Source organism: Euleptes europaea, chromosome 4 (genome assembly GCF_029931775.1).
Source record: "Euleptes europaea isolate rEulEur1 chromosome 4, rEulEur1.hap1, whole genome shotgun sequence".
Taxonomy (NCBI): Eukaryota; Metazoa; Chordata; class Lepidosauria; order Squamata; family Sphaerodactylidae; genus Euleptes; species Euleptes europaea.
The window spans coordinates 32908455-33196812 of record NC_079315.1 but is presented as its reverse complement, the minus strand read 5'-3'; the positions used below and the strand labels follow the sequence as shown (position 1 = coordinate 33196812).

General features: G+C 43.7%; 3 protein-coding genes across 5 annotated transcripts; 1 reads left to right on the top strand and 2 right to left on the bottom strand.

Annotated features, from left to right (window-relative positions):
• The first annotated feature begins 1396 nt into the window (after positions 1 to 1396).
• On the top strand, positions 1397 to 79427 carry TEK (TEK receptor tyrosine kinase). Of its 2 annotated transcripts, none has more exons than XM_056848634.1 (23): positions 1397 to 1683; positions 15964 to 16275; positions 20177 to 20287; positions 21311 to 21466; positions 24468 to 24599; positions 25804 to 25944; positions 35406 to 35537; positions 38093 to 38247; positions 40490 to 40634; positions 58415 to 58576; positions 59722 to 59853; positions 60368 to 60661; positions 62663 to 62962; positions 65372 to 65529; positions 69273 to 69483; positions 71101 to 71211; positions 72399 to 72589; positions 73907 to 74020; positions 75888 to 75958; positions 76765 to 76805; positions 77999 to 78095; positions 78540 to 78639; positions 79168 to 79427. In XM_056848634.1, exons 1-23 carry the CDS (start codon positions 1611 to 1613, stop codon positions 79240 to 79242), a joined length of 3414 nt encoding a protein of 1137 aa, XP_056704612.1. In that variant the 5' UTR covers positions 1397 to 1610; the 3' UTR covers positions 79243 to 79427. The 2 variants fall into 2 exon arrangements, with proteins under 2 accessions (XP_056704612.1, XP_056704611.1); XM_056848633.1 differs by having other exon boundaries at positions 59719 to 59853.
• Positions 79428 to 116724: 37297 nt separating this feature from the next.
• On the bottom strand, positions 116725 to 238916 carry MOB3B (MOB kinase activator 3B). Of its 2 annotated transcripts, none has more exons than XM_056848519.1 (4): positions 238812 to 238916; positions 178449 to 179005; positions 130053 to 130255; positions 116725 to 116815 (listed from the first exon to the last, which is right to left on the bottom strand). In XM_056848519.1, the coding sequence occupies exons 2-4, from the start codon at positions 178864 to 178866 to the stop codon at positions 116786 to 116788; spliced, it is 651 nt and encodes a 216-aa protein (XP_056704497.1). In that variant the 5' UTR covers positions 178867 to 179005; positions 238812 to 238916; the 3' UTR covers positions 116725 to 116785. The 2 variants fall into 2 exon arrangements, with proteins under 2 accessions (XP_056704497.1, XP_056704498.1); XM_056848520.1 differs by having other exon boundaries at positions 178453 to 179005.
• A 15863-nt stretch (positions 238917 to 254779) lies between these two features.
• On the bottom strand, positions 254780 to 269886 carry C9orf72 (C9orf72-SMCR8 complex subunit). Its single transcript, XM_056848518.1, has 10 exons — positions 269405 to 269886; positions 263747 to 263806; positions 262259 to 262354; positions 261271 to 261335; positions 260405 to 260477; positions 259018 to 259134; positions 256450 to 256685; positions 256041 to 256098; positions 255228 to 255337; positions 254780 to 255127 (listed from the first exon to the last, which is right to left on the bottom strand). Exons 1-10 carry the CDS (start codon positions 269846 to 269848, stop codon positions 254941 to 254943), a joined length of 1446 nt encoding a protein of 481 aa, XP_056704496.1. The 5' UTR covers positions 269849 to 269886; the 3' UTR covers positions 254780 to 254940.
• Positions 269887 to 288358: the final 18472 nt, after the last annotated feature.

Below are 288358 nucleotides of genomic sequence, written 5' to 3'. Positions count from 1 at the left end.
ATTATCACATTATGCTTGGATTTTATAAATTTGCACAGGACTTTTGTAAATCCCTTTCTAACCAGTGCTGATGTTTAAATCAACATCAAGGTAGCGGGATAAGAGAAGCAGTTGGAGTCCTGTTTTTCTGCGTTCCTTCAAATGTTTTTCTATTTGCCATTCTTTTGGTGAATCTCTGATATTTCTCAAACCTACTCTTGCTGAAATTAGATTTGTAAAATTCCAGTTTTCTCTCTATGTGAAATTCCATTGTGATATTCCTGTAGTCAGCCTTTCCAGGACTGACTTACAGGGGGAGCTGAACTAGAGGGCTCTATATATCTATCTTGTATCTGCCCTGCTTTTCCAGAACCACATTGACTTTCTGGGGGGTGGGGTTAAATGTGCTGTTGGAGATGAGAAAGCTACATGATATCAGGTATCTTTGACATTCTTCAATGGTCCTTACATAACTGAAGCCCAGAACTATCAACAGGTGACCTTCAGGCAATGTCAAACTCCTGAAGTAATTTCATGTGGTCTGTAGAAGTTCCTACCAAAGTTTAATCAGAGTGTGTTTAAAAAAAAAAAAAACTTTCACAATTTCATATGTAAGAAAAAAGAAAATGGGACTTTGGGCTCCCGCTTAAGGTCTCCCCTGCAGACTCTGACTAGCCATTATTGGAAACAGGAAGGTGGAGCGGGTAGACAATGTTGGTTTGATCCAGCGGGGCTGCACTTGTGTACACATTTTACTGAATAGTTTTCTTATGTGAACTGTAGAAAAGTGAAGTGATCTGCCCTCCTAAGGGGATCATTCAGCATGTTGGTTCCTCAGCTTCCCCCCCCCTCCAAACTACAATGGTCTCTAATCATCCAAGCACTTATGCTCTGCATCGGTCAAGTGCCTACTTCTAGGTGACATCTACTTTATTATCAAATCTGCGTGACCATCCATGAGAGAGTCTGATAGTTCCTGCCTTTGGATCAGGTTCTGGAGTGTAAAGGAGCTCCCAAGAAGTTGGTCATCCTTCATGTATGTAAGCAATTATTCTTATAAACAGATAAATCAAGTAACTAAGGGAAGAAACACTTCATCTTATGCAGCCTTATAGCTTGAATGGTGTCTCTGGTAGTAATTAGCTGATGGGGAATTCAAAAAGGAGATGGAACAGCAAATTTTCACATACCATGCATAGGCGGAGGGGGCTTGTTATTCTCATAATTCTTCCTATTGGAGGATGTCCCTATTGTTCCTGACAGTGCCGGCCATGACCTGTTGTGGGGTTTTCAAAGAGCTGTCCTTCTCCCCCTCCCCACAGAAGCAGATAAGTGTTTTGATGTATTAGATGGATGGAACTTGTACAGCCTCAGAAATCCTGCTGATACATAATGCCTTTAAGATCCTGCCTTTCCCATCCTAATCTACAGAGGAAACAGGAAAAAGGAACTTAAAACTCCCTGTGCTCAGACAGCCACAGAGACTGTTCTAGCCCACTCCAGTGTTACAGCTAACTTGTCGTTCCCTGGTGATGGTATTACATTGCCATACAATACAAACAAAGTGCCTCAACGAAGGGTAACCCCACTGAAAGGACCTCTGTTACTCCACAGGCTGCTGTACAAACTGGATGGATATACTTGGCAAACCGTGGACTTTTTTACCGTTTTTAACTCTCTGTGGATTCAGCCTCATGCTATCAGGTAGGATTCCTTTAGTTATTCTGGAGCATCATGGTGTATAAATTAACTTGTGTAGTACTGCGAAGGATCAGATTCCCAAATCCTGACCCTGTGTTAATTCTGTAATTATTTAGCCATTTTAAAAGAGAAAAGTCTTTCTGGCTTAATATTATTGCATTTATTTTTTATTTTTGCTCAAACAACCTTTACATCACTTTTTAAAGAATTTGATTAGATGCATGCAGATAACTTTGCAGATACTATTTTGGGTCAAGGGTACTTGTGGGTCATTGTAGATACTTATATTGCTTGTTTCTGTAATGCTGACAAGTAGTCTGTTGGTTACAGAATGTATACAGAGATGTGGTATATATTTGATATTGGTATGTTGTTTTATGTAATGTTGTGACTCTTCCAGTTAGCAGCATCTTGGCATTAACAGTTTGTGCAATGTGCATTTTATATGAATGATTGCATCACAGATGGCTTTAAATAAACAGTCAAGCAGAGTGATAAGGGTGCAATCCTAAATGCATATATTAGAAAGTAAGTCCTATTGGACTCAGTGGGATTTACTTAAGAGAATACTTGCCTAGGATGGCGCTGAGCATTATCATTCTTTGTTTATCTCAATAGAGCTAATGAAGTACAACATTTATGATGATCAGTGATAATAAATTAGCATAATCTTTTAGTGGTCAAAGCCATTTATTCTTTTTTTAAATACAAGTGCAAAATATAAAGTAAGAATGTTTATCTTCCCATGTCTTTTGCTTCAGTTGGTATTTATATTCTTATCACAAGTATGGCTTATCCTCCTTCTCTTCCTTTCCCTTATTTTTGAAACATGAAGATAAACGCTGAAGGGTTGGGTGGAGGATAAAACAGGCAGACCAAACTTGAGATAATATGCTATATATGGGCCTGAGTGACATGAAATCCTTCCATAGTCATTGATTGACTGAATGGCCTTGCTCAGTCCGTTATCATTCAACCTCAGTTGTCAATCTGTAGAATGGGAATAAGCCTGACAAGATGCTTGTGAGGGTAAATTAGATAACAGATAGGAAGACATTTGTGCATAATATCACCTAATTCTATCTATACTGAGGTATTGACATGACCATTCTCATGTTCATATTTCTCTGGCATAACTGTTGGTGGTACCCTTTTATGTGCAGATTCAAAATGTCTTATGATAGTTATAAAAATGCTATGCTTTATAGCAGCCTAGATGTCAGCCCCACCCAGACACCTTTCTGCCCTGTGTAGAAGCTTGGTGTCTGTTTAGGATTCTGTACTGGAATCTGTATCCAATCTGTATTGGATTGGATAATATCGCTACATTAACTCCTTTGAGCTACAAAAGCTAAAGGAAATACTATGAGAACAAAGATTCTAAGAAATATTAGGTTTTTCAGGTGATCTATTGATATCTAAGACAAATTATCTTTCAACTATTATAAATGTTAATATTATGTGTAAATATGTATGCAATGGATACAGTGCAACCTCCACCCCCCAAAAAATTATTCACACTTAAACCCATTGGAATCAGATGGTTTAAGCAAGGGAAACTTTTTAATATGCTTACATTATAACTTGCTTGGCAATCTTTATATTGTGAGTGATGACAAAATATGTTGCATCTGGAGGGGGGAGCCAGCATCTGCAAAGGCCTTGAATTTATATAAATTAAAAGATTTCCTTGTTGATGCTATTGTTTATAGGTTAGAAATAAAAATCACAGCCAGCTTTGTGCTGCTTATATATTAAAATAATAATTTGTGGCCATTATGGGTGACTTCTACTGTCAACTAATCATTTATCTTTGAAGGTATAAACTTTCCATGGAAAATTTTTACAAGCACTTATCCCACTGAGTTTGTCCTTGCATACTCAAAAGAGCATTTATCCATTCAAATGATATAGTATGGGGGGGGGGGGAGTAAAAGGAGAACGTGGGCAGGCCCTGCCTGCATATTGAACCCAAGTCCTGAAATGCTGCCAACTCACAAGGTTTGACTGCTTTAGGTGTGTATCGTAGTCACACCCATCTCAGTAGATCTGTCAGCTTTCCCGCTTTTGTTCAAGTGTGATATCATGTTTCCTGGGGCGAGTAGTGGAAGACAATACGAACCCGCCTTCCTCTAGATACAACAGGCGGAGTCCAGGAAAGCAGTATTGACATTCCCCGAGTAGGGGAGGCATTAAAGTCGATGCCCTTGGCAGACTTTTAAGCTCACTTAACCTTGTCCTAAGTGGTGGGGGAAAGGAAAGAGGGGGATCTGTTGTGGGTGTAGCTGCTGAGAGGGCAAAAAATCCTACTCCACCCTCGTTCCAAGGTGGGGACCGCACCTCTGGAATTTACACAAAATACTTTTACTGCTTTTCCTTGTGTGACCCTCAGCAGCCTCAACCACAAACAACAGTTTACCCACCGCCCAGTATGCCACTGAAAGCAATGTGGGCAGGTGCATATATTCTTCTCCTTTCCTATTTAGATTTAAACACAAAGTTAAGCAAATAATTAGGACAATTCAAAAATCAGAGAACAATTTCAACTCAGAGACATACATGTTACCTTTAACTATGCATTGTGACATGACCAAGGTATCATTACTATTATTAATACATGCAGGCAAGGGAGTTTCTACAAGTAATCGCAGGTAAGGAAACAATTGGGAAATTGCAGCCTACCTCCCAAAATCTCCCCACCTGGGGTGCTCCAACCTTTGAAGTAGCTGACCAGATTAATTTCTCCTCCCTCCCCCTTTTTTCCTGAAGTGACACTCAGCAAGTCTCCAAATTCAGTCCCTTCTGGAACATTTTCAGTCTTCATCAGGCCAGTTTTTAAAGGATTTTTTTAAAAAACCTTTCTATTAATTTACAAAGTTATATTAATTCTGCATACCTGAGGTGTCTTCCAAGTAGGTAGTGAGCCCAAAAACTATGGGTGATCCTGTTGTGCAGTTTTCATTAGCCATATCAGGGTCACTGATGGGGACCCACAAGAAATTGCAAGGGAAGGAAATCCCATTTCCCTCCTCCTGCCTGTCTTCCCTGCTTCCTCACCACTGCAGATTTCAAGTAGCACTGGGGATGCTAAGGCCTTGCAAGAACTTAGGCAACATTTTGGACTGCCATAGCCATCACAAAGGATGCTGAGGAGCTCACCTTATCCTGGCCCAATGACAGAGGGAGGGAAGGTCTCCTCTGAATCTTGATGGAGGTGCTTAGCCAAAATTGTGCCTCCAATCCAAGCAGTTTGCTTTTTTTTTTTTTTTACCACCACACATTTGCACACACTTTCTGGTAAGTGTTTAGGGATGTTGAGGGGGCCCCACCCTATTTTTGAAAATAAAGTAGGATGTTTTTGTCTAAAACAATTGTTAGTTATGGCTGACCCAGTTGCATGGATTTTGCTAGTTGCACAAATCAAAATAATGATGATTTATGATGATTCAGTATTAATGTACATGCCACTTACAATCTAATGCTTGACAGTGGAACAGAACAGGAAAAGGAGGTCTGGGAATGGCAAAGATAACAAGTCTTTATACTTGCAGCCTGATCTTACGCATGTTTAATCAGGGAAGGTGTCACTGAGATCACAGGGATTTAATTCCTAGTAAATGTGGGAAACTGCTGCTGTCAGTCAGTGTATACAGCATCAAGCTTGACTGGCTAATTGTTTCAGTTGGTTTAAGGAAGCTTCCTATATTCTTTTGTCTGGCCTTCAAGACTTCTTGAAATAGGACAGGATTCACTCTGTTGAGGTCCTGTGGAGCTGAGTGTGAAAGTCCCATTCTTTTTTGTGAGTTCTCCTCAACTGATATGAAACCATTATTTTGGGAATGAAATCTAAATCTAGCTGAGAACAATGCTGTCTTTCTTTAAGAACAACAAGACTGGTGGATAAGATTGGAATGCTGATGGTTCTCTTACTCTCCTTGCCAAGGCAATGATAATAGAGAATGAAACCTTGTTGGCTAGCTACTGTAGTAGGCATGTTGCCATGAGGGGTTCAGACCCCCTAGGCAACCATGAAACTCACTAGGTAGCTAAAGACAATTCACTAGTTGGGTCTAATCAGCTTTTCTACTGGTGAAAAAAGACAGGGGACCTTTGACTACCAAAAAATGCTGGGAATCATGGGGCATGGATAAACCAAAGGCATGTGCAGTGAGGGTCAGAGTAAGTAGGAGAACTGGGTGAGACTGGGTGAAAAAGCCGGCTGGGTCCAACCCCATTCTCTCTCATCTCAGCCTAACCCACAGAATTGTTGGGAGGATGCAAAAGGTTAACCCCATGAACCCTCTGCTCCTTGGATGAAGAGTGGAATAAAATATGAGCTAATGATAAGCTCAAAAAGTTTGCCTAGGACAACAACTGTAGGCTTCATTCTGGGATCAGGGCATGGTGTGCAAGGTATAGGTTGCTCAGAGGCTCCAGAAAACTTTGAGCATGTGAGAAGATTAATATTCTTTCTTTCGGGTCATAGTTTGAGTCACATTCATAGGGGAGTATTTTTGAAGACTGGGGATGACAGCTCTAGCTTTGAAGGAGATTTTGATATTCATTGAGAGGTTCTCCATATAACACCTGAAAGGTTTGCTTTTCAGCTGACTGCTCTTGTGCCAGGTCTTTATGTTGAGGCCTTCTCTAAGGCACTAATTGTGTCATGTATTTATTTAGCATACCACCCCCATCTTCTACTCAAATAGTACTTGAACTGGCTTACAGGTAGAAGAATTTTTAATACAAAATAAAATACGCTATGTCTGCTGGACCACTTTAAATATGTATTTTACTTTTGGAAGTCAACCCAAGTTGACCTCTGGAGTAGCGTTTGTTGTTTCAGATTGATTGTATAAACATTTCCACTCATGCCCAGATTGACAGTTGCCTTGTCCTAATTCACTCCATTTTGCAAATATTTTGGAGGCTTTCCATTGCTATCTAAAAAGGATTGTGAAGGGTTCACATAACATTGGAATCAACCCTTCAAATGACTGAAAGATAGAATTTCCTTCTGCTGCTTACAGTTCCCATAGTACAGAGCACATAAAAATCTAGAAAAGACTAAGTACTAAGAAAAAAAATATATAGGACAAAAGAAATGCAGGGAGGAGATATAGTGTTTGGGGAGCATTCGAGGCTGTAGCAGGAAAGAGGAGGTGAGAAATCAGCTGATAGAAATCTTTCTGGCCATGAAACACTCTGAAGGATCCAAGCCATGGAGCAAAAGGAAACAAACGCGCACAAACTTGCTCCACTTAGATAGAAAATGAGGGCTTTTCATATCAAAAGAACATTCAAGCATATAAAACCCCCCAACTTCCAAAACAACTTGTAATTATGAATCTATTCACATGCAATTGGTAGAAAAATGTGTAGTTAGAGGAAACTCAGATATAAGGACAGGTTCTGTAAAATGCCTCAACAACTTATTATACAACAGCATGATTGTGTCCCATACTTATTGTCTTTTTTAAAAAAATGTTACTTCTTTGGGTTATATTGGGAGCCATGCATTGACTGCTGCTTGTTCATTTATAGCACACAGTATTGCAGCATTCTGCAATCAAGAAACTTCCCACCTGGCAATTGGTGGAACATGTGGGACTGATTCTCTGGTATGGTATTAGCCCCCTTTTTTCATGAAGTCAGGAAGTCCAGAACCGATGTATAAATTTGTTTCTTGTGTTGTTATTAGTTTGATCCATTAATACCAATTGTGGCAGGGAATTTCCACCTCCAGGAAAGGGGACAGAACTGGCTTCCACCTCTCACGAAGGGTGGGAGCTCACAGAACTGCCACCATCTGCAGTCACATGACTTCCAAATCCCCTCAAGGCACTAGCCAGGAAAATTGCTGATTGGTAGCTGGGAATCATCACCTCAGCTCTAGGATCTCTAATTGTCTGAGTGACACCAAGGAGGTACTAGTCCTAATACAGCCATCTTTGTTACTTTGGATATAAAGCTGAACTGTTTTTCACTCTGTTTTCCAGTGCGAAGGCTTTCACTGTAGAGATGCTACTCTGAATCCATAGACAATAATAGCTGGTGATGGTTACCAGTTGTATACTGGAACTTCAGGTTTTGTATGATGCTGGTCTTTCCTTCTTACTGTCTCTGGCACAAAGTCCCTTCCAATCAAGAGTCGAGATCAGTGGTATTAACACCGTGGCTCACAGAGAGCCACATTTGCAATTACCATCAGCCAAAGGAGCCACATCTACCTCCCTCCCTAGCATGAGGCCTGCACCTCAGGAACGCTTTCAGCATGCCGATTCTTCCAACAGTGGCTGTTTCAAGGTGGGAACCCCCTCCAGCCACAAGCCTGACCAAGCAAGGGCCTTACCCATTTTGATTTAAAACATGGGGCAGGTGGCACATTGGGGGAAAGCACTTAGAAGAGCCACACGTGGCATGTGAAAGAGCCACATGTGTTTCCCAAACCACTGAGTAGGTATCACTGGTTGAAATTGATTCAGTCTTGGATCAGAGCCCTTGTGGTTTTTCATCTTTTTAAAAAAGCAAATCAGAGCCCTTTGTTGTCCTATAGTCTGCTAGCCCTTGACTTTGTGGGGCATATATAGACAATGCAAACATCATACTTAAACTTATTTTTAAAATATAGCTGAAAAGGTTCTCTCTGTACTGTTCTGAGGTTACTAGAGAACAAAGGCCTCCATGTGGCATGTGTAGCACTGGACACTTTGAAAGTACTTTCTGGCACATGGTGAGTGCCGAAGACGGAGGAGAAGAGGGCTTGTGGTCAATGACCATTTTTAAAATCAAAATGGGGGTTCTTGTTTTAGGGCTTCCTCTTTCAGAGGACCTAACAGAGCTGGAAACAGAAAGGAAGGAGATGCATTTTGAGAGTGGACTGTTAGAAGACTGGCAGACTGACGGATTTCCTTTATGAATTTCTAGCTACTTCCAATGTTGTTATCAAACTGGGGTGGGGGGGGTCTTGTTTCTTGAAACCCACATTGCGCACACAGCAAGATGCCTTCCTGAAGAGGTCAAATGGCAAGGAAAAAGGCAGGGATCAAAGTTCTGCCTCAAGGAAACACAGACAATCTTCGCTGATTTGGAAATGGTTGGTTTCCTGTCTCTGTGTGTTTGTGCTGGTTTTAGATGGTCTCATTTTGTGTTCCTCTTGCTGGCAAAACTGAAATGTTGGTTTGGCCAAACTAGATAAAGTTCAGCTATCTGTATAAAACCAATGAATTTGTCCCATGAATTAATACAGCATTGAGTAAGATGTCTTAGCTTGCTAGCTAGCTAGCTCAGTGAATGAAGCTCACTGAAGACTTGCATTTGCCAGCCAGTAAGACGGAATATCTTTTTGGAAGCATCCTAAAGTTTTGGGAACTTTTAAGAGATATTAGTATGCATTAGTCTGAATTGTTAAAGTTGTTCTGCTCTGAGCTTTTGAAATAAGTGGGGCCTCAAACAGAATAAATGATCACAATGCATTCCCATGTTGTCCATTTTCACACTAATAGAGGGTTATGGCTAGGGATCAGAGAAACTGGGAAAGGTAGGGTGGGAGGGGATGTGTTGATTGCTTTAGAGAGAAGTGTTAATTGCTTTACAAAAGAAAGCTCCTGAACAAGGAGGAGTTGGGAAGGAGCTGATTTGCATCAGCAGGCGGAGGGGAGACCCAGATGTCATCACACTGTCTTCTGTGTGATGCAGTTGGGGGTAGAAAGGATGGCCATATAAGGGAAGGCGTATGCCCCACCCCTTTCTCTTTTTGACCACCAATAAGGAAGACACCCAACCTCCCTCCCTTCATTGCAGAGTGGGTGCTAGCTGGTTGCCCATGTGAGGCCAAGTAGGAATCCCCCCCCCCCTTGGTGGATTGGCAGTAAACTGGGTGGGGTTTTTTTTTGCCTAATCTACTCTGAAAAGGGCAACAGGACATCCACTGGTTTTGGTATTCCACAATGGTAGTAGCAGTGTGAGTCAAGTTGCTTGAATGGTGTTCAATGCTTTTTCTAAAAAAAGCCATTTACACTGTGTAAGTTTCCTTTACACAAAATGTGTTCCTCTGTGTATGTAAGGACTGCAAAGATTAAAAGTTGCTGTACACTTATAGATGATCCCAACATTAACCACCAGGATCTGCAAAATTACAGACATCACATGGTACAACATTTTACATAAAAAGTGGTATAGGATTAGGCCCTGTGTTTGAGAATCAGAATAGTCCAATTGTCATTGTTTGGTCCTGGGGCCGCCACAATCAGAGCCAAATTACACATTTGAGTTTTTAATGAGGTGAATCCAGTTCCCAGGATCCAACTCAGGCTCCCTGCAGTCACACGGCAACCGTGGGGAAGGGCTTTATCTAGAGCTGCCATGTCCATGAGTCTTTAGCAGTAAGTAACTTAACAAATAGAAATTAGACTGGCAACTCCCCTCCCCCATACCTCTGTCAAGGAATGCTTCACCTCTTCAACTGAGTTAGGCTGCTGTGAAAGGTCATATCCTTAATTTCAGCCCCATTTAATAACTGGACCAACTGTAGGGAGGCCAACCTGCAGGTACTAGCTGGAGATCTCCTGCTATTACAACTGATCTCCAGCTGATACAGATCAGTTCACCTGGAGAAAATGGCAGCTTTGGCAATTGGACTCTATGGCATTTAAGTCCCTCTCCTCCCCAAACCCTGCCCTCCTCAGGCTCCGCCCCAAAAACCTCCCACCAGTGGTGAAGAGGGATCTGGCAACGCTAACCAACAGTGACAAACTTCTATCCCACAAAAAGGATTATGATCTATCCACCCATACAGGCCTATAAAGGCATTTTGTGAATTTTAAAAAATGAGAGACAATGAAGACTCATGGGAGAGGGCAATCCCATATTTTCCCCACTAGCAATTCTCCCCATGCTACACTTATACATGTTCTCCTACTCTTGCCTCTGCTTTCTCCTCCTAGTTGCTCTAGCTCCCCTTTCCCCGCTGCATTTTTTTGCTTCTTTCCTTGCATTCCAATTGTCTTTTCTGCTTCATTCCCCCCTCATCTGCTGATCTTCCTCCCATCATCTTCTGGCTTACTTTCTCCGCTTGGAGCCCCCATGCTCTTTACCTACCCTCCCCACAACATCCGTGGGCTGTCCCTCTCTCCTCCATGGCTTCTCCCCTCCCTTTCACAGCTCGTGCACTGTCTCCACATAATATCTCTCCTCTTCCCTCTCCTATCTCCTGTTTAAATCCCCCATTACTTCCTAGTGGCCCTGACCTGGATGGCCCAGGCTAGCCTGATCTCATCAGATCTCAGAAGCTAAGCAGGGTCAGCCGTGGTTAGTATTTGGATGGGAGACCACCAAGGAAGTCCAGGGTTGCTGTGCAGAGGAAGGCACTGGCAAACCACCTCTGATAGTCTCTTGCCATGAAAACCCCCAAAAAGGGGTCGCCATAAGTCAGCTGCGACTTGAAGGCACTTTACACACATACATTACTTCCTAGTGGGGACCACACAGAACTAGACCAAAATTTTGGTTTCTATAGCAACCTAAAATGTCATCCAAACATTTCCCTGCAAGGTAAGTGTCTAGGCTGATGTCACTTGGAAGGTTTTGAGGGTTCCCCCATCTTTATGTTTTGGATTTTTCTGCAAACCTAGGGGTTCCTCCAGGTCTGCAGAAAGCTCTGTCTTGGCCCTTGATGGCTTTCCTTTGCAGATTTTTTGGTCTTCACAGTGGGGCTCCCCATGTTAATTAGATATGATATCTAGTTATGTAGAATGTTATTACTTAGAAGCCTGGAGGCTTATGACTGAGCAAGTGACTATTTACAAGTTTGATATAAGGTTTTACATAAAAGATAAATAGCAGCAACAAACTGGTAGCAAACGCACAAATCTGGTCATGAATGTATAATGCAACATTGCTTTTCAGAAGTGGTGTTGCTAGTATCTTAGAACAGGTCTTGCTTTCAGTGACAATTTGTATTAAACACATTTATCATAATGGCTAGAACAATTATTTTCAGAAGGCTTTCTTTCTCCATTAGGCATCCAAATGTAAAGCTATGTGCCTTGCCCCCTAGTGGAGTTTGTGAGGGAAAGTGGGTTGGGGTTTTGTGCGCGTGTGTGTTTTTTGTCCCTGAGAGGGAATCTAAGAGGTAAATGATGAGAGAAAAAGATAAATTTTCTGAGGAAAAGATGAGATGTTTCCCTGAAAATGGATAAAAGTATGTTCTGTGGCGAGAACAACATAAAGTAGGGCTGTAACCTCTGGAGATCTACAAGACCCTAAAGATCAGCAGCATTACCACAGGGAGCCCCTGAACTGCAAGAAAGACTGAGGGTGGGATTTGCAGTTGCAGAAGAGAGAAATAATCTGATATCTTCGGTTCCCATCTTTAATTGTGTTGCCTAATATTTGAGGGTTTTTTAATGCAAAGGTTTCCTACCTTGATTTCAAATCCCTCTTTGTTGAAAGTATTTTTTGCCAACTGGTAATTTTCCCCCCCACCCATAAGAACACAAGAAAGGCCCTGCTGGATCAGACCCAGGCCCATCAAGTCCAGCAGCCTGTTCACCCAGTGGCCAACCAGGTGCCTCTAGGAAGCCACAAACAAGACGAGTGCAACAGCACACACACACACACACACAGTTAGAAGCTGTGGAAGGCAATGGGCTGAAGGCACTGCTGTTTTCTCCTCTTTAACGCCCCCCTTCCAATTAACCAACCCAGGTTCCATCATTTCTGCCTTCAGCTGGGAAGGTTAGGATTTGGGGTAGAGCCTGGGGTGGGTGGAATTTGTGGGGCGGGGGGCTCCGCATGGATATGATAGCAGAGGCCACCCTGGGAAAGCTGCCATTTCCTCTAGTGGAACAGATCTTCGTAATCTGGAGAGATTCCTGGAGAACTCCAGGTCCCACCTGGAGGCTGGCAACCTTAGTGAGGGTTGGTTGGAGAAACTGGGGTTACACAAAGTTATTACAGGGTAGGACTGGGGCAGACAAATTGGGAGTGGTGAGTGCTTCAGCTTCGTTTTTCATCAGCAGAAAACTGCTGGTAGGGAAAAGGTGTCTCCTCCCTTGGATAGGAGCCCAAAGTGCATATGTTAAATTCACTGGTCTTGTTCAGAGTCTTCCTCTAGGTCCACACCCTCTGCTTCTATAACCCAGGCAGCTTTCTGCAACCTTCAGGAGACACATTATAGCCCATAGTGGGTAGGGTACAAGTTGTGCAGCTAAGGTTGCCAACCTCCAGGTGAGCCCTGGAGATGTCCCAGACTTATAAATGCTTTCCAGACTAAAGTGATCAGTTCCCCTGGTGAAAATGGCTGCTTTGGAGGGTGGACCAAATGGCGCTACACTCTGTTGAGGTCCCTCCTCTCCAAATCTCCAGGAATTTCACAACCTGGAGCTGACCACCCTATGTGCAGCTGAATCTAAATATGGATGTGAGAATAAACCAAATGCTTGTTCTGGGATTCATACCATCATAACACCATTCAAACAGCAGCATATACTTTCCAACATGTCCTAAATAGCAATGGGACATGCTTATAAACCCAGTGTTTTCATAACAAGGGTCACTGCTGAAGACCCATTCCCACTCTGCCATTATTACACATTGCTGAATTAATTTTATTTGCTTCAGTTATAGCCTCCCTTTCTTGCTGAGATTAAGGGCAGATTCAAAATGTTTTTTAAAAACTGATCAAACAGCATAAGATATCCAATAAACAATACAAGAGGAGTGAGATTACAACAGGAGCCCCGTGGCGCAGAGTGGTAAACTGCAGTATTGCAGTCCAAAGCTCTGCTCATGACCTGAGTTCAATCCCGACAGAAGTTGGTTTCAGATAGCCAGCTCAAGGTTGACTCAGCCTTCCACCCTTCTGAGGTCGGTAAAACGAGTACCCAGCTTGCTGGGGGTAAAGGGAAGATGACTGGGGAAGGCAATGGTAAACCACCCCATAAAACAAAGTCTACCTAGAAAATGTCAGGATGTGACATCACCCCATGGGTCAAGAATGACCCGGTGCTTGCACAGGGGACCTTTACCTTTTTAAGATTACAACAAAGGTAGAACACAGCGCAGCATAAACATGGCAATAGACTACAGTTCTATTCCCTTGTGAAAGCGACCTCCTGAACTGTTTCATTATATTTTCCTTTATAAAAATGCACTCATGAAGGGTTTACTTCACCATCAGTTTTTGGTTACTAGTCAGTAGCCCGCTCTCCTTTATTTTAAAAGCCAAGAAGATTTTTTTTTCTTTTAGTGCAATATTTTCTAGAAAAAACCCCTCAAAATACCTAGTTCTATAAAGGTCAAAGCAGTATATGGGTTCCCAAAAGCCTTCCATCTTGACACAGCCTAGGGTTGCCATCCTCCAGGTACTCACCATAAAAAGGAGAACCTAGGTTGTTAGAATGATAGTGTTCTAAGAAAAACAACCTATTATAATCTTAAGCAAGTTTCAAAATCAAAGTTGCAAATTCTGCGGTTACTACCCTCTTGGATGAACCTGGGGGGGGGGGGCGGTTTTAGTTCCCAACCTCCAGGTTGCCATCCTCCAGGTACTAGCTGGAGATCTCCTGCTATTACAACTGATCTCCAGTCAATAGACATCAGTTCCCCTGGAGAAAACAGACACTTTGACAATTGGACTCTGTGGCATTGAAGTCCCTCCCCTCCCCAAACCCCACCCTCCTCGGGCCCCACCCCAAAATCTCCAGGTATTTTCTAACCCGGAGCTGGCAACCTTACCCAGGTGCCCTTAAACAGTACTTACATTTTATAGCAGCATCATAGGATTAAAATTCAGCTATAGACAACAATGTATATAATGTACATATATATGTACATATATTAATGTACATATATATGTATTTTATGCATGTGTCCTGGAGAAAAGATGCATCTGCTCCAAGCAGAGATTTAACTTCTGGAGACTCTGGAGAGGGAGATAATCCCTAGTATGTCACACTTTTGACAGCATCTCCAAAAGGTAAAAATAGGTACAGTGATTTAACAGAGAGAGGGACCAGGAAAAGAGGACTGATCCTGGTAAACAAAGACATGTATAGTGCAACTGCTTTGGACTGTTTCTGGTAGTGTGTTCTCTTCAAACAAACCATGGGGGTAAGGAGTAGTTTTTAGACTTTTCACAGTGGGACCCACTTCTAAACATATTGCACTTTCTTGCTGTAGTTTTTAGGACCCACTTGTAAAGTAACTTCACATAGAAATTTCATAGCAATTATCATTGAAGAAGTATATAATTTTTGTGTGTGTTATTTCATTCATAGCATTACTGCAAATTGTGTTGTAGTGGTTAGCAGGTTGGACTACAGTCTGGGAGAACCAGGTTCGAATCTCCACTCTTCCATGGAGGCTTTCTGGATGACCTCGGGCCAGTTACATTCTCAGCCTAACCTACCTCACAGGGTTGTTATTGTGAGGATGAGATGGAGAACAATTAAAGTCACTTTGGGGGAGAAAGGTGAGGTATAAATGAAGAAAATAAGTAAACTGGGCAATGCCATTTCACACATTAAGTTGAGGGAAACACAGATTTGCCACAGCTTCTCCTGTTTCTCCTCAACCACCTTGGTCTTGCAAACCACCGGAGAGTTGGGTAACCCATTCCTAAAGGGGGTGAGTAGGTAGGCTGCAGAAAATAGAAATAAAAATGCATTTAAAAAGAAACCCTGTGAAACTCTCCCATTGAGTTTCATAGGGCTGTGCTAGCTGTTTTGCAGGAGTAACTGGACGCCTTGCAAAATGGTACATTCCCGGGGTGAAAGGGGTTTGGAAGCTGCCTAAAGGCAGCTCCACCCCTCGGAACACCCCCCAGATGCTGACACAAGCTCTCTCGCTGGAGAAACACTGCCATAGAGGCAGCGTTGGCATGCAAGGCTTGCGCTGCTGCGCCCCTCCCCGGCACTGGTGTGAGTCACCCTGCGCAGGCATCTGCACACTTTCCTTGGTTGTTGATTTTCACTGCAAATAGCCATCCAGAGAGCTTTAAATGTTTTTTTTCCCCTTAGACGTCAAAACTAGTGGTAAGTATGGCTAGGGGAAATACTGTCCTAGGGTACGAGTGTGGCATTTGTAGGATGAGAACTGTCAGTGATGGGATGAATACATTCTTCCCCCCAATTCATGTTATCTCAGTAAATGCAGATTTGGCAACAAGTATAATACATAGTTTTGCCGTAACCTTAATCCTAAATTCAGTGGACCTCACAGAAACAAAAAGATAAATTGACTCTTCAACTATTGCAATAACACGTCCTCCTTTATTTGCAGGTAATGTGGAAGCAGCCCTGGACTTGATGTTTATCAATTCTCTTCCTACTGTGGCTGATTCAGAGACATCACTAGTCTGTATTGCACCAAGCTGGTGGTCCCCAGATTCTCTCACCATTGGGCGAGACTATGAAGCATTGATGAACCAGCATCAAGACCCACTGATAGTGACTGAAGATGAGACACGAGGAACAGCAAAAAAGGTGGTATGGCAAAGGGCACAATCCGATAAAAGCATTGGCGCTTATTATTGTGAAGGAAAATTCAAAGATCAAGTTACAAGGATACACACAATGAAGATGCCACAAGAAGGTACTATATGTAATTTGAAGCATTCTTATTCCACGACCCAGTACAAAATACCTTTTTGTCATCTTTTAAGCCAGTAATTCCCCAACATGGTGCCCATGGGTACCATGATGCCCAATGAGGGGTTCCTGGTGCCCATTTGCTTCTTCCCTAAATTATCTCTTCCCTGAACAAAGGGCCAGTCCTGGCTTTCCTCCACTTCACTGGAGCAGGAGAACCCAGAAGCAGCCATCTTCATAGCAGAAGGAAGCTTGGTTTGCAACTTTGCAGTATTTTGTGACTGGTTGCAGTACCCCATGGCATGGCACCCATTTTGTGATTGGCCCTGACCCTCCATGGCAGCCATTCTGTGGGGCTCCCATTCCCTGCTGTCAAAATTCTTAAAGTGCCCACAGACTGAACAAGATTGGGGGCCTCTTAGGCCCTAGGCAAAGCCTGTTTGGTTGAGGTTTTGGTGGTTGAATTGTTTCTTTTCTCTTGGTTCTGTTTTTTACAAACCAATTGCCTTCTTGATTATCATCTTGCTGTTTTAAACTACCGTATATACTCGCGTATAAGCCGAGTTTTTCAGCCCTCCAAAAAGGGCTGAAAAAGCCGAACTCGGCTTATACGCGGGTCAATACGGTAGGGTAGGGGAGGGGGGAGGAGGGAGGGGGGAACTTACTGCCGCCGCCGCCGGGCCCACGCCGCTTCCTGCTGCCAAGAGTGGCCTGGGGCGGCCTCCTGCAGCTGCAGGGAGGTTGCCCCGGCCCTCGCCCGGCCGCGCCGCCGCTTCTCATGGCCGAGGGCGGCCTGGGGCGGCTGCCCCGGCCCTCGCCCGGCCGCGCCGCCGCTTCTGGCGGCCGAGAGCGGCCTGGGGCGGCTGCAGGGAGGCTGCCCCGGCCCTTACCCGGCCGCGCCGCCGCTTCTCGCGGGCGAGAGCGGCCTGGGGCGGCCTTCTGCAGCTGCAGGGAGGCTGCCCCGGCCCTCGCCCGGTTGTGCCGCCGCCGCCGCCAGGCCCGCGCCGCTTGCTGCCGGGAGCCCAGGTAAGCCTGCGGGGGGGGGGAGGGGTTATAAGCCGACCCTCGGCTTATACGCTGGTGCCTAATTTTTCCCCATTTTTGGGGAGAAATTAGGCACCTCGGCTTATACGCGGGTCGGCTTATACACGGGTATATACGGTAAGCTTAATGATCACTGCTGCTATGATTTATAATTTGTTTGTTTATTGTTTACATTACATCATATTTGTACAACTTTCTTAGATGCCCATTAGACAGAAAGATGGCATATGTTTTGTTTTTTTAAGATTAAGAGAGCTCCCCAGATAAATAATACCTCCTAGATTGGTGATTTAAAAATATATTAAGTACTGGCAAGTATTAACTTGGGATAGGATCAAATTAAATCAAAGATGTTTTGTAAGTTGTGCATTGGTGCATTTTGGAAGTCACACTACCATAAAAACCTAAACCCTGAAGTATAAACAGGGCTCCATGTATACTGTTTAGCAACGCCACATAATGCGGTACTGGTCATATATTTCCACTTCCTAAATACCTTGGTATTCAATGTTCAAAAGAAGCAACTTTCTAGCCCTCATGGTCACAAAGATATGCTGGAAAGTGTGTCTTGGAAAGCACGCGGACAATGTGAGAGCCCAAGAGGCAGCAGATTTCCAACAACTACAGAAGGAGACTTGGGGAGCAATCCTAAACAAAGTTATACCTTATGGATTTACTCGATTTAGAAGAGTATAACTCCATTTAGGGTTGCACTATCAGTGCAGTGGGCAGTAATGACTCCCAAGCTATGCGTACATAGGAGGCTTTCCAAAACCACTATCAAATGCAACTACTCTTAGCATCTGATAATGCTATTACTCAGCCCCTCGGTAAGGAGGAGCTCTGAGAGTAGCCTCCAAATAGGGTTGCCAATCTTCAGGTACTCAAAAGAAAAATAGGTACCAATCGACAACAAATTTTAGAATGCAAACACAACTTTAGTGTAAGTGAAAATAGGTGCAAAAGTGAGACAACACAACAAACATCACGTTACAACTCTAGAATGCGTTGCTCCCAAAGGAGTCTACAATGATTGCTCACAAAGGAGTCTTCAGTGAAGTAGTCTATATCTTATTACAAAAGTCCCAAAGACTTCATACATAGAATTTAAATCAGAAGACGATGGAAAAGAACAGGTCTGGTCGAAACGCAGTCCGGATTAACTTTAACGTTTTCACCGCCGCAGCGGCGGCTTCATCAGCAACTCTGTTCAAATATCGGGAGACAAGGCTCCTAAATAAAGCTCCTGTGCGCCCTGGTGTTTAAAAACAGACCCTCTCCTTGCTGCTCTGCTTCAGGTACTGGCTGGAGATCTCCTGCTATTACAACTGATCTCCAGCCAATAGAGATCAGTTCACCTGGAGAAAATGGCTGCTTTGTAGGGTTGCCTGGTACCTCTTTGCCACCGGTGGGAGGTTTTTGGGGTGGAGCCTGAGGAAGGTGGGGTTTGGGGAGGGGAGGGACATCAATGCCATACAGTCCAATTGCCAAAGTGGCCATTTTCTCCAGGTGAAGTGATCTCTATCGACTGGAGATCAGTTGTAATAGCAGGAGATTTCCAGCTAGTACCTGGAGGTTGGCAACCCCACCCCTCCCCAAACTCCGCCCTCCTCAGGCTCCACCCCAAAAATCTCCAGGTATTTCCCAACCCGGAGCTGGCAACCCTACCTCCAAAGCAGCAGCAGTGGTCAAGGAAAAAAAGGTGCGTGGAACAGAGGATGCATGGAAGTGGTGGATTCTGAACCAAGACTTTTAAATAAGCGGTGTGAACAGATCCTGCTGAAAACATAGTTATTGTTCTTCTCTAAATAGTGAACCTGCGGTATTTGTAAAAGAACTGATAGCTCAAATATAGGCCCAATGCTAAAAATATATTGGAACTGAGCCTGCTGAAGAACATGGATTCCTTTCCATTATAACAATACTGTGAACCGCAGACTGTGTGGGTAAACTAAACAACGTGTTCAAAAAAAAAAAAAGAGCCAGGCTCTGGAAGGGTGACTCAGGGAAGCTAAAATTAAACGTAAGATGTATTATTGTGAAGTCTGTTTGTTAGCAAAAGTTCAAACAGAGCAGGAAGTACAGGGTGAAATGTGATTATGTAAACGTAAATCTAAACAAGAAAAATGCAGATGCCATTTACTACTGTATTTACCTGAAAGAAATACAACACTGAATATAAGACAATCCCCGTACAAAAGTGATACACGAAAGGTTTTTTATTACTGTGCATAATTGTAACATGATAGATGCAAATTTAAGATGGCCCCTTTTTATTGCTAGCATATGTGGGAAGAAACCTACAGTGCAATCCTAAATGAAGTTATTATACCCTTCTAATCCCAGGGCATGACTCTGTTTAGGATTGCAGTGTTTGTCTTCTTTGGTAGTTAAGCCAAGCTAGTTAACTTCTGTAACAGGTGGCCAGTCCCAGATTCTGCAATGGTTTTGTAACGAATGAGAAATCCCTTGTTCAAGCCAAGTGGGAAAGTAGCATGAAATTCCAGTACAGCTGGAATTTCTCTTTGAAGTACTTTTTTTGAAGTGTTGTGACTTTCAAGGCAGAAACAGAAGGTTTTTTTCATACCCCTACTTAAAATGTTTGTATGGTGACTCATTGCATCCGAAGAAGTGGGCTTTAGTCCATGAAATCTTCTGCTGGAATAAAATGTTAGTCTTTAAGGTGCCACAAGATTCCTGTGTATTTCTGAATAAATTGAGTTAATGTATGTAGTTAAATTTTAACAGCACATATCTGCAACCTTCCCCCTCAGTGTCAGTCTAACTTCTGTTTAGGAAGATTCATAAAGAAAACATTTATTGCAGCTGATCCACATTCTTTTTATTTATTTTTGCTTTAGCTTCCTTCCTTCCAGTGGCCTTAACTATTACAGCAAACAAGGAAGACTGGATCACCATTCCCTTCCACAGAAAGGTGGTTAAAGAGGAAGATGCAGTGATCTACAAAAATGGTACCCAGGCATTGTTTCTCCATTCTGATTGACTCCTGAGTACATATGATGAAATTACATAGAGTTCAGGCTGTGATGTGAGAAGACTCACATGCAGCTGCTTATTAAAGGGTTGAACCAGGGTTATCAAAAATAGCTCTGGTTCTGCCATCACACATCTGTGTGGACAGCCTCAAGGAATGCCTGCTTCACAGCTTTATACTGCATGCTGGAGATTAGAGGAACCTTCCCAGAAGCCTACTGAAGTTGGATTGTTGCCAGAGGTGGCCCGTATCTCTCTCATCATTTGAGTACTGCCAGCTGAACATTAGAAGTGAAAAAGTTCTGAGTCTGAGAGACTGGGGTTGAGCCTAGAGTTGCCAGTCTCCAGGTGGTGGCTGGAGATCTCCTGGAATTGCAACTGATCTCCAGGTAACACAGATAATTTCCCCTGGAGAAAATGGCCGCTTTGGAAGGTGGACTGTATAACACTATATCCTACTGAAGTCCCTCCCCATCCCAAACCCCAAACTCTCCAGGGTCTTCCCCCCAAACCTCCAGGTATTTCCAAACCCAGAGCTAGCAACCCTTTCCTACCACCCCACACAGCACATTTTTGAAGCTTTTCTCCAGCCTAAGGAACCTTCCTCCAACTTGAGTGACTCTTTCATAGAGGAAGAGCTTAGTTTGAAAGAAGGCTCCTTAGTCTGGAGGAAAGATCTTTGAAGGATGGTTGGATCCACTCCACTGTCAGGAACTGTGAAAGTTTTGTTTTATCTGTCATAACTGTTTCACTCATGAGGGTCATTGTTGTTGACATCATTAAATAATAAAAATACAGATGTGAACTCTCCCGGAACTGTTTTCTTATTTACGTGGGGGTAGCCATGTTAGTCTATTGTGGCAAAATAAAACAGAAGTGTTGTTAGTATTTTAAGGTGAGGCTGAACTTTATTCTTGTTTATGTCCCTTTCTCCAGGAAGTGCACCTGTATGTTTGCTCTCATCTTCAGTCTTATTTTTTTATGGGCTCTTTTCTCTACAGGTACTTTCATATATTCTATCCTCAGGCAGGAAGTTCCAGAACTGCTGAAAGTGCCCATTGGTAGGGGAGTTCAGCTGCAAGATGCGGGGGTTTATTCCGCCAGATACATAGGAGGAAACCACTTTAACTCAGCCTATACTAGGCTGATAGTACGGAGTAAGTTTTGACCTGTTTCTCAACTTTAAACTACATATAAGAATCCTTGGGCCCAAGTACACATCAGAGTTGGATCCTGAGATGTATAATTGGGGAAGAAAATGTACATAGAGTAGCATCACTTGCATAAACAGTAGAGCAACAGCTGCAGCGATACATAGCCAATACTTTTTTAAAAAACAAAACAACAGCATACATCTGGAATAATGGGATGTACCACAAGTGGTTCATGTGATTTCATTCTGTTTGGTTTTGAAATTGTATCAGAAGAAATAGCTTGTGCTATGTCTTGTGCATATGGAAAAGATAGTGGGGATTTAATCACTTTCACATAGTGCAAGCAGACAGCGAGGAGTAATTTTAGTGTTTCCTCTTGTGCATGGACTGTTGCACATGAAGACATCTTTATGGGATCTAACCCGTTACATTTTGGGATATTTCTTATGAAGTAAATGTCATCTGTTCCCATATTAGGCTAAAGGCAGAATTACAAACCCGCTCTGCAAGAGATTCTCTCACTTCTAGCTATCATTTGCAGATATCTAAAGTTATACTCAGCCCTGCGTCACTTGTGATCCACCAACCTAATTGCAGCCCAGCTGGCTCCATGTGGCAACCTACCACAGGCTCTCTAAACCTCCTGCTTTAGCTGCTCATTTATCAGTCATTAGACAAGCTACAACATATCACAGGCTGTGCACATTTAGTATATGCAACATTTACTCCTTTACAGTAGTCAAAGGATAAAATGCAACATATGCTGAAACATATGTTCACAGCTCTTCAAAATTTATTTCTTCAGAAGTGGAAATTAATAATTAATTTTGAAGACCTATACATGAGAGATATCAAGGTGGGGTTGTGCACATCAATAAACCCGAACTGAAAATAAACCAGAAATTAGCCATTTTAGTAATTTTCGGGATTTGAGTTTACCAGATACCAAAACCTGGGGATAAAGCCAAAGCCAAATAGGTGATTTCCGAAAAAGCCGAATAGGTTTTTAGCTTTTCGGGTTCTGCTATTCGCCTTTGCTCAGAGGCACAGCTCTGTGTTTTCTCCCTTTTTTCTTTCTTTTTTTGACTGGTTAGGGCCCCATAGTTGGGGCCCTTTTGAAGTATGGGTCATGTAATCAGAACCAACTTGGTCTGACCAACCAGGCAGTGTGCTGATTTGCGCTTTATAAGATGGGGCTCACCCAGTCCGGAGAACGTTATTTCTCTTGCATTTAAGCCTTTTCCCTCTGTTTGGAAGCTCATTCGTATGGACATCATGCAAAGGAACCCAGAAATGAAGGCAGCCCCAGACTTTGAGGCACCAGCCTGTAATCTTTTTACCTGTCCTCGGCAATGCTGAACTTTTGAACCTGAAAACTGATGGACAGCTTGGCTCACAAATACCTGGAGGATAGGGGCGACTGCTTTGCGAGCCCATGAAATTGGACCCCTGTCCCAAAGTTCACCAAACTTTGGTGAGCTTATAAGGAAAGTCCCTTGCAGCCACACTGCAAATCTGGCGACTCTACCTCCAAAAATGCCCCACAGGAGCTTTGGAAAAAATCCCCATAGACTATCATGGGCCTGAATTTTTCAGTAACCCTGAAAATAATCCAAATACTGTGATTTACCAGTATTTGGCTTATTTCAGATTTACCGGGGAAAAACAGGCCCAATAAACCTGAACCCAAAGGTTTTTTGCACAACCCTATATCAAGGGCTTTTTTGCATGTTTTCCCCCATAGGTTCTGGCCCCATACGGCTTCGGTTTATCCCCTAATTTCTGCACACATTCAGTTTTCACTTTGGTTTTTTTTGTCCCTCCCCCCAGTTTTCCCCAGGTTCTTTTGAGACTACCGTTACCCCAATCTTTTTCTGGAAGCTAATTTTGAGTAAGCTATTTTATTTGTGCATAATGTTTCTGTCAGTTTTCTGTGTTCACCCACTCCCACCCACCTCCAGCCCGCTTTTCAATTATTGGACTGTCATCATCAAACCACTCCCTCTCTTTCCCCCTGCCCTAAATATGATTGGTTGGGTTTGATTGTTTTTAAGGCCCTGAAATATCGTTATATCAATATAGTGTTGTAATAATAGTTTAAGCAGGTTCTCTGAATTCCCAGCTTTCTTTTTTCTAAAAGTAAGCCTCTAGTCTCTTCCTTGCGGAGATATGCGTTTCCACTTATATCTCTGTGAGGGAAAAGGCTAGAGACTATCTTTCAAAAAAATGAAAACCAGGAATTCAGAGAACCTTGGTGATGACACTGAAGACAACACTATTGACGACAGCTCCCTCTCTTGAAAATCCTCATTACTGAAGGCATGTGCAAAAGAAAATAAACTGACTCCACAACTGTGAAAATGCATAAGGAGGCCAGACATATGGAAGAGCTGTGCCCAAACCAATTCCAGTGTTTGTGGATCAACTGCCAATAAAATCAGGAGTAAGTCAAGCATGTTGGAAAAGCCCCAAGTCAATCATGACTCACCAGCCATGTGTTATGGTCTGCCAGATACTTGACATCTCCCCCACTCCATTTTTGTGGCCTTATAGAACAAACCGGGAAGTTTACTGATCCCTTAGCAGGCTACTATGTGTGACTGGTGGGCTGCATTACAGCCAAATGTGGCCTTTTCCAGTGGCCTGTCTTTGGTGACATCTGCCCTACCTATGGTTACCTTCATTTTAGAGATACCAGTGTGGGTACATATACTACCTCTCTACTGAGCAAAGATTATTTATTTATTTATTGACATATTTATATCCCACCTTTTTTTTGGCTCAAGTTTGAAGCCTTCCTCCAAGCCTTCTATTGGAAGAATATCTATTTAAGTTGGGGGAAGGCTCTGGAGGCTGGAGGGAGGCTCCTTGGAGGAAGGTTGGCTCCACCCCAGTGAGAGGCAACCATGCAAAACCTTAAAAGCTTTAACACAAGACAGAAAACAGCCCTCTTTGATTCAGAATCTATTATTTTGCTCATGAAATTTTATGTTTTTGCATGTAGGGTGTGAATCTCAGAAATGGGGACCGGATTGTAGCTCTCACTGTCCTGACTGCAAGAATGGTGGCATCTGTCATGAAGATACTGGGGAATGCATTTGCCCACCAGGCTTTATGGGGAAAACATGTGAAAAGGGTAAGAGGAAGTATTGTCATGTATTTAATACAAATGTGCCAAACCGCATCCACCTCAGCCAACCCAATGCCTGATAAACAGCAGGTACCTCAACAGAGTGTTGGAGCACCTGCTCTAGGTTAGCAAAAGAAGCTGGCAGAAGGTGGAAATAATAGAGATCTATATAATTATAGACTGGGAAGAGAAAGAAGTTTCCGCCTAGAACCTGAGTCACACATTGCTCAGTCCTGTTCATGCACTTTTTAAAGTAAGTGCCACTATGTACAGTGGGATTTACTCCCAATTAAGTGTGCATGGGATTGCAACTGCAGTAAATGTGGCTGGTAGCAGGTTTTCGAATGACAGAAGGAAGTGGAAGTGCTTCTTCATTAAACAATTAATTAATTAATTTAAAGAACTCACAACAACATTTATTGATTTAGCTATTTGTCCTCTGCTTTTTTTCCCCCAACAGGGGCCTAAAGTGGTTTACAATATTATTCTCGCCTCCTCCATTTTATTCTCACAACAACCCTGTGAAGTAGGTTAGGCATAGAGGGAGAGAGAAAGAGAGAGAGATGTGGACCTGCCTTTTATTGGGATCAATGAACATTTTGTTAAGTTTAAACCTGTGAATCGGGTTGCCAACCTACAGGTTGTGGCTGGAGATCTGCTAATACAACTGATCTCCAGCTTAGAGATCCGCTCACCTGAAGAAAATGGCTGCTTTGGCAATTGGACCCTATGGCATTGAAGTCCCTAACCTCTCCAAACCCCTCCCTTCTTAGGCTCCTCCCCCAAAATCTCCAGGCATTTCCCAAGCTGGAATTGGCAACCCTACCTTTGAATCATTTATTTTTAAAGTGTTTAATATGTTTGCAATACAAATAATCTCACTTTTTACCTCTGATGCCATTGTTTGGGTCATTTGGGTGAACTTTTTGGGCAGTGAATGACGGTATGCCAATTTATGCTGGCCTGCATGGCATTCAAAAGCAGAGCTTGGCTGTTATTATAATTATCTATGTGCCAAAGGCAACCCCATTCAAATTATTTAGTTAATTCCATTAGAGCACTCTGTTTGGAAAAGCTTAGAATTTGGTTTGATGATCCACAATATATTTACACATCCAGTATTTTTTGGGTAACCAGAATTGTTATTGTGAATATTCATTGCAACAGTGGATGCTTCATGTGTCTGATACTTTCCTCTTATTCTTTATAGCTTGTGGAGAAAACACATTTGGCAGGACTTGTAAAGAGAACTGTAAGGAAGACTCCGGTTGCAAATCATTTGTGTTTTGCCTGCCTGACCCATATGGTTGTTCTTGTGCCTCAGGCTGGAAGGGACTCCAGTGTGATGAAGGTAAAAGCATAAAAATAAATTGCATGTAAAGGAGAGGGACTAATGACTATGAACTAGAATGCTAGCCCCTGTGAGGGGGCTGTTTTCCTCAGCACCGTTTTATTGACTTTAAATTCTTCCCTCTCACTAGCGTTGCAGTTTACCCAATTGGGGAACCAAACCCTCAACATACTGGTATCCTGTATGTTTTCCCCAGTACAAAAAGCAGCTCCAAGGAATTGGAGATAATGACACCGACAAAGGGTTAATCCCCACCCCCAGGCACCTTGGCTCTGGTCTGAATGGGGGAGGGGGCTTTGTCTGCTATCTACCAATTAAAGAACACTCCACAGATCCAGTCATGAATTCCAAAGGATCTTACTTAGTTTGGCCCCTCATTGTCAAGGACCCTTCTACAGCCAGGCAGTCACTCAGTCATAGTGGAGTTAGTATATACCTAGGATGGGAAAGGCTCAAGATGAGTATCACTTAGACATGCGCTATTTGACCTGTTTCTATGCAATTGGGAAGCAGCTTTGTTCCCCATGTCTCCCACAGCACCAGCGTTTCCGTTATGTTTCACAAACCTGCTTTGCTACACAGCTTTGGGAAATATCTTGGCCATGGGTGTGTGTGGGGATTCTAGATTTTCCAGGTCCTGCCCACACAGCAGCCATTTTCTCTGCCTAGTCTCCATAGCAGCCATTCCCCCACCTTTCATGCCACCAAAGGACCTTTTTGAGGCTTTCTTTTTAAATCAACAATTGACCTATCGGTATAATGGTATATCAATACGTCCATGACTGGTTAAAAAAAAAAAAAAACCTTGGGAAAAGCTCCCCTTTGTAGTGGGGCAGGAAGAATTCCTCCCGTGGGAATTGGGACAGGGAAAACGAGGAGAAAGCTGCCACCTGGAAGCCCTGTTGCCACTGTGCTGCATTGGCAGCTGCAGATACACCAGGGCTTCCATAGGAAAGTGTTGCCATGCCAAAAAGGCCATGATAGCATTCCAAGGTAAGCTCAGATTTGTTTCTCTCTCTCTCCATTGGAAGTAAATTGTCAAAGGCTAAGCAGTGGGCAGAACTTTCTAGACTGGACCAGATGAAAAAGAGCCTGTACAGAATCGATACTGGAACATTCTAGACCATTGGGAAAGGTGAAGGCAACATCGAAGAGTAAAATTATTACTCAAGTCACATGCAGGCAACCTTTGGGTAACCTTCATGTTTTTCTGATCAAATGTTGTTTAGGATTAAACTCCACAAAGCACCTTGGGAAGTAGGAGAAAAGCAGGTCTTGAAGGTATATCAGAAGGTGGAAGCTAGGGTGAGAAAGGACCAGGGTAATTTTGAAAAGAGAGATGCTGGAGTAGTGGTAAAGCATAAGTGCAGTGTGGACTGTGGTATCATCTTCCAGGCAGATCTCTGTTGTACAGAGGTGTTGGAGAGGTTCCAGATAGGGCTGTCAAAAAAAAATATTCGCTTCGGGTGGCTTTAATTTGGGTCGGGAATACCAATTCCCGAATCACCCCGATTCGGATTTGGGGCTATTCGGCTGAAATTTGGCATTCCCGAATCGATTCGGGCATTTAAATGGCATTTAAAGCCATTTAAAGCAATTCGTGGCTTTCCGCGGCTCTGGGGCGGCATTTTTTGAGGTAGAGGTCCCAAACAATCAGGGTAGCTTGAGGGGACCCTCCTTGCAAGAACCCCCGAGTTTGGTGTGGATTGGGTCAGGGGGTCTGGAGTTATGGGGTCTGAAGGGGGTGCCCTGAAAGTTTGGGACCTCTACCTACAAAAATGCCCCCCCCCCCAGGAGCTGTTAAAAAACTCCCAAATACAAAAAAAAAACTCAGTGCAAAAAACTTTCTTTGGGAAGAAAGAAGGGAGGTTAATTAGAGGTGTGAAAAGTAGTGGAAGTCTTGCCTCCCATAGAAAACCAATGGGAGGTTTTTTCCCACGGCTCTGGAGGGCATTTTTTGAGGTAGAGGTCCCAAAGTTTCAGGGTGGCTTGAGGGGACCCTCCTTGCAAGAATCCCCTAGTTTGGTGAGAATTGGGTCAGGGGGTCTGGAGTTATGGGGCCTGGAAGGGGGCAACCCCCTTCTCCATTAAAACCAATGCAAAAAGTTTGGGACCACTACCTCAAAAAATGCCCCCCAGGAGCCGTGGGGGGAAAAAGCAATGTTTCCATCTTTCCTACCCCATTTCCTTCTACCCTACCTAACAATTAGTGCAAAGTTAAACACCACCAGACACCATCACAAACAAGGCAGTTACCTAGAAGCAGAACTGCCAACAAGGACAACCACACTGATAACTCTAGACTGTTCACAAAAACCCTAAACACAACCAACCACGACAAATTCAAAAGTGCCCTCCCCTGCAAAACCTAACCCTAACCTAAGACAAGCCAACCACAGCAGAAGCCCTCCCCCCCAAAAAAAAACTGAAGCCTGATTTCACACCAGGGAGCCACTGCCATGAGGTAGATGAGCTGGATCCCCCTGCAGGCAGGAACCACACAGGTGAGGCGACGCAACACTTTAGGAACCCAAGTCAACTTCAACCAAACTACACTGGCTCCCCCCCCCCCCGCAGGCAGGAACCACACAGGTGAGGCAAGCCAAGACTTCAATAGGAAGCAAGCAAAGTTCACCAAAGTTCCTCAATCTGTTAACTCAGTGTCAAGGTCTCCCCCACAGCCAGCAAAGTAGTTTGCAGGAAGCTGGCCACCTACCCCCTACCCCCAAACAGACAGAGAAACCCAATAGTAACCAGGCATGCCACAAGGTATACAAACCCACATTTTTCCCATGGAATGAAGGCCTCAGACAGTGAGAGGGTGGGGGGCACACAGGCAAGCCCACCCCAACCCAAAGAAAATATACAGAGCAGAAGCTGCTCCCCCCCCCACAAGAAAAGCCCCAAATTAAGTAAAATGATAGGGTCAAACTTTGGATGTCTTCTCTTCCACATCCAGGGAGGGACCACCAGGAAGCAGGCAGGTACAGTCAGGGAATTATAATCCAGTTAGATAGATCCAATTCCAGCAGGCAGGTCAGCTCAGGCAGATCTCTTCTCTTCCACGTCCAGGGAGGGATCACCAGGAAACAGGCAGGTACAGTCAGGGAATTATAATCCAGTTAGATAGATCCAATTCCAGCAGGCAGGTCAGCTCAGGATCCCAAGAGGAGCACACACAGCAGCCAGCACCAGCAAAATGGAAGGAACAGAGGGGCAGGGGGACTAGAAAGCAAGCTTTCTGGAAGGCGGGGGAATGTTAAAGCATTGGAAAGATTGGAAAGAAGGCGGTTAAGGGGATAGAGGTCTATAAAATTATGCATGGTGCAGGGAGAGTGGACAGGGAGAAGCTTTTCTCCCTCTCTCATAATACTAAGACGTGGGGTCATTTGCTGAAGCTGGAGGCTGAGAGATTCAAAACTGATAAAAGGAAGTATTCACACAATGCACAGTTAAGCTGTGGAACTCCCTGCCCCAGGATGTGGTGATGGCTGCCAACTTGGAAGGATTTAAGATGGGAGTGGACATGTTCATGGAGGAGAGGGGTATTCATGGCTACTATTTAAAATGGATACTGGTCGTGATGCATACCTATTCTCTCCAGGATCAATAAGCATGGCTATTATATTAGGTGCAATTTGGAACACAGGCAGGACAATGCTGCTGCAGTCATCTTGTTTGTGGGTTTCCTAGAGGCACCCAGTTGGCCACTGTATGAACAGACTGCTGGACTTGATGGGCTTCGGTCTGATCCAGCATGGCCTTTCTTATGTTCTTAAGTAGGAGAGGCTTAGGGCTATCCATGGCTACTAGTCAAAATGAATACTAGTCATGATGCATATCTATTCTCTCCAGGGTCAGAGGTGCATGCCTGTTATATTAGGTGCTGTGGAACACAGGCAGGATGCTGCTGCTGCAGTCGTCAGGTTTGGGATTGAGATAGTGAAAACACACGGGAGGTTTTGCCTTGGATTTGCCACTCTCTAGATGCACATTCCCCCCAGCCAAATTCTCAAAATTCAATAAGCTTCCATGCAGAGTTTTGAGAATCTGGCTGGGAGAAATGTGCATCTAGAGAGTGGCAAATTCAAGGCAAAACCTCCCATTGTTTCTCCTTGCCTATTTATGCATGGGAGGTTTTGCTTTGGATTTGGCGCTCTCTAGATGCACATTTCCCCCAGCCAAATTCTCAAAACTCAACAATAAGCCCCCATGCAGAGTTTTGAGAATCTGGCTGGGGGAAATGTGAATCTAGAGAGAGGCAAATCCAAGGTAAAACCTCCCATGCATAAATGACCAAGAGGTCCACCCGGCAGTGTCACCGCTCGATGTCGTTAAGGGGTCTAGACTCCTAGAATGTACCACTTACCGTATATACTTGCGTATAAGCCGAGTTTTTCAGCCCCAAAAAAGGGCTGAAAAAGCCGAACTCGGCTTATACGCGGGTCAATACGGTACGGGAGGGGAGGGGGGAAGAGGGAGGAGGGAGGAGGGAGGAGGGAACTTACTGCCGCCGCCGCCGGTCCCACGCCGCTTCCTGCTGCCAAGAGCGGCCTGGGGCGGCCTCCTGCAGCTGCAGGGAGGTTGCCCCAGCCCTCGCCCGGCCGCGCCGCCGCTGCTCGTGGCCGAAGGTGGCCTGGGGCGGCCTGGGGCGCCTGCCCCGGCCCTCGCCCGGCCTCGCCGCCGCTGCTAGCGGCCGAGGGCGGCCTGGGGCGGCCTGGGGCGGCTGCCCCGGCCCTCGCCCGGCCTCGCCGCCGCTGCTAGCGGCCGAGGGCGGCCTGGGGTGGCTGCCCCGGCCCTCGCCCGGCCTCGCCGCCGCTGGTAGCGGCCGAGGGCGGCTTGGGGCGGCCTGGGGCGGCTGCCCCGGCCCTCGCCCGGCCTCGCCGCCGCTGGTAGCGGCCGAGGGCGGCCTGGGGCGGCCTGGGGCGGCTGCCCCGGCCCTCGCCCGGCCTCGCCGCCGCTGCTAGCGGCCGAGGGCGGCCTGGGGCGGCCTGGGGCGGCTGCCCCGGCCCTCGCCCGGCCTCGCCGCCGCTGGTAGCGGCCGAGGGCGGCCTGGGGCGGCTGCCCCGGCCCTCGCCCAGCCTTGCCGCCGCTGCTAGCGGCCGAGGGCGCCCTGGGGCGGCTGCCCCGGCCCTCGCCCGGCCTCGCCGCCGCTGCTAGCGGCCGAGGGCGGCCTGGGGCGGCCTGGGGCGGCTCCCCCGGCCCTCGCCGCCCTCGCCACCGCTGCTCGCGGCCGAGGGTGGCCTGGGGCGGCTGCCCTGGCCCTCGCCCGCCCTCGCCGCCACCGCTCGTGGCCGAGGGCGGCCTGGGGCGGCTGCCCCGGCCCTCGCCCGACCTCGCCGCCGCTGCTAGCGGCCGAGGGCGGCCTGGGGCGGCTGCCCCGGCCCTTGCCTGGCCTCGCCACCGCTGCTAGCGGCCGAGGGCGGCCTGGGGCGGCTGCCCCGGCCTTCGCCGCCACTGCTCGCGGCCGAGGGCGGCCTGGGGCGGCCTGGGGCGGCTGCCCCAGCCCTCGCCCGTTCTCGCCGCCGCTGCTCGCGGCCGAGGGCGGCCTGGGGCGGCTGCCCCGGCCCTCGCCCGGCCTCACCGCCGCTGCTAGCGGCCGAGGGCGGCCTGGGGCGGCTGCCCTGGCCCTCGCCCGCCCTCTCCGCCGCTGCTCGCGGCCGAGGGCGGCCTGTGGCGGCCTTCTGCAGCTGCAGGGAGGCTGCCCCGGCCCTCGCCCGGTTGTGACGCCACCGCCGCCAGGCCCGCACCGCTTGCTGCCGGGAGCCCAGGTAAGCCTGCGGGGGGGGGAGGGGTTATAAGCCGACCCTCGGCTTATACGCGGGTGCCTAATTTTTCCCCATTTTTGGGGAGAAATTAGGCACCTCGGCTTATACGCGGGTCGGCTTATACACGGGTATATACGGTACTAAGAAGTGGAGCTATCTATTCAGCGAGACCTCACAGACAGGAGTCAATGATAATTCCTACTACTACTGTAGGCTTTCTATTGAAGAGTGCCTGAAAATTTATGAACAAGGGACTTCCTTTAAATAACATTTATTTCACATAAAATATATATGCATGTGAATATTTACACACTCTCAAAACATGTCATAAAATACAAACATTATGATTGTCTTACATGTTCAGTTATGTTAATACAGGCAAGCAGTTTCATACAATCTTTATAAGCAATTTCTCTATGTAAGGTTTTCCAACCTTGAACCTGTAATGCATTTCTCTTTATAAGATTTAAACTTGTATCTCTAGATTCATTTAGAATACTACAGTTACAGAATCTTGTAAAAACATGGTTAGTAATTCTTACAGAATAAAAATATGATTAATACAATGGGAGAGAAGATATGATTAATAAAAACATCTTAAAATTATATCAGACATCATAGCAATATTTCAGGACCAAAGACATGCTTTTACCTTGCCATGTTATCTGTAAATCATCTTAACTTTATAGGTACTGAATTTATATTCAGGATATTCATATATCTCAATATGTGTTAGCTTACCCAATGCTGTGTGCAGAGGATAGGATATTATAAGCTTTATATTTAATCTATTTTATGTTTATGGACTTCTGATCATTGTTAAGATCAGGAATGCTACATACATATGCTGAAAGTATGTGTGTGTGTGTATATGTATATATATATGTATGTATATATATATATATATATGTGTGTGTGTATATATATATATACACACACACACACACACACATACACGTTATATATAATTCATTATGTGTAAGCTTAAGCTGTATTAGTGTTCTTATGGAAGACTCAGTTATTCTCTGGCTTTGCCAATCTCAGAGAATATGTTTACTTGATTAAGAGTCTCCATGAATAAGCCTGATAGGTTTTGTATATGTTTTATGTAAGCATTGCATTATATGTGCCTTAAGCTTCATTACAGAGACCAGAGATTCTCCTTTCCCCCCAGGAACATCTCTGGCCTCTTACCCTGAGTGTAGAAGCTTCCCCTGTTATGTTGGGGAAACCTCTGACTCTTCACCTGAGAGAGTTCTCTGGTTTCTTAGAGAAATCTCTAAGAGCATCTAAGAATCCTGTTTCTGGTTCTGAGAACTGAAGAGACCAGTTCTGTAACTTGGGTTTCACAATTTCCATGTTTCTCAAGGAAAGCCAAGTCAGACTATTCAGATCATTCAGTGAGAACCCATCAATTCCTGCTAGAATTAATGAGATGTCAGTGTTTCCAAATATGGAACTGATCCAATACTCTTAGACCCCACAGTAAGGTTAGTAGGAATTCTAAGAGCCTCCATTATATGGAATAGTCTGCAAGCATTCATTCCAGACATTCAGCCTTAGCAGATCATCTGGATATGAATCCCTCTCAAAGAGAGTCATTCCCATTCTCACAAAGAGCTTGTGAAATGGTATTTCATATCACGCAAGATATGAAATAATAGAATAAAATAATAGAAATGAGTTATGGCCAGACAGACTTGCTGCCCTCTCTGTAACTCATTTCTTGTGTCTCATGCAAGAGACAAGGAAAGCTTAGTTTTACATCTTTGCAGATGTTTGGGAGAGTGAGGTCAGTTAACATAAGCCAACTTCCATCAACCCTCTGCCTTCTGGCTGTTTGATGCTACCTTTTATTCTCTCAGAACAGTGGTCAGCTGAGCTGAGAGGCAAGAAGCTTCTTGCCCTGTGTCTCTGGCTATATCCCTGCAACTGGTCACTCTTAGCGGTGGTCTGTCTGTCATTGTCACTTGGTCTGTGAATAAAACATTACAATGTTCTTGGCATTAAGTCACAGTTCACAAGTGCAAGGTCACCATCTGTTATGCTGCTTGGAGACTAGGTTTAAATCAGTGTATGGCAGCATTATTTCTTCTTTACTTAGCTGCTATCTGAGAGGCTAAATTTCCAGGCTGAAAATGACCTTGTTGTTAGTGTCGAGAAAAGCACCTCGGATTAGTGTCAGGAAAAGCACCTCGGATGCTGACATCATTTTAGACTCAACCATCAAGCATTACTTATCTTAACCTTGTAGCCGTACAAGTTTATTTATCTTAAAACAGCTTTAGCCAGCATGAACTTTACCCCACTTTATTTGTTTCAGAGAAGCCTCATTCTATATGCTGTTACTCTTATAGATTCATAGGAAAACCATATGTTCAGACTAACCATTGCTCAAGCCTGTGACAGCCGTATCCCCGGGTCTCCGGGGAGGCGGCCAGGTGGGTCTTTAAAAAGATCCGCGCTCCCAAGCCTGGAAGCGTGGATCTTTTTAAAGAGCCGCCCGCCCGTGTCCCCGGGAGACCCAGGGCGGGTGGGTCTTTAAAAAGATCCCCACTCCCAATCCTGGAAGCGCGGATCTTTTTAAAGAGCCACCCGCCCATGTCCCTGGGTCTCCCATGGAGGTGTCTGGGTGGCTCTTTAAAAAGATCCCCGCTCCCAAGCCCGGAAGCGTGGATCTTTTTAAAGAGCCGCCCGCCTGTGTTCCCGGGAGACCCACGGACATGGGCAGGTGGGTCTTTAAAAAGACCCGTGCTTCCAGGCTTGGGAGTGGGGATCTTTTTAAAGAGCCACCCAGCCACCCCCGGGAGAAGGGGGGGACCCTGGGAGAGTGGGGGGGGTGGGGAAGGGAAGGCGATCCTGGCCCCTGCCAGAACCAGGAGCCTCCGGGAGAGTGGGGGAGAGGGAAGGTAAGGCGATCCTGGCCCCCGCCTGTGCCAGGAGCCCCTGGGAGGGTGGGGGGGGTGGCGGGGGCGGGGGCGGAGGGAGGCAGCCGGGTGAATCTTCAAAAAGACCTGCGCTACCTGGCTTAGCAGCGCGGATCTTTTTAAAAGTCCACCCGGCTGCCTCCCCCTGACTGCTCGAGGAGCTCTTTCTTTCTTTTTTTGAGAAGGCAGGAACCTGCCAAATCTGCCGAATCAGGCAGAATCGCCAAATTAGCCTGATTCAGATTCTGTGGTTTCCCGCCTTTTTTTGTTTCGGCTGCTCCCGAACCAAAAAACAGCCGAATCAGGCAAAATTCGGCTGTTTTTTGGTTTGGGAACACCCGAATTCACAGCCCTAGATCCAGAAGCTATACAGAAGGCTTAGCCAATCCAAAGCTACTGTGGTAGTGAGAGCAAGGTAAGGATGCTAATGAAATACTTTCAGGCTGCTAGGGCAATCTAAACCCACAACTCTCTGGTAAACCTTACTGACCACTCTTACCCTGTCTTTAAAGTCATTGCTGAGCTCTCTTGCAGATATGCTATGTGGATGGACTGAATTACAGAAAAATGGGAATGCTAGTACTCACCTGTATTGCAAGGATAAAAACATTAAAAAGTGGTACTATCAGAAACTATAAATGAGAGAGGATCTGGGGAGAGGCAAGCAATGGATAGCAGTAGCAAGTTCAAATGAAGTGATGGTTGATTAACAACATTCAAACTAAGAGTTTTGTTGGTTCACACATCGTTGATTCTTCTCTTGCAGTTTGTGAGTCTGATTTTTATGGGCCAGATTGCAAAGTGGCGTGTAACAACTGCAATAACCGAGGAAGGTGTGACAGATTTAAGGGCTGCGACTGCAACCCCGGCTGGCATGGCCTACAATGTGAAAAAGAAGGTAAAGCAAAGGTAACAGTGTTGTGCAACAATAAATATTTGTGTTCCATATAACATTTGTGCCAAAGATTCATGGCTCCTCTTGGCTTGGCCCAGGACTTGTTTCAAACCCTTTGCCCTATATACAAAGTTTGCTTATATCTTGAAGTAAATTCATGATCAACAAAAGAGAGGCCTTTTATGCAGGGACGTTTCCCTGTGGTCACCTCCGCTGACTGCTTCAGGGCTTCCTTTGAATTATGCATACCTTTTCCACCTATCAGAGGTCGCCTCGCTCTCCTTGTGCGTTTTCCCCTCATTTTCCAGATTCTGACTAAAACAGCATCGGGAAAACATGGGCAAAACTCACAGGGAGAGCGAGGTGACCTCCGACAGTCAGAAAAGGCATGCATAATCCAAAGGAAGCCCCGAATAGGGTTGTCAGGTCCCTCTTTGCCTTCAACGGGAGGTTTTTGAGGCGGAGCCTGAGGAGGGCAGGGTTTGGGGAGGGGAGGGACTTCAATGCCATAGAGCCCAATTGCCAAAGTGGCCATTTTCTCCAGGTGAACTGATCTCTATCGTCTGGCAATCAGTTGAAATAGCAGGAGATCTCCAGCTACTACCTGGAGGGTGGAAACCCTCGCCCCGAAGCAGTCGGCGGGGGTGACTGTGGGGAAATGTCCCTGAATAAAATGCCAGAGTCAGAAATCTGATTCAAGGTTAACTATCAGGAGACACATGAACTATTTTCACAATGTGTTTTTTAAAACTTCTATGCAGCACAGGAGGTGCCAGTTTCAGCAGAGGGACTGCAGAAGGAGGAGCTGCTTAATTCAAAATTGCCTCCCCAAGCTTCTTTGCTCCCCACCCCCCAGGACTATCACCATCTTACTATCATGTAAAGAAGCCAAAGAAGCAGACAGGAGTATTATTGTCAAGACATCCACTCTCAATAGCCACAGAAGAACAAGCAGAAGGGAGGCATCCCCACTATGACATGGAAAGATGCTGGGTGGCCTTGGGCAAGTCACACACTCTCATCCTCCACCCTGGCAAGTATTTGGATGGGAGACCTCCAAGGACTACCAGGTTTGTGATGCGGAGGCAGGCAATGGCAAACCACCTCTGAACGTCTCTTGCCTTGAAAACCCCACCAGGGCTCGCCGTAAGTCAGCTGTGACTTGATGGCAAATAATAATAATAATAAATCTGCCTGTCCAATGTTATGTTTCCCATTGGCCCACCACCATGCCTGGTGAAGATAGGACTGGTACATGTCCTGGGCAGTGGCCAAGTTCAATATGCCTCTAGCCACCAGAAATCTGGACAGTCTACTCCGTGCCTCGTCAGCCCTAAAGAAAAGCCCCTTCCCCACCCTTTCCTTACAGTATAAACCTTACGTTGGCCTTTCAGCCTAATTTGGTAATTACGTTCTGACCAGCAGGTAAAAAGGGACATGTGGAGCGCTCCCAGGCCCTTCAACACTGCACCCCCAGAATTAAATGCCCTCTTGGGCATGTCTCATAGTTGCCTGCCCCTGCCTGGGGGTGAGGCGAATTCCCTTCCTCCAGTAAGGAGAGAGGATGGAAGTTACTTTTTTAAACAAAAAGGAATTTTACTAGGCCTATCAACCATCTTAAAAGGTCTCTTTGCCTGTTCTTGAGCGATTATTTTCTTCAACATCCTGTCTCTATAGGTTATCAGGCATCTGTCTGAAGAGAAGTCAGACGTTTATCTATCCCAGGTGTCAAATGAAAACCTTGTATCCCAGCCAAAGATCACTTGTGTATCATTTAATTTATTACTTTGAAATCAATCTATTTACTCCTGAAATGAGTAAATATGGAAGAATCACAATAATAGAAAAAATACTTGCATTTTTTCTATCTAATATTTGCATTTGCAAAGAATATCTCATTTTAACCTATTTTAAGATTAAAAGATAAAATATAATTTCTGAGATTCTCACCAAAGTGCTGAGAGATTCAGGGGTATTTTGGGTGTTGCTACCTTAAAGAGGCTCAATTATGTGAAACGCACATGACTCTATCAAAACTAATTAATTCATCTGAAATATATGATGTAAGCATGCCTGAGCTTAAAATTAATTTTCCATAGCAGTGCTGCAAACCAGTGACCTGGTCATTCTTCACATTGCAAGATTTTTTTCTCAGCAAAATCTCAATGATTCACAATTCTCGTAGCTGAAATGGTAAAAATAAATTCTCAGGCCTGCTTTGTTCAACTATTGACTATCCATGTCTGCAGCATCCTATTAGAGTTACACACCCAAATTAAAATAGCCCCAGACAATGAACAAGCATGCCCTTAACTCTCAGCATAATCAATTAAAAGATGCCCTTGATGATTAATCAAACAAAGCCTTAGTTACATCGTCAACTAACTTCAGTCGGCTACTGTACTGATTCAAATGATCAGATTTTTCAGTTCTACCTTCTAGGCTTTATCCTTGTAAACACGTGGCAGGTTATCCAAAAGGGTCAAGAATGGTAACCTTTTTTATCTCTGAATAAAAAGTGTAAGAAGTACGTTATAATTCCTTCGTGCCTTATGTAGGTTCAGCAGATGAATCACCCCAGATAGAAAACTTACGAGATGCACTGGAACTCAATTCTGGCTCAGAGTTTCACCCTAGTTGCATAGCTACTGGCAAGCCGCTTCCTATGCAAGAAGAATTTAAACTGCTAAAACAAGATGGGGCGGTCCTTAAGGTAAGCTGGTGGTCAATCCACTCTGTTGATTTCAGTGGATATAGAAGGGTGTAACTCTGTTTTGGACTGCACTGTAAACTTCTCTTTAATTGCCTCTTTCTGTCTCTTCTCTCCCATTTCCTTCCTAAAAGCGCAATCCTGAAAGGGGGGTAGAACCATGGTGGCTGGGAGTAGCAGAGCCATGCCGCCTCCTCAGAGGCTTCCTTGCCACCACGGAGGGGGAAAAAGCATTTAAAAAATAAAATAATGAAAAAGAGAGAAATGCCCCATAGCACAAAGCAAGACTGTGCCACCCAAAAAAGTGGTGTAGCCCCACCACTACTCAAGGGGGCATTCTTGGGGCAAAAGGGCTGTGGAAGCTGCCTAAAGGCATCCCCACCCCTGGGAATGCCCCGGGACCCCCCCACACACACGCCTGCATAGGCTATCAGGGAAGCCCTGGCATGTTTGCCCCTATGCCGGCGTAGAGTCCACCTTATTCCGTGATAAGGTGGCACCTACACTAGCATGGGGTCATGCTGGCTTCCAAGGAGCTTTGGGGCCCTCTTATGGAATGAGTTGTAAGTCTTGAAATTTCAGCTTTCAAAGATATTTTTGCTTATATTTGGCTTTGTAAAACAGCATGTAAACTGACTGAAACCTTCACCTGGAGATTGTACCCTTTATAGAGCAGGAAGTTAAAGGAACTTTTATTACTACAGGATACACTTTAGCTTCAGAATGGCTTCCAGAAGCATAAAAACTGAATCCCTGTTCTGCTGAAGTTAAAGCCAAATTCTATAACCAGGCTTGTAATACAACACCATTGTAATATTTTGAAAATGTTAAGAAATGCAATTATGAATTAAACAAGGGGTAGAATCCAAATAAGTGCCTTAGGTGTTTCCAAAGATTTACACGTGCCAATTATGACATTTTTTTAATTTTGAAAAGGAAATCCTCATAACAAACACTTTTTAAAAGTTTTTTAAACAGCTTGTTATGCTAAGTAAGAAGCAGCTGTTTAAAAAAACATGAGTCCAAAGCCTCATTAGGCACACAGAATTTGTGGCTTTGGGGATTTTAGCCATCGAACAGTAGCATATATATTAATGCCATATCGTGAAGCAGTCAAGAAAAAAAATATATAGCAAAGGTTTCCTCTAAATGCCAACTCATTCATTACTTTAATCCAACCTGGAATTACATTAGAATCAATTCATGGTCACGTGTGTTGAAAAAATATTAGCTAAGAAAGCACTCAGAAGGCACTTTGAGCAAATATCAGATTGCAGCTTCAGTCCAGAGAGAAGCAGAAACCCCACTGAACTCTGGAGTTGGCATAGCTGCCAGCACAACAGTGAAACAGGGTCAAGCCTGGTGGAAGGAATTCACAGTGTTATGTTTTATATTACTGTAGCATTGTGATGGTTTTAACTCCTCCGCTTGTGTTACTAGCTGGAGCCTGGAGATCTCTTTGAATTACAATTGATCTCCAGACTACTGAGATCCCTGGAGGAAATGGCAGCTTCAGAGGGCCGGCTGTCCACCATCCCATCCTTTTCCCAAACTCTGCCCTCCCCAGGCATTACCCCCAGATCCCCAGGAATTTCCCAAGCCACAGCTGTCAACCCTCTGTTCGAGTGGCATAGTATTTATTGTTAGGGATATTAGTTTTATTGCTTATTTTACTGTGTTGTTTTTCTGGAATGTTATTATGTTGGATTTTTAATTGCTGTGCCTTGCTTGTAAACTGCCCTGGGCAAGTCTCTGGAAAGGCAACATACAGATGTACTAAATAAACAGTTCATTAAATGTAATAATGCAAATACCCTGGCTTATTTTAACTAGGGTTAGTTTGTGAAATGAGGATTTGGTTCGCTGATGATCATTCAAATCTTGGTTTGCTTTTCAAATGGTGGTTTCTTTCTTTGCCCTCTCTGTTTCCTTTGCATCCCGTGTAGAGATCCAACCAGTATCCCAGCTTTCATTGTGGTAAGGGTGACTCCAGGGAACAAGCCAGGATCAATCCATGATCCTGGCTTCCATATCTCACACAAAGCTATAATTCTGAGTAGCCATATTTAGGTTGCAGATCTTAGTTTGGCATACCCTCACTGACCACAGTTAGTGGATTGGCCCACGTTTGGATGATCATGCTAACCATCCTTTAATAAAAATGAGTCAGTAAATAGTGAAATTCTTCAGAGGACTTTGTGCATCCCTGACATAATGTGTTTTTTTGTGTTGCTTGCTGTTTCAGCCTGTCTCAGTGATGAATAGAAGCAATCAGTCAGAAGCTACGTTTTATATCAAAAAAGTCCAGCCTCCTGATTCTGGAACATGGGTCTGCATTGTTGAGACAGTAGCAGGCATGACAGAAAAACCTTTTCAAGTTACAGTTAAAGGTAACTGAGAATCATCTGCCTTCAGACATAGGTGCACCTAAATCATGTTGAAAATAATGCAATTCTGGGCCCTACCACTGCATTTAAAATCCTGTTTTTAAGGTTTTAGAAATACGTAGATTTATCAGGATTAAACTAGTGGAAAATGAAAACTGGGACTCAAAAGACACCAGTATCCACGTTATGATTTTATTTAACCTATTCTACAGAAAAGCAGAATACCTGCAAGTAACTGAGATGATAATTAGATGAAATACTTTCTCTGGGCAAAGGCAGTTGATTCTGGACTTAAAACAGAGCCTGAAAAATCTGCCTTCTGCCCTTTCATCTTTTTAAATTTTATAATATCCAGCCTGATTAAGAATGATTTTATGAGCTCAAAAACTTGTACAGTGTTTTGTATGAATTGGGTTTGTCCTAATAAAAGGAGTGAAATGGATTCCATTCTTGTTGTTAGGCTTTGTGGGGGCCAATATGGTTGAACAACTTTTAAAAATGGAATACCTGACCTAGTCCTGTGCTGAAAAAAATAGACACAAAACAGAAAATTCCTTTTCATAATAAAAACAAACAGACCTGAAGTCAGACTTGCCGATTTATGTTAGTAGGTGACTTCAGACACCAGTGAGAATGCCCAGGAGTACTGACTATGGCTGTGCACCATTTCCCCCCAGTATTTTTAGGGTTCAAGTTTATTAAACCTGAAAAATTTCAAAAATCTGGAAAAGACGAAAAATACGTGGGGTCCCCTGCTGGCTCCAAGATTGGGGGCGGCAGGGGCCACCGATCTAAGTGCTCGGCTCCAGCCCAGCATCCCCTTAGATCAGGGGTGGGGAACATCAGGCCCGGGGGCCGTTTAAGGCCCGCGAAATCATTTGGTCTGGCCCTTCATGGGTCCTGGCAGATCTCTAGCTCAGAAGGATCTAAGAGTGGTGATCCGCCCCCTCCCGTGGACAGAAATAGCCTATATTCAAGGCGGAAGTGGGCTTGTTTTCCCGAGAAAAGGAACCCTTTTCCCCCCGGCAGAAGAGTCATCAGCTATGGAGCTGCTAGGACCGCCCAAGAAACTGTGTTAACCCTTTGTGTTAACCCTTTCCCCACACCGGGAGTGAGGTCGTCATCTGGGGCAGCTGCCTGCTTGGGGCTTGGTCAGCTAATTTTTAAGTTGATAATTTGGTATGGCCTGCGAATGATGTTATAAATATCCAAATGGCCCTTGGCGGAAAAAAGGTTCTCCACCCCTGCCTTAGATCCACATCCCCTGTGGCCTCTGAGATCTCCTGTGGCCTCCATGGTCTTGGTATGGGGTGGAAGAGGCAATCTGAGTGAGTTCCCTGCTGCCTGCAGTCTCTGAAGTCTGTGGACTTCAAAGACTGCCGGCAGCAGGCATCTGCCTCAGATTGCCTCCCCACCCCCTGCAAAGTCCACAGACTTCACAGGGGGCAGGAGGGGCACTCAGACAGATCCCCACTGTCTGTGGTCTCTGAAGTCTGTGGACTTCAGAGACTGCAAGCAGCAGGGATGTGACTCAGCCAGCAGATAAGTAAGGGGCCTTCAGAAGCACACTGCTTGCCACCTCAGACCTCCCTACAGAGATCCAAGGCAATGAACAGCATGCATCTGACTCAGGTAAGTAAGGGGAGAAATTAGGATGGGGGAGGGAGGGGAAATTGGTGGTGGGGCCAAATGCTGGGGGGGGGGGAATCAGGAGCCACTTTTCCAGCTCCCTTTATTGCTGCCATTTTTAAAAAACCGGTAACCCCCATCCCACCCCAAAAATACCGAAAGAGATTTTCAGGTTTTTTCCTGTTCAGCTTGGGCTGAATGCACACCCCTAGTACTGCTCTCTAAGAACAGCCACAGTAGTTGTGGTAACTAAAAAACACCAAGGGAGAGATCATCTTGATGTGTCCTAAGGTTGTAAACTGCCAGAGAGAGATGTTTGCTTTTTGAACCTGAATGATGGGGGGGGGGGGCAGGCAGTTTTTGGAAACAAGTTCAACCGAGCTCAGGAGTACCCAAGTCTATTCTGAGAAGCCCACTCTTTGCGTTTCCTAAGGTCAGGGGCAGTCTTAGCCAATGGGCAGCAGGGCAGTTTCCCAGGGACCCTCGCTGGGAGTGGCCTTGATCACCCACAGCCTTTGAAAGTGGATCTCAGGCCAGCCCTCCCCAATGGCAGCTTCTACCCTTTGCATCTTCCTCTTTCTTTCCTCTTCCTTGCCAGATTTTCAAATTCTCACCTCCTCCCTCTTTGTGACAATAATGAAGGGGAAAAAGTTGTCTGGCGACTAGTAACTTTATAGTAGCAGCTGGAAGAAGGGGAAAGAAGGCTGGAGACTAAATGGAAGCTGTTCAGCATGCCATGGAAAAATGAGAGATGTGTGCAGAACAACTGTTGAACAGCATATACCCTCCCATGCATGGTGGTTCTTACCTAGTGGTAAAAGAACATCTTATAAGTTTAGATAAAAGCTAGAGGTCTTTCACAGCTTGTATCATACTAAGCCCCTTCCACTGTACTGAGTTTGGAAACTAGGCCCTTTTTACATGATTTACCAGCATTGGTACTGCTGCTTTGTAAATAAAAGAATATATGCTGTCATTGGTGATGAACGCAACCAATTTTGCCATCTGAATAAACAGACCATGACATAAGACCACAAAGGATAGGTATGTACACACTTTCCTATGTAGAATAATATCTGTGGGAAAATAATCATGTGTTAAATAGCTCCTAGAAGAACCATATTCAGGGCTTAATTTGAGGCAAGGTTTTGACCTGTATTTTGGACCTAACCCTGAAAACAGTTATCTTCCATTTTGTACATTAGTTGGTATTTTTTCTTCACTGCATATGCACGTAAGACATGCCCTGATAGTTACTAGAGTGAGCTTCTCGGAATATTAGGGAGCTTGGTAGTGAACCGGGCCCAGAGTTGCCTGAATGACTCAGCAGTTATCGGTTTGAGCTTGGGCTGGCAGGCCCGGCGTGGTCACTCCAGCTGCCCCACTTCCAGCTGTTCAGTCACTGGTCACTGTCGCCGTCAGGTCATCGCCTGCTGCAGGGAGGAACTGGAGGTTGCCAGAGTGTCCTCGGCAAGTTTTGTCCAGATTTGTTCATCCCTGGGACCCTTGTGGCAAGTTCAGCAGACGTTGGGCAGCCTTGGAGGTTTTCAGACTTTGGAAACCTCTAGAAGCTTTGGAAATCTATGGCCTGGGATCCACCTCCTGTTTGCCCTCTGCACCCTGGTCCTTCAGGCTGCTGGAGACTATGCCATCTACCAGGATTACCATAGAAGCTGCCCCCTTGGAGCAGGCCTAGGAAGGATGCAAGCACTGCACAGTAGGAATCTGGAGACTACCACTTTAAAGCAGGCTTCAAGAGCCAGGAAGATCTTGTGTGCTGTTATATCTATTCGCTGACAAAGAGCAATTCTCTTTGGCCTTTTACGAACTGGGTCTTTACCATCTCTACCATCTGTGACCTGGCCAAGGAGTACATTGCTCTCTGTGTGAGTGGGTACCTGTGCCTGTTGCCCTGTGACTTCATAGGTTTTCATTACCGTCATTCCCAATTGAAATATCCAAGCATTATAGCCCATTTTTAGGAACATTGTTTTATACCCCTGTGCTTCCCATCTAAAGGGTCTACAATTTGGTTAGTAGGGGGGTCATAGGGAGGAGGGAAGGATTACATATTGTTAATTTATATTGTAGTTATAGAATATAGTGTAGCAGTGTTTAGCCTGTGTTGTTAAATGCTGTCAGGAGTTGATCATCATGGGAGGCCAGCTGGGGGTCAGGGATCCCAGTGATTGGAGGGTGTGGGAGATATGGTGGCGGGAGCAGGTGGTATAAAGGAAAGAGTCAGAGATATGGACAGACTCGGTCTCTTTCCATCCCTCATCTCATCCCGAAACACTATGGTAGGGGAATAAGGAATAACCCACCTCCAGCACTGATGCTGTGTAACACCAGGTCCATTAGCAAGTTTATCCTGCAAAACTAGTTTGCAGCGCAGGGTGTAGACCTGGTGTGCGTGATTGAAACCTGGGTGAGAGAGGGTGAAACAGTCGACCTCCATCAGTCTTGGACAATGGGCTGGGGGGGAATGCCATTGCTCATCTGCGAGGCTTTTGCCTTCAGGACATTACCCACCCCAGAGATCTCTGGCATTGAGTCTGTTGGCCTGGTGTGGGATGTCAAGGAGAACATGGCTATCTGGCTGGTGTACCAGCTGTCCCATGCCCTGGTGGATACCCTGCCAAGTCTGCTTGAGGCAGCGGCTGGCTGGGCCTTGGAGTTTCCCAAGCTGGTAGTGCTGGGGGACTTCAACATCCATGCTGACATCGCCTCATCTTTGCAGGCCTTGGACCTGACATCATCTATGGTGGCACTTGGGTTCTCCTAGTTTATTTCAGGTCCCTCGCACCAAGCAGGTCACACACTGGATTTGATCTTTGGGTCAGGGATAGATACGGATCTGATATCGATTGAGAAAATGCCATGGTCAGAACACTTTGCCCTGAAGGCTCAGATTGACCTCCTACCCCTGCCTTATTTGGCAGTGAGCAGATTTATGCTCGCCCACAGAGGCTCATGGATCCGATTGGGTTCCAAAGCACTCTGCGGGACCCGATTCCCCCAGTTAGTTCCGTAAATGAGCTGGTGGAAGACTGGAATTGCTGACTTTCTGAAGCCATCAAAGAAATCGCACCCTGACGCCCTGTCTGCCCCCATGTCAGGCTGCTATCTCGGTTTCAGTATTGTTTCTGTGTCGGTACTGTACTGTCTAGCCTCAAGGCCGACCACACATACCAAGGCCTGGGAATACTGCTCCTGGGAAAGTTGACTTTGTCTGTGTATGCTGATGTTGTATAATCTCCCGCCATTTACTGCCTTATATTATCGTTCGGCTAGTGAGACTCTCATAGCTGCCATAGTTCCCTGTATGCACTGTATTGCCTTTTTGACCAGTAAAAGCCATCTGCTTGGATTCTATATGACTCTGTGGTGATTTCTGGTTCGAAGGGTCAGGAGCTTACATTATGGCAGCTATCTATCATCTTCTTTATTGTACTACTAGTCAGGCTGGAGCCCAGGGGGGGTTCGCCTGCCGCTTGGATGGGAGCTGAGAAGCTCTCCGAGTGACCTACTATCCTGGATTCCTCTCGGAAGGATCCCACCCTGTTACAGGACATAGTCGCTGAACTCTTCAGAACTACCCTAGAGGTTTGCCGCTTGAGGGGACTGGTACAGGAGCAGTGGCAATCTCTTAAAGGGACTCTCTGGATGTTGACGTCGGAGGATACTGATACTCGTTTAGATCTTCAAGACTTGGATCAATTACTGGACGATGCCCGGTTGGCAACTGAGGATTTACAAGTACTAACTGGACTTTTGGATAACCTTATTTCTCGAGAGACTCTTTCCTCTAGTTCTACCATGGCAGGAGCCCCGCCGGAGGGTTTTTCCCTGATCCCGGATGCGGCCAGCTGTCAGGCTGAAGCCAAGCGAGTCGCTATTCGCACCGCTCTTCTCCTTGTGGAATGTACAAAGGACACCCCGGTCGCCACCTTGGCTCAAGCTTTGACCTCGACTTTTGGAGCCGATGCACCTGCACTGGCGGTTCGAATACAACCCTTGCTGGGCGGGGAATCCGACCCCATACTCTCACTCCTGGAAACAGAACTTTTACCGCGCATTACGGCGGAGGCTGCCCTAAGACTTGAGAACGCCAAAGTTCTTGCGGATAAGGATGCCGCCGAAGCGGCTAAGGTCGCAAGAGAGAGAGAGGCTGCTGACGCAGCCAAGGCGGCAGCAGCAAGGGTTAGGGATCGGGCGAGAATGGATACGCGCCCCAAGGACACTGTACAAGGGCTATCAGGTCTGTCTTTTTCCCTGGCGTTTGTCCCGCCGCGCGCGACCCAACGCGCACGCCGTTTGGCTGACCGACGTCGAGACTCAGGAGAGTCTGAAGACGAGGATCTTTATGGAGATAGCTCTCAATGGGCCACGAGCTTCCGGACCAGTAAACCTCATCTCACTGGTGGCCCAAGTGAGGAGGTTCACCTCTTACGAGCCCAGAATCGGGAGCTCTCCGACCGTGTTGATCAACTCCAAGAACTAATGGAACGTATGCTTCAGGATAACAGGCAATTACAACAAACCCTGATAGCACAAGCACAGCCTGTTCCGATACCGGGTCAGGGGGTGCCCATCCAGCCACCCCAACCACCCGCTAATGTGCCTGCTCCACCCTTGCCTCCCGGAGCTCCCGTTGTTCCTCCGCCCGGACCACCCGTGCAACCGGGCCAACCTGCGCCCGGCCCTTGGAAGCAACTTAAATTGAGGACTACGTACGACGGATCTCTCGAGACTTTGCCTTGTTTCTTGCATCAAGTGGACAGTTATATGCGAGAACAAGGACAACTTTTCCCCACGGAAGATAGCCGGGTGCGTTATGTAGCTTCCCTTCTGACAGGTAAAGCAGCTGACTGGATGGTCCTCCAGTTTGACACCCGCTCTCGGGCTATTCGTTCCCTCAACAACTTCATGACTGCTCTGAGAAGGAGGTTTGAAGACCCCTTCCTGGGGGAAAGAGCCAAAACGGAACTCTTACAACTAAAACAAGGCTCTGCTACAGTTCGAGAATTTGCCGATGAATTTCAACGACTGGCAAGCAAAATTGTAGGCTGGCCCGAGACCACCCTAATTCATCATTTCAGGGAAGCCTTGCACCCTGACGTTCTGAACTGGTCATACATACGGGGCGATCCCGATACCCTTGAAGACTGGATTCTATTGGCCGAGGAAGTGGAAAGCCGCCGACGCTTTATTTCCCTAGTCCGTCAAAAGCACAAGGAAAAAGGCACCCAAAAGCCTCAATCCAAGGCACCACCGCCCGTCCCACGAAATCCTCCACGTCCGCCCCAGGAACGTGAAGTCCGATTTCAGAGAGGTGCCTGTCTTACTTGCGGAGAAATGGACCACTTTGCAGCTGTTTGCCCGCACCGCCATGAATTATTTCATCCCAGCACGACGACCCGCGCCAGAGGTCGTCCACCACGCAGAGGCACCGCGGCCACCCGCAGCGCAGCTCCGGGAAGACCCACACCCTCTGCACTCCATGCCGGAGACCCAGCCTCCCTGCCTACTACCAACGACCCCGCCGGGTCTCGGATTACAAGTGCCCCATTGGGGGACAACTTTCCCTCTTCGGATGAGGAAAATCCTTGGAATTCCCTAGCCTTAAACCTGGAATCTCCCCTCGACTTGTCAAAAAACGGCTCCGGTCTGTGGTGAATGGAGCGTCTCCACAGACCTCTCAGGATCCTCCTGTTAAACCGAATGCTCCTACCAAAATCAAAGAAGTGGACTCCACCGTCTACGTGGATGCAGTTTTACAACACACTAACGGTGGCCCACAACTACCCGTCAAAGCACTAATCGACTCCGGTTGCTGTCGCACTCTCATAAGCGAAGCCACTTTTGCTGCACTCAGAGCCGAATCTGAGGCTTTACCCGCCCCTGTCCAATTTGCTCAAATGGACGGGAGCCATTTCCAGGGGGGTCCAGTTGATCACCGCACCATAGGGGTGGCAATGGGAATTGGCTCCCACTGGGAGCAAATAGACTTCACTATAGCCCCTATCCGTTTTGAAGTGGTCTTGGGTATTAACTGGATTAAAGGACATAGTCCCAGTATTAACTGGGAAACAAACACTATCTCCTTCGCCAGCCCCATGTGCAATCAGCACCGGCAGAACTTTGCACTGTTATATCCGCCCGTACCAGCATTGGCCTCCGATGTCCCAGCACTTCCAGTCCTACCTAATGTATATCGAGACTTTGCGGATGTCTTCGACCTTAAAGAATGTGATACCTTACCCCCCCACCGGGCCTCGGACTGTACAATTGAGGTGGTCAAGGACTGAACATTAACCAAAAGTAAAATTTACCCTATGAGCGCTTCCGAGCGCACTGTTCTCCGGGACTTCCTTGACAAAAATCTCGCCAGAGGGTTCATTCGCCCATCGAATGCCCCGAACTCGGCCCCCGCGTTTTTTGTCCGAAAAAAAGAGGGCAACCTTCGTTTATGCATTGACTTCAGGAAACTCAATGCGGTTACCCAAACCAACGCCTATCCTATCCCATTAATATCTGATATTTTGGGACAGTTACAGGAGGGCCGGGTGTTCTCCAAGTTAGACTTGGTGGAAGCCTACTACCGAGTCCGCATCCGCGAAGGAGATGAGCACCTCACTGCCTTCTCTAGCTGTTTCGGTATGTATGAATTCCTCGTGATGCCGTTCGGATTAAAAGGGGCCCCGGGGGTCTTTATGCAACTCATCAACGAAATCCTTCATGACTTGCTGTATCGCGGGGTGGTGGTTTACTTAGACGACATTCTTATTTATTCAAAAACCATGGAAGAGCATGTAACTCTAGTCCGAGAAGTTCTGCAGCGCCTGCGCGACCACCAACTCTTTGCAAAACTGGCTAAATGCGAGTTTCATCAAAGCCAGCTCACATTTTTAGGATACATAATCTCCCACCAAGGTCTTCGCATGGACCCTGTCAAAGTCCAAGCCGTTCTCGATTGGACTCCTCCCACCAACCGCAAGCAAGTGCAACAGTTTTTGGGATTTGCGAACTTTTATCGAGGATTCATTCCTAACTTCGCCCAAGTGGCCCTACCCATTACTGATCTACTAAAAACCAAAGGGAAAGCAAACACAGCTACCTTACCCTCCGCAAAAATCCTGTGGACTGATCAATGCCAAGCCGCGTTTGTGGCTCTCAAACGCCTCTTCACATCCGAACCCGTACTACAGCACCCGGACCCAAACCAAATGTTTATTGTGCAAGTCGATGCCTCCGATGTAGCTATGGGAGGGGCCCTCCTCCAGAAAGGTCCGGATGGCCTCCTTCACCCGTGCGCTTACTTTTCGAGAAAATTTGCGCACGCACAATTGAACTGGCCCATTTGGGAAAAAGAGGCAGCGGCCGTTCACCATGCCCTGACTCTATGGAGACAATTCTTAGAGGGGTCCAATATCCCCTTCGAGGTTTGGACCGATCACAAGAATCTAGCTGCCCTCACGGGGTCCCATAAACTATCAGCAAAACAACAACGTTGGGCTGAATTCTTCGCTCAGTTTCGTTTCGTCCTAAAGCATGTTCCTGGGAAGCAAAACGTTCTCGCAGATGCCCTCTCCCGGTTGCCACAATACCCGGTAAAACTCGAGAGACCAACTGACTCTCTGTTCACCCCTACGCAAAGGGGAGCCCTTCCTGTACTGGCCGTGCAAACTCGATCTCAGCAACAGCATCCCAGATCCAGTTCTCCAGCACCTCCAACCCGAGCGGCTACCCAACCGCCCTCGCAACAACAACGAACCGACGATTCCACTCCTCCAACCCCACCGGCTGCCCTACCGCCTACAATCTGCGCACCACCGCACGTAAGCACTACCCCCATAGCTGGTCCTAAGACTACTATAGCCGGGGGGGGGGGGTTCCCGCCAAGGTTCCCATCTCCGAATCCTTTTTAAATACCCTTCGGAACCACTGCCTTTCTGAACGCTCCACTCACACCCTACCCCCTGGGGTAATAGAACAGGGAGGCTCATGGTACAAAGACTCCAAATTGTATGTACCCAAGGCACTTCGAAAAGACGTCTTACACTTAGCTCATGGAGTAAAAACAGCTGGACACTTTGGATTCCTAAAAACTCTCCACTTATTGCGCAGACAATTTTGGTGGGGGGGAATGCGTTCCGACGTTGACTCTTTTATTCGCAGCTGCCCTGTTTGCGCCACAGTGAAGCGATCACAAGGCAAACCCCCGGGGCTACTGCAACCTCTAGAAACACCCACCAGACCATGGGAAGTGATTGTTATGGACTTTATGACTGATCTCCCTCTCAGCGGGGGAAAAACTGTATTATGGGTTGTTACTGATTTGTTTTCCAAGCAAATCCATTTAGTTCCATGCGCAGGGATCCCCTCTGCTCAAAAAATGGCCCGCCTCTTCGTGACACATATCTTCAAATTACATTCGTTTCCGCGCAAAATAATCTGTGACCGCGGCAGTGGCTTTGTTTCCAAGTTTTGGAAAGCATTCCTCAAGTTGGTGGGGGTTGAACAAGGATTGTCTACTGCATACCATCCTCAAACCGATGGTCAAACTGAACGTGTAAATGCTGTCCTTGAATGTTATTTACGCTGTTATGTAAACTACCACCAAGATAACTGGGTAGAACTGTTACCTTTTGCAGAATATGCCTACAATAATGCTGTGCATCAATCTACAGGTTTTAGCCCATTCTATGCAGTGTATGGACAGGATTTTGGTCCTGTTACGCCCAGAAGTAATGTGGAGGGGGAGGGAGATCCTGACGTTGCTTCCTGGGCACACACCCTCCGTACCACTTGGCCTTGGCTCATTAGCAATCTCGACCGAGCCAAGCGCAAATACAAAGCACAAGCTGATAAACATCGTTCCCCCGGGGGCGAACTGCGAGTGGGTAAATTGGTCTATCTTTCCACCAAAAACCTACGTTCCACCCGTCCGTGCCTTAAACTCAATGCTAAATTCATTGGCCCTTTCCCGATCACACGGGTCATAAATCCTGTCACGGTGGAATTAGCTCTCCCGAAAACCCTGCGGCATCCCGTTTTCCACATTAGCCTCCTGAAGCCCCATACGGCCTCTCCACAATGGCATCCCGATCCGCCCCCCGAACAGCCCATTATGGTGGGGGGGGGGAAGAGCACTTCGAAGTCTCCAAAATCCTTGACTCTCGTGTTCACCATGGAAACCTACAGTATTTGATCCGTTGGAAACACTTCCCCCCTGCCTACGACGAATGGGTTCGCGCACGAGATGTCTCCGCCCCCAAACTAATCGATGCCTTTCACACTACCTACCCGGACAGACCATCCCCCTTACAGACTGGGAGGGGGCCTTAAGGGGAGCAGGATGTCAGGCTGCTATCTCGGTTTCAGTATTGTTTCTGTGTCGGTACTGTACTGTCTAGCCCAGGGGTCCTCAAACTACAGCCCGCGGGCCGGATCCGGCCCCTCAGGGTCCTGAACCCGGCCCCTCAGGCCGGGCCAAAAACCAGCGCCGCGCCTCCCCACCAGGAACTACGAGCCCCATGATGCAGCGCGGCCCGCCTCTGGATGGACACAGGAGGGGGAGAAAGCCTGTTTCCTCTCCCGCTGCATGTCGGGAGCAGTAGTTTGAAGCGGCCCTCCGTGCGGGGATGGCCTCCGACCGGCTCCGCTTGGGCACTATCTTGTGACCTGAGGCGGCCGTCACTGTCTCCTCCTCCTTTCCCCCTCCCTCCCTCCCTGCCTGCCTGCCTTCGTCCAGCCCTCCAAAAGAAAGAGCTGAGGAGGCTGCCACCAATTGCAGCCACCGGTGGTTTGGGAAGAAGCCGGAGGCAGCTGACCCGGACCTCAAGCCTGTAAGGGGGGCATTGGCTCGCCTCTGGGGCAACCCGCCTTCCTCTCTTCCCCCCCACCCCTTCCCCTCCATCTAGCCTCCTCCCTCCTTTGCCTCGTCCCGAGTGCACCTACTCAGGAGTAAACCGCATTGACTCCCGGTAGAGCTTAGCCCGCTGCCTCCTGTCTGGAGTTGCTCTTGTCTAAGCCAAACTCGGCCAATTATGCACGGGAGGTTTTGCCTTGGATTTGCCGCTCTCTAGAGGCACATTTTCCCCATCTTGCATTCTCAAAACTCTGCATTGGGGGGGGGGGGGCTTATTGTTGAGCTTTGAGCATTCAGATGGGAAAAATGTGCCTCTAGAGAGGGGCAAATCCAAGGCAAAACCTCCCGTGCATAAATGGGCAAAAATAAGCCCCCATGCAGAGTTTTGAAAATTCAGATAGGGGAAATGTTAATCTAGAGAGCGGCAAATCCAAGGCAAAACCTTCCACGCATAAACATTTCCCCCCCATCTGAATTCTCAAAAACTCTGCATAGGGGCTTATTTTTGACTTTTGAGGATTTGGCTGGGGAAAATGTGCATCTAGAGAGCGGCAAATCCAAGGCAAAACCTTCCATGCATAAACATTTCCCCCCATCTGAATTCTCAAAAACTCTGCATAGGGGCTTATTTTTGACTTTTTAGGATTTGGCTGGGGAAAATGTGCATCTCGAGAGCAGCAAATCCAAGGCAAAACCTTCCACGCATAAACATTTTCCCCCATCTGAATTCTCAAAAACTCTGCATAGGGGCTTATTTTTGACTTTTGAGGATTTGGCTGGGGAAAATGTGCATTTAGAGAGCGGCCCTAGGATCGCACTGAGATAGATTTTTTTAAAAAACAAATAAGCCCATATAGCAGCATGCCCAGGAAGCATCAAGCCGACCTCCTGCAAGACTAGTGACCCGCCCTGCAGCCCTCTCCTTCAAACTGACCTTTTCCACTTCCCCTCCTAAATTTACCTTTTTTTATCCTTATTTTCCCTCTCCCTTTTTAAATCGGTCCTAATTTTACCTCTCTTCCCCCCCCCCCACCCCGTTCTCCTTTCTTGGCGTCTCGCTGAAAACTGCACATCATCTTTTGCAGAAATGAAAATTTTGCGGAAAGCCTAAGTGGGGGGACTGAGCCTAAGCAGGCAGCTGGCCCCTTCCCTGGGCATTGGTAGTGTGCCCTACGAGATGTAGGCATATATGCCACATTTGGTGGCACAGGGTGGCCAGTTGCCCACTTTTCTTCTGTAGGAAAAGAATAGCCAGTTTCTCTTTGCTGAGTGACATCAGTGGGGTTTTGTAGTCAGATGACGATCATGAGAGATTTTGTGTGCCCTTTCAGTTCTGGAGGTTCCTGTAACAATGCATTCCTGGCGCTATGAAACCCAGCCAGAGCAAAATACTAACTATATCTTTGTTACGCTGCAGAGGTGAGCGTGGTGTAGGGGAAACCTTCACCTTTAATAGTATAAATGCCTGTTAATTAAAGAGTGTGTGTGTGCCTGCTAGTGAGTGGGCTTGTATGTGTGTGTGTGTTTGCTAGTGAGTGAGCTTGTGTGTTACTGCTGAGCAGTATGTGCAGTGTGAATGGGAATTTGTTCATATTTTTTTCAAACTATAGTCCGGCCCCCAACAGTGTTTGAGGGACAGTGAACTGGCCCCCTGTTTAAAAAGTTTGAGGACCCCTGGTCTAGCCTCAAGGCCGACCACACATACCAAGGCCTGGGAATACTGCTCCTGGGAAAGTTGACTTTGTCTGTGTATGCTGATGTTGTATAATCTCCCGCCATTTACTGCCTTATATTATCGTTCGGCTAGTGAGACTCTCATAGCTGCCATAGTTCCCTGTATGCACTGTATTGCCTTTTTGACCAGTAAAAGCCATCTGCTTGGATTCTATATGACTCTGTGGTGATTTCTGGTTCGAAGGGTCAGGAGCTTACACCCCATCTCAACCGGGCTCCATGGTATACTGCGGAGCTTCAGAGTAAGAAACAAGAGCTTAGACACCTAGAGTGGGTTTGGCGGTGGACTCGCAATGAAGTTGCAAGAACATCTTGTAGTATGCTTATGAAAGCCTATGAGGCGGCAGTGAAGGCTGCAAAGGGAAAATACTATGCAGCCTCCACTGCATCCACTAGCTCTCGCAAGGCTCAGTTGTTCAGAGTAATTAGATCACTTACATCCCTTTCAGAGGGACAGTCAAATTCTAATTCAGCTCAGAGCTGTTAGGCTTTCTCGAGCTTCTTCATAGATAACATATTGTTGCTCTGCCACGATCTCCTTGTCAACATTGATGCACTTAATGAACTGAAGGCCCCTTGGCCCTCTTCAGGTCCAATATTGTATCACTTCAGTCAGCTCTCCCAGGCCGATGTCGACAGGATCCTGATGGCTGTGAGGCCCACAACATGCCTTCTGGACCCATATCCATCCTGGTTGGTTAAGACCAGTAGGGGTGCGGTGCAGGCTACCTTGGGAGAGATCATTAACCTGTCTTTTAGTAGAGGGGTCTTCCCAGGGAGTTTGAAAGAGGCAGTGGTGCATCCGCTCTTGAAAAGACCATCTTTAGATACAAAGGATCTGGCCAACTATCTCCCAGTCAAATCTATCTTTCCTGGGTAAGATAGTTGAGAGAGTGGCAGCTGAACAGCTTCAGGCATTCCTGGAGGAAACATCAGCCTTGGATCCATTTCAGTCTGGCTTCCACCTGGTCACAGGATGGAGATGGCTCTGGTCACCCTCACAAATGAACTCTTCTGATAACTGGATTGATGTGGGTCGGGGCTGCTGATTCCATTAGACCTTTCAGTAGCCTTCGACATGGTCAGTTATGATCTTTTAGACTACCGCCTTGCCAACATTGGAATTCAGGGTACAGCCCTTCAACAGCTACTCTCCATGGTTGGGGACAGAGGCTAGTGCTTGGGGAAGAGGTATTGCCATGGCATCCTTTGGTGTGTGGGGTCCCACAGGGAGCAATCTTCTCCCCTATGTTATTTAATGTCTTTATGCACCCCTTCCAGAGGCGGATCTACTGTGAAACTAATGAAGCTTAAGCTTCAGGGCCCCTAATCCTGGAGGGGCCCCCTAAAGCAACTTTTTTTTAAATGAGTGACTTTCTCAACAAAATCAATGGAGTTTTTTAGTGATAAAATCATAAGCCAATGGGTTGAAGTACTTAATATTGATTTTAGAATATGCTCTAATACCCATTTCGTGTGTCCTCAAAATGTCCCTGTAATTGGTCAAATTTCAAAATTTTGTCGGTGGCTTGCAGTGCTCGAACCCCCATCTGTACGGCCTCTCTGAGCTCACCAGAATCTATTCATAGCCTATATTTTGGCAGCTGGATCCTCAAATCCTTCATTGATGCACGGCTTAATAGTTCTATAGTTTTATTTCATCACTGTATGGCCCATTTTCAAGGACTCCACCCCACCACCCTATTCTCCACTATTTGGGCCTCAAGGTCCTTGCAAGGGCAGCAAGGCCCTTTGGACCTTGGTGGATGTTGCCCTATTGTTGCTGGTTGCGAAGGGGCCCCCATAACCGTTCAAGCTTCAGGGCCCCAAAAATGTAGGTCCGCCACTGACCCCTTCACCTAGTTTGTCTGGAGTTTCAGGCTGGGTTGTCATCAGTATGCTGATGACAACCAGCTTTACCTGTTGAGGGACGGCCATTGGGATTCCGCCCCAGACACACTGGCCAGGTACTTGGAGGCTGTGACTGGATAGTTAAGACAGAGCCTGCTGAAACTAAATCCATCAAAGACGGAGGTCCTGTGCCTAGGCCGGGGCGGCCTGGAGGCAGTGCACTGACTCCCAGCTCTTGATGGCATGCAATTAACCCCTGTGCCCATAGTCAACATCCTGGGTATGATTGTAGCTGCCTCCTTATTGATGGAGGCATAGGTCACCCACAAAAGTGGTCTTTTACCATCTCCACCAGACCAGGCACTTGGTGTCTTACCTCTCCCGCCCAACTTTGCCACAGTGATCCATGCGATGTTCACCTCCAGGCTAGATTACTGTAACTCACTACACATAGGGCTGCCTTTGAGACTGATCCAGAAGCTCTCCAGTGAGACCAGGGCCCTGCGGGATTTAGTCAAATTTCGCAGGGCTTATAAGACTGAGCTGTTCCATCAAGCTGATAGTTGAGGGTAGCAACAGTTTTTCATCAGAGCTGGGCTCCCTACCCCTTTGTGCTGCTATCTAAACTGGGGGCTCTGACTGTTTCCCCAGGCACACCTTGGATCTATGCTCTAGAGATGAGCACCAATTGATCACTTGATCAATAATAGGAAACTGGTTTTTAAAACTTTTAAGTTGATTTATTTATATATTTGTGGTTTTATTGTATTAGATTACCGTATATACTCGCGTATAAGCCGAGTTTTTCAGCCCCAAAAAAGGGCTGAAAAAGCCGAACTCGGCTTATACGCGGGTCAATACGGTAGGGTAGGGGGGAGGAGGGAGGAGGGAACTTACTGCCGCCGCCGCCGGGCCCACGGCGCTTCCTGCTGCCAAGACCGGCCTGGGGCGGCCTTCGCAGCTGCAGGGAGGCTGCCCCGGCCCTCGCGCGGCAGCGCCGCCGCTTCTCGCAGCCGAGGGCGGCCTGGGGCGGCTGCAGGGAGGCTGCCCCGGCCCTCGCCCGGCCGTGCCACTGCTTTTCGCGGCCTGGGGCAGCTGCAGGGAGGCTGCCCCGGCCCTCGCCCGGCCGCGCCACGGCTTCTCGCGGCCTGGGGCGGCTGCAGGGAGGCTGCCCCGGCCCTCGCCCGGCCGCGCCGCCGCTTCTCGCGGCCGAGAGCGGCCTGGGGCGGCCTTCTGCAGCTGCAGGGAGGCTGCCCCGGCCCTCGCCCGGTCGGGCCGCCGCCGCCGCCAGGCCCGCGCCGCTTGCTGCCGGCGGGTGCCTAATTTTCCCCCATTTTTTGGGAGAAATTAGGCACCTCGGCTTATACGCGGGTCGGCTTATACACGGGTATATACGGTATATGGTACTTGATTATCTTAGCCTCAGCTGGGATAGAGGGCAGGATACAAATAGAAACAAACCAACAAATAAATAGTGGAGTACAATGGTAACAGTAGTTCCCTGTGCAAGCACCGGGTCATTCCTGATCCATGGGGTAACGTCACATCCCGACGTTTACTAGGCAGACTTTGTTTACGGGATGGTTTGCCAGTGCCTTCCCCAGTCATCTTCCCTTTACCCCCAGCAAGCTGGGTACTCATTTTACCAACCTCGGAAGGATGGAAGGCTGAGTCAACCTTGAGCCGGCTACCTGAAACCAAGTTCCGTTGGGATCGAATTCAGGTCATGAGCAGAGCTTGGACTGCAGTATTGCAGCTTACCACTCTGTGCCACGGGGCTCCGTGACAACAGGGTGGTCTAATCTAACTTCCACATACAATGTAACTGCCGTATGTAAAGGTTATGTACTTCAGAATGCCACTTGCTTGGGGTTCATAGTGGAGGCATCTGTGACTTTTCTGTGATGTTTGTCGGTTTCTCAAAAGCATCTGGTTGAGCACTATAGACAATGAAATGTTGGAATAGATGGGTGACAAGGTCATAGTTCACCCAGGGTGCCAAATATACCTTGGGCCAGCCCTGGATGGATCAACATACGAAATAAATGTGTACTTGTCGGCCACCATACCAAAAGGGTTGGGAACCACTGTGCTAGACAAATTACCACCCACAGTGCCCTAGCGCCACCAATGCTCAAATTACTGGTGAGGGGGGAGAAATGAGGGGGAAAGAACGCCAATCAATGTTGCAATGTCATCATAGAGTTTCAGGGACTTCCTAAAGTGTTGTGATATTGTGACATTGATCAACACTTCCCCTCCCCATGCCCTGCCTCCAAATGTTCCTGAGAGTTGATGGCAGAGGCCTAGCAACCCTATCAAAGGGAGAGTTTAAAATGGCTAGAAAAGCATTTTTAATTTAAAAAGTTTTAAATGATGTCTTCTTTGTTGTTTGGTGCCTTGCTTTGTTTTCATGTGTCACCATTTTTACCTTTGTTATTGCTGGAGGCTCAAAACCTGGGAGTAGCCCAGGACTGGACCTCTGAATCAGATTGACTGCATGTCTGAAAAACTAACTGGTAAAGTAGCTCTCAAAAACAGAGCAGCAGGGAAGACATTGTATTGATCCATGGTAGCAATCTCTCTGATCCTGCATTGCTTCTTAAAATTTTATTAGATGGCATCAATGCTAATGGAATTTGTAAAATGTAATTTAACCTAATAATTATGCTGTTTCTCTTTTTTTTCTGATCAGTTGTTCCTGTGCCTATAAATGCTCCCAAGTTGGTAGGGAGAGGGCACAATTTTCTCATCATTGATGTGAATGCTGATTCACATACTGGGGATGGACCAATTGTGTTAACCAAGATTCTCTACAAGCCTGCCAAGTACCATTATTCCTGGAAGTCAATGGAAGGTAAGGCTCAGGCCAATAATTGTTTATTTATCCCAGGAGATATCCTACTTTAAGATCTAGGACACATCTGAGCTACAGTGAGTTCCACGTTCCATGCAGGGGTTCACAACTAGAGAATTCTCAGCCCCTCACCAACCTTTACTTCTCAGGATTCTTTGGAGGAAGCCATGACAATTAATGAGGTATAAAAAACTGATACACATTTGTAATGTGAATTTGCCTACAAAGTATGCTTAGTCTAATTCTTAGGAGCCCTGTGGCGCAGTGGTAAGTTGCAGTACTGCAGTCAAAAGCTCTGCTCACGACCTGAGTTCGATCCCAACAGAAGTTGGTTTCAGGTAGCTGGCTCAAGATTGACTCAGCCTTCCATCCTTCCGAGGTTGGTAAAATGAGTACCCAGCTTGCTGGGGGTAAAGGGAAGATGACTGGGGAAGGCACTGGCAAACCACCCCATAAACAAAGTCTGCCTAGTAAATGTCAGGATGTGATGTCACCCCATGGGTCAGGAATGACCCGGTGCTTGCACAGGGGACCTTTACCTTTACCTTTAATCCTTAGTAGTCAGATTGATGGTAGATATCACACCAGTACTTTATTGGTTCTTACAAGAGTAGCAATGTTTACATTGGGGGGGGGGGCAGAAGCAAGGATGGCAGATTCATAAAACAACTTAATTTAGATTTTTATAACCTCAAACTTTCTCTCAGTTCTACTAAAGCGTATTTAAAGATTTAGGTGATCCTAATCTTTAAAATTATGATAACGCCAGTCTCATTAATGCTTGTGTGCTTTGGCAGCATCCATTCTCTGATCTATAGTTAGGACACAAAACCGATCTAATGTGGTTTGAAAGAGAGATTGTTGCTTGTGATGTGTACACACTTCCCTGTTTCACCTTTGGTAAATGCAGATGTTTGCCATAAACCAGCAAAACTAGTAAGACCAGAGGTGATAATGAGATAAAAGAAATTAAGCCACATTTAACTCTTTTAAAAGCGATGGCCACCGAATAGGAACCTACAATCTTTATTCACTTAGTGGTATCCCAGTACAACTCAGAAATCATATCTGAGTTATCTAGAGCTTTCCTTCTTTAGTAATTTCCAGTGTGTTGTTGTTGTTTTCTGTCTTCTCAAACTCAGTAGCTGAAAAGACCATAAAACTAGACAATCTGGATCCAAAAACAGAATATCAGTTCTGTGTCCAGCTGACTCGCAGAGGAGATGCAGGAGAAGGACATCCTGGTCCACAGGCCAGTTTCACTACAGCCACTGTTGGTACGCAGTTCTTTGAGCTTTTTCTATAAAAGGAATATTCACACCACTCTTGTATTTCAAGCTTCATTGTGCAGAGGCACAGCTGTTTACAGGGAAATAATGTATTTCTCCAAAAGTGATGAACATATATTTGTGCTACCTCTTTATTGATCTAATTGATGTAGCTAGCTATCTATTGTAATAGCAAAGTCCAATAGAATAGTACATTGTATATATATTCTCAGTTTCATTACACTGAAAGTGGGTCTTGCTATATACAGTGGCAGATGGTGAGGCAATTCACTAATTACAACTGCTGTGGTCAAGAAGGCAGGGAGATTGTCACAATTGGCTTGGGTCCAGCAGAGCTTTTCCAAGGATGGAAGGATTTTTGTCCACAGAGTATGACTTCCTTGCCTCACCCCCCCTTGTACAGCCCAGAATGCCCCCTAAAATGCTGCTACTGGAAGACAGGGGACACTTACATTTGTAAGTGCTCCAAGACCATTATGGTTTCTTCTCTCATCTCTCTAAGGTCTCCCTCCACCAAGAGGTCTCACTCTTGTTCCTCAAAGCACAACAGCCCTGCAATTGTCATGGCAGCCATTCATTCAGCCCTTTGAAGATGATGTTCATGTTGAAGTAGAAATGAAGAGTGTGAATGACAGGAATGGGGATAGCACCACTAGCTTTAGTCTGCCAGGAAATGAGTCTACGCTGATTATTGAGCATTTGGAGCCCAGACACCAGTATATGTGTCGAATCCGTGTGAACAGCAAATCCCAAGGAGAATGGAGTTACTACCTGTATGCATGGACCCTCAGTGACCGTAAGTGAATGGAATACATTCGTTTGTTTGCTTACTTCATTTATGCCCCACTTTTCTCCCCAAATAGGGACCCAGAGTGGTTTACCATATTGTCCCCTTCTCCATTTTATCTTCATAACACCTTTGAGTTAGGTTGGGTTGACTGCCCCAAGTTAGTTGAGTTAGTGTGTGACTGCCCCAACTAGCAAGCTTCTAGGGGAGAAGGGGGATTTAAACCTGGGTCTCCCAGATCCTAGACCAACTGGAAAATGATGTAATCACAAGAAAAGAGATATCAGCATAACCTACTGCGCTGAACTGGTGGGCTAGCCTTAATTAGCACTTTCTCCTCCCCCCTCGAAATCATAAAAACTAGCACCCATCCATATTGTATTACCTCAGCTGATCCCACATTGAGGATTTCCCATTTCAGCCACCAGACTCTTGCACTTTCCCCCACATTTCCACATGACTGAAACAGGAAGTGATGTGCCAGAACTTTCTCCCCCCACCCCATGCTGAAAGATAACTTTCCAAGACCCTAGAGAGCTGCTGCTAGTCAGAGTAGACAGTCCTAACCTTGAAAAATTAAGGGTCTGACAGCGTCATGTGTTCATGTAATATCTCAATTAGACTACTGATAGAAAATAGCTGAAAGCAAGTTCAATCAATTATATACTATCAATCAGTGGGGCTGGAGCCAAAAAACAACTTGTGAAAAGAAGTTAGCTGCTGAGGCAGCTTTGCAATGACTTGCACAAGAGTTCACACAGTGGTATAATAGGTAGCTTCAAGAGCAATCTCATGCTTTCTGCTTATGCTCAACATCATGCGAGCTCTTGTACAAGTGGCAGAGCCACCTTTGATTTGGTTTCACTTTTGTAACTCTGTAGCTCAATAGATAAAGCAGCTGTCACTGCGCAAATTATGACATGTAGATATGCCTTCCACCTTTGTCCTGTTCTGCTAACAGTGAAACTTTCCTCTAGTGTGAGGAGCCTTCCGTTGGTAGAGTAGGCTCTTCCACCAGTGTAAGCTCTAGCGCTGCGGCAAACCCATAAACAGATTCCAGCAGACGGCAAGTCCACGAAAGCAGTTTTATTGGTTAGAATCGACAGGTTTCAGAAGCCATATTCAAAAGGACACTAGTAAGGGGCAAAGGCAAGGTGCAGAGCATATATGGAAAAGCAACAGGAGATAACTGGTAACCTAGGCAACCCCCCTCCCAGAGGCAGGAAGGAGCACTTGGCAATTCCCACAGTATGGGAATTTATGAAGACTAAACACAGGGCACAGACTGGCCTTGGACAGAACAGCACAACAGCACCTGGGAGCAGCACAATCGCACTACCGCATACCATCCTCATGGCTTGCTCCTGACAACCAGCTTGAGAGGCTCACATCTGAAGAGAGCCCCACTGTTAGCAGAACCAACTCAAAGGATCCAATCAACTCCAAAAGGATTCATATCCTTGTGTTAACATCCGTCCAACAAAATCAAATCACACTATCTCACAGAAATAACCCTATCAATACCAAGTAATTGAATCAATAGCAAAATGCATAAGGTATGATAGCGCTTAAGCTGATTAGGATTTCACTCTGTGAAAACCATATCCAGTGAGGTTCGGGCCCTGCAGGACCTGAAGCAATTCCATAGGGCCTGTAAAACTGAGTTGTTCCACTAGGCATATAGCTGAAGACAGCAACAGTTTCCATAGGGCTGGCCTCTCCTCTCCCCATCCTGCCCACCTCTGTTTGTGCTTTCCACTATGGTTGCTGTTGGTGGTATTGTTTATTTTGTTGTATTGTTTATTGCCGCTATGATCGAAGGTGCCAGTTTTATCTTATTATTGTTGATTTTATTGTAACACTAAGATTGTTTTAATTGTTTTAAATGGCTGTAAGATGCTCTGAGCCTGACCTAGTCAGGAAAATCAACCTAAAAATCCAAATAAATACACAAATAAAAGAAAGAATAGAGACTAATGTGAAGTTTCATGCATTCTGCTTGTTTCCTAGGAATTCCACCGTCCCCTGATAATATCAGGATTGAAAACATCACAGACTCCTCTTCTATAATCTCTTGGTCCACAGCTGAAGGACATTCCATCTCCTCTATCATGCTCAGCTATAAAATTTATGGCAAGGCTGAGTACAACCATATTGATGTAACAATAAGAAACACCACCATTACTCAGTACCAGCTCAAGGGTCTTGAGCCAAACACTGAATATTTGGTTCAGATAAGTGCCTACAACAATGTGGGACAGAGCAACCCAAACCTTTCTTATGAACTGAAAACCTTACCAGAAACTAAAGGTTAGTGTAGAGCTGAGAGCTGACTTCTGCACTAGATTATATAGGCAAAGCGAATGAAACCGTGAGTGTGTTTGTGTGTGTATTCAGTACAAAGTATATCAAAAGTTCTGCACACAATATGCAATGCAAATCAAACAACTTTTTCATCTATTTTCATGATTTTATTCTAATTAAAATGCTTGAATTTTTGCAGGCTTCAGGATATTTTGTCAAGGATTAAGGGAGGCAGGGGAAAGATGTCGCAGACAAGATTGGTGTAGAGAACAGGGGTAAGGGGCACTGGAGCAAGTAGAAACCCCCCTGCCAGTTAACTCTTTAATTTAGGAGTCTTCAACAGATGCTGCTTACACCTTTAAAAATCTTTATCTGACTCTACCTGGGATGGACATTTTTGTTTTGTTGTTTTTGTTGCCTAAATACAAGCTGCAGTCTTCCAGCAGTTACAACGTATCTTATATTTTATTTATTTATTTATTAAATTTCTAACCCACTCTCCCCAGCCAAGGCCAGGCTCAGGGTGGGTAACAATAAAATTCCAACACATTATACATCTCATTAAAAATTTTAAAACCATAAAGTACAACAAATTTACAAACATTAAAGCCATAGATGGTGCACACTTTCGACAGCACCTGCTATGTCCAACAGGAATACAAGCCAATCCCCCCAACACAGCCGTATTTAGTACCACAAAGGAGGGGGGGAAAGGTAGGGAGGCCAGCATTGATAACACCTGTGGCTGTCCTCAATTATAGGCCTGGTGGGAAAGCTCTGCTTTACAGGCCCTGCAGAACTCTTTAAGGTCCCGCAGGGCACTGATGTTATTAGGTAGAGCATTCCACCAAGCCGGAGTCAGGGCTGAAAAAGCCCTGGCTTTCATCCAGGACAGCCACACACTCTTAGGGCTGGGGACCACCAACAGATTATTGTCCTTAGATCTTAATGTCCTTTGGGAGGTGTACCGGGAGAGGTGGTCCCAAAGATATGAGGGTCCCAGACCGTGTAAGGCTTTAAAGGTCAAAACCAGCACCTTAAACCTGATCCGGTACTCCAGCTGGAGCCAGTGCAGCTGGCAGAGCACTGGCTGTATATGTTCTTGGGGCAAGGTCCCAGTGAGGAGCCTCACCACTGCATTCTGTACCAGCTGGAGCCTCCAGATCAGTCTCAAGGGCAGCCCTATGTAGAGTGAGTTACAGTAATCCAGCCTAGAGGTAAGCGTCGCATGGATAATCATGGCTAGATCTGGATGGGAGAGGTAAGGTACTAGATCTGGATGGGAGAGGTAAGGCACCAGCTGCCAGGCCCAGTGAAGATGGAAAAATGCCGTCTTGACCGCGGCTGTGATCTGAGCCTCCATAGACAAGGAGGCATCAAGGATCACACTCAAACTCTTGACAGCAGGTGCAGATGTTAATTGCATGCTGTCAAGAGCTGGCACCCCATCCCCAAGTCACCCCAACCAAGAAACAGTACCACCATCTTTGCTGGATTCAGCTTCAGGCGGCTTTTCCTCAACCACTCAGTCATGGCGTCCAAGCACCTGGTCAGTGTGTTCAGGCGGAGTCAGGATGGCCATTCATCAATGGATAAAGCTGGGTGTCATCAGTTTATGATATTCTGTATTGGACGGTATATAGACAGATGCCAAGCTATATGGGATTCTGAAGAAGAATGTGAAGTACTCAGTACAGTACTGAAGTCAGATTGAGCATGGAATCATGATTCATGAATACTTGGGCCAGAGCAAAGATAAGAAACTGCTTGGTTGGGCAACCCTATGCATTATTTCCAGATACCTTCATGTACAAATGGTCATTATTTGATTATCTGAAAATTAGATGTCCAACTGAAATCAGTGGAATGTACTTTGGAGCACCTGGCATTCTCTGGATTTTGCCTTAGAGCCAGAAAATTCCAGAACTGGGCTCTAAAATGCATTGACTGTGTAGATTATTTCTAGTGTTGCAGTTAGTGCTAAAAACTGTTAATCCCATTATCCTAGAATACTCTGGTATCAGGAATATAACTTCTCAAGAATAAATCTACATTACTAGTCGATTCCTGGTTTTAAATTAGTTTTGCTTACCCCAAGAAACTCAAGGCAACGTAGTTTTCTATTTTTGTATTTGAAGCCTTGGTTTTCATTCTGAATTCTTGAGTGGCTGATGGGCATTCATGTGCATTGCTTAAGTTGCCCAAGGATGGTGACTGGCAAATAATTGTGCAAATGAAAAATGTTATGTTTTCAAATACATGAAAGTTTTGGGCTGCATCGACATGGTTTTGCAAAAACACAGCCGTACTACAGCAGAAAGCAGGGTGGGAGAATGTTATCCACACACATCAATTACAGAGGAATTTCTTTTTAAAAATAATAATTGATTAAGAATAATCCATCTGCTCTTACAGTTCCACATGAGTCAAAAGGAGGGAAGATGTTGCTGATCGCAATTCTTGGCTCAGCAGGGATGACTTGCCTAACAATACTGCTGGCCTTTTTCATCATGCTGCAGCTGAAGCGAGCAAACTTCCAGCGACGAATGGCCCAGGCCTTCCAAAACGTTGTGGTAAGTTGATGGCTAATCATCAAGAATATCTGGCATTGAAGTAAAAACAAGGTGTCCCAATTCCAATACAACTTGATAAGCACTTCCTGTTTCAAAGAGAGCACAGCTCTTTGGATGGTGACTAGAGTTCACCTCGTAGAAATGGAAGAGCATCTCCCCCATCTGTGTTATGGGCCTAGATGCAACCTAGCATGTCCCCATTCTGCCGTGAAGCTCAGGGGCTTACCTTTGGGCCAGTCACTCTCTTTCAGCCTCACCTCCCTCATAGGGAGAGCCATGGGTGCTACTACCCTGAGCTCCTTAGATGGAGAGCAGGGTAAAAATGCTTAGATTGTGAGGGCAGAGCCCAGCAAGGGGAACTGAACTTTCCTATTTCCCCTTGCCTACTGTATAGGGTTGCCAGGTCCCTCTTCACCACCAGCGGGAGGTTTTGGGGGTGGAGCCTGAAGAGGACAGGGTTTGGGGAGGGACTTCAATGCCATAGAGTCCAATTGCCAAAGTGGCCATTTTCTCCAGGTGAACTGATCTATGTCGGCTGGAGATCAGTTTTAATAGCAGGGGATCTCCAGCTATTACCTGGAGGTTGGCAACCCTGCTGCTGTACCCTTTGACATTTTCTTCTTGGGGCCAGGGGATCCCCAGAGTCAGTGCTGCTTACAATGTATGTGTGTGGGGGAGGTCCGCAATGGGAGAAGGCAATTGCTGAAAATCACTTTCTCTTCTTTGCCAGCACCAAGCCATTGCCTTTGCACCCAGATGTTGACTTTCAGATGGGAACAGGAAGTGAGGCAGTTTGTTACTATGGGGTTTTGAGTGGTACAAGGCTTTTAAAAAAAATCTTATCCATTTTAGTGCCTAATTGACTCCTCTTGCTGTCCCCTTTCCTAACAAACAGTCCAGTGGGAATATGAGTTATTTCTAAGATGCTGCGATAAAGGAAGGACAGAAGCATACAGGCCTAATATGATATAGTTAAGAGATTTTGAATATAATATAATCAGTACACTGACAACTAGGGCTGTCAAAAAAAAAAAATTCGGTACAGTTCGGATTCGGCCGAATTTGGCCCTTGTGGGTTCGGTACGTGCCGAAGTCCGAACTCCCCCACTTCGGATCCGTTCAATTCGGCGGGAATTCAAAGTTCGGGAAAAAAATTCGGCCGAATAAAGCCATTAAAAACACAACCGCGCCTTTCCGCGGCTCTGGGGGGGGCATTTTTGGGCTTAGAGGTCCCAAACTTTCAGCAGAGCTTCAAAGGACGTATATTGAAAGACTCCCCAAGTTTTGTAAAGATTGGGTCGGGGGGGGCTGAGATATGGGCCCTGAAAGGGGTCCCCCCCACCCTTAATGTGGATCTCTCCGCAGAGCTTGCCGCCCACGCACAAAGCTCCCGGCCCGACAAACAGCTGATGAGAGCAAGGGCGGGGCAGGTGCTAAGAACTTTGCAAAGCAACACAACTGCAGAGCAACCCCTTTGCAAATATGCAAAGGGCGGGGCAGGTGTGAAGAATTTTGCAAAACAATACAACTGCAAAGCAACACAAGCACGCAATGCAAAACCTTTGCAACAGTGCATAGCAACACCTGACACCTGGGAGTTTGCATACCATGGAAAGGGACAGAGGCAGCTAGCTATGCATAATGAGCAGGAGGGGGTGGAATGTCTCCTTTTGCATTGGACTTGGGACCAGGCAGATGCATTCTTTAAGTCACCATTTGAAAACCAGTTTTGAGCAAGCATCAATAACCTAACTGATCTTATGAATGAGGAAAAACCTGAAGAATAAAAATGAAGCCCCCCCTCAAACCAGGGAGAGAGAGACTGGAGGGGGAACACACACCCCAGGCAGAACCGGCAAAAGCCCCCTTTGGCTTCCCCCCCCCACCCACAGAAACTGCTCCCTCCCCACACACACACACAGACTCTGCTTTCCCCCCCCACACACACACAGAAAAGAAAAAATATAGATTAAAGCCCCCAAAGGGGTCTTACTGTGGCTGTCTTCTGTTCCAGCAGGAGGGGCTGGGAGGCTGGGTAATCCAATATGATTCCATTTGTATCCAATATAAGATCCATATGTATGCATCTCTCGAGGGTGATCCATTCATCCCAATAGGGGAAAGGGGAAAGCCCATATCTCAGGGGGCCCTGACCCAATGTTTACAAAACTTGGGTGGTCTCTTAAAAAGCCTTGACTGAAGCTCCGCCGAAAGTCTGGGATCGGCACACCCAAAAATGCGCCCCCTGCAGCCATGGAAAGAGAAAAGGGGGGGAGCCAATATTTCAGCCCCCACTGAACCCATCTTTACAAAACTTGGGTGGTCTCTTAAGAGGGATTCTCTGAAGCTATGACAAAAGTTTGGGGGCTGAACCCCCAAAAAAGCGCCCCCTGCAGCCACGAAAATGGAAAAGGGGAGAGAGGAAAAAGGGGTGGAGCCCATATCTCGGGGGCCCCTGACCCAATGTTTACAAAACTTGGGGGGTATCTTAAGAAGCCTAGTCTGATGCTCCGCTGAAAGTTTGGGGTCGGCACACCCAAAAATGCGCCCTCTGCAGCCATGGAAAGAAAAAAGGGGGGGAGCCCATATCTCGGAACCCCCTGACCCAATGTTTACAAAACTTGGGTGGTCTCTTAAAAAAACCTGTCTGAATATCCCCTGAAAGTTTGGGGTCGGTACGCCAAAAAATGCGCCCCCTGCAGCCACAGAAAGGAGCGAATGTGCACAAGCACCCCCTCACACACACATGAGGATTTCCCTCTCTCTCTCTCTTTCCCCGGCCGGCCGCACATCAGCTGATTCCTCCAGCACTCAATCCTGACTGATTGGCCAGAAGAAGACCCAGCTTGGCCACCGATTGGCCGGGGGAGGAGAATGCTGCTTACTGACGGCCGAATTGGCCGAATTTATTCGCCGAACTCCCGAACTCGCTGAATTCGGCCCCCCCGGTTGCCCGCCAGTTTTGAGTTCGGATCCGTCCGAACTAAAAACCGCCGAATCAAGGGAAATTCGGCTGATTTTCAGTTCGGGCCGAACCGAATTGACAGCCCTACTGACAACATTTGTCATTTCACTCACACATTCTGGATGTTAACAGAGTGTCTGGCCTGGGTCTGACAAACCAAATGAAGCTGAATATAGACAGCATAGAAATAATGGCCCAGGCTATGTGACTTTATTGTTAGCACATTTTATCCCCCCAAGGATAACCAAGGAGCTCAGGGTAGTGTTCATTGGTCTCCATTTTACCCTCACAACAACCTTGGGAGGTAGGTTAGGGTGGAAGGCAGTGCCTGGTCCAAGGTCATCCACTGAGCTTTATGGCAAAGTGGAGATTTGAGATGATGTCTCCCAGATCCTAGTCTGAGACTACACAAATTTCTATCTCATTCTTGGCTTTATCTTTTTATTACAGACGACACCATTTGGTTTTACCTTCTGTACACATTTGTTGTAGCTTCTCTACGTTCTGTTCAATTCTCTATTTATATCTCCGCTTTCTCTCCAATGGTATTCAAAGTGGTTTACATTGTTCTCCTCTCCTCCATTTTATCCTCACAGCGACCCTGTGCGGTAGGTTAGACTGAGATTGTGTGACTGGCCCAAGGTCACCCAGCAGGCTTTCATGGCAGAGTGGGAATTTGAGCCTGGGTCTCCCAAATTCTAGTCTGACACTCTAACCACTATACCACACTGGCTCCCCTCACAATCTATTGAACAATGCTTGTTTAACTTTTCCCCAGCGAGATGAGCCAGCAGTACAGTTCAATTCAGGAACTCTCACCCTAAGCCGGAAAGCCAAAAACTGCTCAGGACCAACTATCTATCCAGTTCTAGAGTGGAATGATATCAAATTTCAAGATGTGATTGGAGAAGGCAATTTTGGCCAAGTTCTCAAAGCACGAATCAAGAAGGATGGTTTGAGAATGGACGCAGCCATCAAAAGGATGAAGGGTGAGTGGACCAGCAGAAGGGTATGGAGCCTCCAATTAGTAGAAACTAGGAGCAGTCTATACAGTTGTTAATGCATGATCTTGCAAAAGGGTCCTACATTGTTCGATGTGCCTGTAAGCAACTAACTTACATGTTATGTGAAACGGCACAATTGAAATTGACACTCTTGGTGTGCTGTGGCCATTGGTAGGGGAAAAAGACGGGGGCACCTTATCTTTTCCTCTCTTTTTTCTGTTTCAGGGCTAACAATAGCTGGGTGGTGGAAGTTCAAGTTCTTTATCATTACAGTCTACGACCAGTATATAAACAAAGGAAACATTAATTGCTGGGTGGTGGTAGTTTTGATTAGTGAATTCACATAGTGGGGATAAGGTTAATCACCTCTGTGACCCAGCTGCAGCCCAAACTATGGACAGATCTGTTCATGGATCATCCAGTGCGACCATTAGTCATCATCAGAGCAGCCCTGTTCTTGGCAAGGCTGTTTTTGTGATATGTGAAAATGGCAGATTAATGGGCAAGTCACCCTTACTTGTAGCAAATGTTGACTGGTGAGGATTCCCTGTATGCTTGGGAATACTTCCCTTTGCCCAAGTTCTTGGCACAATGGTTACCAAAATAACCATCTCTTCCCAGAGGATCAAGAATCAGATACAAAGATGTTTTTATCCATTCTTCTGCTAAATACAAAGACCCATGATCAAAACGAATAAAATCTTATAAACATCTTAAAGGCAGAAGAGGAAAATTGATTGCATGTGTATCTTGCTAGACAGTTCAGATGCTGATGTGGGGAGGCAAATCACATTAGATATTGAAGATTACAACTGAATAAGAAAGACATCAGTAAATCTTTCTTTCGCGGGAAAAATGGAATCAGCTGGTCAAACCTCTGTTGCCTGGGATTCCTCCTTTGAAAGGTGAAACCACAAGCCTGATCTGAATTGTTGTCCAATTATTGTTGTTCATGGGCTGGATCCACGATCCATGGGGTCTGTCCTACTAACTGTGGAGCCTTTCTCCAGAGCAAGGAGCCTTTTTCTGGTGGGTGTTCTAATGGTGTTCTAATGTTCTAATGGTGGAAGGATCACTTGTTAAAGGAAGAGTGCTTTTGGATGCAACCCCATACATTTCTTACACAAATTTGTCTCCTGTACCTGTTGGATTTCTAGATTTTCCCATTTTCTGCTGCTGTTCCTGCAATGTGTTAAATGACAGGAATGCCTGTTCAGTACAGTAATGCTAAATTCTTGCCATACTGTGAGATGTTTAGCAAGTAAGTCCCATTCAGTTCAATGGGATATGCTCCCCGGTAAGGGACAAACTGCAAATTGTGTATACAAGTGTTCAAGAAAACATCCTGGGGGACAGGATCCCCTCCCCCCCCCCCCGTGCCACAGTCCTAAGCAGGAATGGGCCCCCACAGTGCTTTTAAATGGAGTTCCCACTGGAAACTCGCAGCTGCAATATGGATGCGAGTCCCTGTAGCAAACTCACGTTTGTTGTAACATGTAGTTTGACCTCAAATGTGCTTAGATTGCAGCCTTAGTTTATTCTATAAATATGAGGTAATTGCATTTAAGAGCAATAAATACATAAAGATGGTTTTTATACCAGAATATGCCTCCAAGGATGATCACCGAGATTTTGCTGGAGAATTGGAAGTACTTTGTAAACTTGGACATCATCCTAACATAATAAACCTTTTGGGAGCATGTGAACATCGAGGTATGTTTTTCTTCCATGCAAGGTTTTAAAAGGTATTTGGGGGGAGTTGGAAAATAAGATCAGTTGAGTTTGGTGCACAGATAACCCTACTGTATGCAAAACAAAACAAAACAAAAATTAGATGAGAGTACATGTTGTTTGCCTTCTGGTGTGTATCCTGTATCCAAAGTTTTTAATAAGAAAGCCCGAATGAAAGCAGGGGCTGCAAATGCCTTCTACCAACTCATCCTGGTGAAACGTCTGCATTTGCAACCTTTGCTATCTAATGACAATCAAGCAATCTTCTTGCGACTGTATTAATGCAATGTTTTTTGCCTGGGGATAGTGCTTGAAAACTCTTTGGAAGCTTCAGCTTGTGCCAAATGTAGTGGCTGCCCTAATAGGCATGGGCCACTGGGAGCGTATTATATTAGTGCTCCAACATTGGCTCCAGCTCCCTATACAGCACAATTCAAGGTGCTGGCTAAAACCCATCAAGCTCTAAACAGTTTGGGCCTAACATACTGTAGAGACTACCTCTTCCCATATGACCCCCCATGATCGCTGAGATGTACCAAATGATACCACATATCAGGTTCAGATAGCAAAGCTAAGACGTCCTCAGTGGTTGCCTTCTAAGTATGGAGCTTCCTCCTGCGATAGAGTTGGCAAGCAGAGCATCTTTCAGAAGTGTTGTAAGCAGTGGTGTCTTGTGAGATAGGGCAGATGGTAGTGGCCACTGCAACTGAAGGGGGAAGGACCCAATGCCCTTAACCAGAAGGCCTTGCAAGATGCAGGTGCATAGCTGGTAAAGACCAACAGTGTCCAGCATGGGTTAATGACCCCACTACCAAGCAACATCTGCTCCTAAGAACTTTGTGCCTCCTTCTCCTTTGGTCACCACTGGTTGTATGACCAACCTGCTTGGGGCTCAAAGTTAAGTTGAGAATGGGTATGGATGGAGACATTCACACACTACATGCATGGTCTTGGGGCAGCACACATCGGGCTTCCAGGGAAGAAAGAGCCAAAAATGTGCATAGCAGTCTGGCATTCTCAAAGCACAGGGGAGGAGCTGACCCTCTTTTTGCTAAAGAGTGGTAGATTATGTCTGCTCTGGGGCATATGAATCCTCCCAGCAGCCCTGCTCATAGGAGTCCTTCGTTTGGCACATGTGTTGTGAGCCCATTCTCTTTGTTTTGTAATAGGGTATCTCTATCTTGCTATTGAATACGCTCCCCATGGAAACTTGCTGGACTTCTTGCGGAAGAGTCGGGTCCTAGAGACTGACCCAGCCTTTGCCATTGCTAACAGTACAGCTTCCACACTGTCCTCCCAGCAGCTTCTTCACTTTGCAGCTGATGTGGCCAGAGGGATGGACTACCTGAGCCAAAAACAGGTCCGCAATTTTTATTTATTGTTGAAAACCAAAAATGATATCTATGGATGCCATGATACCAAACATTATGTGAGGTACATTTGAAGTTTAAGTGTGCCGGGTGTGACCAGTGCTCCACCCTCACAGTTGTTTCCAGGGGAGGAGGAGGAAGAAGAGGAAGAAGAGGAGAAGTTGGTTTTTATATGCCCATGTTCTCTACCTTTTTAAGGAGAATCAAAACCGGCTTACAACCTCCTTCCCTTCCTCTTCCCACAACAGACACCTTGTGAGGTAGGTGGGTCTGAGAGAGCTCGAAGAGAACTGTAACTAGCCTAAGGTCACCCAGCTGGCTTCATGTGTAGGAGTGGGGAAACCAACCTGGTTACAAAGAAAGAATAAAGTGCCCCTGAATGTGTCCAATGTCCCTCACCAGTACCAACTATTAAAGAGGGCCCAGACTTATCTGGGATGAGAGGGGCGGTTTTCCCAGGTGACAGTAGTTTTTTCTTCCAAGCAGACTTGACCCACATCATACTGAGCAGGGTTGCCAGAGGTCAGTCCAGAGATCTCCCCTGTATCTTTGTAATTGCTACTGAATCTGAAGGGCAGTGGTAGTTCCTTCCAATTTATTGTCCCTCTTCCCTGCCCAACCATTATCTAGCTGCTGCACTGAGGAAGATGCCTGGGTGGGGCACAGATAAAAGACTTAGGGGGAAGGGGCGACAGTCAGGAGAAGCTGCCACTGCCTCATGCTCTGCTTCAGAAGCAGGCTTAAAAGCACAGGAGGTTGGAACCTAGTAATTAAACTGCTGAATGAAACTTGTACAAAAGTCATTTATCTGGTATTCATTTAGTACATTTTTATCACACCCTTCCTCCAAGTTGCTCGGGGACGTGTACATGTTCTCCCTTCCCCTCCATTTTATTCTCTCAATGACCCTGTGAGCCAGGTTGGGTTGAGATAGAGTGACAGCAGTGGCCCAAAGTCACCCAGCAAGGCAGACTGGGGATCTGAATCTGGGTCTCCTCCATCCTAGTCCAACACCCTAAGCACTACATGGTAATGGTAGATACTTCTTGGCTGAACTTTTAAAATCTAGCATCCCAGACCACAATGCATCTTGTTTATCCATGGAATGGGAAGCCAAAGGGTTCTTGGGATATTAATATAGTTATATTTAGTTGTTATTACAGTTGTGTTCCACTTTTCTTGTCTTCAAGTGCTTCACATTGTTCAACTTATATAAAATGTTCCTTTTGAATAGTTTCTGCAATAGCAGACAGTATTAAATATAAGATACAACCTAAGATCCAGAACTTAATTTCTTTTTTCTTTAGTTTATTCACCGGGATCTGGCAGCAAGAAATATCTTGGTTGGAGAAAACTATGTTGCAAAAATTGCAGATTTTGGATTGTCTAGAGGCCAAGAGGTTTATGTTAAGAAAACTATGGTAAGAGCCAAAAGAAATTTTCTTATACAGAGGAATCTGTTACAATATTGTGTTATCTGTAAAAAATGGAAAAAACTTTTTAGAAAAAGCAGAACATAAATCTAGTCTTAGTTCAAACATCAGTGGGACAAAGGCACACTTACTCGTAAGTAAATTCTCTTGAAACTCATGAGCTTTTCTTCAACTTAGGATGTAGGATGAGGTATAAGCCAGTTCAAGTGGGAAGTATCATGTTTAGTGATGTATAGGTTTTACCTGTTGGGAGTTACAGTAACTTCCTTTTTCAGGTAACACTTTATGTGATATGTTTTGTATTTCCATGGATCTCAATGGAGCTTAATCAGCTGTCCGGAAGCAACTTCAAAACTCACAATGGTGATCAGTTCTTGTAGGTTATCTGGGTTGTGTGACCGTGGTCTTGGTATTTTCTTTCCTGACGTTTTACCAGCAGCTGTGGCAGGCATCTTCAGAGGAGTAACACTGAAGGACAGTGTCTCTCAGTGTCAAGTGTGTAGAAAGAGTAATATATATAGTCAGAAGGGGGTTGAGTTTGAGCTGAGTCATTGTCCTGTAAAAGTATCAAAGGTAATGTGCTAATCATTGTCCTGTAAGTATCAAGATAATGTGCTAATTCGGGTGTGGTATGTTAATGTGGAGCCATTGTATCATGAAGTGATCTGTTAACACGTGAAATCCAAAGCTAATCTGCATGGCTATTGTGGACTGTAGTCTTTGTTAGTCTGGAGTTTTTCAGGACAGGAAGCCAAGCCTTATTCATTCTTAAACTCTCTTCTTTTCTGTTAAAGTTGTGCTGATGTTTATGAATTTCAATGGCTTCTCTGTGCAATCTGACAAAATAGTTGGTAGAATTGTCCAGTATTTCAGTGTCTTGGAATAAGACCCTGTGTCCTACACACTTGACACTGAGAGACACTGTCCTTCAGTGTTACTCCTCTGAAGATACCTGCCACAGCTGCTGGCGAAATGTCAGGAAAGAAAATACCAAGACCACGGTCACACAACTCGGATAACCTACAAGAACTGATGAACTCTGACCGTGAAAGCCTTTCACAGTGGTGATGTTGAGACAAATAGGAAAGCATATATTCAGTGCCATTTGTTGTATTCTACTAACAGTGATGGGCACACTAGGATCTGTTGAGCAAGCAGGGTGGAGAGGTCCTCATTCATTGCATTTTAAGGGAGAAGCTGTAGCTCAGAGGAAGAGCATTTGCTTAGCACGTGAATGAATCCCCAACATCTCCGGCCAAATGAGCCAGATAGGAAATGACAGGATAGACCTCTACCTGAGTTCTTGGAGACCTGCTGCCAAACCAGTAGACAGGGTGGACCTTGATAGTCCATCTCAGCATAAGGCAACATCAGGTGTTCCACTTTGTTCATTAGTGTAGAGAAAACAATCCACTTATACAGAGGAATGCACACAAGGGGAGGAGTGGCTCTGGGCTGAGGAGTTTTGTGCCTACATCACAGCTCATGTTATCAGCAGGCGCTGAGCTGAGGGAAGGAGTGCCTGGGGCGGGGGGGGGAGGGGTGTGCCACATGTGCATGCTGGAGCCAGGCGCTGGGGCGAAGACAAACACACCAAGTGGGGTGTGTGCAGAAACAAAAAGAAGAGAGCAGCAGCTGGGTGGGCAGCACACACACCAGCTGGGCCATGGGTGGGCAGCTGCGCCCGTGCCATGGCAACACTCCTTCTGCCCATGCCTGTGCTCCCCATGCCTGTGCTCCCCCCTCCTTGTGCAATGGGCAAGTGCCCCTGCCAGACCTCCACAAGATCCGGCCCTGGTTACCAGCATAGCTTGCTGAGATGCTGTAACATAATTAGAATTTTTGTCTTTTTTAGGGAAGGCTTCCAGTGAGATGGATGGCAATTGAGTCCCTAAACTACAGTGTGTATACTACAAACAGTGATGTGTAAGCGATCTTAAGAGTTTTCTCCTGTCTTTTTACAATAGTCTTGTCAGAGCAGCATTACATACAGGTGCTTTGGGACTTTGACCATTCACAGTGAGATAAACAAACAGAAGAAAAACCGAAACACTACATGGGGGGGAAAGAGCACAGAGGTGAAAAAAACAAAAATCCGTTAAGGATGGCACAAAGTAATAGGAAGAATTTCATCTGAAAGAATCACTTTAGCGACACAGTATTGTGTGATTTTTTTTTTAGTTTTGTGTATCTGAAGAGTTTGATTAGCATTATTAGATATCTATTTGAGAAATAAGGAAATAAACAAAATACAATTTTCACACAGATATTTAAGTACAGAGTTCAATGTATAAGCATTATCCAATCTCTTGCAACATTTTTTTTTTAAATGTATTTGGACTTTTTATTTGGACAATAGAAGTCTCAGTCTTCCTTGTGAGGGGTTAGGCTGTGAGGGGTTAGTCATTGTGAGGGGTTAGGCTGCAGAGATTCCTTATTAGAGAAGGACTCTGTTTCTTTGAGGAATAATTCAGATACAAAGGTATAAATGAAAAGATTCTTTTATTTTTTATCAATGATGGTTTAATATTTATTGTTTTGTATGTCATAATCTTTTGTATCATGGAAAAATTATTTTTCACTAACATCAAGAGTGCCGTAGCAGGTTTGGATTTGATGTCAGAAATAAGTATAATTTTAGATGTCTGTCTGAGCATACAACATTAGTGTATCATAATACACAGGTTAGTCCTTCTCAATAGAATTATTGTTATTTCTTATCCCATTTTCAGGTGGTCCTATGGTATGCTGTTATGGGAAATAGTTAGCTTAGGTAAGTATCAATTTTAAAAGTGATTATTTCATGAAGAACCTATAGTCCAGAGTCCTGTTTCCAACATTGGCTAGTTGGATGCTCTAGAGAAGCCCAGGGGCAGGACATAAAGGCTGCAGCCCTACTGCACTGCTTCTTCCCCAGCAATCAGAGTTCAGAGACATTCTGCTCGTGAAGCTGGAGGAGCTCTGGATTTAACTGTAGTGGACAACAGCAGTTCAGAACTAGTCCAGAGCACCTTAAAAACTAATAAAATTTATTCTAACATGAGCTTTCATGAGTCAGAGCTCATTTCATCAGATGCTTTGGACTACATACACATTAGTTCAATGCTTTTCTATTCAACCTAATAGATATAAGCTGTAATGCATTTAACGAAGTGAGTTCTGACTCACAAAAGCTTATGCTGGCATACATTTTGTTGGTGTTTAAGGTACTGCTGGTTTCCCATTTAATTTTGCTGCTGCAGACTAACACAGATACCCATTACATGTGATCAGTAAATGGAAGCTAGGTTTTCTGCAAATGCACTGCTGGACAGCTTTTTCAAGCAGCACTCTTCCTTTTTAGACTAAAACAGACCTTCACAAATTGTGACCCACCAGCCACGTACTCCAGCCTGCCCAGAGCTTGACAGCATTGCCATTTTTTGCATCCTAAAAAAGAAGGCAATAATAGGAAGTTTGTTAAGCTCCTGGAGTTTGGCAAACATGTCTGGTGGCCTGTGCTAGGGTTGGTGGGTTTGAGGTGCAACTTTCCCTAGGGCAATTATCTGATTTTTTTCAACTGTTAATACATCGTCGAAGGCTTTCACGGTCAGAGTTCATTGGTTCTTGTAGGTTATCCGGGCTGTGTAACCGTGGTCTTGGAATTTTCTTTCCTGACGTTTCGCCAGCAACTGTGGCAGGCATCTTCAGAGTAGTAACACTGAAGGACAGTGTCTCTCAGTGTCAAGTGTGACACTTGACACTGAGAGACACTGTCCTTCAGTGTTACTACTCTGAAGATGCCTGCCACAGTTGCTGGCGAAACGTCAGGAAAGAAAATTCCAAGACCACGGTTACACAGCCCGGATAACCTACAAGAACCAATGTTAATACATCATTTGTGCTTTTAGAAGGCAGTTGATCACACTGTCATTTATAGCAGTGCAAAACAAAAAACCTTAAGCATCACTAAATCCTCTGCTCTAGGTGGAACACCATACTGTGGGATGACTTGTGCGGAACTCTATGAGAAATTGCCACAAGGATACCGACTGGAGAAACCTCTCAACTGTGACGATGAGGTGTAAGTAATTTATCTTTCAAATGCTTCTTCTTTACCCTTTCTTTGGATGATGGCATTTTAGAAATACCCCAGTCACATCAAAGGAGTTGAGGAAAAGGGAATATTACTTCAGGTTATCGAGAAGGTGGACAACAAGACTACAATATACTTCAACAAATTTTGTCTGGAGAATTGGAAACCAGCAAAGAAGTTATATTCTAGAATTATCTTATGAGAATTTTCAGAGCAGCAGCAGCAGTTTCTTATATAAGTCTCATAAAAGATATTGCAACAGGATGATTTTTGAGGTCTTTGGGAAAGGCTGGGCTTTTAATGCTCAGAGTCTCATAGATCACTCAAGCCTATGGAATAATCACAGGTTTAAATTTTGAGCTGTTACTAAATAAGTATGCTACTTCACAAATATGCTATAATGTCTGATAGTAAATCTTCCTTCTCCTTCAGTTATGACCTGATGAGACAATGCTGGAGAGAGAAGCCTTATGAGAGGCCTTCGTTTGCTCAAATACTCGTGTCATTGAACAGGATGTTGGAAGAAAGGAAGGTACAGATGACAATAAAAACATTCTCATTGGTTTGGATGCAACAGGAAATCTCTGGTGATAGAAGGGATTTTTGTTAACAGAGTGGGATTTCCCATCCTTCCCCATCCTCTGGCCTTGGGGCAGTGCAACCTTCCCCCCAAGAGTGGCATGTTGGGAGATCTGCAGCAAGAGGGGGAGTGGCAAAAGCCGTCCCCTCCTTCCTTTAACAGATGTTTTCGATAGGATCCAATCCATTGTACCATAGGCAGCTTCTTCTATATCACATGCACAGCAAACAGATGGTCTACACATTACCTGGGTAGCTTGGCTTGTGCAGATAGTTTGCATTAGTGTCATTTCTCAGGAGTGCTTATTCTGACGGGTTATCCAAATGCTATTGCATATCTCACTGGTGGGTCATGTCCTGATCTAGGATGTTTCAAGGTAAAGGATAAGAGGTGGTCTGGATTTCTGTGCAACAATGAGAACTGATATTGGCTTATGAATGTGAAATGAAACATGTTGTGTTTATTCTTGTCTTCTTCCAGACATATGTGAACACTACCCTATATGAGAAATTCACCTATGCAGGCATTGATTGTTCCGCTGAAGAAGCTGCTTAGGATGGAAGAGCTTCATTTATTTATCAGTTTAAGCACCCAAAGACCTTGATCTTCTGGGACATAAACATGCAGTGATGTATAAATGGCATACTGGGCTCTCTGTACAGGACCTTTTAACTACACATCAGTATCTTACAGTGAGTTTTGTCTCAGTATCCTGTAGGATTATGTACATAAGTGTGTGTGCGTGTTTGAGATAGAAAGAGAGAAAGAGTGCATATATACACTCACACACTCAGATAGACGTATATATGCTTTTTGGAGTGAGAAAAAGGGTTGAAATAAATACGTTGTGCTGCATTTCATAGACAATTATGTATTGATTTCCTTTCTAAATAGTGGATCCAGTGCAATTCCATGAGCCTGGTACAGGGAAAGACTGGAGATGGTAACTGAGGGAGAATATTGAAGTAATAGACAAACACAAATAGCATACCAACATCATGCTCATAAGGGACTCCGAAATCTGCTGCTTGATTGGGGAGCAAAAGAAAAATAAGTATTGAATATATTTAAAATTTCCCTCAAATTTTTGTTTTTCTGGGGGGGAAATGATGGAAAAGCAATTTTTTGCCATGTCATCAACATTTCTGGAAATTTTAGGTCTGTATGTACCTCCATTTTTAATCAAGAAAAAGCCCATATTTTTGCCCCATTGCACTGTTTGTGACATTTTTGTGTCACTGTATCATGTATCTAATTCTGAACCTGGGCCCCATGTGGATGACAAAAACCAGATAATGGGCCAGGTACACATAGAGGCTATTTCTCTACAGACCTTGGGGACTTCCCCAGCTCAGTAGAAAAAAAAAATTAACCTTGGGGGGAAAAGAAAAAGATCTCAGCTGCTGTTTTGCAGGAGGTAGGCAGGGGAGAAGGCAGGGGAGTTGCCCTCCTCCATTGCCTCAGAAATGTTAAGTGGTTATATTATCCTCAGTAACAACAAACATCTGATACAAATGCTAACTGAGCATTATATAGAACACCAACAATAAAAAGTCCTCTGATATCATGTATGATATTGCATTCCTCATATATGTTTCAAGCAGACTGAAAGATTCATGATGAAGTGTCTATACTTTACTAAGACCACAGGGTGCTCCACAAAATTAGACCTGCATAGTCATGGATTTGACAGGAAGTGGAAGAGAAATAAATGAATGCATACAGCTTTTATAGTAATGGGGGCTTCTGTTTTTTAATCATGGAATATATAACACTTTACATTGCTAATTTTAACCACCAAGTGCAGTTCACTAGACAAAATTATACAAAATATGCATTTTTAACTTTACGTTATCTGCACACCTTCTAGAAAAATCCAGTAAATAAATGCAAGAACAACATAATTGTTTGCCATTTGTTTTGTCCCTAAGAAAGCTGGACATTGGCTATATGAGCTTTTACTTCAGCAGACAGTGACAGCTGAAAAGCAAGACAGACTGAAAATTTACTTTAAGGGAATGCAAGTTTCATAAAAAAAAATAAAGTACAATGCTCTTTCCAAACTACAAACTTCAGAAATTTTTCACTGTTTACATTAGTAGTTTTGACCTGCTCCCAAAGCTCCTGTAATCAACTTTAACATTATATTGAAAAAAACAACATAATTTGGATACTGAGTTCAGCTAAATCTTCCTGCACAGCCTAAGAGAATATATATTTAGCACAGTATTCTTATGAATGAATATAATTACAATGGTATAAAATTGCTTTAAGACATTTTAATGGTAGCTTTCATCTTTTGCCAATGATGAACAAACAATTCTGATCATTGTTCAGATAAATTATCGTCTTCTACCTTTACTGTCTTCTCTGACTTTCCAAAGCATTAATTCCATACACGCAGTTGCATCTTCACTAGAATCATGACCACCCACTAGGAAGAACATTTATTTAATAGATTGATTCAAGTTGAAACCAAATAAACATTTAGTAATTGTAGTAACAACCCTAAACACTTGCTTTATTCATTTCCCTTTTCAGCTAATTATAGGGAATGGAGTAATCTGAAAACGTATGTTTAATTACTAATGGACAAAATTTTATTGTATGGGATATACATACATACTAGAGACAAATTTCTAAAGTCGTGTTAAACTATAACCCTAACCTGTCTTGGAATTATGCTTAATTTATGCTTAATTTGTTGAAGGATGGCCAACAGGCAGCCCAAGGCTCTCACTTCTGAATCAATTTTAACTTGGTTCTGGCATCTCTACAAAATTTTCTTCAATATGCTAAAGAGTTCTCTCAGTTTCACTTGTAAGGAAAAAGAAAAAAAATGAAATGGTTGTTTATTAATATCTTGTTTCTGAAGAGAGAGACCATTGGTTCAGCACCTTTTGAACTCCCCTCAGCATGCATTAAGCACAGGGAAAAGCTTGCCTAACTAAATGTATGTGTGTGTGCTAGCAAAGGGTACTACGCACGCTAGTGCACTGACAGATAAGGATGAAGATTCTGAGAGCATGGTCCAATTTGTTTCTTAAAAGTAACACCATAAAACAAAAGTGAGTTTAAAAAGTCAGTGTTTGTTCTTATACAATACATGCTTCCTCATGGACCATGGTGGAGGAAGCAATCATGTAGCGTGAACCAGCCTTAAGTATATAGTTTTTGAAATCTGGTGGCCCTACTCCAAGGAAATACTAGAAAGTGGTGCATATCCAAATAAACCCTGAGCAACCATTCATAGGCCACTCTTAGCTCATGGTAGTTTTTAGCAATACCATGTTTAATGACTCACAACAGCTGTGTGCTTAAGGTTTCCATACTACACCCCCTTCCCACTCATGCAAGCCTACAGCCTACTCTGGTCTTTGAATTGTAAAACTGCACTACAGTAGTAGAGCCATGCCATCATTACATGTGTGAACACATGTACAAATTTGTTCACAAACTCTTCACAGCTATAATTGCATTTGAGTTATAAAGAAAGATAAAACGTCACTCTAGAGTTATGTATAGTGGGGGGGGGAAGATACGTTTCTGCAAGAGACAGTTAACTGAAACAAATGAAGTGTATATATAATGGCAGGTAGAAGCTGATGGTGGAATGAGCGTTGATTGTATGTGCCAACTAGACCTGCAGCCAGAAATGTTGTTGCCGATCAACCAGCACAAGCTTAACTGTTAGAAATAGCAACGTGGAAGCTATCTCAAACGCTATCATCACTACAGGGCAGCCACAGGGGGTTTCGGCACGCAACTGGGTTTAAGCGAAACAATGCTGATTGCATGGCTGGGAAGAAGGGGCATGCGGTGGGAACAGTTATTGCCAACCCTCCACGACCACCTGAAGGCATCTCACCCACCTCAAGTAATCGTCATCCACTTGGGCGAGAATGACATGGGAAAGCTGCCTGGAAAGTCTATTGTTTTGCGAGCCCTGGCGGACTTTGAGCACCTGAGAGCCCTGGTGCCCGGCATACGGTTGGTTTGGTCAGACATGCTCCAGAGACGGGTCTGGAAGGGCACATTGGCCCCAGGGCACCTGGAAAGGGTTCGGGCAAAGGTGGATGGTGAAATACGGTACGCGGTAGTCTCGGAGGATTGCTTGCATATTGCGCATCCGGAAATCAAGCATTGCTTCCCACACCTATACAGACCTGATGGGGTCCACCTTTCAGATGCAGGCTATAACATCTTCTTGGGGGATCTGCAGCGGGGCCTCCTGGCAGCCTAGAGGGCAAGTGGGGGTTGGGGGCGGACCAAGCATTAGGCTGATCCGCCCCCGTGGTGGGAGCAGTGTGGGAAAAAGGTGGCTTCATGGTTCATGTTACAACTCCGGTGAGCACCCTGAGGCATCACTTGGGAAGATGAAGGAGTAACCCTCAAACCAGGACTGGGGCCTCGGTGCCTGGCAGGGACCTGGGACAGGAACTCCTTGAGGGGTGCCGCTATCCTTTACCTATAGACCTCGCGGCTAGGGTGGATTGGACGCGGCACACCTCCCTCGAGCACTAAAAAAGCTTGGCAAGGAAGAGCAGGAGCCGTACCACATGTGACGGCTCAGAGCTCAGAGCCAGGGTGGGTCTCGTCCTTAGAACGGGGATGCAAAAGCAAGAGGAGGCCTGACTCTTCAGCATCCCCGCAATGGCCCGCACTGCAGTCAGTTATTGGGGATGTTTTGGTTTTGTGCGCTGCAGACACCTCTTGAACGATTAAATAAAGTTGTCCCTTTTATTATCCCAGCTCTGGTGTCAGCTGGTATTATTTACGCATCCGCGGACAAGACCGCCCCCTCCCCGCATTCAAAGAAGTGAGGGGAGGGGCACATTTGACTGCGGGCGCGAAAAGAGAGCCAGTCCTCTTGCATCTTTTGGCCTGATGCGGGGTAGAGGGCGGGCCTGGGGAAAAGGGCTTAATAGCGCCGGGGTGGAGATTTCCTCCCTCTTTTGAAGTGGACGGAGCAGACATCCCACCCTCCCTCTCCTTGTTTCAGAGTAGGCGCAAGCTGGTGGCCCATCTGGGGGCCGGGTAGGAATTTTTTACCCCCCAGGCATTATTGGTACCTAGCCAAAGGGGTTTTTTCGCCTACCCTGCTCTGACAGTGATAGGTAGCATGCGGGAGAAGTGCGGGAAAAAGGTGGCTTCATGGTTCATGTTACAACTCCGGTGAGCACCCTGAGGCATCACTTGGGAAGATGAAGGAGTAACCCTCAAACCAGGACTGGGGCCTCGGTGCCTGGCAGGGACCTGGGACAGGAACTCCTTGAGGGGTGCCGCTATCCTTTACCTATAGACCTCGCGGCTAGGGTGGATTGGACGCGACACACCTCCCTCGAGCACTAAAAAGGCTTGGCAAGGAAGAGCAGGAGCCGTACCACATGTGACGGCTCGGAGCTCAGAGCCAGGGTGGGTCTCGCCCTTAGAACGGGGATGCAAAAGCAAGAGGAGGCCTGACTCTTCAGCATCCCCGCAATGGCCTGCACTGCAGTCAGTTATTGGGGATGTTTTGGTTTTGTGCGCTGCAGATCCCTCTTGAACGATTAAATAAAGTTGTCCCTTTTATTATCCCAGCTCTGGTGTCAGCTCTCATTATTTACGCATCCGCAGACAATTAAGTAATGGGTCATATTCAAGATCAGTAGCTGGACAGCTATGGTCAAGAATATACTTTTTGGATTTGCAAGAGTCCTTTGAGGTTGAAATGGCATGGACTTTGTGTTTTGCAGGAATACTCCTAAGATGTCCTTGATCAGAGAAGATATATTTCCATTAGGGTCATTTACTGCAGGAGCCAAAGAATGTTTAAAGCCAGCTTGCGCAAAGTTATAGTACAAGAGCTTCTTTTCTCCATCTTCAACTTCAGTCTTAGCTGACTAAATTGTTTTATTGATCCTTTCTGGTTCTTGGATATTTTTACCCAGCCCTGTTGATTGGAAGAAAGTTATATAATTCTGAAATGTATATACACAATGGCTTCACCTATGTTTTAAAACCAAGCATTAAAGCCTGCAGTTACGTGCCAAATCACTTAAAAAAGCATAATAGTTTAAAATATTAAATTAAGCAGGCAGACTATAGGATACAAACCTGTAGCCAATATGGCTTACTAGTGTAAGTTATTTTCATGAAGAATAATTCAAATCATTGCAACCGATTCATTGTGAACAAACAGTTTCAGGGATATCATTGTTTTAATTCTTACCAACTACAAAATCTTGAAAAAGTAGCACAGTAGAAAGTCATACCATTATAGTTAATATAGGCATGCCTTTTGTTGCTAAAATTTTAGAGCACTAAAATTTAAATATATATTAAAATGTAGATAGTTCCCACTTGATCATAACTGTTGATAAAAACACTAAGCTTATTTTTTTTTCTAGTTCTACCACAAGTGATCCTGAGCTAAACTTTCGGTTTTTAAAAAATAACCCAGAGGAAACCTTGTTTCAAGTTCCTATTAACCTAGGCATTAAGAAAATAATCTTATTTATTAATATGACTATTGGAATAGCCTCAACAGTAGAACCATCAAAGTGGGGAAGCTACTTGAAGTACCTCGGAAAAGGAACATATTTGAAGACCTTAACGCCCATCCCATTTAATTTCAGCCAGAAAGGCAAACATGACAAGAAACAGGCCTCCCCACACATTGAAGATTGGGGAAAGGGGCTGGCAACAGAAGAGATTTCACCAAGTTTATTGGTCAGGGTGTTTTTATTTTTGCAACCATGAGGGCAATAAACTTTAAACACCTGAGAATCACAGACTACACTAGATAAAACAAGCTATCACAAACAGGCTGCTAGGAAAAGTTGAAGGTGGGGGGAGACCCAACATGAGATGGATTGACTCAATAAAAGAGGCCACAGCCTTCACTTTGAAAAACCTGAACAAGGCTATTAAAGATAGAACATTTTGGCGGTCATTGATTCATGGGGTTGCCAAACTAAAACTCACAGAGAGATAATTCATCAGACCTTGCAACAGGGACACACCATTCTCCCCATAACCTGGTTACCAACAGGGTAGAACTAAGCAGATCTACTCAGAATCCCACTCAATGATGCTTATTCCTGGGAAAGCATTTTTAGGACTACACTGCAATGGCGTAGTCCTGCGCAGTTATCCCAGTGTGCACCCATTGAGATTGGCAGGATTCAGAAGCTCTGCATAACTTTGCACTGTAAACAATTTAGATTTGGAAGAGCTGATTTTATTTCATTAATATCCCATAAGTAATTGGAGCTGGGAATAGAGATTGCTTTCCAAACAGGCAGCAAACACATTCACTTGAAAACTGCTTGCGTGTGTGGGAAAGCGCCCTAAACTCCTGGAAAACTAAACATATTTCAACGCTGCTTATGCAACGGCACCATCTAGAGGCGACTGCATTTAAGTGTGTTTAAAACACAAAAACAGGTGACTGTGCTAATATTGTGTTTGAAATTCATAATGAATAGGATTTGTATTGTATGAAAATTTGGGTTGAGAGCATGTTCATTAGGAAGCAGGACTCCCACTTTTGCGGGACCAAGATTCAAGCTCAGCTTCCCATCGCTCTATGAACGCAGCACGCCGCCTCTAAAACCGTTCCCTAAAAATTATCGCACAGATCCATCGGTAAAGGCTCTGGCACGATGTGAAGTGGCCAAAAAACCCACAGGTCGCCAACAGAGAGAGGGGAAATCCAAACAATGCTCGTCGCTGGGCTTTTGGGTGCGTGCGGACCGACACATGAGGTCATAGACATGAAATGTAACTGGGGCCCGTGGCGTCTTCCCTTCAGGCCCGTTCCTGCCTCGCTCCCCACACGGATTTTTTAAAGAGTCCTCCCCCCGCTCACCCAGCGAAAGGGGACCGTACAAGGGCAGCTGCTGCTGCTGGACAGCCAATGGCTCCTTCCGGTGCCCAGATTTGTGCCTGTACTGGCAGTGAGGCCGCCGACACCCGCGGGGGTCAAAGGGGCAGGAGAAGCGCCTGAAATAACCGGCGGAGCACAGCATCGCCCCTCCCTGCCCTCCTTCTGCCGCCAAAGGAGAGACCACCGAAAAGGTGCTGGCAAGAGGCCGCACGTGCGTGCAAGGCGCCCTCCAGGAAAGCTCGCCCGGCACGTGGTGGCAGTTAAAAGATGGCGGCCACGTGCTGCTCTTGGCTCCTCCCCCCGCCCCACAAGGCGTTTGAAACCAGAGCGCCTTCTTACGTTTACACGGAGAAACCTTGCTCCCGTTCGGGGGCTGGCCTTTTTCTTCCCTCCCTTCGCTTTGTTATTGTTCTCTGAGGGTGTTGACTGGAGACAGTGTTACAATCGACAGGTTGGTCCCTTGGTGTCTTTGTAGCCCAATAAAAGCCACCGAGGCCCGAGAAAGTTTACAAATTTATTATTCAGCTGAATAACAGGCTTTAGTCGAAAGGCACAAGCAGCCACTTTTAGTGCAGCGTGGGATTATATACTTGCCAAGATGTCAATCATTTACAAACCGTCATGTTCTCCTCCTCTTTACAGCATTCTTTCCCCACCTTAGACATACAATGTCCTGTTATACCCACAACATACCTCTTCATAGATCCCATGATCAGAAAATGGAGGCGATTCCTCCCCTTAGGGTGGGCAATTTACTATGCTAATGAGGTAACCCCTCTACCTCTGTCCTTGACCAAGTTAGCATCCTAATCCACAATTGCTGAAACAATGAATGCCCGGAGAAGTTCTGTGGGAGACCAGCGTACATCATCCTTTTCTTATCTCCTGTCTTCTTGCAGTTACTTTTTGGAGCTACTATTAATTCAAAGAGCCTTGCAGTTCCATGCCTGCCTTTTGCTCAGTCTAGCAAAAGGATTTATTTCTTTAGCTCATTTTCTTATTAACCCTTTGGCCAGGTCTACAAGGGGACTACTTAGCCAAGCTGTGTGCTATTTCTTCCATGATAGCAGGGTGACGCACGTTATTCCAGAAGGAGAGGAAGGTGGGTTTAAGGGAATGGGAGAGTTTTCTTTGGTAGCAGAGTGTATTTTGTCCAGTTTGGTTGGTGACGGTGTTGCTTGGGTTTTGGTTTCGGACCCAAGCGGCTTCTCCTCAACGTTTGCTTTGTATGTGTCTTATAGTGCACTTGCGTGCATCCTGCATGTACTTGTAAGGAAGAGCCACTTTCTAAATAAAACTTGGGACTAGTAACTGGGTCTGTCTGGGGGTTAAATCATGTGTTCAGCTGTAGGTGTATTGAACGTCCAAAAATTATTCAGTGTGCGTATATAAAGAAAAAACATATGTAGAGTCTACATGTGTTTAAACATACATGGCTTGTTCTTGAAATGTATATGCGTTAAGCATAGTGTCCACTGCTGCTGCTGTTGGAATGCTCCCTCTATGCTGATCTTGTGTACACTTGAGTTTTGTGTAGTAAAATTACTGGCTGACCATTTACATTTCATTGCTTTTACACTCTCCCCTTCTATCCATGCATCTCCAAGAATAATTTCTCTTAATTTTGTCTCAAATGTATTATTTCCAGTATGTATGAATGGAAGTACTAAAAGGAATGACAGGGTTGCCCACTGGAAACAATGGGAGTGGCTTGAAGGCCCATTGAGGAATGCCAACTGACCTGAATGAGCTTCATTGAAATACATCACAGCACAAAAAGTTGTAAAGAAAAGACGGACTGGATTTTCCATTGAGGTCTCTGGGCCCAGATAAACTACTCTGGGACCAGAATGACAGCCTCAGACTGGAATGACAGTCCCTTGCAATACAATCTTTGTTCTGAGACTGGAAAAACAGGTTGCAGCGTGGAATGACAGCCCCTGGGAGAAGCAGAAGTATTCTGTGAGTGGAATTATAGTCCCAAGAGTGGAATGACAGTCCCTAGCAATAGAATCTGTGCTTTGGGACTGGAATTAGAGATTGCAAAGTGGAACAATGCCCCCCTGAGAGTAGCACAAGTGTTCTGGGACTGGAATGATAGCCCTCAGAGTGCAATGGTATTCTTTGGGAGTAGGAACAGTGGTCTGTGACTGGAATGACAAGGCGTAGGGTGGAATGACAGCCCCTGGGAGTAGCAGAAATGTTCTGGGATGGGAATGACAGCCTCAGAGTGGAATTACAGCCTCTGGGAACAGAGTCTGTGTTCTGGGACTGGAATGACAGGTCACAGGGTGGAATAGCGGCTCCTGGGAGTACAGTCAGTGCACTATAGGGTTGTGTATATCGATAAACCGAAACAAAAAAAACCCCGGAAATTAGCTGTTTCGGCAATATTAGGGTTTCAGTTTTACCAAATACCAAAACCTGGGAATAAAGCTAAAGCCGGATAGCTGATTGTTGAATAGCTATTCAGCTTTTTTTCAGCTTCAGCTTTCCCCAGGCTTTTCCCGCTGGGAATTTTTAAAATGAGCTCTGGGGGAGGCATTTTTGGAGGTAGAGTTCCCAAATTTTCAGAGTAGCTTCAAGGGATTCTCCTTGCATGAGCACCAAAGTTTGGTGAAGATTGGGTCGGGGGAGTCTGATTATATGGGGTCCCGAAGAGGTTGTCCCCCTCCATAGAGAAGCATGGTAAAGTTTACAATGTTTCTCTATGGTGGGGGTCAACCCCTTCGGGACCCCATAAAATTGGAACCCCTGTCCCAAACTTTGGGGTTCATGCAAGGAGAGTCCCTGGCAGCTATGCTGCAAGGCAGGCACAGCAACGCTGTTCTGCCCGCTGGCGTGCCAGGCTGAAAGGGGACTGGAAGCTGCCTAGTGGCAGCTCCGCCCCTGGCATGCCAATTCCCCCCGGCGGCCATGCCACTTATGCCAGCACAGCCCATTTCTGGCCTCCAAAGGACTTTCATCCTTTGGAGTCAGGAATGAGCTGTAAAGGTAGCTAGAGAGAGTTACTCCTCCGTTTACTTCACCACCTTAATCAATCAATGCTTTATCTAGAAACGATTTCTTAGAATGCTTTACTTTAGTTCCCAGCAAGGTCCCTGTAGTATTAGTAAACAATTGTTTGAATAATATGCGCATGTTTTCATTGCTGACATCCTCTTTGACCTACTTACATTTATTGTATCTGTTATATTAATATTATTAAATTTATTAAATAATAAAGTAAATTAGTGTCAAAAACTCCTAGTCCAAGGGTATTTTTGTTAGGGCAAGGCAAAACACAAATTACAAAACAACTGGGGTATGTATCCTCCCACTTCAGTCTTGGTAGCCGTCCCCAAACCCCTTTCACTAACCCACACAGCCAGAAGCCAAGGGGCAAGCTTCCAACCTTCCGGAATTACATTTAAGAAAGTCAACCCTACAAGGTAGGCCCCTTGCAGTGTGAGTTTCACAAAACAATTACTTGGTAGGTACAGGGGGTAGATCTTGGTACTGCAATTAGACTGAAGCCACCTGAAGACAAAAGCACCACACAAGGATATAGTTGAAGTGACTTATTAAAATTGTGCAGAATATTTTTAAAAGAACATGAGCAGTGTGACAGCACTGGCTCAGGTTACAAGATGTTACCATTCAGGCTCAAATCCTTTAGCATGCCCAAGTCCACTCTATCCAGAATTCCATAGATTCAGGCAGTATTGCTGACCTATCAGACCATCAAAAGATGGATCATGGCACCAAAGCTTGGTACCAAGACTCCACAACCATAATGGGCTGAAAGGCCAACTGTATGCCAAAAAGGGTCTGAATGGTTCAGTAACCAATCAGATCCTTGGCTGATGATGTCAATTAGTTGTATAGCTCTGCTGCTGCTGACCAGGTGACCAAAAGAGTCAAAGTGTGATTAATAGGAAGGGTTCGGCTGCAGTCCAAGTCCTTCCCATGTCTCACAAGTGACAGGCTCGTAACTTCTGCTAATTGTGGCTTAATTAGCTGGTGCCACAATTCCATCTTTGAGAACCAGGGAGCTGAGATCGTAACTCCTTGCATCTGGAGTCCTATCTCTGTTGCTAAAGGTCACAGCTTGGTGAATCTCAGCACACAACGCAGTTATTTTTCATCTCAATTTTTGTTGTACACTGGTAGGCCAAATAGGGTTGCCAACCTCCAGGTGGTAGCTGGAGATCTCCTGCTATTACAACAGATCTCCAGTCGGTAGAGATCAGTTCACCTGGAGAAAAAGGCTGCTTTGCCAATTGGACTCTATGGCATTGAAGTCCCTCCCCTCCCCAAACCCCACCCTCCTCAGGCTCCGCCCCAAAACCTCCTGCTGGTGGCGAAGAGGAATCTGGCAACCATAAGGCCAAAAAGCCTGAACCACAGTTTGAAAGGACAAGAGAGTACATTTGAGAGGCTCTGTTTCCTGACAGTAAAGGCCACAGATAGCTATGGGAGGAAGTAAAGAAAGGAACTAGTAATTCTCTGTAATATTGTAGGTCTACTTTTCTTTAAAAAAAAAGTTTCTTGTGTTTTTACTGGATAAACATGAATGGCTGTTTTGGAAAGAATGGCTTTTAGTTCATACTAGATAGCGTTTTATTTCTTTGAATGAACAGGTATAAAGTTTTTGTATATTTTATTTCATATTTGGTCCATGAAACAGATTCTTTCATTTAATAAATATTCATTTTGTAAAAACAAAAACAAAACAAAAAAGATTTGCTTAGGATCAAGCTCTGAGTAATCCTTATGTATCATTAAGGGGCAAGAGGCCTGTAGTGCCTTAAAGACTAACAAAGCTAATGACAAGGTATACGTTTTAGTGAGTCACAGCACACTTCTTCAGATATACAGTAAAGTTTATTTATTTTCACACTCAAAATATTTATTTATTTTCACACTCAAAATATTTGAACTCAAAGTTTATTTATTTTCACACTCAATGCAGGGAAGAACAGGGAAGGATGCAGGAATGAACAAGAAAACCAAAGATTAGGTTGATTTTTAAGTGTCTAAAATTAGACTAAAAGGCAAATAGCAACAAACTTGTATAAGAGATATGCACAATACAGAGAAATTCACAACTATAGGCCCTACACTCACAGTGATCTGTGCTCTAACCCCCTAAGACGTCAAAAAACTCTTCAGGATCTCTGACTAGGTCTGCTACAGGGTGGAAGAGGGTTTTCAGTTTCCACAACCCTTTTCTTTTGGGAAACTATTTTGTAAATCTCACTTGCTTCCCCCCCTCTTTTGTCTCAAGCAGACCTTTTTATTATTTCTAACTTGTCTTGCAAGTCACAGTTTCTCCAAGGTTTAGTGTTTTTTTTTCTCCCCCTGGAGAAAGGAGCGCCGATGATGGCCACCGAGTGCGCCAGCCTCCTCTGGAGTTGCGCGGAGGAGCCGGCTTGCTTCCCGAAGAGCTGGGCGACGCTGGTGCGGAGGGCCACGATGCCTGAAGGGAAGCTGCAGAGGTGCCAATTGGACTCGCCCAGTAGTTTCTTGCTTCCCTTCTCACTCTGCAACACACACTGTCTCCCGAAAATGCAGACCCAGGGAAAGAGAGCAGGCCTTCACAGAGAAGTGAACAACAACAACAAAAAGATGGTGGAGGCCCTAAACAGAGGTCTGTTGCTTTAAGCAACATTGTGAAAAAATGGCCCCTAAAGTGACAAATGTCATACCCAGGACGTGTCAGCAGCACTGTGACTTGACCACTCCAGCCTCTCTGCCTACAATGATAATCAGAGATGAGATCCTCTCCTTACACACTAATTGTCCTTTGTTTTATGATACATCTGCATAAAGCAAGCGGCTACATTTGTTCAGAGCGTTCAGTCTTTAACTCAACATGGTCAGGCTGTTGCTCCAGCCCCTTCAGGCCTCAGTCTCTGTGATGAATTTTTTCCCAAGTGTGAGGCAGGCTTAGCTTAAGGAGGTCTTACCAAGGGGGAGGGGGGACAATGTCAGGAGTCATGCCTTTGCTGTGCTGGTGTTCTATTGGACCTGGTTCTCTGGTACGTGCGAACGGGCAGAGATCGGGCTCAGGCTCTTGACATGAGTCAGGCCTGCGTTTGTTCAAGTGTTTTGTTTCGTTGCTCTGAACTGCTGAAGCTGTCCCCACTCCTTGTCTCCCCCTCCCTGCCCCGACCTTGAGCTTCTACCAAGCAACGCCAGTATTATGGCTCGCTCTCGCCCTGCTTCCCTCCTGACACCGTTATCTCCTAATTCCCAGGCCTGCTCGATTCTGCCCCTGGGATGACTCTGTGCTTAAAGTGATGCTTTGCAGTTTGGCTCGCCATTAGCAGCTGTGAAACTGTGGATTGCTCACGCTGTACCTTCGGCTTCCAAATAAACGTTTTCCTGCTTTTGACCTGCCTGTCTGAGCGAGTGACTTTTCGGGATTGCCAAGGTTGGCTGAAGAACCTCACATTAAGCTGCTAATTTAGCCATTAGCAGCTTAATGTGAGGTTTGGGATTGCCAACCTTGGCAATCCCAAAAAGTCACTCGCTCAGACAGGCAGGTCAAAAGCAGGAAAACGTTTATTTGGAAGCCGAAGGTACAGCTTGAGCAATCCAGAGTTTCACAGCTGCTAATGGCGAGCCAAACTACAAAGCATCACTTTAAGCACAGAGTCATTCCAGGGACAGAATCGAGAAGGCCTGGGAATTAGGAGATAACGGTGTCAGGAGGGAAGCAGGGCGAGAGCGAGCCTTAATACTGGCGTTGCTTGGTAGAAGCTCAAGGTCGGGGCAGGGAGGGGGAGACAAGGAGTGGAGACAGCTTCAGCAGTTCAGAGCAACGAAACAAAACACTTGAACAAACGCAGGCCTGACTCATGTCAAGAGCCTGAGCCCGACCTCTGCCCGTTCGCACGTACCAGAGAACCATGTCCAATAGAACACCAGCACAGCAACGGCATGACTCCTGACATTCACAGACGTGTGAACTTTATCTGTATAGTGCTCAACCTTGGCATAGACTGGTTTGATCCATGTATACACAAGCATAACCTTGGTGGGCAATATTTCTGAAGAAAGTATGAGGTGGGGGGAGTGAGTGAGTGAACATAGATATGCAGAGATAAAAGCAAGAAAGGAAGGCTGCTTAGAAAACAGTGCAATAAAGTACACCAAGATCAGGGTATGTAATAAAAGTGGTAAATGGGGAATGCAAAATCCCATAATAAGGGAAGGCTATGTATTCATCACTACTTACACTACACTACAGCACTACAGTGGTATCATCAGGATTCACTTTTCTTCAGTTTACTCTGTTCTACACTACACTACACTACACTATGCTAAAGTGGTATCATTGTAGCATTCACTTTTCTTCAGTTTACTCTACACTACACTACAGCACTACAGTGGTATTATCGTAGGATTCACTTTTCTTCAGTTGACACTACATTACACTACATCACTGGTAGTGGTGCTTCAGCTGGAGGTGGAACGCCTTCAGCTGGTGGCAGCACTGGTGGTGTGCCTTCAGCTGCTGGTGGCGCTCCCTCAGCTGGCCCTGGTGCTGCCTCTGCTGGTGGCAGAACACTTGGTGGTGCTGCCTCTACTGGTGCTGGAACACTTGGTGGTGCTGCCTCTACTGGTGCTGGAACACTTGGTGGTGCTTGGCGTGGTTTCATCCAACGTTCTTCAGTTTTGTCTCTTTCAACGGTGCGTGCTGATTCCTCTGACACTGTTGATATCTCATCTATGTATTTGACTGATGGTACTTTTGCATATTTAGTCTCTGAACTGCTCTGTCCCGATAACAAGCTCTTCTTCCATGACGAACTGCTGTCTTCAGTTCTAACATATGAAGAATCCGATGGACAAAGCAGAGCTTTCTTTTCAGAAGAAGTAAGAGAAAAGTCATCTAGACATCTAGAAAACATGGGGAGGAGAATTCATTAAATCTTAGCAACACGTTTTTAGAAGCTGAATAAAATATTCTCACACATTTACTAACTATATTATATATCACTCTCCAAGGTGTTCAGCATCGTATGTATGGAATGATTGTGGACTTGAACCCAGGTCTCATGGAAGAAGCCCAGCACTCTTATTTACTGCAACTCAGTTCTCTGAACTCATGAGGGACTCCGCAGGTATGCCGAAAAATATAACTTTGTAAACTAACCAAAAGAAAAGCACCCCAAACAGCATGATAAAGACTAAATATGTTCCAGGAAGCATAGTATGTCAAGAGTAGCTGACAGTCACTTAAGGGAGGGAGGGGAGATTTAGGAAAGTAATGTAGTCAATTAACTTCTTTTTAAAATCTTAAGTAGGCTTCTATATAAGATTAGATGAATTAATGATAATAATAATGGCTATTAGATAGGCTGACTATATTGAAACTGCATACTGAGATAGTATTCCTCTGAATATCCAATAGTGGGCAGAATTGGATGCTGGATGAACACTGGGTATTGAAATCACCACCATACCCTCCATGAGAGTTTACAGAGGCATCTAGTTGACTTCTCTAGAAACTGCACACTGGAATAGATGGTCCATGGTCTGATCCAGCAAATAGGTTCTTATGGAACACTTTCCTATGGAACACATAGACGAGTCCTTAAAATTCAGCCAATGTGTTACAGGTAGACTTACCGCTGTCGCTTGCTGCAATGTAAAGCTGCAGCGCAGAGTAGAATAAGTATTAATAATATAGCCAGAGTTGCCCCGTAGACTGCTATCAGTGCTTTTTTCAGTATTTTTTGTTCACCTCCTGTTTCAATTTTTCTCTCTTTCACACCAATCTTGTCTGAAACTTATATATAGAGAAAAAGGATATATATACTTATAGAGAGAACAAAAAGATATATATAATATGAAAGTATAGGAGGCACAGTTTTGCAGCCCCAGCAGTGAATGGGTGGCTGGTGCCAGGCAGAGAACTGAGCCAACACTGTGTGTGGGTATAACAGGCCACAACTTAAACTGGTTACAGCTGCGAAAGTTTGGCTTGGCAAAGGGAATGGATCCAAGGCATTGGGTGACCTGCTTCTTGCCCAGTTTTGTAAGCCCCGTCCCTCAGCCCGCCTGCTGAGGGAGATGAATCTGGGATGTCGGTGATATGGGAAGCACCTGGCCGCAAGCCACTGTGTGATCCCCTGTCACCGGGGGATGAGGAAAGACCAGCAGCCCCCAAGCTGGGCATGCCTCCTTAACCCGCGCCCCCAAGGCCTTTTAATGCCCCCCCCAGGGTGATGGGCATGTAATCTCCCCCCCCCGAAAGGATCCATCTCAGTGCCAAAACTGCCTAGCCAGGTGTGACAATAGTAAAATAAGGAAATGAACAGTCTTGACAAAAGCCATAAAACACATAAAAATGCAAAAGTCACACCCCTTTCCATTAGTGGAAATGTAATGCTGGATCCTCCCTGCAATTTTTCACTCATATGCCCTAGCATGGTTTTTTTTTTTTACTTTCCACAAACACTACCTGCCAACTACATACCTAGAATGCGTTGATGCAGAGTTCAAAATTTTAACTAAGCACCAGGAAAAGCTCAAGCACTCCACACCAGTTGCCACTCATGCAAAAAATACAAAGATTAATTGCCCTAAATGAACTGCACTAAATGCAACAAAACTTTTCTTCTTTCTAACCCATATTTCTAGAGGTCTGTTGTAGGCAGCAAGTTCTCTGTTGGATCATCAGAAGGAGAGGTGCCATTACAAAACTCCCACCAAAGTAACCAATGCACTTTGTTTCTTAGGAGCCTGGGGCATACTGTCCTTTTTGGTACAGAGTGCAAAAAGAGTGCAGAGGTGAACTAGTGGGATGTCAGACAAAGAAATTCTCACTGACTTTCCTATGTGGATATTCCCTATCAGGACAGTTTGCCAAGTAATTGTAACAGGTGCCAGCTGTGAAATCAGTACACCCTACCCCCCACCCCCCAATATGGAATGCTGATGTGCTTATGAACAGGTCCCAAGCACTCAATTACTTAATTACTAAAATTTTGCTTCTGGCACATAGGAGCTTGGAATATTTTAAACTCCTGAAAAATCTAAAGCCAGCTCTTGATCCCAGCCTTGAATATGAATGTCCGTTGTTACAAACAAAACAGCCACTTGTAAGGCACTGGAAAAGCGGCCTGTCTAGTGCCATGACAAACCAATGAAATCTTTCTGGTGAATCCACAACGGCCACCTCCAATCAACAAGTGTCTGTGGAACTCACAAAAGGGTGGCAATTTCCATCTGAATGGCTCCCCAAACCGAGTCATAAGAACATAAGAAAGGCCCTGCTGGATCAAACCAAGGCCCATCAAGTCCAGCAGTCTGTTTGCACAGTGGCCAACCAGGTGCCTCTAGGAAGCCACTAACAAGACCATCCTGCCTGTGTTCCACCTCACCCAAAATAATAGGCATGCTCCTCTGATACTAGAGAGAATAGGTATGCAGCATGACTAATATCCATTCTAACTAACAGCCATGAATACCCCTCTCCTCCATGAATATGTCCACTCCCCTCTTAAAGCCCTCCAAGCTGGCAGCCATCATCATATCCCGGGGCAGGGAGTTTCACAATTTAACTATGCGTGGTGTGAAAAAGTACTTCCTTTTATCTGTTTTGAATCTCTCACCCTCCAGCTTTAGCAGATGACCCCGTGTTCTAGTATTATGGGAGAGGGAGAAAAACTTCTCCCTGTCCACTCTCTCCAAACTATGCATAATTTTATAGACCTCTACCATGTCTCCCCTCAGCTGCCTTCTTTCCAAGCTAAACAGCCCTAAACTGTCCCATAGGACAGTTGCTCTAGTCCCCTAATCATTTTGGTTGCTCTTTTCTGCACCTTCTCAAGCTCTGTAATATCCTTTTTTAGGTGTGGTGACCAGAACTGTACACAGTATTCCAAGTGTGGTCTCACCATAGATTTGTACAAGGGCAGTATGATATCATACGGATATCATCGAATACTATATATACTGATATATCAGTATGATATCATACTGATATCATATGATATCATCGAAAGCTCTCTCAGCCAACAGGAACAATTCTTTGGTTACCTTTGCAATACAAGAATCTTTGTCGCCATCAGGAATGGAACCTTTTCATTGTCACATTAATCACCCCTGAAGAAGAATCTCGAAACAGGCAAGCTTTACCACGGATTCCTGCTGGCTGAGAGAGCTTTCAACTCTGTGTGGGGCGTTACCGGCTGGCTCAGGGAGCTATTGGCTTTCAAAGCTTTTTAGAGCTATTGGCTTTCAAAGGAGGGTGGCCATTGTGGATTCACTGGAAAGATTTCATCGGTCCACCATGGCACCAGACGGGCAGCTTTTCCAGCGCCATACAAATGACTGTTTTGTTTGTAACAATGGACTTGCCTCCCTTTTTGGGAGATCATACGAGACGATATTGATACTTTGTTCTTACTAGATGCATTTTTGTTTCATAGATGGCACCATAGAGACAGAATTGTATATTTTGTTGAAATATATTATAATTATTTGGTCTATTGTTCTGTATGTTTGGTATTCAGTTTACACTTTCACAGCACGGGTGATTTATTTGTTTTGAAAATGGATGTGACCAATTTGACATATCTCAGTGAAAGTCATCTTAATTAGGTTGGACAACCCGAGGGAATTTCCATGAAGCTTCAGAAGTAGAGAATAGCTGTTCTTACTTGGTACGGATTGGAAAAAGCGATCCTTGGGTGGGTTGTCACCAACTTTTTTATCCAGTAGTTCTGCAATAAAATTAAGAAGTCAGCAATTCAATTACAAAGCAAAATGTAATTTTCTTTGTTGCTGTCTTATGTACATAGTTACTTCATTTAGCTAATGAATGATAATTCAGGAAATCATAAATCAGCCACAGTAATCTGTGAGCACCAGACTATAATAACTGCATTTTAAACTCATGGGTATCTAAAGGGTCAAGAGGGTGTTTTCTGTCACTTGATCTCTAGTTATAATTAACAGAAAAGACTTCTGCCCTCCCCCAGAAGTATTTGCGCAAACACCCCTGTGTAAACTGGGTTTGTATGTATGATTTGTATGTATGCTGTCGTTAACGCAAATTGAATTGAGAATGCGTATAAACATCAGACAGTCCATTCAACGTTGCAGAGAATGTGCATAAATTACCAGCATAAGAATTTTGCATATTGCTCTGTCACAGTTTCCAAGTCATACTGGAGCATGTGAGAATTTCACACATTCATTTCAGTGAATGTGTATAATGCCCAGATAAAGAGGATGTATTTAAATTGTCTCCTCTCGGATGGGGGGGAGGTTAATTACCATCAACCATAGCCTGGCCACATTTGGGAGCCCTCATAACTACTGTTAACAGTTCTCTCACCATTATTCGTAATTTGCCCATCATTCCTTATAAATATGGAAGAGGTACAAAATAATAGCTAGGAAAGAGGATGACATACGTATCCCCCTCAGGCTAGTTGTGCAAAAAAAAATCTACCTCTTTGATAGGACACAGATTTTTATAAGAAGAAAAATTCAGGAAGTGGAGCACAGAGACAAGATCATGGAATGTGGTACAAACTATTAGCCACATAAAGGTGCCATGACTTTTTTGTTTAGGTAATTTTGAAAAGTTAAGGGCTATGTGGTTGTTGGTATAACATGGAAGTTCTGGAGCTGTTATAGATTCAGTATTTCTTGAACTAGCATTGGAAAGGTTTGGCTGGGTTGACCAATATTCAAAAGAACTCAGAAGAATGGAGAAGGAGGCCAGGTATAAAAAAATATTTGAAAATATTTGCACTCGGTTAAACTACAGGGTAGGATGGGGTTGAAATATAATGAAATGAACACGATTAAATATCATTGTTTTAAAGAACTGAGAATGGAGCTCTGCTTACAGAAGTAACTTCTGGTCATGATAGGATCTTAGGATCCAACCCATTGTGCTTATATACCTCACTTCATCCCACCCTTCAATCAGCTTACAAAGTCAAACATTCCCATTGTACTCAGAACCATATTATTAATTTTAATTGTAGCATACCTTCTGGAAGCATTTCCTTAGAGGGCTCATTGGTATTCATGGTGTGATAGTGAGGTCCAAAAAGATTATCTAAAATTCACAATGAAAAAATAGCAGTTCATTGCACACTTTGAAACAATACCATCTTAGGAGAAACTTACGCTGCAATCCAGAGGAGGGGATCTCCATAGGAGCCGGTGTGACCCCGAGATAAAGTAGCAAACATGCCGGCAAGGGGGAAAACACACTGGCATCCAGGAGTGATGGAGATCCGCTGGCCCCCGCCATCAGTGCAGCCAGTCTGGGAACTAAATCCTGGAAGAGGACAGCCACACTGGCATGGGGGAGGCATTCCCAGGGTGTTTCCAGGGCAGAGCTGCCTTTAGGCAGCTTCCTAACCCTGTTCGCCCTGGCAACGGCCCCTTGAACAGCAGCGGGGCTACACCACCTTCTTTGGTGGCACAGCCCCACTGTTTTCAATGGGGAAATTCCCCTATTTTTCTCTTTTTTTAACTACCCATATTTTCCCTCCGCTGCAGCTGGGACGCCTCAGAGGAGGTGGAGCAGCTCCGCCACTACCGGCCGCCGCATATCTACTCCCCCCCCTTTTAGGAATGGGCTGCCCGTGCTTATTATCAATATTTGCACTGGCTAACGATCAGCAAAAGTCTTTGGTAAAATTTCGGTATTTTCCAGGTTAACTGACAATGTTTTGGAGATCCAACACACATCAATTCTCAAATAAGACTGATGTCTGTCTGGAAAAAGGTATAGTCTCTTGTGGTTGAATGTTTTATCCTCCAAGCATTTTTTGGGACGTTTACCTCCTTTATGGTTCTTAGATCTGTCCTTCTTGGGGTCCTAAACCCCATCCAGAAATTATAACCTCCCCTTCTTGGAAGTCTAATATTGACTGAAAGAGGTATTTGGAGCATATATCATGGCAACAGTGTACATCTTTCCCTCTGGTCCTTGGATTTTTAAAAATGATGAATCTCCCTTCTTTGTTCACTGGCTAATGAATCGCAACCTTCTTTTTTCCACTGGCTAATGAAACAAATACATTGCCCAATTTTTTGTTGTTTAATATATGTTTGTGTTTTAACTTTACGTATGTTTCTTGAAGAGATATTATGTCTGTTTTTAGTTTTTTTAATAAATGGAAGATCTTTCTTCATTTGGACGCCAAATTTACTCCGTTGATATTTAGTGATACAACCTTTAACTTGTCCATTCTGTTCAATTATATTAAAGTGCTGCAGTTTGATCGTGTTTGTCTTCTTCTTTCTATCTTGAGAACCTTATTCTTTTTTGAGCAAGTCGGCTTGTTCAGTATTAGAGATTAGGGTTTTTTTCTCCTTTTGGTTGGAAAACCTCCAAAGCAAATGGGACTAGCCACAGTGTCATATTTCTTTCCTTTGTAGGATCTGTTTTAGGAAACCAAAGTCCCTTCTTTTCTTAAGTAAACTCACTGGTAGATCTTGAAAGATCTGTATTTGTTTAACCACTATCTCCAAAGTGTTATGTCTTTGATGCTTTAATATCGTATCTCTTGTTTTCTCATGTGAAAACTTGACTAGTATGTCTCTTGATAGTTTATTCTTACTGTGCATTCCTGAAAGGGGGGGGCTGAGTTGGCTTAGTAGTCGACATGATCCTTAGGCGGCGTAAGTGCCCTGTAATCCCAGGATAATGGGCACTTACGCTGCTGTGGAGGGCATCCTTGCCATCTCTGGGATGCCATGCCACAATGCAGGGCTCAGGCGTCAGCAGGGTCTTCCGCTGCTGTTCTCCTGGCGCAAGTATCCTGGGAAGCCTTCGCAGAGCATTTTGAGAGCTTCCAAACCCCTTTCATCCTGGGAACGCCTCCCCGGATGGCAGTGGTCCTGCACCACCTTTTTAGGTGGCACAGGTCTGCTTTCCCCTATAGGGAAAAAAAAGCCTTTTTCTGTTTTTATTTTAAGAAAAAAGGCTTCCCCCCCCCCTCCGTGGCAGCCGGGAAACCTCTGAGGAGGCTTCTCAGCTACACCATCCTTGCTGCCGCGTCTCCCCCACACCCAGGAATGGGCTTTTAGTCTTGAATTTATTCTGAATATCTTATCAATATCAGGAAAGTCACCTTGAATTTTTAAATAGTCTTGTAGTAATTTGTGAAAGTTTTCTTCTCAAAGTTGCCTCTCTCCTGTGTACTTCTAATATTTCAAATCATTGGTCTGCTCTATGTTTCAAAATCATGATGTTTATCTTTAAACTTTTGTATCTCTTGGGAATTTTCTTGAGGTTTAATTTCCCCCCCTTTTAAGCCCATTGAGATTCCCTTTTTTACTCCTTGTATCTCCTGTCCTTTTAAAGGAATCCTACATTTGGGTCTTTGATTGTTGAACACTGGTATGTGGTCTCTCTTCAATTCCTCTCATTTGTTTTGCTTGCACTTGAAGTTGAGCTGTTAGTGATGAAGAGGCTTTTCCCATGCTGTCTGAATCTTCTTCTCTATATACTTCTTGTACTATGTGTTTGACTTTTTTTGGACCTATTGACTTTGGTCTGCTCTTCCTTCTTTGCTTTACAATGTTGTATAATCTATCTATATATCATTTCATACATCTCTTGACCATATCTATATATTTAATAATAAACCATTTAATCTTTCAGCATCAAATATATAAATCTTAAATCTATTCAATAATAATAAAAATGACAGTATCTTTACTCTTAAGTATATAATATTTCATGAAATAAAAAATATACATTAAAAGCAGAAATTGATGAAGGGAGATGTTAATGGAAACTTTTATTGTAAAGATTTACTATTCAGTCCGTTAATTCTGTCAGTATATTAGAGGAAAAAATTACTAGTCTAATACTTAACTTTTAATTAGTTGGTAAATTAAGGGGTTACTTGGATTTAATAATTATTTGTTAGATTGTTTGATTGGTTTTCAGAAGCTTATATAAAAATTAAAATAGAAAAAGCAAAAATATTTTATTCCATGTATAAATCTCTTCACTTTAGTGAAGAGGTACTGCAGCTCCAAAATTGCAAAAAGGCAGACTCTTGGAACTAGTGTACATTTAGAAATTATTTGAAATTATCTGGCATTATGGAAAGAAAGGACCTAGAAGATGGAGAGTGAATGACAATCTCTTGAACCAAGAAGATGTTATTATGAAATGTCATTCTTTGAAAAATTTGAAAAATCTATTAAACTTGCTCGAAGCAGAAGATTTAAAGAAAAAGGTACATTTTTTAAAACAAAAGCATATTGAGTATGCGAATAAACCAGGAAGATATCGTCCATATTATTTAAGGAAAGAATGAGGGAAAAGAACAATAACAGGAGTGAAAAAGAATTATCAAATTAGCCACTCAGAACAAGATATTAAAGAACAATTTCTTCTTTTCACACCAATTTATATTTTTAAAAATCTAACAATTCAAGATAGAGTAAAGGATTACATTAAAGAATGCCATCCAGTAATCTTTACGTCAGAAGAAAGAGACATTTTGAATCAAATTATATACAAGAAATAACCCAGGCAATCTATAACTTAAAACAAGATAAAGTGCCTGGACCAGATGGACTGTCACCAATATATTAGAAATATTTTGAAGAGCAAATAGCATTACACCTACATAAAGTAATGAATTAAATAACCAAAGAAGGAACGATGCCACTAACTTGGCAAGAAGCATATATAACATTAACTCATAAAGGTGACAATGACCCGACTCTACCACAGTTGTATAAACCAATTTCACTTCTCACAGTGCATTTCTGAAAGGGCCCCCAGAATGGCCTTAGGAGGCAACGTGAACCCTATGCCCGCATCCATGCCACTTGCACCGTGCTAACTAGCATGGATGCTGCCATAGGGGCACGTACGCCGGCCCCCCTGGACCTCAGCACAGCCCTCTGATGCCAGTGAAGCCTCCCGCCGACATTCTCCTTGTGCAAGTCCCCGCACCAGCATCCTGGAAGGCATTTCAGGGGGCGGAGATGCCATTAGGCAGCTTCCTATCCCCTTTTGGCCTGGGAATGGCCCCTTATGCAATGGCGTTTCCATACTACCTTTTTGGTGGTGCAGCATCACTGTTTGCTATGGGGCCTTTCCCCCCTTTTCGGGTTTTTTACCCCCCCCCCCTCCGTAGCAGCCACACAACCTCATTGGAGGTGCTGCAACAGTGCCGTGGCCATGCTGTCCCCAACTGCTGCAGCTTTCAGGAATGGTCTGTCAGTGTGGACTATAAACTTTTTGTAGCTTGATGTCAGAAATACTTTGAAATGTATCAATAAAGTTATTCAGTCAGATAAAACACGATTCATCCCAAAAAGACATATGAAAGACAATAAGCCCATTCCTGAGGTTGGGGGCCAAATGGGGTTAGGAGGAGGTGTGACCCCTACGCCAGTGTCCTTTTGGCCCGGCACACCAATGGGGAGAACGGCATTGCTGCAACTGATTTTTTGCACGTGTAGCTTTGCTGTTCTCCAGTGGGGCAAAGTGCCCCATTTAAAATTTTAAAAGACAGCAAAAGACTTTTTAAAGCCCTTCGACGGACAGGAAATGGCTTTGGAGGCGCCATGGCAGCACCTCGGCCATGCTGTCCCCGACCACCGAAAGGTCAGGAATGGGCTGTTACTCTGGGAAAAGTCTAACATTTATCCTCGTATTAAGTTATTTGAAAATCAGCTTTTTTTTAAAAAAGGAAATCTGAATCAAGTTATTTGTAAAAGAAGAAAAATCTGATTCTGGTCCTGGCCATGCATTCTAGGTACTAGCCATGTAACAGAATCAAAGGAAAAGCATATTTTAAACATGTGATGAATTGTTTTTGTTTCAAGAAGAGTACCTGTATTATGGTGTGAACTTACCTTCTAAAGATACTTCTTTGGAGGGTGGTTCTTTATTTTTGTTTATTTTGAGCTGCTCTACTGCAAAGTAAGATGAATATGTTTAGTAGCCCAGTTTCTTTCCATCTGAGTGTTCGCTGTATTTGAGTAGCTCGATATGTGTGTGTGTTAGCTACTTTGTGGATTATGATAAAAGCAACATCCTTCTCTTTACAAAGAAAAACACCCAACGCACATGCCTTCTAGAAATCCAGATGCAAATGCTGACACGTCCTGGTCTGCTTGGATGGCCCTTAGGAAAGTGGTTTTCCGATAACTTTCTCCATGGAACATGAATTTTTATGAGGGAAGCTTTTCAGGTATAGTCTACAGGACAAATACTGGTGGACTGAAAATTGTCTTGTTTACCTAAATTGTGCTGTCAGTTCACATGTAGCAACTGTGAGTTCCAACTGGGCTGCCTACGAATTGAGAGTGTGAACTACACCATACCTCCCAAACCACTGCAACATGCAAGGATTTATTAGAAATTAGTCAATGTGGAACAGAGTCTCTCAATGTATAAAGGTTGAAAAACCCTTCTGTAGGCAAGAGACTTAGGAAGACTATGGCCACCTCCCTCAGTGGGATCATATAATCTACTGAAAGGCTTGAATGGCAGCTCATAGGCCTGGGGGATAAGCTAAACATGACATACACGAGCCCAAGACAGTTAGAAATTTCTGTCTGCGTATACTTTGTGTGTGCTCAAAATGCAACTTACAGTACTCTCGCAAGTTCTTCAAACTGTCTTGCAGTATTAAGTCATCATCATCTTCTGGTTGATGTACTGTGTATGTATAGAAGAAGTAAAGAACAGAATCATTTTCTGTTAGTGTGTTAAGCCATATGATCCCAACACAGCCTAGAGAAGTAAAGCGATGAAACCCTTATTTGAGTCATTGCCCTCTTTTCCTCAATTTTTTTTATAGTATCCATCGAGATACATCGATGGCTTTTATATGCTGACTTTCTCTCCCACTTAAGGAAAAATCAAACTGGCTTACAATCACCTTCCCTTCCCCTCCCCACAACAGACACCCTGTGAAGTAGGTGGGGCTGAGAGAGCTCTAACAGAGCTGTAACTTGCCCAAGGTCACCCATCTGGCTTCGTGTGTAGGAGTGGGGAAACAAATCCAGTTCACCAGATTAACCTCCACCACTCATGTGGAGGAATGGGGACTCAAACCCGGTTCTCCAGATCAGAGTCCACTATTCCAAACCACCACTCTTAATAACTACACCACACTGGCTCTCTTCTCTATTAAATTGAGGTGCCATCTATGAAGATAGTTCCAAGTGGGTAGCCATGTTAGATTGTAGTAGTAGAACCAAACTTGAATTCAGTAGCACCTTAAAGACCAAAAAATTTTTTTCCCAGACTATAACTTCACCACACACCAAGATTCAGTATGTGTTGTCAACATAGAATGTCAGACCAGAATCTGTAAAACTCAGGTATCTGACAAAATCAGATAGGATCTTCAAGATCCAGGTATCTGATGAACTCATACCTAGGAAAAATTACTTTGTTGTGAACTTCCATTTTGTTAAGCACACAGTATTTACAGTTGTGTCTTTAATCTTCCACCTAGCATGAACAGCACCATTTATTTTGACAGAAACCTCCCCTGATTTTGACAGGACACCTCCAGCCATTCATTTACCTGCCTGAGGCTAGTAGGGCACAGGTGGAATTCCATCTGTTTGCCTCAGTGACTACCACCTGACTGCCTGCAGACACTGGGAATAATATGTGTAGCATACATCTCAGAAGTGAGAATTCATGTAAGGCTTCCCCCTGTCTTTTATTCAAGTTCCAATCCAAACATACATATTTTTTATGCCAGTGTAATTTTTAAGAGATTGTGTCCAGGAAGAATCCTCTCCAGAAGTAAGACTTTTTATTGGGAAAGGTTCTTGTTGAAATATTAAAAGCATCCACAGAATAAGTACATACTTACATAATAGGGCTATCAATCAGTTAAATAAATCAACCAGTTAAATAAATGGAAATAAATTTACCAAACGTTTTATGTAGGTTCCTGTTTTGACGAACTGTTTGTTTAATGGGAAACTGTTTGTTTCATTAATCTGAAAATGCCACCTTGAATAACTTTTTTTTAAAAAGTTATCAATATTATAAAGACACAAAATCATGCTGACACTCTCATGTATATAAGAACATAAGAAAGACCAAGGGCCAATCAAGTCCAGCATTTTGTTCACACAGTGGCCAACCAGCTACTTCTAGAAAGCCCTCAGCAGGATGACTGCAACAGCCTATACCCACCTATGCTCCACAACAACTGCTATATAGAGGCATACTGCATATAAGCATCTCTATGCATAAATTCAGATAATTCTCAATAAATGTCTGACAGAGCAACTTCATCTTCTAACCCACCACACTGAATATGTTAACTTTTAATTCCACATAAAATATTCTCAGTCACACTTTACGAACTGGTGACTAACCAGGGTTTGTTGCACAAACCATGTTTTAATGTGAATGCAATGATTGTCGATGGTCAAACAGGTTTTGCAGGTCCTTGAAGAATAAAACCCTGCACTGTTTTTATTACAGTGTAAAAAAAAATAAGTTCAAAAGAAAACTGTTCTTAGAACAGGCATCAAAGAGAGCATACCTTCAGAAGATGTGGGCTTAGCCGTTATGGTGAATATCAGAAAAGGTAAGATGATCAGTGAGAGATTCATCTTCTCAAGACCAACTTCTCAAGCATTTCTTCTGGTTGAGGCTCAGGTGAGACTCACACATTCCTCCTGGAATCTTTCGTGACATGTGCTATAATCCCTCACTATGACATCATCATGGCTTTTTGTCTCAGAATGAAGCTGCTGGAAAAGAGCAGAATACTGGGTGTTTGTGCAGCTATCTAACACAGAACACAGTGGATCTGTTTCTAAAATAATATGTCATGTATAGGGATTAAAGAACAGTGTAAATGCCTAAATGCCCTGACCTGGATGGCCCAGGCTAGCCTGATCTCATCAGATCTCAGAGGCTAAGCAGGGTCAGCCCTGGTTAGTATTTGGATGGGAGACCACCAAGGAATACCAGGGTTGCTGTGCAGAGGAAGGCACTGGCAAACCACCTCTGTTAGTCTCTTGCCATGAAAACCCCAAAAGGACTCGCCATAAGTTGGCTGCGACTTGAAGGCACTACACACACAAATGCCTAAATATGAAAATACTATATAGGGATTATTATAACATCTCCTGGATGGATCTGTGAACAGGATTCAATATTCTTCTTGGATCCCTTTAACAGATTGAGTTCCGGAAGAGTACAAATGTATTCAAATAACCCCTTTAAAATATATTTTGTTCATTACATTAGCCTGCCACCTTGTGGGGAACTATGGTTTGGATCCAGGGCAGCATTTCCATAGACAGGAGAATTTCTGCCAGTAGAGCATGGCCTTCTCAATTCCTCCCTCCTGCTGTGGTTCAAAATGCTTCCCAAAATGCTGTCTTGGGATGGAGCAGCATTTTGCAGGGCGTTTTTGGGCTGCAGTGAGAGGAGAAATGAGAAAGTCAAGCTCCGTAGGTGGAAATCCTTCTGTCCATTGAAACACTCTGTTGGATCCAAGCCTATTTTTAATCAGTATTCTTACTTTATATTAAAGTAGACAAAGATAAATGGATGTGCAACCTGTCACATCATCTTTTAGCAGAATGAGTTGTTTTTTATTGTACTGTTGAATGAAAAATATCCTAACCAGAGCCTAGCCCAACACAGATCACAGCCCACCATACTACATGTGGTTGACATAACAGTGTCTTACGATAACACCAGCCTGCCTGAGGTTGCAAAAACAAGAATGTTGTGAAATATACGGTATGTATTGCCCAGCAAGAATGTGAACTCTTCTTCAGTCCAAGTATAGTCCTATTTTCAACTGACAACACCACCTATGCTTTTGGAGGGACTAGCAGGGCTGGGAGTGGGAGGTAGCCCAGTTTTATTTCAGTGTTTTATTTGTGTGCTGCCTGTGTTGACTATCCTGACCTGTGTAAATTGGTATCTTACTGTTTTACCTGTGCTGGTCATAGACTGTAATAAAGAATTGTATTAGTATTTGTATCCTGACCTGAATGGCCCAGGCTAGACCAATTTCATCCGATCTCAGCCCTGGTTAGTATTTGGATGGGAGACCACCAAGGGAGTCCAGGGTTGCTATACAGAGGCAGGCAATGGAAAACCACCTCTTTTCATTTCTTGCCTTGAAAACACAAGGGGGCCATCACTCGTTGGCTGTGACTTGACAACACTTTCCACCACCATGGTGAATATGAACAATTGGATCAGATGAACCATGAATGGAATTAATTAATGGAAAGGATCTCTTCTGCTTCTTTCTGCAGCCCCTGGTTCCCCCCAAAGAACTATTCTTGTGGGTCAGAGGGCCCTCAGGAACAGAATGGTTTGCTGTATGCATGGGGGAGTTGTAGCTCAGGGGCAAATCAACCAAAACCCTCCTCCTCCACTCTTCTGTGTACTCTTCCACAAATGGAAGAATGTGGATATTTGCTGATTCCCTTTTTGCTTCACCCCCCCTCCCCACACACACTTAAGGTTGCCAGCCTCCAGGTACTACCTAGAGATCTCCTGCTATTACAATTGATCTCCAGCTGATAGAGATCAGTTCACCTGGAGAAAATGGCCGCTTTGGCCATTGGACTCTACTGAAATCCCTCCCTTCCCCAAACCCCACAAAGGCTCTGCCCCCAAAACCTCCCACCAGTAGCGAAGAGGGACCTGGCAACCCTACTCCCACTGCATGACACTCTGCCCCTGGGCATTCCTGACCACCAAAAACAGCTTTTCAGAGGACACAGGAGCTTGCATGTGAAGGAAGAGAGAGATCCTTCCCATAAATTTGCTCTGTCCACGGTTCATTGAACTCAACAAAAACTGCCATTCTGTTTTTAAGTAATGACATGGGTGGGGAAATTAAGAGCCTTAATAATTATCATGAAGAATGGAAATGATCAGCTTCCAGAGGACTTGTCTGTAATTTCAGTCATATGTGGCTGTGGGGAATGCTGTAAGCCACCCATAAGTGGTAGAGAAAGTGGGCATATAAAAACCAACTCTTCCCTTCTTCTTTCCTTCTGACCTCTTTGCTCTCTGCTCGGGGCTTTGACCTCTGGAATGAACACGGGTGTCCTCTGCAGACTTGGCCCCGTCTGAACGCGCCTCATTTCCAAACACGATACATGCCAGGAGTCATTTATTTCCCCCACCCCATCCCTTCTTTCGAAGCAGCTACTTCCTTGGAAAGAACCTGCTGGGGGGGGGTCTGACTCCAAACACTCCCTGCCCCCAAATCCAGCCCCCTCTCCCCCCTGCCTTTCCTTGACTCACAATCCCCCCACTCAAGACCCATCCAGTCTCTCCCCTCCTCCCTCCCACCCACCCTGCAAATCTGGATCCCTCGCGAGGCCTCCGCAATGCAGGGAAGGGGCATTTGAAGATGGTGGGGGTGGAACAGGGTCTCTCCAGTGCTTTCCATCTCCCCCTTCAGCCTTCTGCAGAGAGGAAGGAGGAGAGCCAGACGGAGAAGCCACCCCCCACTCCCAGCCTTTTCGGTGTTTGTGTGTGTGTGGGGGGGATGTCTTTCCTCTCCCGGATTGGGGCCAGCCTCTGACCTCCCTTGCATTTCCCTTCCCCCGCAACCTTTCCCACCCTCTAGTCCCCCCAACCCATCCTCAGGATCCCCCTTGACCCACTCGGGAGGAGCTGCTGTTGCTTTTCCATGCTTCAGAACAACAAAGGCCGTGTCCCCACGCACAGGCTCTGGGTAGGAAGGAAGTGGCCTCTCTAGGGTTTCAGACTCGCTGGCCTTCATTCCGGGGGGTGGGGCTGAGAAAGCCAGTCGAGGCGACCCTCCACCCAAGCATCACCCCCTTGGTCGGGGATGCAAAGCACAGGCGCAGCCCCCACGCGCTCCCTTTTCTCTCTCTGCAAAACAGGCTGGGGGGACGTATTAAAGCGGCCCGGGGACCGCAATTGGCCCCCGGGCCGGACTTTGGACATGACTGGACTAGATTATGAAGCCAGTTAACTTGATCACAGCATAAATAAAGCGAAACTGGGGCCTAGACAGACACATCGGTCTTTTATGCATGGCTGTTTCACTCACCATCACCCCTCCAACGACTTAGGTCTTCGTTTGGATATGCATGCCGTTTCTGACAGTCAGAGGTCACTTTGCTTTCCCCCGGCATTTCCCCGCATTTTCAAATTCGAGATAAAACAGGTCCCTCAGAATGGGGGCAAAATGTGGGCAAATGCAGGGGTAGAGTGAGGTAACCTCTGACAGTCGGAAACGGCACACATAATCCAAACAAAAACCTGAAGTCGTCAGAGGGGTGACAGCGAAACAGCCATGCATAAAAAACCATTGTTGGGCATTCTATGGGCAGCTCACCCAACAGATTTCACTTTATAAACAGCAGTTATACAGGGCCCCAATTTGGGTCAGGTCTGTGGCACAGGTGACAGGGGTCTAACCTGTACTCTTCTCCCTTCCTGAAACAGCCCCACAGGACTGCAGCTTGGTCCTGATGGGTATGTTTCCCCCCAAGAAGGCAAACAGGAGCTCAGAGACTGATTCCACTCCCCCTGTGAGGGTGCTATGAACAAGGCAGAAATGTTCAGAAGATTTTATAATTATTTCCTAGCATCTCATTTATTTAAACTGAGATTCTTCTGGACTGCTGTGGTTTATCAGTGTACTCAAGAAAGGGTCATAATTCCAATATGAGAGTCTGACCCCCTCCCCAACTATGGCGTGCACATTTGTTACTTTAAAAAAGGTAAAGGACACTCAGTTGGGGTTATGCTTCTTTTATTTGATATTTCAAATTACTTGAAAGCATGAATTAGGATTGATGTGACATTAGCCATTTTTTAACCATTTGTAAGTCATTTTATTTCATTAACAGCATTGGTCTCATCATATAGTTGAATTCTTAATTTAATCACACACAGAGCTAAAATATTCTATAAATGCATTGACATTACCAAAAATATTCACACTGATGAAATTTGATTGGTGGAATCAAATAATTCATTTGATGAAAATAGACATTTATGCTAAAAACAATCCACAGTCTCTAAATCAATTGGGGGAAAGTCCTCTCATGCCAGGTAAGAAGCATAACTGTATTCCTTGGGAAACTGTTCCAGTATAAAACTATATCAATTTCAAAATAGGAAGATCTGCACAACAACAAAAACTAACGTCCTACCTTTCAGGGTTTTTTTAATTACTGGCTTTGTTGGGATAATTCTTGAAAGGAAGTTCGGAGTAAGAAAACATATCTATGTATGACTGGACTGAATTCTATGTCCAGATTTTAACAACTGTTCATGTTTCAGAGACCAGCCAAGGTTTATTCAAAACTTGGAAACAACAGGAGGAATCATGTTTCTGATATAACACCTATACCTTAGCTTTCCACTTCCAATAGCTTCCTGGCATTAACATTAAAATGCAGCAGGAGGTGTTTCAAGATTTTTGTACAATCCACTTCAAGCAATTCCTGAAATTCAGAATGTGAGAGTTTACAAACTCCTATTTGAGCACTTTGCAGCCCTTATGTATTCATGAAGGATATGTCCCTAAAGCTAATACTTTTCCATTAGGATTTCCTTATAGTTAGGGGTTTACTGCTGGTGGAATTGTGAAAGAGTTGAGCTTAATAGTATTAAGAATTATGTTCCATGTGATAATCATCTGGGAACAAGGTCTCTGCTTGAGCCTCTCTGCCAAGCTCTATCTTGTTCTGTAATATTCACAAGAGAGAAAAGAAACACAGCTCTCAGCCAGTTTTTAGGGGTTTAGATATCAATCCTTCTACATGAATGAATGGTTTTTGAAAAGTTCAATTTCTGGCTTCATGCAAATGATCACATACTTCACCTCTCTGAACCTCTGAAAACAGCAATGTTTTTTTTCCTGAGTAAGAGTTTAGAATTTGGTCATTGCATGCTTTGAGAAGAATGCTACAGAGATCCACCAAGCTACTTGACAACGAAGTGTCAGTGAACAGTGTGATTTGGTATGCTTCTTAAGGCTTGCTTCACTATTCCCATGTCCTTCCAAAATCACTAAATAGTTCAGACCAACACAATCAGGCTGCTGTTATTTACATTCCTCTGAGATATTGTTAAGATAAATATTAAATGTCAAATTAAGGCAAGGAACAAAAGCTACATTTCCCAGAGCACCAGAAGCATTAACGTGGCATTTGCTGGCAGAAATGCTTTGACTAGGTATCCAACCAGATCAGAAGGAACTAGGCACTGGAAGGGCAAGAACAGTCCAATGGCAGTTGAAAATGTTCATAATCAGATGGTTAGTGTTTGGATACAAGATAGACAAGAATAAATGGCCCATGGAAGTTCTGGAAACCCGTTTACTAGATGGGCAACAATTACGTATATCTGCATGGAATCAAAACTGTAAGTGCCTAAGAGAGCCTTCATTTCCCTAGAGTAGATGAGTCAGTATACAAACTACCTAAACAAAATAGGAAGATTTTTATTGGGTCCTTCTGATCCAATCGATCTGCTCATGGTAACTCTGATGGTATCCATATAATATGTGTGTGTGTAAAGTGCCGTCAAGTCACAGGTGACTTATGGCGACCCAGTGGAGGTTTCAAAGCAAGAGACTAGCAGAGGAGGTTTGCCATTGGTTTCCTCTGCATAGTGACCCTAGACTTCGTTGGTGGTCTCCCATTGAAGTACTAACCTGGGCCAACCCTGCTTAGCTTCTGAGATCTGATGAGATCAGGCTAGCCTGGGCCATCCAGGTCAGGGCTATCCATATAATATACCCATTAGCTATTTGCAGGATTCCGCACGCCACCCCGCATCACAGACACACTTAGTTGGAATCAGATATTAACAACATGTTTTACTAAAATTAAATATCTAATTGGAAAGGCTATAGGAACATATATCAAGCAACAGGAGGACATTTTCCACTATCTTCTATGCCCACTGACTTCAATTTACTTAGAAGGGCATCACCCTGATTTGGATTGCTCCATACATCAGGTAAACCACAAACCATGCCCTCTGTTATTTCAGAAGACTAGAAACACTAACATCAGTGTCCAAATGGCTTGACAAGACCAGGTCAATGGGTATGATTCTTTCTTGCAGTGAAAGGCAAACACTCACAGAATTTTAAAGGGAGATCTGTCTCCATTAATTACACTGCAGATGGTTTCAAATCCATGCTTAAAATAGCAGCAAAATCTAACAACCACACTCACACAAAAATTAAGGCTGGGATTTGAAGATGCTTTTGGACACAAGCAAATTAGGTTTCACCAATGGTCTTTTCTGACTGTAGCAACATACACATTGATTCTAGTGTCTCTGTCACCCTAATTCCTGGATTTCACAGGCAAAAATGGGGCTGTGGACAGAAAGCAGTGTATGCAGTATAGATATACCGGCAATTAAGGTTTGAGCAGGAGTACGGTGGTAAGGGTGTATTGTTCAGCTATTCAAAGTTCTTTTCAGGATCAAGCTCGGGTCAGTTTGTAGTAGAAGCCAGATATGCACAGCACTGACTGGCTTAAACTTGTGTATCAGGAAACTATCTAAACCTTCCTCAACCATTCCAGGAGCAGTATTTCATTTTTCAACAATCATTAATTCTTGAAGATGCAAAATGAACACTTAAAGAGAGAGACATACAAAAACAACTTTAAACAGCAACAGCAACAATGTGGATGGTTCATTTGAAGCAGGGAGAAAAGGGCAAACCCAGACTCCAGAACAGCAGTCAATTCATTCATGCCGCTTGAGCAGAAAGAAGGGAGGAAAGATGTACTGATTCCTGCATGTACCCTAAATGTACCGTCTTAGTTTAGTGAAAGATAGCTGACTTCTTCAAGAAATGAATTGCTGTGTATTAGACACTGCAATTTCACATAAACGTCTACACAGACATTCTGGTTCAAAACTTCCAGAGATTCATATCAACTTTAAAAGTTAAAGCAATTCAGGAACACAAACGTACACACAACAAAAACAGCTTCTTCCATTTCTCCAAAATCTTTCAATGTATATTAGGCTATAAAATTAATGCATGCTGTCCCTTTAATCTACAATAGTTTTGGTCACTGTTTTTCCTGTGTGGTCTAATGCCAATCATTGAAGAGCTCAGGGGGGAAAAGTGAGCTAGGAGCAGCTCAAATTAATGCTTGATCAGGGAAAAAAAATTAAAACTGTGATTAATTGGATAAGGAAAAAGCTGGGATAAAAGGCACACAAAACATGATACAGTAGTCCTTTTAATCTATTTTCTAAAGGGTGTCTTAAGATTGACTTACTAAATGCTGGTTAACAAGCTTAACATGGATGTTCACTGGCTGTTTGCTGATGTATTCTTCTTATTTACCAATTACAGATGGCATGGTACTTATTGGAAACCAAAGAATGGCATAGTCCTACTTTGATATTCATGTTTATCATTATCCTTGCAATCTTCAACAATATCTTTTTTTTCCAATGAAGAGGCAACTAATGAGGGAAAGCATTCTGAATGAAAATGCCACATAAAACATTCCAGTCATCCACACGTGCAATCTGTCGCCTACAGATCTCTCGCACATACAAAGTGCATGGATTATGAACAAGTCCTGTGTGTGTGTGTGTGTGTGTGTATGTGGATTGGTTGTTTCTCAGTTCATGCTGCCTTAAGGCCTTGCTAGTTTTTAATACCTTCCTCAACAGAAGCTCTAAATGCACCCCATTATAATGAATATTGCAATTAGGCCACCAACTTCCTGGTAAATGAAATAAGTAAGAAAACAAACATTTTAGTTAAAAAAAACAGTTGAGGCACAGTGGTATTTTGGAGCATTTCTCAGCAAATTTTGAGTAGTATACCAAAAATGTAGAAATCTGCATAGGTGTGATTGCAACACAGAGTCTAGTGTCTCAATGTAGAATTTAGTAGTTGTAGCTTAACCCCGGTTAAAATGGCTTGCCTGTGTGCATGACTGAGCCCTCTAGAAACACCCTGAATGTTGCTCTCATTTCAATCATCCCAATGTACCTTGGGTTGCAATTCCATGCAGGGTTGCACAAGGTTAAAATTGCGACTCTGCTTGGGATTGCTCTGTGTGTATTTGCTATGTCCCATAATACCTGTTTTTCCCTATTGCCCTCGGGGGAAAAACCACTTTCAATCTCCCAAACACTAATTGCCCCCTATCCAGACTTTTGTCTGGTATCATTGTTCTATGCTCTGGACATGTATACTCTTTTTCCTTGTTCTGAAACATTCAAACTACAGTCCCACACAACAGGACATTCTCTACAGTATTTTTTGAGCAGCAAATCTCACTGGTGTTCAAGGGACAAATGATGAAAAATCACCTTGTTCTGAAGTGTGTTTATAAAAAAGGGTTCAGCCCTGCATCACTTTGCATAAGCCAGCCAAGTTAGAACTTGCTGCCAAGGAAACATATAAACAAAGGTCCAAAGGTTTTTGTCCCAGGATCTCAGCTACTAGTTCCAAGATTTAAGTTAAGTCTTAATCCGACCTAGATAGCCATACTGCAGGCAGAAAGAAGCACACAGCCTTCCAGAGGTGTTTTGAAAGTTTGGAATGTAATCAGTCAACACATTCATCATATAGGCCACTTCTAAGTGAGAAAGGGACTTGGACATTCCACCAGCTTCTTTTCTGCTCATCTGTGGTAATATAGGATTGTGGTGCTAACCATTTATCTCATTTTCTGATCAAAGGTTTCCATTTAAGGTTTCCTTTTAAGCAAATGCCTGGTTGACTTATTTTCTAATCTAAATTGGAGATACAGAAAGGGCAATCAGACATTTCGTGTTTGCTCTTAACACAGCTGTACCTACACAACAATGCATGTAAGAATTCAGTTTCACAACTTTTCCTTTTAAAAATTAGATCTGTTTCAAAAGTACAGCTGGAAATCCAAATTGCAATATGCCTTCTAGGGCAGGAAGGTGAATGGAAATCAATCCATAGTCTGGCAAGCTCCTCCTTGATTGTTCAGGGAATATGGAAAGAGAATTGCTTCTTCTTTTCTTTCTGAGAAATCTACTTCATTCCAAGGAGGCGCGTAGCAGCATTTTTAGGGTTAAGAGCATACATAATGGTGGGAAGTTTCTGTGAAAGAAATCATCTTCTGGTCCTGACTTTCCTGCTTTTTAAGGATTAACAGGCAAGTTTTACTCCTGAGGGCTGCTGAGTCCTCTAGTTCTTCAGTTAGTAGGAAATTGCATTTTTTTTTCATCTTTCATTCTGTGGTGACTCTTCAGTGACACATCCTGGCTGTCATCTCTTTCTGTGAAACAAAGAAGAATGAGAAGGCAAACGTTACTTTTTAATATGCCATTATGATAGTCCCCCCCCACATGTATATGATATATATGCATTCTGACCCAGCTTAGGAAGCTGAGGGATTGAAAAACCCTTTGTTAGTGTATGTCTGAATATGGCACACAAGAGGATGATATGAATTCTCAACACATAAACAGTTTTATTTTACTCTTATGGGGAAATGGTCAAGTCAGACTGTCAGGGATGTTTCAGGTTTAAACTTGGCAGGTGAAAAGGCAACAGGAATGAGGGAAACTTTGTATAACTATATACAATAGATATTTTGTCACAAGAATTTAGCTGTTTTGTTCTACTGACAGATGTTTGTAACTGTTGAGAGCAATCACCCGGCTGTCACTCCTTAGATAAACAGGCATAAGTTTATTTGACACAAAATTTCACACCTTTTTCCTTGTAGCTATTTCGCTCAGGGAAGGACTATGTGTTTCAGGTCCCTATCTCAGTATCCTCCTTGATCCTACACTACTCTTCTTCCACTCTAGCTGCTAATCTCTAATTTACACTCTCAATGGCCACTCTCAACTGCCAACAGTAGCATTCTTTTTGAGTCCCCTGTTAATCAGGTTTCTCAGACTAGTATGAGGCATCACCAGTTAGCTGCCCGTCACAGCCACAAACCTAAGCACAGTTTTGCCTTTGACACTAGGACTCACAGCAGTGAGTGTCTGCCTGATACCTCTGTATAACATTCTCTAGTTATCTATACTCTGCCTCCTTAAAGGACAATGCATGTAACTGGCAATTAGCATTGTGTCCTTTATCAACACTGACAATTTTAATATTAAGCATATTAAGATGCCTTGATACTAGAGTTGGTTTGAAGGAACAGTGCTAAAGTGGTTGAACTCAGAGTGTTGTGGGTGACTCAGTTGGGGTATGGGGTCCATCTACAGGGGTGATTCTCTCACCAATGCTGTTCAATTTATATGTGAGCCACAATACGTGACTGGTGAGCTGTATTGTTTGATGGGTCATGTTGTGCGGGTGTCATTTATACCAGCAGGTCAGACATAATGCCTGACCAGTTTGGTGTTTTATGTGAATAGCCATGTGCTTATGAACTCCCTCCTTCCTTACCGTAAAGTCAATGTATTCTGATTTAATACAAACCATAGTTTGCCATTATGTCTGAACAAGTGCTATGGATTGTACTTGCCCTGCACACTAGAACTGCACATCTGTTTGTGTGGTGTTTGAAACCAGGAACTCATTCATGCTTGTGACATTAATGAATTTTGAATCTTTGATTTTGTGTGTTCTTCCCCCCACTCTTGTTTCATGCAGAGCTGTAACTGAGACATAATCATTTAGGAAGTCTTCCTCGCTACTCCAACGTATTGTTGATGTACCTATCCTAACAGATTGGAAGTTTCTTTTCCAATAATTGGGATTTAAAACTGGGATTAAACTGTTTTAGAATCTTGATTACTGAGAAAAGAAAAAGACCCAGTTTGGCCAAATGTGGATATTACTACACTATGGTTATGTTGAAGACTTCATAAACTAGCAAGTTTTCAATCACAACTCTGTGCAAGCAGAGGAGACAGAGGGAGTATGTGAGACTCAGGATTTAAAGCTTATGTTATAAACAAAACAACAACAGTGAATGTAGTCTTGGCTTTGAAGGGGCCTGCAAACCATAGTTTGTCAATCTGGATGTACTGGCAAAGTATGGTTTACACTGAACTGGTAGTTAATGATTGTGACTATGGAAGAGGGAACAAGGGATGTGATGACAAGGCTCATTCTTATGAACTATTATGATGTCTTGGGCATCCCCCCAACTTTGTTTATGGGGGTTTTGCTGCCTCGCCAGGTTTTTCTAGTGGCCACTATCTACGATTAATGAACGTCATCTTGCTTTATAGTATTGTATGGAGTATATAGTTTTAATGTAGTTCTAAAGTATGTTTTAACGGATGTTTTATTATTATACTGTTGTGACCTGCTCTGAGTCCAGCTAGCTGGGAATGAGGCCAGGCTATAAATATGAAAATAAAATAAATAAATAGCACACAAAACTCTTGTTCTTAGTGAGAGAACATCATTTACATATGTCTCCTAATTCATTCCATTTGTTCTGGCTATAAGGAGCTAATTCAATTAGCATGAAAACTAAGTTTTTCACACCAAATCATTCAAATTATCACTTGCTTTCCATAAAAAGGTTACAAATTTTAATATAAAATGTCTGTACTTTATGGCTTCTTTCTTAGATGCCTGGTAAATTGTAATTACTATGGATGATTTGGTAAGAACCATTAACTACAACAATACGCCAGTGGGAACTGGCCCATACACAGGGGTTTCTGACAGAGACCGGATTCATAGGTTTACAGAGTCTGACTTTTCTCGGAAATACTTTGACAAATGGCTCAGCCATGATCTATTTGTATTTTGACTTATATCCACTGGGTGGTGCCAAGCCTACTGGTGTTGCTATAAGGTGAGGAGAGGAAACAATGTTTTACACTAAATTACTGCTTGTTTGTCCACATAGCTGAAGCTGGCTTCCAATTCACAGTACCTTATCTGTTTCAAAGTGGCAAATGCAGACTGAAAGAGAACTTGGAATTTATAGTGTTTGCATGACACAATAGCCTTTGGACTAACTCCTGATCACCATGAGATAATCCTACACATGTTGTTTCTATATCCTCCTCATGTCTATTCTGTATAAACACAGGCATCCTGCAGAACTATGTTTCCCAAGCTCTCCTTGCACCTGAGACATTGCTGTTGCAGCACTTTAGGAGCCAGTGGGAGGAAGGGAAAGAGCCTCAGAGGCCTCTATAGAAATACCTGGTTTCTGGACCTACAGTCAGATAAGATGGGGGGAAAGCAAGGGACAGGGAGGGATTCTGGGGCTACATGTGCAAGTCAGAAGAAATCTTGGCCCCATGCTGCTTGTCTGAGATGGAAGATGAGCATTACAAGCCCCTGGTTATTAGGAACTTCAGCATCAGAGGGGTGGTGATGTTTGTGACAACAAAATTAAAACGTTGACTCATAATAGTTTATGGTAGAATTAAGCGCCACTGGACTCCTGTTTAAAGTAGGCTTCTCCCCTCCTCCCATATTTCTCTTAAAGTTTCTGGTGGTGTAGATTTTGTCTTTCCTAGATTCTGCTACCTAAACCAACGTCAACCATTTCCTAGGAGAAGATATTAGAGTGGGTTTGACTCATTGTCAAAAGCTGCAACTGGTGGGGATTATCCACTTGGCCATCTTCTGCTACCCAGTTATGCCCCCATCCATCATATTGGCAACATCTTTAGTTATTTATTAGCCCCTCTTCTCCATGTGACATTCTTGAAGCGACTTACAATGACAGTAACAAAATCAGTAAGGTGATAAATAAGGACTTGGAATCTAAATAAATTTGCAGCCCAAAATTGCCTCTGGACCTCTGGCCTAGCCACCAAGTGACAGCTTCCATCAGCAATTGGACTTGAGTCTAGGTCCATCTGAGCACAACAAGCCCTTATACCTAATCCCTCAAACTGGAAAAACAAATGAAAATAAGTAAATGAGATCTGCACAACATTATAACTCAGAGCCATTCTTGAAACACTCCAAATCATATGTTCTGAGCACTGATTAATGGTGCCCTGTGAGCTGTTGGGGGGGGGTAGGGTTGCCAGGTCCCTCTTCGCTATCAGCGGGAGATTTTTGGGGAGGAGCCTGAGGAGGGCAGGGGTTTGAGAGGGGAGGGACTTCAATGCCATAGAGTTCAATGGCCGAAGTGGCCATTTTCTCCAGGTGAACTGATCTCTATCGGCTGGAGATCAGTTGTAATAGCAGATCTTCTGCTATTACCTGGCAGTTGGCAACCCGGGGGGGAGGGGAGATACACTGGGAAGTAGACTCTTATTTCAGTCCAATTTCCTGATTGAAATTAGTGTTTCCAATGTAATTCATGAGCCCAAGAGTGTGTTTTGCTCAAATGAACTTTGTGAGTGGGTACTGGAGGTGTTATGGGACTTTTTTGGAGGGGGATGGGACTCAGGCCTATTTAAATCCTAGTTCCTTATCTACATTTGTTTACAATATGATGGGTGGGATCACCTTATGCAAGACTAGAGCAACAACATAGTCAAGCTTGAAAAGGACTGACTATGAGTGATCACAAGAGCTCCATGGTGCCATCCCGAGCAGTTACACCCTTCTGAACCCATCAAAGTCAATGGACTGCTTCTGTAACTCTGCTTACGATGGCAGTATAAACCTCTTCCTTGTCCTCTACGCTGTACTGCTTGGTTAATTTTATTTGTACTTTAAACATGTCACATTGCTTTATGTTTCTACATGCTTCCTTTATTGTTTCATATTAAGTTTAATCTTCCTTTCTTCTAATCTTCTGAAAGTCTCTCTATGGTATCAATTCTTGTTATGTATAGTTGCTTTCACTCTCTTCCTTCATTTCTCAAACAGGATTTTCTCACTAAACCTCCCCTCCCTTGTGCTGTTTCTCACCTCTGAGTTTTTTCTCTTTCAAATCATTTTGTCTTCACCTCCCTGTCATTCAACTCCTGGTTTTATTTTAACGAATCATTAAGCACACATTTCCCCCCCCCCCGCATTTTCTTTTTTTTCTTTCTTATCTGTGTTAATTATTATACAGGCCCTACTTTGGTTTTTTCCCCATTACCCAATGAGTGCAAAGATTTCCCTCTTTCCCTCCTAGCTTTGTAATTCCACAGAGCCTAGAATTTTATAGGTGCTTTTATAAACAATAAATGAAGATAATGGGGAGACAGGTTTTGGAATGTTTCACTTCCTATTCCGGAATGTGGATTTTATTTAATCTAATTCTTTTCGTTTGTTGGCATTTTATTGTCACATTATCATAGCCTTTGTCTTTATTTGGGCCGCAAGCCTAAACAGGCAGTAACTCTTACACCTTTAAATAGGTTGGTGAAAGGAAAAAGGTTGTCAGGTCTGGATTGACAAACACACACTTTCAAGAGTAAGAGCCACCATAGTGAATCAGAATAAAGTCCACCTAACCCAGATTTCCATTTCCAACAGAGACCAGGTACTTTGAAATTCTTACAAACAGGACTGGAAGGTCTTCTCCCATTTTATGTCTCCAGAATCTGGTCTTCAGAGGTATACCATTATCATACGTGGGGAGATTCTATTTAACTGTCATAGTTAACAGCTACTGATGAATCTCTGTGAACCTGCAGGGACCCTGTGAAGTCTGTCTGTCTTCCACCAGGTTTAGAGCATTTTTGGTGACAGCTCCTTGCTGGTGGAATGTTCTGCCAGGGGAGATCTGTGCCCTGTCAAATTTATCTCAATTCCACAAAATGCTTTATTTCCTTCAGTAAGGCAGCAATGAGCGATCTGTTTCCCTTTTAAAACATTTAACAAAGAATATAAACAGGAATAACATGATATAGTAAACAAACCTGATCCCCCTCCCCATGAAAAGATCTGCTGCCGAGTCGTCCCTGGATGAAATGTATAAAACTTTAATTGATTCATTTAATGGACGCTGGCCAGGATTGCCGTGAAATAGTTCTGTGTACTAAGGGATGCTTAGGGCTTTTGTTCGCCAAACAGTCTCTCCAGGCCACAAAGGAAAGCATTTTTGACATTTGGTTCCAAGAGCAGTTTAGTGCCATGGTGAGGGGTTTGTGGCATTTGCTATCAAAGGAGAACAAAAAGTCCAAAAATCTCACTGCCCGTGTGGAAGCCCTTGGGCTTGCCCTAAAGAAGCTCTTGGGATCCCAGCCTGAACCTTGGCTGCTTTAGGGTGGGTGCCAAGCAACTTAACACCTCCATCTGCTTCTTTTCCTAGGTGAATGCTTCTTCTGCTTGCTTTCCCCTGAGAAGGGAGTTCTTCTGAGAAATGCTCCTCTCCTCCAGCTTTGTACACTGACAGGCAAACACACTGGAAATCCCCATGTCTGTTGCTGAATAGGGAGTTTCACCATTTGTTCCCTGAGTGCTTGATTACTGACCACAAAGCTAATGGTCTCTCCCTCTTTTTCCTTGCTGTCATCTGCTTCCCAAGATCTTCCCAACTCACCCTAGAGCTCATCTCCTGAGTCTGTTCCTCCACTGTAGGCTTCCATCAAACAAGAAGCCTGACGGGAAGACAATCTGCACAGGCAGCAGGGCTTGCTAAAGGGAGAGTGACACAATATGACCCACCATTCTGGGCAGTGCGGTAGCCTACACAGAAAAAGATGTTTGCCACATACAATCATGGAAAGTAACTATCAAAAAATACAAGAAATGTTGGCCACGCAAACTGAATTATTAAAGAAGAAGCTTGAACAGTCAGCTACACAAATGACTTTAATTATTACTCAAAAAATTGATGGTATAATAAATGAGATCAAGGAAATAAAAGATCAAATTACAGTAATGAAAAACTGCATGAACAAGATGGAACTCACAGTTAAAAACATTACTGGAGAATTGAAAGAAGTTAAAATGGACATGAAATCTCAAGCACAACAAATTGAAACAATACGATTTCAGGAAGAGCGAGTGAAGGACCAACTAGCTGTTTTGGACCTGCAACTGAGAGTATCCAACCTGTGAATACGCAATCTGCCTGAAAGACTAGGGGACACCAGAGAGACTATCATAAAATCACTTGCCGATATATTTCAATTAAATGAACAAGAATTAAACCACGCAATAAACAAGATATAAAGAATCCCCTTGTCAATCAGAGTACAGAAAACAAAAGCTAGAGAGATCTTGATCTCCTTCTTTGACATCAGGATGAAAAACATCATAATGAAACTTCATATGGAGAATCATCTAAGTGTAGATGATACACCCTTAATAATTCTCAAAGATATTCCTCGTCACCTGATTGCAAAAAGAAACATGTATAAAGATTTTACTGAGATACTGAGAAACAAGGGAATAAAATATAGCTGGCTGTTACCACAAGGACTTACCTTCACCTACAAACAGGTTAAACATGATGTCAATTCATTGGGAAATATTAAAAATTTTCTGACAAGAAATAAAGAGCTGACAGGTCCTATCATTGGAATACAAAAAGAAAAATCAACAGCCCAAGGAGCAATGGGTGAAGATTGTCACAGACAAGAGACCACCTCAAGAAACTATACAGATGACAACAGAAACTCCAGACAGAAGAAGAAGTTTAAAAAGAAGGGATAAGAAAGCCGGAAGAATACCAATTTGACTCTTAATATGGGAAATGGGGGGAGTAGAGGAATAAATAATATTAAATTAATTTTTTACTAGGGGTATATAAAGCTTATTAAGATCTAATCCATTATAACATGACAGAGATGACTGACTGGAGAAAATTATGTCAATGTGTTTTGTTTTGTCTCTGTTTTTTCTTTTTTTTAAATGGTTTTCTTTTTTTTCTCTTTTCATTATTAATATTACATTAATATTATTTATCGAAATGTATTAAATAAGGGGAAAATATAACATTAAAATAATAACCTATTAGGATTAGAAAATACTAATACAAAGGAGATACTAGATTTATGTAGGGAGGGAGGAAGTCGGTGGGGAAGTCAATTATAATTAACTATATTTATATTGAAGACATACATCTAATAATTTTTTAATTTTTAATTGATTCAAAGATTGCTATATAGGATGTATTGTCAAATGAGATGTATAGAAATTTTAGGAAAAACAATAAAAATATATATTAAAAAAAGAAGAAGATGAGGATGTTTGCAATTTCCAAACAAGACGTTCCACGGATTTTATTCCTCCTTCTTTTTAGCATCAGTCAGTGCCCAAAAAGGCCAAACAACAAAGGCATTAGTGTCTTGACCACAAACACTAAGCTGTCTGCTAAGTGAAGGGAGAGGGGGGAGGGAAGTAAACCCATAGCCAGAGTTCCAGATCCCGGCACTGCAGAACTACATTCCTATACTTAGACAGCTAATTAACAATGCAGGCAATATAGACAAGGCAAATTTTAGAGTAGCAACTTACTGTTTAGAATAAAACTTGTTGTTTTATCAGTGGTGCGGAGGAATAAGCAGCTGCCTTGGGCAAACAGCTATATAAAAATGCTAAACGCTCTGCTTTCAACTACTCATTTGTTGCAAATCTGAATTGGCAGTTCTCATCCGATCGATCAACACTGCAACTAAAGCTCAACACAGAAAAGATCTGCATAGTATCAAACCCACCCAAGTCTGCCCACTGACTGGAGGGGATGTGAAAAAGGACCAGCTCCTACAGAGCAATTTCATTCTGTTGAGAAAGTGGCCTCACGAGTGGAGTGTGCTACCACCAGTTTGGGTGGCTGCCTGCCATTGAGTGTCCCTGACTGCTCCAAGTGCTTTGCATACATTACATATCAATTAAGGTTGGTCAATGTTAGTATTCCCCTATGCCAGTGGTTCCCAGCTGTGGGTCGTGACCCCCAAGGGAAGCCGCCTCCGCCCGACTCGCCTCGCCTCCCGCCCACCTGGAAATGGCCCTCGGGTTCGCACGCCCCTTCAAGCTGATCCGCCTGCAGCGACCCCCTGTCCTTCCCCCACACCGGATCGCGGCCAGAGGTATCCTGTCCCCGCCCGGGTGGCTGCGCGCTTGGCAGGACTGGGAGAGTCTGTTAATGCCGCCCTGGAAAGAAACACCCTGGGCGGGGGGCTGGCTGGGAGAGACAGAGACGTGCATGTGGGTTTGGGCCCCCTCTTTTCCAGACAAGCCCTTCCACGCATTCCTGGGACGTGGAACCTTGGCCCTCCGGCCGCCACCATCACTCCCCCCCCACACCGTTTCATATCTGCCTCGTCAAACTATTTATTGATATTCATTGTAACTAGCTTCTGTGTTTAAAATGATCCTTACACCTGCCCAGCCTCCCGCCAGTGTCCATCCAGCGCAAGTCCCCATGCCAGCGTCCCGGGAGGCGTTCCCAGGGCGGAGCCCCTTTCATCCCAGAAATGCCCCCTCCCATGGCACCGTGGCTATGCTACCTTTTTTGGTGGTGTAGCCTTGCTAAAGGCTACGGAACTTTTTTGCCCTTTTTCTTTTCTTCTTTCTTTTTTTGTATTTTCAAAATGGGTTTTTCTTCTCTGCAGTGGCTGTGAATCATCTTTGGCAGTGGCGAGGCGCTGCCACTCCCAGCCATTGTGCACCCCCTCCCCCCAGGAATGGGCTGGTAGTGTTTCAACTTTACCCAATAACCCACCTATCTCTGCCATCCCAAGATTCTCTCCAAGCCCAGGGTTGATTTTTCAGGGGCACTGTCACTTGTATCATGCTAAAGTGATTTGGAAGGAGGACCTCTTTAACTACTGTGACTATGAACATGGCAAGGTGCTCAAATGGCATAAGAGATAAGATAAGGAAATTATTTATTTGAGGGAAGTATTCATTGTAACTAGCTTCTGTGTTTAAAATGATCCTTATTCATCTTACATATTTCTAATGCTAACTATTCAAAGATATGTAAAGACACACAGACTTTGGCACCAGGGTTACAGTTGCTTCTGCTGGTTATCAGGAAATCAATTCTCCTTTTCTTTGAAATCCTTTTTCTTGAAGAGAATGGGAAGACTTCCTGGAATTCACTGGCATTTAGAATAAAAGGGAAACTCCAAGAATAATTAGATACGGGTGCAGAGTTATTCAGTAAGCAAGATTTAATGCAACAGAGTTAATCGTTAGAAAGACAAGACTGGTCACTGCATAGGTATGTAGGGAAAACCCCAAACTGTACAGCTTTCAAAAGCGTGAGTCATGCTGCATACTATTATTTTTGCAGAGCTGGATAGCACTGCTTAAACCCAGTGGCTCAATCTAGGCACACCACGAAACCATGGTTTACTTTAACTGAAATCACTTTGTTTGCATGGGATCACTCAGATCTTTGTTTGCCTTGACCAGTGCTGATTTCATCACCTGTGGTCTATTTTTAGGGGTTGCTTCCACATGGGGGCAATTCTGTTTTGCTCTCATTGCTGCTGCCCATGAAAAAGCATTTGCAGTGGCAGTGCTTGTTCTTCATGCCTGCCATCCCTCCTTTTACCACTATGGGGTGTTTTGCTACTTTTAAAAGACTTGGTAGTAGGTATACGAGAGCCAGCATGGAGTAGTGTTTAAGACCGGCAGACTCTAATCTGGAGAACCAGGTTAAATTCTCTACTCTTCCACATGAAGCCTGCTGGGTGACCCTGGGCCACGGTTCTTTTAGAACTCTCTTAGCCCACGAGGAGGCAGGCAATGGCAAACCACCTCAAAACGTCTCTTGCCTTGAAAAACCGTACGGGGTCACCATAAGTCAACTATGACTTCACAGCACTTTCCACCACAATAGGTATACAAAACAGCAAAAAGCCCACCAGTAGCAGTATTGGCGGTGTATGTGCACTGGCAGGCATAAGGGGAAATGAGGAACTGATGTGGGTGGGGAACACAGAACCCAAATCCTCTTTGGGTATGATCTTCCCGCAAACATCTAGCAGGTTTGCGAAACCTTGCAGCAGAGCCAGGGAAGACCCAAAAGGTAGAAAACTGCACAGTGAATCTGCCTCATTATTTACTTACAAAAAATCTTACACTACCTGCAGGTTAGAAACCATAAAAAGTAAAATTCAAATTATTTTAATTAATCTAATAACCTACACTTGTTTTATCACACACACTTTCCATTTAACTGAAGCAGAAGCAGCTTATTTAAAACAGGACCGCTCACATTAATTGCAAAACAGGTTAAAAGTAAACAAGGAGGTAGGAGGCATTTCTAAGGCAGCAGAGCATGGAGCCTTGACTTGACTTGGCTCCTGCTTTCTGGGCTGGGAAGGGCCTGCTGCATGTGGCTAGAATGCAGATAGTGGGCCCTTCAGAGGTTAAGCCTCTCCCAAAGATGGAGGGGTGGTGGTGGTTCGCTGGAGCAGGAGATGAATTGAACTCCAAGAGTGCTCACATAAGAGAATAATAGGAGGACTGGTAAAGAAAGACTGGAGTGGAGAGGAAATAGAAAGCATAGCTTTGGTTGGGAGGAGTAAAAGGTTGGGAGGAGTAAAAGGTTGGGAGGAGTAAAAGGCGAGATCCAGAGCTGTGGTGTCTATCTCTACTACTATCTCTAGTCTTCTTTCCCATCCACCCCAGAAGCTCTGAGTAGGAGGCGGAGCAGGCAACTCCAACACAGTTTCTGGGCTTTTAGAATGCAGGAACCGACTAATTCTTTGGGCTTGGCTTGCATATTGGGACCAGCAGACACAGTACAGAATTATCAAGATGCCATGGCACCCTGGCTTTGTCAAGGCATGATGTAATATAACCTAAAGACCCTGCAATTGTAGCTGGAGTTGGTTAGATCCTTCCAATGGTAGAGTATACTTCAAGGAAGAAGATCACCGATGCTATACTTCAAACAATATCATTGGAGGATGCTTCCTACACAGGCACAGGGGGAAAAAGACAGACATCGACTGCTTGATGGTATGCCAATAAAGGTTTTGAAATTTGAAAAGACAGACACTGTCATTTCCAATTTAATGTACGATCCTATGATTGGAGTAGCACTGGAATGATTCCCTGTATACAATGTCTACCTGGCCAATTCAAAGTGGGCATCAGGCATACATGTTAGAGGGATTAGTGCAGGCACTTGATCATCAGAAAGTTCAACAAAATACATCCAAGTATGCTTATGGAAAATGGCAATATCACACTCACGATAACACTTTCTAGAAACTGTTGGCACAGAACTGGCCCAGAAGAAAGTCATTTTGTTGTACCAAACAAAATATGCTTAGGCAGAGAAGAACATTAGAACATAAGAAAAACCATGCTGGATCAGACCAAGGCCCATCAACTCCAGCAGTCTGTTCATACAATGGCCAATGATATGATAACCTTCTTCAAGTACCTGAAGGGCTGTCATATAGAGGATGGTGCCAAGTTGTTTTCTGTTGCCCCAGAAGGTCGGACCAGAACCAACGGGTTGAAATTAAATTAAAAGTTTCCATCTAAACATTAGGAAGAACTTACTAACAGAGCAGTTCCTCAGTGGAACAGGCTTCCTCGGGAGGTGGTGAGCTCTCCTTCCCTGGAGGTTTTTAAGCAGAGGCTAGATAGCCATCTGTCAGCAATGCTGATCTATGTCCTTAGGCAGAACATGAAAGGGACGGCATCTTGGCCATCTTCTGGGCATGGAGTAGGGATCACTGGGGGTGTGTGGGGTGAAGTAGCAGTGAATTTCCTGCATTGTGCAGGGGGTGGACTAGATGACCCTGGTGGTCCTTTCCAATTCTATGATTCTATGAACCAGGTACCTCTGGGAAGCCTACAAACAAGACGACTGCAGCAGCATCCTGTTTGTGTTCCACAGCACCTAATATAATAGGCATGCACCTCTGCTACTACAGAAAATAGGTATGCATCATGACTAGTGTATTCATTTTGACTAGTAGCCATGGATAGACCTATCCTCCATGAACATGTCCACTCCCTTCTTAAAGCTGTTCAAGTTGGCAGCCATCACCACATCCTGGGGCAGGGGGTTCAACAATTTAACTATGCGCTGTGTGAAGAAATACTTCCTTTTATCTGTTTTGACACTCTCACACTCCAGCTTCAGCAGATTACCCCGTGTTCTAGTACTATGAGAGGGAGAGAAAAGCTTCTCCCTGTCCACTCTCTCCAATTTTTTAGACCTCTATCATATCTCCCCTTAACCGCCTTCTTTCCAAGCTAAATAACCCCAAGAATTTGAAACTGCTTCTCATAGGGCAGTTGCTCTAGTCCCCTGATCATTTTGCTTGCTCTTTTCTGCACCTTCTCAAGCTCCATTTTTAGGTGTGGTGACCAGAACAGTACACAGTATTCCAAGTGTGGTCTCACTATAGATTTGTACAAGGGCACTATGACAGCAGCACTTTTATTCTCTATTCCTTGTCTAATAATGGCCAGCACAGAATGTCTTTTTTACAGCAGCTGTACACTGGGTTTACACCTTCATCTAGCTATCCACTATTACCTCAAAATCCCAAGCTGTCAGCAAAGGTTTAGCTTCCAGCAAAGGTTGCCACTGCCATTGACGGAAAAGCACCCCAAAGGAAGAATACATTTCTTTAAGTCTTCTGTCCCCGCATTTGTTTTGCTTATATGACACACTTTGGGAGAAAATACGTTAAAATCAAGGCAGAGAAGCAAGCCATCTGGTCCTTTCTGCCCAGATGGGTATTAACACTCACCAAAGGCTCTAGTTCCTTCCGGTCTATGAGATTGAGCTCAGTCACAAAATAATAAAAGTGCTTGTAACAGGTGTTGACGTGAGCCTCAGCCCCCATAATGATGATGCGGTCAAAATGATGAATGTAGACGTGAACGAACACTCTGAAGAGCCTGCACAGAATCTTCTTGCAGATTTGGAGGAAGTTCTTGGGGAACGGTACTCCTATGAATAGAGAAAGAATGGTTTGAAAATTTCTTCCCTACTGCCACAACTGTTACAGCACTTCCAGGAAACAAAACCCCCAGGAGTGCCCCATCCACACAATGGTTCCTCTTTATTTACTCTCACACTGACATCAACACAGAAAGCCCGCACACTGATTGAAATGGAGAACTTTCTCTTGTTACAATCGCCCAACATAGGGCCGTGCCCTGGGCTTTTTCAAGCTTGGGTAGTGTTCTATAAATATTTTCTTGTTCCTAAGTGGCTTTGTCATTTGTTTATGCAATACTTGGCAACAAAAAATGTGCTACATTAGTTGCAAAGATGCATGTCCATATTTTCAATGTTTGCTGTTTAGTATATACATGGGGTGAAGAAAACCATTCTTCCCCTGGTTACTGTTTCTCTGAATGGTAGGTTTTTTTTTAAAAAAAAAGCATAAATTGAAGACTGATTTATGAGATTCATGATGCATTCAACTTTAAACAATTGCCTGCTGAGCAAAGCAGCACAGCAAAGTTGGGGAGAGTAGAACTCAATTGGGCTATGTGAGAACTTGCGCACACCAAAAGCAAATTGTGCTGCTCTGCGCTATTAGGAAGAAAAAAGTGGGGCCCCGCAAGACTTGCAGGGGAAGAATCTTATCCTCCTCCCCTTGCCTGCTGAGCCCCGGTATGGCTCCCTTCCAACCTGCCCCCACCCGCCACCCCCCAGTCACCAAGCCTAGAGCGATTCCAGGCCTCTGCAGCTGCCTCAGGGCTCAGCTGCAGTGGTGTCTAGGAGCAGCTGCAGCCAGGCCCAGAGGGGCCCTCGGACACTGCCATGGCTGGGAGTAGCTCTCCAATACCAACACCCGCAGTGGGGCCCAGAGTGGCTCTCTGCTACTGCTGCACCTGCAACAGCTCTCACCCAGACTCTACCACCACCTCTCCAGAACAAAGGCAAGTCTGTTGTCTGCACATGCACAGGCAACACTGTTTATTTTGGGGGGGATTTAAACCCCCCAATGTAATATTTTTAGGGTTTCCAGATTTTTCTGGGGCGTCCTCCGAATTTGCAGAACTATCTGGTTTGTCAGTGTGGCCTCGATTTGTGGATTTAAGTATCTGCAGATTAGGTAACGCTTGACTCTTAGAATATATAATACAGTGAAGCAACTTATTGAACACCTACAAATGGTCTGATGAACAGTCTGTCAAAAAAAAAAATCCACTTCCTGTTTGTCACTGGCATACAGGATGTTAGCTGAACTGAAGGATTTGAACATCCCTAAAAGAAACTGATCATTCTTTCTAACCAGAGGTGTCCGGAATTGAACAAGGGACCATGTGTTCTGCTTCTGAGTTTTAGCCTTTTTGAAGTCATACACATGTGATAAGCTGCCTAAAGCACTTTTAAGGAAAATGTGAGCTGCAGATGGTCTAAATAGAATAAATACATAAACTTGGCATGTCTGATAGCCAGCCTCTGCTTATATTTATAGTTTCTGCCAGTTTGCATGTAAAGGCCATCTCAAGGATTGTTAACAATATGCAATAGATGTTGCAAATGAAAATGTGTGTTTGTGTGTGAGCTCTCTCTCTCTCTCTCCACACACACACATGGCAAGCTGATGGCACCTACCCCTACCAAATTACCATTGCACATAATTGCCATCATATGATATTACCCCCTCAAAAAAAACCCTCACTTGTGTGGCCATAAAGCTTTTCCGCATGCCAGATAAATTAGAATTCAAGGATAGATGAATGCACACATCTATAAAAGCAATAAAACAGAAATTGCTCCTGCAGTAGGTAGCAGCCACGATATGCAAAAATATATCATTACCCAGTTCTACTTTGCCATCTGGAGCCAGATTCCCAGATTGTTCCTCTGTATGTTATGTCAACTACACAGAGTTACCATGAAGGCTATATATGTATTTCTATATCTATATAAAAGATAGCACTTTACATGTAAACGATTTGCACAAATGTCACTGTGTGGTATCCAGTTGGTGACTGTTAATGAAAAGGATCTCTGGAAAAAGGAGATTCAGAAATCCCACCCCCTCTATTTTCCCTTTCTTTGTTATTTTGGGAACTGCAATGCTGAAAAGCAGCTTATATGGAAGAATAAAGTAATTGTAAAAACCTTTACTTATAGAGTATGCAGCTTCAAATTTTAGACTTATCTTGACAAATTGGTACCATATACTATAACCATGGGAACACTCAACTCTAAATGGATCCAGAAAGCCAATGATAGCCTGTGTGATTAATTCAAATGACCAGCCTTAGTTGCTTTTTGAAGCAAAGCAAAGATAACAGAACATATCGGGGGAACATCAATTAGACCGTCCTTGGCAAAGTGGATTAAATGTCAGGCTCTGGAGTGTTGCTTGATTGCAATAATGATTATGCCAGTTGGGAGCATAAAAATGATCATGGGAGAGTGAAAGTGCACTAAAATATAATCATGAGATGTTGCATGAAAAGGTAATGACTTAAATTGGTTCTTATGGAAACCAAAGGTTATGCTTGCAGATACAGAGCAATCATCCCCCCCCCCCCAAACTTCCTCTTCTGAGGCTTGGAGTCAGACTAGGGAATATTAGGGAATATTAATTCCTCTCCTCCTGGGCCTGAGTAACATGCGATTGTTTTGCCTTGCCTGGAGTAATGCAAGAACCTCATTGTCCATTATTAATTAGCTGTTGCAAAAGTAATAAACCAGCAAAGAAAGAGAGTGCCTCCTTTTCAGCCTGCTGGCTATTTGCACCTATGAGGGGTTAAAAGCCGCCACTGCAGTGAAGGAAGAGCATTCTGGTTGATCATATATGTCAGCAGTTCACAACTGGGAGCCCTGGGCATGTCCAATCGGTTTGGACCAGGGAGATTTGTGCTCTGAGGTTCAGAATATGACTTTGGCCCAGTCACCGTCTCCCTCAGCCTAATTAACCTTACAGCACCATTGTGATGATAAACTAGGCCAAGTATCCTGAGAAAAAGGGACAGTATCACAAAACAATAAAAGTGCAGGCTAATAGCTCTGTGCTCCCAACTGGCTCTCTAGTGAACATTCCTAGGGAGATCTCAGCTCAAGATCTTGGAGACTTATTACTAGTCGGAGTAAACAAAACTGGGTGGAAGGGACATGGACTAAGGAAAAAGGCACCTTAGTATGTTCAAATACCCAACACTCCCCAGCTTCCTTCTAAGAGGGCAGGAGAGTGGTATGGGGGAGGCAATTGGCCAGCAGGAAAAACGATTAGAAAACTGTGGACTGGTATTGGGAAATGGTATCTATAAACATGTTTTGAGGAGCAGGCAGTTGTGGTCTTGGCCTGCTACATGCTACTCCCTTCTCAAAAGCTACTTTTCAACAATTCCCTCAGAGTGACTTGAAATATATTAACTCAGAACCTTTGCACTCATCCTTGTGTGGCAAATACATAAACATGGGAACTAGGACATTTATCATTTTACCCAGGGAGCCCCTGCTACTGTAGGGTTAGCACCTCCCCAGTACCAATTCCTTAATATATTTATATTGATCAGAAAATTTAAGTTCAAAGAGAGAAAAAGTGTTAAAAATGACAGTTCTGGAATTCAAAATAACAAATGTTCTTTCAAACAAAACAATATTGGCTGCTGCTTCAGTCACAAAGGAGTGTGGTATGGCCAGCCCCAGCATGAAATGTGGGAAGACAGAAAACAGATGCAAATAAGGTCCAACAGCAGTGGAATTGCAGTGCAGGGTGAGGAAACAGAAGTCAAATCTTGAGACTGCTGTTTGTCTGTAAACCTAAGGATCCCTTCGTGGAAGTAAACCCCACTGAAAAACATGGGACTTATGTCTGAGTAGATCTGCTTAGAATTGCTCCTGTTATTACCAACATATATATGAGTAAGAGTACAGGCACACCACTGTCCCATCTAGCTCACTGCTGTCTACTTTGATAGGCAGCAGCTCTTAGGGCTCTCAGGAAAATGAAGGCATCAGCTGCTACATGAGGTCTTTTAACTAAAAATGCCAGGGACTGAACCCAGGACTGTCACTGTGCAAATCATTCTTTTACTGAGTCAGAACACCTGACAGCACCTTTGGGGTTTTCCCATAATTTACAGGGAATTTCCCACCCTCCAGACTCTAGGTCTTCGGTATTAAAATTCAACATCAGTACTTTAAAATAAATAACATTGCCCACGCCATGCCAAAACTGATGGGTTTTTAAAGGCGTCCAGGATCTTTGCAATATTTTATTTACCCTTTGCATATTTACCCTGGAATGAACTGAGCTGCACATTCCAGGGTGTCAAGGGGGGCATGGGATTAATTTTTAACAAACGTCAGTGTGCACTGGCTCTATCTAAATCCTCAATATCAGTACACAGAAACCCAAACAAGAAGTTCCAACATCTGATTAAATACAAACAGATATTCTTTATTGCAGTTACACTGACCTAATTGCAAATAAGCAGCTCTAACACTAAAGCCTCAGCACAATTACTGTTGCGGCACATAGCCGAATCCGGTCAAATACTTGGATCCCACTGCAGCTTTCACTATTAGAACAAAACCGACCAAGGCATGCAATCCGTTCCCAAGAACAACCCATATTGATCTGACTTCGATCTATGACGGGGTAAATTACATTTTCCTCACTTATTTTGTTCAGTAACAATATGACCCTCTCTCCTCCCCACCACCATCAAAGATTCATGCTGGCTCACAGCCCACTCAGACAGTAACTGTGTTTCCTGGCATATTACAGCAAAAACATTTAAATGGTTTGACTTTAAAGTAAATATAATAAATTCCAAAAGGGAAGAGATAAAAGTTTATCAGACGTTGTGGATTGAAGTAGAAACACAGAGGCATTCAAATAGATCACTGAGCTGCAGTTATTAAAGGGAGGAAAAGATGACAGTGGAATTTCTGAGCTAGCAACTACTTGCTGAAATAGAAGAAAAGAATTTATTCCTGGATGAATGAACTGGCTTCGGTTCAGGCAGTGCAATGGAGTTAGCCAGGATTAGGCTATGAACAAATGTGAATGACAGATTCTGTTTAATCTGGAGTTTACAGTCCCAGAGTGCTAAATGGTCCCCCCCCCCAACTGCCAAATTATTACATGAGAGATTTGGAAGCATTCCAGACACACTGGTCAGAATCCTAAAAAAATGTTTCTTTCCAGGACATAACATATAAACAATACCAGACAGAGGCAACTATGGATTTGGAAGAAATCTGAAACTGATGTAATCCAGAGATTTTATTAAACCAACCCCATATCCATAATCCGTACATCGATTTATTCCCCTGTATGTTCATATGATTTAAAGAATCCTTTAAACCAGACAACAATTTATACAGCTCAGCTGGTGAAAGGAAGCAAAATTGAAATACATCATAGGTGCCTACAGGCTAGTTTAGACATTATAGAGGCTGCTTTAAGTGAACTCTGGTGGTGAACAGTGTGTGAGTTTGGCTCCTTGTAGGGCGGTCGCAGAGATAAGTCAAGCTCTTTCTGGAAAGTCTGAGGGGTGTAGGTGAAAATCAGACAACCCTCACCCACCAAGAACACATGGCTTTCCTGGAGACACAGTCTCCACACAAAGCAATTAATGTCCTAAGAAAATACCTACATCAGTGGTGTCCATCCTTTCTGGCAATGTTTTATGGCCTCTTTGATGATGCCTGTTCAGTAGGTATCCAGGTATACATTCGCCTCTGCAAGAATCTGAGACTTCTTTGGTCATTGTAATGCTGTTATGGAACAGTCTGAGGTTGCACACCACACTTCGATATCCCTCTAAAAGTTCTGTAAAACTTTTCCATTTCAACATGCCATTTTCTAGATTGCTGATGGGGCTCTCTGATGGGAGATGCTGAGGAATAGTGCTTGTAGTTGTGTGGTTCTGGGCAAGTTTATTCTGTTTTGTTTTTGGAGCATTGCTTTGCTTTTAATGTTTTGATGTGATAGAAGATGGCTCAAGCTCATGGAAAGGCAGGATAACCCTTTTAAAATAACCAAATGAAATCAGCAATGTGCCCAAACAGCTAGAAAAGGCTACCTTTGTGCATGCCATGCTGGGAGTCGTTTAACTTGTCCTCTGCTGAGATGGAGAGTGAACAAGTGTGCAAGGCAGAAAGAGGCCTTTCTCTGTGCCAGAATTGCCCAGAATGTGGGCTCCAACCTGAAAGTGGGCCACAGAGCCTTTGAAAGTGGGTCCCAGGCTTTTGTAGTTCTACTGTTTTGTGCATGCAGTGTGTGTGCGTGTATGTGTTTTATGTCACCATACTAACATCATGTGTTTTATGTCACCATTCCTTAGTCACCATACTAAGGAAATTTGGACATGTGGGTCACCATTTTAAAGAGACTGGGAGCCACTGTTCTATGCCACTGCCAGGCTCATGAACCTTCCTGCCTGCACCCACAAGCCAGCGTGGTGTAGTGGTTAAGAGCGGTGGTTTGGAGCGGTGGACTCTAATCTGGAGAACCAGGTTGGTTCCCCCACTCCTACACATGAAGCCCACTGGGTGACCTTGGACTAGTCACACTCTCTCAGCCCCACCTACCTCACAGGGTGTCTGTTGTGGGGAAGGAAAGGGAAGGTGATTGTAAGCCGGTTTGATTCTTCCTTAAATGGGAGACAAAGCTGGCACATAAAAAACAACTCGTCTTCTTCTCTGCCAGTGCCACTCATGGCACCACTGGCACAGGTTGGCCAGCAATATTTATTCATTTATTTTAATTTATTATTTCCATTTGTTACCCCGCTCTTCCTGGCCAAAGCCAGGCTCAGAGTGGCTAACAAGATACGGGAGACAGAATATTAGGGTACCCCCATAGCATCTACTGCTACCCCCCATAGCATCTACTGCTCCACTCTGTAGTTTTAAATTCTGGTGCCTGCATAAAGTTTACTGCCTTACTTAAGACCGATCTCCTCTAGCCAACACTTGCTCTGAACTCTGACCAGTATTTTGCCAATCCTAACATTTCTTTTTTCAGTACTTACTCTAAGTACCTTTTAAAAAAAGTATACATATGGGAAAAGAAAACAAACTGTCTGAATTAACATATACAGTTTTAAAATGAAGTTGGGCATAAAACTTAGCCTGAGGAATAATCATTACCGTACGAGTTTAACGAAAATCTAAACACTTTGTGAATATCTAGAAGTACTGAAGCTAATGGCCCCCTTTCCCTCTCTCCTAGCATTAGAAGAGAGCCCTATGAACAATTCATACTGTAGTGCTTCTGGAAACTCTGCTGCTAAGATGAGCCAGGGCATCCAAAGCAGCTGTTTCAGGTTATCTCATTGTGTTACTCAAGGAAGCGTCTGCCTTGAATGCCAATGCAAACAATTCCAGCAATGCAGAATTTTGTTCTGCACCCCCAAATAAACTGACAGCTGCGAACTGTTAGATAAACTGGACTACTTACTAGATACTCTCATCTTTCCAGATGCTGCCTTCCTCCAATGGCCAGACCCAAGAAACCAAAAAACAGATTACTCTTTTCTTATGTCTTGGAGAGGGAGGGGGGAGGGGGGGAGAGAGACTGTGGCTCAGTGACAGGAGACAGGGGCTGTGACTAGCATGTGAGTAGAGCATTGCATTGCAGGAGGACCCAGGTTCAGCTCCTGGCACCTCCAGTAAGAAAAAAAGAGAGACTGGGAGCCACTGCTCTACGCCACTGCCAGGCTCATGAACCTGCCTGCCTGCACCCACAAGCCTTCTCTGCCAGTGCCACTTATGGCACCGCTGGCACAGGTTGGCCTGTGCCAACAAGATATGAGCTCCTGGCATCTCCAGTAAGAAAACAAAAAGAGAGGATCAAATAGCAGATGATGTGAAAGACCTGTACCTGATATCCTGGAGAGTCACTGCAAATCAGACAAACAATATCGACCTGAATCACTATAAGATTTGTTGGGTTACATCAAACTCATTTTTATCTTATAAAAAAATGAAGCTGCCTCATATCGATCTATCCCATTGGCAGAGCTAGTTATTTTTTTCTCCTCTAACTGACAATAGCTCTTGAGAATCTCAGACAAAGAAAGCTCTTTTTCAATACCTGGTACCCAAGATACTATAACTCAAGATATTGGAGACTGAACTTAGGCTATTCGGCATGAAAAGCATGCATGCTCTACCACTGAGCTATAGCTCCTCCCATCGATTCTTTTCAAATTTAGAAGCACATAGCTGAGCCGGATAGGTTCTTACGGTGTTATTATTAACATATATGAGGATAAAGAATGCTTACCCATTACCCCAACTCGTGACCCCTAGATAAATCTAAATAAAATCAATATACATCATTCTCTTCATTTTCCATTCAGGAAGTGCATTATCAAAGTATTTCATTTCCTCTAGGTCCTACTTTTGAAGGGCCAGTTCACACATCCATGTGTACTAATCAAGGATTTGGCTGATCATATGAAGTAACTCCATCGAGCAGCAGGGTGCTTTGGGGAAAGTGAAAGGATCTGGAAATTCTCTTTCTAGTGTTTGATTTGTAATTGCTCATTCCCATGTACAAGCTGGCACTTGATGCTGCAGTGCGATAACCCGCTATTATAGCTTAAGCAGTAAACGTTGGCAGGCGTTTTACAAAAAATGAAGGGGGGGAAACGATTCAAGAAAGATGAAAGAACATTATGTAACACTATGGGAAGAAGTCCAGTGTATTATGAAGTCAATGTTTTTGAACAGTGTTGGCTATGAGCTTAATTTTCATGGAATTCCAAAGAAGTTGGGTATAGAATAGATCTCTTGCTAATACACGGTGTGTCTAAAAGGAAGCAGTTGTGGTTTCTCTTTAATTTACACAGGGATAAGAGAAAAATTAAACTTTTAAAATATAATAATAAAAGACAGATGCTGCGTATTTCATAAATATGGAACTGCATTAGGATTTGTGCAAGTGCAGCTTTCATTGTACATCTAATGATTTGACCTAGGGATTGATAGGAGGTAAACCTCAGAAACAGCTTTTGGAAAAGAGAAAAAGAGATTATCTTGTGCCCCGGTAGTGACACCATATTGTGTTAATGGCTCTGGGGTGCCATCTGTGAGAAATCTAACTGAATATCACACTGCCAAACCCAAGTATGGTACAATGAGCCTTTAGAAACAATTCTCCCCAGTCCTGTAAGAAGGAAACATTCCTGGATAATTTATTATCCTGACCAAGAAACCCGAAGATAACGAAATACGGATAACAGCTGAAATTTTTCAAAGTACAAAAGTGGTTAAAAAAGGAAAACATACAGCAAGATATGCAAATCCATGACCTGACACCCACATAATTATTCTTGAAATTTGGTGAAATAAACAGAATTTTGATTCTTTAGATCAGCTTCCCCATCATTTTTGAGCTAGTGGGCACTTGGATTTTGAGATGTTGGCATTTGGGATTTTGAGAAAGGATGAGAGGTGCCATCACAAAATGGCTGCCATGAGGATCAGCTCCTTGCTTTTGGGAAGACACACTATTAGAGATACCCAAACTTAGAGACGTAAGAAAGTCTGTGTTTTGACCAAGTAAAGGGTACACAGCTGCGATGTGTTTGCCTAAGACAAGGTTAGTGCTTTGCTAGTCAGTAAGCTAGTAGGGAACCATCCAGAGCTTTCTATTCAAGTGTGAGCACTTGCCCCGTGACAGTCCCATAAACAACATCCACAGACAAGTAGTCCAAAAGAGAGTTTATTTATTGGAGAATCCACAGGTTAACAGTAGCTAGGAATCAAGACGGCACTTATGAGAACTAAAAGCTTGGTGCTGGGTATAAATGAAAGAATACAGAATAACACAGGAAACCATGGCAACCCCCCTCCCACCGGAATAAGTTCCCACAAAGTTCAGAGTCAAAATACATAGTTGGCAGTTGACCGCTGGTGAGGCTGACCTTGGGCAGCACCTGGTGAAAGCACAACATTCTATGTCAGACTATGCCTGGCATTCTCTGTACATTGCCTAGGCCTGACATTCTGCCCCCCCAAAGGCCCCCCTTTCATTTTTCGGGCGCTGGCTTATGCGGGTAGGCATCGTGGAATTCACGGACCAGGCGAGGGGCGGAAATGTCACGCGAGCGTACCCATTCGTACTGAGCAGAACTGAAGTGTTTCCAATGAACTAGATACTGGAGGGAACCATGACGGACACATGAGTCCAGGATCTTAGCAACTTCAAAATGCTCCTCCCCCCCACCAGCGTAGGCACCTCGGGCAGAGGCTCGGGATGCCACTCTGGGGAGGAAACATGCGGTTTCAACAGACTGACATGAAACACGGGATGGATACGCCTTAAAGACTTCGGGAGTGAAAGTTCTACAGTGACTGGGTTGATGATGTGGGAGATCCACCTCCCATCACCTCAGACATGTCCACATGGCCGATGGGGCCGAAATCGTGTCTATACACAGCTTGGAACGGGCTAAACCCAGTGGATTGGTGTACCACGTTATTGTAAGCATATTTAGCAAAGGGCATCAGCTCAACCCAATCATCTTGGTGATAATTAACATAACAGCGCAAATAACATTCTAGCACAGCGTTCACCCGTTCAGTTTGGCCGTCTGTTTGGGGATGAAAGGCGGTTGACAGTCCTTGTTCCACCCCAACCAATTTTAGGAAAGCTTTCCAGAATTTAGCCACAAAACTACTTCCGCGGTCGCTGACCACCTTGCGCGGAAATCAGTGCAATCGAAAGATGTGCGTCACGAAGAGGCGGGCCGGTTTTTGGGAGGAAGGGATGCCTGCGCAAGGAACAAGATGCACCTGTTTCGAGAACAGGTCCGTGATTACCCAAAGTACAGTTTTTCCCTCGCTGAGGGGTAGATCAGTCATGAAATCCATTGCAATCACTTCCCAGGGTCTGGTGGGGGTTTCCAAAGGTTGTAACAGTCTGGGTGATTTGCCCTGGGGTCTTTTGGCAGTAGCACACACTGGGCAACTGCGGATGAATGAATCCACATCAGAGTACATACCCACCCATCAAAACTGTCTCCTTAATAAATGTAATGTCTTAAAAAAAACCAAAATGTCCTGCGGTTTTGGCCCCATGAATTAGATGTAGAACCTCCCTCCGTAGTACTTTAGGCACATACAATCTGGAGTCTTTATACCAATAACCCCCGTGTTCTATCAGTGAGGTTGGGAGGGTCTTCGCAGAGAGTTCAGTGGCAACCACCACGGAGAGATTCCCTGAAGGAATCGGTTAGTCTCTCTATGTCAGGCGTAGTGGGCACCACGCTAGCAGGGTTCGTTGCAGGAGAAGGAGTCGGTGCCGTCTGTTTGGGGTTTGGGCTGTTAGTTCGCTTGGGCGGACGGGCCCCTGCCCCTTGGGACTGGCATTTCGGGATTGCATGGGAGGTGGAGCCAGAGCCGGTGGAGGACGGGCCGACCGACGTGGTCGGGATTTGGGCTTTTCCCCCCTGAGAAGGCTGCGTCGGGAGCCGGGTCTGCGACCCGGTTTGCACTGCCAGGGTGGGCAGTAAACCTCTCTGAGCTGGAGTGAAGAGGGACTCGGTGGGGCACTCAACCTTGGTAGGGTATTGGGGGAGTCTAGACAAAGCATCAGCCAGCAAGTTTTGCTTCCCCGGCGCGTACTTCAGTACAAAGCGGAATTGGGCAAAGAAGTCCGCCCATCGTACCTGTTTCGCGGACAGTTTGTGAGCTCCCGTCAACGCCTCCAGGTTTCTGTGATCGCTCCATACCTCAAAAGGGACTTTAGAACCCTCTAAAAATTGTCTCCACACGGTGAGGGCATGCTTGACCGCGGCCGCCTCCTTTTTTCAGATCGGCCAATTGAGCTGAGAATGTGTGAACGTCTTTGAGAAGCACACGGGTGGAGTTGACCGTCTCTCCCTCACTGCAATAAAGCACCCCCCATCGCAACATCTGAAGCATCTACCTGGACTATAAACCTTTGTTCCAGGTCAGGGTGCTTCAATACCGGTTCGGAGGTAAACAGTCGTTTGAGACTGTCAAAAGCAGTTTGGCACTGTGGTGTCCAATCCACTTTAGCCGAAGACAGGGTGGCTGTGCTCCCCTTGCCTTTAGTCTTAAGGAGGTCTGTGATGGGCAGTGCAATTTGAGCAAAGCTGGGAATGAAACCCCTGTAGAAATTTGCGAATCCGAGAAACCTTTGAACCTGTTTACGGGTTGAGGGTGGTTCCCAAGTGGTTACTGCTTGCACTTTCTCCGGGTCCATCGTGAGTCCATGGTGTGAAATTATATAGCCCAGAAAAGTCAATTGCTTTTGGTGAAATTCACACTTGGATACCTTAGCATAGAGTTGATTGCGTCTAAGACATTGTAAGACTTCCCTAACCAGGGCGACGTGTTCATCCATGGTTTTAGAGTAAATAAGAATGTCATCTAAATACACCACCACTCCTTTGTATAGCAAGTCATGCAGTATTTCATTAATGAGTTGCATGAAGACCCCCGGAGCCCCCTTCAATCCAAACGGCATCACTAAAAATTCAAACATACCAAAGCAACTGGAAAAGGCTGTGAGGGGCTCGTCTCCTTCTCGGATCCTGACTATAATAGGTTTCGACTAAGTCCAACTTGGTGAAAATGCGTCCCTCCTTTAACTGTCCCAAAATATCTGAGATCAAAGGAATGGGGTAGGCATTGGTTTGGGTGACTGCATTGAGTTTTCGAAAGTCAATTCATAATCGCATGTCACTGGTCTTTTTGCACACAAAGAAAGCTGGGGCTGAAATCGGGGCAGTAGAGGGTTGGATAAAACCTCAAGCCAAATTCTTGTCTAGGAAGTCATGAAGCACTGTTCGTTCAGACGCGCTCATGGGATAAATCTTGCTTTTGGGTAGTTTCCCCTCCCCCACCACCTCAATAGCACAGTCTGTTCTGTGGTGGAGGGGTAGTATATCACACTTTAGTACATCAAAGACATCCTCAAAGTCCTGGTATTCAGCAGGTAGTTGGGATGACCCAGAGGCGTCCGAAACCAAGGCAGGGGTTGTCGGGGTACAGTTTTAACAGCCACCTCATACCGATGCCGTTCATAACTTGGGCTGGAAATGGAGGGGCTTTGTCCCCTTAGCCAATTAATTCCCAATACGACAGCGTATCGTATATTGGGAGCTATAGTGAAGTCGATTTGCTCCCAATGGTGGCCGATGCCCATCGCCACTCCCCAAGTGTGACGGTCAACAGGTCCACCTTTAAAGTCGCTGCCATCCATTTGGGTGAAATGGACGGGGGTTGGTAGAGGCACTGATTTTACCTTGAGTGACTTGAAAGTGGCTTCATTGATCAAGGAGCGGGCACATCCCGAGTCTATAAGAGCTTTAACTCCTAACGGGGGTCCCTTGCTATGATGTTGTAATTCCACGTCCACATATACAGTCTCTCCCACTTCACTCACATTTACAGGAGCCTTGGGTTTGGCAGAAACGTCTGCGGAGGTCTGCGGGGGCCACTCCACTCACCACAGACCCAGTCCGTTTTTTGACAGATCATGGGGAGACTCCAGGTTCAAGGCAGAATCCCAGTGGCGGTCTTCATCCGACAGTGCTGTTGGGGCAATTGTAATCCGGGACCCCGATGGGCCAATTGTAATCCGGGACCCCGATGGGTCCGCCTCCACGGGATGGGAGCTGCGGCTTTTGGAAGGGCTTTCTGGCTTGCACCCTCCTTGGCTCGATGGCGGCGGCTCTCAACTTCTTCTGCCAGTAGGATTCCCTCCTCCAGGGTGGCTGGATCCCGTTGCATGTAAGCCCAGTTCAATATCTCGGAATGCAAGGCTTCACGGAAATAATGCACCCGAGTAGCCTCAGTCCAATCCACAATCCACATGAGCACAATAACCATCTAGGTTTATGTCCAGCATAATCAAACAGAGGTTTGTCCATGCCATCGATTTCAGCCCAAATGACTACCTCAATCATAGTTCACTATCTTTAAGTGACCACCTAAGTACAAAGTGTACTGGTCTCACAATGGAGGGGACACTCTTTTTTGGAACAATGGGCCGTGCAAGGCAAGGCTTTTCTTACTAAGTAAATAAACAATTACTTAGCTTAACACAAAAGGTACTGAAAGGTTCTTTACCGGTATTGGTTTGCCAAAAGATTGCAAGTTAATAAAAAACAAATGCAGAACTTTACCAAAGTTTCACTATTAATTACCGTACAGTATTTTTAGCACCAATTAGACCCAGTGTATAAAATGCATCAGTATTTCCAGGGATCTGCTGACATGTCAATTTTGTTTTTGTTGTCCAACCACAAAAAGACAGAAAAAAAATGAGAACAAATAGAGCATGTGTGTTTGTACCACCATTTCACTTGTGGAAAAAGAACACTGAAATGGTTCTAATTTAAATTCCTTTCTAAACTCTCTCACCAGTGGTTGTCAAATGGTGTTCCTAAGAATCCTGATGTTTTCCAGAAGCTTTTTAGGAGTACCTTTGCGGAGAAGATCGGCAATGGCTTGTCTGCTATTATTCATCTCTCCATGCAATCTATACCTAGGGTGCACTTAAGCAAGACAACTGCTAGGCCCCCTGCAACATGCAGAGTATCTGGAGGCTTCCTGATCCACAGAGGTTACTTCCCAATCACTTTAACATTTGGTTTCCTTCCTTCCTTCCTTCCTTCCTTCCTTCCTTCCTTCCTTCCTTCCTTCCTTCCTTCCTTCCTTCCTTCCTTCCTTCCTTCCTTCCTAAAAAGTAACTGTGTGGCTCATAAAATAAAGAAGTATTGCACAGAAGTCATATAACATTTTACGCAATGCATCTTTCTCTGCAGAGCCACCCTCGCTTGCAAGCTGCTTTCCGACAACACTGCAGCTGTTTTTCACAAACGGTTTCAATGTCATAGATCAAGCTGTGCCGTTTGGATGGCAAGCCAAACTTCAGTTGTATATCCGCCCTCATTACTTCTCCATGGCACTGAATCCCAGGTTGAGAAATGGCAGCTGCTGAAACAGTATTTTATATTTTACGTGGCATCGTTATTTGGTAACAATCCCAGGCCACTTCACAGATTATGCAACTATTCCTTTGTAGCACAAGGAGGATATTTGCGCACGGTCAGGTTCTTGCACAATATAAAATACACATTTGTTGCAGAGAGTCTACTTTCCTTGAAGTTGGCATTTTGGTTTTAGAGAGATGTGCAACGTGCATTATTCTTCAAAGGGAAGAAAAATGGGCACTGATAAATTTCCTGTTGCCTTCTGTAAAATGGCAGCATGCAGCAGGGGAAAAAAAGTGTGGTAAAAGAAACAAACAAATGAATAAAGGACCCTGCCCTGTCATTTCCAGATGTAATGGCTCATGCACTTTACAACTGGATAATTACAAACGAAGGACTTTAAAAAAACCTTTGGCCTTTTATCTGCCAAAAAACCACAGCACCTTCCCGACAATAAAGAGACCCATGTGACATTTATTTCCTTCAAGCAAGATTACATTATCTGGAAAACCAAACAGAAACAGATCCCTTGCCCTGCAGAGCTAACAAATTACACCTACAGACATAAGCACATTTTCCAGGAAATAAACACCACTGAAATCGACATAATTAATTTCCAAATACTTTGAATAGTGATGCACCTTATGTAGAAATTTAGCATGCAACGGGGATATTGTGATTAGATTCCAATCCAGTAGCACCTTAGAGACCAACAAGACTTTCAGGTATACTGTAAGCTTTCAAGTCAAAGCTCCCTTCATCAGACACGAGGGATACTGTGAATATCTAAATATTGCAGCTACTCATAAAAATGTTAAAAACACCTAGACATAAAAACTTTTAACAGCCGCCCAAGTGTTGTAACTGAGCTATATAAAAGTTACAGGCGTAACTAGTAGGGCAATCCTAAACAGAGTTGCACCCTTCTAAGCCCATTGACTTTATGCAACTTAGATGGGTGAACTGTTTAGGACTGTATTGTGCATATCAGTGGGATTGTTACCATCATACATTTTGTATGTCCAAAGGTCTTCTATTGCTTCAGATAGCAAGAATACAAAGTGAATGCAGAAATATTAATCGACTTGTTTATACACACACTAGATAGATAGATAGATAGATAGATAGATAGATAGTTGCATCCTTCTTTGCAAAGCTTCTCTACGTATTCCATTTAGCCATTCATTAACCCACACCAAGAATATGCAACACTCTCTAAGCCAGTGGTTCTCAACCTGGGGGTCGGGACCCCCAAGGGGGTCGCGAAGTGTTTTCTGGGGGGTCGCCGTCACTGTCCTGGGACAGCCCCCATCCCTGGCTGTCCAGGACTAACCCAGACGCCCTGTAACCCTGATCCGTCCGCGAGGGCAGGGAAGACCCCAAGCAGAGAGGTGAGGAACTGGCCGACAGCCAGAAGGAGCCGGGCTGCAGAGACGTGGCGGCATGCCGCCGCACACCAACTGTAGCCCCGCTTCCCAGCTGAGAGGCGGGCGGGCCAGCCCTGGGCGCAGTCGCACCTGCGCTGGGCAGATGATGCGGCAGGATGTGTGGGAGGCCGAGGAAGCTTCCCTGTCTCAGCCAGTTCAGGTCTCGGAGGAGAAGAGGGCGGTCCCCCTTGAGGCCGCTACAGCCACGTTGTTTTTACTTTTAGCCGCGCTCGGGTGGGGCGGGAGCTTCAGCCTGGAATCCAAGCGCGCATGTCTGTAGTGTGGCTTCGCTTTTCTGCCCTGAGTCATCAGTTCCGCTCTGGCAAGGCCAAGGGGGAGAGAGTCGAGGTGCATGCGCAGTTCAGGATTTCCCCCTTGAGCACGCAGGTTCAGTGAGGCGCAGAAGGAGCGGTGACTGACGGAGGGGAGAAAAAGGCACGAAAAGTCCGAGCGGGATAAGCGGCCCTCGGCTCTTTCCTGGCCCTTCGCTCTCGTGAGGTGATTAAACGGAGATCCGCTTTGAGGGATAACTGCAGTTCTGTGGACAAGCAGTGTCCCAGTCACAAGATAGGGGGTTTCCTCGCGAGAGCCCCGGCCTGCTTGGAAGAGTTTTTGGGGAGAGAGGGGAGGACAAGGAACACAGTTCATGCTCAGAGGCACTCTTTCCTCCGTGCCAGGAAAGGTTGCCGCGCCACACAGCCACAGCCGCTGCGCAACAGGTGGTAGTACCGTTTGCTTGTTTGTTTTAAACTTTTAAATTTAAAGTAATTATATATATGGATACCCTGGACTGCCAAAAAAACAAATGTGTTTTCTTTACCCTATTGAAAATGTCATTTATGCAAATTTATGCAAATGTAACGAGGGTCGCAGGTTACTTGGCAATTGTAAAAGGGGGTCGCGACTCGAAAAAGGTTGAGAACCACTGCTCTAAGCCAAGAGGCAGGGACCTTATTTAACACCAGTGAGACATCTGGGGGAGTGTTAAAAGGAAGAATGTTGTCACTGAGAGATGAAGGAAGGATGTGCCTAGCTTTCAGTGCTTTTGTTTCCTCCCTAGTGGGAAGTTTTGAATTATTATGAAAAGCTCAGCCAGTTTCTGACCCATGAGGGGACTTGCCGTTTGCACTGGGCTGCCTACTTCATACAAGTTTTAGGCTTAACTGCTCAAACCTTCTTCCTGCAAGAGAAACACTGCTCTGAGCAAAGCTCTACAGTTTCACAAATGGGCATGCACAGTTGTTCTACACACAGAGGTAGGAAATATTTTATTGTTATTTTTTAAGCTAACAACATACACAGCTTGAGAAGCATCAGTAAGTGAATATATCTTCCCTGTCAAAAAGGCTGCACAAATTCATAAAGGACAGGCTTATAAATAAGTTTTTTAAACCCCTGATCCCCTCCAATGAGTTCTTTCTGCTACCCATTTTCAAATAATTATCATCATTAAGGAAATAGTACCCACCAGGGTTTAAGCCACTCTGGTACATGAGATTGTTTGTTTGACCAGGTTTGTAAATTTCTGTTCTGGTGTCTGCTGCTTTTAAGAGCACACCTACATAACAATGGTAGCAAACTAAATTTGTTTCTGCATCAACTGAGATTTTTTCTTCTTCTTCTGTGCCCAACAGAACTCAATCCCATCAGGTCATTTTCTGGTTTCCTTTCAGCCTTCCGGTTGCTCCTCCTGGGCTAGCGCCTCTGCTGACTAATGTCAACTTCATTAACATAAATGCTCAGCCAGCATCTATTTCTCTCTCCCTTTCCCTCTCTCACACACATACAGGACAGTGGTTGTCACTGAGCAAAATGATAAAACCATGCTCCAAATCCTCATGCCGTATTAACTGTGCATGCGTCTCATGTTTGGTAACAATATACATATAGGTACTTTGGATCAGTTATACAGCCAATGAGGGCTGCATTCAACCACCATGACAAGCTGTATTCATTCATTCATTCATTCATTCATTCATTCATTCATTCATTCATTCATTTCCCACTCTCTATCCTGGCCAAGGGCAGGCTCAGAGCGTCAAACATCAATTAAAGCATAATATAATAAATACAAAATATATATCGTTCAAATTTAAATTTAAAACCAAGATTTCTGTTATCAGATTAATTGGTTCCCATTTATCGGGCACAGGACCACGGTGAGCCTGGGGAAAGCAATCAGGATCCCCAATTACAGCTCAGATGAAAAGAGGAAGGGGTAGGGAGGCCAGCTATGATGGAAACTGTTGCTGCCCTCAACCACAGGCCTGGAGGAACATCTCAGTATTACAGGCCCTTTGGATCTCCACTAGATCCTGCAGGGCCCTGGTCTAACCAGAGAGATAGTTCCACAGGGTCAGGGCTGAAAAAACCCTGGCCATGGTCGAGGACAGCCAGACGCTTTTGGGGCTGGGGACCACCAGTAGGTCATTATTAATGGAGCATAAGGCTCTCGGGGGGGGGGGGCGTACCGGGAGAGATACGATGGTCCCAGACCGTTTAGGGCTTTAAAGGTTAAAACCAGCATCTTGAACCTGATCCAGTACTCCGCCTGGAGTCAGTGCAGTTGTCAGAACACTGGCTGGATATGTGCTGTCAACGGGAATCCAGTAATGACCCTTGCTGCTGCATTCTGCACCAGCTGAAGTAATCTAGCCTGGAGGTGATCGTCACATGGATCACTGTGGCTAGGTCGGGGAGGGAGAGGTAGGGCACCAACTGCCTAGCCTGGTGGAGATGGTAAAAGTCTGCCTTGGCAATAGCTGTGACCTGTGCCTCCACTGATAAGGAGCCATCCAGAATCATACCAAGACTCTTGACCGGCGGGGGGGGGGGGGGGAAGGCAGGTGTCAATTGCACATCATCAAGAGCCGAGAGTTGGCGCACCACCTCCAGTCCCCCCTGACCCAGCAACAGGACCTCCATCTTCGATGGATTTAATTTCAGCCGGCTCTGACTCAGCCATTTCATCACAGCCTCCAAACATTGTGTCTGGGAGGGATCTGGCTGGCCGTCCATCAACAGATAAAGCTGGGTGTCATCAGAGTACTGGTGACAACCCAGCCCGAAACTCCAGACAAGCTGGGCGAAAGGGCACATATAGATGTTAAATAACAGGGGAGAGGATTGCTCCCTGCAGAACCTCACACACCAAAGAGTGCCATGGCGATTTCCCCAAGTGCTACCCTCTGTCCCTGACCGTGGAGAAAGGAACACAGCCATTGAAGGGTTGTACCCTGGATTCCAATGTTGGCAAGGCGGTGTTCTAAAAGATCATAGTTAACCCGTGTTGAAGGCTGCTGAAAGATCTAATAGCCCTGATCTGCCTTGATCCAGCTGTCGACAGAGATTGTCTGTGAGAGCAACGAGAGACGTCTCTATCCCATGACCAGGGCGGAAGTCAGACTGAAATGGGTCAAAAGCTGATGTGTCCTCCAAGAATGCCTGAAGCTGTTCAGCTGCCACTCTCTCAACTACCTTACCCAGGAAGGATATATTTGACACTGGGCAGTAGTTGGCCAGATCTCTCGGATCTAAAGATGTTTTTTTAAAGAGTGGACACACCGCCGCCTCCTTCAAACTCCTTGGGAAGACCCCTGTTCTAAAAGACAGATTAATTATCTCTCCCAGGGGAACTGGCACCACATCCCTACTGGCTTAACCAGCCAGGATGGGCACTGGGTCAGGAGGCATGCGGTAGGTCTCACAGCTGTCAGGATCCTGTCACCATTGGCCTGGGAGAGCAGACTGAAGTGGTCCAATATTGGACCTGAAGACAGCCAAAGGGCCTCCAGTTCATTAACTGTATCAATGTTGGCAGGGAGGTCATGGCGGAGTGACAAGATTTTATCCCTGAAATAGCTCAAAAAAGCCTCACATCTGTGGACCAAATCAGAATGTGAATGTCCCTCCAATAGGGACATAAGTGACCTAATTACTCTAAACAATTGAGCCGGACGAGAGCTAGTGGATGCAATGAGGCCTGACAGTACTTCCTCTTTGCTACCTTCATTGCCATCTCATAGGCTTTCATAAGAGTCCTGTAAGATGTTCTTGTAGTGTTGTTGCAAGCTTGCCACCAAACTTGCTCTAGCTGTCTAAGCTTCTGTTTCTTATTCCGAAGCTCCGCAGTATACCACGGAGCTTGGTTGAGATGGGGCCAAGAGGACATCACGGAGCGATTTCATCAATGGCTTCGGAAAGACGGCCAGGCTAGTCTTCCACCAGCTCATCTAAGGAACCACCAGGGGAAATTGGGTCTCGCAGAGCACTCTGGAATCCAATTGGCTCCATGAGCCTCCATGGGCGAGTATAAATCTGCTTGCTGCCCAAAGAGGGAAGTGGCAGGAAGTCAACCCAGGCCTTCAGAGCAAAGTGGTCTGACCATGGCACTTCCTCAATAGACATCAAACCCATACCTATCCCTGACCCAAAGATCAGATCCAGCGTGTGGCCCGCATGATGCGTGGGACCCAATTCAATCTGGGAGAACCTCAGTACTGCCATGGAGGACACTTGCTCAAAAGCCTGCGAGGATGAGGTGATGTCGGTGTGGACACTGAAGCCCCCCAAAACTATCAGTTTGGGAAACTCTAAGGCCCATCCAGCCACCATCTCAAGCAGGCTCGACAGGGTATCTGCAGGTGTGTTGGGCAGCCAGTTCACCAGCCAGATAGTCAGCCTCTCCTTGGCATCCCACACTAGGCTAACACTCAATGCTGGAGATCTCTGGAGTGGGTAGTGCCCTGAAGAAGAAAGCCTCCCAGATGAACATCCCTGCTGCCACCCCCCACACCCATTGTCCGAGACTGATAGAGGACCGAAAATCCTGGGGAAGCCAGCTCTTTCAGGGCAACTGTTTTGCCCTCTCTCACCCAGGTCTCAGTCACGCACAGCAGTACCACACCCTGCACTGTAAAGTAGACTTTCAGGGCTGCGGTCTTATTGCTAATGGACCTGGTGTTACAAAACTTCAGTACCAGAGATGGGTTGTTCCTTATCCCCCTACCATTGTGTTTCAGGATGGGACACAGGTTGGAAAGAGACCGAGCCTGTCCATATCTCCGACTCTTTCCCTTGTACCACATGCTCCCACTGCCATACCTCCCACGCCCTCCAATCACTGGGATCCCCGACCCCCTAGCTGGCCTCTCATGATCGATCAACGTCTGATTGCATACTAAACCACCCAGGATTTCAGATTAACTTCACTGTGACAGGACAAGAACACAGCTTGTCGCTGGGCCTGTGTACTGCTCTGACTCAAGGCAGCTCCTTTCTTCCTCCTGCACTTGGAACTTCATTGAAAATGTCCTGATCTGATCAAATCCACTTTTGCCGTGCTGCAGGGGGCCAGGCAAAATGCCACTCTGTGCAAAAGAGGAATTTAAAACTAGATCCAAGAAGGCAACTGTTGTTCTTTTGTTAAAACAACAACAACAACAACAACAACTACCCTCTCCTTTGAAAAGGTTTGGAACTTTTCTGCAAAGTTCAGTGTCCTCCCAGGTGTGTAGAAATATCTCCCTTCTCTGTACATGGCCCTAACTCATGGATTTACGTATATGCAAATGGGGGAATGGTGAGAATTGGATATATTGATGGCTAAAGGAAGATATGACAAGTGGTTTTGCAATTATGCATGATATGGAAAAAGTGAAGAGAGAGAGAGAGGAGGAGAGGGAGGGAAAGGGAGAGACAGAGACATTTTCTTTTTTTCCCATCAATACAAAAGTTCATACTCTCCTAATGAAATGTGATTGGCAGTAAATTCAGAACAAAACAAAACAAAAAAACAAGAACTTCACACACTGCATAATTAATTTATGGAGTTTGTTTCCACAAGACATGGTAATACCCACTATCTTAGATGGCTTTAAAAAGAGATTAGAGGATGGACCTTTCAACAGCTATTAGTCACGATGGCTTAAAAGAACTATATATTCAGTGGCAGTATGCCAATGAATACAAGCTCCTGAGAAGTGGAGGGAGAGACAGCCAGGAAGGACTATTACCTTTTGGTCTAGCCTCTGGGCTTCCTGGGCATATTTGGCTCACCACTATGGGAATAGGATGCTAGACTAGATGGGCATCGACCTGATTCAACAGGTCTCGTTTTCAGAAGAAGCTGTTCAGAGTTTGAATACAGAAGCCTGAAAATGAGGACAACCTTTTTCTATTAATCTTCCTTGGCAAATGTACCAGCTACTTTCATATTTCCAGTGAGCTATAGATCCATCAAAAGAGTCTCACAAGGAACATTCTATCCTTTCCCTATTTAGCTGTAATGATGTGTCCTAGGGGCTATCAGAAGGGCTTTCAGATAATACAACCCCATTGTATCACCAATGCCTTCAGCTTGGACATATAAATATTTTAAAACTGCTTTGCCGATCAGTTTAACTCAAACAAGCTCCTTTAATTTTTTACATGGAATCCTAAAAACACTTCCCTGGAAGCATATCCAAATGAGTAGACCGGAAATTGCTCTCACAAAATTCTCAGAAAATGTAGGGGAATTTCTGTACAGAAGAAAGGATTTTCTGTGCTTATATCTAAATAACTCTGCAGCAGAAGCTCATAGTTTCACTTTTTTTTTGCAAGATCAAAACAAGCTTTAAAAGTCTGGTGCCTGTTACATTGCCACATCAATTTATTTTATAAAAGAAAAGGGCAGCCAATGTGTTCAAAACAAAGTCTGTGGTTAAAATGTGAACTCTGATCTTTCACATATGCATCTCTTGTTAGAACAACCCTGCTGCTAAAAGGCAGTCAACTGATCTAAACTGTGCTAACCAGATGGGGCATTTTATAGGTATCTTTTAAGCACCCTTAAAATTACTTTGCTGCTCAGTGTTAGGCTCTGGTAGTAGGGAAGGGGAAGTAGCTCATTACAGATTCAATGCTAAGCAAGCAGAAACATCTGCTACAGCCAAAATTGGCCTGTTGGTCAAGACTAACAGCTGGAAATTATAGCTGATTGTCTTTGTATGTTGTCTCAACATCTGTCTTTAGTCACTTGGAATTAATGCACAAAGTTTAAAAGAAAGCAGCACCTACCTGGCTCAACACAGCATCTGGGAAATCCACAGGGGAACAGACTTTAGTCTTTATTCACCAATTACAAAGATCCAGACCAATTAAAACATTTCATTTCCAGGTAACTAGCCAGGTAATGAAACAAGAAATACTTTAACTTCTGTCGAACAATCTAAAATTTTGTCCTCAGCCCAGATGTCTTTTTCTTTTATCAGAATACAGAGAGAGATCCACCCTTGGCAAAGAACTCTCTACTGAAGACTAACCTTACCTTAGTAAGATTTGCTCTAATCAATTTTTATCGTATCGATTAGCTTAAAAATAGAACTGTTCCAATAGTGGTTGCACTCCATCTTTATGGAAGAGAGCCATCATGGACAGATGCAGTACAGAATGGAAAATGCAAAGCACCACACATTTAACTGCAAACTCAGGACTTTCATTAACAATGGATAGGCCCAGCAGTGAGTGAACACTTCTATGCCAGCACAAAAAATAATGAAAATGAAGCTGTGCGCAGTTAATTAGGTTGAATTAAACTGCTTCTCCCTTAATAGCCTCTGGAACTATTATTTAAACTTGTAAGCACAAAACAGGGGAGGACATTTGTAAAATATGTCCCTAGGAATCCTGAAGTTCCCTATAAAGACTTATTGAAGAGAACCTGAGTGATGGATGAGAAGCATCCCTGACAGACAGCTTGCTTGTTCTTACTAGTCTTCCCTTTAGTGTGCTCCCGTAAGGGAGGGGAGGGTAAATCCTAGCGTACACTCTGTGTGGGAGAAAGCGACAGGTGGGATCCCAAGTGGATTGCGTGTGCCACTAGAGTATTACTAGACTACTTTGCAGCATCCAAGGGCTCTCAGACAATCAGTGGGGAAAGGGTTCCCTGAGGGAAGGAAATCTGAAAACCATCGGCTTTGTGTCAGTATATTCTGAGCCATGAAATTACTTGTTAAGAAAGCCAAATTGCCCAAGCCAAACTACTTCAGTCATTTGCAGAACAGGGAGAAAAGCACATTCCCAAGGTTTGGGATGAAAATGAACAGTTCGTTACCAGTTTTAGATGCTACTACAATAAAGGCTATAGTCATGTCGCACCTTGATCACCTGTCTTTACTGGAAAGTGGGTCCAACTGCTTCACACTCCCTCCTCCCCCTTCATTTCAAATGCAAATTTCTCTTCCCTTCCAAAAATTAACCAGAGAGGGGAGTGCAGCATTGCATCTGCTCTTATATTAATGCAAACCATGGCAGCATTAATATACATTTATGTGCGGATATAATGATGCACTACACTTAGCTCCAAAAAGGGTGTGTGTATATAAGAGGATTTATACATAAAAGTTTAGGGATTGCAGCCTCAGAATAGGGAAAAGAGTTCCAAACACCTACTTTTCTATTTAGTACAATTTTATCTTACCCTTCCATCAAGCTCATAACAACCCTATGAGGTAGGTTAGGCTGAGAGAGAAGGGACGAGAGAGAGAGAAACCCAAGTCACCCAGCAAGTTTCATGCACAGTGGGGATTTGTGCCTAAGTGACTCCCAGTTTCTAGTACAACACTTGAACACTGGGGTTGTAAAAAAAGTTATGGCGTGCAAAATGTCAACGAGGGAATCTTCTGGTGTTGTTGCGTTTGTGAGAAAGAAGGCATCACTGCAAACATTACAGTGCCCAACATGACAATGGTCCATTATGCATGGGTACTTTCACTCGCGTTTGCCCCTGGACTGTCTAGGTTGTTCCTTGGAGTTATGGATGAGTTTTCCATCCATTCGAGATGACCTCGTGGCCAGCCCCCACAAATCCTGGATCTTCCCGTTCCTGTTATAACCAGATTCATCGATCTCCCCTGAGATTAGCCTGGGTGAAATCACCATGCATAAGCCAAAGCGTGGGGCAGGGGAGCTGGGGGAGTAACATTTTTCTCTCAATAAGCACTACAGCCAATTACAAAGCATTGTTTCAAGGGGCGAGGACTCAAAGGCTTGATCATATGTATTTAGCACTGAGTACAAAAATACTTAATGAGCAGTTTGAAAAGGGGCCTACATTTCCCATCAGGCCTGGGCCTATTACCAGCTTTGGACAGGCCTGCTGAGTGCAAAGGAACAATGTTGAACCACTGAGGAACACACATTGACCTCAAGGAAGTCAGAAAAAAGGAAATCCCTTCTCCACTTGCTTCTTTCTGCAAACAACCAAACCACTAACCTTACAGTGCAATCCTGCACAGTCTAAGCCCAATGAAATCAGGAACCGTGCATAGGACTGACTCACTAGTCTCCCACATATTCCATTTTTGTTAATGAAACGTATTTTCAGAATGAACGTTAACAGGAGTTGTGCATGCCAAAATGCTAAATATTGCTTTTACAACAGCACAAATACATTTCCTGTTGGTAGAATGAGTTAACAATAACTTTAAACCCCCAGATGAATGACAGCCTAACACGGATGTTCACCTTATTAGTTATAAAGATAGTGTAAGGAAATGAATGTCCAAGCCTCTTTGTAGGGTTGCCAGGTCCCTCCTGGCCACTGGTGGGGGACGGACGGGTAGGGTCCCCAGATCCAAGCTGGGAAACTCCAGATTTGGGGACAGAGCCTGGGAAGGACAGGGACCTCAATGGGGTATAATGCCATAGAGTCCACCCTCCAAAGCATCATTTTTTTCCAGAGGAACTGAAAGCAGAGCTGAGTCTGTGCACAGCAGAAGTCTATAGTTTGGCTGCTTGAGGAATAAGTTCACACTCAGGCTTATAACTTTAGAAAAGAAATAGAAGTTCTTTATTGTAGGTGAACTCCATACTGGACAGGAAAGACAGAGTAAAGGCTTCTAACTAACTAACTAAGCTAGGATGGAGAGAGATTGTAGAGCACATGTCCAGGCCTCATGGTGGACAAAAGGGAAGAGTGAAGGAAGGAACTGGAAGGAAGAGGAAACCCCTAAGAGTAGCATTCTGGGTAACAAAGGCACAGCAGTGGGAGTGGTTAAAAGGAAAAAAGGTCCTATCTACCCCTATACTAACTAACTCTCTACTGCCCTCCCTAGTAGATCCAAGGCCTGTGCTAGCATTAAGCGACATTGCACAGTCCATTCCTTCCAACAGGAACTGATTTATTTAGTCTGGAGATGAGCTGTAATTCCAGGTCCCACCTGGAGGCTGGCATGCCCACTCTTCTGCCCACCCAGAGAAAACTAAAAAGCAGAGATAGAGAGCACAAGTTACCTGAAACCAAAGGGAAGAGCATGCTCAGCTATACTACTACTTTGTCACAGTGGATAATGAACTCTTCTGTCCTAGTGGGTAGCCGTGTTAGTCTGTTTGTAGTAGTCAAAAAGGACAAGAGTCCAGTATCACCTGAAAGACTAACAAAAATATTTTCTGGTAGGGTATGAGCTTTTGTGAGCCACGAAAGCTCATACGAAAGCTCATACCCTACCAGAAAATATTTTTGTTAGTCTTTAAGGTGCTACTGGACTCTTGTCCTTTTTGTCTTCTGTCCTAGGAGAACACAGGAGTACAGTACAATAACATTAGCAGTCTCTAACAGGGCCCAGGTTGAGTGCTTCGAGTAGAAATGAAAGAGCAAGTGAACGCCACAAACACCAAATTACATCCTGAATCTGCATTTCTTATTTTTTTAAAAAGCTTAGTATTCACAGCACAGGAAGCGTCCCAGTAGTAATTACGTGGGAGGAAACCAGCCTCTGCCAAAATCACAAATAAACCAGCACCTCGAAAGAAAGAAAGAAAGAAAGAAAGAAAGAAAGAAAGAAAGAAAGAAAGAAAGAAAGAAAGAAAGAAAGAAAGAAAGAAAGAAAGAAAGAAAGAAAGAAAGAAAGAAAGAAAAAGAATCTGTGGCTTAACATTACTCCCAACCTGCCCGTTCCATACTGAGTTCTTCATTTGTATCTTCAGGGGATCCTTCTCTTTAAAATGTACCCCTGGAGACTACTATTCAGAACTTTGCTGGAGTTGGAAATTGGTCTGAACAGATCATTTGGTGTCTATAGTAGGTCTCACAATTCTTGCCCTACAGTATCAACTTCTTTTCAACCTGCAGAAGGACTGCAAGTATGATATTATCTACCGGTACCTTTCATCCATTCATTCATTCATTCATTCATTCATTCATTCATAGACCTTTATTGGCATAAAAATTATTACAATTGTTACAAAAAGGGATCATAAAACATAAAATCACTGAACAATATAATCAAATATCAGAGCTTGTAAGTTTTTGCACTTTCATCACATCCACTAGAAAATTGGCAACACCCTCAGTAATCTACCTTAAAAGACTGGGGGGCGGGGGATGCCGCACTGTTAGTTAACTTGAGCAAGACATGTGCTTGACTTTCAGATACTTTAAGTTCACTGACCCTTTCTTGCTTTTTCCTTTGTTGCCTGAAAGACAGTTTTGCAGGCCTCTGGGGAGCTCACAAACAACACGTAATTCCAGTGAACATAAACTCCTCTCTCCCTCCCTCTTGTCAAAATGTTCTTGAGAGGGAGCTGTGAAAGTCTATTGCAGCAGAAACAAAAAGAGGACTTTTGCGGCACATTAAAGGCGAATTGACTTACTGAGGAACAAGCTTTTGTTGACTAAAGCCCACTTCATCAATTTGATGAACTAAAAGGCATTGGACATGTAAAACATAATAATATTTTCATCAGCTGGATGAAGTGGCCTGAAGTCCTCAAAAGTCTATACCACAGAAAATTAATGTGCCGGGGTGGGGTGGGGGTCAAATTACTTTTTCTCTGTACATTATATGCCTTTAGAGCTGAACATTATTTTTACTTTGATCGTGATCAGCTTGGACAAAAGAGCACCATCTATGAATGACAATGGTTATTATATTTTCAACTGGATGACTTCCACTTTTGTTTCTTCTTCCCACACCCAGTGCCCTCTTGAAGTCTACTATGAATACTGTGCATGATGCAGACCGAGGCCTTAACACCATAAGATGAAAGAGGTGTTTTTCTCTCTCCCCCCGCCCCTTAAGCATCCCGCCTGATGAAGAGTTCTGGAGAACTCTAAAGCTTGCACAGTGTGTTGTATTATTAAGGTTTGTCCCAATAAAAAGATATTACATGGATTTTGTTTTGGGATTTTACTATGAACTAACACGGCTACTAACTTTACTAACTTCAGGAAGGTAGTCTGTATCTAGATGATTTACAGTGAATTCCTAAGGAGAGATACTCCAGTCTAAGCCCATTGAAATGAATGGGCTTAGACTGGAGTAACTCTACTTAGGAATGCCCTGTTAGGGCTTTAAAATTCAAAATCAGCACCTTGAGTTGGGCCCAGACACACCTAGCTATCAATGGAACTGTTGTATAATAAATGCAATATGCTTCTGTCCGAGACAGCCTGTGGCTTGGCAGGAGAGGATGTAGCTCAGTGGGAGGTACAATCCCCAGGTACAATCCTGGACATCTCCAATTAAAAGGATCATGCAGTATGTGATGTGAAAGACATCTGCCTGAGGCTCAGGAGAGCTGTTACCAGTAGACAACATTAGAAATAGCAGAATTGGAAGAAGGCTTACACAACTACTAATGGATAGAAAAATCTGTTACAGAAATTGCAATGCAAAATAGATGGATGCAAGACTTTGAGGAAGAGATAGCTCTCCAACAATGGGAAACCTTATGGATGAAAGATATAAAATTCACCGCAAGTCAAACATTAAGAGAAAATTGGTATGTTTTATCGATGCAAAAAGACCAAAAAAGAAAGAAAGAAAGAAAGAAAGAAAGAAAGAAAGAAAGAAAGAAAGAAAGAAAGAAAGAAAGAAAGAAAGAAAGAAAGAAAGAAAGAAAGAAAGAAAAGAAATACATGCTGAACTCCAGAAAATCTTAAAAAATGAATTTGTTATAGAAGTCAAGAGTATGCTATTGGACCTTCTGCCCAAAAATATTCTGAAAAACTTAGAAGAACTGTTAAAATATATGATAATGGCTGCCAGAGTTATAATTGCATCAAAATGAAAGCAGAAGATTGTCCAGGAAGGGAGGTTTGGGAAAGTAAGCTAGCCAAATATGCAGTAATGGTGAAACTAATGAACTATTTAAATAATAGACCAACCAAAGAATTTCAAGACAAATGGAAAGCATACTATTATTACTAACAATCAGGGTGGATAAAAATCAATGATTTTTTTAAAATTAAAAAATCAGATTTTTGGGATAAAATACTTTTTGAGGAAAAAATCTATCTAAAGATAGTTTTCTATTTAGGAAACGTTATACTCCGAAGGTTATTAATAATGAAATAAGGATATAAACTATTGTCGAAGGCTTTCACGGTCAGAGTTCATCCGGGCTGTGTAACCGTGGTCTTGGTATTTTCTTTCCTGACGTTTCGCCAGCAGCTGTGGCAGGCATCTTCAGAGGAGTAACACTGAAGGACAGTGTCTGCTCTGAAGATGCCTGCTCTAAAGATGCCTGCCACAGCTGCTGGCGAAACATCAGGAAAGAAAATACCAAGACCACGGTCACACAGCCCGGATAACCCACAAGAACCAAGGATAAAAACTGTGATAAATAATGAAATAAACTGCTGATATCATACTGCCCTTGTACAAATCTATGGTGAGACCACACTTGGAATACTGTGTACAGTTCTGGTCACCACACCTAAAAAAGGATATCACAGAGCTTGAGAAGGTGCAGAAAAGAGCAACCAAAATGATTAGGGGACTAGAGCAACTCTCCTATGGGGAGCGGTTAAGACGCTTAGGGCTGTTTAGCTTGGAAAGAAGGTGGCTGAGGGGAGACATGATAGAGGTCTATAAAATTATGCATGGTTTGGAGAGAGTGGACAGGGAGACGTTTTTCTCCCTCTCCCGTAATACTAGAACACGGGGTCATCTGCTAAAGCTGGAGGGTGAAAGATTCAAACAGATAAAAGGAAGTTTTTTTTCACACCACGCATAGTTAAATTGTGGAACTCCCTGCCCCAGGATGTGGTGATGGCTGCCAGCTTGGAGGGCTTTAAGAGGGGAGTGGACATATTCATGGAGGAGAGGGGTATTCATGGCTGTTAGTTAGAATGGATACTAGTCATGCTGCATACCTATTCTCTCTAGTATCAGAGGAGCATGCCTATTATTTTGGGTGCGGTGGAACACAGGCAGGATGGTGCTGCTGCACTCGTCTTGTTAGTGGCTTCCTGGAGGCACCTGGTTGGCCACTGTGCGAACAGACTGCTGGACTTGATGGGCCTTGGTCTGATCCAGCAGGGCCTTTCTTATGGTCTTAAGGATTAGTTTTTAATTATGCTATGTGAGGCTGTATATTTATGCAATGGTTAATTTTTTTGGTAAATTAATTCCATTAATCCAGAGGTTTCTGTGAGATTATTTTGGGCAGTTTTTCTATCTAGAAGACATTATCACAGATACTTGGCTTTTGCAGTTCTCAAAACTGAGTTTGTGTCTGCAGAGATGCCTTTTCTTCACAGCAAAAATGTTATAAAATAAACATACAGAGTTGAGAAAAAGACCTTAATCCCATTGCTCCTTTGCAAATCTACATACACAGAATCATCCCCATACTTCTTAAGTGCTAAGTTTCAAGAAGTTCAATTAATAGACTGATTGGAGTGGAACTGATCTGCACAAGGAGCTAGGTGTGAGGAGGGAGGGACAAGCAATAAAAATGATAGCGAAACCTTTTGAGCAGAATACTCCACAAGTCTTGGGATCTTTGAATGTATAGCTTGAGGTTTATCACATTATTCTCTCCCTGGAGGAGAAAATCTATAATGGCAGCAGGCTGTAAAAGAGATCCAGTTTGGGAATATTTTAATGACGTTCCTCTATCTACGGGTAAAGCAGGCATGTGTGCAAACTGCAAACACTGCGACAAAGAAATGCAAGGCCTGGTGGCCCAAATGAAACAACATCATGAGAAGTGCTGTTTATGTAGAAAACCACAATTTAAATCTAGTCTTACTAGTGATTGAAATCATGACAATCTAGTCTTACAGACTAGTGATTGAAATCGATTTGATTTAAACAACAATCCATTTGTTATATTGTATTAAAAAGATGACAAGGGGGGCTTTTTTTTACTGTCAAGTCACAGCTGATTTATGGCGTCCCTTTAGGGTTTTCAAGGCAACAGACATTCGGAGGTGGTTTGCCTTGCCTGCCTCTGCGTCATGAGTAGTCCTTGGAGGTCCCCCATCCAAATACTAGCCAGGATCAGGGCTGAGAGTGTGTGACTGGCCCAAAGCCACCCAGCAAGCTTCCATGGCGCAAGTGGGGATTTGAATCTGGGCTTCCCAGGTCCTAGTCCGACACCTTAACCACTACACCATGCTGGCTCTCTAACCTTATATATATCAAGATATATAACAGCTGGATTCCCAGTCACAGATAAGCAAAAATGAGGTCTAGCAGACACAACAGATAATTAATATATTAGTCATTTCTGCTGAAGGCTATGTTCTAATTCACCCCTCCAGCTTTTACTTACACACCATCACTTATATTACTGTAAACTTTCCAACTCATGTACAGGCAGCAGCTGCCACTGTGGCTTCAACGCAAAGAAATAAGTGAGCAGTCACAAATCAGTTATCTCCACAATCTTATCACAAAATTACTAACAAATTTGGGGTTTGTCCAAAAACCTGATTGCTAGGTGTGAAATTTGTCCTCCTTCTTCATGAGTTCAATGCAGAGAAAACAATTAAAAAACCAATAGTTCCCCCCGCCCCATCACAGACTTTAAACAAGTGGTAACTTGCAAATATTTGCAGGTGCCCCAGGCAGACGTTTCACTTTGTAACTCTGATCGGGTCTATACAAACATCAGATGATGTGATAAAACTGTTCCTGGATTCTATGCTTCAGCGTGTATATGGTACTAGTAGTTTTCGAATCTTTCTTTCCCCAAAGAACAACAGTCACAGCATGCAGAAAACTAGTATGTCAGGGAATAGGCCAACGCTAGAACCCATAACCCTAACATCAAGTCTTCTATGTGCAGCAAACTTTTGAATATGACAGAATGTTCAGTCATGGTAACTACCACTTGCAGCCTGAACTGGTACAGTCCAGGAAGGGTTATACTGTATTACAATGGGAATTATCGCATGGGCAGAATGTTCTTGGTTCGCTCCTCCCTTATCTCACAATATTTTAATCCGAGACTGGATAGTCAAACGCATGACGCTAGTCCATCCCACTATCAGTCCGAAGCTAGTAGCTGCTGGAGGCTCCCCGTGTGTTTGAACCACCCATATAATGTGGGATAGTAGGGGAGTGACCGCCGTGTCATTGCCCAAGGATTGGCTGAGGGGTTATCCAATCAAAGGCCGATTCTCCCCTCTTTTTTTCTTGGTACACCAGCATTCCGGTATACCATCGTGACGGTGTGAAGCACCCCCCCCTACAGGGCTGGTCGGGGGGGGGGGCGTCTGTCTGGCCTGGAGAGGGTCAGGGCTTGAGGCGCCTCTTCAGCCTCAGACCAGTCCAAGGGAGAGTCTGAGCTTTCCTCTCCCTCGGAGGCTACCTGGGTGGCTCTATGCTCAGCCAGCCTGGGTCACAGCCTGCTTCCTCCCTGGCTACAGCTCTCCTCTGGCCTTTTATACTCTTCAGGCCAGAGAAGCTCCGCCCCTTCCACCCTCTGCCCCCCCCCCGGAAGTCCATAAAAGCAGCTCTCCTTCCCCGTCATGTCACTTCCCTTCCTAGCCAGCAGCGCGGCTCGCACCTGCCCCGCCCTTGCTCACCCGCAGCTCAGCTGTTTGTCAGGGCTGGGAGCTTGAACGAAAAGAGGTTAGTAGCGGGCTAGTCGTGTGATTACATGCACGCTGGCGTTCCGGTGATGTAGCGAAATAAAAAAAAGGTAGTGGTTTAACACCGAAAAGATTGCTTAACCCGTTTTTTTGTTTTGTTTTTTGTTTGTTTTGCTTAATTCGCGCCTAAGGTGGGTCCGATGCGCAGCCCTTGGACGGTCATGCGTTTAGACCACGGGAATTTGCTACTTTTAAGGCACAAAGGCGAGGCAAATTGGCCATGTGTTAAACCCCCTTGCCTCTTGTGGTATGCTTAGCAAAATGGGCTGAAATGGATTGCACTTTGTAGGCATGCCAGCCCAAGCAGTCACACAAACATTCTTCTGGTATACCAAGCACATCCACTTCCCATCTGACGTATATTCTGTGGTGAGGGTGATAGTAGCAGCATTCCACACTATCTCAGAATGTGCCATATTACAATTTTGGTACAGGTTATATAAAAAATGTAAGGGCAAAAATGTACGTCCCATAGTCAGTGTCCACTGATAATGAAGTACATGTTGAAGGCTCACATGACTACATTGGCACATTCATAAACAAAGCTGAGCACGGCTTGCCAATGATCAAATAACATTTCAGTAACACCCTACAGCCCAGTTCACTCTCTCTCAGATCTGCCTCCCCACAGTCAGATACCACATCTCAGTGAGGACCAGACACATTACCCACATCATGAGATTCCTTCAGCCAGATTCCATGGAGGGCACATTTTATACATCCCATCCATGTAAATTTCACTCTACAGATTTTACCAGAGCAATGTAGGACTAGAGCACAGAGAAACCGTTCCCATTATGTCTGGGTAATGTACAAATTACGTCGAATGAAGCAGAATTTCAGTTTCTATGTACTGAAATGGTCATGTGAATCAACTCTTCTAGGGACAGGAAATGTAGCGTGTCAGCAGAGTGAGGTATACCTGACTCACTTCACTTCTTGAAATATGCAGAGCATTTATCTGAACTGATGGTTTGCACACCCCTTTAACTTTCCAGGTCATACACAACAGTCACCAGGGAGTCACATCAGCAATTTCATTCACCCATAAACCCAGCGACTTAAACGTGACCCCCCCACACATGGCACACCCATATATTAAAGGAAGACACTCATCTCACCATTTTTCTAAAGCTTCTACTGTTTGGGGGAAGGTTAGAGAAGATGACCCTTCAATGTATGAAAGTGTCCTTTCAGCATCAAAGCATTCCGCTTGGTTTCCCAGCGTGACAGCTTAGGTAAGTTGCTATTTGTTTATTTCTGTTTTTGAACAACCACTGTGCACTGCATGGTATACTGCGAATTACTCTGCTAGTTTAAAGAGGGCTGTTCTTGAAGAAGAAGGCTCAAAAATGGACCTAAGAGCATCAGAGTTTGCCTCGCTGGATAAGATTAAGAGTCCGGCTACTGATTTCATTCAGTTTCCACAACAGGCAAGGTACTCCTGGAAATTCACAAGCAAAGCATGATGGCAAGAAGGCTGTCCTGCAGCTGCCCTCAGCATATGGTTATCAGAAGTATACTGCCCTTGATTCTGCCAAGCTGTTGAGGCCAATACAATACTAGCACATCAAGGACAGAAGCTGTCACCCAAGCTCTCTTCGTGCTGTGCTAAGTTTCCATTTTCAGCAAGGTTTGTACACAGGGGAACTGTGAAAACCATGTTACTCTGCCACCTGAGTCTGAAGGGGGAACAGCCCACTATACTGTATCAGGGCCTAATGATATGCTACATTTTCTTCAACTCCCGAGTGGGGCAAGAAGAAGCTCCTTGGGGCCGTTTCAGGTCAGGAAGGCTTAAGCCCTCCTCTCACCACCTTGGTCCAAATCCAAATCGTGCTTGGAGTACCTGGGAATTTAATTTCAAGCACGAAACTCGCCAGGCATAGGGAATTCTGTCCCTCAAACACATGGAGCTTGCTGTAGGAGAAGTCAAAGCTTTTACATTTATTCCAAACTTACACATGATTTCCCTCTTGCAAGCCAATTGCATTACAGAGGTCAACAGTTAACATCCCAACCCAAGTTATACATAAGCCTTCAATGGTCTTTGCCCCTACAGAAACTAGTCCTCAGTTTTTTGCTTATGATACTCTGTAAAGCATTACACCTGCTGATGGTACTATATCTAAAACTAAAAGAAAAATAAGTCCTTTTTACCAGATTTGAAAACAACATCTCGCCTGGCCAGCCATGGCATTTAAGAATCACTGTAACTAACAAAAGTTATGCATTGATACCTGCCCTAGCAACAAAGGTATGTACATGCACTGGATACTTGTGTGGACTAATGGCTTTTGTGGACTTATCAGGCCCATCAAGGTCAGTACTGTCTTCTCAGCCTAGCAACAGAATCTCAGGTTGTGGTCTTTTACATCACCTATGACCTGATCCTTTAGATAGAGATGCTGGGGATTGAACCTGGGGCCTTCTACAGGCCAAGAAGATGTCGTCCCTTGCCACAATTCTTCAGGAATTATAGAGGATTTCCATACTACAGAGATCAATTCCTCTGGTGAAAATAGCAGCTTCAGGGGGTGGACTGTATCGCATCACATCACTGCTGACTTCCCTCCCCTCCCAAAACTGTTTCCTTCCCAGGGAGTGTCCCAAATCTTCAGGAATTTCCAAAGTCAGGATAAGATATATATTTCTTAAAATATTTAGGCCCTTCGCGCCCCCACCAAGAGGAGGCCGAAAGTGGCATGTAACTCTACCAGTAACGTAAGACTTCCTAAAACTCTAACACTCACTGTAGAAAAATAAAACAGACTGACAATGCCAGATTGGCAATAAGGAATCATCTTCTACAGGACAAGTCCAGCAGAGAAAGGAACAGAACACCACTGGTTATCATCGGTTCCTCCCAGCAAAAGATTCACCAGCATATCAACAATCTACAACCTCTTCTAGAATATAGCCCTTTCCTCTCATGGATAAAGTACTGCCTGCACATTCCCTCTACTGTCCTCATATTTATAAGGGCTTTAAAAAAAATAAAAGCCAAGAATCTGGGCCTGCTAATGTGCTAAACGAATAAGCAGTACAGCAGCAACTCTAGGATTAGAGGAGGGTTTTGCAGCGAGGGCTGCCAGTGCCACCCTTCCAAAAACTGAGTGTGTGCTGTAGTTTGTACCGGTGAGAGGAAGTGACTGCAACCTAACAAGATCCTGCATGCCACTCCTCTGCTTCTCCATCTGTCTCCCATTAATGTTGGTGGTACCCAGCCATTACACTTAAAATCAATTAAAGTGACAATAAGGACAATCATTTCCTACCCAAAGTGCAGATTTGCAGTGACAATATGCATATCTCTCATTAATTTTTATCTGCTGATTTTTTTCATTGTATAAGGAAGGGCTACATTCATAATACTTTATCTACACACTTCTTAACAGTGAGAGCACCAAAGAATAATGCTGTCTTGGTTGCAATAGCAACAGACCAGTATATGTAACATGCAAGTTGCTTATTCCAAACCACTCCAATTTTTCCTTTAAAAGAAAGATCCTTCCCTTTTTACCCTTGTTAGAACAGACTGATATCTGGGTTATATAGTATAAACACTGCAGTGTACCCCTACTTGCTTTAGATGAATATTTTTGTGCTTACACCAGTTTCCTTTGTTTGACAGGCAGCAGATGAATAAAAACTGCTGACTTGGTAGAACTAGCAACAAATATAGGACTTTGACCTTTTCCAGCAACGTGCTGCCATTTCCTAAGGTTAGGCCTATTAGAATCCCGAGCTCCAATGCAAGCATAAATCTGTTTTACAACCACATTTATAGTGATTCTCTGTGCACAAGGCTGAAATCAACGCAAACGGCTGCCTTTCTAAAATGAAGGAGGGGTATCCTCTCCTTCTTATTTTGGCATTTGCCAGATGGTGGCATGTGAAATAGTGAGAACAAGGCTGCTGAAATGAACTCTTCTGCTGCAGTTGCATCCCTTGCATTTTTAACCTCTGACACCTGTTAGCCCATACGATCCCATTCCCTCTTCCAGCAGGCACTCAATTGTCAGCTGAGACAAATGCCCATTAAATTTACATAGGTCCAGGTAAAAGTGATCCCAAGGCACAAGAGGACAGCAGGCAAACCAGTTCAGCAACACTGAGCAAGTTTTTTCCACCCACATTTCACATATGGCCCTTTTGTTTCTCCCGACATCTTCTCTTTTCTTCTTAAGAGTTAACTGTAAGGCTGACCTTGTTTCTCCAGTCAGGAGTTCAGTGGCATGCCTTGAATAAACCTTTTCGCCTTCAAGGAGCATGTTCTATTTTTGCCTCAAACACTTCTACAGCTTAAAGCTAAAGCCCTCATCTTGTTGAAGAGGGGCTTTTGGCTCGATATCAAAATGGCGAATAACAGCAAGAATAAGCCAAAAAATGAGGGGGGGGGGGCGGCTAATAGTCAAATAATTTAATTAACTAGCTATACAGTTACTATGACCTGACCTGGATAGCCTAGGCTAGTCTGATATCATCAGATCACAGAAGCTAAGCAGGGGTTCGCCTTGGTTAGTACTTGGATGGGAGACCACCAAGGATGTCCAGAGTCGCTATGCAGATGCAGACAATGGCAAACCACCTCTGTTGGTCTCTTCCCTTGAAAACCCTACTGGATTGCCATTGGTTGGCTGTGACCTGATGGCACTTTCCACCACCACAGTTACTATGGCCCAAGAATTTATTATTTATTTAGATATTTACAGCTTGTTTTTCTCCCCCCCATAGGAACCAAAAGCAGCTTCCAATATAATTCTTGCCTCCGCTATCTCATCCTCATATCAATAACAATTCCATGAGGTAGCTTGAACTGCGGAAGAGTGACTGGCTCAAGGCCACCCACCAATCTTTAGTGGCACAGTGGGAATCTGAACTCTAACCACTATAACACATTGGGTTGCTTTAGACATCATATACAAGGCCTGGAGTACAGTCTGTCCCACAGGTGACTGACCAATTCTTCCATCTCCTTTCCTCTGGCAGCACCTTTGCAAACCCTGAAAACTTTCTGCTGATAATTGGAGGACCCTCCTAAACAAAATTCACCTTGGCAGGGTATTGGACGAAATCACCCCCAGTTCCCTCCGTAGCAAGTGCAGCACTTACCCTGCCATGCTTCCTTGTGGAAGGGGGCAGCCCCCCCGCCATTCCACAGTGCATTTTGTCTACCAGGATCCCACACCCTTCAGCAGAGGATTTTCAGGTGATGAAAGGGCTGCTGGGAGAAGGGGGAAGGCAGAGAAGGTCCAATCCTGTGAGGCCTTTCCCCTTGTTCTGCCACAGGATCCAACCCAAAATAATGTCAATGACAATCATCTGCCTGCAGCAAAAATTCAGCGGGACTTGCAAACTAGTGCTTGGGGACACAACATTCTAATACTAATTTAAACTATCTGAAAGACTACAGAATGTTTTTAAAACTAAAAACGTAAGGAATTATGTATTTTTATCATAAGAGGTCATTTCTCTTCTAATTGCATGCTTCAGCTAAATTTTCAAGATGACTATAAAAGAACAAGAATCACCATGCAATCCATTGATGAATATAGTCTTTCCGGTTTATAAATTGAGTTATATTTTGTCCTGTGTTTGACCTAACATAATTCGATGCAGTTTCTCTTAAACATCAACACCCTTTTCCATTTTTTGCATAGTTCTGAACATGGTTCACTGCAAAGTGTTGTGAAAGCAACCTGGCAATGCCAAAATTAAGCATGTATGTGTAATTTTAGTGGTGGCATGACTTGGCTTTAATCCCTCACAGACCCACTCGTCTTTGGAAGGCACATAACATTTTGAGGTATGTAGGCTGCATTATTTATTTAAATTGGCACAGCAAGAGAATGTCATGAGGCTCAGAAGCTTTGACTAAAAAGAATAGGGATGTACTTTGCAGAGGAGCTTCATCTGCATATTGGAGCTCCCTCGGCCACAGGTAAGTGTACTAGGCTGGTGATTAAACAGAACATCTTTATTCCTGTATAATCCACCTTATGTCAAGTGTTGCAGTGAAACCCCACCCAAACGGTCACATGACCAAAGGGGAGGGAGCACCCCTCGGTTCTCTTTCAGCTGCTGCAGAGAGACAACATGTCTAGCTTTGGAGGGGAAAATCGCGGCAATGACTGAAGGGGAGGGGCAGCGCTCTTAGAAACTGAAATTTCTAGAAGCTAGCAAAATCTTTCTCCGTGGCTGGCCTGCGCATACGCAGTCCCATGTGGGACTACACAGAAGCCATGAAGATGCAACAAATGTTGTTTGTATGCATGAGACAACACGAGCATTGGCAGCCTAACAGAACTCATGACAGTACACAGAGGACAATCAAATTATAATAATTAGGCAAAACAAATAAATAACGTGCATGGGGGGCTCATCCTTGTCCAGAGATTATTTTTTTGCTTTCTTGGGCTCCTTTACAAGTTGTGATGTGTAGTACTTGGAGATGATGTACAAAGAGTGGATACGATGTGCATGTAAAGAATCTAATCTAACCCTACATGATTCCCCCACCACCAGGGTGTTAAACTTTTCTGGGGTAACTGATCCATGCTGACTGATCTTGCTACTGTGCCCTCTTCGCTTTCCTGAGTGTTCAAAGCCTCAAGACCACCTGCCTTGGATTGAATTGCACCAATTATGTATTCAGTGTGTACAAATTCAAACCAACTTGACACTGTGCCAACAGCAAAACAATGTCCACAGAGTAAAATGACATGACAAGGCGTGGACTACCATGAGTTCCCATTGTTGATCCCCTAAGCAATTAACAGTAATTGAGTTCAGAGCATGTCTGGACTATTTCAGAAGACATATATGTACACTGAGATGGGGGGGGGGGTATGCCGGGGGGGGGTATACCTTGAAGTGTAGTCAGCTTAACAAGAAAAGCATTGGAGTGAAACAGCGTCTTGCCTTCTAATAATTCTGTAAATACCATTGTTTGTGATCAACAGAGGGGAAAAGTATGTCAGAGAGCCAGCGTGGTGTTGTGGTTAATAGCAGCAGACGCTAATCTGGTGAACCAGGTTTGTTTCCCCACGCCTCCACATGAAGCCTGCTGGGAGACCTTGGGCTAGTCACAGTTCTCTCTGCACTCTCTCAGCCCCACCTACCTCACAAGGTGTCTGTTGTGGGGAAGAGAAGGGAAGGGGATTGTAAGCCACTGTTTGAGACACCTTAAAAGTAAAGAAAAGTGGGGTATAAAACCCAACTCTTCTTCTTCTTTAATGATCCCTACAGAAAGGAGGATGCAATTTTAAAACAGCGGCTGTTGGTTTTGTGGGGCACTTCATCAGCCAGCCCACCAGGCAGAAGCCCTGCGCGAGCTTCTGAAGAAGAAAAAGCAGAATGTGAAGGTGGCTGAAAACAGCACTGTTTTGGCATGCAGTCTAATTATAACATCTGGATGGTGCTTGCCTGATAAATTACAGACCTTCCCCCTCCCTCCTAGCTTTCCCTGGTAACAGAAGGGATTAACAGTTATAATTTTGCCATTATGTCCACATGGGTTGCCACCTACCCCTACAGAGATACTAACGAACAAACGAAACCTTCAGAAAGTAAACTGGAGTAGACCAGTGTGGCAAAAAAAAAAAAAAAAAAACCCAGACCTGTGACCAATTTGAAAATAACACATTAAAAAAAGCAGAAACCTTTGTGGACCAGAGCCAAAATATTTTGGGTGCATGTAGCAGCTTGTTTCACACAAAAGAAGGTAGAGATTCTCCTGGTGAATTTTATCTTTGTACTATAAGGGAGGGGAGGTGGCATGGTATAGCCCGATCTTATCAGATCTCAGAAGCTAAGCAGAGTCAGTAGTTGGAAGGGAGACCACCAAGGAAGGAAGGCTCTGCAGAAGAAGGCAACAGCAAACCACTTCTGCTTCTCACTTGCCTTGAAAGCCCCTTGCTGGGGTCACCATAAGTCAGCTGTGACTGGATGGCACTTTATACACACACACTATAAGCAGGAAACTGAAGGATTCACATCTTCCGCTTTCTCTTTCAGGTCCCAATTGATTGTGATGCTAGGTGAGGAAGAACTTAGTCTCAATGGCACACACTCCTCAAATGCATACATACTGCACGATGTATAGAGATGTGTCCTAGAATCCCCCCCATTCCTCCCCCTTCTGTTTGTTTTTTCCAGTTTTCCCAACATTTGGGAGAACATTGGAAAACACTTCTATGAAATCATTTTCCCCTCTTAAGTCAAGGTTTACTCGCTCAAAATGCTTTTTAAGAACTGTGTAAAATAATAGCTGTTATAAAAGACAATCTATATAGCATTAGATAACTCTAATTCCTGGCTATACTGTAGACAAGGATATGTTTAGATGCAGGATTGATTCTGTCCAAAATTAATATAATATACTGCGCTTTCAATGATAATGCACTACAGAAGAGTTCATTAAATTGAACTCGTCCACATCCGCTGTAAGAGTGGCCCTCTTCAGACAACAGATGCATGTTGAAATCAACATACATACCGGGGGAGCAAAAACAGGAGCGATGGCCCTGACCACCCACCTACACACGATAGCTGGAAAATGAGCACAGCACCCACAACACAGGCCCTGTTCCTGTGATCAGAAATGTTAAAACAAGCAATGTTCCTAATCTCAGGGACGAAGCAATCACCTGTGTGGGAGGGTTGGGGGTGGCAGGCTCCCTCCCGCTCCCTCTGTATGCACGTCCATTTTGACATTCAAATGTTGAAGACAAGCTTGTATGAAGACTGTTTTACAGTGAAATAATAAACTTTTTGGGTGTGTGGTTTACTACAACATTTATGGTTTCAATTTCAACTTTTATTTCTTCCCAGATGGCAGAAAGATGGGATTAGGTACCACAGGATGCAGCAGTTTGCATTTCTCTCTAGTACTGGGTATATTTGCAGTTTTGATTGAACAAAGCTAAGGCATTTATACTTCTAAATTTTATAGCTAAGTCAAACACCTGCACACGCTTTCATGACAGCTCCATTTAACACAGGGAAACTTACTTCCAAATTCTTATAAAAAATCATCCATCTGCACACTACTTTTAATTTATTCCCTAAATTGCACTGGGATGGTAGAAAAAATGGGAGGAGAGAGCTATTCAACCAAAGAGATTCATGAAATAATTTTCTTTCCCTTTACAACTAGCTCTTTAACAGAAGCCCTGCTTGGCTACATTTCTTGAAATTCCCTCTAAATACTCTGCATGGATGCACGTAAAATTAAAGAGGGTGGATTTAATAAGATTAACCCAGAAAAACAGCTACAGATTCTGCAGACAGCCACTGCACCCCAGGTTTTCTTGGGCAGATTCATTTGCTAATGGAAACGGCAGCTCAAATCCACTAAACGAAAAGCACACTTCTTCTAAAGGAATCAAATACAAGGGACACTGTACTGAAAAGGCACAAAGCAGTAAATTAAATCTACCATTAATAACTAGACAATAAACCAGAAGCCTAAACCCACCATTAAGACTCGTGACGTAGCGTCTGAGGGAGAGAGAAAAGGCTTGGTTATGCCCTGGGCTATTCACTGGCTTTTCTCCCTCCATCCCTCTCAGAAGTGGAAACAAGATCCTACCAACATGGAAGCAGAAAGAGAAATAGGTGAAGCAATCCTTCATTGGTATTTCCATTGCTGCCCAAGGTATATATAAATAAATATTGGGAAAAATGTGCATTGCCTGCTATTTATACATATAGTGTAAATCACTCGTATGTATTTAGTAAATGTATAGATCGCCTTTCAACTAAAAAGCTCACAAGGCAGTTTCCAGTAGAATAAAATAGAACAAAAGTCAATAAAAACAGGCAAATATAGTAAAATTCAACTGAAATACAAAAATGAAATATAGTGTTTAAAAAATGCCAACAAAAGCAGTCTTTTAATAGTGCCACTGTACCAGCCACCCTATTTCTTACTGATCGATTTCAAAGGACCTCCAGGAAAAGCATCTCTTCAAACCCATCCAGAAGATTTTAGGGAAGCAGCTGCTGGCAACTTCTGAGAGGAGGAGTTCCAAAGCTAGGGGTCACTAACTGAAGCTCTGTTAAATCTCCCTGGGAGAAAGGCTCCCTGGGTTAATTGGTATAGGTGGATGCAGTCCTTCAGGTTACAGGCCTAAGTTATTAGGACTTTAAAGATCTAAACCAGCACCAGGTACTGAGCCCAGAAATATACTGGAAGCCAGTATAGATTGTGTAGCACTAGCTTAATATGGTCACTTTGGCAGGTGCTGCTGAATTCTGGACAAACTAAATTTTCCAAAGCATCTTCAAGGGCAGCCCCACATATGGCATATTACAGTAGTCTGGATGTTGTTGGTGATGATTTGTTGATACACAAATAATGTCACAAACTGCCTCAACTTGATGGGAAAAGTCTGGTGGAAGGAAAGAGAAAATGGCATGAAAATAAAGAATCATAGCTTTGATTTGCACAAGAAGTGAAATAAAAATTGTGGTGGTTTAGGTTGAAACTGAAGGGAGGATAAATTGGAAATTGTAATATCTGCTTGCTTATTTCTAACAATGTTATGAAATTCATCCTTTACCACCTCTGAGACCCACTTCCCCCTAGTATTTCCTGAGATGGAACTTGTACCTTTAAAAGGGGTATCAAAGGGAGAATGTCCCAGTAGCATTAAATTGTGCAAAAGAGCTGAGTGAAAACCAGTCAAGAACTGATGATGCATGTTATTAAACTGGCAATCTGTGTAAAGCACAAGACCACATAGAGTCATGCTGTCATTCGGTACTAGCCCTTTGGAGATAGAGGCATGTATCCAGCCTTAGGTGGGAGGAAGTTCCAGCAAAGAATCTCCCTTGAAGTCACCAGGTGAAGATTGTCTGGCTTGTATCTGAACACTCTACTGAGCCTAAGGAGCCTTGCTGCAACTTAAGTGGAGCTGCTCTGAAGGCTCCTTAAGCCAGAGGAAGGTTTCAAACTTTGCCAAGTATAATGGCAGGATATATGTCAGAGAATATTCACCTGGCACCTTCAAGGGAGGTTCTTTGATGAACCCCCCTCCAAGAGAAGAGTTTTTCCAGTATCCAAAATTATGAAGAGTTGCTGGGTTACACCATATATTTTTCCTGCCAATCCCTCTCCTTCCTCACTCTGTCACTGGTCCAGCAGGACTACGTCCTGCCAACACTTTCCCCTTCCTGATCACCCTGCTTTGAGCTCAGTGCCTTGGCTGTGGCAGCAGCAGAAATAGTTCCATGCATGCCTGGCTTTCTGTCCTTTGATCTCGCTACAGCAGGCTGTGCTTGCAAAAAGAACAAGACAGCCACCTGCAGAATTCTCATGTTGCCAGCAAGATTAAAACAGTTGAGTTTATCCAAGGGGGGGGGGTAACCAAATTAAGTGACCACAGCTGATAAATACAGAGAGGAGATTCCTGACTGCTGAGATCAATTGAGTCTCAAAATCCTGGGGCACGCATCCCTAAAATTATACAAGCTCCTCTAAAAGCAACATTAAGTGCTAATGAAGGTCTTCCAAGTCCATGCTCCATGACCATTCCTGGAGATTCATAAGTAATTCACATAGTATGTGTTTATTACGGGAATTACCTCTGTATTGCTGATGCACCCGTAACTGTAATGTGCAAAAGCCACTCAGAATCTGCACAACCCAAGGGTTTGTGCAACTGTATGTGTGAGCCATGTCACTGTTAGGTGATATGGTGGCCTTTCTTCATACTTCCAATGCAGTGCCCATTTCCCCCTTCCCCATTGCTAGAGTCAGCTGAACTTGTAGGGACAGTGATACCTACCTCATTTACAGAAGCATGGGGCTTTTCTGGGGCTACTCCTTATAGTTCCGTGTAGAAATGTGAAACCCAGGGTGAAATAAATATTTTTCCATAGGACCTTATTTTCAATATTTCCCCCAAATTTTTTTCCAAAGGAAAAGTGGGAAATTTAGGGGGCCACTGGGAAAAAAACTTGAGGAAAGATTTTTTTTAAAAGTCTCTAAAACAGAATGAAACACTTGTTAAGACAAGGGTTTACCTCACTCAAAATGTGTAGTATGAAGGTTTTTATGTAAGATAATCAATGGCGTTAGAGTATGTTTCTATTTTCAACTTTTTTTGTTTCATACATCTCAGAAAGCAAAAACTAATATATGTGTACTAAGCTACCACAGCATGCAGCAGGTTGAGGCCTGCTCACTCATATTTCTCATATAGTCACTTGAAGAAAACTGTATCATCCCAACGGTGTAAATGTGGTTGGGCTGGCATTGTAAGGCATGTATATTTCTACATTTCATAAACTTGCCCCAACTTTCTATGCTAACTTAAGTTATAAATGTTACATGCTATGATGTTAAAACAGAAAACAAATTTAGGCTTGATAAGAAAGTAAGCAGTTTGTGTGTGTGTGTGTGTGCGCGCGCACAATTTTCTTTCACCTGGCATTAAAATTTCCAGAAATGCTGTATTTCTAGTTCAGTGTAGGGTTACCAAACTCAAGGTGGTATCCCGAGTTCTCATTGAATGTTCTCTAGACTACAGAGATCACTTCATCTGGGGGAAACAGCATCTTTGGAAAGAAGACTCTATAGCATCATACCAAGCTCTCTCCGCTCTGAAACTTTACCCTTCCCAAGCACTGTCTCCAACTCTCCAGGAATTTCCCAGGATGGAGACCCAGTCCTAGTTGTACCCAGGCATAATCCCTCTGCTTTTCCTTAACCAGATCAGGCAGGATGCTTCTTCACCAAGGCTTTCTGTCTTGCAATGCCCCTATTGCCTGTATCCTCTGAATATATATCCCCTCTCAAATACAGACACTGAGCCCCTCTTCTAAATATTCATGCATTCTAACAAATAAGGGGTAACCTCTGGAGGAGAAGCTGGCAGAAAGTCATGGATTGATCCCTTTGTTCTTTAGTTTCACTTTTGTTCTGGAGCAGAGAGAACATTACGATATTCTGAGTAGCTTTAACAATCTGCAAGAGGCAGCAAGGAATAAATCTCCCATAGCAAATAAATTACCACCATAGCTTCCTCAGTAAGACCCAGAGGGATTTAACAACAAAATGAACATGGCAACTACTTACTAACAATACAAATCACTTACAATATACTGTCTTTCAGCAAATGGTTCTTTTGGACACCTCTTGCAAAAGAATGGGTCAACTTAACATTGAATTATCAGGACATTATACATGATTAGCAACTTGCCTGACAAAGGAATCCATATAGAGTTGCTGTGTCTGTTATTGCTCTCCTTCGTATGCAGACTTCCCATCCTTAAGCAAGGCAGTCTTGGTCCCTATCCTTGAGACTGGGTGCCTCAGTTGCCTGGCACTGATATGAGAGCAGGACTGGTGTAATGCCTACTTCTGAAAAAGTAGCTAGACAGCAGCAATGTTGCTCCATTGTAAGCTCTAGCCCTGCGCTCCATCCCTCAAACAGAGTTCAGCAGACGGCAAATCCACGAAAGCAGTTTTATTGGGTAGAATCGACAGGTTACAGAAACTATATTCAGAATGATACTAATAAGGGGATGAGGTAAGGCACATGGCATATACAGAAAAGTACAAGGAGATAACCAGTAACCCAGGCAACCCCCCACCCAGAGGCTGGAAGGAGCACTTGGCAATTCCCACACTAAAGGAATTCAAGCAGGACTCTAAGAAGTCTAAACACGGGGCACGGACTGGCCTTGGAGAGAATTGCAAAACAACACCTGGGAGCACAGCCCTGGACTGGCTTCACGGCCTGCTCCTGACATCCATACAGCTCCTGAAGAGTCAGGGCATATGGAGGATTCCCTCCCAGATGAAAATGTGCAGATCCACCCCCCCAAAAAAATGATTCCCTCTCCCAATCACTTTTCCAATAGTCTCTATCCTGCCCATCATGCTGGTTCATAACCAGTCTAATATACAGATCAAAAGTTACAACCAATCAAATATCAATAATTACATTAAGGAAAGGAGTCTTTGCAAAGCAGATATGAAGTTTCCCTCCAGGCATAAACATTTGGACATTCTTTGAAACCAGTCAGGGTCCAGAGGAACAATAAATATGTGGAGCTTGATACCTTTCCCATCTATGCATAAAAATTTTAAGATCCAACACAGACATACAAAGCTCCCACATATTAATATCACACATCAAGCACTTGTGGCAGTATACAGTTTCTTCCATACCTTTTTGAGGCAGCCACTCACTACGCACAATCAATATACATGACAAAGCAAAAGCCATAAATATTTCACAACCTAGGTGTGCTGCTAACTCTCTTATCTTCTTTAGCGTCTCATGAGGTCTAGAAACATGCATGGCTTCTTGAGACTCCATTCAAATCACATTTTTAGAGGGTACACATGAAGCTGCCTTATACTGAATCAGACACTTGGTCCATCAAAGTCAGTATTATCTTCTCAGACCGGCAGCAGCTCTCCAGGGTCTCAGGTAGAGGTCTTTCACATCACCTACTTGCCTAGTCCCTTTAACTGGAGATGCCAGGGATTGAACCTGGGACCTTCTGCATGCCAAGCAGATGCTCTACCACTGAGCCATGGCCCCTCCCCTAGCTACCCTATGTGAACACAGCAAAACTCCCAATCCTTGAAGTATGTAAACAGAATGGCTGTTAAGTCACAGCACCAAAAACAAACAAACAAACAAAAACCCTCATAGATCACCGCAGAGATAACAGCACAGCCATAGGCATTCCTTATTTCTGCAATACAGTTGGTGTCTTACTTCTTAAAGTATGCAGACAGCCTATGGTATAACAGTACTTTGTGACACAACTCCATGAAGGCTGAAAAAATCTACTATAGACTGGATTCAAAATAAAGGAATTTCAAAATTTTAAATTCTAGTTTAAAAACTCATGTCCAGAAGGTTCTAAGATGACCCCCTGGGAGGCGCTCGTAGACACAAGTGTAAACTTACCTACACTAGTAGGGAATATGTCCTCATTGTTGATCTGAACCTCAATCCAGTCCATCAAAAGATTCATATACTGGGGTGCTGGTAGTGCTGTAGGTTTCTTATACTTCAGGTCATCCTGCCACCGGTATTCATATTTTGGGCCACCCGACATCACAGGACAGGTCCTATCTGTGCAGAACTCACAGATAGTTCCATAGATCAGGTTGATTCTGTTGAAAAAGTCAACCACATGAACAGCCACCCAGTCATTTAGATCTTCTCCACTGGGCAGCTGCACGGCTGCTTTCAGGTCCACCCCAGAGTTCAGTGAGGCCTGTGCTCGTTTGTGGAGCTCAAACCGTTGAGTCCCTGGTTCAAATTTCCGTTTGGGGCGAAAAGTCTTGTCCTTATTGAAAACTTGCTTGAGTGCAATGGACATGTCTCACAACTGTCAATTTTCGGGCAGCAAAAAGAAGAGGCACTAGAATGACAGCCAAGGGCAAAGGAGATTTCTGTAGCAGATACGCTTCATCCACTAGCTCTTCCTGTTGAAAGCTTTATTAGAAGACTTCATGTTCCTGAAGGTTTAGAGGGGGGGAAAAACTACACGTTAATGCTGAATATAATACCTTCCAATCTGTCAAAGACTATTTTATTCTTATTTTCAAATCTACAAAAGGCTACAGAGCTGTTCTTCCACAGGTGGCTCAAAGGCTACTTCTGGCCCAAAGGATCTGTCTAGGTAGGCTGCCAAGCTATGGATTCTTTCCTTCCCTTGCTGTCCCATTTTTTTCTTGGCTGTACATTGTGGCTGTTAACCTCACTGTTCCAAAAGGCCACATTTTCACAGTCCAAATACTTACAAGGTGGCTTACAGACAAAAGGAATATAAACACAAGACATCCATTCACGGAAAACAACAAAACATCAGGAAAAAAAGAGACAACTTTTGGGCATCACAGAATTCAACAGCAACTGAACCCAAGTCTTCAAGGATTTAAGCCAAGTTCTCACTGTGGGGTAAACCTGTGTTTGAGCTGTATCACTTCAGACTATACATGGGGACTTGCATAAGTGCGTTCTCCTCCCTAACCCCCACTCATACCTCTTGACATAGAAAACTACATCAGAGAGAATGTTTTATATATGTAGGGAATATAATCCAAGAATATCTAGTTTAGGGTTCCCCACTGTGGAGCCTGTGGGTACCATATCACCTGCAGGTACTTCCTCTGGTGCCCACTGAACATTTCAGACAGTGGGTAGGGCCACTGTAAGACATGGCTTGCTATTGGCTGGCCTTATTTATGCAAAAAGTCTTTCCATGGCTGCAATAGCAGCCACAGTCACTGGAGGATCAGGAAGACTGGTAAATAATAGGATTTGCAGTTCCATTCCCCCTCCAAGCTTTCCTTCCCCCTTTTTTCTCCCCCCCTCAGTTTCCCTCATTTCTTTTTATTCACCAATCTCGTCCTCTCTCCCTCGCTATACCAGGGCTATCCTTCATTTGTTTTTATTCCCCTTTTTTATTCTTTTGCGAAGTAAGGAGGCATTGGGTTCAGCTCCACCTCTTGTGGAAGCGGTTTTGGGGTGGCAGTCAACACCTCCTCTCAAAATCCCAAAGGTTCCTGCAGCTTCAAAATCGAGTTGACTCAACAAAAACTCCAGTTGAATAAAATTCACAGGGTAGCATATGAAAATCAACCAACACAATTACCTGATTTTGATCGGCTTGAGAAAGGCCACTAGAAACCCTGATCCTTGATGAATTAACTAAATAGCCATAAATCTGCACTTCCCAAATAGCCTTCTATGTAAAGGCCCAACAAGTATTCCTTTAAAGGATTCGGCTCTCCAATTTTTAAAAGGTTTTCATTCACATTTTTATAGCTTTCTTAAGCAAAGGAAAACAGTAACATTCTGAAGTTTATCAATTGTTCCCAGAGACCTATCAACAGAGGCAAAAGGGGGGGGGGAACGAAACTGGGGGGGGGGGGAGAAGGTGATCAAGTTTTCTTTTCAGATAATAAACTAATATACAGATTAGGAGCCAGCTGTGTTATTTTGCATATAAACACATGAACAATGACTACAAAAGTATACAGGATAAAAATAAACCAGCAATCACATTTTCTCTGTTTACCATATGATGAGTAAACTCAGTACGACTGGGGGTCAAGGTGACACTGGAATATTGTAGTACTGACACTTCTAGCCCACCAGCTGGCACCAAATTTAATACTTTCCTTGCCTAAATTTAATACTTTCCTTTGAAGAATAGTTTTATGTTGGGTTCTATGGCTTGCCTAATCTATTCCGATCTTGAAAGCCAAGCAGGGTTGGCCACGGTTAGTACTTGGATAGGAGACCACCAAGGAAGCCTATGGTAGCTATGCAGAGGCAGGTAATGGCAAACCACCTCTGTTCATCTCTTGCCTGGAGAACCTATGGGGTCACCTTAAGTCAGTTGTGATTTTACAGCACTTTAGACACACATTGACTTCTGTTATTAAGACAATAAGCCAAACCAAAGAGTTCTTCAATAATTGGCCCCAGCTTGGTGGAATGCTCTCCCTAATAACATCAGGGTCCTGTGGGACCTTCAAAAAGTTCCGCAGGGGCTGCAAGACGGAGCTATTCCAAGAGGCCTATGGGTGAGGGCAACCGCAAGGTTGTCATCTGTTGCTGACCTCTCTACCTCCCCACCCCTGCATTTTATTTTAATAGATCTGTTCTGAATTTTTTCAACAACTGGTTGTTGATATACACCATTGATATGGAAATTTACTACCATCGTTTTAATTCTTTTAATGTTTTAATGATATTGACTGTTTTATTGTTATGATAATGTATTTATTGTAACCCACCCTGAGCTCGGCCTTGGTTGGGTTTTTTTGGTTTATTGTTTAATTTTATTGGGGTTTTAATTGTGTTATGTTTTATGGTGTTTTATGAAATTAAGTAATTACGAATAAGATTGTTAGCCGCTCTGAGCCCGGTTTCAGCTGGGAGGAGAGCGGGTTATAAATTGACTTAATAATAATAATAAATAGGTGCACCAAGGTGCTTTGAAATTAACAAGACACAAAATGAAGTGGCCACATTATACAGATTCTGAGGTGTCGCAAACTAGGTAATGCACCATAGCTATTTACTACAGTGGTTGCGCTGGTACAAAGCTGTTTCTTCTTAATAGAGAACCCAAAAGACAAATTAAATAATAAGTTTTAAAAATGAAGTTTTAATCTTACCTTTTATTCTTCCTTACACCAATTAGTCCCTAGGCATGCCTTATTCTGTAATTTAGCTCTTGAGACCTTTTTGTACATTGGACAAAGGGCCCTTTATCACATTTGTAAAGACTTAAAAACTCATAAATTACAGGTAATTATTGTAAATAATAGTGCATATCTGACTTTTACCATTACACGTTGCTCTACTGACATTATATTCATCGTTGCTCTGAGTTCATTTGAGATTAGAAAAGGTTCATAGCTGCAGTGAAATTGCAAGCAGCGACAATAATTATGCCAAGCAGTAGGAGTGGAGAAACAATACATGCCATTATATTCAAGCAAAACCTGTAGGACCTGGTATCCCCTTCCACGAGCAATAAAACAGAACTGTTGTGATGGCACATGCATTGTTCAGCGAACTGCTTATGCTAGTTTGCAGAGGGATAAATTAAGACATTGATGCTGGATTTGGGTCTTAGCCTTATTCAAGGCCCAGCTACTAAAGCTGCAACAGATTTGCTAGCTGAAGAATTCAGCCAACAACCTCTCTTTTCTCTCCACAAATGCATTTCATACCAAAGCAGCATTTTTTCCTTAAGCCTTCATGTTTACTCTACTGTCTGCCACCTAAAAGGGGACAGTAGATGCGACCCAGTTCCTCCTCCAATCTTCCCTCCAGGAGACTTTCAGGAGCTTGAGAGGGGGAGGAGGAGGGTTTCTTCTGCCCCTCCCCTTAAAACTTAGGTTCCATCAACATGTTCTTCAAAGTATATTCAGGTCTCAACAGGTGATTTTTATTTTTGTATTAAAAGAATATTTTTCTAAATAACCGGGTCCCTACTTGTCCATGGGTAATCTGTTTTTCCTGCTTTTGTGACTGGCATGATTTCCAACTTCTTCTCTTTTTTTGCTGTCAAGTCACAGCTGACTTATGGTGACCCTGTAGGGTTTTCAAGGCAAGAGACACTCAGAGGTGGTTTGCCATTGCCTGCCTCTGTGTCACGCCCCTGGTATTCCTTGGAGGGCTCCCATTCAAAAACTTGCCAGGGTCAGGGCTGAGAGTGTGTGACTGGCCCAAGGTCACCCAGCAAGTTTCCATGGCAGAGTGGGGATTCAAACCTGGGTTTCCCATTCAAATTTCTACTATATAAAACACTGTGTGTGTGTATACATACGTACTATGTACATTTATATATTTAAAGAAATGAGCTCTCCCACAATTGGCTAACAACTCACTTTAAAGTTCCAACTGATCTTTCCCCTGCCTCTAAAGGCCTCATCCCTGCAATATATGCACACCACCTATAATTTGTTAACCAAACTGGATTTTTTATCTGCATGATGGCTTGCCCTTGGCTATTAAATATAAGGACTGCAGACATGCCAATAACTGCAATTGTTCACACTAATTTTACCATCATCAGATCATACTCAACAAAATGGTTATTCTAGTCATACAGGATTGCAGTTCTATGATAAAGCTATCTATTTGGTCTTTTAAGAACACATAATTAGTTCAGTCTAGGATTTCCATATGGCTGGGCTTTGTCCCAGTTCTGAACATGCCACCATGTGTTTTCTTGAACCATCAGGTGGCCCAGATTCCCAGCTTTCATTTCTTTTAAAAAATGATATCTCTAACCTTTGTAAATATAGAGAGACACAGCCAGTATTCTGACCAATCATTTAATGAGAAACAAGTTTGCATGACAGAGAGGGACAGGTTGGGGAAAGTGTTGCATTGTACATCAAAGAGGGCATAGAATCAAATAAGTTAGGAAACACAAGGGGAATTAAGTCTGCAACAGAAGCAATATGGGTGGAAATACTGGGCCCAAAGGGTTACTTAAAAGTGGGGGTGTACCAACCTCCAGGTACTAGATGGAGATCTCCTGCTATTACAACTGATCTCCAGCCGATAGAGATCAATTCACCTGGAGAAAATGGCCACTTTGGCAATTGGACTCCAATTTGGCAAGTCCCTCCCCTCCCCAAACCCCGCCCTCCTCAGGCTCCACGCCAAAAACCTCCTGCTGATGGTGAAGAGGGATCTGGCAACCCTACACCCACCTAATCAAACTCTTGACACTGATCTTGAGATGGAGAAGGAAATAAGGGAGGTGACTAAAGCAGATAATGTTATGATACTGGGAGACTTCAACTACCCTCACATTGACTGGGTAAACAGTCACGCTGTAGAAAACGAGATTTTTAGACATCATAAATGACTGCACCCTGGAACAGTTGGTCACAGAGCCAAACAGAGGGGTAGTGATCTTGAACTTGGTTCTGAGCGGGGCTCAAGACCTAGTGAGAGATATAGAGGTTCTCGCACAAAATGGTAAGTGATCACAATGCTAAAAGTTCAGCATTCATATCAATAGAAAGTTACCTCTAAATTCCAAAAATGTAACATTTGTTTCAAAAGAGGGAACTTTACAAAAATAAGGGGAATAGTTAAAAGGAAGCTGAAAGGAAAACATAAGACAGTCAAATCCCTAGAGGATGCTTGGAAGCTATTTAAATACACATTAATTGAAGCCCAGATAGAATGCATTTCACAGGTTAGGAAAAGCACTGCCAAGTCTAAAAGAATGCCTGCGTGATTAACAACGTAAGTCAAGGAAGCTGTTAACTGCACAATCCTGAAAGGGAGAAGGTGAAGCACCTCAGGAGGCAGTGTGACCCGTATGGCAGCAAAAGTGCCACTTGCACCGTCCAAAATTGCACAGACACCAACAGTGGGACACTTACACTGGTGCTGCAGAGTGGAGCAGCAAAACCAAGCAGGGGTGGGGCTGTGGCTCAGTGGTAGAGCATCTGCTTGGTATGCAGAAGGTCCCAGGTTCAATCCCCGGCATCTCCAGTTAAAGGGACTAGGCAGGTCGGTGATGCGAAAGGCCTCTGCCTGAGAACCTGGAGAGCCGCTGCTGGTCTGAGTAGACAATACTGACTTCGATGGACCAAGGGTCTGATTCAGTATAAGGCAGCTTCATGTGTTCATGTGTACAGGGATAGCGTCCTTCTGTGTGGTCATGCATGCTGTTTTTTCTCAACAGATTGCTGAAGGAAGCCATCCAGCAGGTAAAGCTCAGCATGTGACTGGCACCCTGTCGCTCCACCCATGGTCTCACCCGCTTACCCAGCCTGCGTTCATAATGGATCTGGCCCTGTCAGATGGCTTCTCCTGTTGAAGATCAGCCTTCATGGAAACTTATTGCAGGAGTGAGTGGAATGTGAGCTCCGAGCAGGCCCAGAGGTGGATACTGAGGCTCAAGGTTCCCATGCCTGCTCCCTGCCCTACAATAAAGTTTTCTCTGCTTTGACAACCATGTGTATGCACCTGTCAGGGTGGATGGGTGGGCAGGTAGGTGGAGTGGTTGGGGATGGGACTCTCAAAGTCTGCCTCCAACATAAGGACTGCAGGCTGTCTAAGGAGTTCATTCCCCACCCCCTTGATGGTTCTGAGCTAGCATGGTAACTCCCCTGGATGCAAGCCCTCACCCAAGGGATGCCAGCTCTGGCCCGGGGAATACCTGGAGACAGCAGGGGGTGATGCCTGAGGAGGGTGGGGTTTGGGGAGGGGAGGGTCTTCAATGTGGGATCATGCCATAGGGTCCACCTTCTGAGGCAGCCAGTGTCTCCAGGGGAACTGATCACTGGCGCCCTAAGTGTTAAACCCAGGAGATTTCCAGCCACTGCCTGGAGGTTGGCTACCTGTCCTCATCCTCAGCACTGTGGGACACTTCCCAAAGCGCCTTGGGGCAGCCAAAGCCCCAGGAGGGTGGGGTCTTGCATTGGGGAGCCCATGCATCCAAAGACTGGGAGGGGCTGCAGCACAGAACAAGAGGCACCCATCAATCAAGGAGGGCTGCCATCTAGAACGGAATGGGGGCACCAAGTGTCACTCTGGGGGAATAGTTGCCCATGCCAGTAGGCTGCTCGTCCCCAGCCACCCGCCTCTCTCTCTGAGGCTTGGGGCCTTCTGAGCTAGTGGGCCCACCTCCCCATCATTGGGGCATGGAGAACTGCCATGAGTGGTTCAGGTGCACCTCACAGGATGAGTGCTGGTTGGTCTCTCTCCCACACCCCAGCAGCTCCGGGCCTCCCTTCCCCCAGGCTTCCGCCAAGCCCACTTTGCCATCTGACATTCCAAGGGCAACAAGGATTTTGGGGGTTGAGCAAGCAGTGAGGGATGGGGGATCGGGACCAGAAAGTGGTGTGCAGTCATGAGCCCATCCCCCTGGTGGCTGCTGTTGCATGCAGGGCTTCTGGTGTTGGACTGCCCTGGTGTGTGGCCGGGGCAACCCACATGCTCCCAGCTCTCTCTCGCCCCTTTCCTGGCCTTTGCTGTACTCCTTTGGGGCCAGGAGAGGGATGGGGCCATCCTCCGTCCGCTTTTGCCTAATCCCGCCCCTCTCCTAGCCTCCGGTGCCCTCCCTCTGGCCCTGGGGTGTGTGGTGGCATGTCCGCCCCATGAGATGCTTTGCCTAGTCCCGCCCCCTCTCCGCAGCTCCCATGTATCCACATGTCTCCACGGCAGCTTGGACCCCGGCTCCACCCTCTTTGCTCTGGCTTGCCCACGCCAACGTCTGCCTCACTGTTATCTTGTTTAAAATGCTGGATTTGCAGAGCTGGCTGCAGCGCAGCAAACATCTTAGGAGGTGGCTCAACTGTGCCATTGCAGCACCATCCACAGCTGTGGCGCAAGGAACACCCCCCCTTTCAGGAATGGGCCACCCAAGTAAAGAGGCTTCTTTTAAAAAGTGGAAGGTCAGTCCCAATGAATTGAACAGAAGGGACCACAGGTTATGGTAAAAGAAATGTAAGCCCATAACTAGGCATGCAAAAAGAGACTACAGTACAACCTATTCCAAATAGAAATCGAAGCAAATTGGCAAAGGAGGAGAGGTCTGGCCTATGAAATCTAACAGTTGATCAAGCGGAAGTCCACGGTACATAACTTTTACAGTCCAAGAACTGTAAAATGTCTGCTGAGGGGGAGCTGATGACAGGTAGACTGGGGTTTGTTTTCAAAATTTCAATGGCCCAGTTTGTCTGGGGGGGGGGTTCTGGGAGCCAGGCAAGCCACTGCTGGTATGTTGATTTAAATTCAGCAGCCCCTTTACGATGGTCTGTCACTATTTCTTAGTCTAATCTTGTTTATAGAACAGTGTTAAAGAGAAAATGTCCAGAGACTGTATACACTGCCCTGAAATCTTTGGTAGAAGGGTGGGATATAAATGTGAGGAAAAGAATGGGAAACATTATTTCGAGACATGTAGATAACACCAATTATTATCCCATTTATGCTCAAACAAGTCATGTGATTTGTTTCAACACAAAGTCTGGATTGTGTTTGGGCGGTAGTGGGGGGGGGGAAACCAAGAGGAAATATTTGTCAAGGGACTATGATGGTTTTCAGCTGCCCTGTCTCGAGGTTGGGCGAAACCTTCTCAGGATGCTGCCAAACTGTTTGCCCTATCTCCTTTCACAGAGCTCCAAAAATCCAACTCAGTATGCTGGAATACACATGGGGCATTGTTATTCACAGCCTCCTCAGCTACTAGGATTCACCAACTCCACGGCCTACTACATGCACGCAACACCCATTAAGGCAAGTTGAAGACAACAATCAACGTTTCTTCTGACAGTGGTATCTCAGGAATCCAACATAAGCTTCCACAGTTCAAGTCTGGATTAAGAACAGTGCTGCTTCCCCAGAGGGTGGTACCTTAAAATACATTCTGTCCTACTTGCCTGGGTTACTCCAAGGGACTCTGGCGTCATAACTGGCACAAACATTAGCTGTGGTAGTTTTGCGCCTCAAAACCTCTACTGTCTAGCAGTTCCCATGGGGACAGAACAGTCTACAGCCTTAACAACCATTCCAGTCAGTGAATGGGTGGCAAGCTTTGAGCAATCCCATGATCTATAACTTCAAAGGAGAGCCCTGTGACGAAGCAAGGAAAAGAGTCCCTGTGAGGAACTAACTTCAAAACTCAATCCCCATTACACTTTGATAGACATTCCTTCCACAGTGAAATTCCCCAAAACCCACTCTGATCACTACCCTGCAATTAGATTGTGTAAAGACTTGTTATTTTGTTGAGGTAACCTAGTATTATGTAGAGAGAAAACAGTCTAAATATATCTACTTACCACTACAAAGATATAACACATGGGATCAGATTTGGCAGTCACCTACCCACCTTGAGATGACATCTTTTGACACAGTTCTCTACAGGAATCTGGTCCATCTGAGTGCTGCACTTCACATTATACTCAAATGAATGAAACAAAACCCTTCTTTTATGGAAAAGTCACTTTGAAAGAGGGTGGTTGGGGAGTACCCGACCCTTTCCTACACAACACACTTCCAATGCAAACCCCCCCCCAACTGCTTCTGTCTGCAGAATTGCAAATGTTGTAAAGACACTTCTATCAGCAGAATGGAACTTCTCTGTCTCCCTTGTCCTACCATAGCCCACTGATCTCTCCTAACAGAACAGGGAACCGTTTTGGAGATCTCAGTGGTCTGCACTGGGAGGCTTCCATTGATGGAATTCCTTAAATGTCTTCCATTAATGGAAACGAAATCTTGGATCCAATCCATTATCTCAGCAACCTTTAAAGATAATATGGTACAGCAGACTCATTACCCTAGTACTGGAAAGGGAAAGTTAGGAGAATGGTTGCTTTTCTAAGACTACCTAGCAAGTTACTGGGTAAAGCAATATGTGAACCAGGGACTTCGAAGTTCACAGATACTCTCCAAACTGTGGCTTCTGTTGTACTAAGGATATTGAAAATTCCTCTGAAAATTCATTATCTTTGACACATTGATATTTTATTAGTTTCAGTGTCTAAATAAAGTTCAGTCAGCACGAGAAAAAACAAGTAGGGAACAGATGGTTCACCTTAAAGAACAGAACAAGGAAACAAGGAGTTCTTCTCTAAATTAAGGGGACAACATTCGAAGTACACTATCATGAATGGGAATCTGATGTTGAGTATATCTAACCAGTTTCTATATGGTTTTGGTCTGGTTGCATGACAGAGCTCACTGTCTCTACTTCTATGGCAATGCTATTGTTATCAATACTGTGTGTATACAAACCTATCAAATAGTAGCTCAAGAAAGATGCACACAATCCACATCACTTGTTGACTGTGGACTATTCGCCAAAGTACACACAGAACCCTACTAGCCAGCGTGGTATAGAGGTTAAGAGCTGCTGACTCTAATCTGGAGAACTGGGTTCAATTCCCCACTCCTGCACATGAAGCCTGCTGGGTGACCTTGGGCCAGTCACAGTTCTCTCAGCCCCACCTATTTCGCAAGGTGCCTGTTGTGGGAAGAGGGAGAAATATGATTGTAAACCACTTTGAGGCTCCTTAAGGTAGAGAAAATGAGGGAAGGCAGCATGATATAGTCCTATCTTGTCACCCTTGTTAGTATTTGGATGGGAGACCACCAAGGAATGCCAGGGTTGCTATGCAGAGGATATTGGCAAACCACCTCTGTTAATCTCTTGACTTGAAAACCAGATAAGGGGTCACCATATGTCAGCTGCAACTTGATGGCACTTTACACTCACACACAAATACAAGGTAGAGAAAAGCAGGGTATAAAACCTGCTCTTCTACTACTACTGACTTCTATATTTATATATTTTATTCATCCTACTCATCTCACCTCTCCCCCTCACCAATCAAGGCTCCATTTTGTCTGGATTATACATTTATTGGGAGGAAAAGCCTATTTTATTTGTATGTGAAACTCTGTGAAGTCCAAGGGACACTGAAGACAGGAAGTCATAGTAACAGGGTTGTCAGCAGATTAAGTAATTTAAGGTGATTTAATTCCCTGAGTTTTCACCAATTCAAGTTCAATCTACATATTACCAAAATCATAACATAGACAGCAATTTGAAATACAGAAGGAAGTGTAAGATAAACTATAATTTAACAAATCCCTGTTGTAGTTTGAGGAAATACTTCATTTAAAATTGACCACAGATAAAGCTGACTGTCATGCCAACTATACTAATGAGTATTTCTGAGATTCTTTCCATATTTTTTAAAAAAATACATTAACTATGTCAGCAAAAAAATTTAATACCTACTTTGGCTTGCAATAAAAGGCAGTTTTCTGCTTGTGGAAAATCATTTCCACTGAAAGGGAAGAAGGGCAATTTTTACTCACGGAATTCTCCAAATGCAAATTAAACCCTCCTCATTGATTAAACCCCATATGATACTGAGGACTGTTTCTGGGAGCCCCCTGGTACCCAAGGAGAGAGTTTTGGGAGGCATGGAAAACTGCAGCAGGAAAGGGAGAAGCCTAAAAGTTCCATTCTCTGAATAGAGCTCTACTTGCAGTCTTTTGGATCTACACTTTAATGGATTCCTCTCATCCTAGGTTACCACAGGAATATAAAAACAGCCCTGCTAGATCAGACCTGTGGTTCGCTAGCCCCGCATCCTATTTCACACAGTGGCCAACCAGTTGCCCTGAAGGACCAACAAACTGGGCACAGAAGTCAAGGCTTTCCTCTAGTGCTGCCTTTTAGTACTGATAGAGGTTTATCGTCACAGAATATTGAGGCTCCCTTTCATCATCATGGCTAGCAGCCACTGATGGACCTATCCTCCACGAATCTGTCTAATCCCTCTTTTAAATCCAGCTACTAGTGGCCATCACTATGACTGTTGACAAAGAATTCCAGAATTTAATTCCTTGGTGTCCTTTTTTTTTAATTTAATTACTTTTGTCTACCCTGCATATATTGCCTATCATCTTCATTAGAGCCCCCAAATTCTAGCATTATGAGGGGAAGAAAAAGCTTTCTCAATTGTATTACATTACAGAATATCAAATTAATGATAACAAGGATGATTCTGTGTTAGGTCTTGTTCTCCTTTTTATAAACATACTGAAACCATATGTTCTCCTGTGACTGCCCTCTTCAGAGTTGTATTTTTGCTCAGATCCTACACATCTTTTTGAAACCCCACTGAGAATCCTTACAAACAGGCAGAGCACTTATTTATGACAGCATAAAAAGGCTCACCAGATGCTGCAGTCACAAATTCTGTATCCCAGTACAGTTGCTTATTATCAATGGCACTTGGGTGTTTCTTGTACACAAAATACTGCAAGAGTTACTATAGCATATACATGTGCTAATGTGGGCCCTTGAAGGGGAAGATTTGGTCAGTTTCCCAGCCAACAGCTTCCCTCACTGATGCCCCAAAGTGTATTTTTAAGTTCCTCTTTCTGGACTGTAGCCATTAACATTTTACATTTATCCATGAAGCAGATCAGTTTTACCCTGGGATAGTTTCTGCATGTCTCATACCTTGTTCAACAGTAGAGCCAGGTTCCATTTATCTTCTGACAGATGTTCACTTACCACTGCTGAAACCTGTAGCTACTTGGTTAGTTAGATGTAAACACACCATCGCTTAAAAGGTCATTGTCCATAGTGGTACTCAGTTAGCTGTTCCCCAAAGTTCTGATAACGTAAGGTTACTGCTGTCTCTAGTTTGGTTCACAGCCATAAATTCAAGAAAAAAGTGTGTGTGTGTGTGCGTGCATGTTTAATGAGAAAGCTGTAATATTCTGGGGAACCAAAAAAATTAGAAGTGGTTGCTGTGTATTGCAGACCTGGATTTAGATCATTCTTTGCACCATATATTGAGATTATACTTGATACTAAAAACATGTGACTTCCTCACCTACTTGGTCTGAGCTTGACCTGAAAGCTAACACAAGTCTGTTTTTGTTTTGTTCATTTAAGCCTTAAGAATACCGAATTCAGAGATTCTGTCAAGCAAAATCCATTGTCTTTTAAAATCAAAGGTTATTTAAACCGGAGACAATTTGGTAAGAGATTTTCCTCTGTCCCATCAAGCAAAGAAATTCATCTGGTGGGTACATGAGAGAGGACCTTTTTGGTGACAACACCATGATTATGGAACAACCTCTCTAGGGAGGAGCAACTGGCTACCTCACTGTCAATCTTTAGCAGGTACCGTATTTTTCGCTCCATAACACGCACCTGACCATAAGACGCACCTAGTTTTTAGAGGAGGAAAGCAAGAAAAAATCTGAGTCGCTCTCTTCCTCCGTGGAAGTCAGGGTCTCTCACTCTGACTGACGTCAGCTAGAGGACTCCTGACCGCTCTCCTCCTCAGCCTCTGCTCTGTTGTTCCGGCGCGCCCAGCTGGCTCTGTGCGGCCCCGCCCGCCTCCCAGCTGGCCATCGGGGCGGGGAACGCCTGCTTGCGTCGTTCCGACGTGCCCAGCCAGCTCTGTGTGGCCACGCCTGCCTCCCAACTGGCTGTCGGGGCGGGGAACGCCTGCTCGCGTCGTTCCGGTGCACCCAGCCGGTTGGTCTTCCCCGCCTTCTGCGGGCTGTCCGGGCTGCTCGGCTCCTGCCCCGGATGGACCGGGCTAGGGTCTGTCTCGGGACACACATTCACTCCATAAGACGCTCAGGCATTTCCCCTCACTTTTGAGGAGGAAAAAAGTGCGTCTTATGGAGCAAAAAATACGGTAGTTGAAGACAGTGTTATTTAGGACTGCATTCAACTAATGTAGTTTTTTATTTATTGGGAGTCTGAATTGTGATTTTAAATTGTGATCTTTTGTGTTTATTTTTTATAATTGCTGTTTTTATTTACAGTGTTGTATTTACATTATAAGCTGCCTTGAGTTCCGTAAGGCAGAAAGGTAGATAACAGGAAAAAGCAGTTGAGATCTGGTACCTGTTAATGGGTCAGTGGTAGGGCTGAAAACTCTGGGTTATAAAATTCCAGGAGATATGGGGAGGGCAGAGTTTGGGGAGGGATCTTAGCAGGGTGTAATGCCATAGAGTCTACCCTCCAAAGGAGCTATTTTCTCCTGGGGAACTGACCTCTGAAATCTGGGAGATCAGCTGTAATAATGTGAGATCTCCAGGCATTACCTGGCGGTCGGGACTGGTCAGTGACTTAATGACTAGTGATGGATTTTTTTGCTGCCACTCTCTTTCAATTTGCTTCCTTTATATATTGTGCTGTAACAATGTTTATTTTAATTTTCAAAGTTGTATGAAGTAAAAATCATTTATAAACAAATGCACCCCATCTCAGTGCTGGCCCCCATGGGGGTCAGCCATGGAGACTGCCTTTTCAGAAGTACACATGACCCAAAGCTAATTACGACTGGGCCACCTGAAGTCATAACGAAAGGGACAACCTCTGAAGTTATGACTCACCCTCTCACCAAGCACAACTGTCAGTTATGAAGTAACTTTGAAATGAATAGCAAGGAGGCCCGTGGATACTGAGACACACTGAGGCACACTGGCTTAGGGCCATTACTCAGAAATTTCATGAAGCAGTCAACACCTTCAGCAACTGAAGGAACACTGAGGCACACCGGCTTAGGGCCATTACTCAGAAATTTCATGAAGCAGTCAACACCTTCAGCAACTGAAAAGCATCTATTGGATACCGTGGTTCGTATTTCATCTGTTTGGCAAAAGGCACAATATCTTGACTCTGAGCTGCTGTAAACCTGCATGGCACGTCCATTGACTGGCCCACAACAAAAAAAGATCCAGGAGTGTTTCAGCACAAGGCCACTAGCAGATAACCAGTAATCTTACCTGCTTTGTTGTACTTGTCACGTCCCTCAGCCAAAAATACATCAGATTCCCCCAACACTTATTCTCCCATTAATGGGAAAATGAAATGAAACAGCTTTACACCATGGGGGCTTGAAAATGCCATTTCAAACAGTTAAGTTGTCCTTTGCTTAAATTGAAACATGGATTCGGTTTCCAAAACGCTATCATATGTCGACACTGATACCCAGCACAAACCACTACACACTCCAGAGACAGAGCTTACATTCATTTCATCAGAAACAATGAGGCCGGGGTAAGATGTTTAGCAGGCTGGCACTGCAACTCACACGACAGACTCTCCATCAGGCACACAACATAATAGATGACGCAGTCGGGTTACATAGAGGCCCAGAGGTGGTTTGTATGATTCTTCTCCCAGAAAAAATGGGGAAAGATTGCGCTCATGAGGTCCCTATGCACATCTGGCCCTCCATGTCAAACACCCACATCCCAGCTGATTTTGTCTGTGTGATGTGCTTGCTCCTCCATCATGCAAGTTGAAATTCTAAAAAATCCAAACTAATAAAAACATATCTGATGCTTCCCACTATTGTGGCCAGTGTGGTGTAGTGGTTAAGAGTGGTGGACTCTAATCTGGAGAACCGGATTCGATTTCCCACTCCTTCACATGAAGCCTGCTGGATAACCTTGGGCTGGTCACAGTTCTCTCAGAACTCTCTCAGCCCCCACCTATCTCAGAAGGTGCCTGTTGTGTGTGTGGCAGGGGAAGGGAATGTGATTGTAAGATGCTTTGAGACTCCTTATGGTAGAGAAAAGAAGGGTATTAAACACCAGCTCTTATTCTCTACTTCTTCATTCCGATCTGATATGGATGCTGTGATTCAGGCAATGGAAAGCACACGATACTGCCTCATTGTTAAAACTACCTTATTAATGCCAGGATAGGGTAATGTCCAGAAGTCTTATGTAAGCACTGCTGAATTGCCAAAGGACCACAAGATATACGTGTAATAATGAAATAGGTAAACAAGATAAAAGGGCTTGGTGGGTTATCACAAAGATAAAAAGTAGTTAAACACAAACTTCTTCCCTCATTTTCCATTCACTTCCACCAGCTGTTCTGGTTGTAAAAAAATAAAAGCAGATTAAAAAAAAGAATCTTGCAAAGAGGAAGCCATGACTGACTAGTGACTTAAGGGAGCCTTGTATAAGTGATGCTGGGGCAGCTAAGAATGGGGCAATAGGAAGGAGAAACTCAGTGGAGTTCCCTACTTTTTATATTGGGCTCCAGAAAAACTGATCTGGTAGCTCATTAGGGGTTCCCTTAAAATGAAGATCAATAATACTAGCCAAGCTTCTCTATAATAAACTTGTGTGTGTGTAAAGTGCCATCAAGTCGCAGTCGACTTATGGCGACCCCTTTTGGGGGGTTTTCATGGCAAGAGACTAACAGAGGTGGTTTGCCAGTGCCTTCCTCTGCACAGCAACCCTGGTATTCCTTGGTGGTCCCCCATCCAAATACTAACCAGGGCTGACCCTGCTTAGCTTCTGAGATCTGACGAGATCAGGCTAGCCTGGGCCATCCAGGTCAGGGCATAATATGACGCAGGAGAGAATAGGACCAATTTCAGGAACGCTCTTTGACAACATGGGTTAACACTGAGGCTCTACATACCCTGCCAGACACCTGTGTGAACTACACACATTCCCAAAAACATGTCCTAGAACACTACAACATGCAAGAACCCATTTGCAGAGACACAGGTATTCCTTTTCAGATAAGTCCATTTGGAGACAATGATATATACTGCTCTCTTATCAGGCAGGTTCTGAACAAAAACAAAATTTTCTTTGATAAGATGGTCATGCCAGTCAATTGCCAATTATTTGACCATGATCAAAGAGATGATGCTTACATTTTTGTAGACCTGCAGCAATTGGGGCAAATATAAAAACATAGTGAAGTTTCTCTTACTAGCCATGTGCAAACATCTTCAAACAGGGATATCTACCGTCATCAACCTACAATTCCAGCTTATTTACTGAAGGAATCAGGGAATACCTCCTCCATGTGATCCATCTGTGGAACAACATTTCAGGGAGCATTTTGGGCTACAGCAACAGAGGGGAGGGGAGAAAGTTGCTCTCCATGGGCAGAAATACACTGTGGCCTTCATTCAGAGCTGGTACGGATGCTGTGATTCAGGTGATGGAAAGCACATGATACTCAAAGATTATTGCCAGTGGTTCTGAAGTGATTTCAGAACCACTGGCAATAATCTTTGAGAATTCATGGAGAACAGGAGAAGTTCCAGCAGACTGGAGGAGGGCAAATGTGGTCCCCATCTTTAAAAGGGGGGGGGGAATCCAAAACAATTATCGCCCAGTCAGCCTGACATCAATACCAGGTAAAATACTAGAGCAGATAGTTAAACAAACGGTCTGTAAGCAGTTAGAAAGAAATGCCGTGATCACTGACAGTCAACATGGGTTTCTCAAAAACAGGTCATGCCAAACTAATCTCATATCTTTTTTTGAAAGAATGACAAGTATAGTAGATGAAGGGAATGCTGTAGATGTAGTGTTTCTTGATTTCAGTAAAGACTTTGATAAAGTCCCCCATGATCTTCTTGAAACAAAGCTAGTAAAATGTGGGCTGGACACTGCTACTGTTAGGTGGATTGGTAATTGGTTGACCAACCGAACCCAAAGGGTGCTCATTAATGGCACAACTTCATCCTGGAGAGGAGTGACCAGTGGGGTACCACAGGGGTCTGTCTTGGGACCGGTACTATTTAATATTTTTATAAATGACTTGGATGATGGAATAGAGAGCACGCTAATCAAATCTGCAGATGACACCAAGTTAGGAAGGGTAGTTAATACCCCGGAGGGTAGGGTCAGAGTTCAGAATGACCTCGATAGACTGGAGAGCTGGGCCATAAGCAATAACATGGATTTCAATAGGGAGAAGTGTAAAGTACTTCACCTAGGCACAAACAACATAAGGTACAGGTACAGGATGGGAGATAGTTGGCTTGACAACAGTAAATATGAAAGAGATCTGGGAATCTTAGTGGACCACAAACTGAACATGAGTCAACAGTGTGATATGGCGGCTAAGAAGGCCATGAATATCCAAATGGCCCTTAGCAGAAAAAAGGTTCCCCACCCCTGTTCTACATATTGACATTTTTGCATTTTATTGCTTGAAATGGATCTCTTGGCTCTCTCCCTGTGGACAAAACTCAGCTAAAGGCTTACTATCTGCACTTTATATAATTAAGAAATAGGTGATATAAAGAATAAAATTTATTGCCTTTCTCAGCAAACAACACAACCCACCATGCCCAACCCAGTAAAGGAAGAATGTCGTTTAATTGGCTTTTGTACAGCTCCGAAGTGCATAGCTGCACTGTGGTTTAATTAGACATTTTTTCTGAAGCCAGGTCTTTGTATTTGATCTTGAAGTTAAATGAGGCTCCTGAGGACGAAAGGAGCCTCTCAACCTGCTAAAAGCAAGCAATGACACACAATGGGCTCACTTGAACACAACCAAAGGCATCGACCGCAAAAAAAACCCCCAACCAACTAATGAAGCTAAGTTGCTTTTTTATAAGAATATTTCATTGATTATGCTGATAGCAAGGAGTCTGATCCTAATGGGATGGAGAAGCCTTCCAAGTGAATCATGAAGTCTGCCAGGACTAGATACTTCAAGATGAAGCAGCGCAAACTTTTTTGCTTGGATTTTTATTCAGGTTACCCCACTTTGATTCCCAATGCGAGTCTTGCAATGCTTGCTATTCCACATATTCCCCTTCACAAAACCTACAGAGCCGACATGAATGCAGACTTAAGTAATCCCTTGAACGTCTGCCTTAAAAATTTCAGCAGGGTAGCCATGTTGGTCTGCAGTAGAAGAGCGAAATTCGAGGCCAGTTGCACCTTAGAGAGCAAGAAGATTTTCAGGGTATTAGCTTTCTAGAGTCAGAGCTCCTTTCATTAGATACAAGAATCTGATGAAAGGAGCTCTGACTCTTGAAAGGTTCTATCCCAAAAATCTAGCTGTTCTTTAAGGTGCTACTTTGCCTTAAATATCATGTCATCTTTAGGCTAAAGCAGAGGTGGGGAACCTCCGGCCCACGGGCCGCATCCAGCCCACGAGACCATTTTGTCCGGTCCCCGGCCCGCCTGCCAAGGCCTGGAGCTCCATGGCCCACCTGCCAAGACCGGGAGCTAGCTATTGCTAGCCAGGCCCTTCTCCCAGCACTTTGGGCTTTGCAGGGAGGCAGGAGAGCATGCTAACAAAACTAAAATCTAGTTAGGTGACTGTGGGGGCGTTTTCCCCAAGTCTCCCTGCTTCCTGTTCCTGGAGAGAAAGTTGTTGGGGCACCCGAATCTCCTGCTGCTCTCCCCGGCCTGAGCCCTGGCAGCGGCAGCACATTTTAAAGTTGTTGGGGGCACCCGAATCTCCTGCCGCTCTTCCCCACTCTCATTGCCCTGCCGATAGCCACACTGCACCCTCCGCTGGCTCAGTGGGCTCCTACGCAGCCTTCCCCTCACTCTCCCCCGAGGCCAACAGGTAAAGTGTGTGTGTGTGCATGCGCGTGCAAAGGCAGGGGAAGCCGCAGAGGTTTCTCCCCCATCACTCTCGGCCACCCGTGCAGCTGGGGGCTGGCTGGCTTGCTTGTGTGTGCGTGTGCGTGTGTGTGTGTGCACGAAGCCGGGGGAAGCCATGGAGGCTTCTCTCTGATCGCTCCCGGCTGCTCATGCGGCTGGCTGGCTTGCTTGTGTGTGTGTGTGTGTGTGTGTGTGTGTGTGTGCGCACAAAGACGGGGGAAGCTGCGGCGGTTTCTCCCCCATCGTTCCCGGCCACCCATGCAGCTGGGGGCTGGCTGGCTTGCTTGTGTGTGTATGTGTGTTCACAAAGCAGGGGGAAGCCACGGAGGCTTCTCTCTGATCGCTCCCGGCTGCTCACACTGCTGGGGGCTGGCTTGTTGTGTGTGTGCGCGCCCGCAAAGGTGGGGGAAGCCGTGGAGGCTTCTCCTCTATCGCTCCCGGCTGCTCGTGAGGCTGGGAGCGGGCTGGCTTGTGTGTGTGTGTGTGCGCGCGCACAAAGGCGGGAGAAGCCGCAGAGGCATCTCCCTGATGGCTCCCGACCGCTTGCGCGGCCGGGGGCGTGCCTGTGTGTGTGTGAGGGGGGGAGCTGGGAACCCCTCCCTTTCTTTCTCTCTTTTTTTCCACTCTTTCCTTCCTTCCTTTCCTTCCTTCCCCTTCCTTCTCTGCATAGTTTCTCCAGGTGGTGGCTGGAGACCTGGCAACCCTAGCCTTCCCCCCCAGGATAGCTACGACTGGTATGGCCCTTGAATGATGTTATAAATATGGAAATGGCCCTTGGCATGAAAAAGGTTCCCCACCCCTGGGCTAAAGGATGGAATCATCACCAATGACAGGAATATAAACCCTAACTAATTAGCCTTTTGTTCAGTCTACTGTGGATGATCACTTTTAATACAAAGCTACAGGTCTGCAAACACTTTACATAAGCACAGATACCAGACTCTCACATCAGTCCAGTGTAGAACATAATGGCAGAGCCTGCAGAATGGACTTTTGCCAGTTCTTCCCCTTCCCATTGCAGCTTCTTGGCAACCCCCCCCCCCCAAAAAAAAGTGCTCCTGTGTGTCAAGAAATAGCACTGGATGCAAAGTGAGAGGCTGGAATGGGGAAATCAACAAAGATCAGTCCAGCAACCCCTACTCCACTTGTGGTTCTCTGGATCCAAGCCAGTAATAATGAAGTATAAAAAGTTTTGTTTTTTTAAATGCAAATACCATATTCCTGCCCTGACCTGGATGGCCCAGGCTAGCCTGATCTCATCAGATCTCAGAAGCTAAGCAGGGTCACCCCGGGTTAGTATTTGGATGGGAGACCACCAAGGAATACCAGGGTTGCTGTGCAGAGGAAGGCACTGGCAAACCACCTCTGTTAGTCTCTTGCCATGAAAACCCCAAAAAGGGGTCGCCGTAAGTTGGCTGTGACTTGAAGGCACTTTACACACATACACACCATATTCCTACAACACACATGTATATAATTTTTCATATTATCTTCAATGGAACTTAATCTATAATAAGAGCATTTAAGATTCCAGTTTAAAAGTATGATCCTATACTCGTTATTCAATCTGATGTACTTCCTAGTAAGTGTGCTTAGCAATTCTGTCTAAATCACATTTCAAACCGACTTGCATCGTACTCCTTACAAAATGTCAAGACATTGACCATTGTTTCATTGCTGAACTTGCAGCAGAACACTTTCATGCCCCTGGTTTTCTATATCAAAACTTCCCTTGCCCCAACACTAAGCCAGAAGCAAATGAGAAACCGTAAAAAAAAAAAAGCAAAGGTGATGTGAAACAGAAGGAACCCGCCTTCCCTGCTCATCTCTCCCCTTCGGTGATTCAGGCGTTGCTGAGCAAATTCACCTGGAGGCTATCAGGATCCAGCAAAAGTTAACTTCAGTGTGCAAGTGCCCACATTCTGAGCACATGGTGAACAAACTCATCTGACTGCAAGAAAAAGATTCAGTTCAGGTTTAGCTGCTTCAGTGACACCAACAACCATTTTGGGTGAACTCAAAGAACCTTCTGTTATTGATTAACTAAAAAGAAGGTGAATGCTGCATGTTCATCTAAGCCTACAAGAAGTATAGAGAGACAGAAAAGACAAAACTACTATTCCACCTGTCACCTCGCAAACAACAAGCTTTTGTCCATGCTATATTTCCACTATCTACAATGGTTCATGTTAATTTATATGAATTGTGACACCGTTACGCAGACACTGTAGCAGAGAAAACATGCTATGTAAATGTCCCTCCCAGGATGTGCCTAACCCATTTATTGTCTCATTTTTCCCTTTGTACGCAAGTGAGGTTTAAGGTTAACATAGTTTAGAAGGCAACTGCTGCATTACTTTGTATGGCAGATAACAGGCTGAGAGACACAAAGGTGTGGTCCCTGTTATTAGTTTCCCTTGTATAGGAGAACAAAAGCTTTCACATTTCACAGCCGAAACTCTGCTCAATAAAACTTAAGAAGGCTGCTTTGTTTTTCATCAAAAGCAGTTGAATCAGTAAACTGCACTCTGCCTGCTGCATGCTTTTCAGAGGCCAACTGACACATTACACAGTAGCAAACCTGCATTGCTTGCATGCAAATGCAGAAAGGAAATACAGTTAACCTTGGATATGTACCTTTGTCTGTAATACCCAAATCATGAACGGTCTGAGGTACAAAAACTGCTAATATACAATGACATAAAAAATACCGATACACAAAAGAAGCTGACTGCTGTCTCTCTGCAGTATCTGTTGATCTCTACTAGGAGTAGTGGATCTCCAACTCTATATTGCATTCAGACTAGGGCTGTTGAAAATCATTAAAATTCAGGTTTGGGTTTATTGGCCATTTTTTTATTCGGGAAAACCCAAATGCCGAATTTCCTATACCGGTAAAGGTAGGAATTCAGGTTTGAATTCGAGTTTCCCAAATAATTCAGCCATTTAAACCCATTCGCTGCTTTTTGTGGCTCCTGGAGGGGGCATCTTTGCAGGTAGAGGTCCCACATTTTCAGGGTAGCTAGAAGGGACTCTCCTTGCAAGAACCCCCATTTGGTAAAGATTGGGTCAGGGGGTCCGGAGTTATGGGGTCTGGAAGGGGTCGCCCCCATTCTCCTCCATTGCAATGCATTGGCAAAGTGGCTGTGTTCAGACTCTTTAATGTGATCCTTCCAATATATCTCAGTGGGGAAGCCGGGCTTTAAACAGTGGGAAAGTTCACCCTGCACCTCCATAGAGACAAAGTGTATCATATTGTATCTCTATGGAGGCACTGGGAGAACTTTCCCACCCACTGTTTAAAGCCCTGCTTCCCCACTGAGATACACTGGAAGGATCACATTAAAGAGTCACAGCCACTTTGCCATTGCATTTCAATGGAAGAGGATGGGGCGACCACTTCCAGACCCCATAACTCTGGACCCCCTGACCCAATCTTTACCGAACTTAGGGGTTCTAGGAGAGTCCCTCCTAGCTATCCTGCAAATTTGGGACCTCTACCTGCAAAAATGCCCCCCCCCCCAGGAGCTGCGGAAAGACGTTCCCGAAAAAGCCGGCTTTTTATCCGGCTTTTTCAGGAATGGCAAATCTGGCTTTGCCAACCTCCAGGATTTTGCTGATTCAGTAAACCCAAACCCGAATTTTACGAAATTTGCATTTATTTGTTATTTTTCGGGTTTGGTTTTTACCGAATCAATAGCCCTAATTCAGACACTCCTTTCAGAGACATGGCAAAGTTACCTGACATGAAGAGGAGACTATCTGATGCATCTCTGCTTGAGTCACTGCTCTGAACTTGGTCCTTCCAATCAAGAGGCACGCCTACAACGGTGTTTACAAAGGGGCAGGCTCCATGGGTGCTTCATTCATATTCTTCAAAACTCCACAAAAGTAAACTGTTACTGGAATAAGAATGAAAAATACCGCCCATTTTAACACAGGCAATAATAATCTATCAGTAGTTTAGAAAATGCACACTATGTTTTCAGGTGATTTCATACTTCACAGTTTTGGGTGTAAACCCTAAAAATCTTAAGCAAACAGTTAAAAACTTATGTGTGAGGAAGCCCCCTTGCTTTGAGTCCAACCGCTTCTTACGCTAACATGATTATAGGCACACAAACAACAGAACACGTTTATGTGTTATGTGCCGTCAAGTTGCTTCTGACTTATGACAACTCTATGAATTAATGACCTCTAGAATGTCCTATCATTGATAGCCTTGCTCAGGTCTTGCAAATGGAAGGCCATGGTTTCCTTTATTGAGTCAATCCATCTCATCTCTTTTCCTACTGCCTCCGACCTTTCCTAGCATTATTGTCTTTTCCAGTGAGTCATGTCTTCTAATGATGTGGCCAAAGTATGATTGCCTCAGTTTAGTCATTCTAAATTCAGGCTTGATTTGATCTAAAACCCACTTATTTGTCTTTTTGGCAATCCATGGAATCCATAAAACTCTCATCCGACACTACATTTCAAATGAAGGACACATCAATTGAGAGCCAAATCAAACTTCAGAGGGTTTTAGAAGAGGCTTTAAACGGCAGCAGGTCTCGGACAGGTCAGGCTAAGATGTCTCGAGTATATATTTAAAGAAAGATGAGAAGCATTAGAACTGTAAAGCACATTAACTCAGACTGCAGTCAAAGTAGAAGAGAGAGGGTACATAGAGCTGGACAGATACAAAAGAATAACTGTGAAATGGTATGTAACTGGATTTTAACCAGATTTTATTGTATTTTACAGGTTTATTTTTATTTTATTTTATTGTGGTGTAAACAACCTTGAAGACCTTTTAGTTGAAAGGTGATCAATTAAAAAAATACACACATAAACAGCAGTGAATCCATTTGCTTCCAAGCATTACAAGTCTAGATATAAAAAGGAAGTATTACTTTAGTTTTAGCCCAGCAATGGAAACTTAATAAACTGGACCTCCAACAGGAAGGAAGTTCAAGATCAAATGTCCAGGGTTTATGATTTCACAGAGATTAAACAGATATCCACCCAGGAGGGCACATGCCTACACCCAGCAATGAAAAGAATAAGCACCGTAGTAACCCACCTGAGGATTCAATTATTTTTCAACGTTATCGTAAACAAGGACTAGTTCTAATGAAAAATTCAGTGGGAATCTGAACTCATTCAGTGGTCTCAACAGAAAGTCTACATCCAGAACTAGCACGTGTGTGTCTCCTTGGTCTGCAGTGAGTTGAAATTGTGGAGAGTTATTGAAAGTTGAGCTGGTGGTGTGGAGGAGCTCAGCATCTTCAGCATTAACATCCATCTTGCTCGAACTATGACTGGAACGGAGGATTGTCTTGTCTTGACCGGGCCCTGGCGAAAGTGGGGAAACTGGCCAGTTGACCCCTGGTGAGAGTAAGGAGCTTGACTTTTTTCCCCATCAAAAATATACATTATCCATCGACTGGCAGATGTTCTGTAGCTAGCTGGCTGGCTTTCAGACCCAGAGAGCTGGAACTGTGAGCTGAGGCCAGGTGTCCCAGTGGTTGGTGGTTGCCTGAGTAGCTGAGTCGGCTGAGTCAGCATTAGCTGGCTGCCGCTGTGTGACACTCAGTTGGGCTGCGTTGTCATCTCTGGGAGCTGAGAGGAGCCGGGTGCTGCTGCATCACATTGCTGCAGAATCATCTTTTGGAGCTGGGGGAAGCCGAAAGTCACTGGAGTGTGCTCAGTAGTGTCAGGGGTGCTTTTGGCGACCTTGGGGATCTTTGAAATGGATTCAGCATACTCCAAACAGCACAGAAGTCTCGGCTCCAGAACTTGTAGGTCTCGGCCCTGAAACTGCCTCCATCTCATATCCTGTGCCCTGTTTTAGGCCTGTTGGCCTATTGAGGAAGAAGTCACCTAGCAGGAACGTAGCATCATCAGGACACTGGAATGGCCCTGGAACAACGCAGCTTGCTCCCCCAGGTTTTTCGGTCCTCCATCAGTCTCAGACAATGGGCCAGGGGGGTGATACTCACCTGGGAGGCTTTCTCTTTCAGGGCTCTACCCGCCCCAGAGATTTCTTGCCTTGAATGTGTTTGCCTGCTGCGAGGCGATGAGGAGAGCTTGGCTATCTGGCTGGTGTACCAGCCGCCCAACATGCTAGCAGATACCCTGCTGAGCCTGCTTAAAGCAGATGCAGGGTGGGCCTTGGAATTCCACAGAGTAATAGTTAGGGGAGATTTCAAGGTCCATGCCAATGTCACCTCACCTTCACAGGCTTTGGACCTAGTGTCCTCCATGGCAGCACTGGGGTTCCTCCCAAATTGTATGGGGACCCACACACCATGCAGGCCACATGCTGGATTTATTCTTTGGGCTAGGGCTAGGTGTGGGTCTGGTACTTACTGAGGAAGTGCTATGGTCAGACCACCGTGCCCTGAAAGCCCGGACTAATTTCCCACCTTTTCCCTGTTTGGGCGATGAGCAGATTTAAACTCACCCGCGGAGACTCATGGATCTGATTGGCATGGCCGTCTCTCCAAAGCCACTGACATAATTGCTCCCCAGTGCCCACTTCACCCCCATCTTCACCAAGCTCCATTGTATACTGTGGAGCATCAGAGTATGAAATGGGAGCTTAGACAGAGCGAGTTTGGCAGCAGGTTTGTGACAACGCTGCAAGAACATCTTATAGGATGCTTATGAAAGCCTATGAGATGGCAATGAAGGCAGCAAAGAAAAATTACTATGCTGTCGCCATTGCATCCACTAGCTCTCACCCTATACAACTGTTTAGAGTAATTAGGTCACTTATGTCCCTCTTGGAGGGACATCCAAATTCTAATTTGGCTATTAGCTGTGAGGCTTTTGCTCCGCCACGACCTCCCTGTCCACACTGATACAGTTAATGAACTAGTCTCCTTGACCGTCTTCTAGTCTGATATTGGACCACTTCAGTCAGCTCGCCCAGGCTGATGTTGACAGAATCCTGACATCTGTGAGGCCCACTACATGTCCATCCTGGTTGGTTAAGCCAGTGGAGATGCAGTGTGGGGGCCCTTGGAGAGATCATTAATGTGCTGGCTCCCTGGGTGAGATAATCAACCTGTCGCTTAGTACAGGGGTCTTCCCAGGGAGCCTAAAGAGGCAGTGGTGCATCTGCTCTTTAAAAAAAAAACATCTTTAGATCCTAGAGATCTGGCCAACTACAGCTCAGTGTCAAATTTATCTTTCCTGGGTAAGGTACTTGAGAGAGCAGTGGCCAGCAACTTCAGGCATTTCTGGATGACACACTGATGCTGGACCCCTTTCAGTCTGGCTCCCGGACTGCTCACAGGGTGGAGTCTGTTCTGGTCACCCTAACAGACAATCTCTGTCGACAGCTGGATTGAGGTGGGTCAGGGCTGCTGATATTGTTAGACCATTCATCAGCCTTCAACACGGTTGATTATGACCTTTTAGACCACCGCCTTGCCTATGTTGGGATTCAGAACACAGCCTTACAGTGGCTGCACTCCTTCCTCTGAGGTCGGGGACAGAGGGTGGTGCTCAGTGAGAAGGTGTCGCCAGGGCACTCTTTGGTGTGTGGGGTGCCGCAAGGTGTGATCCTCTCCTCTATGTTGTTTAATATCTATACGCGCCCCCTTGCCCAGCTAGTGAGGAGTTTCAGGCTGGGTTGTCATCAGTACACTGATGACACCCAGCTATACCTGTTGATGGGCGGCCAGCCAGATGCCGCCCCAGACACACTGGCCAGGTGTCTGGAGGCTGTGACGAAATGGTTAAGACAGAGTTGACTGAAGCTAAATCCATCGAAGATGGAGGTCCTGTGGCTAGGATTGGACAGCTCAGAATTGGAGTGCCGGCTCCTGGCTCTTGATGGAGTGCAACTGACATCTACGTTCGTTGTCAAGAGTCTGGGTGTGACTACTGATGCCTCCTTATTAATGGAGGCGCAGTTCACAGCAGCAGTCAAGGTGGCATTTTACCATCTCCACCAGCCTAGGTGCTGTATCTCTTCCGCTTGGACCTAGCCACAGTTATCCATGCGACAGTCACCTCCAGGCTAGATTACTGTAACTCACTCTGTGTAGGGCTGCCCCTGAGACTGATCTGGAAACTCCAGCTGGTACAAAATGTGGCAGCGAAGGTCCTTATGGGGACCCCGCTGAGGTGCTCTAACAACTGCACCGGCTCCTGGTGGAGTACCGGATCAGGTTCAAGGTGCTAGTTTTAACCTTTAAAACTTTACACAGTCTGGGGCCATCATATCTTTGGGACCATCTCTCCTGGTATGCTCCCCAGAGAGCTTTATGCTCTGCAAATACCAAGTTACTGGTGGTCCCTGATCCAAAAAATGTCCAGCTGTCCTCAACCATAGCCAGGGTTTTTTCAGCCCTGGCCGTGGCCTGGTGGAACTCTCTTTCTAGTGAGACCAGGGCCCTGCTGGATCTTGTGCAGTTCCACAAGGCCTGTAAGACTGAGATGTTCTGCCAGGCCTACGGTTGAGGACAGCTACAGTGTCCAGCTTAGCTGGCCTCCCATTCCCTCACCTCCTCTTCTATAATTTCCATCTACATGTGTCAACTGGGCACTCAGATTGCTCTTCCCCGGGCCTGCCATGGACTCCTGTGATGAATAATAGCACCGACTTAATAATTTATCGTTATTTGACCTAGCTTTGAATTTATATGTGTTTTAAATATGTGTGTACAATATTTTATCACTCTTAGCCACTCTGAGCCCGGTTTCGGCCAGGATATAAAGCGGGATATAAGACCAATAATAAAATAAATAAATAAAAAATAATGTTCCTCCATTAAAAAAATACTTCCACACACATGTATGTCAAGAAAAATGTTCTAACCTGGTCTTTTTTTGGGGGGCTGCTAGCTTTCTGCATTCAGGGAAATCTTTTGGATGAAGAAGCATTCAACTATGCATGGTGTCATGGCAGGATGTCCAATTACAATCTGAATGGGCATGGCTCAAATACAGTTTTAAAACCTCTGTGGGAACTGGGCCATATATACTTAATGTTATACCTCTTTTTAACCACAAGAAAGATTCAAGCCAAAGTCTGAAGTTGTGGTTTAAAGGGGATCTCAGGTTCAGAACTATGGTTGGTGTTCAAATAGGGGTGGATGTAATGCCAACCATAGTCAGTGCTGTAAACAGGGTTCAAATAGGAGAGGTAAGAAGAAAAACTAGAGCTTGAGGAAGAAAACTCTCAATTTCTTATGGTTAAGACACTGGAAAATGTCTGCACTGATCCAAGATGCAGATTTACTGACAGGACAAGGAAGAAGCGAGCAGAGAAGGGAAAGACCACCAGACTCTCAACATCAGCAGATCTGCTGGTGTGTTCTACTGACATTGTGAACCTGAACTCTCAGCACCTCACAAGCCCTTTTTCCTGGTGCATCAATCTTCATTCTAAGCTATCAGCTATTTGCAGCCTGCTGGAAATGAATCAGCAAGGCAAGTAGATAGATGAAAATGGCACACCTGGAACCCTTGCAGCTACTTACTAGTTATTTTGAACACATAATCCCTTTCCTTCAGAATGACTCACATTTATTGGCTAGGAATACTTGGATTTTACTAGGAACAGAATGAGACAGCCCAGACCTGATCTAAACATCCCTAACCAGTGCAGACAAACACTCCATCATAATCTGCAGACTGTGTTTACTGTCTTCTGGCCAACATCCAGTATCACCTATAAAGAAGTATGCATTTACTACGTATCAGCCCATTTGAATGTCTAACGAACAATACATCAATAGTCCACAAGCTTGCATAATAAGCATGTTTTCAGATTGGGTGGAAAAACCTTCTTACATTCCTTTGATTAGTAGTATTCAAGTAGCAATTACGTTGATCTACAAGAAAGGCTAAGTATCCATTATTATTTTTTAAAACCCTATAACAGAACAACATTATTATGTAAATCATAATAGATGCAGGGATGCTTGATTACCTCACTGGTTTGGCTTGCAATCTTCTTGTGAGTTGTGATTAGGGAGCTGATTGTTCACTGAAGAATTTGGGTGTGTCAGAACCGATTTGTACGTGTCTACTTAGAGTACTTTCTTGAATGACTTTCTCACAGCTTGTCACCTCCTCATCTGCTCCCCCTGCCACCATCTGCCACCCCCAAAATGTTAAAAGCAGGAGTAAAAAATATTAAAATCTGTTTGAAAATTTTGAGTTGCAACTTGCTACTTAGATGTCCGTGTGCCTTTAGTGTCTGCCCATGAACCTAGACAGTTTTGTGATCAGTTCTTGCGATCACTTCATTAATAGATGGTGCTGACTGTGCAGGCCAAAAAGGCAAGCAACGCTTTGTTGGTAAAGTATATCCATTGTTGGTAAAGTATATGTCCAACTACACAGGAGCAAAAAGGGGATGAAAAGTGAGCAAGACTGTGCTTGACACTAATAGTGCATTCCTAAAGAGTTACTCCAGTCTAAGCCCATTGAAATGAAGGAGCATAGACTGGAGTAACTCTCCTTAGGAATGAACTGTAAGACAATTTAATGACCTTACCACAACCATGGGGAAAGGTGCTTCTTCTCCAGTAACTGAGAAGATATAGATTGCTGATTGAGCCAGTGCAAAAGCAGCCTAAACTATAGGTTATTTCTTACTTATAACAAAATACAACCTGGCCATATAAGATAAGTAGCTACAGGGCAGGTACAAAGCTTCTCAGTCCATTGCTTGAGACAAATCATTACAAAACACTGGGGGTTACCGCATTATGTATTCCCACAGATGTATGAAGAGTTTGAAAATGTTATTAAAAACATCGCTTTAAAAGGGTTTTTGGATACCACGGCTTATAAATGGTTGGAAAACGTCTTCACAGCTAAAGGGGCCAAACAAAGTGTGAACAGTATATTTTATAACGTTTTCAAACTCTTAATACACCAGTGGGAATACATAGAAAGTGCGAACAGTATTTTCTCCTCCGAGGCAAGGGCATCTTTAGCTGTGGGTGTTTTCCCACTCTTTCCAGGAGGCAGGACTAAATCAAACTTCCTGTCTCCTTGGTGGGAAGACCGACCCTGATCTCCAGTTTTTTGTCCTGCCTTTACAGGAGAGCAGTGATTTTCCACTGTTCCAGCTATCAGATTAGAATTCCCTTCTTACCTTCCGTGTTTGTTTGGATCCTTGTCAGTTACCTTCGTGAGTCTTTCGTGAGTTTTTGTTTTCTCGTTAGCCCGTTCCTCCCCCTCCCTTCCCAAATTCTAACGCGGCCGGTATCGGCTGCTTAAAGCCAAGATGGCCGACGCAGCAAAGGGACGGGAGGACGACCTCCTGTCTGTAGAAGACTATCAGTCGGGCGGGCTGGTCATTCCACCCAGAGCTCCCCCGATGGCCGCCTCTCTCATCGGGGAGAGAGACGGGCCCGCTACCAACTGCAGCGGTAGAGGAGGAAACCGTGCTACCGACACACAAGAAAAAGGCGCGAAAAGCCGCGCCTAAAGCGCCGCTGCCAGAGCACAAAAAAAGAGGCGCTCTAGTAAATCGAGCGTCGTTCCGAGAGCCGGCTCCTCCCGATATGCTGCCTACTCGATGTCTTCTGATCCCACGGCCCCGGTTCAGCCTGCAAACACCACGCAGCCTTTGAAAAGGGACGACATACTGGTAGGAACGTTCCCGGCGGGAGGTGGCAACCCCCCTTCTGACCAAGCAATGGGTGGGCGTATGTTTTCTAGCGAGGAGGCCAACGATCTGGTTAACCTGGCACTCCAAAGACAATGGCAAGCCTTCCAGGCTTTCCAGATGAGACTCCCCCCCTTTCCCCTGGGCTGTACACGAGTCTTCACCCTCCTCTTCCTTATCTCAACCCCTTAGGGTGGGATGGGAGGAACAAACTCCCACTCCCTCCACCAGCCAGTGGCCCACCAAAGCACCCAAAAAGGCCACAACACACGCCACAGTCATACAGGCCGAGTCCAATTCCTCTGATCAGGACTCAGAGTTAGAGGAGCGTGAGGAGGGCGAGTTCGACTCCAAGGAGGAACTAATTCCCTCAGAAAAATAGCCCAGACTCTTCTCAGGGGAAGACTTCCAGGGCCTGTTGGCCAAGGCCCTGATAGCTCTTGAACTGAATGAGGATCAGGAACCATCAGATGAGTCTACCACTAAGCATAAACAGGGTGTTAAGGAGTGCTTCCCTAGGAAGCAAACCCAAACTAATTCTGTGCCTTTTCCTGAGTTTTTCCTGCGGGCAGTTAAGGAGGAGTGGGAAAATCCTACTTCAGGCAAGCAGATTCCCAGTGGAGTGAAGAAACTATACACATTAGCACCCCATGCTATGAACCTACTTAAGGTGCCAGTAGTGGAAGAATCAATAATTAATCTCCAGTCCCCTGGCCTGGTCCCAGAGGATGGGGCTGGGTCCATAAGGGACTAATTAGACAGGAAGAATGAAGCCCTTACCAGGAAGGCCCACGAAGCAGCCGCACTGACAATCCAGTTGAGCACCACCATATCCATCTTCGCTAGGGCTTCCTACCTCTGGATTAAGAAGCTCATTCAGCTTGTTCCGGAAGAGAACCACCGGATTTCGGCGGGCCTAGGAAGGGTGCTCAAAGCTACCACCCTAATGACAGATGCCTCACTGGACTCTATATCCTTTATGGCAGGGGTGGGGAACCTCCGGCCCACGGGCTGGAGCTCATTTTATCTGGCCCCCAGCCCGCCTGCCAAGGCCGGGAGCTCCACTGAGCTAGCTGTTGTTATTGAAAGTATATCTAATATAAAGGTAAAAAGAAAAAAAACAAAGAATAAAACAAGACTTCCCCTACATCTTCCTCCATCCATTGATAAACCTGTATACTCTTTGGTATCAACAATTCTAATCCTAATATTTTTAATAACATTCATTAAACTAAATCTCATACAGTTTTAAAGATATAGCATTGAAAATAATCATTAGAAAATAATTAATACTAACACAGAAAAAAAGTAAATAAATCTCATTAATAGTAAATGGATTAGATCAATAAGTAACAATTATCAACTATTTTATAAAACAGTTTCTCCGTAAACCCTCCATGTCTCCCAACACCTATTCATTATAAATTATCATTCTAATGTATTAATATAGTAAATTATACCATTATTATCAAAATCAGACCTTTTAACCAGTTCCTTGTCTATTTCCAAAAAATCTAGACTCTTTTAGTTAGTCTTTTTGTCCGGAATTTCCAGCATCTTCCACTTTTCCTCATTAGTACCAAACACTGAAGAGCATCCTTGGATATTGTTGGTAAAGTTCCCTCTACAAGCATAGAGTTCTCATAGTAAACCTGCATTGTAATTTCTTCCATTCCAAAGGAGTTAGATTGGGCCAGTATGGTTGGGAGGGCCAGACGTACTTGCTCCGGTCTGGTCTTGGGACTCCCCCCATCAGAGAAGCTTCCAGAGTTCCACTCTATGGTTTCAATCTTCTCACATCGTCGGACTCTCCTTTTAGCTCGTTTAAATGCCTTTCCATCCATGGTCATGTTGGGCAGATATACCAGGATACCTTTTCCGGACCGTCTCTGCCCATGTAACACGGGCGAAATTGAAACGTTGGACCATTTGATGCTCCGCTGTCCTCGCTGGTCTCAAGATAGAGATGCTCTTATTGCTCCAATCCTCATCAGCTTGAACCTCCCTCTACATGCCTGGGTGTTGCCTTTTTTGCTTGGCGACTCAACTAATGGTGCAGCCACACCAAATGTTGCCCGCTTCTTGGCCAGAGTGGCTGCTCTTAAGAAGAAAGAACTCTCAACGCCTACCTCTGGCAACTTTTAGTCAGTTCGCTCCGCCCCCAGTTTATTTTAGTTAGGAATTTTACCTATTGGGCTGATGCCTAATTTTTAGCATTGTTAACTTAAGATTGTATTATACTATGTATTATGCTTCCCATCCTCCCTCGTCTTCCCCTCTCTTCCTTTCTTCCTCCCTTGGTCCAAGACTGCGGTCATAGACCTAATAATAAATTATTTATTTAATATTCTATGCAAAATTATATCCAGTAGTGAGGATGATAGCCCTGACCTGGATAGCCCAGGCTAGCCTGATCTTCTCAGATCTCAGAAGCTAAGCAGGGTCAGCCCTGGTTAGTATTTGGATGGGAGACCACCAAGGAATACCAGGGTTGCTGTTCAGAGGAAGGCACTGGCAAAAACCACCTCTGTTAGTCTCTTGCCATGAAAACCCCAAAAAGGGGTCACCATAAGTCGGCTGCGACTTGACGGCACTTAACACACACAGTGAGGATGATGGTCAGATACCCATCACTAGGGAAAGGAAACAGTGCCATCCAAAAGACAGGAATTTCAGCATATTCAGGGGATTCCCCAGGGGATGTAGTCTATAAATTGAGATAAAAAAGGAACTCCCTCAGCACACACAACACACAGCCACAACCAACCCCACATCCAACCCAATTAAACTGTCTTTCAGGGCCCATGGAATGTAGAGGGCAGGCATGTGTCAATCGACAGAAAAAAATGGGTTGCCCTGATTGAGCCTCTCTCAGTTTACAGCATTCTAGCAGGGGAGATTAAGGCTAGGGGATGCATGCCTCAAGGCAAATATCCCCAACCCTAATTGCCCTCACTATTTTGAAACTAAAAGAGTTCTATTGAGAGATTAATGAGAATTGGATCCAAAATGCTTCTTCTGATCCTAACTACGTGCATCCATATATGCATATCAACACATGCTACAGAACAACCCTAACCAGGTCTACTCACAATCCTGCTCTAGTCTACTCACAATGGGGCTTACTCCCAGGAAAATGACTCTTTAATCTCAAAAGGGAATGGAACTAACAGCTCATAGTGTCCTAAAATGGATGAGTGAGTACTTAGAGAGGATGGATAAAAGCCAGGAGGCATGCATTCCCCAACTCTTAACTATCCTAAAAACTTTTATGTATGGTAAAAAACAAACAAACAAACAAAAAACACCTGTGTGGATCTACTCAGATCCAGGGCTAGATAAACTTACTCATCTAACCTCATCCTCAGCAATTAGGGCAATTGTGCCATAATAATAGACTTCTAAGGTTCAGGGTTATGAAAGTAAGAAAAACTATCCATCTAACCCCAGAACCCAGAGGTTTCTGTGTTTGCCACTCTCTCTCACACACAACCCCTTGCAATTCTTCATGTGCCCAATTTATGCTTAAATATATGCCACATTCCATCACAGCCTAGCATGGCTAAGAAACAGAATCCAAAATGGAACCTGTGAAAACAGAAGCAGGTTTGGTTCTCAGTGGCTGAGAACCCCTGGGACACAGAACAGGTTGAACCTCCCTCTAATGGCGTTTATTTAATTCCATAGGGAAAGTGGGAGGGAGGGCAGTATAGCCTGATCTTGTCAGTTCTTGGAAGCTAAGCAGGGTCAGTACTTGGATGGAGAACTGCCAAAAAAAACTCTTCAGAGGAAGGCAATGGCAAGCCACCTCTGCTTTTCACTTGCCTTGAATACCCCTTGCTGTGGTCGCCATAGGTTGGTTGCAGCTTGATGACACATACGTCCACATACAGAATGTAAAGTCCTGCAGTTGAGGACAACATTGTACCAGTTCTCTGACATGGGGTGGCAAGACTTCACTTTCAGGGATCCCCATATGGGGCGCAACATATACAGAGTGCTCACACCGAGATAAAACTGCACCATCCTATAAAGCCCTCTAAATAAATCACCACCTATCATAAAAAAACAGGCAGACACACACTCTACAACTTTGGCTCACATTTTACATGTTCTCATATAGATGCCTGCTAAAGAAGGCCCTGACGCAGGTCAATGCCAACTGATTTCCCTTGAAAAATTGGAAGGAACTGATTGATTCTGGAAAAGGTCCCTAATGGGAGTTTTTAAAAAATTGCCTGTAAAAAAAAGCACTTCAGCACAGAGGTAAGAAATTAATTTGATGCAGACATGACTTCAGTGCAGAGCTTAAAGGCATGCTCCAGAGAAGAGGCTACAACAATTTTAGGTTGCATTCTTTCACTGGTCCTTTAAAACAACCACCTAGTAGGAACTGGAAAAGTAGAAGGAACACAGATTAAGCAAACAGTCCCCAACATCTAGTACTTCACAGCATGACAAAGTTATACTACATCTGAGGGACCGAGAGAGGAAATAAAACAGCACTCTTAGCTTTGTAGTGCATGTCCCTAGATCAGGGATCCCCAAACTTTTTGAGCCTGCAGGTACATTGAGAAATCTGACACAGCATGGTAAGCACAGCAACAAAATGGCTGGCTCAGGCAGCAGAGCCAGCCACAAAATGATTGCCACAACTTAACTTCAGTAACACAGTGCAGATCCTTGTGTTGTGATGGCAGCTGCTGCCAAAGCAACATTTAAAAAATCTGCACAGTCAAATCTCCAATAGTCAATTAGAAGCCATGCTATGTAAAAGCCCTACCTGGCCCCATTCACTTCCTAAAAAATACTTGGTGAGCGCCAGAAAAAGTTTTGGCGGGCACCGTGGCACCCACAGGCATACATTGGGGACCTCTGTTCTAGATTCAGTTGCCCCTCAGATTCTCAATCTTGGGGGCCTCTGGACCCCAGCTGTACCTGGAAGCCCATTCTTTAAGAATGGCCAAGAATGGTCTTCCACCAGTTACACCTGGTGAGACAACTATGACACCTTCAATTTTATTTATTTCATTTATACCCTACTTTCTCAAAGTGGCTTGCAAAGACACAAAGTGGCTTCTCCCCTCCTCCATTTTATCCTATTCAATTAAGACCTGACTTCTGTCATTTAAACCTCTCTGACCTCAAGACCAAACTACTACAGTGCACAATGTCAGCTTGCTCCTGAAACCTGTTTGGTGATGAACAATGCACTGGAAACATATTAGGTTGGATCAAACCAGCTTTTCCACTTGTGGACATGGCGCAAGGGTCCCCTCTGACTACTCAGAAAGGGTATGCTGAGGATCATGGGACCAGTATGGACAAAAGTCATGCAGGATAGCAGCTGTAGCAAGGAGGAAAATTCGGCATGATTGAGAGAAAAAGCTGGGTGGATCTATGGATGCCATTTGCCCATTTTTAGTAAGCAAACCATCCTAAAGAAATTTCCTACCAGCACTCAATGGACTGGTAGGAGAAAATTGGGGGGGGGGGAGGCGACTGCATCCAGTGAGGCCATGCCATTATTTCTGGCTGCACAACTAGAGTGGTGTCAACATATCACGGGACAGATTAGCATTTCCCCAAAACTCTACGGTTTTCAGGAAATAATAGAGCATCCCGCAGTGCGGTGACATCAGTTCTGGTTACACAGCCAGAAGTGACGTAGCTACATGAGACATATTTGCGTGTCTCTCTGCACAGACACACACACCCGGTCTCCCAGGGATTGCTGGTTGAGGGCCAGAAACCCTAGCTGGATCCCACTCATTATACTAGCTCTCCAACATCTACACTGGCTTCTTTTTCAGGAACTAGATGCTTATTATAATCAATAAGTCCTAAATGAATTATCTCCCAGCTACCTGAGAGGAAAAAGCATAATATAGAAGCCTTATATATTAAAAGTCAGTTACAAGATTCTATTATATTCCAATATGACCAAGAAACAGAAGCAAACACAGAACTTAGACAGAACTGCGTAAATCTAAATGCTTTCCATTGAATTCGGTGGAGTCTAGCAAATGAGTTGACATGTGGGAAAGGTTCAAGTACTTTACAATTGTGAACGAAACCTGCCTATCCATCCCTGGATGGCCTTATTCTGAGTCCATCTGTGGGGACAGATAACACATACCAGGTGAACCTACAAAAGACAGACTCCCACACACGTTGTCTGATGTCGTAACAAAGGGTTTTTCGCTAGTTCAGGATTACCTTTTCCTCCAATGGTTAAATCTGACCCATTTTACATTCTTGTAATGCCAGGAATGATTTGATACGGTCCTGCAGCAGCATACTTAAATAATCCTCTTTCACCATATGGCCTTCACCATGTGCAAAGATCTAAGTCACTTAATTTGCCCTAGTTATCATTTGGAAAAACAATGGCGCATTTTTCTCTAAAGAAGATCTTCTTTCTTTTTAAAGAGTGTTTTCCTATAAGTGTGTTGCTTGTGGTAATACACATCCATCACTATAAATGGCCTGTTATTAGCAGATAATACACAGCTACTATATTGGATTATTTTGTTGTTGTATTATAAAATAAAATTTACCAAAACAAATTACTTTACAAAAAATACATAAACAACCCAACAGCTGTTGTGGTACAGTGGTCAAAGCATCAGACAAGGATCTGGGAGACCAAGGTTCCAATCACAATTCTGCCATTGAAAGAATCTGTGTGCTGAGAGACAGAAATATACATACAGATTGAGTATCTCTTAACTGGACAACCAAAAACCGGAATGACCCAAAACCCGGATGTTTTGAGCTGACATGCAAGCGTTACTCACAGGTCCTCAGCAGCCCCATTGATGGTTCAATGTACACAAATTTATTAAAAATACTGTTTAAAATTATATTCAGGCTATGTGTATAAAAGTGTATATAAAACATAAATGAATGTAGTGTTTAGACATGGGTCCCATCCCCAAGATATCTCATTATGTATAGGCAAATATTCTAAACAATGGAAAGATCCAAATATGGAACACTTCTTGTCCCAAGCATTCTGGATAAGGGACACTTAAATTTGTAAAAAGTGCAATTTTAAGATAAGCAAAGTTTCAAGTGCTGTTCGTGACGCCAGAAAAATTTGCTCCAGATCTTATGAAGTAACATATTCTATTCTCTCTCCTCAGTTCAGAAGTCATTCCAACTATACACTCAAAAGGTCCTGTACATTTTAAAATGCTTTGTCTCCCCATCATTCTTCTAGAGTTCAAATTACTAGTGGGAAGCAGGCTAGTAAGAGTTTTGGGGAACTAGACATGGATTTATTTGCAGCTGCAACCAAGAAATCGAAAGGAGACTGAGAGTTGGAAGGGCAGCCATGAAGGAACCAGAAAAGATCTTTAAGTGTAAACAAGAGTTGCTGGAGACCAAGATTATGATCATTCATACTATGGTGTTCCCCATTACTATGTATTAATATAAAAGCTGGACAATGAAGAAAGGTGACAGGAAAAAAATGATTCTTCAAATCATCCTTCCCAGAATCATCAGCTTTTTATTATTTTATTTTATTATTTTAACCTAACTTTGATTTTTATTCAGAGCTGATACTGTATCGAAATAAAACTTGATTGATTCATTCATTCATTCATTTGAAATGTGATGTGGGAGAAAAGTTTTACAAACACCATGGACACCCCAAAAAGAGAAATAAATGGGTTCTAGTTCAAATCTAGCCTGAATTCTTCTTAGAAGCTAAAATTACTAAACCGACTCACTGGAAAAGACAATAACGCTAGGAAAAATTAAAGGCACAAGGAAAAAATGGAAGACCCAACATGAGATGGATTGACTCAATAAAGGAAGCCACAGCCTTCAGTTTGCAAGACCTGAGCAAAGCGGTTTATGATAGGACATTTCAGAGGTCATCAATTCATAAGGTAGCCATAAACTGGAAGCAACTTGACAGCACGTAACACAGAGATCATATAAATTTGGGAGGGGGACAGTGCTCAGCGACAGAGCCCATGCTTTCAACACAAACATTCCCAAAGTTTAAACCTGGTACCTGCAGCTTAACATCTTCAATGGCAGAATTGGTAAAAGCTCTGTCTGTAATTTTGGAAGAAAACTACCAATATAAGCAGACAGTTTATTGCAAGGTATTATTTTAGATTTCAGCCAGTCCAGTATCCCTATACATCTCACAAACACACACTTACAAAAAACACTGTCTGAGTAATGCAAATGATGGCTCCCTTACTCATACGCTGGATTGAAAAAATACTTAAACAACAATTATTATTCTTGCCAAGGATGCCGGAGGCCAGGCACTGTAATTAAGAGTGTATCGTCTGAACAGTTAAGTCTAGCCAGTGTCTTTGCTATCAAATAATGCTTAGCATGATGTTAATCATCTGACCCACAAAGTTATGCAGAGTCATGATGAGAATTAACAAAATGAGACGTCACTCATGGCTAGCATTCAATTGTTGCAGGTGTAGCATGCGCTAGGGAATAAGAGAATTAACACAACTTGCAGAGAGGATTTGTGGAATGGAGAATGTGCTTTTCCACCATAATGTGCAGCTAGCTATTTAAGAAAGATTGGCTCTCCATAGCTAACTACTTCTCTAAATCTAATCCACAATGTGAAATCACATTTGGAGAGCTCGAGTTTCCACTGTTTTGAAGGAGGCAACAGTTGTAGAAGCATTAATCTGCACAAATCACATTAATGTTGATTTATAACATACTATCCAGAGATTCTAAGGGCAAAACTTATACTCTTTTCTATTGTATAAGGAAATGTTTTAGGTAACAACCAATTTCAATATCTTTGCTATTTTCTTAGGATTTGATTAATACAGTGTCCTGATGTTACCTGCAAAGTGTCACTCTTTGCTTTAGCAGCTAAGAAAATCCGAGCTAAAGCTGTTTCTAATCAGGGAACGAAACATATTTAAATATTAGCTTCTTGTGGGTCAGACTGTTTTAAAGTTATTTTAATGTTATTTTAATGTTTTGTATGGTGGATTGTGATGGCTGCAGACAATAAAATTTATCACTATCACTATCACTATAGGGGTTGATTTGATGGCAATACTGGTATTGCTATAATGACCACACCAGTGTGATTGGTGCCTCTGATGTTATATTTTCCTGTGCATGCTTTGAAAACCTACGTAGGGTAGTAGACTGAAAACAGCCAAATATATGGGTTAATAATGGTAAAAAGATAATCTCCTTGAAAAGTGCGCATCTCAGACTTGTGTCCGGCTATTTCAAAAGTAGGGAATATTTAAGATATTGCAGCCACAGGATGCCCAAGCAACTGATGTCCTCTTTTATTATCATTTCATCATGTGCAAGGTCACAATCTGAACAAGAATCATACATATGATCCCAAATTTATTTGTAGTGTCTAAGACTGCCCTTAGATTGATATGCATCCTTTATCATTCATGTACACACATACCCACTATTCCCAAAAACACAGGTGCAATAAAGCAGCAGAAAAGACCTCCATGTTGTTCCAGAATCATGTTCATGGTCATTTTATCTAATGGGAATTTTGCTTATGACTGCAAGAAGCCACCCAAAAATGAACTATTATATTATTTATTTTTAGTAAATCTCAGTACAAATATTATATTCTTCTGAATATGAGTTTGCTGTTAAAATTGCCCCCCGCCACAAATGCTGTGTTGTAGCCTAGTTTCAAAAAAGCTATGAAGCAGCCAAACAGTTGCCCCTGCTTGTTCATAAGTTTTATTTTTAGGAGGTAGCCAAGAATTTGCAAACAGTTTCCCCATTCTGAAGGGGGGGGGAGTTCCATGGTGGCCAGAGATGACGCAGCCAAAAAAAGAAATGAAAATTATTTCACTTTTTAAGCCCCATAGAACTCCCCATACAATTCCACAGGCCTGTGACATTATTTTGCAGGCGTATCTTGATGCCGGCAAAATGGTGCTTTTTGAGCCCAAAAGAGGTTAAAAAGCTGTCTAAAGGCAGCTCCGCCCCTGCGAATGCCCCCTGGACCCCATGCTGGGAGATACACCGGGAAAACATCGGCAGGAGGCAGCGCTGGCACCCATGCACTGCACTACTGCCAGCTTCAAGGGGAACCAGCGTAAGTTGCCTTACGCTAGCGCCCCTGCCAGTTTGTACAGCGCAAGTGGCATGGATGCTAGTGTGATGGTCACGCCAGCTCCTGTGAGGATCTTCCCCCCTTTAGAAATGGGCTGTTAATATTCCCAGAGTAAAAGACGTCATGAAAGGAAATTTAAAAATATCAATTTCTTGAGTTATCAGGTATTCAAAGGCCTAAAAGTCAATCAGAAGGAACATTTTTTGGACATGAACATGGGAGTAGAGAATTATAGGATGCACCTGAGCTTGCACTACAGAATTCTCAGCATTACTGGAGTACAATTCTCAGGATTCCTTGGAAGAAGCCAAGACAGAACCAAAATAAATTGGTAAGTGTGAAGCTTCTATGCAAGATACAGAAATAACTACTTTCTCCTTGCCAGACTATTTCTACTGGTTAGAAATTCAGATGAGCTTTCTTATTGGCGAGAGGTAATGTCCTAGACTCAGCCGAGACACAAGGGTGATACAATACAATTACTGAAGACAAATGAAAATGCCCATTTTGTCTGGATCAAATAGACTCCATAGCCACATTGTTTTAGCATGTCCTCAAAATAATATTGCATGAAATAAATAGATCACTCCCTGAATACAACAGCTAAAGACACGTTCTGAGAAACGGATACTGCGTTATCTGCTGTCAAATAGATCTGTCAATTGTGTGAAAGATATGGCAACTTTTCTCTTTATAGTGTCAAGGAAAAATTAAATTAAATTTCTGCTTTTTAAAGTGTGAAGTGGTTGATGGATAGCCAGTGGCTGTTTAATCTAGGGAAAGGAATAGAAATAACTACTAACACTTCCAGAAAATTACTAATCCTTTCATTATCATATTTTTGTCTCAGCTTTCTTCTAAGGAGCTCAGGGTGGTTATGTGCTTCTCCAGTCCTCTGCGTTATCTTCACAACAACTCTATGAAGTCACACTCTTTCTCAGTCTGGATCAACCACATCTTCAGCTGCTACACCACACTAGCTGTCAAATGTTTATCTAAACATATAGTGGGAACATGTAACCCTTCCCACCTCTTTAGTCTAAAGATAGTCCACCAGTGCATGTTCGCCACTTCTAAACTGCTACTTCAAGGAGTCAAATGTATGAAAATAGCTAGCGCAGACGAAAACTCCATATCACACGTGCAGGGGAATGAAGTGTTGGAAACCTGGTAGATTACCTGTGCAATCCTAAATTGGGGGGGGGGGCAGAACTGCATAGAAGCCATCTTTACCCCTAGGCTGGCGTCCGTACCACTTGCACCATGCAAAGTGGCATGGATGCTGGTGCAGGGTGACTTACACCATCCCGCGGGGAGAAACACAGCAGTGCAGGCCTCAGGCGTCGGCACAGCCACATTCCTGGAATCGAGTGCCTGCACATCAAGGGGTGTTCTCAGGGGCGGAGCTGCCTTTAGTTAACTGTCAAACCCCATTTTGGCCCGGGAACGCCCCTTTGCATTGCCACAGAGCCAGTAAAATAGCTGGCATAGCCCCATGAAACTCTCACGCAACCCTATGGAGTTGTTTCACTGGTTTTTTAATTTCCTGGCATTAAAATTATGTTTTTTTGGGGTGAGAAGCTGCTCAGGAGGCAGCGCAGCTATGCCGTCCCAAAGCATGATGTAAGTAACACCCCTCCCCCGGGATTGGGTTGTCCATCACTTTAAACTACAGGTGGTCAATCACATTTTTGAATGCACCACCATGTTAAAAAAAAAAAACACACCCATGCAAATAGAAAAAAATATATGGAAAGAAAAGAGAAGATGTAGAACTTTCCTCCCTGTTGTACAGGTTTCTATTTGCGTAGAGCTCATTATGTGAAGAAAAATTTAAACCTTTAATCCCTTTCCTGAAGCCCACTGAAACGCAATCCATTCTACTGACCTCATTGCCACCTTATTCTTCAACATATGCAAACCAGGTTTTACGAATCACAGGGCAAGATATGCATATCTGTGTAAAATCAGCTCGATGCGCAGAACCCTAGCTATGGAGGAAAGAGCTGAGAGCCTGTAAGTGACAGCACCACATGTTATTTTACTCCAAATCCAGACACTAGATGAGATTGGATTGTCAGTCAATTCCTATATTACTGAGTGCAATTCTAGTACTCATGCTGAAAAAAACTAGAGTGAGGTCAAATAATCTTCTAATTATCTATAGGCTCAAAGGAATTCTGCATTATAAAATATCCCGTTTTAGAGGAATGAGAAATACAAAATGCCAAATTATAAACTGTGCTCAGCTATTATACACTGCTCAAGAATTATCTTAGGATCTGACTGCCTTAGTTAAGTTCCAAATAATTAATTCTGAGCTCTACATTGTTACAGGAGCTGGAGGAGCCATACTATTCATATGGGCCTCTTTATTAGAAGTTACTATCTTAAGTAGCTGGTATTCTGCTTCCTGTCAATTAAAACTTATTATAACCAACGGAAATCAATGGGGATAACACTACATAGGATTGCACTGTAAACCTACGAAGTCTTTAGAGACACACACGGGATTTGATCTTGGGCCTCTATAATATATATGTATCCATGAGCACGACAGAATCTCAAGAGGTACAACACACTTAGGTGCATGGAGCAACACACGTACAGAGTACACACAAAGGGGAGGGATCCCTATAAAGTTGAAGAGCTGCCCCTTTCATAGAAGGGAGAAGGAAGATCCTGCCTATGCAGGGATCTGGATCAAGCCCATTATGTTTAAAATACTGCCACTACTTCTGTTCCATGTGGCCAGTGCTTTATTTTCCCATAGACCTTCACTGTTTCATAAAATTAAAATCAATCAATGGATGTCATTGTCAATACAATATTATGGAAGTCTATCAGTTTCAAAACTGTAATTGATGTTTTCCAGGTAATTATCCCTAGGAATCATGTGAGAAACTACATGTATGTTTTACGGATTTGTAAAATGGGGTAGGAGGGGAGAGGAAGGCAAAAAATACATACAGTGATCCAAACCAAAGCTAAAATTGTTTTTATGTCACCTTTAACATGATAAAAAGGAGATTGTATTCACCAATTTGGAACTAACAAGTAATGCAAGTGAGACTATGGAGAGTGATAGAGAAATTGAGGTGCCCCAGGGATCCCCATGGAAGAGAGTTAAATTTTACTGAAACAGATGACTGGGCAACCACGTCCATGGTATATTACCCACAGTTCTTCGGGTACTAAAATTAGAGTGTCAGCTAGGCAATATTACAGCAAAGTGGAAATACAAAGTGGGTTTCTCTTCCTTGAACAGATATGTAAATTGAGAAAGATAAATCTGAAAAAGATAACTCAACCGGCAGTTGTCTTTAGTAGCAATTGTTGGAACATGTTGCGCAAGGAAGCACATGAAGCTATCTAGAAGGAACAGACAATAAAACTCAGGTGCTGAAGAGAAGAGCTTAAGAGTTTAAGAGAAACACTGAGTTTAAGAAAAAAACACTGGACAAAACTCATAGTCCAATACCCAGTAGATGACCAAAGACAGCATTTATTTAAATAAGAAAAACATGAAGATCTGGACATAATAAAGTGGAAAATAATGCTGCACATTTTACATAAGGTATAATATGAATATACCACACAAATGTGCATTGTGACACAAATTACTCTTCTATATCAACACCGCTCAAGAAGATTTTTTTTTTTAATACCAGAAGATAACTCATTTAATAGAAACTGGAAGTAACCAAGGATGGCCCTCAAAGGCATTTGGAGTCTAGAAGGAAAAAACCCACCCATACTATGATTAATCCAAGTGTCTCACACTGAATAAATAAATTCAGAGGGATGGCAGATTTATATCAGTCTCCAAACTGTATTTAAAGAGATTCCAGGAGATGGGGCAGTTACAACTGTGGTGATAGGACACTTTTAAATGCTGGAGCACAGAAAGAGCTCCAGTTGGAAAGTCAGCTGTCACAGTTATCAGTTGCGCTCTTGTAAGTCTGGATGATTTGTTAACTTGATTATCATGGCCACAACAAGTCAAAACTATGGATTACAGCTTTGCCTTGTATTCGTGTTCTCTGCACGTTCCAGCCAACTCTCGCTTTCCAAATGTCCCATGCTTCTTGTCCAGAGCCAACCGACTGAGATGAATTTACATGATCTCTGCAATACAAGTGGACAATTTCCTCTAGAATGCCTACCTGAAATAGTAGATTTGGGATTTCCTCTGGAACTTTTCAATGCTCGCAACGGGGCAAGAGTAATAATTATAAAAAAGATGCTCCATCTACTCTTCAGTTTTTTCATCAACGATAAACCTTATGATACCTGGAACTCAACATGCATCAGGAATGTCCTGGTCAGCCTTCACCAACAAATTAACCAACTGGAGAAATGTTTTAATTCAAAGGAGATGCAGAAGGAACTGATAGACTCTAATCTTAAAGTATATCCCCTGATTCTGCAAGTCCAAAGCTACTTCCAGAGAATAAATGATTTCCTACAAGACAAGCAATACAGTACATGTGCCTGGAAGGTGATCGACATAGAAATAAGAAATCGCTTTCTGCTTGTGACCCAGCTTCTCAAAATGCTAAAGAAATAAGGTAATTTTTAAATTTATTATTTTCCTAAGCAGTACTTAAAAGGTTGAGGGGAGAAATAAAGAATTTAAGGAATGGGCAAACCCCCACCGAAGTTCATCGTGGCAGCTTGGTATACTGTAGTTGCTTGTTGCTGATGGCAACTTGTAAGTAAACACGCAACAGGGCCCGAATGAATGAGTGCATGTGTTGGCTCCCCACAGAACAAATAATACTCCCCCCTTGTTGGACCCCGGGCTGTTTCAGCTTCTGAAAACAACACAAAGAAGCAAGAATTCCTCCTTCTCCTGTGCAGTGGTCCCAATTCAAATCTGGCCCTGCTATATGTTTATTCACGTTACCACCAGGAACTCGTCCCTGTTGTGAACTTGTGCAGTTTATAATGTCTACTAGGGGCAAGAGACAATAAGTGAAAACCCTTCTGATTCTGGAGCTCTTGCATAGCATAAGCGTCTAGTGGCAAGTATCCCTATAACAGTACCTACAAAACTCAACTATACTCATTCGCCAGAAACTTAGAGATTTCCCAGATGTTGACCATTTATTTAGGTGACTGTCATATTCTCTTAAAAAAAAAACATAACTCTATAGAAGTCTCAATTACTACAATGGAAATATATAGAATTATGTGACATGAGAATTGTAGGAGTTGTGGTATGACAACTTGGTGAAATATAACTTTAAAATATAGGAAGGAATATGGCAGTTAAACCTCAGTAATATGTACAAGGAAAGCTACTGAAATTTGTTGCCCCATTCTATTTACTCAAAAATGCCATTTCATTTTCCACTTGCATGAATTTAGAGATGTAAATGTACATTTTGTTTAAACAAAATAGCAAATATGCCCAACATGGATGACAGGGGAAGAGAGAAAGATGCAAATGGATGCATCTTATGTTACCTAGGCTATTTCTTAGTTGTTCCCCTTTGAGAATTACAAAAAAAAAAAAAAAAAAAAACTTACAAAAATTGAAACCATAAATTTTGTAACACAAAACAGGTTATTTATTTGGACACAAAAACAACCTTCATACAGTCACAGTATCAAGAACAATCAGCAATGTGAATACTGAGTTACTTTTACTGACACTGAAAAAGTTGATCTCTTCAATAATATATAAAAAAATGCAGTGTTATATTGAGGACAAAATCAGTCCCACTTAAGCAATACATGCATCCTTGAAAGTATGTTCCATATATACCTACAATATACAAAAAGGTTATTATTACCTAATGCCATACTATGTCTTACTTTAAAATTGTCATGTTTCACAATTCTTAGAAAGCATTTTGAGTGAACAAAGCCTTGTCTTAAAATGTCTTTTAGTCATTCCAAAACAGAAAATATTTCATTGGGATTTCTCCCAGTGTCTCATAAAATGCTGTTTTCCCCCCGCTTGAACTACTGGGGGGGGGGGGGCTTCAGAAACAGGAAAAAAATGGTTTGGATCACCAGAGGTTCTCTGCAGATGTGAAGGGAGGAATTTTCACCAATTCCCCCCTCTCACTGCAGAATTCTGACTCCTTCCCCAATGTTGTTCCTGGCTACCCCCTCTCCCCACAGGACAGCGTTTTGGACAGCATCAAGAGGCAGAAGGTAAGGAAGTCAGACTCCACTAACAAAAATCCCTTCCATCTGTGGAAATCCTCTGGTGGGTCCAAGCCACTGCTGACCCCCAATGTTACAGTACTTTCCACGTATTCAAATATTTTCTTCATATCTCTGTACAAATCAGACCACATATTTTTTTATTTTTACAGTATTTTTTGTTTCCCCCATTTTAAACTGATGCAATTTTAACCTTATTTTTATTAGCAAAAACAGGCAAAATGAAAAGGCTCGCAACAACAGCATATGAAAACAAACAGAAATAAAGTGAGCACTGTTGTGCATCCCTAATTTGTTGAGCAACTGTAGTGTTCGAATTTTACACAACAGCTTGAGTATGCACTAATCTGTTGTCTACGTATTTGTCTGTGTGAAGCAGCAGCAAATCCTTCATACACATTAGTACTGAGTACCATTAAATGAGGAAAATTAAAACTAATGAAAAATTACAACATTTTTTTAAAACAGCTGTGGCAGGCATCTTCAGAGGAATAACACTGAAGGACTGTTCCTTGTTTATAAATTTTCTGGCACACTTCAATAGAAAGCCTACAGTAGTAGGAATTATCATTGACTCCTGTCTGTGAGGTCTTGCTGAATAAGATAGCTTCACTTCTCAGTAAGTGATACATTCTAAGAGTGTAGACCCCTTAACGACACGAGCCGTGACAACTTAAAAATTTAAAATTTGGAGGAGCACTGGAAAAACTCTTATGAAATATTTTATCTTTTCAATGAAATCATCATGACAAGATTTTACTCACTCAGAATGTGTATTATGAAGATTTATATATAAGATTATCTACCCAGATCAGAGTTCACCGCTCCAAACCACCACTCTTAACCACTACACCATGCTGGCTGGATGTACCAAACAGATAAGAGGGGGGAAAGTGGATAAACACTAATTAATTCAAACTCGTCAACTCACACGTGACTTGCAAGTATTATTAATATCAAGTATTTTGCTTAGACTTTATTATAATAAAGCAGCATTACAAGACAAAAGTCACTATTCCCCATGACAGTTTAAAGGAAGCTCCATGTTCCATGGAATTATACATTTGACTATCTTTTAACATCCTTGTAGTCTTTCAGAACACTGTGGCTGTATGTGTATGTTCTTAATGCTTAACTAGTAAAAACAATAGTGATAAATTAAAATACTAATCATATAGTAAACAATCTTTCTTTTCCTCCATGAACAGGTGAAAGAAGCCCTCATGCATCAACTCATTCAGATTTTAAGGGGATATGGACTTCAGAAAATGATAATTAGATTACAGAAGAACAAAACTCTTGCATAAACTTGGCAAATAACCCTTTCACCACCTGCATCATTCATCATGTGTTATTCTTAAGCATGTATATAGCAGTTTGAAAATCCTGGACACATGACAACCAGATAATTCAGCTCTCCTTCTCTCTGTTCAGTGCAGCAAAGTCACTGTGAAGGTATTGCATGCAGTTTTGTGCAGAGAAGGAAAGGAGAGCAGATCCTATGTGGGAAACTGGTAAACAAGTGCCAGAGAATTCAGGGAGCTGGAGAAGACTTTGGGAAAGACTGAGTCCATCTGCACACATAAGAACATAGGTGGGAAATCTACAAAGCACGGCCAAATTACAAGAGAAGTCCTCTTTTTAAAAAATCCTTTTCCTTCTGAAATGACCAGGTTATCATCAATAAGAATGTTTACTACCACTGTGAGTGCACCCATGCTATAATATGCAGTGTTCTTTAAAAGGTTAAGGAAGATGGATGTTTCTAGGACCACAAGAATTTCAAAGTGTGATTAAACAATCACTCTGTTATTTCTCAATTGCATGAAATAGCCCCCAAATGATCTGCATACACATTATCATTCCACTGCATAAACAGGATGGGAGATATATGAGGAAACATAAATAAGCCACTCTAAATTCTTAGGAAGAAGGAAAGGACCCTAGCAGTGGAATCCTAAGCAGAGTTATATCCTTCTAAAACCATTAAAGTCAACAAGCTAACTCTACTTAGGATGGCACTGTAAGAGAGCAATCGTAGGCAGATCTACTCAAAATCCTACTCAAGAGTATTCAATAGGCCTTATTCCCAGAAAATTGTTTTTAAGATTGCATTGCAAATCTTACAAACAGATATAAATAAGTAAAAAGTAAAAAAGCATAGCATCCAATATCCTTTAAAAAGTTGGAGGCTACCTGAGAGGCCCCCAGCGGTGGAGCTCTGAACATCTACAGCAATTTTAAAATATAAATAAAAAAAATAAAACTGTGAAAAGGAACAAATATTTTAAACACAGTGGTGGAAGTGGCTGCATTTACACACACACCCATCACAAACAATATCCAATAGCTGTCTGCAGTAGTCACCCAACCTAAATCCATATAGAAACTCAACAGCAATGTCTGAATTTGAGCAACACATTTGTGCACATTCAAAAATATTAATCTTTAGTGCTCAGAAAATGCAAACAGTGGAACAATTACTTAGAAAGACTCTTACATTTTCCATTTCCAAGTATCTGCTTCAAAATCTTGTAAGACACAGGCAAATGTACATTGCTCCAATATACAATATGCCTTCCTACCAAACACAATATTCAAATATTTGCAGATTTTACTGTGATTAGCAGAGAACTCCTAAGCAGTTACACTCCTCTAAGTTCATGGATTTAGAAAGATGTAATTGTGCACATGACTGTACTAGAAGTGCTTCCACTGGATATAAACTCCTAAACTGGGATGAAGAAGTATGAGGGAAATTTTGTGGCAGAGAGAATAAGGAAAAATACAAAAAAACAAAAAAAATGGCCATAGGATAGGTGCAGTTTCTGGGTTGAAGGATGTTTATCAAACAAGAAAACAATTCAGATGTAACACATTACTATTAAATGTGAGGTACACTTGTAATCCCAAACAAGCTTTCTTTCTTGTTGAGCACTACAACCAGAAGATTGTGATTCGTTGACTCTACCCATGCCGCTAAACTAGTCTTCCAGCAAGTTTTTTTTTTTTTTTTTTTTTGCATTTTGGACTTTCCCAAAAAAGTACGTCTTTCATTTTGTATACCAGGGCTGTGCAATACTTTGGAATCCAAACTGTCAGAAGGCATACGTTGATTGATTTATTTGATTTATTGAATTTATACCCTGCCCTCCCTGGCCAAAGCCATTGGTTTTATTGATAGAACAAGTTGACAAATGTGAAGGTACATTATTACATATGTATGATTAAGATTTGGTAAAAAAAAAAAATCAGGATTACGATTTATAGAAATACTGAAAGAATAACAGATCATGCATCTGAATTTTCTCAAATTGTTAATTTTTATCAGTGCAATCCTGAAACGGGGGAACGAAACGGATGAGGAAGTGACATGATCAGTACAGCAGTGTAAGTGCCGCCCCAACTGGCATGGATGCCAGTGCAGGGGCACTTACACTGTTATAGGGAGCAGTGTGGCAGCGCAAACCACCAGCACAGCCTTGCCGGAAGTTGTATCTCCAGCACAAGGGCTCATGTCGGTGCCAAAGGGGGCATTCCCAGGGGCAGAGCTGCCATTTGTAGCCTTCAAAGTCCTTTTGGCCCAGGAATGCCCCTTTTTGCAGGCACCTAGTTACACCTGCAAAAAGGCAGGCATAACCCCGTGAAACACTATAGAGAGTTTCATGGGGTTTTCTTTAAAATACAAAATGGAACTGCGCAAAGAAGTCCGCCCAGCGTACCTGTTTCGCGGACAGTTTACGGGGGCCCCTGAGCGCCTCCAGGTTCTTGTGATCACTCCATACTTCAAAAGGGACTTTAGAACCTTCCAAAAACTGCCTCCACACCGTGAGGGCATGGTGGACGGCGGCCGCTTCCTTTTCCCAGATCGGGCATTTGAGCTGAGATTGCACGAACTTCTTAGAGAAGTAAGTGTACGGATTCAGAAGACCGTCCCTCCCTTGCTGTAAAAGTGCACCCCCCATTGCCACGTCTGAGGCATCAACCTGGACTATAAAATCTGTTTGGGTGCTTTAACACCGGTTCGGAGGTAAACAGTCGCTTGAGGGTATCGAAAGCGGTTTGGCACTGGGTGGTCCAATTGATTTTAGCTGAGGGCAACGTGGCGGCCCTGCCTTTTCCCTTAGTCTTAAGGAGATCAATGATGGGGAGTACGATTTGAGCGAAATTGGGATGAATTCCCTGTAGAAGTTAGCGAACCCAAGAAATTGCTGAACCTGCTTACGGGTGGAGGGTGGTTCCCAACTGGTTACTGATTGCACTTTATCAGGGTCCATAGTGAGACCGTGGTGTGAAATTATATAGCCCAGGAAGGTTGTTTTTGGTGAAATTCGCACTTGGACACCTTAGCATAGAGCTGATTGTCTTTGAGGCGTTGCAATACTTCACTCACCAGGGCAACGTGTTCGTCCATAGTTTTAGAGTAAATGAGAATATCATCCAAATAAACCACCACGCCCCTATACAACAAGTCATGTAGAATCTCATTAATGAATTGCATGAAGATCCCCGGGGCCCCTTTTAATCCGAAAGGCATCACTAAGAATTCATACATGCCAAAGCAACCGGAAAAGGCTGTCAAAGGTACATTGCCCTCCCGAATTCTGATTCTGTAATAGGCTTCCACCAAGTCTAGTTTTGTAAAGATACGCCCCTCCTTCAATTGTCCCAAGAGATCCGAGATCAATGGAATGGGGTAGGCATTGGACTGGGTGACTGCATTGAGTTTTCGAAAGTCGATGCATAAGCGCAAGTCACCCGTTTTTTTGCACACAAAGAAAGCAGGGGCCAAAGAAGGGGCGGTAGACAGCCGGATGAAACCCCGAGCCAAATTCTTGTCCAAGAATTCTCGTAGCACGGTACGTTCGGAAGCGCTCATGGGATAGATCTTACTTTTAGGCAGTTTTTCATTTTCCACCACTTCAATAGCACAGTCTGTTTGGCGGTGGGGGGGGTGGTAGTACATCACATTCCTGTACATCAAAAACGTCCGTAAAGTCTCGATACTCAACAGGTAGTGGAAAGGACGAAGGGGTGTCTGAGACTAAAGCCGAGGTTGACGGAGGTACAACAGCCACCTCGAGACGATGTTGGTCACAATTAGGATCAGAGAACTTTATAGTCCCAGCCCACCAAAGGAGACTCTTTCTGACGCTGTATGGTAAGGCTATCGTTTTGATCTTTTTCTTGGTAATGTCTGACTGATGTGATCTTAGGAGTCACTGTAGTGGCCGTGAGTGGAATCGTACCCATGGGACGATCGCTATGCAAGCTACCATTAAGCCCATGAGTCTCGCTAGGGACATGAGTTTGGCAGTCTTTAATTTGGCAGTGTTTGAAGCCAAGGTTATTATTTTTACCATCCTCTCTCTGGGTAGGGATAATGAATATGTTTTGGAATTGATCTTGGCCCCTAGGTGAGTCATAGTCTAGGAGGGCTGTAGGGAGCTTTTGCTGAAGTTTATGAGGTACCCGTGCTGTTGAACTACCTGAACAACTCTGGTTGTGTGAGAGTGTGATATCTGTGGAGTTGGGGCACAGATCAGGATGTCGTCCAGGTAAGGATGTACCTGGACTCCCTCCTGTCTGAGGACCGCTATTACGGAAATGAGGGTCTTGGTGAAGACCCTCGGGGCAGAAGTCAGGCCAAATGGGAGGGCCTTGAATTGGTAGTGTTGATGTCCGTACGCAAAGCGCAGGAAACGTCTGTGGGAAGGATGGATAGGGATGTGGAGGTATGCCTCTGTGAGGTCCACAGCAGTCATAAAGGTGCCAGGAAGGAGGGATTCCACGACTGATTCGACCGTTTCCATATGGAAATGTCTGCGGATCATTCTTTTGTTGATATATTTCAGATCCAAGATTGCCTTCCTGTCCCCATTCTTCTTTGGGACTGTGAAGAAAATAGAATACACTCCCTGGCACCTTTGTTGGCTGGGAACCTGTTCGATGGCCCTGATACGTGACAGATGTTGAATGGCAGCTAGGGTTCTGCTGTGTTTGCCTTTCCTGTAAGAGGTGGGGGAATGGAGGAAACGATCTAAGGGTTGGGATACAAATTCCAGAAGGTATCCCTGTGTTATTATTTTGAAGACCCATTTGACCGGATTGGACTGAGCCCACCTTGCTGTGAACTGTTGGAGTCTCCCGCCTATGTGGCTGGTGTCACTGTGTGCTATTCTTTGTGAATCTATCTGGTTTGTCTGATCTTGGTTGTGATCCTTGTGGTCTTTGGAATCTGCCTCCCCTACGAAAGGGTTGGGGGTTGCCCCACGATCCCCAGGAGGATCCCCATGAGCCTCTCCTAAAGTCCTGTCTAAACCTGGGCAAGATCTTGGAGGCATGAAAGGAAGGATAAGAAGTTGTACACTGAACCTTTTTGATTGGCATTGGCAGCACCTGTTTTTTGTCTTTGGTCTCTACCAAAATGCTGTCTAGTTTCTCCCCGAAGAGCCTGCCTTCTTTTATCGGATAAGACATAAGTGTTGTTTTGGCTTTGAAGTCGGCCGGCCAGGCCCTCAGCCAAAGAGCTCTCCTGAGGGAGGTAACCTATGACATGGACCTTGCTACGAATGACATGGTATCAAGTGATGCGTCGGCCATCAGAGTGGTGGCATTAAGGACTCTTTCAAGTCCTCCTATGACTCTAAGGTTGTCCTCCGGGACTAATTGCATGATCTTTTTAATCCAAGATATGAAGCCCTGGCGAAGATGGAAGTGGTAGCACTGGCTTGGATGGCTAGGGCCGATGCTTCGTGAGCCCTTCTGGCCAAGAAGTCTGACTTTCTGTCCAGCTGATCCCGTAGGGACCCTACCCCGTCCTCTGGCACCAGACCTGGGGACTGCAGGTCAAGCACTGGGGCCTCAACCAGAGGAACTTTTAGCATGGTCATAGCACAGGGATGGGGAACCTCCGGCCTGGGGGCCGTATGTGGCCCCCGAAGACATTTTCCGTGGCCCTCGGGAGCTCTGGGGCCGGGTGTGTGTGTGTGGGGGGGAGGCGTGGAGGCTGGGGCCTGGTTGCGTGGGGCCGGCGTGCGTGTGCGTGTGTGTGGGGGGAAAAGGCTTTTCTTTCTTTTTCTGTCACTCTCCTTTCTCTCCCTCTTTTTCTGTCTCTTTGTCTGTCTCCCTCCGTCCTTTTCTTTCTTTCTCCCCCTCCATTTCTTTCTCCCTTTCTCTCTCTTTTCCCCTCCCTCCCTTTTCCTCTTTCTCTGTTTTATTTCCTCCCTCCCCTGCGGATCGGCTGCGGGCTGCACCCCCCTGGAGCCTCATTTGCTCAGGCCCACTGCTGGCTGCCCTCCCGCCTGGAGACAGTGTGGTATGTAACAATAATGGAACACATATTGTAGAAGTATATGTGTAAAGAATGATCACAAAGTAAATTTTACCAAATTTTACCAAAAAGTGGTCTCTATCATTAAATCCTGGAATGTGAACAATTTGGTTGAAAGGATTAAGGAAGAAATATTAGAGTGTATTAAAAAAGAGATTTGGGATTTTGTATAATTTATTTTTTATAACTGGAAAATGTATATATGTGTTTTTGTATTGTATAAATACTTTTGCAAATAAAATATTTTTTTATTTTTAACCTGCCCTCAATCCCCGGCCGATTGACACACACAGTTACCTGTATGTATGCAGAGTTAGAGATTTGGGCTAGGAGCACAAAATGAAGCAGGAGAGTGACTCATAGAATTCTGTGAAGACAACAATTTGTTTATTGCAAACATATTTCAAGCAACCAGACAAGTGGACATCACTGGACAGCCAGATCAAATCAAGCCTGAACTGTCCCTATAAGCTAAAGTTACTAAATGGAGGCTATCACACTTTGGTCACATTATGTGAAATCAAGAGTCACCATAAAAAACAAAAAAAAGTCGAAGGCAGCAAGAAAAGAAGAAGACCCAACATGAGATGGATTGATTCTACAAAGGAAGCTTGTAAGACCTGAGCAAGGGTGTTAATGATAGGATTTTTTGTAGGACATTGATTCATAGGGTCGCCATGAATCGGAAGTGACTTGACAGCACTTAACACAGAGAGAAAGAGTTGCAGTAGTGCTGATATCCCAACCCTCAATCCCTAACTGATTTATTAAAGAGCTCTAACTCCTTAATAAATCAGTTAATTCTGGGCCAACAACCTTTTGTCTTGCTTGCACAACCATTACCAGATAGTTAGAGAATAAGACAGAGCTGGGAATGAGAGGAGGTATATGCACTGCAGGGAAACACACAATTCCCTGCTCCAATTAATTACAGATACTTCTGGATAATACTTTGAGTCAATAATCCAAAGCACTTTGGACTAAATGAATGTGCCTCGATGCAACTTTGCATTTGCTGAATGGAGAAGAGAGACAGCTGCAGACAAAAAGAAAAACAGTTGACATTTTTAGTGCTAAAAGATGCTGTGTTGGATACAAAGGACCATATGTGGAGCTTGAAATGGATCATTCCCATCTATCCCTTTCCGCATCAGCCCCTTGTAGTCCAAAACAGTGATTTCTAGAGAGTTGGGATGACCCTCAGAAATACTATGAGATGGGTCTTGGGGTATATTAGCAAAAATCATTCCCACTCCTCTTATGTGAATATAAGTTCCTTTTTGCTTCAGGAAGATGTCTTTGTATCTAACCCATAATCTCTAAGAGCTTTTAAAGCATATGGTTTAAGGAAGACCCAAGAGTTTGTGACCAACCAAACCAAAAGGTACTCAACAAAATTACCTTTTCGCTGCCTGTTTCCGAGTGCCAAAAAAGGGGGAGGGGCTCCAAGCATCTGACCAGTCACAACACATAAAAGTGGGCCCCAAGTTGTACAAGACTTTGCTTGGGCTGAGGTCCCAGCCAAACCAATTTGAGACAGCAGACTATTGAAGAAGTCTTCCATATCATCCAGGGTACTGCTTAATGGGAGAGAGAAGGCAACAAGGTAGCCTGATCTTGTCAGATCTCAGAAGGTAAGCAGGGTTGGTACTTTGATGGGAGACCATCAAGGAAGTCTCTGCAGAGGATGGCAATGGCAAACCATCTTTAAATAAATGAGGAGATGTGTTGGTTTCCAGCAATCGAGAGTATAAAGAGCCAGCGTGGTGTAGTGGTTAAGAGCGGTGGTTTGGAGCGGTGGAGTCTGATCTGGAGAACCGGGTTTGATTCCCCACTCCTCCACATGAGCGGCGGACACTAATCTGGTGAACTAGATTTGTTTCTCCACTCCTACACATGAAGCCAGCTGGGTGACCTTGGGCAAGTCATGCTCTCTCAGCCTCACCCACCTCACAGGGTGTTTGTTGTGGGGAGGGGAAGGGAAGGCGATTGTAGGCCGGTTTGATTCTGCCTTAAGTGGCAGAGAAAGTCGGCATATAAAAACCAACTCTTCTTCTTCTAAAGCATAGTTTCCACAGAGCTGCTAACTTTATTTCTTGGCAGAGCTCTGGGGCCTGGCATACAGACTAGATGAAGTTTCACTCATCACTTCTTTCAAGCCATTCAGAGATGTTTACAAAATGAAATACTAATGAAGTCATTCACAGTTGTGTGAATGTTAAAAAGGCAATTGATTATCCATTCTGAGCTTAAACACAAGATAAATGTGCTCAGCAACTGACAGACAGCAACTCTACACACACACACAAGGGTGAAAGGGTTATCCAGTATGAAGTATCTTAGCATGTAAAAACTTGTGATTTCCTCAGGGTTCCAAACCAGAGGCGATCGAATCAAACTGCAACTCCTGAATTTTTTTTTTATAAGGTACCTAAACAAGAATGAGTACCCAGCTTGCTGGGGGTAAAGGGAAGATGACTGGGGAAGGCACTGGCAAACCACCCCGTAAACATAGTCTGCCTAGTAAACGTTGAGATGTGATGTCAGCCCATGGGTCAGGAATGACCTGGTGCTTGCACAGGGGACCTTTACCTTACCTTTTAAACAAGAATATGAATATCTCCATAAATTACGAAGCCAGCTCAGGATTGGCTCTTGGCTGTACTCAGGCTTCTAGAACATGAGTCTGTCATGTGAAAAAAGCAGATTGGATTCCATTTTTGAAATATGAACTGTGCAAACACCCACCCAAGGGTTGCCAACTGTTCATATGTTTTATGGATTGTTCATTTTGGGACCTCCATCTAGTATCCTTTTTTGAAAAACTTATTATAGATAGATTCCCAGGAGCAACCAGGGCACTACAAACATGGCACCAGGCTTCCATAAACACTTTTTATATGAAAGGAAGACTAGTTTTCCCCCCACATGTCATAAAGGAAAAAAGAGGTCAGCTTAAATTTGCATATATGTTACATTTATGTGTGTGTAAAGTGCCGTCAAGTCGCAGCCGACTGCAACCCCTTTTGGGCTTTTCATGGCAAGAGACTATCAGAGGTGGTTTGCCAGTGCCTTCCTCTGCACAGCAACCGTGGTATTCCTTGGTGGTCTCCCATCCAAATACTAACCAGGGCTGACCCTGCTTAGCTTCTGAGATCTGACGAGATCAGGCTAGCCTGGGCCATCCAGGTCAGGGCTTACATTTATGTACAATAATTAAAAAAAATCTTTGTGTATAACCTTTTTTGAGGGGACTGTCTTACATTCAGCGTTGTCTTCCTTTCAGGTGAATATGGTATGTATTACCTGTAGGAAGAACTGAGTGTGCACTTGGGTCTTGCACATATTTGTTACTCTGCCAGAGCCAGCTGACTGAGCTGCACTCATCCTGTACAGAAAGCAGTAAGGTAGCTAATCAACTATTTGGTGTGGCGGGGGAGAGACGGACAGGATGGTTGGTGGTGGATATAATCCTCCCTCCCTAAAGCTAAACTGCTTTTTGGACAGGGCTACAGATGTGCAGCTTAGCCGGATCAAGCCAGCAACTGTCCAAGTTTCTTTTTCAGTTATGAAGATGGACTTTTGTGTCTGGAAAATCTTCTTCCGGCCTCAGCTTCCATTTCAAAACGTGTGAGAAGGCAAGGATTCTGGACACAAAAGCCTTCAAGAGAAACAACTAATATAGGTTAACTGATTCCATCGAAAGGTAACGCATATGTTAAGTTGGCTATACATCATCCACTCTGAAAACGGAAATGGTTGCGTAGGCTAATAAGAGGCTTATAATGACTGCTTGCCAGCTGTTTGCCAGCCCCATAGTTTGTAAGTAAAATTATTACAATGATGCTGGCGGATACCCATGATTATATAGGGGCCCCAGTAAGTTCCACAATGCCCTATTTGTTTCTCAACAGAAACTGGCTGGAGCACCCAAAGTTTGCCAGGTTCAAAGGCGGCAACGCTGTGCCGCTTCCGCGTTTCCCAGAATTTATCCCCTGAGATAAGCTGCTCCCTTGGCTGATCTGATGGCACCAGAACCCACAGGGGGAACTTAGCTGGCCTCACAACCTAGCCACGACCCCGCTATTAACACGACCATTTATACAACCACGTGCCATTTCCATCCATAATGAGCTTTGCCTGGCAGCTACTAAGGGAAAGGTAACAAGGGTCAGTGAATTGCACTGGACCATTCATTTAAGGCTGGGGCAGGCATTTATTCAACTTGCAGATACACACATCCCATCTAAGAGCAGCAGGCCCAGAGGCAGGACAAAGGAGAGCTCCCTCATCCGAAAGCGGGGCCAATCCCTTCAGGAGGAAATACAATATAGCCCTGGTCACCAACCCTCTGGCCCCCTACGATGGGGGCGGGGAGGGGGGCTCTTGACCCAGCTGGTCTCCAGGCATGCCCTCGCACTGAAAACCAGAGTTTCCAATTCTGCTCTTTCCAACGCCTTCCCACCCCGATCTCCCCACCTCCAGATCCTGGGGTTACAAACAATCGGCACGACAAAAGCCCGCTCACTGTTTTGTTTCAGTGGGGCACCGCTTTCCCCCCCTCCTTTTTGAAAGGGGCTTGAAAAGAGCGTACAAACGGGGGGGGGGAGAGATACAACTTCCGCTGCCTGTGTAGGTGTCCGTTGTTTAAAAGGTTTGTTCATCCTTACTGGGAAGGATTTAATAAAAAATTTAAAAAAAATCAAAATCGGAAGGGAGCTCCCACTCCAGCACGGCGTTCAAAGGAGGGGCTGAGAATCCAGATGTTCGACCGAATTTCCAAAAAAGAAGACTCCAGCCAGCTCCCAGGACCAAAGCTGCAGCTTCTTCCAGAGGGGGGAAAAAAACCTTTAAAGTCTGATCTGGGGAATGCGGGTGTCACGCATGGGGATCTTTAATTTTTTTAAAAAATCTTCTCGGTAGACCGGCTGCTCCAACAAAAGCTGCAACATCCCATCGCAATCTCCCCCCCCCCTTCCCCAGGTACTAAACTCCCGCCCCCGCCCAATTTTTGTTTTTTTCCATTGAAATTCCTTCTTCCCATATACGGATATCGATTCTCCTTCCTGCGAAATGCAATGGCACAGAAGCAACAGCCCAGCACGGGACTCCAACGAGGCAAAAGGCTTTTTTACAAAGGAACATCTGCAGGCTCTTAATTCAAACCGTCATACAACCATCTCGGGGGGGAGGGGAGGGGGGGAGAGAGGGAGCCAGCAATCACTATTTTTTTAAATAGATTAGGTTTAAAATAATCGAAGCCCCGAGCCTGCAGTCCAATGCAAGCCTGCCCAGGATCGAGCCGCGGCCGCGCGATCCCAGCCGTACTTTGAAGTCGACCCCAACTCCCACCCCCACCCACCCCGACTTACTTCCCAGTAAACTGGAGTTGGCTCGGTTTGTCATTCCGCTGCAGGGGAGAGGCGAAGAGAGGAGGGCTTGCCAACTTCACCCGATTGCACAATTGGAGATGCGCGATTTCCCTGCGCTCCTCTGCCCTCCTGCCGCTGGTTCCACTCCAGATCGAGACCCCTCTAGTCTAACACACGCCAGATCCAGGAGGAAGAGGAACCAAGGCGCGGAAGGGAGACGATCCAACCGCCCGGTCCAAGCGGCAGCTGCTCCTCTGGGGTCGACCTTCAATCCTTGGACCGGTTGCAGTTTCTCCCCTTTTTCTCGCCGCTTCCACTCGCCAAGGTTTCCGGACGGGGAGGGGAATCCTGTGCAATCCCAAACGAGTCAACCCCCGCGAAGCCCTTGGTAGATCACGCCGTGCTTTCCTTTCCTCGCAGGGGGGAAACACAAAACCCGTCTCTCTCGCTGCGACATCAGCCAAACGCCCTGGACTCCGGCGGGGTTGACTCTGGTTGCATATCGGACTGCAGAAAGGCCGCCCCCTGGCGGACGCGGGTGGGCATCGCAAGCACCGGCCCCCCGGCACAGGGTTGACGTCTCGAGCAGAAAGTGGGGGGGAGACAGAGAGGAAAAACCGATTTCAGGTGAGGGAAACAGCAAAACCATCTGGCCTATCTGTTTCTTCTTCTTGTTTTTCTTTCTCTTACAGGAGGAAGGAGGGGCACTTTTTCCAGGGTCAGTGAATTGCATTGGACCATTCATTTAAGGCTGGGGCATGCATTTATTCAACTTATTGTAGTAGTTTTTTTTTTTTTATGTTGCTAAATGGATACACCGGAGAGGTGTCCCATAAGCCTATTGAATAATACAACATTGAAAGGGGTAAAGTACAATTTGGATCTTCGCAGCTCTTGAGTTTTGTTCAGAGACGTCCAAAGGTTCACGTCCGTAGCCACAGGTTCCAAAAACAACAGGCTGAGGATGACTTTTAATGTTAATAGTCAAAAAGGGCAAGAGTCCAGTAGCACCTTAAAGACTAACAAAAATATTTTCTGGTAGGGTATGAGCTTTCGTGAGCCACAGCTCACTTCTTCAGATACAGCTAGATGTGTCTAGTGGTTTCTGTGGTTTTCCCAAGCCTGAATCCTAGTGCCTAGATTGGCTTTGCTCATGCTATCTTTTGTGTAAACCTTTTGGACAGTGTGAACCACTCTGACCAAGTCTCAGCTTGGCAGAGGAGACTCACCCTGTATTTGGAGCTTGGCAAGGGTTGCTCTGAGCCCTTTGCCTGGAGGCTCAACCTTTTGACTCAGAGCTGGTGGCAGCGACCCGTTCAGCTCAAGGCGGAAGCCTGGAGTTGAACGTTTTGTTTTGTAGATTACCCCAAACCTAAACAAAGCGAGCCCAGCTGGTGGAGACTGGTTGGCGCTCTCTTCGACATGGTATGTATCATTCGAATGTATCATTCTAGCTGTATCTGAAGAAGTGAGCTGTGGCTCACGAAAGCTCATACCCTACCAGAAAATATTTTTGTTAGTCTTTAAGGTGCTACTGGACTCTTGCCCTTTTTGACTACTGCAAACAGACTAACACTGCTACCCACTGTGAATTATTTTAATGTTAATATTATTGATGTGAACTATATATCGATACATGTTTTATATTTCACGTTTTAATTGCTGACACGTGATGTAAGTTTTGTTGTTGATAACTGCCCTGTTCAGGCTGGGAAAGGGTGGGGTAAAATAATAATGATAATGATGGTGATGATGACACTGCCATAGCACAAAAACCACAGACCTGGCAAACAGCACCACTATGCTACATATATATGCTATAAACATCCACAAACTGGACTGTGAAAAAATTATTGATCTTTCAGATCAGAGGCACAAACCCTCAGGCCTTCATGAGTTTTCAAAGCCACAGACAATTTACATGCAGTACCCAAAAAAAGAAGAAAGGGTGTACTAATGCCTTGTTGCAAGTGTCTCAAAAGTATGGCCCAAGGCGTGAGCAACCTGCTTTTTATACACAGAACACACACATACACAATCTGTCATATTATGCTCGAGTACACACCTAGTGACCACCATAAAAGACCATTCTTGTGGTGGTTTGGTTGCTGTTTGGGAACAGCTGATTCTTATGAGGGGCTGAACTAAGATGACTCCTGGAGGGTAAACAGCCAGTGTGGTACAGTGGTGGGACTGGGATCTGGTAGACCCAGTTTCAAATTCTCATAGGGTTGTCAATCTCCAGGTAGGCCTGGAGTTCTCCCAGAACTACAACTGATTTCCAGACAACAAAGAGCAGGAAATGGCAGCTTCTATGGCAGGCTTTATGGCATCACATTCCTGCAGAGCTCCCTTCCCTTACCAAACTCTGCCCTTCCCAGGCACTGCCCCCAAATCTCCATGAATTTCCTAAGCCACAGTCGTCAACCCCAAATTCTCCACTCTGTCATGCAAGCTTACTGGGTAACCTTAGTCCACACTCAGCCTAAAATACTTCACAGGGTTGTTGTTATGAGGATAAAATAGAAGGTGAGGACGATGTTGCAAGCGGCTTTGGGGTCCCCACTGGGGAGAAAAGCAGGGCATAAATAAATTAGTAAGAGCTACTGCTGATACCTTACTGATTGTGCTGAATTGAGATGAATCGCTTCAGGAGCAGGAAGTCCCCTAGCGTTTTTACAGGGACCTTTTACTGGGTAGATCAGCTGGGTCACAGAACACTCAGCCTTTGCTAAGAACAAGTGCCACGTGCCAAAGCAGCTGGGACATGCCAGGAGCAATGCTGCAACGCTGTTAGTGACTCCTGAAGCAGAGCAATGGTGTCCCAGGAGACTAGCAAAAAGACAGATTCTTCATCTGTCCGTCTCTAGACTTCAGACAAAGTATTGCTGCCTGCATTTGAGAACACACCACAGTCAATGTGTCTGGCATGGCCCTTCCTTGTATTTGAATAATTTTAATTTAATATAATTTAAAATAATTTGTATTTTAGTAAATCTCAGTACAAATTTGGGTCTTTTTGACATGGGGAGGCTAGAGCCCCTGTTCTATCATCCTGGTCCAAATTGGGTCCCAGCACACTTGAGGAATTGAGCTTCATGTACCTGTGGCTGTCGGGAAGGTGAGTCTGGTCCTGACTTGCAGCCCAAAGTCTTGCCTAATCCAGCGCTTAATTACAGGTCTGTCCATCCTGATCACTGTGGTTTTCCATAACCAGGCACCTAATGGTACACAAAAGATCACAGAAACTTCTCCCCAGCCTCTGGAATGTCACAGCCTTCCAAGTTTTTGGACCAAAGAGAGCCTGAAACAGTTTAATAGGCAGAAACACAGAGGGTGTATCTGTGAGTTTGGCTAAATTCAGCACAGCTTAGAAGGAACTGCAAGCATTTGTGTTGCTGCTATCTCTGACTGCAAAGAAACAGACCATAGCTCCCATCCTGCTCTTACTGAAGTCAACAACTAAATGAAGCAGGATACCCTGTATGTTAGTTTAGTATGTGACTGGTCCAAAACCACCCAATGAGCCTCCACAACATGATGTGGATTCAAACCTGGGTCTCCCAGACCCTACTCTGAAGTGCTAACTGCTACACCACACCAGCTTTCATAGGGTGGCTGCTGTTGCCAATCTCCAGAAAGCTTCCAGAAGTACAACTGAACTCTAGATGACAGAGATCTGTCCCCCTGGAGAAGATGGCTGCCTTGGAGGGTGGGCTGTATGGCATTATATTTGGCTGAGACCTCTCTTCTCCCCTCCCTAAACCCTGCCCTCCTCAGACTCCACCAGAAAATCTCCAGAAATTTCCCAGCTTGGAGCTGGCAACCTTAGTCAGGCCTGGCCCCAAGGTACCCTCCCTCAAAGGCCAAATTAGAACTGGAAGAACCCTGACCCCTTCCTCTCCCCCTTGCTTTTACTGACAACCAAGCCTTGGAATGCTGTGGTTGCCTAGCAAGAGCTACTGAGGGAATCCATTGCTTAAAGCTACAGGTGTTTCTTTTATCATTTTGGTGGGTTTTTTTTAACACCTCAGTATATATTTTTTGGATTTAACATTTTTCTAGAAACCTGGGCCCCTTTTTACATTTGCAGAAAGATCTGTCTTGCCCCTTCACAGCTCCAGTCACCAGACTTAAGTATCCAAAAAGTTGGCCGACTTCACTATTAGAATATAAGATGTTTAGAAGCCATTACTTAAACTTCTCACAGAAGGGAGTGTGGCTTTCACTGAAGTAACCAGTATACCCCTGAGCTGCTTCTTTCTTCACCATCACAGGAACAATAGATGGTGGGTCACTCAAATGGAGGCAAAGAACGGTAGTGGGTTTTAATCCCAGTTTAAACACTGTTAAACACTGGGTTTAAACACTGTAGGTTATGTTTTTTCAAAAGTTTCTCCATTCTATCAGTGACTCCTTTAATAAATGGCAAGAATACCTTTCCTATGGGAGACTGTTTTTCCTGAGTTTTCTGATTTTTGTTTGGTTTAATGGCCCTGCTGATTTCATTCTTGGAGTAGCCGTTTGCTAGCAGTGCGTGATTTAGCTGATTAGTTTCTTCCTTGAGAAACTGTGGTTCACAGATCCGTCTTGCACGTCTTGCACTCTTAAAGGAGTCACTGATAGGATGGAGAAACTTTTGAAAAAACATAACCTACAAACAGTGTTTAAACCCACCAAGAAAATACAACAAATGCTACGATCAGCAAAAGACAAAAGAGACCCCCTCACCTCTGCAGGAGTATATTGTATACCTTGCAGCTGTGGAGAAGTTTACATCGGGACCACAAAACGCAGCATACAAACAAGGATAAAAGAACATGAAAGATACTGCAGACTTGGCCAACCTGAGAAATCAGCAGTGGCTGAACATGGACTGACACAAACAGGACACAGGGTCTTATTCCAAGACACTGAAAGACTGAACAATTCTACCAACTATTTTGTCAGATTGCACAGAGAAGCCATTGAAATGCATAAACATCAGCACAACTTTAACAGAAAAGAGGAGAGTTTAAGAATGAATAAGGCTTGGCTTCCTGTTCTGAAAACCTACAGACTAACAAAGACAACATTCAACAATAGACATGCAGATTAGCTTTGTATTACACACATTAACAGATCACTTCAGGATACAATGGTTCCATATTAACATACCATACCCTCATTAGCAAGTTATCTTGATACTTACAGGACAATGATTAGCACATTACTTTTGCCGGACAATACTCAGCTCAAACCCAACCCCTTTCTGACTATATATTACTCTTCCTACACCCTTGACACTGAGAGACACTGTCCTTCAGTGTTACTACTCTGAAGATGCCTGCCACAGTTGCTGGCGAAACGTCAGGAAAGAAAATTCCAAGACCATGGTTACACAGCCCGGATAACCTACAAGAACCAATGAACTCTGACCGTGAAAGCCTTCGACAATATTTTTTCACTCAGAAGACTTATGGCTGTTAGAAGTCCATCTAAGGCACAGAAAGAGGGCGTTTTATTTTTTAAGCATCTCGTGAAGATACAATTGAAGTATGAGAAGCAAAAGCATGTGATTTTGCACCTGCGAATCATCATGAAGTTAAAATTAAGGTCCTCAAATTGGAATGCTTACATGTATTTTAAAGGTTTTCAAGATCTCACTTTTTCTTCTCATCCCAATTTCTCAGTTCTGAGTTATGAAGAGGAAAGGATTCACGCCCACCCTTGGCAGCAAGAGCCATGCTTCCAACTTGTGTATTAAGGGAGCGAGTGATCATGCCTATTTTTTCCCCATTTTACTATTTAAATAACTAATCTAAGTTCCAACAGCTGGGTTTGGGCTGAAACGCAGCCAAGAGGGTTCAAGATGACTGAAGCGTTTCATGTTCAAAGAAGTGCTGAAACAAACATCAAAGCTGGCTGTTTGAATTAATGGATCTCCTCGATCTAAATTCAAAGCAGAAACGGGTGTATCTCAAAAGTGCTTTTAAAAGACACTATTCAATTACAAGCAGTTATCTTTAATATGTACCAAAACTGCCAAGAAGACATAAAACCTCTTTCCATCAATGGGAAAATAAATAGCCAGATAAATCTGCATACATTTTGATTATTTCATATGTTTCTCTCTCCAGGGAAGTGGTATGCTGAAAGCAAAGCCAAGAAAACTAAGGTAAGTATTTCAGTATTGGCATTCATTCAGATCATATTCCTAAATGAAAAAAGAGATGTTTCCTGGTATAACGCTTTAAGGCTTTGTTATTCTGCTCAGCCTGGAAATTGAACTGGGCATCCCTACCTAAATCAGAACTATTTAGAAGCTCAGATTTAGCACTGTTTAGCTTACTTTTCAAGGTCAGAGATCATATGTAAGGAGCTCTGATTTAATCTAGCACCTGAGGGCCTTCAAAGACAGATAGCTTTTAAGGGTCAAAGTGCGAAGGATATTGCAAAAGGGGTCCAGTGCTGGGCTTTTTTGTAAACTCAGCTCTTTCAGTTGGCAGAGGGGTACTGCTTGTAATTTTTTGTATATACACAATATAAACAGCAAAACACACAGACACCCCCCCCCTATATCATCCACCCTAAGCCACAACTTTCCCTAAAAGTTAATGAGAAACATAAGTTAAAGAAAGGGGAGGAAGGAAAGAAACAGAAAGAGCACAATCTAGCGTGCAGAGAAAGAAGAAAAAGGAGCAGCTTATTTTTTTTCTACCCTTTATAGTTAAATCCAAACACTTCTGCCAAATACAAGTGTACGTTTCAGGAATCTCTCACTTTCTCTCCCCCTTCCCCTTTCAGGAGTTAGTAGGAAATCCACCATAGTGTAGTGTTTAGGGTTCAAGAGAGACCAGAGGAAGACCGTAATGAGATCTGTGCTGGTCCACAAAATGCAAGTTGCAGACCTGAGAAGCCTGAGTCTGGTGCAGAATTCTGTATGAATGGAGTGTGTGTGTGTGTGTGTGTGTGTGTGTGTGGGTGGGTGGGTGGAGGGTTAACCCTTCAATCTCTACTCAGTCTTGCTCTTCAAAACCAGTTTCCCCCATTCTGCTATGAGTATTTTGAAGGAGAAAAGATGTGTTTTTTAAAGGACTACTGCTGGGGAAAACTGAGTCCAGCCCCACACTCAGGCAACCATAAACCAGCCAGTCTCACTCAGTCTAAGCCTAATTCACAGGGCTGTAGTGAGGATAAAATGGGGGAAGGGTTTATACCACTTTGAGTTCTTTGGAGGAAAGGCAAGATAAATCAAACTGGCACATTTTTTTCTAGCATTCCCTCTGTCTACCCACTGCTCAATACTGTTTTATTCAAAATATTTAGAAACTGTTTTCTTACACCTAAATCAGCTTAATAGTAAGACAGTGATGATGCAAATAAAACAGTAGTAGGCAAAATTGAATGAGACAATGAGCAATGGATAGCAGGCAGCAAAACAGCGAAGGCTGTAACTATATTACAAGAAATAAATGTACAAATGAAGCTAAGCAACAAAGGTTACAAAGCAAGGAAATAACAATGTCAAGAAAAAAATCAGCTGGAGTTGCTGATAATAAGTGCAAAAAAGTTCATGTAAGACATAGAGTCATATTTTAGTCAATATCAAACTGTTTTCTCACACCTAAATCAGCTTAATAGTAAGACAGTGGCAAGACACCATGGGAAGAGTTCACGTCAAACAAAGGTAACAATACTGAAGAGATGCCAGGAAACCTTAAGCTGATGAGAAAAGACAAAAACTGTAAGGTAAAAAGATCTCCTGGAAGTCAATTCTGTTATGCCTTAAGATCCAGAAAGCATCGTTGTGATGGACTGATTAGGTTCCGCCTCTCCCTCAGAGCAACCAATGGGAGCTGACGGAAAGTTGGTGAGAGGGACATTTAAAAACATCGATTAGTTGAGAGTGAGTTTAGCTGAGTGAAGCAGAGGCAGAGTAGCTGAAGGCTGATTGAATCCCAAATGCTGGAATAGGGAAATAGTTCAAGAGTTCAACTGACAAGAAACTTTGCAACTTCTACCTGATTGACCCCTACGTTGTGTTCAAACCATAAATAAAAGTTAACTTTTTGTTTTAACCCTGTGGGCTGGATGTTTAGGGTCTCAGGGAAAGAAGTGCGCGCGCGCACACACACACACACAAGATCTCAGCTTATATGTAGATATTAGGATATGAATAAATAGTGGCAGCGTGTGAATGAAGCCGTGTTTGAGTCCCCTGTCCCAATAGCGCTATACGTTGGTCTCCCCTCAAAATCAATTTGGAAACTCTAGTTATAGTGCAGAATGCCACAGCTCAGCTATTATTGGGAGCTAGATGGAGCATGCCTATTCCATTCTGCAGTCACTCCACTGGCTGCCCATCAGTTACCGGGCTCGATTTAAAGTATCAGCTATCACATACAAAGCCCTTTATGGCCTCGGACCCTCAGATCTGCGGAACTGTCTGTCTCCCTATACTCCGCCATGACAGCTTCGCTGATCCAAACAAGGCCTTCTGTAGGCGCCAACCTACAAATGGGCAAAATCAACAACTGCCCATACACATGCGCCCATCTTGTGGAATAGCCTGCCTGAGGAAGTCAGGAAGGCTCCCACTCTGCTGACTTTCCACAAACTATGCAAAACTGAATTATTCAAGCGAGCTTTTCTACGCAGTGTACAGGGTTGCACTGTACAAAAGGCTTCACAAAGTTACTTGGATAAATTATTGGGGACTGTGGTCCGTACTACTGTGTACAGTTTGCTGTGGGTTAGCTCCTGTTGTGCAATTTTGCATCATTTAATGTGTCATGTTAACACTTATACTTTGCTTTAGTTCTGTTTTTTAGGCTTCTGGTTGGATCTACAACCCAAATCCTATTTCATTGTTTATTGAATGTTCCATCTTGATTATATTGACTCACTCTGTGCAATCTGCTTTGAGTCCCAGTGAGGAATGTAGAATATAAAAAATGTTTAAATAAATTGTGTCAGTAAGGGGTGATAATTAAAAAGGACTAGGATACCATTTTAGGTAACATGTCAGTGAGAGAAGGCCCTCATATGTAAAAGGGTCATGGCTTTCTCAATATTATAAAAGAGGCAAGACAGGAGGCGAATTGCGACTGCCTGAACTACTGGTAACCCTGAACCTGTAGGACTGAAGGTACGGAGGGTGGTAAGGACTCTTGAGTGAATGAAAAAGGGCGTCACAATCATTTTGGTAGGGCTGCCCCAAGACTACGTAAAAAGCTGCAGCCTTATGCAATCTGAGAGATATACCCCTAAAGCCCTAGCAACATCACCTAGGACACTGAGGTGCAATGCTCAGCTCATGCATGACTGTTTCATAGACTAGAAATGAAATAGAAGAGGAAACTGCTCCAACCCTGCTTACGGTCCTGCCCAGTCCCTGTTAACCTCCATCCTATTTGTAGGGTGCTAGGTAAAAAACAGAAAATAAGTTTGTCAAGCTCCTAGAAAGCTGCCATACATGGCTGGAAAGGCTGCATTTGGCCCACTGGGTCACAAGGTATGCAACTGTGCCTGTGGCAAGATACCCCGAAACCACATCCTGCTGAGGTCTCTGCCCTGGGGTGAGGCCAAGGAGGTTATCTCTTCACAGGTCTGCAATTAGAAGCTGGTTCTACAAGACCAACCTGTGCATAACTCTTTGCTGTAACACAGCAAAGATGCCTATAGGGTGAAAAGGTAGAGAGGAAGCAGGGCCCATCAATCACCAGCTTGACACTTCTCTCCCCCAGCAGGGCATTTCATAGTGGAGAACTGAAGCAGAGACAGGACAACCTTGGAGCCATGTTTCCCAGCAACAATTGCCCAATGGAGATACTGAAAGAGCATGGGGAAGGCATAGCAGTATCAAACCCCATGGCCAGCTCCAAGGAAGGGGAGAAGGGAAAAGGATGGAACTCAAGAGTCTTCGCTTCCTCCTTTCAAATTTTCTCTCCTTTTTGTGTCCTTGTTAAAGCAGAGGTCTTCAGGGTCACCAGGCATGCATGATGTGGTAAGAGTGTCAGACTAGGATCTGGAAGACTATGGGCTGAATCCTCACTGCCATGGAAGCTCTCTGGGAGACCTTGGACCAGTAACTGTCTTTCAGCTTAACCTGTTTCACAAGGTGGTTGTTGCATGTATAAAATAGAGGGAAACATGATGTTGTAAACTGCTTGGATCTCTGTTGGGGAGAAAAGTGGGGTATAATATCTAAATAAAAATGTCAAAGATCCACACTTCCTGAGCTGTTTCATAGGGAGGCCCTCAGGGATTCCCGGCACTGTCTACCTGATATGTGTCTTTTAGGATTGAGGCCTAAGTTGTTGTAACCCCGCCACACACACACACACACACACACACACACACACACACACACACACACACACACACACACACACACACACACACACACCATCCTTTCATGCCCTGGCTCCTCCCCAGAAACTGTCTGCAGAAGAGACTCAGACGCTCAACAAATCAGGGCTGACATGTGGACTGTCAACAGACTGGTCGAGTTCCATGCAGGGAACTCAATTCCTGAGGGGCCCCAGTAGCACAGAGAAGACAGCATCCACCTCACCCCCCAGCAGCACTTTCTCTGGCCTGGAACAGCCCTAGTGATCTGCTGTTAGCTCCATTGGGGAAACATGTATACGGACAGCTCCCCATGGCTATTTCAGGTCCAACCAATGGTGCAGGGGAAACTGAAGCCCTCTTTTCCCCATCCACCATCGTCCTGATCCACATTGGGCCTCCATGTGCTTGGAAACTTGAGTTTTCAGCACAGAATCCACAAATCAGCACAGAATCCAGGCATCATCTGACCCAAAGGCCTCAAGGCAACCACTTATCTGTCATATGGCTTTTGTATGGTGTGAATCACAATTTTTGCACTGAGCGGCAGCTACTATAAGTAGCTCTGCTCCCTGCACACACTCATCAACAGCAAAAATCTTCCTGTGCTGTGCAACTGCATGTGCCTTTAAAATGCCATCCACTGTGTTACTAAACACATACATGATTCCAAATCAGTCCAGAAGAGCCCACCCTGTGTAGCCTGGCCTAGCCCTCCCCCCCCCTTTTTTTTTTTGCTCTGGGTAGAAGAGACCAAACCCTGGATTTCCAATAGGTATCTAAAGACCCACATCAGCTCAACACCACAGACCGCCTTACCCAGCTCCCTGGAAAGCTTTCTTGAATAGCGTGCAAAGTATGTGGGCCAACAGTATTTAAACGTACAAGCACCACTGTTTTCAATAATGGCTTCATTTTTCTCCATGTGGGAGCTTTAAACATTTGAAATAGCCAGTAATCCATAATCCCTGCCCACAAAGTAATGCTATGGCCCCAACTGCCTCAGCTTGTTTGTATTACAATATATTTTCTAATGAAAACCAACTTCCACTAAGAAAGGGGGGCACAACCAAATGTACATGATTTTGATGAGAAACTCCTTCCAACCTGAACAAGAAAGATATTGTGATGGCCAAGATAAATAATTTCCTAAGGTTCTAAAACAATTGCCTCTAAAGCCAAAAGGCTTTTGCAGGAGGAGAATAAATCAAAGGTAGGTTATCTGGGCCATCCCATAATGTTAGAGTGCAGGAACATACACTTTTCATAAAGTTTTTAAAACAACACTGCATAACACTGAACACCATAAAAAGGGAGTTAGCGAATTCCATAGTGCTTTTTACACTATAATTTCTATAGCCCACTAAAATTTGCAAAGCAAGAGTGCATATCCAGTTCAGGATTGACAAATCTATGCCAAATAGTTATACATATGCACTTGCTTAAGAATGTAGAAAATGTCTTCCTAGATTAAGGTCCATCTAGTCCAGTATTCTTTGCAAGATTTCAAGCAACCAGTAAACAATAGGTGGTCTACTGGAAACCAGCAAAAATGTTTTTGTTCACCCTTGCTGTATTTAAATAGACATGCTATCTTTAAAACCAGAAAAGCATCTAGGGCCACCTTTATATGTTACCCAGAGCTGTGTAACATCTCAGTGTTACTACACGATAACATCTCAAATATCCTCACTTGCAATAGGAATGGACAATCCTACAATAGTACCCACAATCTATCTTTCCCGAGTGTGATTTTTAGATGTTGTAAGGAGTGGTATGGGAGAAAACTATGAAATGTCACCAACCACGATGGTCTGGAAACATAGAAAGGAGGGTCCAATTCTTCTTCAGCTCAAAAATCTAATTTTTTAATTCCATGAGAACTAATTCTTAAATTCCTTTATCCTAAAATTCTTGTCAAATATACAGGAATTATATATTTTATAAAGGACAGAATCTCTACTTTTTACATTTAAGCATATTCAGATGTAGCTCCTATTCTAATTCCTGTCACAGTCCTAGAATATCAGCAATACTCCTTAATCCTAAACCATCTCTGATGCTCTGCAGGACTATATGGAGTCTGAAGACATTCTAATCTCTGAAAAAAATTGCAGGAATATTCAATATATGTGGCTTTAAATCTAGGCTTATTTAATAGTAGATGGGGCAAATATAAACAAGACAGTTGATTAACATATTTTATTTGTGCACTTCTGCTTCACTATTGTCACTGACTACCATCATCCGCAACCTCTTAGAATCTTACAGTTGGAAAGTATGGAAAGTACCTCCAGGGTCATCCCAACCCCCTGCACAATGCAGGAATTCACAACTACCTCCCCCCACACCTGCTCCATGCCCAGAAGGTGGCAAAAACCCCTCCAGGATCCCTTGCCAACCTGGCTTGGAGGAAAAGGGAGCTAGCGTGGTGTAGTGGATAAGAGCGGTGGTTTGGAGCGGTGGAGTCTGATCTGGAGAACTGGGTTTGATTCCCCACTCCTACGCATGAGTGGCGGAGGCTAATCTGGTGAACTGGATTTGTTTCCCCACTCCTACATACGAAGCCAGCTGGGTGACCTTGGGCCAGTCACACACTCTCAGCCCCACCCACCTCACAGGGTGTCTGTTGTGAGGAGGGGAAGGGAAGGTGATTGTAAGCCGGTCTGAGTCTCCCTTAAGTGGTAGAGAAAGTCGGCATATAAAAAACCAACTCTTCTTCTTCTAAGAATCCTTTCTTTCAGAACTCAAGAGTGAGCTCCTTAGCTCTGCCCACTCGGTCTCTGAGCTTCTCTTAGAGATTAACCCTTTGTCCGTCACACACACCCATGCCGATCCTAGGCTGCAACTTTCTTCCCTCATCATGTGTTCTGTTTTTGCCATGTTGAGTACAGTTTCCTTCACAAGAGAAGGCTGAGGAAAAGTAGGTATTGAGCAGTTCTGCATATTCAGATGTTGATCTCATCTTGGGTGGCACCTCTTTACCAGAAAGCAACCTGACTTGTTCAGTTCAAGGAGACACTCTTGTTGCAGCAGCATTACAGTTGGCACTGTACTAAAACAAGCCATTTATAGTGCAGTCCTATGCTAGTTTACTCCAATCTAAGCCCATTCGTTACAAATGGTTTCGAGTTGAGTAACTGTACATAGGACCACACTGCTAAAGATACCCCAGATCCTACAGCCTGGAATGTGGCTACTTTAAAGCATAAAGATGACAAATTATCTTGCTGTGATAAGAAGAATGTGGGAAGGGGGGGAAATATATCAGGAATACTAGAGATGCTTTGCATCATATGTTATGGCACCACTGCAACATTGCTACAACTACTTCTCTGCCCCCAGGAGAGACAGTATAGTGGGACCAGAATTGCTGTTTTCGAAACCCTTAGTATGTTGTTCAATTCAAGTAGATCAAAGGCAACCACTCCTCAATTTTCTTGCAATATTGATTTCACCAGCTTGATTCTACTTTGAGCAATGAAGATAAGCAATGCATAAAGAAGCAATAACATTTTCTTTATTGTGCAAGCAGAACAAAAGTGCATCAAAATTTGGAGCATGTTTTTGGTATTTTGATGTTTCAAAGTGAAAACTGGACTTTATGATGTGTTTCAGGCAACAATGTTTTATTCTTTTAATAAATCCAATGACATATTTTCCAAAAGGAAAGCTAAAATTATTAAGCAAATGTTTCTGTAATGCAGTCTGCCCATGAACTTCTCCAGCACTTCCTCAACAGAACTCTAAAGTCACGTAAACGAGTTTAACAGATAACATTAAAAATCATTAGCAACCCTTAACCCTATATTGTGCAACTTTTAAAATAAAATAGCAGATAGAGTTTGTATGTTATCACTATAGTATGTCAGCAATAACTCACACTGATTTCTCAGATATCCAGCCATAACAGAATTCTACAGAATTCTACAGTCTGAAAAATATACAGAGACCCTGGACACAGAGATAAGTAGACACCACATTTGTTTCAAACCACCACCCAGCAATTCCCAAAACATATACTAGACACTAGTGCAACCTTAGTGTATAATTACATGTGTAAACAAGAGCAATAAAATTAGCTAATTTACATATACACTCTCTGCAGTTGTATAGGCTCTCTTACATTAACCTGTCAGACAGACATCATAACAGATTTCAGTAGAAAATAGTTATTTCAGGTATCTGGCAGCTTTCCTCCAAACATATCAATTAGATACATTTTTAAAAATCAATCCCTTGTATCCAAGTTTTTGTAAAATAACTGCAAAAAAAAAAAAAACCTGCCCAGGGCTCCTGACCTTGACACTACAGCTACATGTAGCTTAAGCCTTATTATGCAAAATTCAGATGTGTTGGTTCACCAGAACAATGTTTAGCCACTCACATTGGGATGTATTTTTTATTTCAAGTTATTTTGTGCTCTCCCATGGCACTTGTCCACACTGAGCTAGGAGGAAAATATGTCTTTATTGTTTCTTGTCTTGTCCATTGCCTACAAGGTTATATGCTTGGGCGGCTCACTCCTCAACAGCCCCCCCCCCAATATTTTTACACTGTAATCTTATTTCTTGAGACAGATCCAGAGATCTATGGGGCTCTGATGGATGACTGAACGTCATCCAAACAGATAGTGCCTTACTAATGGAAAATGTTTGGCGTGTGTAGTTTCCCTAGATATAGGATAGAATTCCCCCACCCAGTCACATGAATGAAGTGTAATCACTGAATCTGAACAGATGATGGGTTTCTAAGAAAATAAAAACTCAGGTTATAGAATGCTCTAGAATGGATATAAAAACAAAACCCTTGGCTAAATGTGCATGGAGATATTTGACACAATGACTTTTCCAAGCCACAGAAAAAAATACAAAAATATTGCACTTATAGAACCCGACATTTGTATTTGGCCAATGGGGGGGGGGGGGGAGAGTGAACACAGCTGCATGCACTCAAACATTGCATCAAGTACAGTGTAACATGCAGTAAGATAGCAGACTTTCGGTGTTTTGTGAAAGCAACACACTACACCACATGCATATAGACAGTGACGCAAATGTGGAAAATATATATCACCACTCCCCAAATAGAAAAAGCAACAGAAGAGATATAAATATGTTGGAGTTGAAGACAGACATCTAACAGACCAGAACTGTCACTACTGTCCCTCCCACTGATTTCAAATCCACCAAGTATGGCTGTTTAAAACTTTTTCAAAAAGAACATGAGCACAGGAATGTAGGGTTTAGCTGGATTTTACTCAACAGTTTATTAGACAGTTTGGCAACTGCTCTGTCCAACACAAAATCTCATGTTTCTATTTTGTGCTTGGAAGTTATGCTAGTCATTAAGCTCTGTAGTATGCCTGATGATCCAACATAATCAGCAACTGTATAGCCTTACTTGGCACTTGGACATAGTGTAATTCATGACCCAGCCTAAAAATAGTATTCTGCAGAATCAGGTCCAATTTTGCTTCCTGTAAGAACACACCTGCATTTTCCATCCCTGTTTATATGCATAGATGTTATCACAGGTTTCTGGTGACTTTCAAAGTGTGTGTGTAATCCATGCAGACAGTACTGTTCACGCTATCAAGCACAGTAGAACTTAGCATCTTTAAAATCACATTTGAAATTTCTTTTACAATCCAGTTTTAAAAATGAACAAATGTGCCTAATCATCTACACAAAATTAAGAGAAAGTGTTAACTCCAGTGCAATGTCTTAAAAACCATTTTTAAAAGAAGTCCTCTGGCTTAAACATAAATCACAACCTTACTTGGTAGATTAGAAACTACCACAGACTGACTGCATATTTTTTAAAACTCTTAACAATAATATTTTACCCTCACTATAAACAAAATAGAGTTGTTGATATGTACCTAAATTGAAGTGACTCCTTATAGCACTAGGGCCCCTTTCGCCTGTGGGCTGTAGTGTACGTTGCATTAAATTGCACTGAACTGCAGGACGTGCTTGAAACAGCAACACTGCATTTCTGTCTGTTATCTTTGAACACCCTTGTGGAGTTACAGCAACTCACATCACAAACAAGCATCTTTAAAATGCCATGAGAACATCCCGTTCCTGCACGCTAGTGTAGAAAGGTCGGCCAAAGAGAAACGAATGTAAACCAGGCTTGATCTTCTCAGCTAAAGCCATTATTATGTTAAGATCGCCCTCTGCTGTTAAGTCCAGGTCTATCTTCAAGCTTCGGAGAGACTTAAAAGGCTTTTTACCTTTTTGCCTGGGGCATGGGGAGGAAAGGCTGTGGTTAAACAGAATACTTTGATTTAAAACAGCTCTAAAAGTAATTGTACCATTTCCCCTGTTAGCTTTATACTTACGTGTCATCTTCTATATATTTAATGAGTGTTAAGGCTTTTCTGTGAAGAACTAATAGGAACTGCGCAAGGAACACACTCCTCAGGGACAGTCCAGGTTTTAAATGAAAGACCTGTTCAAATTGGCAGGAAAAGATTCAGTGTACATTCCTGAATTCCCCACTTGCCCCCACAATCCTTTGCATGGACAGCTACATAAACCTCCTTTTATTTACATACTAGCAAAAAGGCCATCATTAGATTGGCTGGTGTTGCCAGCCTACAGAAGAGACCGTTGGGCACTAGCATGAGCTCCGAGTCACTGCACACTCCCACAGAATTCCTGCCAGCCACTCAGCAGCATATATGGCTGGCTGGCTTTGTCCTCGTTGCCACCAGCATTGCCCAAATGCAATATTTCACAGACATCAAGAAATTAATTTCATTAGATTCATAGCAACCTTTTCTACATTCACTAATGTTATAAATAGTGGCTTGGGAGCTACATGTGGCTCTGACATGCTACCTGTGGCTTTTCTGAGCACCACTCACCGAAACGGCACTTGCCCCATGTTTCAGGAAAGTGGGCAAGGCCCTTGCTCAGAGGGGCTTTTGTTTGACAGGTGGTCCTCACCTTGAAACAGCTGCAACCCTGCTTGAGGGGCAGGCCTCATGCTAGGGATGGAAAGAAGTGTGGCTCTTCTGGCTGATGGCTACAGTGAACACAGCTCTCCATAAGCTGTGAAGTGAGTATTGTTGAACTAAACAGTGGAAAATACTTCCCAACTACTACATATTGGTTTTCAGTTTTAATTAATTGATGTGACCAGCAGTTACCTGATCCAGGAAAGCTTTAACTAGAGTGTCTTGGTGCAGGACATCTTGAAAAACATTCCTATAAAGATACAGGAAAAGTATAAAATAACTGAGTGTATCAGTTTTCGTATAGCACAAAGTTAAATTGGTGCTGGTAACATAATTTTAAATCTCTTGCAGGATTCAAGTGTTGGATTGCATTGGGAAAATATGGAGTAGTTTTTCATTGCTCCTTGGGGACCTCAGCCCTAAGGTCTGGCAGTCATCAAAAGACAGAATCTAAATAGTCCTTGGCCCACTGTGCTATGCTTAACGTCTGATGAATGCCATCATCATAATTTGGATGACATATCTGAAAGTCTATTATGGAAAGTTTGATTCCATGGATTTTGCATAGCTATTCCTTTGTAAACTCTATGGGAATACATACAGGTCAGGAGTGAAACTTTCATCTGTATGGATAATGGTATCCTGAGCCATCTCCTCATCTGAAGTGGCTCTCCAAAATGCTGTTAGCTCAGATCGCATGTACCGCCGCTGATTATAGATATGTTCATGGCACGGAGGCATCTGCTTCACTGTGTTGACATCCACATCAATATGAGTGGTAGGATATGGAGCATACATCACTTGCCGGAAAGGCAGCACAAAACTTCCAGTCACATCCTGTCACATTGGGAAAAAAATGAATCTTCTAGTTACTAAAAGTTAGAGGAATTAAAATAATGAAATTTGTCAATGTTCAAATAAAATCAATAGATGCAATCATTCAACATTCAACTAAATAATATCAAGCTGTCACAAAGAATGATTTCACAGTACAGTCAAGATTCAAAGTCTTGATTATTGAAAAGAGTTCCATCCCACTTTTCCTTCAAATATAAGCTCCCAAGGCAGCAAGCAAAAGTTGGACTAGCAGGGCCTTCCTATACTCAAACTAAAGAAAAAATGGTGTTTTCACAGATCTTGGGCTCCCAAAGTCATCAATAGTAGTAGGCTGACAAACTACTGACCGCAGGCTCTTGATTCAAAACAGCGTGCTCAAGACAGTAAGCTTCTTTATGGAAAGCTCAAAGGAGAGTTTCATTGACATAATCATAACTTACCTCCAAGTAAATAAATTTATAATTGGGATTTTCATTTTAAACCCATGGTTGTCACACTGAAGTATGCCTTATTATGGAAGCAGGAACAATTATGAGAGCTTCTCTGAATCCAGAATGTTGGGGGAATCTAAGCTGAGGATGCTTTTTCATCCATTCCTAACTCAATCTGGGCAGCCAGTCAGCCGCAACCCCATTTTAGCCCTTCTTTGTAGCAAAACCACAATTAGCCCATTTGTCAATAAAAGAAACAGAACTTTGGTTTGTGGTTTTGCTCACTATATTATAACCTATATTCTTCCTTCCACTCCAAAGTGGTTTGGCAATCATGTTTTATACAGTCACCCATGTATGGAGACGGGTCATGACTCAGTGGCAGAGCACCTGCTTTGTATGCAGAAGGTCCCAGGTTCAATCCCTGACATTTCCAGTTAAAGAGATCAGGCAGTAGGTGAAAGTCCTCCAACTGAGACCCTGAAGAAGCACTGTCAGTCACAGTAGATGATGCTAACCTTGATGTCCTGATTCAGTGTAAGACAGCTTTATGCATCCAGCACAGATTCGTCCAGACCAGGACTTGATTTATTAATGTGCTACCCATTCCTACATATCAAAAATCTGATTTTTTGTCATATAGGATCACACTGTATTTTTATTAAATCCTGTAGAACAAATATTATGACATTGTCCAGTATAAGTTTAAGAATAAATGCTATGTAAGCTGTTCATAATATGAGGAACGAAACATACATTTATCTTCCCAGCTGCAAGAGAAGAACAAAGAGGAAATTGCATTGTCTGGACATAGGGGCATAGAATCAAAGATCAATTACTCAGCTACCAGATTTTCTTTTTGTACCACAGGCAAAGAGGTATTTGGGTTAGCAATGAATCCAGGCCAATAAAAAACACATAATTTAAAGTCATCTTCATCATCTCTCTTTTTACTCTATTCTTGCAATGGACTTTTCTTTCAATAGTTGAGAGATTATTCAAAACCTATTTTGATGGTTTTGTGTAATATTTTATAAATACTTCTATAAGAAATTGAAAGTGGTGGTTGCTTATTATATTATAATAATATTATATTATTATATTATTATTTCCTTGTTAAATTCTTTTACATTTGTAATCCTTTAGGGAGCCTGTAATCCTTTAGGGAGCCATTATGGCAGACATATAGGGTAAAAAAAAATCTAAACAGATTTTCCCCACCTCTGCAAAGAAATACACACAAAAAAACCCTGCTAAACATCTGGGTGGAAATCTGCATTTTAACATAAAGAAAAACTAAGGCTGCAACCTTGACTCAGCCTTCCATCCTTCCGAGGTCGGTCAAATGAGTACCCAGCTTGCTGGGGGTAAAGGGAAGATGACTGGGGAAGGCACTAGCAAACCACCCCGTAAACAAAGTCTGCCTAGCAAACGTCAGGATGTGACATCACCCCATGGGTCAGGAATGACCTGGTGCTTGCACAGGGGACCTTTACCTTATATTGGCTCAGTGGGCATTCATGCTGGCACCGGTAAGCCATGCCACTGCATGGGACTCTGCTGCTGGCGCTGCTATGCTGGCAGTGAATCCTGGAAGTGGGAGCCCACGCCGGAGTGGGGGGTGGGTGGGTCCCAGGCCTTCCAAGGGGTGGCACTGACAGCTTCCTAACCCCTTTTGCCTTGAGCTGCTGCATTGCCACGCCACCTTTTTTGGTGGCGTAACCTCGCTGTTTGCTATGGTGGCATTCTTCCTCTTTAATTTTTTAAACTGCTTTTATTTTATTTTTTGCAGCTGGGAAGCCTCCATGGAGGCAGCGCAACTGCGCTGCTCCCGGCCACTGTGGATCTACCCCCCCACTTAGGAATGGGCTGCCCGTCAGAAAGACAGATACAGAACTTACCTTGAGCAACCCTTGAACAAAAAATCCTGATTCATACTTGAAAGAAGTTTCATTTCGACAGAGCCTGGAACACTTTCGCTCTGCTGGAGTAAGAAAGAGACACAGAGTCCGCACTATCTGCAATGCAAAAACATTGTAAAAGCCATAGGCAGGTCAACTGAGCAAAGACAAACACTGGTTATATTAACAAGTGCTCTATTGCACAATGAGCATGCAGGTGTTACATGGCTACTACAAGAGTACAAGAGAACCAGATGTTTTTTCCTATCTACAAACTCAGCTATGTGAATTTCCTCAGCATATAAATTGCATATTATGCTTTCCTTTCCAGTGAATGCACTGACTGCTGTCTGTACAGGTGCTATGTGTAACTACTGGCTCATGAGGCTACTATGGAGTTCAAGACTCCAGCCTGCCCCTACACCATTTTGAGAATTTAAAGTTCAGTTGTAAGGAGATGTATGCTTTCCACTGTAACACTGTAGGAGAAGCAAACAGTCTATCATTAATATATGACCTTTTACTAGGAAGGCCATTACTACATCTAAAGCGAATGCCAGTATTGCAGTTTTCTTCTCTATGCACTCATTTTTATTTCTAAGCTACATTTGCTACATTATTAGTTCTGGAAAAAAACCTTCTCCCAAACCAAAACACAATCAGGCAACATTCTCCAGCAACAAAGTTATCCTTCACTCCCCAGCACGAAAACAAAATATTGTCCCTTTAGTGGCAGATCTAGCCACACCAGTAGTACAAATTGTGACCAATAAAAGAATTTTACTATGGTAGACAGTAGATGAGAGCAACCCTAAGTAGGTCTACACTGAATCCTACTGAAGTCTCCTCAATGGAGCTTACTCCCAGAAAAGTGTTCTTAGGACTGCACTGTATAATGCTTTACAAGTCCGTATTATGTATTTTTTTTCTTTTTTGGACTTTTTAATGAAGTATTAGTGTGCAGTTTAAACATAGTATACATTTTCAGTAAGGCAGTAAACATGTTGTATTACTGTATTATGACTGAGCAGCAGTGTTGCAAACCTATCTTGCAAAATGAGACTAAATGTAAGCATCTATACCAAGTAATTTTTCCATTTCCATCCCTTCATTATACCACTAAGTAAGCTGAATTACTCCATTATGAGTTTTATGTAATATCAAACAAAGAATCCAAGACTGGGCTAAACACAACTAATAATTTTAACTTCCAAAACAAAAACAGTAGCAAAATTTACAGCTGCCGGGGGAGGAGAACCCAAAATTCCAGCCTGTTATAATCAGCTACATCTATAAATAAAATGGCTAATTTCCATGTATAGTGATATGATGGCCTCTGAAGTAATCAGGAATCCTATTTTCATAATGCATAGAAAAATCATTTCACCTTATTAACTTTTTCGGCACTGCTTCCTACAACTACTGAGCAACCGCAGGTCTGCAGGTGTGAACTGATAGCTCTGAAAATTAAACATAATACAGTGATATTGAAGATTGCAGAGGAATTTCATGTGCTGGAACTCAAGAAAACGTTGATAGGTGGCCAGTATTAAAATCAAATCAAGCTGCATTCAGAAGTCACACGCTGCTCCAATTACAATTTGTGAATGAATCTACCTCCTTGAATTACAGATTGGTTTGAGACAAATTCCAGTACTTCATGATGTACATCTGTGGTTTATACTCCAAAAACCAAGATTCTGGATTAAACTACAGTTTAAAATCCTGGCTTGAAGGAAGTAAGCAATTTCCAATTTATTCATTTGTCTGTCACAAAGGAACCAGAATTTGTTTTAAACCAGGAATCCTCACTCTGCACAAGAAGGGGGAGGGGACATGTGCATATGAGTAGAGCACCAACCAGTGCTCATGCACAAACTTGGATTACTGTGATATCTGATTGAAGCCTCAGAATCAACTGTATGGTCATTTCAACCATCTGAAATTAAAGTTACTACAAATCTCAATTTGTGATGATAGGCCAAAAAAAAAAAATCAATTCCAATTAGCCCGATTAAAATTACAACCATGCACAAAACTGTAACCCAAGACAAAACTACATCTATCTCAAATGAAACACTTCGCCCTGCACAATCACACCATAATTCTTCAACAGCAATCAATAAGGCCAGTAAACAAGAATGAAGCTATGTAGATTGCTGGGTAATGGGCACAAAATGGGTTGTACCAGATGTTATGGCATAACCTGGAATCATAACAGTAAAGAAGGAAAAGGGGGGGAAATGATTTTACTTCAGGAGAAAACCTTCATGACAGCTATCTCCAATATCATCATCACTGAGTACTGTGTCACGTATCTGGAATGCAATGAAACAAGGAAAGGAGAATTAGCCAAATATGAACATATTTTGAATGGTCAGGATTCAATAAACTTTAAGCATACGTTAGCATAAGTATTTCCAATAATCATGCAAAACAAGGAACAATCCAAAGTTATACCCTTGTCTTTTAAGAGCTAATCAAATATATCCATGGTTTGAGCTCAGAATCACATGCACCCTCCTGTCTTTCCTACAGAGTTTCCCACACCTGCTTTAACCATGATTAATGTTGATCGTGGCTAGCTTATTTGCCAGGGTTCTGAAACCAGCTTGAAATCCTGCTTTCAAACCTGCAGTGGAACACACCCTGGATGACATGAACCATGGCTGACATTAGACATGAACTTTTGTTCTGGTTAAGGTAGATAAACCAGAAAGGGAAGGAGAGCTCTCTACCCTGCTGAAGTCCATGGTTATGTCTACAGTATATCTAAATGCAGACAGAGAAGAAAAATAACCCAAGTTATACTTTCTTACAGATTCCATACCCATATGTATATCACCATATTTGTTTTGCTGGTATCTTAACCACAAAAAGAAACTAGTACACCATCTCAAAGAGCCTACCTTTGGATTCTCTTAAAATTTCAATTGTACCAATATATATTAAACCATACTTCTGACAAGTCTCTACATTTTAAGCACAGTATACAAAATGCAACTGATTGAATCAAGTATGGTTTAAAAATTATTGCTACTAAGATATTTACAAGACATACATTAGAATTGGCACACACAAAAAAGTTTGCCTTAGGACTTTTTTTCTGCCAAAGAGCCAAAAGGATACCAATTTATTATCCTATAATAGCTTATTTTACCAAAGGCAGTTAAAAAAAGAAAAATAGGAATAGAATGGTAGAACTACTGACTTTCATGATGCAGCTAACATAAGGACTTACATCTATTTCTCCTGGAACACTGTGTGATTTCATAGATGAAAGAAGTTCCATTACAGGAATAACTTCTCCTGTCAGCATTGGAATGATGCTCTGACCCTGTGCAATAAATAATGTTTTATGAAATAAAAAATCAGAGCATGCAGTAGAAAAAGACAGTTCATACTTAAAGGCAGGAGCATGAAATGATTGTGTTGTCTTCAAAAATGGTTCAAAGAAGAGTAATCAGGAACTCGCTAACGATTACTTTTCGGATTCATTCCATCAGTGCTTTCCTGACTTCTGAGGACAAAAGTCCTCAGGAGGCTAGGAAGGGGCTGTGCTGGTGTGGGGGGACCCCCGCCGGCATCCGAGCTACTTACGCCGCAGTAAGTGGCCCCAACACTGGCAGGGAGGCCCAAACACCGGTCTTCCGGCAACACCGCCCCGGGACGCCAAAGGGGGCTTCTGCCAGCGTCCCAACAGCGTAAAGGCCTGCACTGGTGTTCCGGGGAGCGTTCCAGTGTCCCAGGGGCATTCCCAGGGTGTTCTGGGGGGTGGGGCTGCCTGTAGGCAACCTCCTGTCCCCTTTCACCCCGAGTGTGCCGGCAGGGATCAGAGCGAGGCTGTGCCTGCTTTTTAGCAGGCACAGCCTCACTATTCTCAATGGGGTGAAAAGCCCCATTTTAAAAGAAAAAAGCCTCAAAAAAGGCTTTTTTCAAGGTTTTGGTGGGCGGGAAACTGCTTAGGAGGTGCCGCGGCAGCACCTCTGCCATCCCTGCTGCAAGTTACCGAGCTGGGTGGGTGGGTGGGAATCACATGAACTCAAGAACATCATTTGAAAAGTGAATTTTTAAACATGCAGGCCAAGCTATTAAATAAGTTTGAATCATTTGAGAAAAAGCAAGTTTAGAACTTAGATGAGTTGACAATAGTCTAAATGCATTGAATAAGTATATGGCCACCTTTAACCATTTATTAAAATAAAATATTTATGTGAGCTCATTCCTTGTTAATTGCTCTTATTGTAGTCTTCCTAGTGTCATCTACAGCCAGTCTTCTACTGGAATAAAGCTCAACAGGTGAGCACTGGCAATTTTCTTTCTTTCTGACCAATGATCTAGTAACATTTTTTGACAAAAGACTGACTATACAACTAATCTAATGAAACCACCCCTTCAAACAAAACTGTTAATTCATTTAAGTAACTTCTGTGTAATAAGTAAGAAATAGTCATTCAACTTCTATTTTACTCCAAAACTGGAGGGTGGGGAATGGGGGATAATATGTTTCTTGCCAATTTGCTACAAGTTTCCTTCATTTCATTCTTATGCAATATTTCCACAACACCCAAAAATTCACAGTAGTAACTTCCGTAGATAAGCAAAATTCAACAGGACAGAAGTATGCACAGTCTTACTTCTGCCACTACAGCCAAGGGAACTTATACTGCTGGCTTCAGCTGGGCTGTATTGAGTATTTTACTATAGGCACCCAGCAAATCTCTCTTACCTGATCTTCCATTCTCTCTGTGCCCTCCAAAACTGCTCTCTGTATATGTTCTTGCCTTTCCTGAGTAAGAAAAAAAATCAGTATTTGTCTATGCATAGTTGATAAGCACAACATACCACTTCTGTTTATATTCCAATTAAGAAACAACCCCAGAGACACAAGTGAGCTGCATCAATGTACTTCAATCAAATCAATTTAATGCCAAATCTGAGTATATTTACAGAAGAGATGATATGGTAGATAGACAAGTGGACATCAACCAGAGTTCAAATTCTTGCTCAGCTATAAAACTCACAACTTGGGCCAGCTTACTTTTTCTCAGCCTAACTGGTACTGTACTAGTTTTTATCCACCCTGGGCAGTTTATACCAGCAGCTATAAAAATATCTGAGGCTAAGGTAGTCCTACAACTACTATATGGGGTCTCAGTTTGGAATTAATGGAATAAATGGTTCTATTGAAATTCCTCTGTATAAGTTCTTAATACGGGCCATGGATTTACCCAAATGTGTTGCCAATATAGCAATACAACCTGAACTAGCAATCAATTATTTCTAAATGAGAGCCTGGCGCTCTACTTTTAAGTGTTGGGTAAAGGTTGGTGCTAAATAAAAGCCCCAACTTCTACGTTAAATGTTTTGGTAATGATAATTATAAGTCACTATGGAAACAAATGGTAGATAAAAGGGCTAATCAGCTAGGATTCTTGATAGATACTATAAAACAACTTGGGGAAAGGAGGGCAGTGACTCAGCAAATGAAGGGTTTTGCTCCACCCTCTTCTGGGGTATTTTTCCACAAAGTACCTAAATCTGTTAACCTTTCCCAAGTATAGGAGAGACTATATGATGGCCTAATTGAATGCTCTGCCATCATCTGAGTTGAAGGGCAGATTTAGTAAAATTCCATTTTCCAATAGGATCCATTTGGGTCTGGCAGTATAGGTACAATAAGTCATTTTTCATTGTCTGTTATTTAAGGTTGATAGACAGAGACTGGTTGAGTCATTTGATAATGGAAAGAACTCACTCACCCTTCCTGAAATCTTTTTAAATAACAAATAAATCGGAGATGGTAAAGATTGCAAAAAATTATATATAATATGTGTGTGTGTTAAGTGCCGTCAAGCTGCTTCCGACTCATGGCGACCCTATGAATGAAAGTCCTCCAAAATGTCCTATCTTTGACAGCCTTGTTCAGATCTTGAAAATTGAAGGCTGTGGCTTCCTTTATTGAGTCAATCCATCTCTTGTTGGATCTTCCTCTTTTCCTGCTGCCCTCAACTTTTCCTAGCATGACTGTCTTTTCCAGTGACTCTTGTCATCTCATGACATGACCAAAATACGATAGCCCCAGTTTAGTCATTTTAGCTTCTAGGGTCAGTTCAGGCTTGATTTGATCTATAACCCACTGATTTGTTTTTTTGGCAGTCCACGGAATCCGTAACACTCTCCTCCAACACCACATTTCAAAGGAATCTATTTTCTTCCTATCAGCTTTCTTCACTGTCCAGTTTTCACACCCATACATAGTAATAGGGAATACGATGGCATGAATTAATCTAGTCTTGGTGGCCAGTGACACATCCTTACACTTCAAAATCTTTTCTAGCTCCTTCATGGCTGCCCTTCCCAGTCTCAATCTCCTTCTGATTTCTTGGCTGCAGTCTCCCTTTTGGTTGATGGTGGAGCCAAGGAATAGAAAGTCTTCAACAATCTCAATTTCCTCATTGTCAACCTTAAAGTTGTGTAATTCTCCTGTAGTCATTATTTTTGTTTTCTTGATGTTCAGCTGTAGTCCTGCTTTGCCACTTTCTCTTTTAACTTTCAGCAGTAGTCGTTTCAAATCTTCACTATTTTCTGCCAATAATGTAGTGTCATTAGCATATCTCAAATTATTAATGTTCCTCCCTCCAATTTTCACTCCACCTTCATCTAAATCTAATCTAGCTTTCCTAATTATATGTTCTGCATATAGATTGAAGAGAGAGGGAGATAAAATACATCCTTGTCTGACGCCTTTGCCAATTGGAAACCATTCCATTTCTCCATATTCTGCTCTAACTGTGGCCTCTTGTCCAGAGTACAGGTTGCGCATTAAAACGATCAGATGTAGTGGCACACCCATTTCCTTTAAAACCAGCCATAGCTTTTCATGATTCACACAGTCAAAAGCTTTGCTGTAATCTATGAAACACAAGCTGATTTTCTTCTGAAATTCTCTCGTATGCTCCAGTAACCAGCGTATATTTGCAATATGATCTCTAGTGCCTCTTCCTTTTCTGAAACCAGCTTGAACATCAGGCATTTCTCGTTCCATATATAGTAACAGCCTTTGCTGTAAGATTTTGAGCATCACTTTACTTGCATGAGAAATTAATGCGATGGTCCGATAGTTGCTGCAATCTTTGATGTCTCCTTTTTTGGGAATTGGAATGTAAATGGATCGTTTCCAGTCTGTGGGCCATTGTTTTGTTTTCCATATCTGTTGGCATATTCTTGTCAAGATTTTGATGGACTCAGTTTCTGTGACTTGGATTAGCTCTATTGATATTCCATCTGCTCCTGGTGATTTGTTTCTCCCGATTGCTCTCAATGCAGCTTTCACTTCACTTTCTAAAATTGTAGGTTCTTCTTCAAAAGATTCTTCTTGGAAAGAATCTTTTATGCTTTCATCTCTTCTGTATAGTTCTTCAGTGTATTGTTCCCACCTTTTCTTTATTTCGTCCTGTCCAGTTAATGTATTTCCATGCTGATCTTTCAGCATGCCTAACAGTGCTTTAAATTTCCCTTTGATTTCTTGGATCTTGTGGAACAGATCTCGTTCTTCCTTTTTTGTTGTTCTCTTCTATTTCTTTACACTGGTTGTTATAATAGGTCTCTTTGTCTCTATGTGCGAGTCGCTGGAAAGTTGCACTTAAGATTTCTGTCACCTTCTACTTTTGCTTCTCGCCTATCTCTGGCAATTTTAAGAGTTTCCTCAGACATCCATCAAGGTTTTTCTTTTCTTTTGGCTACAGGAATAGTCTTTGCACATTCTTCCTTGATAATATCTCTAGTTTCCACCCATAGTTCTTCAGGTTTACATTCACTTGAACTCAGTAATGCAAATCTGTTCCTTACATGGTCTTTAAACTCTTCCGGAATATTGCTTGGATTGTATTTTGGTGCTATGAATGTTTTGGTGTTTTTCTTAAGCTTTATCTTGATTTTCGATATTAGCAATTCATGATCTGTACCGCAGTCGGCTCCTGGTCTTGTTTTGGCCGAGAGAATATATAATATAATATACCTATTTTAAAGGATAAGGGGAATATATTAAATATTTTTGGCCATTGTGCTTCAGTGTGACCTACTGGTCATTCAAGCAGAATAATTAAAGGAAATCCTATACATATTTCTAACAGTTCCGGGCTTCATAAGAAATGTCAGAAGGTAAATCACAGGGAGCTGTGATCTGGAGGAAATATTTATCATTATAGCTATTCTCATGGACATCAGGACTTCTAAGGATACATTTATTGGCTACATACTTCAGTGCAGTGCTAGTCCAAGAGATAGAGTTTAACACCTCTCACATACTAGCTTTCTTTGCAGTATCAGAGTGCATAAGTACCCATATCAAGGTGTAATGAACACAGGTACAGTAGGTGAGATACACGGCCAGGTATCAACATGGACAAGTCTGTAGAGATTCATTCTTTAAGGAATATATGTAGGCTTGGATTCCATAACAAACCAGTGCTAAGGGAAGGCATTTCCATCAGCAGTACTAGTCTTCCTCACCTGCCTCTTTTTCTGGTACAACCTGAACTCCTCCCCAAAATGCTGATTCTAGGGTACAGGGGTCCATCCCTCAGGAACAGCATGAAGGATGAATTGGAGGTCTGTGGTAGGAGTGGGAGGAATCTTCAAAAACCATATCCCTGCCTTTTGTTAGAAAAAATTTGCTGTGGGACTAAAAGCCATAGTCTGATTCTACGGCACACTGTAACAACAAAAAGAGCTTACAAAGTTGTTGAAATGGTACAGTCATCTGTACACACCTCATAACATGCCATGGCACACTTCTTTCAAGAAGTTACTTGAAAACTAAGGTGCGAGCCATCACACTATGTCTATATTATCACTTTCTAGTTGTAGAACTTTTGCTTTTAAAAGTCCAAGTACTACTGAGACAGAATTACTCTCTCTTAATTTGAAGTTCTGACAAATAGGCTGAATGTGCCTCAGGTCATCCTCTATGTTTGTAACAAATTCACAAGTCCATTCTTAATAACTGTAGAGCAGTTGCCTATGTCTGCCTTTCAAAACATTGTGACAAATGTTGGAGTCTGAGTAAACATGTCCACATAGAATACATTCAATTTTAAGGGTTTCTTTCCTTACCCTAGCACTATCTACTAGGTGCATGCCCAGGAAAGCAAAAGTGACATCTCTGAACATGCAAGAAGTACAAATATTTTCTGATCAAGCATCTTTTTGATCAGGCACATCTTCAGCCGAAATACTTGTAGTTTTGGGAACAAAGGTTTATAGGTTTCTGAGCAAAGGCATAATGGGCATATCTTCCATGAAGGCAGGTTGGTTAATGGAATCTACTCTAAAGTAGCTTCCCAAAGGACAACCCACATTTAGACCATAAGTGGTTTTGATCTGAGTCCCACCAAAAAACAATACAACTCACTTCTAAGTACACATCAATGTGATTGTTCCACACAGTCGTATAGTCCTAAAAGACATTAAGAATACTGCTGCAATTGTTGTTAAAATACTGGGTCTCCTCTCAGCATGGATAGGTTTGTCAGGACTCCAAAGATGGGGCACAATGAACAATGCTTGAATCTACTTTTGATTGCTGACTATAGGAAGATATGATGTGTGCACCATGCCAAGGAGACATCAGACACCTAATTAATTTATCTATATTTATCTATGATATTTCTATGCCTTTCCTTCAGCCTCCTAGTCAAGGCAGCTTACAATTAAAACAATATAATATAAGAACAAGCCATTGGACATAAACAGAAGGAAAACAATCAAAAAAATAGAAGCAGGCTATTAAAGGCCATTAAAAAGAAAGTTAAGCAGACAACAGCAGCCTCAAGGGGGAAGGCATTCCAAAGGCAAGGTGCCACCACAGAAAAAGCCCTGTCTCTAGTCACCATCCACCACACCTCGGAATGCAGGGGCACAGAGAACAGGGCTTCAGAGGCAGATTGTGACTGGTGGGCTAGGTAGTATGGAAGCAGATGGTCCTTGAGGTACCCTGGCTCTAAGCCATTTAGGGTCTTGAAAGTAAGAATCACCAAATCAAACTGTGCCCAGTGCAATTTGTGAAAAAAAATTAAAATGGTCCCAATTTCAGAAGTGACCAAATTTTGTAACCCTTGCCTTGAAAATCCTTATTTTGTTTGAACCTGTGAGCCTTTTCTCGCACTGCTCTGTTTCCTGGCACTTAATTTTTCTCTTTACATTTATGCACTTTATAACATTGGTTTCTGCTCTCTTTATCCAACTAAAGCAAAATAAACACAGTGGGAATACCAGGAACAAAAGGGCGAAATAAACAGAATCACAATGACAGTGTAAGAAAGCAAAAAACAAAACAAAAAGGGTATTTTTCTACTTCCCTCAATGCAATGAAGAAGCAACCTACCTTATGCATCCATATCCTTCCTTTCCTTATAATATGCGTCAGCCTGTCAACACACACTCTGTGTAGGGGAAGGTAGAAGCTAAGCTCACTTTGTGGAAGTATAATTGAAAGTCCATAGGTACTTCTGTCCCCATTCCAGTTTCCGTCAAAAATTAAGGACACAATAATGACCCCTTTCTCAGCCAAAACAAAAAATTTCACATCTATTGCACCGCTCTCTGCATTCCGAAGTATTTCCCCGTTCAAAGTGTGATTTGCCAGAAATGTTATTTCTCCATCACTGAGAAGCTGCTGCTCTGTTTTTGGTGCCCAGATGTGTCTGACCCTGGGACCAAGAATGTTATCCCAGTAGGCAAAAGTAGCAGCCAGTAGTGGTGACTCTCCGTTCAATGCTATCTCTGTCTTGGCAACAGCAGGAGAAGGAGGAGGACACAGAGCGGACATGATGACCCCAGCTGTCACGTCATCAGAGTCTTTTTCTTAAAACCTAGAAAATGAGTTTGAAAAGTACAGAGGAGCACATGAGGTTTACATATAATGAGAGTCACAGAGACATTGTTCTGTAAAATTTTGGAAGCACAACTGATATGCAGACTGCCACTGACCTCAATCAAACATCGCACACTGACATCAGAGTACAAAGTTAAATAAGGCTGGAATCCTAATTAAATGTATGTGGGCGTAAGCCTAAATATGTGCAGGATTTGGGTTATATGGCAGCACTGACTTTAAAACTGGAGTCCCAGTCAAAGAACACCTATTGCTGCAGGGTTCACATTTTTTCATAGGTAGCTTGGTAGAAAATCTGCTGTGGATAATACTGAAATACTCAGCAGTAGTCCCAAGCAACCAAATGGAATGCATTTTTTTGAAAATGCTTTCAGGATTCAGTCATTGCTTTTGTACATCAATGTTGGAGCATACAGCAAAGCTAGATCTTGTTTTAACAGCACCTAGTACATATTTACATTTTTTATGGCTTCTAAGTCTTCTGCATACTACCCAATTTGTTTTAAGAGCTTAATTCATTGTAACAGGTTAAAATAAGTTCTATTGTAACTATGCTTACGGACACTTAGAGGCACAGAGAATTGCTAATATTACATAGGAACAATGAAAAAATCAATACAGTACAATCTAATTTGTATAAAATGGTTTGTGTATTGTTTTAAATCCCATACAAATTGGTAGTGCCCAAATATTACTAAGTAATATAGCTAATTCTCATCATGGCCTCATCTGCAGATACTGAAATCCATGGATTGGGTCCATATAGAGACACAAAGTATGTTTCTGCAGACCTGGAAAAACCCAAGATTTGTAGAAAAATCCAAAAGTTTAACAAAAATAAAGAGGAAACAGTGTACCATGAGCATTGAGGGGAAAAGGAAGAGGAAGGAGCCTGACAAGCCCGATGGCACACCTTGATGAAGTGGTTGGGGACAGCTCAGGCACTACTTCCTCTCCTCAATGAATGAAGGGCAGACCGGGCAAATGGACTGGGGATCCCCCACTGTTGCTGCAGGAGGAGAGGAAGGCAAATTTGGAGAAGTTTAGAAGGCCAGCGGCCGCAAGGGCAAACAGATAACCTGGCAGGGTGAACAGATAAACAAGTGAGACAAAGGGGTAAGGGAAAAGGAGACTGGAAGAGTGAGGAAGATAGCGTAGCCAGACAGGCACTGGGGAAGTGAGCAACCAGCAGTTGTGGGGAATGGAGATGGCAGAGAAGAAAAGGGGGAGAAGAGGCAGTGGCAGAGGAACAACAGGGAGAAAGGAACCATGGGGAGGGTTCCCCTCTTCTAAGCGAGTCCCTGCTTGTAATAATCTAATGGATCAGTTCATTATTTCTGTTTACATTTAGAAAGAACAAAAACAAAGATCTTGCAGACCTATAACACTAAGACAAACCATTTAATACTTCCTCTTAACCTCCTTGCCAATCCCTTTACAACTGCTTTAAAGTCATCTTCGCTCACTTCTGGTTTTGCTCTGTGTAAAAGCGAAGTATTTCCATTCTGTTGCAAGCAGAGGAAGAAATCAATTGCATGTAAGACCACGGTTACACAGCCCGGATAACCTACAAGAACCAATGAACTCTGACCATGAAAGCCTTCGACAATAAATTGCATGTAAGTTTCTCAATGAAATTTAAGTTCCATGTATGCAACATACTGCAACCAGAGCAACACAGATTTTGACCTAGACCATCACCTATTGATTATATATATATGCACTCAAACCTAGTTTTGGTTTCCTAAAAATATCAAATTGAGCAGGGACTTTCATGATTTCAACTCATTTCCATTGAGTGAGACCGGTAACAATGACAACACTGAAGGTAAGAAATAGAAAATGTCCATCTCGTATACAGTGACTCCTAGCAAGGGCCATGCAGTCCCTAGGGACTGACCTACAAATATGGGGAAAACTAAAGATATATCCTCTGGTACCCAGGATATATTTTTATTTTTGCACATTTAGTACCTGACTTCCTTCATAATTTTTATTCTACTATGGGGAGGCATTCAGGATTCTAAGCAGCCCCTTCTTCCCACTTGCAATAGTTCCTGAGAGTACATGAAGCATACTGACAGCATACTGCTAATCCTACCCTGAGGATAAAATACCAGAGCCTCAATTTCTCCCACAGGCCTTTCAAAAAGTGGCACACAGAGATCAAGTATAACAATGGGGGTTACTGCACTTTGCATTCCCAGCGATGTATTAAGAGTTTGAAAATGTTGTAAAAAACATTGCTTTAAAAGGGTTTTTGGATACCACGGCTTATAAATGGTTGGAAGACATCTTCACAGCTAAAGGGGCCAAACAAAGTGTGAACAGTATTTTTCATAACGTTTTCAAACTCTTAATACATCGCTGGGAATACAAGTGTGGTAACAGCCAATGAGACAAGGGTCTCATTGAATGTATGCCTGAGATCTGTTTCAGGTGGGTAGCCACCTTGGTCTGCAGTAGAAGAGCAAGATTAGAGTCCAGGAGCGCCTTAAAGACCAACAGGATATCCTAGATATGAGCTTGCAAGAGTCAGAGCTCCCTTCATTCAGATACGAAGGGATATCTGACAGAGGAAGCTTTGATTCTAGAAAGCTTATACCCTGGAAATCTTGTTGGTCTTTAAGGTGCTACTGAACTTGAATCTTGCCTGAGATCTGCGATCTTAGGCATACATCATATCAAAACCTATATTAAATTACCTTGTCTAGAGCAAAGCTTCTTAAACTGTGGGTTACGACCCCATATGGGGTTGCAAAAAATTTGGCAACAGTAAATGATAAAATTATATGTATACCAAGCAATTGTTTTAAAATAAATTTCTTCTTGATTTATTATCAGTAAATGTTTGATTTGTATACTTATTCTATACACCTGTGGTCACGCAAAGATTTCTCAGGCAAAAAGGGGTTACGAGTGGAAAAAGTTTAAGAAGCCCTAGTCTAGAGTACTGTTCTTATGTCCTCTATTTTTTTTTACTCTTAATGAGCTTTCTTGCTACTTCAAATCCCCTCTGGTTTATCTTTATATACAATGTATCTTCATTAATATTAAAAGGCAGGATGATAGGAAAATCAACTGAACTAGGAGATAATGATGCAGTTTATGCAGAAGAAAAAAATGAACTACATGCAATACGGGTTTTCTCATGAAGAAAAGCTATCAAAGATTCCAGTTTAAACAGTGATTTAGTACATTGTGTTTCATAAATTGCAACAATAGATGTGATCTCTATAATATTAGCCCATATTTTCAGACTGCATGGGCAAACTGCTCAGCTTACTAATATTTCTTTTGACCTATTCCCACTTGCTTGGAAGGCATCTGGACTATCAACTGTCTTTATTTTTTTACCTGCTGATCATTTAATAATTTTCCTCCTGCCTTGATATACGTTTACTACTGTTTTATCTCTTAAGGTGTTATTGTTTCATTGAAATGTTAAGTTGCTTCAAAAATATTTTATTGACCATCAATGCATGAGTGAATGGCACATTTCCAGTAACACAGCTATAGGTATTTATCTCTGGAAAGCAACTCCTAGATACATACCCTTTGGGAATTCGTTTGTTATTTGTTAATACAATGGGGAATGCTACACAAGCCAGCAAACAGTGATGTGGCAAATGTACACCTAAAGCTGCTTTCATGAGGCCTAAAACAGAAAAATGGATAATCCTTACTTTCTTCTGCAGTATCACTATGAAGTATATCCACACTACAGGCATAAATAGTTATTTCTTCTTTCGATGCAACACTGGACATCATAGCCATATGATAGGGAACTCTAAATGAAACACTTCTTTTAGAGTTCCCGTGATTCTTTGGAGGAAGCGCTGGCACTAAAAGTGGTATAAACACACTCATAACAGTATAGATATTGAAATGGGGTTCACACACATTTTTACAGAGCAAACAAAGCAGCATAGCACCGTCAGACCAAAAAATATCCAAGCAGGGAGAAAGCAATGGCAGATTTTGGTGAGTAGCAGCTACATTTCCCCTCAAGTATCCTAGAAGGAGAAAACAAACAAGCAGCATTATTAAAAACACACACACACACACACACACACACACACCTTGAGTTTACTGGCATAATTTAAAAAAGAAAAGAAAGAAAATCCACCTATACAGATATTTTTAGATGTGTTCTTATTTCAAGAGTTTTCCCCCAGTTGCCTCACATTTAAGGTAAAGGTAGTCCCCTGTGCAAGCACCAGGCCATTCCTGACCCATGGGGTGACATTACATCCCAACATTTACTAGGCAATTCCTTACATCTGTGAGTCAAAACAGGCAAATGAAGCTGCTGGGGTGAGAAAGGAACAGCATACGGCAGTTAGATGAACAATTCCTGCTTTGATAGGTTTTGGATTCACATGCAAAGTACTCCTATATAACCAATACCTCTTGTACTTTTTATGTAGGAATCCCCTAATATGAGAAGCAGTCCTTAATTGTTTAGCATCAACTCCATAATTAAGCAGGGCCTTTTTTATTTTTGGGAGGGAGGTAGTTTTTCATTTTGTTGTTCTCGAGTTCAGGATTTTAATTTTCTTCAACCTATTCCTTTCTATTATCTTTTGCTCCCTCCTTCTTCATGGGTACGTTTTTAAACAGGTCCCCCCCCCCCCCCCGCAATCTGTAACATTTTAAATGGCACTATGTGTTTAAAATGCTGTCAGCTGTTTTTAAACTAGACCTGAAGGGCAGAATACAAAGATAAACAAGCACTACTGCCTAAGCAAAGCAAAGCATTTGGTTTGATAGCATAGCATTGCTTGCCTGGTTTGACTGTGAAATATGAAATGTGCGCATTCAGAGGCATAACTGAATGTTTCGAGTTCAATCACCAACACTAACATTCATTCCAAATGCGGGCAGGGTGGGAAAAGAGGAAAATACAGAGCACATCGACATCTCTCTCTTGAATACCGTACTCAAGTTAGGGCATGCATTTACGATACCAACCAGCGTTTGCAGCTTGAACCCCAATTCAAGTCCCCTTTTCCAGGGGGCCACATAGATGTAAGATACACACAAAGCATTTCTCCGCTTTGAACACGGAAAGGAAATCTGATGGGCATACGTGGGAGAGCCTACACTGCAAGAACAACGGGATTTGTTCCCGAGAAAAAGGCAAAACGCATCACAACGCGGCTCGAGCCTTAAACACGGAAAGTAAAACGGGGTACACATCCTAGACACTATTACCGAACTGCTGACCAACTGCTTTCATAAGGACTGGGAACTTAGTGTGTGTGTGTGTAAAGTGCAGTCAAGTCGCAGCCGACTTATGGCGGCCCCTTTTTGGGGTTTTCATAACAAGAGACTAACAGAGGTGGTTTGCCAGTGCCTTCCTCTGCACAGCAACCCTGGACTTCCTTGGTGGTCTCCCATCCAAATACTAACCAGGGCCGACCCTGCTTAGCTTCTGAGATCTGACGAGATCAGGCTAGCCTGGGCCATCCAGGTCAGGGCGAGCCATAGCCCTAGTTATTCCTAATGTAGCATCCCTAAGAGAACCCAATACATTTTTCAGTGTGCTGCATCCACTGCATTCACAGTGAGTTCAGAGCGTTGCTAAGCGTAATTATTTGGAAATTAAATAGTACCAATAATTACAGTAGGGTAGGGCTGACCCCCGCTTAGCTTCTGAGATCTGGCGAGATCAGGCTAGCCTGGCCCATCCAGGTCAGGTGGGAACTTAGCAAGGCCTCTGAAAATCAGATAATTCACAGTGGGTCGCCGTGTTAGTCTGTTTGCAGTAGTCAAAAAGGGCAAGAGCCCAGTAGCACCTTCAAGACTAGCAAAAATATTTTCTGGCAGGGGATGAGCTTTCGCGAGCCACAGCTCACTTCTTCAGAAAGCTCCTACCCTACCAGAAAATATATATTTTTTTAGTCTTTAAGGTGCTCCTGGGCTCTTGCCCTTTTTGACTACTGAAAATCAGAATCTAGCATCCAGCATCTAGGACTGGCTTTCCCAAGGGAAGCTAGAGAGAACCCCCCCCCACCTCTCCTCGCCGCCCCCCACCCACCCCCCAGCGAGGATCCCACTGGGGCGGCCGACGTCACTCACCCACAACGGTTAACGAACACGCAAAGCCAAACACGGGAGGAAGGCGCCGGCAACCGCCCTCCTCCTCCTCCTCCTCCTCCTCCCCCCCTCACTTGCGCGCGCAGCCGCTCTCGCTCAGGCCCCCACCAAGAACACGGGTTAACCCTCTCGCCCCCGCGCCTCTCTCGCTCCCTAGCCGCGGCCCCCCGCGCAGTCTCCGAGCAAAAAAGCGAAGGCGAGAGAGAAAAAGCCGCCCCGCCTCGCTCGCTACAGTCCTGCCGATACGAGTTAAACGTGAAAACAAAAAATGCTGACCAATAACCCAGAGACCTATAAATAAGTCCCCCCCCAAAAAAAGTTTTTTTTTTTTGAAGCTGGGTTTCTATCAGGTCTCACTAGCTCATTACTGACCTGCCGATACGAGTTAAACGTTAAAAAAAAAATGCTGACAAATACCCCAGAGACATATAAATAAGTCCCCCCCCAAAAAAGCTTTTTTTTTTTGAAGCTGGGTTTCTATCAGGTCTCACTTTTCCTTCTTGCTTAAGGAAACAAAAACGGAGATGGAGCATGTTGAGCTTCTGCGTATTAGCGCTAGATGAGAAAGGCACGAGGACTTCAGGGCATTACAGCAAACGGGAGCCTCGGCCTCTGCGTGCGACTTTTTTTTTTTTTTTTTTTAAAGGCTTTCCCGTTTCTTTGGGCGAAAACGCACGGTCGCTTGAGCCTCCTTTCTTCCCTGTTCCAGCCAGGATGCAGCCAGGATCGAACGCACGGACGTGCGTTCGATCCTGGCTGCATCCTGGCTGGAACAGGGAAGAAAGGAGGCTCAAGCGACCGCGCGCTTCCGCCCTTCCTTCCCCGCACATGGAAGAGTCCGCGGTCGGGAACAGAGCGACGGAAGTGGCTTCAGAACGCTCGGGAGGCGGCTTCACTTCCGCCCGGCTGACAGACACCGCCTTGCGGGGGTCGACTAGGCCCACGTGCGCCCAATGCGCACGCGCTCCCTCTCTGCTGCCCGGCCGGCCGCGGGGGCGGGGAGGCGCCGCTCGTTCGCTTCTGCTGCTTTTGCAAGCGAGCCGTGGCTGCGCAGAGTTTCCCAGTAACGGGAACGTGCCTCCGGTCCCAGACTTAATTAGGAGAGGGCGTGGGTGGGTGGGAAAGTGGCCTGGTTTACTGAAGGGAGACAAGCAGCGGGGATTGACGTGGTAGTACTGGTGCTTTGGAGACAACAAGGATGGGAAAAAAAAGATGAAAAACGGGCTTCTTCGCAACAGTTCAGATGGCAGTGATTGTGGGTCGTGCCCAGAAGCCAATCCAACCACTGCAGGCTTGCTTTGGAATTTTTAACAAATAAAATCCTCCGTGGTTTCTAGTATTAAGTCTGTTTATAGGTTGCATAGATAATGTATTTTAATATTGAAATGTTCTATGTGCGTTTTAATATTGTTTATTTTAATAGTGAAAATGTTCTATGTTTGCGGCCCATGGGACTCTCTTTGAGCGGGAGGCCAGCCTAGAAATGCTTTAAATAACATTACTGTTTACAAATTGCTAGAGCCACAAAATCTTATTTAAAAATTGCCACATTCAGCAACACCTTAAGCTTGATTCAACCGTTGTGGAAAGGTTTTAAATAAATAACATTACTGTTTACAAATTGCTAGAGCCACAAATTGCTAGAGCCACAAAATCTTATTTAAAAATTGCCACATTCAGCAACACCTTAAGCTTGATTCAACCATTGGGGGAATAAAACGGAGCTATGCTTTCTAGTGCTCCACTTGCTACCTCGGGGAGCGTGTTCCACAGAGCGGGATCTACAGTGGAAAATACTCTGGTTGATGCCGGGCAGGCTGCCAGTCAGTCATTGGCACATGGTGATATGTGGGAGGAGACTAGGCTTAGCTCTTTGCCATTTGGGAGTGGGAGATCTCCCCCCCCACCCACCCACTCCTGTTGCCTGCTTGCACTCTGGTGGCTGGCAGGAGGCAGAAAATTTAAAAATCACAGTTGACATTACATAACTTCTGCGGATGGCAGTGGTGTCACACCTCTTTAGGAATCACCAGAAACTCTATTGTTTTACCTAGAAATGACATAACACCATCACCAACTGGTGCTCCCATTTCCCTGCCTCCACAAACTCCCAGTGGGTCCTATGCTGTGATGGGCTTTAAAGGTTATAACCAGCATTTGAATTAGACTCAGAAACAGAATGGCAGCCAACGCATCTGTTTTAAGATGAGGAACATATGATCCCAGCAGCTAGCCCCTGACAATAGTTGGGCTGCGTTCTCACTGAGGCAGATTACGAAATTTAAAAAACGCAATAAAGCAATATAACACATACAAGGAAATATGCAACAAAACTCTGAATTTATTTACAGACATTAAAGGTATATATGACCCTATTCCTTTTATAAGAATGCCCACCTGAACCATACACCCCCATCCTGCTTTACACATAAATGGGCAGACACATAAAGAAATAAAAGGATTCTCCTTGACAGATAGTTTGGCCCTGAAAAGTGAAATAAGGAAGAAGGGTTATAAAATAAGCTGATACTTGTCCAAGCTGTCAAAAAATCTAACATTTCCAAGGCAGTTACTGAAACTGAATAGGAATGGAACTCAGGACTACTGCTAATTATCAAAAATAACTATAAAAAAGAAACACAGATCATTTTACAAGGTTCTGTTCTTGAATTACAGTCTTTGTTCTTCCCCTGGATCCAAAATTGCAGCTTTCCATCCCCTCCCCTCCCCATAAATGCAAGCAAGAGGGCCACAAGATTATCATAAAAGTCCAGGAAGCCAGCTGCAGTTAGTACACACAGTACAAAAATGTCATTATACAGAAATATAGGCAGATCTTATTTTGAATGAACAAATGGAGCTGGCAGCAAAACGTAGACTAGATAACTGTTATAAATGTTAATAAACAGATGTACAGAATAATTGAGGAAGAAGAAGGAAGTTTAACTGACACAGCACCCACAGCTCAGAGACAAAGCAACCCTAAATAAACCTTTCACTTCATTAAGTATGCAGTTTTATGTCCCTGAACTTGAAATAGGGGAAGTTGTAGATGAATGAGGAAACAATGAACCGAAAGTACTTGTTTATGGGAAGTAGCTCACTGACATTGAAGTGCCCACAATAAAGGTATTTTTCTAACGGTTTTTCTAGGTACAACAACATGGTCACCATTTTTTTTATCAGCCTTGTAGCCATGCCTTTAGCACCTGTTTATTTCTAACCTACCCTTCCACCAAAGAACTACATGGTCGTCGTCCCCCCCCCCATGAGGTAGGTGAAGCTGAAATACTGTGACAGGCCTATAACTTAAGTAATAAATTAAAACAGTTAAAGCATAGCCATTAAAAACAAAGCCATTAAAAACCCAGGAGAAAAAAACAGCATAACACACATGAAGTGACCTAAATGACATAAATAAAACAATCAGGCCAGAAGTGGACCTTAAAACCTCTAAAAAAAAAAAAACCTTAGCTAAAACCTTGGGTAAAAAGCTATATTTTAGCCTGGTGCTTAAAGGAAAGGAAAGTAGGCAACTGGGGGAGCCTCACAGGGATGGCATTCTAAAGGTGAGATACCAGCACTGAAAAAACCCTGCCACTGGTTGTCACCCAGCTTACTTCTCAGAGGCACAGAAAGTAGGGCTTCTAGCTCAAACCCCAACGCACTACCCATATACCACACCAGTTCTTGTTATTAGATCTGAAAATATTAGCAGGTGTTTATCTCCATGTAATAAAAGAAAAGCATATCTTCTGATTTTTTTAAAAAAGGAACCTGAAACTTTTTGCCCACCTATCACTACCAGTCAAAATAACCTCGGTCTTCACTAGGTCCTCATTTGTTCAGGAGAAGTAAAACTCAGTTGAGGAAACATGCCTGAGGCGAAGCCAAAACAGAGACTGGAATATGCTTAAAGTTATTAGCAAAGTGAAAGTTCTACTGCACGGGCGTCAAACTCATTTGTCACTTGGTGGGGGCCATGCCTCGCCAGCCCAGATTGATAGTGGAGGGGGTGGCTGCTTGGCTGGCTCATTGGCTGGATAAAAGTGTTTGACCCCCCTGTTGTACTGTATGTAAAGTTAAAGGTCCCCTGTGCAAGCACCAAGTCATTCTTGACCCATGGGGTGACATTACATCCCAACATTTACTAGGCAGACTGTGTTTACGGGGTGGTTTGCCAGTGCCTTCCCCAGTCATCTTCCCTTTACCCCCAGCAAGCTGGGTACTCATTTGACCGACCTCGGAAGGATGGAAGGCTGAGTCGACCTTGAGCCGGCTACCTGAAACCGACTTCTGTCGGGATCGAACTCAGGTCGTGAGCAGAGCTTGGACTGCAGCACTGCAGCTTACCACTCTGCACCACGGGGCTCTGTATGACTACTCCCAAAACAATAATTGTGGAATGCCTTTTAGGACAAAGTAAAGGCATATCAAAAATTCTGGAGAACGCAAAAGCTTGCATTCTGTTTATCAGGCTTGATGTTCAGTACAGAAAAAAGCAAAAAAAGGTGGGTGGGGGAAGAAAAGAAACATTAGTTGTTTAAGAGCATGATGAGAAAACTAGGTCTTGTACTTTTAAAACAGCATACAGGATGTGTTTCAGACTTAACCAGATTAGATGGCTTTAAAATTGCATCAAAGACTCCTGTTACAAGGGAGGCCGAGTGGGGGGGGGGAGGCATTCTCCCCTTGTGAATATAAACGGCAGCAGTTAATCAAATCTCTCAACAGTATTAAATGAAAACACCAGTCTTTCATAAGTAGAGAGTACAAGAAAAAATAGTGCTCCTTATATCAAAAAAGAGATTAGTTGAAGGTGCACTAGGGAAAGGGCCAATAGCTTGGATCCTCAGCTTTGCTTCTGCTTGCGCTGTACCAGTTTATTTTTTATTTATTTTATTTATTTACAGAATTTGTACCCCACCGGTCTGCCCTTGCAGATAGTTTAAAATCCCAGGAGTTCCTGAGATCAATAAAGCCTCCCTGAGGCCACCTGAAGATGCCCGAACACAGAAGGATACTTCAGTGGCCCTCAGAAACCTACTGTCTTTGGAGTTCTAGGACAGCCAACCCAGAGCAACCTTGACCAAACTCTGTCAGGGGTTGGATCCCCACTCTCACCAGTGTCTGTGTGAGGTCAAATGAATCTCATATGAGTTGAACAACTGGGCTTGTTTCAGGCCACCTGGTACAACATATATCTGATGGAGGAGCAGTGACATTCCTGTGAAGAACTTTGCATAAAACCATTGTCCTAAAGATAGCTTTAGCCAAGGTAATAAAATTATTCTGAAGCCAAGAAATCCCATCTTGTTGACTCATAAATAGTTCACAGTCCTCTCTACATTCTAATGTATTCACATCAAGAAATATGAGAAACATTCAGCAAGTGTCCTCGTTTCTATTCTTAACAGAAGATTCAGAGCAGTGATTGATGAGTAGCAGGCCACCATGTTCCTATAGACCAGTGGTTCTCAACCTTTTTTGAGTCGCGACCCCCTTTTACAATTGCCAAGTAACCTGCGACCCTCGTCACATTTGCATAAATTTGCATAAATGACATTTTCAATAGGATAAAGAAAACACATTTGTTTTTTTGGCAGTCCAGGGTATCCATATATATAATTACTTTAAATTTTAAATTTTAAAACAAACAAGCAAACGGTACTACCACCTGTTGTGCAGTGGCTGTGACTGTGTGGCGCGGCAACCTTTCCTGGCACAGAGGAAAGAGTGCCTCTGAGCATGCACTGCTTTCCTTGTCCTCCTCTCTCTCCCCAAAAACTCTTCCAAGCAGGCCGGGGCTCTCGCGAGGAAACCCCCTCTCTTGTGACTGGGACACTGCTTGTGCACAGAACTGCAGTTATCCCTCAAAGCGGAGCTCCGTTTAATCACCTCACGAGAGCGAAGGGCCAGGAAAAAGCCGAGGGCCGCTTATCCCACTTGGACTTGTCGTGCCTTTTTCTCCCCTCCACCAGTCACCGCTCCTGCGCCTCACCGAACCTGTGCGATCAAGGGGGAAATCCCGAACTGCACCTCGACTCTCCCTCTTGGCCTTGCCAGAGCGGAACTGATGACTCAGGGCAGAAAAGCGAAGCCACACTACAGACATGTGCACTTGGATTCCAGGGTGAAGCTCCCGCCCCACCCGAGCGCGGCTAAAAGTAAAAACAACGTGGCTGTGGCGGCCTCAAGGGGGACCGCCCTCTTCTCCTCCGAGACCTGAACTGGCCAAGCCAGGGGAGCTTCCTCGGCCTCCCACACATCCTGCATCATCATCCACCCGGCGCAGGTGCGACCGCGCCCAGGGCTGGCCCGCCCACCTCTCAGCTGGGCAGCGGGGCTACAGCTGGTGTGCGGCGGCATGCCCCCGCGTCTCTGCAGCCCGGCTCCTTCTGGCTGTCGGCCAGCCAGTTCCTCACCTCTCTGCTTGGGGTCTTCCCTGCCCTCGCGGACTGATCAGGGTTACAGGGCGTCTGGGTTAGTCCTGGACAGCCCGGGATGGGGGCTGTCCCAGGACAGTGGCGGCGACCCCCCAGAAAACACTTCGCGACCCCCTTGGGGGTCCCGACCCCCAGGTTGAGAACCACTGCTATAGACATTAATTAGATGCACTTACTTGTCTGAGTCTCATAGTAAGAAACAGGGCGTGGCATACAATTTTGCTCACTTAGGAGGTTGACTATTTCTTCATGAATTATGATACCTCCTCCCAGCAGATTTTGCTAGAGGTGATAGTGCTAACAGGATCTATAAAATTAGCATGTAGCCCTCTAAATGTGATGTTGTGGGCCTCCCTTAATCAGGGTAAAATTAGGCTTGCACCATGAGTCATTTTTATTTATCCTTCCTGAATAACTCTTTTGTGTGTCTTACAGGGTATTTATCAGAGAATGCACTCTACAAGAGAGAAAATGGCACTATAGACACATCATCCATTTCCACAGAAAACTATTTAGAAAAGAATAATTGGTTTTTATACCCCACTTTTCTCTACCCTAAGGAGTCTCAAAGTGGCTTTCAATCACAATCCCTTCCTCTCCCCACAACAGGCACCTTGTGAGGTAGGTGGGGCTGAGAGTTCTGAGAGAACTGTGACTGGCCCAGCAGGCTTCATGTGGAGGAGTGGGGAATCAAACCTGATTCTCTGGATTAGAGTCCGCTGCTCTTAATCACTACACCACACTGGCCAAGCTACTCATTATAATTTGTAACATGTAGGAGCTGGGTTCCACCGACCTGAAGGCCAAATTAGATGCTGCATTTCTGGGTGTGTTGTATCTGGGTTTCCCTGACCCAACTTGTATTCCCTGCAGTCACAGAGCAGCTAGGGTTGCCAGGTCCCTCTTTGCAACCGGCGGGAGGTTTTTGGGGCGGAGCCTGAGGAGGGTGGGGTTTCAGGAGGGGAGGGACTTCAGTGCCATAGAGGCCAACTGCCAAAGTGGCCATATTCTCCAGGTGATCTCATCTCTATCGGCTGGAGATCAGTTGTCATAGCAGGAGATCTCCTGCTACTACCTGGAGGTTGTTATGAAATATCACCAGTACTGCTAAGTTAGTTGCTAAGAAGAACCAGTACTAAGCCAATATATACTCAATAGAATTCAATGAGCAACAATTTGTGTATTTCAACAATTATACGACAATACAAACGTTGTAACATTAATGTGAATGTGCAAACAAAAGTTTTTTTCAACAATGTAAGCAAAGACCACATAAAACAACAACACAAAACAACAGCAGTCCACAAGGGAGGACGGCGAAGTCCGCTAGCAAGGGGCTTGTGAGCCTCAAACAATGAACAGTCTCAATTGGACCACAAATTGCAAATCCACATATCAAATGTTTGAAATATGCAAGAGCGTGCCACAAAGTGCCCAGCGAAGCTCAGAGTGGAGCCCGGGAATGCCTTCTGGATGTATAGCGTTTTCACCAATATACATTGGCTTCTTCAGCCAGCATTAAATCTCTTTGGCAGTCACAGTGGAACCCGCAAAATTCATGTAGCTAAAAATAGCTCAGTCTTTGACGTTTGCCACGGTCTCCAGATAAGAGCTCCGCTCTGAACTTCACTGGGCACTTTGTGCCACGTTCTTGCATATTTCAAACGTTTGATACGTGGATTTGCAATTTGTGGTCCAACTGAGACTGTTCATTGTTTGAGGCTCATAAGCCCCTTTCTAGTGGACTTCTCCATCCTCCCTTGTGGACTGCTGCTGTTTTGTGTTGTTGTTTTGTGTGGTCTTTGCTTATGTTGTTGAAAAAACTCTTGTTTGCACATTCACATTACTGTTACAATGTTTGTATTGTCGTATAATTGTTGAAATACACAAATGGTTGCTCACTGAATGCTATTGAGTATATATTGGCTTAGTGCTGGTTCTTCTTAGCAACTACCTGGAGGTTGGCAACCCTATGAGCCGCTGCAGGGAATGTAATTTTAAAAATCAAGAGGGGGGTGCTAGGAAGTGTGGTGCCTCCCCCCCCCCTGTGATATTTTCGGATGCTGAAACAAATAGGCAGGAAGTTACTTATACATTTTTGGAGCAAGCACATGCTGGGAATACACCATGTGCGTCTCTAAACTTATGTAAATAATTCTTAGTGGGGGGGGGGTCAGGAGCCCCTCCAATCCCCACACTGCACCTTGGAGATCAGAAGGCTAACCTTTGATCTTCCAAATTTTCGTTCTCTGCAATTGCTGTGTTAGTGCAGGGAACATGAGTTGGGTCAGGGAAACCCAAACACAACTCACCCAGAAACATAATATCTAATATGGCCCTCAGGTTGGTGGAACCCAGATCGGCTGCGACTTGACGGCACTTTACACACACACACAGTTTAGTCCTAACTTAGATAATCAGACGTCAGGAGTGAAGAAGCTCCCCCCCCGCACCGAGCTACAGGGTCCTAATCAGGATCAGGGTATATACATGATTTCTCTCTCCATCTGAAAGACACAGTGTTATATACATTTTAGTGGAATTGAACTTGGTGTTTAAACCCGATACAGGGCAATTTAGTTCCATCATAAATCATATTAATGGGCTTCATAACAGGACCATCTGCAAACAAAGCAGGCATTCTACCCCTGAGCTATAACTATTCCTATTTCATTGTTACCTTCCATTGGTTTTTATATGATAATTTCTTCTATAGGTTTTAAAGTTATGAAGTCATTTTTAATCTGCTACTATGGGGCCTTTTAAAGGTTGATCTTTTTAGATACCTTAGTGCTGCTATTCTGTGTATGATTGTATATTATTGAACATTTATATGTTTTATTGTTTTAATTATGTTGGTATTACGCCTTGGTCGATAGAATGTGGGTTTTTAATTAAATAAATACATTTTAAGTTGCTTTTTAAATTTTAACTATTTGGTTAAATATTGTAGTCAATTTTTAAGATTAACACACATTGAAACAGCATTTCAGCAGAAAACTAGCTATCAAAAACTTAAGTAACCAAAAAAAATTCTCTACTTTTACAAAGCTTGGGGCTTGGTGTGTCACCTTGAAGAGATTATGGCAGAATAAGTGCCAAAGAACAGCCTTATCCAACTACAATAAAATCTATCTTCAGACAAAAACTGTAGGCGAGGACTTTCCTGTTCTGTTTCTTAGTATAATACAAAATCTTCTGCAACCAAGACTGTTTGATTTGTTTACATGAATCAGATTTGCACTGTTGCTTCCTGATAAGAATCTTTTTGTTCTTCAGCAGTGGTCTTGATGTGCCTACATATTGTCATTATCATTACGAGAGTTGCAGTATAATCCTAAACAGAATTATACCCTTCTAAACAAGAGTCTGATTCTCTTTATGATTATACTGTTGTGTAGCATAGTGTAGTTAGAACACCAGACACGAGCCCTTTTCAGTTGTTACATATCTGGTGCTCCTTTTGCACAGAGTGGGAAAGCACGGTATGCATGATTGTTTCCATATATGTGACTGCCATTCTGTATGAATCAGGCAACGCATGCATTTTGCAGTTTCACTACATGTATGTTTGTTCTCTAGAAGTTCAGGGTTTCTGATCCCATATATTGAAGTTGGAATGCCTGATGTAGACAAAATGGGAATCATATGTATTGAGACAAGCACATGTAATGAACTGTCCTGGTTTGTGTAGTAGAAACATTGGGAAACATAGCCACAAAACCGCTGAGGACTGGGGAAGATCCAGGTTCACACTCCCTTTGTTCCATGAAGCACAGTGAGTCACTTGGGGCTCGTCATTTTCTCTCAACCTAATCTACCACACAGGTAGATAAAATGAATAAAAGAAAGGAAGATGATTTTATGCTTTTATTGTGGCTGGTCCTGAATCCTTATGGTTGGGTTGGATTAAAGGAAAACCCCTCACACACACATTTGTGAATATGTTTTAAAGAAATATGATGAGTTAGAAATGGGAAAAATATATAAAATCTGCTTGATCTTAAACAGAGATACTTTGAATATGGTGGTAAAATAGGGAAACTATTAGCAGCCAGAGCGAATACACAGAATACTAAAACTGAATGCATTGTTAAGGAGTTTGAAAAATATTATGAAAATGTATATGCTTATGATAATCCCAAAACTGAAAAAATAAGCAATTTTCTTGGAAAACTGGTTGCCAAAATGTACTGGGAATGACAAAAGGCTGGTTAGATCATCCTTTATATTTACAAGAAACAATCTTTACGATGAAGTCCATGGTAAAGATTGTTTCTTGTAGATTTAAAGTCTTTGTAGATATTGAATCTATAACTCTGTTTAGGGCACTAGAAGAGCTATATCTTAGCATGCCATTGCCAATGTCCTGCACTATGGATAGGCAGTCCATTCCTGGAGTGGGGGGCAGATGGCAGCAGCTGGGAGTGGCACAGCCCCACTGCCTCCATAGCAGATTCCCAGCCAGAAAAAAGAAAAGTAACTGCACAGAAAATCAAAAAGAAAAAAATTCCCATAGACTTTAGCAAGGCTATGCCAGCAATTTTGCTGGTGTAGCTGTGCTGCAGTGTGAAGGGGCGTTCCTGGGGTGAAAGGGGTTAGGAAGCTGCCTAAAGGCAGCTCAGCTCCCAGGAACATCCCGTGAATGCCTCCCAGGATGCTGGCATGGGGAGATAGATGTGCTGGGGAAACGCTGGCTGGAGGCCACGCCGGTATCTGAGAGACATGCTGCCACCGTGGTCCAGGGGTGCCAGCGTACTTTGCCCTATGCCAGCATCTGTGCCAGTTTGCATGGTGCAAGTGACACGGACACTGGTATAGGGGTCACGCTGGCTCCTATGGGCATTCACTCCCCCCTTCAGGATTGCACAGAAAGTCATTAATTTTGTTGCCTGGCAAAGATAATAAAGAGACTGGCTCATATAGACCTATAACTCTATTAAACAATGGTTATAAGATCTTAATGACATCTTTGGCTTCTTGCTTGGTTCAGATTATCCCAAAATATATAGATAATGATCAAACATTATAATCTGGTACAATATGTAATTACTATAAAAACTTAAAGCAGCCTTTATATTCTTTGATGCAGAGAAAACATTTCACTGAGTAGAATCTAATTTTTTACTCACGGTTTTCGTAAAGCTTTGTGAGTTGGGCCAATATCACTTATATAGATTTTCTAGCAAGATTACCAATATCAGGTTCTTTATCACTGCCAATTAAAATTTTAAGAGGTGTTAAGCAGGGTTGTCCTCTTTCAGTATTTCTATTTGCAATTGCAACTGAGTCACTAGCAATCTATATACATGATTTGACTGAAATAACAAGGTATTAAAATCCATTACCACTGTTATAAAGGGGTAAGCCTTTATGCAGATGATTGGATAGTTGGTTTTTGTTGTTGGTGGTGAATGTCAATGCATCTAGTAAAAAGCTGAAGCAAATTATAGATGAGTATGCAACAATGTCTGGATATAAGTTAGACATCTTTCAATCTGAATTACTGTTATTCAACATGACTAAAGAAGATTTAAATATAGATAACACATACAACGTATCACATTCAGACTGTGATCAAGTACCTAGGTATTCAAATACCAGTCAATTTAAGCTTTTAAAAAAAATTGAATCTGGTCCCAATTCTTAGTGAAATTAAAGCTAAACTGATTTATCTAGCTTAATTGAAGCTATCATTGTTTGATAGAATTAATGTTATCAAAATGCTTGTTTTTCCAAAGTTAATGTTTTTGTTTCAGAGTTCTCCAGCTTATATATCTTATGCTGAATTTTAAAAATGTCAGAAACTGGTCTTAGATTTTGTTTGGGAAAATAAAGTGCCAAGAATTCATTGGAAGCAGGCACAAAAGAAATGGACATGTGGAGGGCTTGTGAT

What these genes read in the sequence shown, in the direction of transcription:
- TEK (XM_056848633.1), top strand. Translation starts at nt 1,611, where the DNA reads ATGGATATACTTGGCAAACCGTGGACTTTTTTACCGTTTTTAACTCTC. An exon ending in AGGCCTTCCAAAACGTTGTG is followed by an intron (nt 65,530 to 69,272) that starts GTAAGTTGATGG and finishes ACTTTTCCCCAG; the next exon opens with CGAGATGAGCCAGCAGTACA. An exon ending in ACTACCTGAGCCAAAAACAG is followed by an intron (nt 72,590 to 73,906) that starts GTCCGCAATTTT and finishes TTTTTTCTTTAG; the next exon opens with TTTATTCACCGGGATCTGGC.
- MOB3B (XM_056848519.1), bottom strand. Translation starts at nt 178,866, where the DNA reads ATGTCCATTGCACTCAAGCAAGTTTTCAATAAGGACAAGACTTTTCGC. An exon ending in CATATTCCCTACTAGTGTAG is followed by an intron (nt 130,256 to 178,448) that starts GTAAGTTTACAC and finishes CTCTATTCATAG; the next exon opens with GAGTACCGTTCCCCAAGAAC. An exon ending in GGAAGGAACTAGAGCCTTTG is followed by an intron (nt 116,816 to 130,052) that starts GTGAGTGTTAAT and finishes TTTGTTTCACAG; the next exon opens with AAAGAGATGACAGCCAGGAT.
- C9orf72 (XM_056848518.1), bottom strand. Translation starts at nt 269,848, where the DNA reads ATGTCCGCTCTGTGTCCTCCTCCTTCTCCTGCTGTTGCCAAGACAGAG. An exon ending in GAAAGTTTCACTCCTGACCT is followed by an intron (nt 256,099 to 256,449) that starts GTATGTATTCCC and finishes GTATCTTTATAG; the next exon opens with GAATGTTTTTCAAGATGTCC. An exon ending in TTAAAGCTTTCCTGGATCAG is followed by an intron (nt 255,338 to 256,040) that starts GTAACTGCTGGT and finishes CAATTTGAACAG; the next exon opens with GTCTTTCATTTAAAACCTGG.